We start from the raw sequence: 258,360 nt of genomic DNA on the forward strand, positions 1-258,360 counted from the left end.
ATAGACTACACAATTTATTATAACACAAATAAACACACATTTAAATAAATAAAGTAAAAAAATGGTAATAAGTTAAAAAAAAACGGTAATCTAATTGTATCATAAATTTGATGGCTGTACAAATGTAACATTTTTTTCATTATGTATAATGATTGATGAAAAAAGATTTTGATGAAAATTGTTAATGGAAAAATATTCGTATGCGTGAAACGATCGATGCTTACTAAATTAATAGATAAAATTTGAAAAAGTAAACGAGAAAGAAAAATATTAAAAATTATAACGACCGTCGATCGATCCACTCTCGAGTATTTTTATTGACAGCATAACTATTATTACTTTTAATTATTATTAAAAATGAAAGAAAAAAAAAAGATTTCTGTAACAACATTATAATATAAAACCATACATTGAATGGCATTACATACCGTGCTTTTTTCATTACTTATTTTCTTCCTGTTTGCTTCCAGATAGCCTATTTAAAAATAAACGTTTTTTTATAAATATAAATTGCATGCCTTTTGTTATTTTCGTTAAGAAAAAAATTAATTTATTCAAATTAAATATTACATTATTATCTAATTTTTATAATACTTATAACAAATAGAAAATAATTGTTATTTAGCATGACAATATTATCATTGTCAAACTTTTTATTAATTGTTTTTTACAAAGTAGGCGCTATTTTAAAAGCGCACCATAAATCAGAGAAGTTGAAATGAATTATTAAGTAAGTATTTAAATGTAGAATTTATTCACTTTCTTCTTTGGACCGCTCACGATCAGTACGTCGTGACTTCTTCTTACGACGACTTGGACTACGAGATCTAGATTTATGCCGTCTGGAGCGTGATCGTGATCGATGTCTGTGTCTAAAGTAATTAAAAATAAAACGATTATTTATTTCATTCATTAAATATAACACTACACGGAAAGAACAAAATGACACTGGATATCATCTCAGATTATACTCAGTGATATCTGTAGTAAAAAAAAATTTCAGATAGTAGCTAGTATAATCCAAATTATATTGCGTGATATCTGGATTATAATCATTGTTATCTAGATTGTACTCATTGTAATCTGGATTATACTAGCTACTATCTGAAATTTTTTTTCACTCAGTATAGTCTGGGATGATATCCAGTGTCATCTTGTTCTTTCCGTGCAGTGTTATATTTAATGAATGAAATCAAATATTACCTCTCTTTATGACGATATTGTGACCTCGAACGATCACGTTCTTTATCTTCATCCCGCGTCACTGAATCTCGCTCACGTTCTCTAACTGATGAATCTTTGTCACGGTCTGAACGTTCACGGTCACGGTCGCGTTCACGTTCTCGATCTCTTTCTCTGCCCATTGAATCAACTTCCCTTTCACCGCGCGAATTATCACCTCTCGCGGTAGGATCGCGCCCTGGTGGACCAGAAGCGATCAATGGAGGAATCACCAGAGGTGGTACCATTGTTGGAATTGACTTAGGACCTATATCTTTGCTTTCATCAGATGCTGTCAATGGAATGGATAAATTTGTTGGTTGCCAAGTCTATTAAATAAAAATAGAAACAATTATTGTTATTATTCTTATTATTATTGAAATAACTATTAGAATAAATATTAATCAAATAAAATACTTACGGGATCATTTCCCCATTGACTGTCTTGTGTTGGCTCATAGCTCTGGAAGTAAGGATCAGGTTCTGGCATATAAAAAGGTGGAGGTTCCTGATAAGGAGCAGGAGGTGGAGGTAAATCGAAAGGAGGTGGTACCATCCCAGGACCCGGTGGCGGTACACTCATGTCAGGAAATCCTGGCTTTCTGGAATATTCTCGTCGGTCAGCAGTCATAACTTGAATAACATTTTCCTTAGGTGGTGATTTATCGAGATTTCTGCGTGACGCCAGTCCAGAACTACCAATCACATCAATAGTTCCGGCCATTTTTCTTCCAGGCGGTGGTCCAGCTCTCTTAGGTCCTGCTATACCAGAGTACTTGCTGTTATCGTTGGTGATAGCAACTTGCGACACTCTTGTATTTATTAGATTTGGTCCTCCCGAGCCAGCGTTCAAAACAAGTCCGACTCCCGATTCACTTCTCATTCTTTTTTGACGTTCGCAATAAGCGCGCCAAGTTTCTTCATTAAAACCATAATTAAAGTAATCCGTGATATCAGCTCCAGGCTGTCGCCATGGCTTATCCTCCAGTTGATCAAGATTAAACTCATGCGCCTGGATCCCATTTATAACACCAATCGTTTCAAATTCATCGATGCTAAATTTACCAGGTTGTTTGTTTAATTTATCTGGTATTCCGGAGGCGTTCGTTAAAAGCCCACTACGTTTAATATTTATATTATTATATGCTGGCGTCGATTTAATATCACCGATGACGACATGAACGTCATCATCTGAATCGGAATCACTTGGAGCATCAGCGTCTTCTTGGCTCGGTTCTTTTGTACCATTTTCATCAACATCATGTTCCTCATCTTCAATAGGCTCCTGTGACGTATGTTCTTCCGGTGCTGATGCTTCTAATTGCTAATTTATAAATAAATGTATTGTTAATTATGATACTAAATTTAACAAACATCTAATAATTTTTTAGATTTTTACAACAATTAAATTATAATGAAAAAAATTAAAAAAAAAAAAAGTTCCATATTGGTTATAAAAAATCCAAAAATTGTCAGATATCTGTTTATTAACCCTTCAGGACATGGGTGTTTTTTAGTGTCTCACTTGCACTGCAGCGACATCCATTATGTTAAATGTTGTTGCGTGAGAAAAAATCTCATAACCCATGTCCTGAAGGGTTAAAATATCATTATTAATTTCATTTCCACCGGTAGATACTTAAACAGGTTATGTTTACTTACCTCAGTAGACTCTTCGGGGTTATTTTCCGCGTTACCCTCTTCAATATTTTTCAACTCATCTTGATTTAAATTTGATGTTGATTCCTTATTATTTTCAAGCGATTCTTCCTTGGAAAAATTATCTTTTCCATCATTTGAATCTCCGTAAAGCCACTGGTCCTCGTTATCATCCGCCATTTTTACTCTTTTACTCTTTGAATTAATCTTTCTTTTTTATTAAGCCCATGCAAAACATTATTCATACTATAGTTATGCTTTCCACAACTCTGAATCGTCAGTTAAATACTCAGTTCAGTGAATTCAATGCTAGATGGCATTAGTTATTTACTACCAAAGAAAAAAGAGAAAAACATAAGGCATGAATATATAGCAAGGCGCCAGACAACAGATACAAATTAAATTGACAGTAAATCGAAGTAACAAAAATAAAGATTATTTTTTAAAATACAAGAATGATAATTTAAAACATTTTTTAAATATTTACAGTTATATTTTTAATCATTTTATCCTAATAAATATATTATTAGTTTTAAAACATTTTGCGATCTTTAGTCGTCAGTCATAATCATCATGTTTTGAGTTTAAAACAGCTATTTTAAAAAATACATCAAAATTTTCTTTCTAATTCTTTTCATAGATTTTCTTAAATTTTTCACTTTCTGATAGATTCTTTTAATTAAAAAAAAAAAAACAACCTTATCAGATATCTTCAATCTTGGTATCAAAATATTTTTCAGTAAGTAATTATAATACGATTTTAAAATTTTATCAATCACTGATGAAACTCTTTATATTTATTTCTCCAATCACTCAATAGATATCGTTACAATCTGTAATCATAAATATTTAAATAAAAATCAAAACTTTCTATTTCAGTGACTATCATTTTTTGATTCAACTTATACTGCCAATAGATTATAACTTGAAGCAAAGCGAGTTTACATACCAAATAAAGGATTCAAAAAAACCAATAGCGACATAATTTTGTAACAAAATACTTCTAAAAGGTATATTCATCCATGAAAAAGGCTTATGAAACTAGACACGGGGTATATTAGTCAGATGTATATGACACACCGTTGCGCCGTAAAACCGGATTCTTGTGATCTCTACATGGCGAAATAATTCCTACCTATAATCGGACAGTATTAATAAAATAATTTAACAGGAAAATCCTGGATAAGATAATGTGTGATAGATCTGAGATATCATATACATAAATCATATATCACAAGATTGATAAAGTTATGTGCTGATAAATTTGTTAATTTATAAAACAAATCTCTATTTATCAATAAATTTTATTATACAAGTAAGTAATAACTTTAAAAAGCTATTTTTTTATTATCTAGGCTGGATTGATATTGATACTTAAAAAAAACTTTCGATTGATAAATGTCTATCTATTTTTTATATAGAAATTCATTGACCTGAAGATATCCAATCAATAATAAAATGAATAAATTTTTAAATTCATTCGAAATTTATAAAATTTTAGAGGTCACAATTCAATAAATTTTATTGTACATTTTATTATACATCCGTGATATAATATTGAAAATAAAATAAACTCCAACGCATAGGTGTATCTGCGAAAAAATTGTTTATATTTATTTATTACACAAAAGTTATAAAACATTGATTGATTAAATATCACATACTGTGCAATTGTACCGTACAGTTAACTATGGACAAACATTATACCTTCGATGTCAGTGGCACTGAGTAAACTTTTAGCCTTTATACTAAAACGTATAGGTATATATTTACGTGCATGTGCACGTATAATATTTTTAAAAAGTTTAATAAGTTCAAGTAACTATTACATTTCGTTAAATATTTTATTAAATATTCAACGTTTTAATTATGTTTTTCCAATGAAAGTACTCAATATATGTGCGCGAATTACGTGTCGCTTGTAGAATTTTTTATAATTAAATAAATATATTTCATCATGCCATAAGTTATGAGTAATTGCTATTATTGGTTCATTAAAAAAAACAAAAACATTTTAAATACAAAAAATAAACATGGACTTAGTAATAAATATATAAAAATTTCAAAATGATATTATATGTGCGGAAAGATATTTGTACTCCTTATTCAGTGTATTATTGAAATGCACCCTTAGAGTACTTTAGTTACAACCTTGTTGCTGATGTAGTGCAGTGTTAGACACTTGGAACGTATAAACCAATGGTAATAATTGATAATAGTATCGATTAAATGTAGACGGCTTCGTGAGCTCTAGGAACCACATACTACATGTTCTAACTGCTGCTCTCTTCCCAGTTTCAATCTCAACACAATTGATCTCATTTTACCTAATTTATTTTATTTCTTCACGTTAAAAAATTTTATTGTCATTTCAAAAATATTTATCAATTTCAAGTAATTTAAAAAGTTGAAATGTTTGAAATATTTAATTAAAATCTTAAACTATTTTAAAAGCCGTGTATCGTGGATTAAAATATAATTTTACGAGTAAAAATAAAAAAATTTTCTAAATATATTTTTATTGTAATAAATATTCATTAAGAGCTGTCTTCAATGGTATGCATAAAAATATAATAAAACTTCTTTAACTAATCCCACAACGGTTTAAACGTATTAAAAAAGCATATACGTCATATGTTATGTATACACATGTAAATATGTCTACTATACGTACATCAATGTTTAACGTTTTATCTTCATTTAGCTTGTCAAAAGCAACAATGTTAAAGATAAAGATCTACGCCCAAATGATTGTACTATCAGTACCACAAAATGCCTATAGACAGGTGAAAAATTAATTCCTATTTTTTTATAGTCCGTGTTTTTAATTTGACTAGCCTACTTCCTCTACTACCTACCATTTGTGTATTGTTTGTATTTGCAATATTATTAAGCAATTCCAATCTACGTATAACTATAGTGTATTATCATATCTATTTACTCATACTGCATACAAATTGTTATTCGACGCGTATTTCGTAGAAGCTAATATATTATCTTCCCATCCATACACTGATACGTATAGATTAATATACTAAGTAGTGTTACTGTTTCTTTACAATCTAATGTACAATATATATCTACGTTAGTTAGTAAATTTTACATTATATACACTGATAGAAGGATTTCTTAGCATTTAAGAAGATTTCTTTGTATTTAAGAAATCATTTCTTAAAGAGTATTTCTTAACATTTAAAAAATATTACTTAGTATTTAAGAAATATTTCTTTGTATTTAAGAAATATTTTTTAAATATTAAGAAATTATGTTTAAGAAATGATTTCTTAAATACAAAAAAATCTTTTTAAATACTAAGAAATCCTTCTATCAGTGTATTAGCCTCAGTAAAATACCATGATAGTCAAGAATATCTATATACATTCAAACTTCAATATTTATTGATGTTCGATCGGCTATCGATAAAGGACTATAAAACCAGTGAGCGTTATTGTACTTTAACATTTATATATATGTATATATGTTATATCTAACAATACTTTTGCGACTATTTTAGCACCGATGTCTCAACGATTTATTTTTAACATTTTCAGGACAATCCAGATTACTACTGTGACCCTGACTTATTATTATTATTTTTTTTTTTTTCATATTTTGACACAACTTACTGCAGAAAATTTTTTTATCTTATTTCATATTATTATTATTTGTTGGGGATATATAATATTATATTAATTAAATTGACACGATGAAAAAAAAAAGTTCTTGACCCTCATCACAAGATTTATATTGTGAAACCTTTTTAATACATTACTCAATCTAGAGGCATTAAAAAACAAAGGTTTCACTATTATTACGTATTTTCAAACTATATTTCTGCAAGTATGAATAGATAAAATATTTATTTAGTATTGTTGAGTATAATAAGCTTTTTAATTCATTAGTGAGTAAAAAAAATGTATCTATAAAATTTTCATTGAGAAAAAAAAAATATTACAGGTGTAAAAGATAAATTGAGTAAAAAACAAGTTATCGAAGGTCAAAAAAATATATAAATAATTACTATTTTGAGAGCTGAAAAATATTTAAAGTTCAGTGCACTTGATTGGCGCCATAAAAATTTGCGCGCGCAGTTAATCGTGATGGATTAGTGGTACCAAAGGTAGGTAAAAGAAACAAATTAGGAAGGGGAAGTTCAATGATAGAGTGGGAGTAAGCCAGTAGAACAGCGAGGATGAAACAGCGTTAGCGCATTTGTGTAATACGTCGACGGCACGTCGACCTAGAAGTAGACTGGTAACTGGTTGGTTATTAGAAAAAGAAAGAACGTTAATATTGTACTAGTTAGACCAAGATATATGTATATATATACAAAGATAAAGAGAGAGAAGAAAACAAAAAAGAAGGATATATTTTATAAATCTGTGCCAAAGCGCGCAAGTGAGAAAATAATTATTGGAGTAAACAAAGAAAATTCGATAGCTAATGCTTTTGTGACGAGTGTTGGTGTGTCCGGAAGTCGATTATATTCATTGTTCAATATAACTCATTTTTTCTCTTTGGTGTACATTGTCAAATTACTTGGTACGATGTTTACTTTACTTTACTTGCATTGTAGTCTCAGTTCTAAGTGTCATCTGTATGGTTTTAGAATGTTTTACATTTTTTTGAGAGTTTTTATTGTTAATTTTCGCGCGTACGATCGTTTAATTAAAGAACAGCTGATGTAAAAATGGCGCGTGACAGTTGGTGTAAGGTTAGACGTGCGCGAAAATTTTTTATTCGATAAAATATACAAATATATATAACATCTATGTATGATTTTAATTGATTAGTTATATGTCTGATTGGTACTTTTTATTGTTATGACGTTTTTATTTTGATTGCTATAACAGTAAAAATTAGTTGTTGGGCTGCATTTATTACATTTTTTTTATGTGACAACTGTCATTGATGAATAATGATAGCCGTATGTAATAATTAAATTTATTTGTATTATTACAATTTAAGCTTGATGAGGCTGATGGAACCCCTGGGTATCGCCCCCGAAACCGTAGAGATACGTACATTAACACGATGGGCCCAAGTACCAGTTCAACATCGTTATACAGACTACTCAAATTCATTAGGAGAAGCTAATCATTTTACGGATTGTCCTTTTCCGTCTCAAAATTCAATTAATCGTAAGATTGCATTATGGTATGTATTTATTTTGTTATACTTTTTTATTATCAATACATGTAATTATATGTTTCTTATAATTTATACATTCATTTTCAATAGGACTGGAGACATATCGGTGCTACAAGTTGATGCGGTGGTGAATCCTACCAATGAAACTATGAATGACAATAGTCCTACGTGCCAAAAAATATTTTCCCGAGCTGGTCCAGCGCTTAATATCGAAATTGACAATGACATCAAAGGTATTATTGCACTAATATTTATTTTAGGTTAATTGAAAATTGGGAAAAAAATGTTTCATCTCTTTGACACGTTTTTTTTTTTTTTTTTTGACTAATTATTCTGTAAATATCGGTCGTGCAAAAAGTGTTTCAATTGAGAATATTAATCTAATACTTTCAATTTTATAAATAGCATTGTCAGTTTTATCAATTAGTAAAATTGAAGAGACTTATAACTTCATTTATTCTATTTTTATTTTTCCAATAGCTTTTAACATAATTAAATTACCTTGGAAATTAATCTTTGACTTTCATAGTGTAATAAATAGATATTTTGAGACTAGTTTTAAAAATAATGGAAAAAAAAAATATTTATAATAACTAATTGCTAGTTTTTTAATCAATTAGCCTAATAATTTTTTTAATTACTTAATGAAAAATTCGTTTTTTGCAAAAATTTTCGTATAGAAGTGAATTCATAAGGCAATCAAAATTATCAAAAAAAAAATAGAATCAACTAAAACTGAAGTAATTTTAGATTTTTTGAATTTTACTATACAATTATTTAATAATTTGTACGGTTAATTTATTCAAAATTAAAATTTTTTTTTGCAGTAAAACAAAATTTTTAATCTTTACAGAATGTAAAACAGGTGAAGTACGAGTAACTCAAGCCCATAATTTACCTGCTCGTTTTATTATTCATACAGTCGGGCCAATTTACAATGTCAAATATCAAACAGCAGCTCAAAATACTTTACATTGTTGTTATAGGTATGTCACAAATATTTTTTACTAAATAAAGCTTGGATATTAATTTTAAAAAAATAAAAATATAACTTAATAAATTTTTTTCATCAGGAATGTTCTACAAAAAGCCAGAGAAATGGGATTGCGTACTGTTGCATTACCTGTAATTAATTCAGTTCATCGTAATTATCCACCAGATGCTGGAGCGCATGTTGCACTTCGTACGATACGCCGTTTTCTAGAGCAGTATAATGATTCATTTGTCTGCATTGTTCTCGTTCTTGAGCCCTGTGATCTGGGTATTTATCAAATTCTTCTGCCACTTTACTTTCCACGAAATTACGAAGAACAAGAAAACGCATGTTGGCAATTACCAAGTGATATCGGAGGTCCTGATGGTGAACCACTTTTGCCTGATCGACAAATTCGTATCATAGACAATCCTCAGCATACACTCCACAGTAATATTATTATTATAATACATTTGTATTTTTATATTAAAGTTAAAAATTGAATATTATTAAATGTATTTTTATTGATTTAAGGCGATGAAACGATTGAATTGTCAAGTCAGCTCGATACCTCATTGAATCTTGGTGAGCATGCATTTACTCAGATGCAAGGAGACTTAGATAGACAAAGGCTGCTTGGGGAACGACCACTTACTGATCCTATTGCTGATATCATGATCAAGCAGATGCAGCAAAAAGAAAGGTACGAAAGAATATTTGTCTATTCAGCTGTTTGCTTATTTTGGTAAATCTTATAATACCTTATCTAGAAGTTATTTATTTAAAAAATTTTGTTATAATAAATTATTAACCACTAGAAATTTACAAAAATATTTTCAAGTAAAAAAATAAAATATTCATCGAACAGAATTTGGAATTATGCTTTTAAAATATTTTCAATTTTTCGTGCATATTTTTGTAAGTACTATGACTAAATAATTAATTTTAAGAAATAAAAAGTTCAATTAATATGTGTTATTTTGAGTATAAATATTGAATTACAAACTTTTTAAGGGCCAGTTTTTCAACCCCGGGTTTAAGTATTTTATCATTGTGAATATATCTATATATAATATACATATATAGATATATTCACAATGATAAACTACTTAAACTTGGGGTTGAAAAACTGGCCCTAAGATTAAAGAATTATGAAATGTTTAACAAGTAATTAAATTTTGAGTATCAACATAATACGTCATAAAATTTCTGTCAATAAAGAAGGAATCTATAAGATTATTTACAAAAATAGCTAATATATATTATTTACTTTAAAAATAGTATCGATAATACAGTTTTTTTTTTTATTATTTTTTTTTTAAATCTAAACAATAACTCAATAAGATTGATAAGTGTTGTGTAAAATTCAATTATCATTCAAAAATTGAGTTACCCGGTACCGATAATTACGGAAATTTAATTTTTTAAGTATATTAAATTTTACAAACAACTTAATAATTTTCAGTAATTTTTGTTGTTTTAATTTTCTGCTGTGATTAAAGTCTGTTCGACAGTTTGTTTACTTAGTTAAGAGTACTTGTAATAATGAGATAAATACTGTTATTTAATTATATATATTTAAAAAAAATGATAATTCATGACCTGGTAACATAATTTGAATACCATCTGAGCAAATTATAAAACTTTCAACAACAGTGGTACTTGCACGTATTGTATTTTAAACATTAAACAAAACAATGCCTTAGAATGAATGTTACTGTGTAAAACAAGTTTAAAAGCATATATGTGTTTGTAGACTTTTAGTACTTTTGAAATTATTTATAGTGTTAAATTTAATTGAAGCAAGTAGAGCATTGCCTATTTAATACTTCACGCTTGCCGGATATAGTGACGTCAGATATCAAATTTAGTTTTAAATTTTATGAATAATTATCTTAATTTAGTAATCATATTATTAATGTTGAATAATTTCTGTTTTATTTTATTTTTATTTTTTTACATTGAAATTAATAAACAAAAATTGTAAAGATAAGTTTTTGAAAAATCTTCTATACTTTTTGTACAGAATTAGCAACATAAGAAGAGTATTGATGAATTAAAATATGAATAATGTTTATTTATAAATTTTTAAATAAAAATGAAATTTGAATCACTGTAAATGACAATATTATAAAAAAAATTTGTTGGATGACGTAAATAACGTCGACGGGAGAGTGCCTAGTCGATTGGTCTGATGAACGCAAGCGCTTTAAAGACTTGCAATATAAAGTACTTTTTCTTTACTTGCCGAAACGACGACGACATTATTATAGCTCGTTGATTCAATATAAGTTAAACTGTTGAGACAACAACTCGTAATTTTTTTTTCTGCATACTAATCATGTTGTACGCGGTAATTATTTACACTTGATTCGGTGCTCGTATTTTGAATCAGTATTTGTACTACGTCTTGATCTATTAATCGCAACTCTCCAACTCGTCACCTTCTATCGCAATCATTCTTTTTTTATTCATTTTATCGGCTCTATTTTATAAAATTCGTATTTTAGTAATTTTATATTAAATAATCTTGTAAAAATTAACATTTGTATTTAAATGTATACGCAAAATATTTGAATTAATAGTATTTTTTGTGATATATCTTTTACTGAGTGATATTGTGTCAGAACTTTTATAAATTTTATTGATTATTAGATTGGATACTCAGTTATTTTAAAATAAATTTATAAAAATAACTTACTTTATAATAAATTTAAACGAGTAAAGTTATATCAAAATAATGGTGATGATTGACATGACAGATGTAAGATTAGATGAGGATGACGATGAAGATCGGTGGGTATTTTATTTATTTATTCATTTATTTATAGTTAATTTTAATAGATGATACAGTAATTCATGTACTATTATCGAAAGTTTATTAACCTTGTATGTTATATGATAACAAATGCTAATTGATAGCTGTCTGTAGAATGGAGCTAAAGAAAAAAGGAAGAACAGATATTACGTTTACGTCTCGAGCCGTGTACTTGACCCGAAAAATCCGAGTATCGGCCTCTATCTAATCCCCTACCCTTTAACATTTAGTTCGTTCAATAATAAACTGAGTCACTGATTTTCTCTAATACGTATATTCTATATTTTTTATTTAATTGGATTTATTCATTTAATAACAACAATTACTCATATGTATTTGTTATTACTCATTGCAACTAAATTTGCATAAGAAAATGATGAAATATTTTAATTTCTATCGATCGATATTGATTATTTATCATTATGATTATCACCATGAAAAAGGATTCATTTTTTTTCTTATTTGAATTGAATTTATTTTTTCAGTGTTTTTTAATTTCGTGCAAAAATATCAATTTTAATATTTTAAATTTACTAATAAAATTTCATACATAGACAATACTTATATTTACAAATCATTGTTTATAACAATAACTTTGGACAATTTTTAATTTTATACAATCAGTTAGATATAAATTATTCAATAAACAGTAATTAATAAGCAGTAATTAATAGAGATATATTATAAGTTATTATCTTACGTAACTTTATCAATAAATATCATAATTATTTAAATAATTTATTCTTAAAAAAGTACGTTTTTATTATTGTTATTGTTATTGTTATTTAAAATATTTTGATAATTTCAGGTATGAAAGATTACTAAGACGAGCCAAAATGGAAGATTTGACTGAAGTTTCAGGAATTGGTTGTCTTTATCAAAGTGGTGTTGATCGACAAGGAAGGCCAGTTGTCGTTTTTGTTGGTAAATGGTTTCCAGCAACTAAAATAAATCTAGATAAGGTAAAAAATATTGCTATAATTTATTGATTATTATTTATACTGAAATAATTGATATAAAAATATCATAATTTATGAACTAACATCTAGTGTATTAGCGTATATGTGACCACGCGTTAATATCAACATCAAAAAGCTACTATTATACTTAGTTATTATCAATGTGACGTCAAATAACCGATGTGACGTCACAAATAGTCAATCGATATTTTGATTTTCGGATGATATAAAAATAGAAAAAAATAATCAGTATGTCTAGTCTTTGAAGTAATAATTTATTGACTTTGTTTAGTTAGTCAACAAATTTGATTTTTAAAAAGAGCCGTTAAATATTTTATATAATGCAACGTAAATATCCGTGATAAAATAGCACGGCTTGATAGAATGAAAGCGCTTTTTATCTGCAAACTCATCTTCGTTAATTTATGGCATATAAAGTGAATAGATACATTTTTCTTTATCTTTTTCCTTTTTATTTTATGACGCATAAACAATTAAATAGACTTTTGTAATAATTAAATGAAATTTTTTTTATCGGCTGTGTTTGCTCAAAAGAGTGAGTAGAGTAAGATTAAAATGACATGATTGTTTATATATATATGCATTTCAATAAAGAATTGTTGACAATGGTTCTTTGATTGAGAAATCATATTCAATTCTCTGAAAAACAAAAGAAGAAAGCTTGAATTAAACAAAAGCTTCTTTAAAAAGGGAAAAAATAGAGATTCATTTCTGCACAATCTACATAAAAAAATCATGTCAAGATAAATGAGAAAAAATATTTCAATTATTCTTTGACTAGATGAATATTACTTCGAAATTATAATTTATTTATTTATTTTTACAATCATTTTGTTTGCAGACACTAAATATACGAGAATTGAAATATGAGTGTACATAGTAATTAGAAGGTTTCTTAAAAAATGCAAAACGGAAATTTATTAATATATTTTTTCGATTTTAATATATTTTTAAGTTAAAAAAAATTAAATTTTGGAAATTTTTATATACATATTTCTTTCAATACTATATTATAATTTTTGCTCATCAATAAAGTTGATTTTTTTTTTAGGCCTTACTATATCTGATTCAACTACTAGATCCCATTGTCAAAGGTGACTACGTCATAGCCTACTTTCATACACTTACCACCAATAACAATTACCCCAGTTTTCGATGGTTACGTGAAGTATACGACGTACTTCCTTACAAGTAAGTTCAATTTGAATTAAATCTTTTAATCACTGTAAGATTATATATCATTAAAATTTACAACTAGCTCATTATTCACTTTGAATTGAGTTATAATAATAAGTGTTCAATTTCAAGTATTTTATATTTCAAATTCAGAGTATATTTGTAAAAAAAATACATCATCTATACTTACTGTTAACTCATTGATATATGAAGCTATATAGAAAATTTCAGCCACTATGGTATTAATAATATCTGCTAATTTAGCATTAATTATTAACATAAAATAAAAATGTTCATTCACTTCATAATCGTTAGTAATAAAATTCTTTTTTCAAATTTTGCAAAGAAACTAAATCAGACGATTGAAACTCAATTAAAATTTTAATATAACGGGAATTAAAATTGTATTTAATTAAATATTAAACCAATTATTATATTACTAATTTTTTTTCTTTTTTCATATTTCAGATACAAAAAAAACCTTAAGCATTTCTACATCATTCATCCAACTTTTTGGACCAAGGTTTGTACATTATTTATGTATTAGAAAAAAAAAATCAAAGCTATCTTTGGTTTAAATAAAAATAACGGAAATAAACATACCAAGCGTTGAGATTTCTCACGATTGATAAACTTGTTATTGCATTATCTACTCGACCTTACACGGATGTAATGTTTTGTGTTCTAAGTGATTTCCATCACTCTTTTAACACGATATTTTTTTATAATAAATTCGTTGAGAAAATGAATTCAGTTAACATATTTACGCTAGAGTAATTAATCACAATATTTATAATTAATTTTTAATAACAACTTTGAAATGATCATTATTATTTAATTTGTATAATTTAATGTATTTTATTAGATGATGACTTGGTGGTTTACTACATTTATGGCACCAGCAATAAAACAAAAAGTTCATAACTTACCTGGTGTTGAATATCTATACGAGGTAATGCCTCCAGATCAATTGGAAATACCAGCTTACATTACGGAATACGATATGACGGTAAATATTTATTTTTATATGTTTCATATTATAAAATAATGAAGAGATAAATTACTCATTCGAAAAAAATTATTAAAAACTAGAGTGTTAGTACAACATACACAAATAGGAAATATTATACACACCATAAATAAAAAACAAACAGAAATTATTCCAACTTCCGAGATCACGAATATATTTGAATAAATTGATTTTAATCATCTAATAATTATGTGAAAAATTAATCTGAACCAATATGTGTGCATTTCATAAATAAGTACATACTATTACTTATATATTTTATAAATTATTTTTACATCGGTAGTCATGGTCATTAAAATAATTAATATTGAAATAGATTAATTAGTTTTTAATATTAACAAAAACAATTGTGAAATTAATTTGAAAAGTAATTGATCATAAAAATCAACTAAATGTTTACAAATTATGTACTGTAACTTTTACGTAATTGTCAATTTTCTTAGAAACTATAGCATTTTTATTTAATTAAACTCATCAATATTAAAGTGATCTATGAGGAAATTGCAATGATAAATTAAGTTTAGCCGTATTAAATAAAGTATGAAAGAGTATTCAACTATAAAAAATATTTTATTGGTTAAATAATCAGTTTACACTAAAATAATTTACAATAATACAAGTAATAAGAACTAGCAACCTGCTGTCACAATATACAGGGTTTGTGTACTTCTGAAAAAAATTATGAAAATAATATTGCTATGGTAGGATCACTTATCAATAATTTAGTGGACAAATATGATGGAATAAATTTATAGAACCAACAAACTATTTAAAACTGCTCCAAAAACTTAATATAAAAAATTTACTATCACCAAAAAATATATATAATATCGTGAGAAGGCAAAAAATTAGTGTCTAAGTCTTTCTTATAATGCAAAATTTAACAACTAAAATCCTTTTTTTTTTCAATAAAAAATATGCCCCATAAAATTTTTTTTATTCTTTTAGTTATTTAAATGATCAATTGTCTATTGCTGAAAAAATATCTTACCATAAAAAAGAACAAATTCAGGTCAACACCTTTCTAATAATACTGAATTATGAATTAAAAAAAATTTCATTATATAAAAACACCAGAGACAAAATTTTCCTTGTTATTTTAATTATTCGAATAGTAAGATAGTAGTGCGGAGTAACTTGTAAGCAATTATTTTTTATGTTATTATCATATCATTTTTTATATTTCCGTTCCAATAATAACGTCTCGAGTATTATTACATATTATTACACAACTTTAAAATTAATTGCATTTCTTTGTTAGAATATGAAATAAATAAATATTGATTACTTAGTTTTTAAAAAACTATTTTTTTTTTTTTTCATTATAATATAATAATGGGATCTCATTATTTTATCTTTAATTTAAAATTTTATTTTAAAAGCATTTTTTATAATCAACTAAGTAAAACACACTTTATATGTTTACAGATCAATGGAATAAGATATTATCAGCCCATTCAATCACCAGATTCATTAACGTAATTACAAGATCTATGTGTGCATTTTTTACTCTATTACATAAAGTAAAAAGACAAAAAAAATTATTTTGGCAATTGTTTATCGCCTTTGCACACGCTAGCCTTACCCCCAGATATTTGTACTGGGAATCCTATGCCCAATTGATGAAAAAATAACGATCGTAAAAAAAAGAGTATGAGCTCAAAACAGTAGATTTAAAAAAAAAAATATAACTTAAAATAAAAGAACAAAAAAATTATTTACCATGTTGAATATAATAGATTATCGAAGACCGAAAGCAGTTACTTTTAAGAAAAAAAAGTATGAAATTTTTCATCTGTAAGATGAAAATATTAGACAACTGTAGGAAAAAAAAACGAAATAACTGCCAAAGTAACATCAGAAATCAGTATTTATATAGCATCGTGCGAAACCTTGTATTTCTTTTGAATTATTATAATTAGAAAGAATTCCAAAAAAATTCATTAAAATATAAGTCCGCAATGAAAATTAGATTCGAAATTAGTGAACGTGCATAATAATCTGTCTCTGAATCTTTGATGCGATAAACTTTTTCAAGATTGTCGAGAAAGTTTATGTATATATTAGGATGGTCCTTGTTTGATTGATTTTTTGATCTTTTTTACGCTCTAACAATATCTTAAGAATATCTCTGTATTTATGTTGGACATCGAGGTAATTATTATCTAAACGCGTGAAATGGAAGAAAAGAATGATCAAATTTTTGAGATTCACAATTTTTTTTTTAAACTTCCAGAGAGTGCGTAACAAAAATAGAAAATAATTGAAATATAGACTACTCCTAAAATATAAATGCATAAAAAAATAAATATTTTAATATTTAATTCCGAAATGTCGAAAACATTTTATTTGAGTAATAGTAGTATTTTTATATTGAATATTAAAATATTTATTGACTTGAAAATGAAATAAATTATAAATAAATTGAAAATTATAAGATTGATGGTATACATTATTAGATCGTTAGACAGTTGATAAGTTGGTAAATCCTGAAATGGTTGTTGTTATAGAATCAAATACAGTTTATTGTAAATTATTACTATTTTACTAATTGATATTTGCTAATGATAGCGTATGTAAAATCTTGCACGCATAGTTTATGATAATGATAAGCAAAAGGTGTGTAACTGGCTTGATTGTTTACGTGACTGCGCTGTTACAATTATTATTATTTTTGTCTATTATGAATGAGTGTTTGAGAGTAATCAGTCTTTAAAAAATCAAGTAATACCCATGTAGGCTTAATAAATTAGGAAATTATTAAGTGAAGCAATAAGATTTCAAGAGCTTGTGCTACCCCGTAATATTAGATTCGCGCCGTTATTAAAAATTATCAATGAAAAAAATTTTTAAGTGATTTTATGCCGTTTATGATTTAAATTTATTTAAGATAATATTCAACAATACGTAATAAAATTTTTAAAAATTGTTTTATTTACTGTATAAATACAGAAAAATTAAAATTAATTTTTTTTCGTATTATTTAAATATTTTTTTTTTTATAAATATTTAATTATCAATACATAGCATTTTATAACTACAATCAATTTTTATTTAATTGAGTAATTAATAGTTTAAGTTCCATTTTAAACGGTACTAGAATGCTTAACTAAGTAAAAAAAAAAAAATTGTTTTGTTAGAGAATAAATAATTTAAATGTAATTATGGTGGTATATTGTTGATTGTTTATGATGTGCAAATATAAAATGTAGAAAAAATATCACCAGAAAACTAAAAGAGTAAAGATTTTTGAATGAATACTTTCTTAATTTAAAATAAAAAAGTTGTAATTTGTAGTGGACTATTGATTGAAGGATACCTTAAAAAGATGGACAATCAGCATGTATGTCATAGACTAATGGATTTAATGTTATTAACGTTATAATAAATATATTAAAAATATTAAATTTATTTCGGTGATATTTTTTACGCTTGGTTAAAATGTTTTGAATAATCTCTGTAATAAGTCAATAAGCCTATCGGCGACATGATAAAAAAAAAAACCCCTCTCGTAGAGAATAAATTGCCATTTTTTGTCTACCTAATTAACCAAATTAAACAATGAGGATTGTAACGGACAAAAACTTTTTATTTGTAAGAATTGATGTTTAATAATAATTTAGTTACTTAACTATATAGTATTTTGAATATTTTTGACTTCTTTTTAATTTCTATTATAAAAAAATATGTTAAAAAAATTTTAAATTGTTATTTAATTAAAAAGTTTTTTATTAAACATTTGTTTTCGTATTATTGTAATTTTTCTCCATATATTTAAAAATTCAATAATTACAAAAGAGTATTAAAAGGAAAAAAATTATTCGTAGTGGAAAATATGAATTTTCCTGTTAATGAATTGTTAAAAAATTATACATAAATTAAACAAAAACAACTGGTTTATTGTAAATATTTTTATGTTTTGGCATGTCATTATTACTTTAAATTAATATCGATAATTTATTTATTGTTTCACTAAAAATTCAATTGAAAACTATAAAAAAAATTTAGTAATTTAAAAAAAACACTCTTAATATAAGAATAAAATATCATACATTATTATTAAAGTATTAAAAACAATAACGACTGAATTTAAGAATGTATTTACATCGCTTCTAAATGTTCATAGTGTCATAAGCCATCATTCATAATTAATTTACATATAATTTAATAGAAGACATGTTTATTGTTATATCTTCAACAAGTATTTTCTTAATTTAATTAATTATTCCAAATAAGCTCAAGTTTTATTTTCTTTTTAGAAAAAAATTATTATTTACATTTAATATTGTACTACTTAGAAATATTTTATGTACACAACAATTATAATTATTATTTTCACCTAATCAATATTTTACTATCAAAAAAATCAATGTATGACATCGGCGGTAATTGGAAATTAAGAATTTAAGAAAAAAAAAACCTTGTTTCCGTAAGCATACAATAAAATTTAATGGTTCATTTACTTATACAATAAAAGGTATTTGCAAGATCATTATCCGTCGTCATACATATCTTTAAAGTTACATCACAAAATACAACTACAAATATTATGTGTTATTTACTTACAAAAAAAAAAAAAAACTAATATTAATAATTTACCATAACAACAGCAGTTCTACGTTTAAGATAATGATTTTTTTATAGCACGAAGGATTCTGGTTATTATTAAATTTATAATTTTGTCATCAGAATACGACATAATAGAATAAAGTCGGTGAAAAATAATTAGTTATGTCGGTATTACCTGATGGATAAGATAAAAGTTATCGTAACGAAGAACTTGGTCTTAAATACAAAGTTCGTCGGTTGGAAGTCGCTATTATTGAAACTAGTATTGAGGTGTTTAAAATGGACAAGTGCATTCATTATTTACTTTTTTTTTTTGTTATTTAAGTTTTTACCGTCATATTTAATAGTACATCAATATGTTCAATGTTCAAAGAATGTAGAATACTGATAAGTAATTATTAAACAGTGCACCGGTAAATTTGTGCACCCAAACAGATACGTGTGTATCAAGTTGCAGCGGATTATATGTTTAAAATTTTTTATATATTGTAAATATGTTATCATGTCAGTGGTATATTTCGTTGTTAATAAACGCGTTCTTTTTTAATTTAATGAGTTAACGCAAAAAATTAAAATACCCATTAAAAACTTAAACTGTTTTTTATCTATGCTTTCAATAAAATTTGATAAAATTGCAGGTCATAAGGACGCACATAAGCAAACTATGAACACTTATCGTTAGTTCGAAAACTAATTTTCTAGTTTCATAAGGACACAAATATCGTTAAAATTGTATAAAAAAAAAATTTTCCAACGAGTTGTGTTAGTTTTGTTAAGAGTTTAATTATTAACCAATGGAATTATTTGGAATTCACTTTGCACCCCTTCGAGTGCCGTTACAAAGAAGACTACAAACACTTGCCGCCGCCGCATGGATATTTGTATTAGGATTTGGTGGTGTTATAGGATGGCTTACAACTATTTATTTTCTTCTTTTTACTACGTGGATAAGATATTTTATTATTTTTTATTTAGTGTGGATATATTATGATAAAGATACTTGTATCCGAGGTGGGCGTGCGTAAGTTATTAGAAATTTTATTTTTACTATAATTGAGATTCATAGTCATTTTAGTAAATACATGTTATAAGACGACTGTTATATTTGCTAAAAAGTACTTTTAAAATGGTGAAAAAAATTTTTTTTTCGGAGTATTTAATTTTTTTTTTTTTTTTTTTTTCAAAAAAACAATTTTTAGGCATCTGCTATTTTTGACATTAATATTTTTATTTATTCATTTTTACTTATTAAATATTTTTTTCTTCACATGATTCTTTTTTAATTAATTTTATAAATTTTTTATTTTAAGATCCCCGAAAATTATTACTTGTAATTTTTTTATTTAATTATTTTGAATTTTTTAATATTCTTCAATTATCCGAATTTTCCAAATTGAAATTATTTTTTTTCAATTTAACTTTAGTTAAAATTTAAAATAATAATAATAATTTATTACCAAAAAATTACAGACATTTAAAATACATATAGTTAAAAATGTACAGCAAAAATATCTGTCCTATAGAGATGATTTTCATCTGTACATATCAATAAAAGTAATTTTTTTATTTTATATAGAAGACGATGGACTCAGCCTTTAAAAAATAGTTTATGGTGGTATTATTACCGTGATTATTTTCCAATAAAACTCCATAAGACGGTAGATCTTGAGCCATCAAAAAATTATTTATTTTGCGCATACCCTCATGGAATTTTAGCGTCAGGCGCTTTTGCAGCATTTGCAACCAACATTTTGGACTTTGAAAAACTCTTTCCGGGTCTTGAGTCTAAAATGCTTACTCTCACTCAGCATTTTATGGCACCATTTTTCAGAGAATTCGCATACTGCTGTGGTAAATATTTTATGAAACCACTAATTAACAGAATTTAACATTGTGTTACCTAATAAAAATTTATAACATAGGAGCTTGCAGTTCAAGTGCTGAAAGTATTGAAAATTTGTTATCCTATAAAACAACAAGCCCAGAAGATTTAAATAAAGCTGTCATACTGATAGTTGGTGGAGCAGCAGAAGCTTTGAATTGCAAACCATCTACATATCGTATTATTTATAATAAAAGAAAAGGTTTTATTAGGATGGCATTAAAAACAGGGTTGGTATTCATTTTTAATATCATGTATTTTTGATTTATTTACTTTACTATTTAATATATTTCTTTGTAGTGCACCATTGGTACCAGTTTTTTCATTTGGCGAAACAGATATATACGATCAGGTTAATGCTAAAGAAAATTCATTTTTACATAATTTTCAACAAACAATGAGGAATTACACGGGACTTATTCCAGTAATTGTTAAAGGTCGAGGATTATTTCAATATACATTTGGTATCGTACCCTATAGAAGACCAATCAATGTTGTTGGTAATATCTAGAATTATTTTTTTATTATAATGATTTAATTATTTTATTTATAATATCGTAAAAAAAAATATTTTTTTTTTTCCATGACTTATAAAGTGAAGAATTAGAGTAGGTTACAATTGAAAAATTTTTTTGTTCCTATTCCACAACTATTTTTATTTTTATTTACTTATTTTTTTTTTTTTTTCAGTTGGAGCACCTCTAAATATCCCAAAAATTACTGAACCATCTAATGAAGAAATAGACAAGTACCATGGCCTATTTAAAGAAAAATTGTTAGAATTTTTTGAAACACAAAAATACAATTATTTAAGCAATCCTAAAGATATTAATTTGATATTAGAATAAATTATTTATCTGTAAAACAACTTGATTAAAGATTAATCGATTACGAGATAAAAAAATTTATAAACACTTTATATGTTGATTATCACTTTTTATTTTATCTACAAAAAATAAGTACAAAAGTGCACGTGCTTGTTAATTAAATTGATAGAACCTGAATATGTGAAGAGCTAATATATAAATGTAAGTTTAGTTTATAATTTTATCATGTTATAAAATATTCGATAATAATTATGCAAGCAAAAGATTTATATATCGATGTTCTAAATAGCAAATTGTTTAATTCCACTTCAGAAAAATCCTCCATTTATCAGAAAAAAGAGTATATTAAAATTTTTCTTTATCTAAAAATCAATTAAGTATCTATTGTATGTATAAAAATATTGTTCAGATTATCCAACTAATATTTATTCGGAATATTATTATAGAAAAATGTCAAAGAATCACCTACTAAAAAATATGGAGCTAAACAATTTGTTGATTAGAACATCGATATATTTTCTTATTATTGACCTAGAATCTATACTATATCAAATTTGATATTATTGATTACTTGTTTGGAGTGCTAGTGGTTTCATAATTAATAATGAAAAGATTATTATAAAGCGATGAATGATTATTAAATTATTATTAAAAATTAGGCTCGATGCCAATAGGCTGTATTTAATGAAGTAAAAAGTATACCGAGCGCTATAACCGTAAATAAAAACCACATGCATCTTTGGAGAATCTGAAAATTAAAAATAATATATTTGGAGTGTTAAGTTTATGAGGTCGTTTATTTTAATAAAAAATTAACTCACTTTATCCTGCCAAGCACGATTTTTAACACAATCGCGGAATCCCATCCGGCTGAAGTGAATAGAATTATAGAGTGGCAGCCAATTGTCTGGACACATCCAATGAAGAAATGTATCAACTGTACGACGCATTAGAAATGATTTTTTCAAGACGAGTTCTCGCATCTGTAATAATAAAACTTATTTTGCAAATTTTATAAAAATTTTGTACTTATTGAACTATAAAATTAATTAAAGTGCTTAGGTTTATAGAAACGGGATTCTTTCATCTATGATATTTAAATATAAAGAGACAAATACACTGTGATTTATAACAAAGTACTGATATTCCGACTGAGTGATTTTTTAAAAATAATAACTTAATAAGTATGAAATTATAATCTAGTTACCAGTCTTAAAATAATTCAGAAGAAAGCTGAAATAATGGGAGAGGTTGATTATAGGATACTTAATTCCAATACTTACTTCAATGTAATTATACATAGCAAGATCACAAATGGCGTGGGCATCAGCGCATCGTTTTTTTGAGAAAGCCGGTAATACTTTTGACATATCTTCATTATAAAGATCCATTAACTCATTGAGTATTACAACATCTTCAAATGCCTAGATTTATATTTTAGAATAAAAAAAAATTATTATTAAATATAACTTTCAGAGGACACATTTTAACTATTAAAATTTAATATTAGGTATTTTATTATTTTATTTCCCTTAAATTAGAGCAACGTAGAGGAAAATCATTGAAAATTCTCAAGACAAATAAATCTCAAATAAGAATTAATTAATGGGTTTTTTTTTTTTATATACGGAGAGAAATAAGTAAAGACATTACTTAAATGATTCAAAGAAATCTATGTATAAGTTTAAATATATTTACATTAATATTTATTTATTAAAAACAAGATACTCACTGCATTCATTCCTTGGGCATAAAAAGGTACCATAGCATGTGCAGCATCACCCAAAATAATGCTTTTTCCCATATGATACGGATTACATTTAATTGATATAAGTGATTTCGGTTTGACCATAAAAAAGTTATCAACTAGAGTTTGGTGGCTACCAATAAGCGGAACTACATCAGAAAATTGCTCGGTAAAAAAGTCTACAACTTTTTTTGGAGTATCCAGACCATTAAGAATATCCAGTGGAGCAAAAATATTTCCGGTAAATGAGTGATCATCATTCGGCATAGCTATCATCATAAATGTACCTCGTGGCCAGATGTGTAAATGGTTAGAGCTCATGCAAAACTAGAAAAAAATATGTAGAAAGTTATCTTCAATAAATTAAAAATATAACACATCAGTATAAAAAACAAAAATTTTTATTACCTCATGCCCACGTTCTGGATTTTTCTCATCAATCATTCGAGGCGGAATATTGAGCTCAACATAGCCATGTTCAATATAAATTTGTGAAAAATCAAAACCAGGTCTTTTCAACATCATTTTTCTAACTGTTGAATGAGCGCCGTCTGCTCCAATTATTAAGTCAGCTTCTACTTCTATTACTTCTTGCGTATTTGTCCTACCATTAACCGTGTGTAAAAATATTTAAAAATATTAAATATTATAAAAGTAAAAATCAAAACTTACTTTGAAAATTTCAATTTTCCATTGTCTAAATCAGCTTCCAAAAGTTTATGGTTGAAAAACAAAGTTACCGCTGGATATTCATCAGCAGCTGTGGTTTCAGTCAAGCAAAAAAAAAATAAATTTTATTTGATACATTGAAATTCAATTCTATATTTAAATCCTTGTCTTGTGGTTCTTTCAGGTAATACAATCTACTGTCATAAATATTCTTTTTCTTTTCCCAAGTAAATTTTTGTTTGAGAGCTTATACTTAAATTTATGAATTTATGTAAGTATAATATAATTTGTTGATTAATATTTTTATTTCTTTTATCTCAAGAACAAATTTACAAGAGGAAAAGTTTAACAATTATGATTATTATCATAAAAAAGTTATACCACGTCGTATTAACATATCCATTCTTTCCGAATGGATAAAGGGAGGAAGAAATTTGATATCGTCTCTTATAAGGTTTCTTTAAGCTCGATGTAAGACGACTCCGTCTTTTCTCCTCAATTATTATATAAATATACATGTGTATACATTTTTATGGTTTAAATTCAAACTTACAGGTACATGAAGTACTAAAATTATGATAATTAAAACAGCAGACGTCTGGAAAATTTTTGAATAAATTTACTATCAAAAAAAACTTTAACTTATTTAACATATTTTTGAATATTTTTTAAAATAATTATTTATTTGTTGATAAAAACAAGTTAATCATCGGACGTCTGTTATTTTCAGTATTGACCGAATAAGAAATAAAAAAAATTTACCATCAAGAAGAACTTGATTCATATACAATCGGCTGACAGAGTAAAGTGTCTGAAAAAAAAAATAATTTAAATTTCATAAAAACAAAATAACTAAATAAAAATAAATAAAACTTACATTTTTTTTAACGCTGTCATAAATCATTTCTTTAAGACTGCCATCTTTACCATGAAGCATTCTACCTCGCATAGAAATACCATGATGATTGACAATTTTGTCTTCAAGATCAATAAGTTTTAGCGCTTGACGACCGCGATATGACAGAGAAAGGTCAATGCTTTGACCGCGCGCTTCTTCTATTCTTATATCTTAAAAATATTTTTTTATTAATTGATATAATCATTATTTATTTTGATAAAATAATTACCAGATCGATACTCATAAACACGAACACGATGACCACGTTTAGCAAGAGCACAAGCAGCTAATCCTCCGACCTAAAAAAATTTATTACGTCAATAATAATGATAATAACTAGAATAAATGATTAATATATTTAATTATTAAGACTATTATGTAAAAAAGATTTTCTTAACAATTTCATTCTAGATAATAATTTCCATCTTCCAAGAGTTCTATGAATTATTATGTACTTATGTTTTGTATTTTGAATTTAAATGTAAATAAATTTATTTTATTTATCTATTTAAGCTTGTGTTTTACACTCGTAATAATTCAAATATAGATATAAATATATAAACATACCAAACCGCCTCCAACGATAATGATGTCCATACCGCGAGTTGTTTTCTTCATGGTGTCCAGTATCGAACTGAGTAAGTAGTAAGAGGATTATTAGTCTGGATGATACACATGCACTACTACCATTATACAAATTTCTCTCCCTTCTAAGTAATTATTTTCGTTATCACTGCTAATAATTAAAAACTTTAACCAAATAGACATCGTAATTTTACAGATAAACAGAATTATATAAAACTATATTTGCGATTATTATTTTATGACCTTAATGTAATGAATTGTTATCACTATTAAAAAATTTTTATCTGACATTCAATTTATCGTGAATATTTCGCATCATAATTAGTATTCACATGAATTAATTAATTTCGAATTATTGTTTTTCTTGATAGTTATTAAAAAATTTTTGAAAGAGCACTCGCATTAATTTTAAAAAAATACAAAGAAATTTTGAGAATTCATAAGTGTAAACTTTGAGCAATTACGTAATTTAAAAAAAAAAAAAAAAAGAATTACCATAACCAATTATTCTTTATTGTACAGAATTATTTCAAGTGCTAAGATTGGGAAACCTTCACACTGATAGAAGGATTTGTTTATAGTTAAAAATATTTGTTAATATTTAACAAATCATTTATTAGAGACCACTTTTTAGTCTTTAATAAATATTTCTTAGCATTTAAAAAGATTTATTAATATTTAATAAATGAATATCAGATTTATTAAATACAAACAAATTATTTTAAATACTAACAAATATTTGTTTAATGTTAAAAAGTGGTCTCTAATAAATTATTTGTTAACTATTAACAAATATTTTTTGATACAAATAAATCCTTCTATCAGTGTATATTTTAAATATAAAATAGTCTGATAAATTAGAAAATTTCTTCTGAATTTAAATACCAATTTATTATATGATGACTAATTGAATCAATTATTTACGTGGTTCAAAAGTTATCATGCCTACGAAATTTCATACATGATTGACATCACAGGTTTCTCGGATTAGAATAACTTTTTTTAAATTTGATTTTTAAAGTTTACTGAAAAGATTGTTGAAATATATTTTACATGTATATCGCTGAGAAATTTTGGAGCAGCGTGAAGCATTATTTAATAGCTTGCGCTTAAAAAGTATCAAAAAAATTAGTTTAATCAATTACGTATAGCATGTTGAAATTTAGTAAAAATCGGTTTATTAATAAAAAAGCAGACTCAAATGTTTTCTTGTAATAAAGTGAACAGTGAAAACAAAATGAATTTGAAAAACTCGTAAATAAGTTTAATTTAAATATACTTTTGAATAAAAACATTACATGATCAACGAATAAATAAATATAAATATTTACAAAAATATTGTTTATTTACAACTCACCTTAGTCTATATATATTTTGAATATCATGATATTTTCCAATGCTCCACATGCATTAAGCTATAATTATCCACGGTATTTTTTTTTACATCCAACCTTGACATCAGAATAAATTAAATTTCGTAAATATTTATTAACACAAACCTACAATACATTAAAGTAACCAAAGTAATAATTTATACCTAAAGACAAGACATCATAAATGGTAGCATTTGGTTCAGTTGTAAAGATTTTTCTTTTTATAACATTAAAAGCATATTGCCACATTCTGATAGAGCTGTATTTTTATCGATCGTACATCTGAAACAAAAAAACGACAAAAAATTTATTTTTACAGACAATTTATTTCTTAAAAAATCACAGAATAAAAAAATTGTTCGCTCAAAAAAAAAAAAAAAAAAAGTAAAAAATAAAGTGTATTTTTAAAAATTGTTTATATGAAATAGTTGAGTTGAAAATAAAAGCTTCTTTCTTGCATCCATTACACATAAGTTTCTCCCCTCAACTCTGCAGCTCAGCTAAACCTCCTACGCAAAGCAAAAAAAAAAGTTATGCCATCATTTATGTGATTTTCAGGTAACGGTCGGAAAGCAAAGATATGATAAAGAGCGATGTTTAAAAATTTTCGACTACCGTCATCCAGAATTTGACTGCCCCTTCTTCAGGGTATTTTGTCTGCGGCGGCGCTTTGGATCCACGAGCTCATCATCATCATCATCATCATCGTCATCATCATGATCATCGTTATACTCAGCTAGCTAGGGCGGACGCTGTTATAAAATCAAAAATAACTGTCGCAGTCAGTGCGGTAATGTCGAAGACGAACGACGGTTCGACGGGGTGCCGATACTGGCGCACAGTGATGCCGAGGCCGAGTGTATTTTTTCTTCTTCTTCTCGGTGTCTTGGTGATTATATCTAACGGAAATTACGGCGTACACGGAGCTAAGAATGTGCGCCAGGACGAACCTAGTGTTACGCGCAGTGGAAAGACTTCTTCATCACCAACAGGATCATCATCATCATCATCACCAGGACATCATCAAAAAGAAGTTGAGCCGGTGATAGAAGAGGTTACTACTAAACAGCTCGAACGTCTTCTTCAAGAGAAGGACTTTGTTGCTGTTTACTGGTGTAAGTCATCGTTTGTGTAATACGTTGTAAGGTTTTGTGTCTTTCACCCTAGAACAGAAAGTACACGTGATGGCAAACATGCGGTTATGGTTGCGTAACTAAATCTCAAAGACGATACCCGAATGTTCTTGCAGACTATTTTTATGTTTTTTATCGTATCATCTTATCTTCTTTTACATGACCTTTCATTTTTAGACTGTATTTTTGCTTAAACATTTATTCTTCTGATGCTCTTATAGCAATTCAGTATCCAACAAATTTAGTGTTCTGACTAGATAATTATCATGATCATCATGATCATAATCCGCTGGGTCTCTTGCTAGTGAGTAAGATTTGTTAGAAGCAAAGGGGAGTTGGTTAAATCAGAACACTCACTAGACGCGGTAGTCTTCGATCGACGTGATGGCCTGCACCGCTTTTAGAATACGTACCCAAGTTATTTTGGCACAGTACGACGTTATACTTTCCCTCTCCAAATAATCGTTTTGTACACCTCGGAAGATGATTGGGTTCTGTCCGGAAAACATCGCGACGACAATACGATCTCCCGCAACAGGTTGCAACCCACCTGAAACCCAATAATTAGAAATAAAATAAAAGTCATCGGCCCCCGGACTAAAAGTTTTAGGTTTAACTTGTTTCGAACTGCGTTACTTTTTTTTTTTTAATTTATCTGTTATTACTTGTTTATTTACTTATTTTATTAATATCTAACGATTAAGTTATATGGAATGAAGAAATTTTGAAACTGCTATTACAATATAATAATTTGTTGAACTTGTCACGTCCGTAGTATAGGCTCCTCAAGTTACCAGACGCGTTGAAAGAAGTATCTAAAAATGTCTTCTTCTTTTTTTTTTTTTTCGTTCGTCTGTATTACATACGTTTTTTTTTTTTATTAATAGTAAACTGGTGTAGGATTATAAAAAAATCCGAGGTTAAAACTGTTTGCAATCGTAAAAATTATTTAATCATAATGTCAAACGTTAAAGCTTGTTCGTTAAATTATCAGCGTAGAGATGAAAACAGAAATATATATCAGATGTTATTTCAAAATTAAAACTCTAACTACAAAATATATTTTATGATGATAGACATTCATATACACTTCCAGCAGACATTAATGTAAGCCTGTAAGTGATATTTTAAATAATAAATAACGTATGCGTGAGAATAAGTAATTCTAAATAGATAAATAAAATAAAATAAGTTATAATGAGGAAGAATATCAAAATGAAGAAATCATAACAGAAAGAAAGTAATTATGATGACGATGCTAGTAAAGAAAAGAAGAATATAAGTAGTTAAAAATTGCTTGAATGGACGAGAGTGATCCCCTCTTTAACTCTACTATCTGTTTAACTCTGTCGTCTTTTTTACTCTTTACCTTTCTCTCTCACAACTCCCTCTAAACTTATTTCACTGCTCTATTCTCAGTAACGACATCGCCTAAATTGGCGGGCATGCAAGCAAAGAAAACTACGCTACGCTATTCTCCACAGTTAATAGATAAGATTTTAAGTAATATATAATTTATTACCAAAATAATTAAAGTCTTCTGTTCCCTAAAAATTTTCATCGAAATACTTGAGATTATTTCTTCTCAAACAATCTGCCATTTTCATTGATTCGATGGTATCAATTTTGAGACTGGTAATTCAATACCTACCAATCAATGCTAACAAATACTAAGCGTACAATCAGGGAACTCCTTGGCTTTTTAAGCAGACTATTGTATTCAAAATTGTCTTCTTGTACTTGGCCGCTCTAATGAGATCATGTAAATGTATGCAATTATAATCCGAGTTGAATATTTCATCATAAAAGTTGAATAAAATTTCTCAGTGCGGTTTTGTTGGTAAACTTTTCAATATTTAATCGAGTATTGATTTCTGAAATTACGAAATTATTTTCAAAGTATCGTCGTAGACTAATTGAAAAGCAAGGTCGAAATGATGTAACATAGTCTATCACTAGATACACGCATTAGTGACTGAAGATTTGTTGACGAGCTTTTTTAGCTTACAATTAACGACGGTATACCCGCTGCCGCTTGGCAGTGCTTGCAAAATAAGATTAATTACTTTTTATGTTTAAGTTTAAAGATTAAAACATTATTATATTCTATGTTAGTATTATGTGTAATTCATTTAATAATAAATTTATCTATAAATTGAATGGTTTGTTTATTTTTTTACAGATGCAAGAAGTTGCGTTACGTGTGATAAAGTTTTAGCTGAACTCGAAAAAATAGACGATGATACCGACACATTTGGAGTTGATTTTGTAAAGATTAATGATAAACGACTAGCTAAGCAATATGGGATCAAGAATTTTCCAGCACTTACATATTTCCGGGAAAAAGAACCAATTATTTATGAGGGTGAGTATTTTATTTACTAAATTATAATTATAGATATACGTGATATCATAATTATAATTAGTATTAGTATTAGTTGAGGTTGCGATTAGTCAGACATTGAAAGATAAACTTTATTGTATGATGTTGTCTCTCAACAATGCAACCTCAACGATTGGACCTTTGTGGAGGCGGGTTACACTAGTTCGCCAGAAATTTTTATTGGAATCTCGCCGAAGCAGTAACCTTGTCAGGCATACGAGAATCACAAGTCATTTGACCTAGAATCATTTTACATTCTATAAATAAATAAATAAAAAGAAATATTCAATAAAATTTAAATATATATTATAGAAAGAGCAACTATAATAATAATAATATAAGTAATAAATGAAGTTAAATAAACATTTATGATATTAAAGTATCAAATACCAATAATAATATGTATTTTTCTTCTTTATTCAAATATGCAACGTTTTCTCAGCATTGTCTTGATATCGTCAGACATCTATGTGAACAAATAGAAATTAAAACAGTTAATTAAATTTTAAACTATTACATTTAAAATTATTACAAAATAATTATTTTGAAATTACCTTGAATGTAAGTCAAAACACATAGATCCAATATATTATCATTAATATACTTTTTTGGTCAAGGTATTTTAAATAATAAGGAAAAATATATATTATAACTTGAAATGTTACTAAAATTTTATATTAGACTTGTAAATAATAATGAAATAAAAATTAATTTTTTTTTTCGACAATTAAATAGGTGACCTGATGGACGAAGAAGGTGTCTTAGATTTCCTCACAAGTCTTGAAGCTATGGATTTGCCTGATCGAATTGAGGAAGTAAATGCAAAAATTCTCAATAAAATTGTTGAAGACACTGAATTTGTAGCCGTACTGTTTTGTAAGTTTTTTTTTACTTGTACATAATTTATTTTTCAATTCTTAAGTATTTTTTATTTAAAAGAAAATAAAAAAAATCAAGTTATACATTTTCAGCTTTTGTATATAAGCAATCTTTAAAAGTTCATTCAAAATATTTATTGTTTTGATTCAATTTTATATTTTCAAATTTTGCATGCTAAATTTATTGATTTTATACAAACAAATTTTATGTTGTTATTTTTATTGTACATATTTTTATTTTAAATAATTTATTCAAGACTTATATTAATAAAGCAGTTGGCTTGACGTCTGTTTTAATTGTACATATAATTATTATTGCAATAAGGAAAAAGAAGATTTTTTTTTCTATGTGTGTCGATATGAATAGGTCCAGATTCGGAGCGGTGTGCTGGTGCTAGTTCTAGTAAGTACACACTCTAAAAATAGGCATCTATTGATTCATTAAAATGCCTTCCAACATTTGTAGAAAAAAAGTAATTAGAAAAAAAAAAACGTAGAAACCAAGTAGAAATAAACAGTCCTTTCTACTAAAAACAACTCGACATTTGTAAATAATATATAATTTTATTTTAAAACGCTTTTTTCCATTTATACCCTTGTATAGCAGAGTGATTTAATTTACATTTTTTTGATCCAGTAGACTAACTACAATTAGATAAAAATAAAAAAATTATTAAGAATATGAAAGTACGAATCTATCTTTTTTTTTTTTCAAAAATTATAAGAAAATTTTTCAATTAAATCATAACTATTTTTTTTTAAATTATAAAATATACTTTCAAATTCTTGAATAAAAATATAAAATAAATGTAACTTTAACATTATTTTGATTTAAAATGGGACAGACAAGCCAGACTGCAAAAAATGTGCAAAAGCTCTAATGGAATTAGAGAATATCGATGATGAAGCTGATCAGTTGGGTATTGGTTTCGTTAAAATCGCTGATGAAGAACTTGCGGAGGAGTATAATTTAGGGCCGTTGCCGAAATTAGTTTACTACCGTCATCAGATACCCATTATTTATGAACGTAAGTGCATTTAAATCATTTGAATGCAATAACACATATTGAGATTAATAAAAATGAAAATGTATTGCAGACGAACTAAGCAAAGAAGAAGATGTTTTAGAATGGTTAGTATCAAACAAGAGTACTGGTGACGAAGAAGATGTAATTGAAGACGTAACTGCTAAAACTCTCAATACTTTGATTGGAAATATGGATAATCTTGTTGTTCTTTTTTGTAAGTTAATATAAATTATAGTGATTATGTATCTTACAAGTATATAAATTTAAGCTAAAAATAATTATTTCTGTTGACGTAGATGATCATGGGGATGACGATTCAATGCAAGTGCTTGCAGAACTAGAAAAAATAGATGATGATTTAGATAAACATGGAATTCAATTTGTTAAAATAGATGATGTTAAAGCGGCTAAAGATTTCGGAATTGATTCTGTTCCAGCAATTGTTTATTTTGAAAAACAAATTCCAAATGTTTATGATGGTGAGTCATTTTTATTGCGTTCAATTAAATTCATATTTTTATTTTAATTGCTCTCTAATAATATTTACAACTTATGATTTTATTTTCTATAGGCGATGTTGAGAATGAAGATGAAATACTTGAATGGTTGTTGTCTCAATTAGAAAAAGATGAAATCGAAGATGTTACCGATGAAATGCTTGATCGTTTGGTAAAAGAAGGCAAGACTATTGCTGTACTGTTTTGTAAGTAATTCACTTTTAGTACAAATATATATGTATATATAAATTTAAATTTATTAATGATGAAAATGATAATTATAGACGACAATAACGACCGTAAATCTCAAAGAGTTTTAAATGAATTAGAAAATATTGATGATGAGTGTGATCAACTTGGCGTTGTTTTTGTAAAAATTGACAACGCTGAAGAAGCTAAAGAGTACGGAATCGATAAAATGCCAGCATTGATTTACTTTGAGAAAGGTATTCCAACTATATATGAGGGTAATCTTGAAGACGAGCAAAAAGTTCTAAAATGGTTAGATGATCAACAAGCGTCCGATCAAATTGAAGACATTACTGATGAAATGCTTGATATGGTCATTGAAAAAATGCCACATGTTGCTGTTTTATTTTGTAAGTATTTAATTTGAATATTTACTTATTTAATATGCTAATTATTATTTATTTTTAAGATGACAAAGATCAGAAGAAAAGTCAAAAAGTATTAGCTGAATTAGAGAACATTGACGATGATTGTGATCAGCACGACATTGCATTTGTTAAAATAGATGACGATGAAGAAGCTAAAGAGTATGGTCTTGACAACCTCCCTGTTCTTGTTCTATTCGAGAAAGGAATACCGCATATTTATGATGGTAGACACATTTTTAATGAAGTAATAAATATTTTTTTTATCTTCTTTTATTTAAAATATTAAAAATAAATTGTAGGTGACCTGATGAACGAAGATCAACTTCTTGGCTGGCTACTGCACCAAAAAAAACACCGTGAAATTCCCGAGGTGACTGATGAAATGATGGAGAAACTGATTGAGAAACAACCCTTCCTCGCCGTATTATTTTGTAAGTAAATTCCGATGTAAGTCATATTATTGACATCACGTCGGTTTAGTTATAATAATCATCATCATCAAGGTTCATCTTCATTCACTTCATCCTGGTACCCTAGATGAAAAAGACGACAAGCAGAACATAAGGATTTTAAATGAACTGGAGAATATCGATGACGATCTCGAAAAAGAAGAAATCGTTATGATTCGTATTGACAATGCAGCCGAAGCCAAAGACTATGGTATCGATCATCTTCCCACTTTGGTATATTTCGAAGACAAAATTCCTGCCATCTACGAAGGTGATCTACTCAATGAAGATGAGGTGCTTCAATGGTTAGTCGAGCAAAAAAAAACTGCCACTATCGAAGAAGTTACTGATGAAATCCTGTCTGGGCTCATAGATGAACATGAATACGTCGTTGTTTATTTCAGCAAGTATTTTTTTATTTAAAATCTCAATTAAATATTAATATGATCCCACTTATAATTGTGTGTGTGTGTGTGTGTGTGTGTGTGTGTGTGTGTGTGTGTGTGTGTGTGTGTGTGTGTGTGTGTGTGTGTACTTTTTTAATACCAATAAATAAAATTTATTCTTATCATTGTTTAGCTGGCAATTGCGATGAAGGCGATGAATGTGAAACTGTTTTAAAAGAATTAGAAAACATTGATGATGAACTCGATGAAACAGGCATCATTTTTGTGACAACTGAAGATACAGGAATAGCTAAAAAACATAATATTAAAAAATTACCAGCATTAGCTTTCTTCAGAAATAAAGAACCATTAATTTATGAAGGTGATGTTGAAGATGAAGATGAAGTACTTTCTTGGCTTACTGATGAAAATACACTTGAAATACCTGGTAAAATAGAAGAAGTCAATATTAAAATGTTGGAAAATATTCTCGAAGAAAATGATCACGTTGTTGTCTTCTTTTGTAAGTTTTATTATAAATTCAGAGCCTAAGACTAATTCAAATTTTAATCATACAATTAATTACATTGATTTTAATTGTGCAGATAAAGAGGGTGACAAAAAAAGTCAGAAAATTCTCCAAGAGCTTGAAAATATTGATGACGAATGCGAAGAAGAAGATATTGATTTTGTTAAAATTTCTGATGATAATATCGAAAAAGAATACGATCTTCCTGGATTACCAGCACTTGCTTTTTATCGTCATAAATTCCGGCAAATTTACACTGGAGATATGATGCATGAAGAGTCTATTCTTGAATGGATTTTACAACTTCGTCATTCTACACCAGATGTTATTGAAAGTGTTGATCGTAAAACACTCCAAGTTTTAATCAATGATGTTGAGCATCTAGCAGTCTTATTTTGTAAGAAACAATTTGTTTTATTATTTTGCGTATAATATGTATTAAACGCTTATACAATTTTTATTAAATGAATATTTTATTTAAAGATGATGATGATGAAAAAAAATGTAGTACGTGTCATCAAATATTAGAAGAACTTGAGACAATTGACGATGATACTGATAAATATGGAATTCAATTTGTCAAATCAAAAGACGCTAAATTAGCTGCTGAAATTGGAATTTTCTCATTTCCTGCTCTTGTTTATTACGAAACTGGAGTTCCCATTATGTATGACGGTAAGAGTTACAATTTTATTTTATAAAAAATAAAATATAATTTACGAGTGAAATTTATTATTTCACTAATTAAAGTAAGAGCACAAAATTTTTAACTTTTATCAAAAAATAAATTGTGTTAATTCATCACATTTTGGACTACTTGCTAAAAAATAAAAAATTCGTTTTATTAACAGAATTTGGTACTTGATTAAAAATAAAATTATTATTGGAACTATTTATATTTTAAAATAAAATATAAACGTAAAATAGAAACGTTTTCAGATAGATAATTTAAAAATTATTCTATAAATGTGTGCGTGTGTCTGACTTTTATAGGTAATCTTAAGAACGAGGACAAAGTTCTGGAATGGCTAATCGAACAAAAAAGTAAGGAAACATCTAGAATGATGATTATTATTACGGGTGTACTGTTCTTTGTGACTTTAATATCGATAGTAACTGATATATCGGCTTATAATTACAAAAAAAATGAAAAAGCGATAGTGCCCAGACGTGCGCGATCCCCATCTTTATAATTTACTTGCGGATTTATCTTATACTTTCTTTTTGAACTCTATATTATATTTTATGTCTATACAAATTTATTGCTACTTAATTAATTAAAAGCATTTATTTTTATTTTTTTATTTTATCAAATTAATCAAAGTATTTTATTTGATTTGATAATATTTAATCAGTTTCAATCAAAATATCAACTAACATTTTAGTGTTATTACTGAATAAGTACTATATTTTTACAGAAATATAAATTCCTTTTATGTTTATTGTTTAATAAGTTTGATGTGTAATGTATAAAATATTTTTTTTAAATCCCGACTGATGGGTGGACAAAATTTTCGTGTAATCCTTAATTATGTTGAACATCCTTTTTTCGTATTCTAATACTGGTAAATTGCGCAATAGAATTAATAATAATAATCATTAAACTTACAATTAATGTACTTTAAATCAATGACTGCTCTAAAATTTATTGAAATCTTAATATATATTTTTTTTTTAATTTATTTCTCTGTCTCTCGCATGATTAACAATTCGAACTATTAGCGCATTATTATCTTGCTTACTAAGAAAAAATAAGAATTAAATTAATAAATTGATAAATATTATAAAGCTACATTAAATTTAATTGTGTATGGGCTACACCTCCAGCGGCTAATCTAGGGAAAATTCTATTTCTTAAAATAATAATTATTTGTCGCGATTTAAATTTAATAGTTAACACTAATTATTAGATACAGATTAGTTCGCGTATACGTGGTTTTGATCATGACATCTCATACTCTTGGTACACAGGTAATGATAGTGAGAATGACGATGACGACAATGATGATGATGGTGATGATGATGATGATGATGATGATGATGATGATGATGATGATGATGATGATGATGATGATTATGATGATGATGATGATGATGATGATGATGATGATGATGATAATGATAATGATAATGACGACGATGATGATCGTACTGGAAATGAAAACGATAACGACGATTATGATGATGATGATGATGATGATAATGATAATAATGATAATAATGACGACGATGATGATCGTTCTGAAAATGAAAACGATAACGACGATGATGATGATGATAATGATAATGATGATGATGCCAACATGAGTGGTGAAGATAATAATATTGATGTAAAAAAAAAGCCTAGCAGAAATATGAAGAAAAGTAATGACAAAGGTAAAAATCACAACAAGATTACCTGAATCGCAACTGTAAAGATTTGGAATGAAATTTCTTCAAAAAATAATAACTCTGGATATGGCCAATGCATTAAAAAAAAATATCTATATATATATATACGTATATGTACATAACAAAAAATCCAGACCTATGCATAGAAAATAATTATAAAGTTATGTTAATATCAGCGAGATCGCCAATTATAGTAGGTATTAATTTGGATTGATAGCAGTCGAGGAATAGATATTCAACGAATCATAAGTTTGATGCGTGCCGAATTGGCTTTTTTTTTTCAAAAAATTTTTTTTTTCAATTCTAGTTAGTTTTACGCATAGTAGGAATAGATATCCTGGCGATCTTTATTTTTTTAAGCGTCAACAACTATACATACCCGTTGACGCACCCTTGTACGGCTTGTTATTTTCATTCTTTATTATCACATATCAACGGCGTTTACGATTTTTTGCAGACATAAGCTGGTCTGGAGGCGTTTGCATTTAAATTATAACTTTAGTTTTTTTTTTTTCCAATTTAGTATTTTGACAAGCGTGTAACTCTTGCATTAAACGCGCATTACACTATTAATAACAGCTGATATCCTATTTTTGGCATTTTAAGTTAAGTTATAGCCTTTCAACATTTGCTTTTACTTTAACTGATAAATAATCGCTTTTATAATATTTTGCCGTTTGAATTTATCTTAATCAAGTTATCAGTTACATAAATTTATTTTAACAGCATGTTTCACTATTTTCAATTACCGGTAAGATTAACTCAATTTTCAATTATTTTATTATTTAATATTTACACATAGTACGAAGAAATTATTTATTATAATGTGTTATAGATAATATATTTCAATTGCATTTAAAAAAATAATTTTTCCGCTTTGCATTTAATCCTCTAAATAAGCATTAAAAGTAATTGTTAAATAAATACCAGTTATCAGTGAACAAGTAAAAAATAATTATTACAATTGAAATTTCATTGATTGCTGAAAGATTGCATTTAAAAAAATAAAAGTAACTAAAATATTGTATTTTAACTCATTAATCTAACAATTTAAAAATAATATCAGTAGCAATCGTACTATTAACTAAATTTTTAAATTAAGTATAATAATTTCAGAATGAAATTTACGCGCACGTTATCTGTTTAATTTATTAGCCTAACAATATTGCTCTTAATTAATACAACTAAAAAATTTCCCATATTCTCGTTAACGTTAAAAATATAAAAGAACGGGCATTATTATGTTGTCTGACACGATTATTTGCTTACCGACAGGCGACGGCTGTTTCTACATCGGAATGGGTGGTAAAAACGCGAAACCCACAATACCCTCCTATGAGCCTTACCAGTGCTGTCCTGCTAATCTGAATCGCGGTACCAAGGTCGCCAAGGTCAGCCGCGTTCCACAATCATCCAAAAAACAGATTGGTAACAAGTTATCATCAACTTCCTCAACATCAAAGACTTCAACTTCTTCTGGTGCGTCAACAACAACAACAGCAGCACCTCAGCTCAAGCCAATTAACAAATTGACTGCTAAGGAGAGCAAAAAAAATGCTAAAATTGGGACGGAGAAGGAAGAGAAGAAATCATCAAGTCAACCCAACAAAGTTGCTAAACCGAAAAGAGGATTTTTCGGAAGTGGTAAATATTTAAACGAGTATATTCAGATCAACAAATCAAAAAATTAAAAAATATTAAGAATCGAAACAAATTAAAATTGAGAGAATAAAGTTATTCTATCCGGTTTTACAGTTGTCGCGGGAATTCCCTATCTGATGAAGGTTTGAAGTGTTAGCTGACCAGACGGAAAAGATCGTGATGGATACAAATATTCTGCAAGAAAGGAGAGACCCAAGTGTGACAGTGTACGTCAGACGATGTCAAATCAACAAACACATTATCATAAAAAATCAACCATGTCATCGTACTCATCATCTTCACTGCCATTCTCTGCATAGTTATAGACATCATTTGTCTTTTAGACTATTTTATTTATTTATTTAAATAACGTGGAAAATATCAATTAGAATTTTAATTACTAATAACGTAGATTTTATTCAATCGGTTTTATTTTTCTCAGACAAATCCTTATTTTTAAACTTTTTAATGATAATTTATTTCCGGTTATTATTTACTTAAATCAATCATTGATCGAAAATCATTTAGTCATTATTAATAATTATTGAACGTTTATCGTATTTATTATTAAGTGCACGTATAATTAATCCATTAAATAATTTATTTCGTATTATTTAACTTCTTTAACTTTTATGTAATTTCAATTGTACGTTCAATCGCATTTCTGTTTTCACAATTAAATGTATGTATTGCCAAATTATTTTTTAATATATAAAACAAAAAATATTAAATAATAACTATATTGAAAAATAACATTACTTAATAGTTAAAATCTACACAAGTTCTTCGATTTTTTTTTTTTTTTGCGATTTTCTTTATTAATTTTAATCAACGACTTAATCAATTATAAGGGTAAAGTAGGGTGAAAGAGACACTAATTTTTCAGATCAGAAGTAATGAAGAAGAATATTTTTATCAATTCTTATTTTAGACCGAATATCTCGAATCATCTCAGACTCAATTGAGATTTTAAAAATCTGAAATTTTCTTGGTGTCATTCGCCTCACTTCTCTTAAATAAAATATGTACCAAAAAATATCTTGAAATCTATCTATAAATTATGTAACTATAATTTATTATTATAAATTGTATAAAATCATGTACGGAGGAAAATCGATAGGTTAAAATAAAAAAAACTGTTTCTTAATTTATAGTCTAGCTTTGTCATTATTACGATACTTTCCTTAAGACATCGATTTGAGGGATAATTATTAAATAAATAGGGGTATGTACGTATTATATTAAAATAGTAATTTAAACAATTAATTGTTTAAAAAAAATTTTTAATTAGCTTAATCTATAGCCATTCCAGAACGGTCCCGCCGTCAATTTTGGCAGCAATTTTTTTTTTTTAATAAAACCGTTCTGACTAAAAATTACTCATATTTAAATAATAATAATTTATAAATAATAAATTTTATAAATCAAGTTGCTATATTTGGCGTCGAGACCGTCATTTTTTTTTTTTTTTTATAATTACTGAATAATTTTTATTTATTTAATTATAAAATATTATTTTTTTATTTGTTTTATTTAATTATACATTATAATTGTTGCATTTTTAATTAATAACATCAATACATATATATTTAATATATGTATATAGATATTTGTGCAGTGAATTAAAATAAATTCGCATGTATTTTAGTTTGTGATGGTTTGAATAGTAGGTTTATCATTAATTATGTGATTATTAATTTTTATAATCGCTAGGTAATATTTTGGATGAATCGGAAGTGTTAGAGTGGATGGTAAAGCAAAGAAATGACGCAAGTATTGAAAAAATAGATCGTGAACAATTGACAAAATATATTGAAACCAAAGAATTTTTAGCGGTTGTATTTTGTAAGTAAAAGCTTTTTTTTTTTTTTTATTAAAATTTAATATCTAAACTATTTTTTATAAATACCCATAATTTTTTTTAGATAAAGAAGAAGATCCTGAGAGTCCTCGTGTATTGAGACACATTGAACTGATTGATGACGAAGCTTCTGAATATGGAATAAAAATAGTTCAAATGGGCGATCGTTTGATGGCTAAGAAATATGGATACAGAAATCCTCCTGGTATTACTTACTTTCGCAAAGGAAAGTACATTAATTACGATGGGGATATAGACGATGAAGAAGAAATACTTGATTGGTTGACAAATCCAGAGAACATGGAACTAACGGATCATATCGAACGAATAAACAAAAAAATGTTCCATAAAATCCGACAAGCATCTGATTACGTAGCAGTATTTTTTTGTGAGTCAAAAATATAATCTATTTATATAATATAATTTAGTTTTTTATAAATATATTTTATTTTCGTTAATAATAATCTAACGAGTGTTTGTTAGATAGACAGCAAAGATTGCAAACAATGCAGTAAGGTACTGAGTGAAATAGAGCACATTGACGATGAAGCGGATCATGCTGGAATTAATTTTGTTAAAATTGACGATAAACAATTAGCTAAAGAATATGGAGTATTTGCATTACCTGCAATATTATTCTTTAGAATGGGATCTAAGGAACCGGTTATTTATGCAGGTAAATTATTTTTGTTTGAGGGGTCATTTTGGTTTCGGTGCTCGAAAAAAGCCAATATTCATCATTTTTTTACACATAAACTATTGTAGATATTAATATTAAATTTATTCAGCTCAACAAATACACCTTTGAATAACGCAAAAAATCTATTTTTATTATAAATCTATTTTTGTTTTTATTTTTTGTATGAACAAACAACGGGTGAACGGAGCTCTTCCAAAAGTTGGTATGTTGCTAACGTACATGATAATTTGATAACGGCTCATCTAAAACACGAATACAAAATTATTTACATTCAATTTATAAATAGTTATTGCAACAGCTACAGAGATTAATATTTATTGATAAAAAATTAAATAGTTGATATTTGAAACAAAAAAATGATACTTTTTTTCACAGTTTTTAGTCTTAAACAATAGTAAAAATAAAAATTTTGATTTGGTTGTAGATGCAATAATTACTACTATGTAGAATATGTGGTTTAAATTTCATTAAAATCGGGTTAGTGATTTTGGAGATATTATATTCGTCAACCAGAAAAACATATAATAGTTCTGAGATAAACGCGTTTGAAGTTTCAAAAAAAAAAAATCTTACCTAAAGTCAATCAGCGATGCCGGTTCCATACAAAATCCCTTCAGCCTTTTTGAAAATTTAATTTTTTTCCACTCGAACATCCACATAGACATCGTAAAATAATGATTTAATGAATTTTCAGAGGTCCGATTACTTAGAAATTTAAACACAATACTTTTAGATGTATGAACTTTCGAAAGAAGTAAAATAGTATATTATACACCTAGGGAAGTAAAGTAAGAAATGTCTCAGATCACATGTAATTGTTGGCCGAGGCGAAGCCAAGGTAAAAAAACATGTGATCTGAGGCTTTTTTATTTACTTCCCGTGGAGTGTATACTATTTTTTTTTGAAAGTTACAAACCAGAATGACCCCTTAAAGTTTTCTGTGATAATTGATTTCTCTAAATTTTCTTCTTTATTTAAAAAAAAACAGGTGACTTGTATGATGAAAATGCAATTCTCCAATGGTTAATGACACAAAAAGATCCATCTGGAGAAATGATAGAAGCATTGGAAGGTGAAGATCTTCTTCATCTTATCCGCGAATCCTCATCACTAGCCGTATACTTCTGTAAGTTTTGTTTAAAGTAACCAGAAGTTGACCCTATTATCTCCTGAATCCTTTTTGAAAATTAAAAAAAAAATTTAAAAGCTAAAGTGATTAAATAAAAAAAAGAATAAATAATAATTTATAATATCGAATGCTTCTGCTTGTTGCATGTAACAGCCTCAGCTAATCGCGCCTTTTTTTTTTGTCTTAAACCGTCTCTTTTGTCTACCTATCTTCTTCTCTCTCTCAAGCTGACGTGTACTAATGCTGCCGTAGGGAACAGAACGCTTTGTGACATGTGCCAATCCAAAACGTTCCGTAAGCAGATGCGGCACAAACATCACCAGGAGGTCAAGACTACTGAACAAGCCGAAGTACCAGAAGAAGCTGATGGTACCACCAATTATGATGCAGTCGCAACTCATATTATTCTCAATTGTTTGCTTTTTAACCCCTATATGTGTACTATCATTTCAATAGTTTTATCTAGTTATCCCAATTACACTTAACAAATTATTCCTAAATTAATTTTTATAATAATATAATAAATTAACATTTACAGTTAATGTTTTTCTCCTGCACTTTAATCACATATAACAAATTACATTTTTACTAGCACACAAGAAGACACTGAGGACCCGCCAGGAATGCAATTATATCCTTATTTTTAAATTTATTTATTTTTTATTATTTTATTTACTTCCAAACTATTGACTTATGACTAGCAATTATTTATCTCATTGTTTGTATAAATTTAAATGAGATTGTTAAAACAATTTTTAGTTCTTGGATTAGAAATCTGCTTATTTTCTGTCATGCCTATTGATTAATTTATCATATTATTGGGACACTTTAATTTACAAGTTATTTCACAGACAGTGACGATTGCGAGCAGTGCGCTGGAATACTTGAAGAATTGGAAAATATCGACGATGATTGTGATCGACATGGTATCACTTTTGTTAAAACTCAAGTAAGAAAATGATTATACTAAATGTAAAAAAAAAAAAAAAAAAAATATTTTGATTACTTTGATTACCTTGCAGGACTATAAAATTGCTGAAGACTATGGTGTAACAGATTTTCCAGTATTAGTTTACTTTGAATCTCAAACACCTAGTGTATTTGAAGGAGATCTAGCTGAAGAAGAAGAAGTTCTGCAATGGCTCATTACACAACGAACTGAAGACAGAATTGAATTGATAACTCGAGTAATGTTAGAGGCTTCTGTTGAAGATACTCAATATCTAGCAGTATATTTCTGTAAATAACTTCAGAAGATATCTATATAAATTACTACAATTGTAAGTATTAATTAAGTTTGATATATGTTTCTGTTTAGATAAATTAAATTGTCACATTTGTGATGAAATCTTGGAAGGATTGGAACGAATAGATGATGAGTGCGATGTTTTTGGAATTCAAATGGTTAAAATTCATGACCCTCAATTGGCTAAAAGATACTCAATTAGAACATTTCCAGCGTTAGTCTATTTCAGAAACGGCAATCCATTACTCTTTGAAGGTATGGTTAATTATTTTCTGAAAATCTATTTAACTTGAAATATCGTACATATTATTTTCAGGTGATTTACAAAGTGAAGAATCTGTATTGGAATGGTTAATTGATGACGATAATCGCGAATTAGCAGATGAAATCGAATCTGTTAATGAGAGAATGTTGGAACGTTTATTCGATGAATCACCTTTCTTAGCAGTTTTCTTCTGTAAGTGCATATTGTGTTTGATCCATTAGGAATTAAAAAAATATTTTCTTATATTAATGAAAAAATAAATTAATTAATGATTTTTATTCATTTTTCCGTTATTAGACGATGAAGATTGTCCAGAATGTGATGAAATAATGGAAGCTTTGGAAAAAATAGACGGCGAAGCTGATCTTTTTGGTATTGATTTTGTAAAAATATCGAGTCCAGAAGCAGCTGAAAAATACGGTATCATAAACCTACCATCACTAACATACTTCCGTAAAAAAACACCTATCATATATGATGGTGATCTTACTCAAGAAGATAAAATACTTGCTTGGCTAACATCACAAGACGTATTTGAAATTAAAAATGAAATTGAAGAAGTTAATAAAAAAATGCTTGATAAGTTACTTGACGAAAATGAATTTTTAGCCGTATTCTTCTGTAAGTATAATATATATTTTTTAACAAAATAATGTGATAATTTATTAATAAAATGATTTACAGATGAACATAACCATAAAGAAAGTGAAGAAGTAGATAAAAAATTAGAAACAATCGATGGAGAAACAGATAATCTAGATATAACGTTTGTGAAAATGGCGGATCCACGATATGCTAGAAAATGGGGTGTAACTAAATTACCAGCTATTGTATATTTCCGTAAAAGATTTCCAAGTATTTATCGAGGTAGATATTATAAAGTTACCAAATTTATAATTTTCTTCAGATAAGTAAATACAACAATTAATCGATAAATTAACTTACAGGTGATCTTCATAAAGAAGATGAAGTACTTGAATGGTTAAGGAAGAATAGGTTCCGACAACCAGAATTAAATATCTACATGTATATGCTATTAGCAATCACAATTTTGTTTGCGTTGTACACAGGCTTTCTTTTGTCTTGTTTTCGATCAGACCAAGCTCCTACTCCAGCACCACATCCAAAACAAGCGTGAAATTGTATTAATTTAATAATCACAAATTATTTTAAATAATATTTGCCAGCAGTATTTGGTATCGCGTGCAACAAATACACGAATAATATTCCAATACCCAGGATTTTTAATTCATATTATTAATATTATTATTATCATTATTTTTACGCTATAAAGTAATTCAATAAAACGTCCTCATTTTTTTTTTTTGAAACAATAGTAGAGTTACTGTAAAGTAATTTGACCTCTATATTAAATATAACGATCATAATTAAATAGGTCATTAATCATTATAAATATTTATTACAATACTTTAAGCGATAAATATTGTTTAATTTATATATACTGTCCACTCTGTTAATATAAATAACTATAATATAAATAATAAAACTTTTGCAGTTGGACCTTATTATTACGGTTTAGATAATTCAATTAAAAATTTTTTCTTTTTTTTTATTATTATCAGTATAATTATTTTACTTTTAATAATATCACATAAATTGTTGAATAAATTTCATGTATGTCTCTAAATTTGTATCGAAAAAAAATATATATAATTGAAAATTGTAAATAAAAAGGTCCAGCTGTGATTATTAATAGCGTAAAATAATAACTTTATACATAAATAATTGTTGCTAATATATAAACAGTTATTGCTGATATTGTTATCTTATAATTGTTATTACTACATACTTATTATCACACATACACTTATTATCTTATTATGATGTTCATTAAATGTTTTATTTATATATATACATTTAAATTTCCACCTATCCAATTGTATAAAATACACATTAAAGAGAATTTATAATCTTCTTGGTAAGATCTCTGTAATTAAAGTAAGAATATTCATCTATTCCGTTTTACTGTACACACAATTCCTCATGATACATGATATATATTCTAATGAATATTATAATAAAGAATCAAAGGAACCTTTGGACCAATTTTAAGTATTTTATTTATTAATTTATAATTTTTAAGTGACTCTAATCTCTTATAATATCGGTTCCAACGACGTACATTTCGCAAAGATGTATGCGTTCAACAGAGGAATAAGATAAGATACAATTGAGAGCTGCAATAATTAAAATAACCAGGGAATATTTCCATGATATTATTTTTACTGTCAGTCGAGCACTGACGCGTGTATTGTGAGCGTTGTTAAAAAATTATTTTTACTTTTACCTAAAATTATAATGAAAATAGCAATTGTCGGCGGTGGAATTGTCGGATTAACGACTGCATTAAAATTACATCGTGAATTTAGAAATTGTGAAATTACAGTGCTTGCTGAAAATTACGATGATCTTGTTAGTCATATTGCTGCAGGGTTTTTTAGAGTTGGACATACTTACTATGGGCCGACGGAAGAAATAAAAAAAAAATGGATTAGTGATTCTTATTCGTATTACACTGAAATTTCTAAAAAGTTTGAACCCATTCAAGCGGGAGTTGCTGAGAGTGAGGCCTATATGTTTTCCAGTTTTAATCCCGATATTGTCCAGGTTTAAAAATAATAATTTATTTAGTGTTAAAATTATAAGTACTATTAAAATAATTTAACATATATTTTATAATTCTAAAAATAGAATAAATTAATGGAACAAGTAGTACCGATCTACCGGAAAACAACTGACGAGGAATTTAATTTGATCAATAAAAATAGTAAATATGGTTGCTATTTCAGCACAATTTTGATTCAAAATCAATATCACCTTCCTTGGGCAAGAAATAAGTAACAATAATTTATTTATCAATTACTAGGAATAATTGAATGATTACATGATTAATTTTATATAAAAAATTGTTTTAGATTAAAAGAAGAAGGAACAAATTTAGTGACAAAAACAATAAAATCATTCAATGAATTAGTTGATTATGATTTTATTTTCAATTGCTCAGGATTAGGAGCAAAAAAATTGTGTAATGATAAAAAAATGATACCAATACGAGGACAAGTAATCAAAGTATATGCTCCATGGGTGAAAGCAACGTTTTATAATGAAACAGATACGTACATAATTCCCGGTATTGATGGAACTTGTACTCTTGGTGGTACACGCAATTTTGAAACATTTAGAAAAACAGTTTGTCCGCATGATGCCAAATCGATCAGAGAAAGATGTGAAGAATTATTACCTTCATTGTCAAAAGCAAAAACTTTAAAACATGCTGTTGGGCTTAGACCTCACAGAGAAGGAGGAGTTAGAGTAGAAATTGAAAAAATATCAAACGATCGAGGAAAAGCTGTGGTAGATATATGAACATTAATTAATATTTTATAATTGTACCTCAGTGTTATTAATGTGTACTTTTTCCTTTAGATCGTCCATAATTATGGCCACGGTGGATATGGGGTCACTACAGCACCGGGTACCGCTCAATATGCAATTGAGCTCGTGCAAAATTATCATAAATCTTCGAATTCTAAATTGTAGTGAAGAAAATTTACAAAATTTTTAAATTAAATTATTTTTTTATTTCAAAAGTTTGTCGAAATCAAAATTAGCATAGCATGAAAACTCATTTGCCAGATTATTTTTGTGATGCGGTTGAAAATCGCATTTATTTACATTTAAAAGTCTTTCTGCTAAGTCAGCCATCATTGAACCTAATTAAAAACAATTTTTAAGTTATTTGAATTGTTTTTTCATTGATTAAAAATGTATATTACCTGTACATAAAAGAATATTCTTTTTTGATAAAAACTTAATTGTCACTGCAGTTTTAGTAAGACATTCTTCTGATAAGAACGGTGGGTCTGCAATTACGAGGTCGAAATCGCTAGCCATTTCTTTGGGTACATGAAGTGGAAATTTATAATCAAACGGAATAAAATCTGATCCATATACAGAAAACCTTGTATCATATTCGAAGATTTTTACTGAAAATATTAACAAGTGTATCAGTTCTTCTAACTGATAAAAATATGAAAACATATAAAATGCTAAACACATATTAATGTTGCATACTTTGTCTACTTCCTGCATTTTTTTTCAACGCTCTATATAAAGTTGGGCATGAAATAAGAGCTATTTTTCCATCGTTGTCAGTAATTCGAAGAGCTGCTTTCGTAATTGTATCAACTGTTTCATCGTCATACCAGAATTGACTCAATTGCTAGAACGAGATGTTTATGTCAATTGAAATACTCTTTAAGAATAACATGTGTATGATTTGTGCATAAATTACTAACGTAGATATTTCAATTATGCCAACTAAATTAATTATTTTTAGAATGGTTTATTAATAAAATTATGAAAATAAAATCTTTTTCTACCACTCTTTAAAAACATTAAAAAAACAAATGACCCTGAAATTAAAAGACATCGGATAGTTTTTAGAAATTTTTTACCTAATAAATTGTAGCAAGAAAAATTTATTCAAAAAATGCAATTATTTATAAATAATTTTCTATACCTAGATTATTATTCAAGAAAAATCGAAAAATTGTCAAGTGTTTGTCAATTTTAATGTCACTAAAATAATGGTTATTATTTATTTCGAAAAAATACAAAAAATTTATCTAAAAGAGAAGTAAAAATGTTTATGGGCATATTTACTTCTATTTCTTTTTGATAATCATAAATAATAATAATAATAATAATAATAATAATAATAATTTTCAACATGAAATTGGCGCAAAAAAAAATTTATCACTAGTAAACATTGCAGACATTCGACTTACCCAATCTTCATCAAACACAATATCTGGTGTTTGATTATTTACATTAGTCAACGTTTTATTTATTTGTTCTTCTTTCTCTCGACGTTCAGCGTAAAATTCTTCTAATGCAGCCAATGCTGCTCCGCTTAACTGAGGAACTTCATCGTCGCTATCCGTCATATTGGTATTTTTTAATATTTTTAATTACTCGCAAAAATCGTTCAAATAAAACACGAGGTGCTATAACAATAAATAAGAACTAGAAAAAAAGTGGGAGAATTAAATATCTTTGCTAGCACTAGAGGCGCAATACTAAAAAAGACATTGACTACAGAGCCTCTGGTGACTACTCTACACTCTAGAGAAATTTTCAGGATTTTGTTTTAATTAGTATCTAAACATCTCACCACGTGTTTGAAGTTGGGAGGTTATAGTCGTAAATATACAACTGTGATCCTTTTGTAACTGTTTATTAATTAATAAATAATCCTTCGAAAATGTATTTAATGTACTATCTGAACGAGCAAGGAGAACGTGTGTACACTCTCAAGAAGGTTGATCCATCTGGAAAGCCCACGGTATCTGCTCATCCAGCTCGATTTTCACCAGAAGATAAATACTCGAGGGAAAGAATCACGTTGAAAAGACGTTTTGGATTGTTGTTAACTCAACAAAAAATGCCAGTATATTAATAAATATTATAGTATTTACCAACTCAAGATATAAATATGAAAATTTTTCATATTTCCATCATTTCGATTGTATTGTCGGTTTAAAAATTGTATTGTTTTTTTTTTTTTTTTTAAATTTGATAATATGATCAGCTGTAATTTGTTTAAGACTCAAAATTAATAAATTTTTTATATAATGTATAAAATTGGTTTAAAATTTCTTTTAGTTTATATATGTTTTAATTATTCTACTTAATAATATAAATTAAAAATTCTTTGTAAACTTTTTACTTTTACAATACTCTATGCTGCAATATTTTTTTTGTGATTATTATTATTAGTTATTTATTTCTAGCTATTAAATGATATTTTCAATGTTGTATTTTAAATTGTCTAATTTAATTTTTATCATTCACACTAAATATTATACTGAAATTGAAAGACATCTTATAATTTTTAGATTTTTTAAACAAATAAATAATAGCAATTAAAATTGATGAAAATATTCTATTTTTAGAAACGAAATAATTATAAATGCAATTTTCTAAAAATAATTTTCTGCATTCAATTTTTTTTTAATCTTAAAAAATTTCCAAGTGCTAATTTCGGTGTCTTTAATAACTATATACATTTTATTGTGTAAGTATTATGTTTATTTCACTGCTCAACAGGTTATTTTGATTTATATTCCTGTTTATGTTCAGTTGACACTAACATCTCGAATTGACAGCTATAAAATTTATGTCATTATTAAATAATTAATAATGGATTTCGATACAAACAAAAAAATAAAAAAATGTTTAAGAAATCGATTTAAATTTAAATATTTTAAATCAAACAAACAACTTGAAGCAATACAAACTGTTTTAAAAGGTTAGAATTAATTTTTAAATATAATTATTACTAAATAATAATAATGTATATGATATTTATCATAGTAAATAAATAACACTCTATTTTTAATAACTATTTCAATTTTTTATTACTTTTTCTGTTTATAGAATATTATGAAGCTATTTATTTTAAAAAATTTATTTACAGAGAAAAATTCTGATGTACTGATTAATTTACCTCCTACAGCTGGCAAATCTCTGTGCTTTCAATTACCAGCCGTTTTATATGAGGATAATAATGTTGCAATTGTTTTTATGTCGAATAACAATGCATTAGAAGTAAGTTGATTAAGTAAGTAATAAATTAATTAATTAAATGATTTAAATTAATGATATAGTTTTTATTTTAAGGAGCAAGTTGAATTTTTAAAAGAAAGAAATATTAGAGTATGTTATTTTCATTCAAAACTTTCTAAATTAGAGAAAGAAAATTTTTTCAATAAATTATCAACTCGTCAAGAAACACCAACATTTATTTATATTACTACTACTACATGTGCTTCACAAGTTTACAAGGTAACAAACGTTATCAATCAATTTCCATTAAATGATTTATTTCGTAATATAATTTTTATATTTTTGCAGGAATCTTTTCTAACATTAATTAAAAATTTGTATGAGAATAACTTGATATCCATGTTTGTAGTTGATGATGCACATTGTTCTAGTGAAAACACGATAGATTATAAAAAATTTTATAATGAAATAATTAAAATAAGAAAAAATTTTCCAAATGTACGTTTGATTGCACTGACTTCAATAGGCACTGAAATCATCAATGAAGATATTAAAAAGTCTTTGGGAATGGTGAATGCTGTTGAATACAACGGAGATTACAACTGGGTCCGATCAAATATTTATATTGATATAAAATATAAGGATATTTTAAATAATCCACTTGATGACGTAACAGAATTGATTAATAATTATATTGAAGCTATGGAAAGTTTTTCAGGAATAATAATTTGTCAAAAAAATAAAGATACGGTGATGATTGCTGATGAATTATCGCGACGTGGGATACCAACAGTGCCATATTTCACAAGTATTTGTTGATATTATTATTTACTGAATGAATAAGTAATGAGATGTTTCATATAAATATTTTTGTGGTGAAGAAATGAAATTTACAGATCAAACAAAAAGTAAAGAAAAGTGGAAGAAGAGAGAAGTCGTGATGATTGCGGCTACACACGGTTCTGCAGTGGGCCTTAACAAAGACAATGTTGGTTTGGTGATCCATTGGTCGTTGCCATCAACAATTGATCAATACTATATTGATATTGGCAAAGCGGGACGACTATATGGAAAGGCCCATTGCAGGATCTATTTCGGGCTGGAAGATTGGCTATATGCACAGTTTATAATGATGAGCATGTCCAAGCAAATTTTCTCAGGGTTTGAACATGTTGTTAATTTTTGTACTTCTGACAAGTGAGTATTTTAATTTAATACTGTTTTGTTATTTTATATATTACATATATTAAAAGGTTTATAATTATTGAAAGTGATAACATTTACAGTGATAGATTTTATCAATAATTTATTATTTTATTTAGTATACTTAATTTTTATCAGTCGATTAATAGAAATGTATTTTTATTTCAGATGTAGACATGTTTTATACTCGGAAAGTTTTGGATTCACATGCGAATCATGCAAAAACCGTTGTGATGCTTGTGGAAATCAAAATGACTATAGAAAAGCTTTCAACAAATTTCAAATTGCTATGCAACAACATCAAATGTTCAACGTTATTAAAGATGAACCCATTTCTAAAATTTACATTTATAAAATTGGCCAAACTTTATCTGAAAGACTCACTAATTTTCAAGAAAGAACGTTTAATGTAAGGATCAATAGCTTGAAAAAATCTTTTTTAATAATTTATTTATTTAATTTGTTTGTTTTTTTTTTTTGTTTTTTTTTAGTATAGAGAAAATAATTATCGTATATTGGCATTTGCTTTGATTAAAAACTATAATCGGGCACCAGATACAGCCGATAAACCACGAGAATCTGTACTTGGTATTCACAAAAAAGTTTTATCACGATTAGCAAGAAGTTTAGAATACATTGCATTTTCCACCAATAACATAGACGACTACTTTCAAAAACTTCAAGTATTGGTAAATATTTCTTAAATTATCTCAAGTTTTATTTATTATAAAATAAGTAATAAACATTTCAATATTACAATTTTTAGAGAAGGTCGATTAAGAAGAAAACTGCATCAAAAATACTGTCTAATTATATTATTAACTATAAATATTGGGGTGAAAAATGCCAAAAAAAAATAATTAGTACAAATATCTTACATTTAAAATAATTAAAATTCGATATAACATTCTTCGAAGTTAAAAAAAAATTATATGCAAATAAAAATGTATGAAATCTATATTTTAAATAATAATGTTATTAATAATTATTAAATAAATTTTAAATTATTTTTTTATTTTAATTTCTTCTTTTTGATAACCAGTAAAACATGCATCTAATTTTATTAAAGTGAAATTTGAAATTGCCGCTCAAATTACAAATCAAGCAATTGATTCATGGTGGCAAACTTCATACCTTAAGTTTTCTTTTACAGTGCGACCCTAGTTGAAGGAGCCTCGCGTGTTCTTTTAACTACGACATACGATGGCGGACGCGTAAGTAATTTTAATACTTGTATTAAATCTTTAAACATCGGTTGTTTAAACAATAAGTTAATTAACAGAAATATCGGTAAAAATAAATTAATTTTTCAAGAACATTCTTTAATGTCTAGTTTTGTAAATTAATTCTTAAACATGTATCAATTGTTGATTTAAAAATGGTCGTGGGTTAACGTTTTGAGAAAAAAAAATTTATTTTTTAACAATTAAAAAAAACTCAGTATACTTGAAAATTAAAAATTTTTAGTAATACTCTATTTCTAAAATACTCAGTGTATTATTAATTTATAATTATGAATTTATGTGATGCATGCAATAATCGACTATCTCCTAACCTCAAAATTTATTGGAGTGAATCAATACTTAAATTGAATTTCTGTTTAAGTTACTGTTTCAAAATCCTGATTGAGACTATAAATTTACCAATGATTAAATTTGCAGTAAAAAGAATGATGTCGTCACTCCCGGAAAAAAATTGCCGGCAGTTCCTGAGTCCGTCTTGAAGAGGAGAAAACGCCGCGTTCAAGCTAAAGCTGTCCGCGTCCAAGCCTCCATCAAGGTATTTATTAGTGCATTTAAATTATTTATTCCTCAAATATTCAAGTTTTTTTTTTTTTTTTGTTGTATACTTAAAAATAATTTTTTTTTTATTGTAGCAACGCGCAGCCCACTACTTGAAGAGGAAGCAAATCTTCAAACGTGCTGAACAGTATGTGAAGGAATACCGCATGAAGGAGCGGGATGAAGTAAGAATGAAGAGACAAGCCAAGAACCGCGGAAATTACTATATTCCGAGTGAAGCTCGCCTAGCCTTTGTAATCCGTATTCGGGGGTAAGTTAGTTATTCAAGTCGCAATTATTTATTTTAAACTCATGATCATATTTAATACGTATTTTATTTCACAGTGTGAACCAAATCGCTCCCAAACCCCGTAAGATCCTCAAATTGTTGAGATTGAAACAAATTAACAACGCTGTTTTCATTCGGTTGAACAAAGCAACTATCAACATGTTGCGTATTGTTGAGCCTTACGTCACCTGGGGATACCCCAACTTGAAATCAGTTCGCGAATTGATCTACAAAAAAGGATTCGCTAAAATTGACCGCCAACGTATCGCTATCACCAGCAACGAAATCATCGAGAAGAAATTAGGTAAGTTAATTTTCACAGTAGATATTTATACTTACAATAGTCTTGAAAAATCTGTGCACTACAGATATGACCTGACAATCATATTGTATGATTGTAAAGGCGCTACATTTACGTCTTGTGAATTTTTTAAACCTATTTTGAGTATTAATAAAGTTTAAATAATTTTTTATTATCTTATATCTTATAATCTTAAAATTGATTAAATTTTAAACTATAATCGTATAAAAATTTGTTTAGGCCGCACCGACATCATCTGTGTTGAAGATTTGATCCATGAAATCTTCACTGTTGGATCTAAATTCAAGTATGCCAGCAACTTTTTGTGGCCATTCAAGGTAAATTATAATTATTCATTAATAATATTTTATTTCTTTATATTTATTATCATCAACAATGGATAATTGACATAGGCATGGTGATGAAAATTATAAACGTTTCATTGCCTCTCACTTTGTCATAAAACAACACAAGATATTCCAATTGTTGTACAGTAAAATACTATATGATTTTGAGAAAATCTTAAACATTATCATTATAAATAATTTTTTATTTAATTTATTGAAAACTTATATTTACAATCAATTGTTTTTATTTTTTAGTTAAACACACCAACTGGAGGATGGCGTAAAAAGACCAACCACTACGTCGAGGGTGGTGACTTCGGTAACCGTGAAGATAAAATTAATGAATTGATAAGGCGAATGGTTTAAATTTATAATAAACAACAAATAAACTTATCTTGTTCCTTCATATTAAATATTTATTTAATTTAATATAAATTTCCCAATAGATCCTTTCATTACTTAATATTAGTACACTAATACTTGTATATTAAACATAAACAATTATTAATTAATAATTTTATTAGTTCTATGAGTTTCATATTTATATTTAGTAAGGTAAAAAGCCCAGTTATTGACACTTGCAATTTTATTCTAATAAAAAAAATAAAATGTTTTAAAAAAACCAATTATCTTAAAATTTTTAAGTCAAAAATTATATTTATTAATTTATCAGAGATCATTTATTGTTTCTAATTAAAATAAAATTACAAGTGTCAATAACGGGGTCTTTTAACGACATTAAAGTTAGCAGTCACTTGATTATTTTTTAGTTTTTTTTTTGACAAATAAATTTCTTTCAAAAAATGATTTTTACAAAATTGCATTTTTAATTTTTTAAAATTTTTACATATCAATTCTTTTTTATAATTTTTTTTGCACTAATTTATTTCTTAAAAAAATTCTTAAAATTATTTAATATCTGCTACTTTAATTTTCATGGTCTTTTACCTTAGTTCTATGTAAGTCTATCCTTAACATTTAGCGCATGCGTAAACAACTACTATTGATAACCAACATGTCTGCTTGCGCGAACTATACACTAGACTAGACGACGAGTTTTATAAAACTGGACCTCGTGTGTTCGAATCTTATCCATGGTGAATTATACACCATATAGTTTTCTAATTCATTATAATCTAAAAATGCATTCTAATTAAAATACTATGATTAATTTTCCTGGTGAATAAACTATTTTGATAACATATAGATAAAAGATGGTGTAGTACGCGATAAAAGTTGTAATTATTAAATAATCTGTACATAACCTTATTTTTGAATAAATGTAAGTATATCGATAATTAATTAAATATTAATTTATGTAATATTAGTTGTCATTTAATTTTCAACATGACATTATTTAATTTAATAGTTAAAATTGTTAAAATGTTGTCTGAGCTCACATTATAATCCTCTGTCAATTTAAATTTACTGTTTATAATTTCGTAGGATGTGGGATCGAACCCACCCAATATCTACACATTATTTCAATTAGTAAATTTTATTATAAATAATTATTTAATGTTGAAAAACTTTTTAAAATATTATTTTTACTTAAGAATTAACATTAGTTTTTTTTGTTAATAGAAATCGAACAATAAAATGTCTGATGAAATAAAAACTTTGGATGAATCCAGAGAAAGTTCATCAAATCAAAATGGAAATGAAAATTCACCTTCAAAACGTGTATTTATTTTAACATCTGAAATGGTAAAACGATTGGGACTTGATGAAAAAATAAAAATATTTAAAGATAAAGTTAAAGTTGACACCAGTATTAAACCAGTGTCAGTAGTACAAATTGATAAGGATAAGTCACAATTGATAATACCTAAAACTTCCAATGAAGAGACTAATTCTGATATTCAAAATAAATTACCATCTAATAGTGAAGGATCAAATTATACCAAGGATGTGAATTCGGATGTATTACCTGAAAGTTCAGGAAATGAAAATGATGTAGAAAAAAAACATAAAGAAACTAATAAAAAATCAATTGTTCGTCATGTGGAAACTCTTGAAAAGCCATTAATTATTCGGAGAAGTCCTAGTAAAAATGGTATTGTGGTATTAAAATCTCCAAATGTCGGAAATGAAAATGAAAAATTATTGCCAAAAAATAAGTTAAAAGTTATTGGAGATCACAAAAAAGTTGTTATTAAGCCATCGGAAGTAAGAAAATCTGGAGAGTTAGTTCCCAGAAGATTAGAAAGGACTTTGACTAATAAAGGTACTGGTACGACAAATAACAAAACAAAAGTTGCCAACGATGCTGCAAATAGTACAGGTGATGTAATTTTTGTAGATGCAATAAAGTCTAATAAAAATGATTCATTGCAAGCATTCAGAAGGCAAACTGTTACTTATCGTAAAATCAATAACAGAAAGAATTCTAAGAAAGCTGATGAGTCAAGTGCTAATTCAAATCAACCACCTGGGTTAAAAGTTATAAAATTGTCAACGATAAATTCAAACGCATCCAGAGACGCTATTCTCAATAGCAAAGATCTAATTCAACCACCAACACAAGAATTGGAAAAATCATTACAAGCAGTTAGTGCTGAAATTGAAGACGTCAGTAGTAAAGATACAAATGCTTCGAAAAATGAAAATGCAAGTCTGAGTAAGAAAAAAAAACGAAATCCACCTAGAAAAAAAAAAATTCAAGTTATTGAAATTCTGGATGACCCTTTACTTCCTAAAAAACGTGGTCGACCCCGAAAATATTTCACTAGAGAATCTATGGAAAAATTAAAATCATTGAATCACGGCGAACTAGAAAATGAATCTAATGAAGAATCATCAAGTTCAGCTTTAAGTCCAAATTTAGATGGTCAGAATTTAAATAAAAAATTGGAAGATTCCAATCCAAGCGAAAATTTGGAAATTTTAAACTTGAAACGAAAAACAAGAGCCTCCAGTTTAATTGAAAATTCAAAATTATTAAATGGGACTAAACAATCAAAAATTTCGAATATAAATGGAGAAACGGGAGATTGTGATTTAAATGAAAAGTTGAAAATTTCTAATCAAAATAGTGAATCAAATGATAAAAAACCGATACTTGATGATTCTAAAGGTGCTGAGAAAAATTATGAGAGTAATAATATTGAAGGTTCTGCGAAAATTGAAAATTTTTCAGAAACTATTAGGCATAAGAAAGAAGAAGTAGAGGAAAATGCTGTCGAAACTCCTGTTAAAGTTCCTGTCGTGCGGAAAGGTCGAGGCCGACCCCGAAGACCAGTTTTGACACCACCAACTCCAATCGCAAAAGAAGTAGTAACAAATCATGTCAATGATACGGTTAATGATAATGCTGCTAATGATACTAATAACAATGATAACGACGATGACGACGACGACGACGATGACGATGATGATGATGATGATGATGATGATGACGATGATGATGAAGATTATTCAACTAGATCTAAAAGGCGTAAAAGTAAAAGTATTAAAAAAATAACTGACTGGTATATTAAGCCTGACGGTGGGAAAACATCAATGAATTCGGGCAAAAAGAAGAAAAAAGAAATGAAAAATGAGGAGGTACAATGTGGAAAATGTAATGAAAAATTTTTTAAATCAAGATGGAGTAGTCATAATTTATCAAAACATAATAATACTGGATGGTTGAACGGTAGTAAGGAACCAAATTTTGAGGGTAATGAAAAACTATGGAAAAAAGTGCTGGGAATTGCGATTAAGAAAAAAAAAGGCTCACTAATTTGTGATAAATGTAATGAAATAAAGCGCAGTGTTTCGGGTTTTATTTCACATTACAAATTTTGTGGTAAATCAGAAGAGGAAAAAATCAAAATGATGTGGATTTGCCCATTATGCAAAGGTGTATTTATGCCATCGTCAGTAGATTTTCACGAACGTACTCATCGACAAGAAATGAATGAAGCAGCAAAAAAATCTGAAGTTGTCACCGTTAATGATGATATAATTGACGGTAAAAGAAAACGTAAAGCAGCAGAGAAAGCAACAGGTAAAATTTTAGAGTTTACTAAAATTGTCAGAGATGAACCGCCAGCAAAAAAACGTAAAACTAGTAAATCAAAACTAGATGACTTAATTGAAAAACCACTGAGTGCTAAAAAACTACCAAATGTTTGGAAAGGCAAGTGGGCTAAAGATATCGCTGCTAATAGACCAGCTAAATGTCGTCAACCTAGTTGCACATTTAGTGCGAACACTTTAGATGAAATATGTGCTCACTTTCGTACGTGTAATTTTACGCCTCAAACTGAATATATTTGTAAAATTTGTAAATTTTTTTCAAAATTTAATGATATTATCGTAAGTCATGTCAAGTCGGTACACTCGGATAAATTAAATTCTGAAGATTCTGATTTCGATGTTAACGAACTTAGCGATGGAAGTGCTGAAAGTAATCATAATAATTATGAAGAATTCAATGAGGATGTTGATAATCCTAAGAATGATACAAAATCTGATTCGAAAAAAGGTAAATTGAAACTATATGATAAGCTTCGCCTGCTCACGCGAGCTCAATTTTTACGAAATGCTGAAAATCTACCACCTAATTCATTAAACATAACATATACTCCATCAATGAAATGGACAATCCAATTTGAGTTGGATAATTACAAATCAAAATTGTTTGAAAATTTATTACCTAACAATTTTAATTTATTAACAAATTCTCAGGCTCAAGATTATCTTCCCGAGTTGAAAGTTTCTATGAAAACTAAACAGATGAAAAATACTTCTCAAAACTTTGAGTTTGTAAGAATAAAAATAATAAAAGAAGAAAATTTAACCGAAGAAGAAAAAAGAGACAAAGGATGGAAAAGTTTTAAGTTGTTTGAATCGGCAGTTATTAATAATGTGCCAACATTTTTCGTTGGTGGTCCAGTTTGGGCATTGGCGTGGTTACCGATTCCTGTACCAATGTATGATCCAGAAATCAACCAATATCTTGCAGTCAGTACTCACCCTACAATGGAAAACAAATACACCATAAGTCAGTCTTATAAATTTAAAAACATTATTCAGATATGGAATATGGGGCATTTAGATCATGTAGCAACCGCAACTCCGACTCCAAAACTTGCTTACATAATTACTCACAACAACGGAACTATTTGGTGCATGGAATGGTGTCCATCAGGAAGCTATCATCATTCTTTATTGAAAAATGATAGCATATTTGGAGGAGGATCCTTGAAAAGAATGGGACTCCTTGCTACTGCTTCTTCAGATGGTAACGTTCATATTTATTCTCTTCCATTTCCAGAAGAATTAAACTTCAATACAAGTGATGGCAATGATTTGCCAATCTATCAAACGGACCCAGTAGTAACTTTGCATCTCAACAGACTTCTCAGTCAACAAAATAAAGCCAATTGGCAATGCACAAGTTTGAGTTGGAGTAAATTATCTGGTCATGATACAATTGCAGCCGGATTTTCTAATGGTTACGTCGCACTATGGGACTTGATCAGCAAATCCCCGTTGTTGGTAACCAAAAATGAAAACACCATTCATATGAATGCTTTTCAACATTTTTATGCTCATGGACATGCTGTGACTTATGTTGGAATTGTTCCAGTAAACGGAAAAAACTTTTTAGCAACTACAAGCTTGGATAGGTGCACAAAAGTTTGGGATTTAGAGGATCCTTATTATCCTATTGACAATGTTAAGAAAGGCGCTGGGACCAATGGTGCTTGGATGACACACTGGTTAAATACTTATACTTCTTACGACGATGCTCTTGGTCTGGGTCATACCGTTTCGTACATGATGGCAATCAGAGATCCGTCTTCTGGTGTGTTTCCACTCCTACCTACAAATTCAACAACTTATGGCCTTGCAGTTTCTGATTACGCTAATGGAATATGTCATGGTACTTTAGCTGGTGACGTAACTGCTATTTTTCCATTTCAAATGTTTTATATGAAAGATATTGATAAACTTACTAAAAAAAGATGGTTAGTTTCGAGTATTGAACTTGTTGATTTTGGAGAAAATACAGAAGGTGAAAATAATTCGGAAGCAAACCTTAATGATAATCAACAGGCAAATGATGTTAAAAATATCCCGGAAACTTATGATGCTTGTAAAGATAGATTTGGAATTGTTTATCATGACGATTTAAATGTAAGTGTTCATTTTTATAAAATATAACTAAATAATATTTATAATTTTTATTTATTTAATTTGTTTTTATTTTCAGAATTATAAAACTAATTTGCTTAGAAAAATAAATCGACGTAATCCAGTAAACTCCGAGACCATGAACACTGTGCCGCTTGAACAATATCAATTTACATCAGTAAACAGGGTAAGATTAATTAACCAAATAAACTAACATTTTTCTAATAAGTAAAGATATTAATTCAAGTATTTTGTCGTTTAATATTTTTTATTATATATTTAGATGTGACATGTACTTTTCTTTAAAATAGAATTAAAAATTATTATTAGTAATTTGTTTTAGATTATAATAAAAATTTATTTACCATTTACAGCTCGCATGGAATCAAAATTCGTGGAGTTATTTATGGGTTGCAGCTGGTTATCAAAATGGATTGATAAGAATTTTTAATTTAAAATCAATGTCAGTCCATAATGCTGTGAGCAAATTGTTACCTGACCATGTTAAATCAATGGTGGATAAATTTAATAATGAACAATCGTCGAGAGAATCGTGACAAACTTTAAACTTAAATTTAAATTAATTTGGATAACTTGGAAAAATTTTTATAACTTTAATCACCTATAAAAAGGAGTTTTAATTACTTTAAAATGACTGTACACTTTTTATGTTTCATTAAGTTTTATATTAAGTAAACTAAAATTTTATTATTTATTTTTTAATGAATAAATGTTAATAATAGATATTTATTGTCTTTGTCAGTAATTATTAGTTATCAATACCATATTTGTAAGAAAAGAAAAAAACTTTACAACAGTATTTGAATAAAAAAATAAAATACTTGTTAAATATTTAAGTTACCAATCAATCATTTTATCATTTATAATTGGATAAAAATTATAATTATATTTGATCAAGTGTTCAATGTTTTAATATAAGCAATAGTAATTTAAGTCTCCAAATAAGTAATTTTTTTATATACTTAACGATTGTTTATAATAATAAATGCTATTTAAATCGATAGGTTTTAGTTTACAATGAGCAAAAATAATAATAATTTATAAGCTAGTTACTAGAATTTATTTAATAAATATGTGCATTCCAGTATAATTTCAAGTACATGCTTAATTTAAAACAACAACAATACTGATTACGACGACTATTATTATCATTATAATATTTTTTGTATACGTGTAACAACGGATAGTTTGAATTTAAAATAAAAATAAAAAGTGAGATAACAGAGGCAGAGAGGAAACCGTCTGATCTATATAACATATGTCTTTGAATGATTTATGTATTCAAAAAATCCTCCGACCCTGCATCGGTCAGAAGATATTTGTAAATCATTTAAATTCCGAGATACACGTCATTCTTTCCACAAAAGTAAACTAAAGTGAACAATTAAAACTTATTAGTTCTTAAAATTTCGAAATTGTTTAAAATTATATTACTCTAAAAATTGGTTAATATTTAACCGGTTACTAAAATAAAATTATTTCAAGAAATAGATGAAATAATATAAATATAAATTAATACTTTTTGTTAGTATTGGATAATAAAATATGGGACTAAATCCGTTGACGTGGAAATTGCGCTCGGTCGTTTATATTTTATTAATGGTTCTATTTTATGTACTTTTTATTTATAAAAAAGTTTATCATGTAGCCGTTGAGGTTACCATACCAAATACTATACCAGAATATGTATGGGAATTCGTAGCTGATTTTAGTAATATGAAAACTCTGAATCCAACTCTGTAAGTATAAACTTTTTTTTTATTTTTCTCAATATTTAAATATTAATTTAAAATATATAATTTTTCTTTCAGAGAGGAATTTGTTATTATTGATGAAACTGGAAATCTCGATCATTGGAAGTATACTGTCCGTTACAAGGAGCATTTAAGTCAAATTTCATCAATTCACAATTCAGCTATCGCGCATTTTTCAGTAAAACGTGACGGCGACGAATACTTGATTGATTCTGATCACCAAACATGTTTTTTTGAAAAAAATGCCTGTTTCAATACTAAATCTTCATTCAAATTTTTAGAAGATGGAACAAGTACTAGAGGTATTGAAAGCATCGATTATGAATGCCCTATGATTTTTTCGTCTTTTTGTCACAAGGAAGTCATGTATCAACGTAATGAAATAATGAATGGTTTGCAACGTCACTTTCAGAAGTTCCATGATATTCAAACTCAAAAACATTATTAACAATAACTATTAAAATATCATTTATGTACACATATTTTTGTACCTAAAAAAAATATATATCTATATCTATTTATATATTTTCACCATCAAAATCATTTAGACCTGATTTTAGATTTTAAAAATAGTAATAAATAATGACACTGAAATTAGCAGAAATTTGACAATTTTTAGAACTGTTCTTATTAAAAAAATTAATACAAGAAAATAAAGAGAAAAATTCCTTATGTAAAATATATGAAACGCTATAAGTGCAATTTTTTAAAAATATTTCTTCAGTTCTTATTTAATTAATGAAATAAATCAAAAAATTTTCAAACATCTGCTGATTTCAGTATCATAATAAATACCTAAAAATTTATGACTGAAATTAGCACACTTAACAATTTTTTGAATTGTCTTGAAAAAGAAACTAGTTATAGGAAATTATTTTTAAGAAATTGCATTTTTAATTTTTAAAGCATTTGAAGATGGAATTATTTAAATAAGTTTTTCTTGTGAAAATTTATTTGTTGAAAAAATTATCAAAAGTCTTTCAAATTCAGTATCATAAAAATTTTTATCTATAATTTAAAAAATTTCTGTATGATTTTTTATTTTCTAGTTTATTCAAAAACACCTTTGATTAACTTACACACTAGAATCATTAATTACTCATCATATGGATCTTAAAGAAATTGTACTAGTTTAGAAAAAATTAATTAAATAAATTTTTGTATATTTAATATGTCGTTGAATTACTTGAAAAAAAAAAAAAAAAAAAAAAAATAACCATTGTTTAAATCTATCACGAAATTAATTGCATTTTTTTGTCATTTATTCGATAACTGCCACGTTATCATTAGTGATTATACATTATTTGTATTTAGTAAATAAAATAAACAAATGTTCGTACTTATGCTGTTTATGTTTATCTGGTTATGATACTAAAATTAGCCGACGTTCAAGAATTTTTGATTATATTTCATCAATTAAATTACAAGTAAAAAAATACTTAAAAAAATTGCACAGATAATTTTTCAAATCTTCAACTTGTGAAATTTTTTCTTTTAATTAATCAAAATAAAAATTTTCAATAAAATAAATTATAAAAATTGTCAGATGTCAGCTAATTTAATTTTTATTGTCTGGTTACTTTATTCTGCTGAAATAATATATTTAATATATAATCAAGTAAAAACAGTACTGTAATATTAACCATACTCACCTGTCGAGTTTCGTTTAAATATTGAATAGCATTAAAAATAAAAAATACAAAAATTTTTAAATAATCTTGCTCTCATTGGTTGATTGCTATTTTCGTAACAAAACTATGGTCTTATTTGTCTAAACATTAAAATATCATAAGAATAATTATCAACTATAAATTTTTGAAAAATATTATAATCTATCTGAATTAGCCAATTAGCCGCAAGTGTTATTTTGTATAAACATTTAAAAATAATTTATAAAGCGTTAGTGTTTAATTCTCAGTCAATAAAGTAGTAATTCTCTATCAATAAAGTAGAAATGATTGTGTAATAATTTTGAATGTACGCATTCTATCGTCTAATAAAATAACTAAAAAAGTTATCCAACAATGTGAATTTTTATTGTTGAATCTTGCGTTGAACAGATTGGAACTGACCTTTACATTTTTCATGGGAAAACATTATTCTCTCAAATAAAAAACGTGTATCGAGTATATCAGCGTGTACATCAGTGTATATACTACTTACTACGTTGTTGCATAAAGAAAAAAAGAGATAACTAGTTAAAAATATTTATCTCAGAGCCAAATAGCTTTTATAATATTAATTAGTACCTGTTAAAAGACATTGTTTATAATATTTTATTAACATTGCTCATATATCTATATAAATATATATTTATAAATTAATCAACATGTCTGAAAAATACGACACGTGAGTTATTTTTTATTTTATTTCATGATTGTCACATTGTCATTTTTTTTTTATTTTATTAACCATGCAAGTACTCAATAATATAAAATATTGTTTCTTTAGTATATGACATTTTGTGTTTGAAATTCATTATTGCTCAATAAAATGATTGAATATTGGTTATCAATTATTAAAAACATTAAAAGTATATTTTTACTATTGTTTATTTCATTAAAATTATTTCATTTTAGTGTTAAAGTAAGTGATGAAAGTGGAGACGAAGACTCAAACAACCAAGCTCAGAAAATTAGACTGGTAATTTTTTTTTAATTGCGTTTGGTAACAATTTAATCATTAAAAAAATGATTTGACTAATTAATTATTTTAATTATATTATTTTTTTTATTTAAAATAAATATTAAATATTTTTTAGCCTCCCATAGAAATAGGTCCAAATGAAAACCGTTTACAGTATGGTTATACATTATGGTATAGTAGGAGATCAGTTGGCAAACAAAGTGATAGACGTTATGCTGAAAATTTAAAATTTATTGGACGATTCGGCAGCGTTGAACAATTTTGGGCACTCTACAGTCATTTAGCAAGACCTTCGGAACTTACACCATCATCAGATTTTCATCTGTTTAAAAATGGAATCAAACCTATGTGGGAAGTATGTAAAAAAATATATATTCTTTAATTAGTTGCTATATATTAAAGGCAATTGAATAATAATGTTACGAATTATTGTTTTTAGGATTTAGCTAATAGACAGGGTGGAAAGTGGGCAGTTACGTTGAGAAAAGGTTCAGTAGATCGTTGCTGGGAGAATCTTATTCTAGCTATGTTAGGAGAGCAATTTATGGTCGGCGAAGAAATTTGTGGGGCTGTTGTATCTGTAAGATTCCAGGTAAATTGAATATTAATTTATTAAAGAATAATTTTAAAAGAAATTTAAGTTTAGTTATTAATTTTTTTTTCTTCACAGGAAGATAAAGTGTGTGTATGGAATAAAACATCGTCCGATACAGCAACGACTGGCCGAATCAAAGAAACTCTACGACGTGTACTACAGTTACCTTCCGATACTTTAATGGATTATAAACCACATAATGAAAGACTTAAACACGCAATTATTAAAAGCCAAAGTGAAGGAGCAGTTAAGCTTTAAACGCGTATCAAAGTGACTGAGAATAAAACATGAAAAAAAAAAACGCTATAAATTGAAGTGTATTAAGTATTTTTCGTTTTTTTTTTTTTTATAAAATAATTAATTAAAATGTCAAAATTTACTCTACAAAATTATTGAAGCTCGTTATTCTTATTAATGTCAATTATTTTTTAAGATTCAAGTTTTTTTAAAAAATATAAATGACAAAAAAAATATTGTGATTACTAGAAAAAAGAAAAATATTTGGCATGCAACATATCGTTGGCAAACAAAATTAAAAAAATAATTTGTTACTAAAGTTACGAAGAAAAAAAAGCAGTAACAGCACATGTTGATATTAATGTAAATTTTTTTCAAATCTTTTTATTTCTGATAAAAATAAAAAAATCAAATATAAAAAAAAATATGTATTTTATAAATTTTCTTTATTTTATTATGATTTTCGTACTTTTAGGAGTAATATGTAACTTAATTTACGAATTTCATGACACACAAGATAGTATTCTATCAGTTATCATTCTTTAGTGACATCTTCATCAAAGATTAAATTACAGATAAAAGTCCCTTACATAAACTTTATGTATGTCAGAATTAATTATTCAAAAATATTTACAAAATAGAGTAAATATAGCATACCACGACGATCTGTATTAAATTAATAAGCGTTTTTTTATGTGATAAATAAAAAAATATTCCATTCATAGTTATTATGTATTCAAAAGAGTGAAAGGAAAACGACGTAAAATTCTATCAATATATTTTCACAGACTTGCGTTGGAAAAGAAAACAACTGTGTTATGTCGAAAAAAGAAAAAAACTACGTAATATCACTTGAAACAATTCTTACGTATGTTGTGCGTTTTTCTCGTTAATTACGTTAAAGTTTTAAATTATGTAAAAATTTTTTCCATGAAATCTTTGCAAGCGATTACAATCTCAAAATTATGATTGTAACCAATCCTGTGGACAAATAGAAATAAATAAATTGTGTTGAACTTTTGATATCTATGACTTAAAAAATACGTAAATCTACTTTAAAAACTTACCTAATACAAAAGACAATATAAGTTTGAAATTAACTGATAGATAAAGATATTCAGGTATGCTTAGACTTTGTTCTCCTTCGGTAGGTAACAGTAACCCGATGATACAGACAATTCCCGCAATGAGTGCTATATAATTCGTTCCTCCTAAAAAAAAAAAAAAAAATAATAACAATCAATAAATTTAAATTTAAAATAAAAAATTTACAGTCACAGGATAAAATAACATACTTTCTATTGTCCGTGCTTGAGAAGCTAATGAATAATTTCTTTGTTGTCTAGTTTCATTAAGAGGTAATTGTTGAAACATCTCAGGATCTGGAGTACGTCTTCCCGGATCACTGGCTCCAGATAATAGTTTTGCTTCGACATCTCGTTTTCCTATTACCTATTATTAATAAATATAATTACGATTTTTAAAAATATTATTAGTATTTAAAAATTTAAATACTCTGGCAAAATGTAATCTTTTTCTAACACGAGATTTTTATCAAGTTGATTACTTAAGAGTTATAAAAAAAAATTTTTTTCATATAATTACTTGTTTTGTAGGATGTTCTTGCATTTGAATCCTAAATTTATCTACCACATTGCAATTGGCAACTAGTAAAGCCGTGTGTCTTACAACAATATCCACACAGCATCTTGACTTAATTGTTCCTTCAGGATCAACTACTTTATATTTATTTGGAGCAGTACTTAGCACTTGAAAAATTTCAATATGGAATTATTGGAAATAAAAATTTATTACTAAAATAATTTATACATTATAGTCAACTTACCTTTAAATTTAACTGGAAATTCATAAGGATTATAAAGTGTTAACACTTGTTTATGTGTTGACTGATCATCTAAATAAAAAGTAATACTCTGAGGAAATACAAAAACAGGAAATTTCCTTGGTGTACGTGATGAATGCATCTCCACTGTTAAGTTCAAAATTTATAAATTCCATACACCTGATAAAATAAAAAATAAATATTCTCATTAAAAAAAAAAAAAAAAAAAAAATTACTGGTTTTAAAAATTCATGCTGCAAATTCATGATTATTAAAAATTTTTAATTAATTTAAAAACAAAGAAATATACCTGATTGTTTATGTTAAACTTGATAAACTCATAGATAAAATTTTACATTCAACACAATGAAAACACTCCAAAAGTTTAATTAGTAAATAAGTAAAGAAAATAAATAGTCAGTAATTGTAAAAAATTATTCAAAGTATACATGACTCATTATTTATGAAAATTAATAAAAATATTTTATATTTCATCCTATCGTCATACAAATCATACCATTACTTGGTATGCTTTGCTTTGTACTGATCATCACAATGTATACACATATGTGTGGATACAAAACACATACCTATGTATGTATGTGTGCGATATTAGTAGTGTTGGTAATATGACGTCACAAACGTGTGTTGTGACGGTCCTTCCTGAAGTGTAAAATTTATGATGATTGAACTGAAGTCAGTTTAGTATCGAAAAAATCGAAAAAGTGGATCCTGATTCCTTATTGGTTAGGATGAGAGCGCGCGCGTACAAATTGCAGTTTAAATTTACAATCACATGAATAAATGAATTTTTTTTCCGACATCTCGTGACAGACGTCATTGTAGAGGTCGTTGAAGTCAGGCGAACAACAAGTCAAAGTAATTTTAACCAATAGTATTGAAGGTTGAGGAGAATATTTTCAAACCGTTACCAATTACGTGTAAGGTAGAGGAGAATAAAATACGGCAGAGTAAGGTATCTCCTCATTCCTTCCGCAGGATAAATTTTATTTACAATTCATTGTGTAGATACCTTAATGTTCCTGTCTACCCTAACCTACAACTAAAACTGATCTAGAAAGATCTTGCATTTATAAGAGTTCGTTGTTATTGCAAAATTTAATAATTATTTTTTCAAAATGACTGACAACAAAGAAGACAAAACTAAGGTTGACTTAGGACTACTTGAAGAAGATGATGAGTTCGAGGAATTCCCTGCTGAAGGTAATTTTTATCGTAAATTTAAACATAGTGATACCTAATGTGCTGATTCATTTATTTGTACTAATTTTGCTTTTTCATTTATTTTCTGTAGATTGGACAGCAAAGGATGAAGATAATGAAGATATAAGTGTGTGGGAGGATAATTGGGATGATGATGATATTGAGGATGACTTTAATCATCAATTAAGGTATGTTTTTAAATTAATTTTCATTTACAGGAGTTGGCTTTCTGATGTCTTGCAAGCATTACGTCGACTAATGTTTTTTTTTTTTTTTATTTTTACTAAAAATAACAAGCTACGTCAATGTGTCATTAATATTATGAATTTGAATTCAATTTTATTTTTAATTTATTAACATAAAACTTTTAATTGAATGATAAAATAGTTTGGACTCGTGTTGAACTAAATGAATTAATTATTATATATATTTTTTTTGTTTAATATTACGTATCTTGTTCCAGGTATTACATCCTGATTGCAATTTTGACCGTACCGTTATTTCATTTAACATTTCGGCACTTATTTATTCCAACTATCTCAAAAATAGTTAATTATTTTTAAAGTTTGATTTTGAAAAAATTGACTATTATTTATCTAACTTGTTAATTAAATTTTAGAGTTAATGCATTAGAAAATTAATCAAACAATTATATTCATTAATATTTTTATTTTTGTCTTACATAAATAGTTAATGGCACAATGCGTCGTTTTTTTCTAAACAATAAAAATATTTGTGTAAAAAATACAAAGAATATTGTAACTATTTAATTTGAGTGATGTTTGCTTTGAGTCTCAGAAATCTCAACATTTGAAAATTTACCAAAAATAATAATCAATTATGTTTTTTCTTTTCTCTAAAGGGCACAACTTGAAAAGCAAAAAAATCAAATTGATAACAATTCCAAGGACTAGAGAAGTGAAAATATTTCAAGCAATAAATATATAATAATCAATAGATCATTTTCTTTGTATCTCATATTGTAATGTATTCTTTTTTTTCATATTATCAGCTTCATATCTGATTTATTGTAATTTAAAACGATATGAGACTTATGTAAAAACAAAAAAAAATATAAATTACACTTTTTTTATACAACAGCTAGTAATGAGATTTCTTGTGAGAATTAAAATATATTTATTTTCAATAACATTATAAAAAAAAGTTAGCTAAAAAATACAAAGTGGTAACATAATTGTTCTTTAATATATGACTTGAGAGAAAATGGAAATAAATTTTTGGATTAAATTAAAAATAATACAAGATTATAATAATCACTTATTCTAAGATATTGTAATGATAATTATAGTCGCTCCATTTTCTCTTGACAGTGCAATCAGGTACTTAGACATTTTTATTCCATACTGATATTTTTTTTTTTTTTTTTTTTTTTTTTAAGTAGAACGTAAAAAAATAAATGCTTTGTTTAAAATTATTTATGTCGTTAAATTATTAGATTTAGATACCATCAATAATTCAGATGCTAAAATATCAACAAATTGTAGCAATAAATCGAGATTAACTTTTTTACATTTTAAAGATTGTAATATAAATTTAATAATTTTATTAAAATCATCCTCACCAAAAATAAACTTAAGTTCTCTCGTTACTTTAGCCGACAATATAACAAACAATTTGTTTTCAATACTATCAATAGGTTCATTGTAAGTATCATCTTGTTGATTCGAAAATATTGACATTAAATCAATATAACTATAAAAATTTAAAATAAATTTATTAATTAATGGCTCAGTAATATTACCAAAAAGTAATTTTGTCCATCTAACAACAGCTTCTTGTCTTAAGGTATTACTACTTTCAATACCAGCTAAAATTTCGCAAACTAAATCAATACATATACAAGTCATGATTAATTTACTATCTAATTCTTCAAGCTCTTCATCATAAGGTGTGTTGACTATTTTTAACCAGTGTGAAAGAAGTTCTGAGTCACAATCACCTTCAACAGATTCAACAGCTTCGTATGCAGTATCAACAGAACAAAAGTCTACTCTATCGGCTAATAAAATTTCTAACTCATTAGCGATATTCTTAGATTTAATATCTTCAACGAATCTCCATGGAATGTCAGATAAAGGCATTAGTGTTGGCATCGGGACACCGTCATCTTCTTGGTCCATTTCGAAACCTGGCACTACAGTTCTTAGAGTATTAAAAACTCCAGTTACGGTTTTAGCTAAAAATCTATCAAATCTTGGAGCCACTGCGTCTGCTTTTTTGCTACCACCGTTATTTGGCCTTAAAAAATGTCTCAACTGCGTTGGTGTATCAGGTGACAATTTTAAACACAGTGTCTTTAAATAATTCTCCATCTCCAAGCGACCGCCATCTGGTAAACGTATCTCTGCCATGACGGCCGAATAATTTGGTAATTCTTCTAAGCTTTTGTGCAATTGAACGAAATCAGCATACTGTCGTCTTACAGTAGCCGTTGTCGTTTCAAACATGTCCTCGCCATGTTGTTCAACATCGTCAAACTGAATACAATAAAGTAATTGTTGCGATCCATCAGTTGATGTGTGAAACTCAGTCCATGGAATTACTAAATTGAAAAACTGATTACAGTCATACGTAAAAGTTTTTTCTTCAACAGGTAACGGAGAGTTGGCTGTAGATTTCTGCTGAAGTAAATTTCTCAAACGTGCTATTGTCGTTGCAAAGTCTGTAGGCTCTTCATAAACTGGCGAAATGTGATCATCATCATATTTATCAGAATTTTCATAATTAATTTGTACATCATTCAAGTCATTCCACAATCCTTTGTGTCCAATTGTCGAAAGACCGTCAAGACACAGAGATATCCGATCTGTTTTCTTACAAGATGTAACTATTTTTGGTGATGTTATTTCAATAACTGGATTATTATCATTACTTAATACTGTCTTTGGCAACTGTCTTTTTATCACTACAGCTGTCGCTGAAGTTGAACCTGTATTTAAACTTTGGGATATCACACCATCATCTTTATCTTTACATGATATTGGATCTTCACTTAATTGTATATAATTAATTATTGTGACAAAAATCCATTGAGGTAAAGATACTTGATCAAGTATTAGAGACAACTTTTTGGCAAGTATTGATAATAATAATTTACATGGTAGTGAACTTGTTAATTCCAACTGAAGAAATTCACGAACTATTATTGTTATAATACTATGTAGAGTATGTTCTAATGTTGAGTTACTACGAGAACCTGGATGTATACACCTATAAGCCTCTTCAATATTTTTAGCTTTACCTTTTTCAACGCGGCGTAAAGCACGTCTGTATTCTTTCAAATGTAATAACAATATATCTGCAAATTTATGAGATAATTTTATTTTATTTATCAATAATATTTTACTGTAAATTTTTTCAAAAATTGTCTTGAGAATTTCTTTGGATTCCTCATCAAATGTTTTATCATCGCTTATAATTGAGTACCAGTTATCAATAAACTTATCGTTAATTTCATTTATTATTTTATCAATATCCTCTCTCTTGCCAGATGCTTTAATTTTAGTCTCCTTTTCGTTGTTACCATCCAGCTTTTTCTCTTCAGTCGCATTCGATAATTCTTTGTTATTTATAAGTAAATTTTTAGGAGATATCACTGTATCATTATTAGTCTCTGGCTTAATATTTAACATATTTTTAATAACATTATCTACTGGTTTGATATTAAATGGTGAGACAGCTTTTAATGTTATTTTTAAAATATAGCAGCTCAACCAAGTTGATATTATTATGACAATTATACACCATATCAATAAAATATAAATAGATAATGATGTTACAGTGAGCCATTGTTCTATTATCAGACAAAATATTGCACATCCCAAACTTAAAATCAGGAAAATTTTATTCAACCAACTCATTGGTATTACTTGCTCCATCATTATTATTATTATTATTATTATTATTATTATTATTATTATTATGTATATTCCTTTAATACTTTAAAGTATGTATTTATGAATCGCAATTTTTCTCGTAAAATAAATATATCTGAAATGAAAAAAAAAAAAAAAAAATTGATAATTATTTATGTTAAATGAAAATAACAGTAATAATAAATGATTTACCTGAGTATTAAAAACTTTGAATAAAATCATGGCATTTTAATATAATCATTTTTATTCATCAGCAGAAATAAGAGTATTGAAAAATTTAATCACTATTGATTGTTTGGATTCTACGCGAACAACAGGTGATGTCGTTGGCATAATTAAATGGCTTGTCAAAAAATTTGCAATGCATTTTTTTTATATTAATTGATTACAGAAAGTGTAATATTAGTAAAAAATATAAAAGCCACAAACTTCAAAAACTTAATCAATAAAACTGGTATTAATCACGGATTATTTATTTATTTTTTGGCTTTTGAGACAGGCGAGTACAAATATCAGCTGTAAACTCGGTCACATTTTTATAGTGACGGAAAATACCAACAGGGAGTTGTTGTGCATTTTATTTCTTGGAAATTCATAAATTCACCACTAGGTTTGCTACTGTCGCGACACTGTATTATAATTAAAATTTACAATTGCAACTATAGCAAATTTATGATGGATATAAAAATTTTTTATGCCCTAACAAATTATATTTTATTTATATTGCCGAAGATCGATCAATTTTTATTTTACTCTTTTAAATCTATTAAATATACATTAAATATCAAATTATTGAAATAAATAGTAAAAGTTTATTTGATATAAATTAAGGGTAGATGATGAGACCATAAAATTCTATAAAAAAATAAAACGCGAATATTCTTCATGTATATCTGAATAAAGAACAAAATTTACACGACGACTAAATCGTATTTCTTAACTGACTTACTATAATAAAATAATATAAATAATAATATTTATTAAAAATTATTATGTATTTAACTAATTTTTTTATTTATCTTCTAATTAATTATAATTTTGAAAATGAATATATTTAAATGTTTAAATATTATCTAGAAGATGTAATGAATGCAGCAAATTTTTCTAATTGAAATTATCTCGATAATTATAAACTCGCCAGACAGACAAATCGATTAATCAAAAATAAATTCATAAGAAATTTAAATATTATTGAACTTTTCAACCACGAATTCAAATTTTCATTAAGAGTATAATTTTATATTGATAACTTTTTCGAATAAATTTTAAAATATATATTGACATTTTTTGGTATATACATATTGTCTAGATATTGAAATGTAATACGATCGTTAAAGTAAATGATAAATTATTTTTTACTATCACATTAAATATATAATTTATATCAAAATTAATCATAAATATTATCTTTATTCATAAAATAACTTTTTTGAGAATAGTTTTTTATAATTTTTTGACATTTAAAAACGCAATTTCAGTTTCGAGGCCAGAATCTTAATGAAAAATCGAAAGTTATATTTTTAAAATATTTCAATTAATCCTATTTGACACATAATTATATAGAAGCAACTTTTATGCTTTAAAAATTCCATTGAGATTAAAACCGGATGAAAAAGACATTTATTTAACTTCTGCTGTCATTTATCACGATTGATTTGTTCTACTTGCTTGGAAAATTTTAAATACTCGATGTTAATGTATCCAATGGTTTTAAAATTAAATATTCATTTTATTGTTAGTTCATCAATTTACATTTTTGTCGTTTTAGTAGAAATAGGTCAATATTTCCGTACAATTTTAAATCTAAAAAAATTTTCAATCAGAGGTTACAAGAGTTTAAATAAATGACTTGAGAACGGCAGTCACCAAAAATAATGAACTGGATGTATAATGTCTTAATTCTTATGAACGGAATAGTAAAAGCGATTTAGTTACATAATATTTTCACATAAAATTAAAAAATAACAAATAATAAAGAGGTAATTTTGTTTTCTGTGTAAATTCCATTACAACGATAGGTATCTGTATCTCTGTTAGTGTTGTGTGTATAAAAACACATAGTATAATGCAAGAAACAACACCTTTTCTTAATAGCCTGACTTGAAATAATCTTATATCGCAATTGATGTGAGTGGCTATTTCGTTGGGACACTCTGTCATACAATCTGTGGGAGAGGAAGGGAGTCAACAGAGCATGTCAAAAGTAAAGGAAGTTACATGAACCTCAATTCCGCTTGTTCTTTACTTTTCGTATCGTATCCTAACAGTCTGATTCTTCGCCTTGACCATAAAAAACAAAAACCTCCTAAGTGATCACTGTCTAACAATAACAAAAACAAATGTATACATAATACATTAAATCCATCCTGCGCAGGTAATAAAAAAACAATAGCATTTACGTTGATATTTTTTTTTCGGTTGTTTTCTTATTTTATGGTAAAAAGTTTGTACATATATAACGAAACGAAATGAAAAACAAGAATAAAAAAGTACAAGGTAATAATAAACGAGCAAGGAAACGGAAAACTCCCACTGGACGGTAAGGAAGTCGAAGTGAACGGAAGTGAAGGAAGAACAGTAGCGAGAAAACGGAAAAGGGGTAGTATACACAAATGTATACATCCACAAGTAAAAAGTTTGTGTACTAACGGAACCGGAACTTGGGAGCATCGCGAATACGAACGGTCTCTAACGACTCTGCTGGCATCAACAACCTAACGTCACTAACTTCGACCCTGATATGACGGAAACATCAGACGGTTATCGGAAGTTACCGAGGAAATTAAACAACCCTACATCTGGGTCAAATAAACTTTTGTTGTGTAAATATATCTATATATTACATATATATTTTAATCTTTTTATCTTTTTCTTATTCTTAGGTCATTAATAATGAGTCTGAATATTTATATTTAATAGGACTTGTTGGTAAACAATAAAGTAAAAGTCAATGAGTGTTTGTTAGCATATAGAGACATTGATGCACCTAAAGTCACGAAAGGTGAGGTATTAGCTATATGTGAATAACGAGAAATAAATAAATAAATAAATAAAAAATGGAAAGAGAAAGGGCACGAGGATCTAAGACCTGCATCGGGTTACAACATCGGACTGCACGTTGCGGCATGTATAAATCGCCCGTTACGCCATTCCGATGCGGTGAGCCCGTTGAGAATGAAGACCCTCTCTTCAGGTCTCTCGACCGAAGTAAGGAGAGAACCAGGACAGGTTGCGCTGTTCTTTAGGAATGTCACGCGTAACTTACTACTACTGCACTCTAGGATGTTATGCTTATGATGATTATTCTGATGATGATGCTGATTCTGATGATGGTAGTCTGGTGGTCTGCGGGCTATATCAAGAGACACTGAAGACTATGAAGGTGCATCCGGGATGATCCACTCAAAGTTCTTCGCTTCGTCCACTCCCTAATGCCGCACCTCCTTCACTTTCTTTTGTATAGTTAAGCCTTAATGTATACATATATATCTACCCAAGTTCTTTAAACGTCAAAACTATTTTTTTTTAAAAGATTAAGATCGAAAAAAAAAATATAAATAATTAGGATCTTTTTATAAAATATATATTCACATGTACGTTTTGTTTGTGTTAATGGTAATAATTATCAATTTAAACGGAAAAATAATGTAGAATGACATTTAGGAGATTTTTTTTGGTTTCTGTATAATACTATGAATTATTAAAATTAATAACAATAATTGAAATAAAAGCATAGATAATATTGATGGCTAGAAAAAAATATAAATGACAAGATAATTATTCGGTAGAATGGGGAGTAACATTTGAGTTGCCTGGGAAAAAAAATCAAAGATTCCTCGTCACCTATAAGCAGGAGCAGCAGCCTCACCACATCCTTTCCTGCACCTTGATCATCGGAGACGTTACGGCCGACCACCATCACCACCACTGCAACCCATCGAGCTGGAACTCATAAGCCAGCCATGAGATATAACAGGTAAAACAGGTTTGTGGGCGTCTCAGACTACCTGTCCTGCTTTAAATTTACCCCCTCTTCTCTCATCTACATCATCCCCCTTCAATTCGTCTGTATATATGTATATTGAAAGTAGAGTTTCGGGATCCCCGAGTCGGGACTATACACATCGTACACCAAAAAATTGGTCTTTTGATTTCTACGAGGAAATCTCATTCCGAAATAAAAAGCCATACAGAATAGAGAGAGGAGAAAGAGAAATGGTTTTGGTCCAAAAGCGGGGATGAAAAGGAAAGAAAAAAATAAAGACACCGACAAGATAAACCTTACGACCTGTGATCTGATCTTATAGTAGATATACTTATGCCGTGTGGTATGTGGAAGAAAGAATGCAATGCGGATCCAAAAGAATAACAAGGGGCAAAAGAAAAGGTCTCTACACTAAAACGAAATATTTTAAGAATTAAATGTTTACATTGTGGATTAAATTTTTTCAATAGCGATTTATTCTATCATACAATAATGATAATAGTAACAATGATGAAAAGACATTTTTTGTATATTTTACTATTATTATTATCATTACTTTTTATATTGAAGTAAAAAATATAAAACGTGATATTTGTAAATTCATAATTACATTTAGGGTTCAACGTTTCTTTTTTTTTCTTTTTTTTTGCAATTAAATAAAAGTGAATGTAACGCCCACGATATATTGTAAATAAATTGCTACAGGTGTAAGATTTCACCATCATTAAATTATTATATAAATTTACAGCAAGTTGTAAAATCGAATAAATCATAACAAGTTATTTAAACCAAAAAAGTCACTAAAATATAGTTAATACTCCTGAGTATTATTACATAACTGTTATTACTCTTATTAATATTAATATTGTCGATATTGAAATGATAAATCCCGGTGATTATATATCACAACAATTTAAGCAATACATAGCATCTTATTTACTTTAATCATTTAAATATATAAATATATACATTTAAATCATGTTCATCACTCAACAAAGTAATTGTCATTTAGTGACCCAAGCAATTTTGAAAGCGATGTGTCTGATGAGACGAGGTAGTTATTCAAATAAAAAATAAAAAACCAGCATGTCCCAATCACATTCAATCCTGTAAATAAAAAATAAAAAAAAAAACGCCTTTACATTTGAATCAATTGCGCCACGCAAATTGAAAAGGTCAAACGAGCGTGGAACGATAGCGTTGCCCGCATCGTGAAGATTGGTACAATTTCCGTAAGACAGATCGCCGATGAGAATATTATAAATGCCGCACGTGACAGTCGAAAGAGAGAGGAAGAAAATAATGAGAGAAAAGATTAAGATAAATAAAAGTTGTAGTAATTGGTAAGGAAGACATATGTATTATATATTACACAAATAAAAAATATCTCTAATAAGAATAAGTAGCATAAATTTTATATAGATCAACATATAATATATATGAAGATAAGCAATAATAGATAATAGATACGTAAGTGAGAAGAAAGATAAAGACTAAAGACTAAAACCGTGCAATTGTCGTCACTACTGTATATATACAGCAAATATATTTGTGTGTACAATGATAGTCTTGTGTATCATGAAGCAGTATGAGGAAGCTACGAGGAAGTCTTCACCCAGTCGACAATTCCCCCTTATAATCCCCTAACATCACGTTCCACCACGTTCTGTCTGGTAATGTTGTATAGTTGTTCAACTGGTGCTTCGTATCTGCTGGCGTTGTTGATGTTCATTGCTGCTTGTTGCTGCTGCTGTTTCTTTTACTCCTACTCGGGAGTCGTCGGGCTGATTCGTGGTCCAGCTTCGAGTATTTCCGTTCGTTGGGATCGCGACATTTTGGCCAATATATCTCATGCTTTCACAACTAAAATGATCTGATGGGTTGAATATAATTATGATTTTTTTTGTTTTCTTCACAAGTGTGTTGAATTTTAATTAATTTTAAATTTATATTATATCAGGCATCTAATCTGTAAGAGTAAATTTATATGTATTATATAATAATAATACTAATAATAAGCAATAACAATGACTAATAGCTAAATATTAAATTATTAAATTAAATAAAATAAAATACCGTGTTATGTATACAGCAAAGTGTGAAGAGTGTATGTATTTACTGTTGAGCTGCGAGGGAGCTTTCTTCCTTCCTCTCTTACTCTTTCGCTGTCGTACTTAATACTCTTTGGCGTTTACTTGTAGATTACTCCACACTATGGATATATATACATATATGTGCGGGTATTATATCCATCGCCGTCATGGAATAAGGAAGGTGGGGAAGAAAGGACAACCTTCCGCCATCCGACACTTCCTAAAGCCGCTTGGAGAGTGGCGCGACGATTGGATGTTTGGACGATTCTCAGTTCAGTCGCTCGTCAACCTCAACAAGTGACGGTGCTGTTTGGTGCCGTCCGCAATAACTATTTTAACTCCACTATTCTCTGTGTGAAAATATTACGAGCTATTAAATATTATTACTATTATTATTGTTATTATTATTATTATTATTACTATTAGTAATATCAAAACTATAAATAATTATTAAGACTCTTAGTGATACTACAAGGATATTTTAATTAGTGCTTTTTTATCATTTATTCAAGTGTCAATCAAGACAGTTTTTGTCTTAGTAAATAATAATAAATAAAAAAAAAAAACTTACGTGTATCTCAAAACCAAATGTGATATTTACGTATTTATTATTATAAATTTGCAAGTTTATAATTATTTCATGCCTGTGTTTAAATAATAATTCCATTGTTTATAATTGTAGCGTGATAACAAAAATAATATTTAGTATTATTATTATTGTTATTGAAGTAAGAGGAAGAAATAATTAGCAAGAACGTTTTGGTCAAGTATGCTTCCGCGAGTTATCAATCTTATATTATTATTCCTCAAGGAATAACGTGTTGTTTTTTATTCGTCGTCCAGATTGACCAATGAACAGTGGTAAAGTGCACGGTCTATCGCAACGGCGAGACAGCGGCCAGTGACACTCATTCTCGGATTTTATTCACACCAGTTGAGAATCAAGGTAATTTTTATTTTTATGCTTTGATTTATATTAATACATTTATTTATTTATTTATTCTAATTGACACATTTTTTATAGGTATGAAAAGTTAAAAAACTAATTAATAAATAAAATGAATGAATGATTTTTTATCATATTGTATTTTTATACTCTGATATTTAAAGAAACAATAAGATTTTAATTGAGAGAAGACATGTCAAACGAATTTAAATCAAGCATTAAAGTCAGATCGTATATATAATTTATTATAAGTACAGCTGTGACTTTCTGTTTTTGAATTTTACCCTTTATACACAGTAAAAAATTTTTCGTCATTGTGTAGAATGTTAAAATTTGTGTGTTGAATATTACACTCTAGTGTGTAGCATTTAACACTCTCATGTGTTGATTTAATAATACAACACACTAGAATGTTAAATTCTACATACTAGAGTGTAATATTCAACACACAAATTTTTAACACTCTACACAATGACGAAAATTTTTTTACTGTGTACAGTTTATGTGCGAACACGAAACACGTTCATGAATCGTGTATGATAAGCGACTTTCGTATATGTATGGTACATATTTAATATACATTTACACCTATTTAAATGGTATGAGAGATCCTACATCACATCTGATCATTGAGATTGTGGTGTACTCGTACGAATCATCAATCTTTTTATAATCGATTGTCAGGAAATAAAAACCGTGACGTAAGCTATTAAGCTGAAACGGAAATGCTTACAGTCATTGTTCTCCGTTCTTATCCTTGTTATATTTTTCTTGTAGATATTATATAGTATTATATAGCTAAGGTAAAAGCCCCAATATATGATCATATACTGGGGCTTTTACCTTACATATTTTTTTTCTTCTAACATCAGGAAAATAACGCGGGTAACAGTTTTGATGAAATTTAAAATTACATGAATAGTCATTGACATTAATGAATTTAGCTTGTAAATTATTTTTTAATGAGTGTCATAAAATAGACATTTATAACTATCCCGTTTAAAAAGAACCCGTATAATATCATGGTACCTCAAACTATTCTTTAAATAGTTATATACTTGATATTACAGTCTATCAAACTATTTGAAGTTGATAATATGTTTGAAGACAAAAATTTAATAACTGAAGAAGAAATGAAATAATTCAATTAGATACTCAATTTGAAATTTTTTTCAAATAAATTTTACATATAATCTTTATGGATAGAACTAGACTGAAATTTATTAATTATTAAATCTGTAGATGATAAATTTAAAATGACAAGCACAGTAAGTCGATATTCATAAATATAGAACTAAAAGTTGTCATATTATCTAATGCGATGCTTTAATTTTTAAAGTCTTAACTTTTAAACATTTGTTATCGATCGTTTTTGCTATTTACATATAATATATTGAGCTATTTAAAGTTTATCTTGATGGTTATTATATTAGATTTCAAGAAAATTAACTTTGACTTATCATTTAAAGAAAAGACAAAAATCAATTTTAAGTAAAAAAAAAATACAATTAAGCTTTTAAAGAAAATAAAATATAAAATAACTTTCTTTGTTGGCTTGAGCTGCCATCTTTCGGGACAATCTCACAAAAGACATTTAGCATTTTTTTCCCCTGTATATAAGTTGTAATGCCGGAAGAACTCGACAAATCAAACAGCAAGTTTCGCATATAGTTATTTTTAGCTATATAATTACTCATCTTCCTTATCTATTTGTCTTATCTCTCCTTCCGTTTACAATCATACTGGATAAACTTTTCACGCTGGGAATTAACATTTAAAAAACACCCACCCGTCTAATAACATAATTAATAACAAAATGTAAACAATTACTTTAAATATTTTTTATTTAATTTTAGACTCCAAGTTTTTATAGTTAAAAATATACAGTATTAAATATACAATATGCAATATTACATAAATCCAAGATGAAAGTATAACAGCAGGCACAGCTTGATTTTTTTTGCCATTTAACTCGTATCCTTCTGTCGTTTTACTGCAATAAACACCACACTCTTCTACATCTCGTTTTATCGATCGTACTTCGCCCTTTTATTTAATAGCTGTAGAAAATAGGTACCTTCTGAAACAAAAATACATTTCTCAATACCAGTCGTATGCTCCAAAGAATAATAAAAACAACAACAACAACAATAAATATAAAATAATTAAAAGTTAACTTGACGATTCAATTAAAAGATATTAAATAAATGACTTTACGAGTTATATAAACCAAAAAAAAAAATACCTATGCTAATTATTAATAAAAAAAATTAATTGAAGCATAATAAAAAAATAAGTAAATACATGAGTTACGAGACACATATAGAGCATCAACATGACAGTAATGTTATCCAATAATAGCTTCAATAAAAGATTAAATATAACTGGATACATAAAATAGCTGGTGGTACAATTCTGGTTGTTATTATCGATCTCATTGGAGTGTAGCAAGCGTTTCATCGTGAATTTCCATTCGTCCACCCTCTCCTGGTAGTGATGCCTTGTCAGGGGATACTCATACCGACGAGATAATGTTGAGGAAGGGAAGAAGGGGGTTAGGGGCTAAAAGAGAAAAGGAGAGCTACACTAACACAGTGTACAGTGTAGAGAAGTATAGAGAAGAGGGTGAACTGAAGTCAATGTAATGTAGAGAAGGAGAGACGACCTAAGAGATAAAAGCAGAGAGAGAGCAAAAGAGAAAAGAGATAAAATGGGGTTGAAAAGGGCTTTCCAGGCGTAACTCTGACTAGACCGCCGGAAGAACCCGGAACCCGGAAGTAAGGGCGATGAGGAAGCGACTCGGGTAAAAAGTATATTTCTCTACTAGTCTAGAGGTATAATATACAGATGTATATGAAAGATACTGAAGATTCCTCGGATCTGAGAGTTGGATCGTGTTAGGGGGAACATTGCTCGTTAAGATCAAGATAAACTAACAAATGTCTTGTTGCTATGATCTATGTATTGCTCCTTTTTCATTTTATTTATTTATTATTTTAACCTCTATTGAGTGCTTTTATTTTATATATATATATATATATATATATATATATATATATATATATATATATATATATATATATATATATATATATATATATATATATATATAATAATAATAATAACATTGTTAAATTAATTATTTAAAATATAAGAAGCAATGATATGTATGCATTCTGTATCATGTATCATACAGCTTAATGGATTGATAATAAAATAATTAGCGAGATAAATAACGGTGTTCCATCCGGTATAAATATTAGTTCTCATATTATATATACTTGTAGCTATTTTATTTTTCTCTATATTATAGATTTAATACATACATATAAAGTATATAGTGTGAGAGAGGTTAGCATTGTAAGTACTCGATGACTTAGCAGAGTTTGTTGTATAGCGTAGAGGAGTAGAGGAAAAGAGAGGCGAGAACCGGTCCAGTATCCGGACCGGAAGTGCGGACCTTGGATCTGCGTCACGAATACGTTTCTTTTCTTGTCTTATTTTTTGTATTTTTTATTTAGTTGGTTTTTAAAGGTGGTATAGATGTACATAAAGGCAAAGTGGTATTGAGAGACAAGAACGCCCAGTCGACTCTTGCCCAGTTCCTGGACCCTCTTCTCACCCCTCATTCCTCACCCCTCCCGTATCGTCTTCTCTTCTTCGGCTCTGTGGCATACTCTCTGCTCTCTTCTCATTTCATCTTGGTCTTTCATATCCAAGTTAACTTGAGTTGAGCTTAAGAGCAGATACAAGATGAGAGTAGAGACGAAAACCCGGGCAAAAGGAGAATCTAACATCACATGGATGGATGGCATCCGGCCCCTCGTCGCTTTCTCGGAGAATGCACTTTGAGACGACCAGTCGGTGAATCGTGAAAGCGAGAAAAAAAAAAGGACAAAATATATTATATATAAGTTATGATAAAAAGAAGGAAAAAAATCATAGAATTATCTTCATTGTATTCATCCGCTTCAGGTTTATTCTTTTGTAGTAAACATATAATATTGCATCGCTGTTGTTATTATTATTATTTTTATTCATACATACCTTAAAGATTTATTTTTTACATTATATTTCATATATGTTTTTTTTTTTATTTACTATTAACTATTACATTATTAAATTGAATATCAATTATTGGATTTATAAAATGATGACTATAATTATAACATAAAATGATGAAAAGTAATTATTATATTTTATTATTCTATAGTGATGTAGCCTTCTTGGTATTTAGCTTCCTCATCTCTTGTCCGGTCAGATCTACGTTTAGATTCTATTATTGTACTTCACTTCCGTCTGGCATATTTATACAACCGGTACCAGACGGCTATTTACACCTATATACTATCCTTTCTCAATTTGCTTAACGTCTTAAAGCCTAGAGAAAATAACCAAAATAGATCAATATTTATCTATTTATACCAAAAATATTTATTTAGATTAACTTTCAATAATTATCTCAAAAGTAAAAATCTATCATTTAATAATTGTTTAAAAAATTTTTTTTAAATACTTTAAACACTTGAATTATCTCAGTGTCTAGGATTTATAATATTTTTTGGTAGTAGCTTTTTTTATAACAAGATATTTAATATTTTAGTCAAGCTTGGGCGAGAGACCAACGCATCGCCAAGTTCGTTAGACTTGAATCCAGAACATAACAGCTAAGCGTTACACATGTGTCTATGTCTATGGCTATTTCGATGTACATATATAGACATAATAAATATGTATATTACGAGCTATGATTAAAACATCTGGACGATTATGAAAATAATTTCTTCTTAAATAAAAAAAAAAAAAAAAAAAAAAATTATAATAATAATAAAAATAGTTATGAATAGTGGCTTTGTTATCTCGATAAGATAAATTCAAAATCTTTTCTCACGCTCAGTCACATTTATACAATAAATTCTTCATTTCTTGTTTTGAAAAAAAAAAATATTTTAAAAATCCTCTCAGCCTTGCCCGATGAAGCTATTGTATGTGTACTCTTATGTCGAACCTCTTTCTAGTAGCAACCACCCACTAGACTCAATGCACAGATGAGCAAGTTTTTGAGATGTCGGTTAGAGCAGGTAGTCAACCCCAGGTAAATGCAGGTAGAGTTCGACTGTTCCTTTTATACATCCTACAAATAGTTGTTGAAATATTCTTCAGACGTATATGTATGCGGATACATACATACATAAATACATAAATATAATATATAGACTTTATTTTATTTTCTTTTTAGAGATGATTTTCCTCCCTCGTTTTCTTTTTATTTATGACTTGAGTTTATTTACACATAAGCTTATCTATTAAAACTACTAATAACCACCTGACGATCTTTAACGATCAATAATCATTTATTTGCTTTGATAATTAAACTTTAGAAATATTTATTTTTTATTTAAAAAAACTTCTTTTTAAATCTTATATTTTTATTTAACTAAATTGATTGGTTTTTATCGAAAAATTAATTAATATTTAATAGTTTACTCAACGATCGATGATAATCATAACAATTTTTAATAACCTTATCAAGGTGGAAAAATGTTTATAAAAATCTTATTAGAAAGTAAACATTTATTTTAAAATATGATCAATCAATATTTAATTAATAATTTAAATTTCTTCTTTAAATTAGATTATAAACATTATAAATAATTTTAATCTTTGACTCCATTAAACAAATTGAATTAAATAACATTAATCAATTGCCAGCGCTTATAGTTTTGATTAAAAAAACAAAAATTTACTTAATCTATTTCTTCATTGCACTCTTGGTGAAATCTTTAATGCGCAAAGAAAGGAAAAAGGAATAAAATTATTAAGGTGAGCCTCCACAACCGTGAAGTCACTTCCCGGAAACTCTAATCCAGTTCGTCATTGGTCCGAAGGAAGCACACTGTCGTAGACAACCACTTGGCTGATGTTTCCGCTTTTTTAAAATTTTGCTTGAAAAGAAATAATAATCGTACAAACTAAAATCCTTAAACATTTGGAAAGCAATAATGATAATTTATAAAAACTGGATTTTACAATGAAAATTAATTCAATATTAATGAATAGAATAGAATTGGTGTGAAAATGAAATACTTGTCAGTGTTGTCTCAAGTCTCTTGCATACCAGTGATTATCATCATTAACAGGTCTTGCACGTATAGTAATCGGGTGTATTGCGTAAGAATTAACTAAGCGTAAGAGACTCGAGCCGGGTTGGTATGGCCACAGTCGAATCGATGAATCGTTATGTAATCCCGTCTTACGAAACAGGAAATTAAAAAAAGAATAAAAAGGAACAAGTTTAACTAAAAAAGTGAGAAACTGGAAATAAGAAAGTCGGAACGATTCCATCATATTACATCACGTAGTCTTTTACTAAGTCGTAACTTATTACTCGATATAGCAGAGTATTATATATATATTTATAATATCTTGATAATAAATCACGTCTTTTAAAATATCAAGCTGATCTTTACTCTAAAAAAATGCTACATACATTTATATCAACAATTGTGTTTTATTGTTTGGAAATCTTTTAAATTTCTTCTTCTTTTTCTTTATCCTTAACACTATATGTTTAGTTATTTTATTAGATTTTATGATTGATGTAAACAGGATAAAGAATCTTTTTAATCTCAAGTTCTTCGGAAGTCCTGACAAAGCTTTTACTCGAATATAGGTTGAGTAGAGCGTGAAGTTAAAGGCGGGGCATAAAAGTGAGATGACACGACAATACACTATTTTATTATGTTTTATGTATATTATATATCAAAAAAGCCACCGAAAATTCTTCGTCAATTCAGAGGTGCTTCACTCAAACAATTTTTTGATAATTTTTTTTTTTTTAACACTTGTTCATACTTAAAATTATAAACTTTTTCAATAGAAGTATTTTTTACTTTAATAATTGGTTAAAAAAAAAATTTTTTTTATCAGTTACTAATTTAAAAATAGTGTTTTATAAGGTCAAAAAATGTCAAGTTTTTTAAGTAAGTTGGGTTATAATAAATGAAATGAAATAAAAAGAAATAATGTGGATGTCTGGTTAGAAAAAAAGTTAAAAATGATTAGACATTTTTTTTCTGTATGGTGTTCTGAGAATCAGATATCAAGTGTAGGTATTAACGTTCAGTTAGTCAAAGGAAAATGTTAGTGCCGTTAAAGAACACTTGGCTTAGTATAGGGAACATAACGGATCTATCAAGTGAGGAAAAAATGTCGGAATTTGTCGAGATGAGACTAAAGCCATACAAGGAACTCTACGGTTTAGTATATGAATACATACGTATTATATATAGTATAGGTTCTTCTTATATTTGGGATCCATGGATAGTAACATAAGGATCTAAAGATACAATACTGCGTGTGCGTTGTGTTTTTACACGCCGAGGGTGAAATTAAGAAGACTTTTTAACGGAGGGCACAAGAGAGGATCAAATAGAAGACACAGCAAGACATAGTAAGCTATACCATACCATACTAAAGCATACCATACGATATTCCATGTAAATTGTTAGGAGGTGGAGCAGCCCGACTTTGGAAGGATAGATGGATGGTCGTATGGTCGGATGGACATGAGACGGGGGAGAAAGGGAGGCATCCTCTTCAAGCTTCAGGCAGGTTTTAAGATCTGGACCGCTTGCTGAAGAGGTCCGTTCCCATGACGAGAAGCTGGTGCTGAGTGACGAGGGTGAACTGGGCTTTTTATCGACTTCCGGTTGATGTTACTCGCTTGCACGTGCACCAACGGCCTCGCTGTTCTCTTTGTGGGGGCCTCAGTGATTCTCAGTCATCCCAACATATTAGACCACGTGTAACAGGTTGCTTACATCATTGTTTTTTTTTTTTTTGAGTTTTTGAGTTTTTACTTCTCTTGATTGTTTTTATTTTTTATCATCGTTAAATAATTATTGATCAGTGATTAATTAACTTTAAATTAAATGATTAATAATTTTATTTATATAAGTCTATAATCAATAAAGTTAGCACACTAATTAATTAGTTCAAATTTTTGTTAGTGCTTCAAAATTCCAAGATGTTTTTGTCGATTGTTATCGATTAATGTCTAAAGTCAATGGAGCAATGATCTCAAAATATTTTTTAACAAGGTAACTTATATAGAATAACACCAATGACTCAATACTTTTTTGTAATAACAGTTCGATAATTTTAAAAGATTTGTTGTTATCAGTTTCAGTTATTTATGAATCATCATAAAAATGATTTGACATTGAAAGAGTTCAATGGAATCATAAAATTTCTTACATTTGATTGCTAGAAAAATAATATTTTTATAAATATAAAATATTGGTTTACATGATTCATTTTTTTTGTTAATCACAACGATTAAATTTCTTATAGCAACAAAAAAATTTTGTTTTTTTATGGATTTAATTATAAAAAAAAAAGGAAAGAAATTTTGTTTTCAATTGTATTTCTTCATTAAGGGATTATATCCACTGGGGTAAGTCCAAAAAAACGTGTTTTGTTGTGAATTTTTTGTGAAGAAGCTTTTTATTAAATAAATACATAGAATAAATGTACATATAGCGAATTTAATGTATTTTAAGAGTGCAGAATGTATTTACAAAAATATTGGGTTCCGTTGTTCTTGTAGTAGTCAAAATTTCAACAAGAATAGTCAAAATTTTGATTTTTGACAATATGGCGGCTTCCCAAAGAAAAAAATCAATTTTTTTTTTTTTAAGAAAATTTACACTTTAAAGTAACTTAAAAAATCGGAATTATTGTAAGAAACCTTATTTCTTCGATAATTGACTGACAAAAGTATCTAAGAAGATTGTGTGAAAATTCCAAGCCGATCGATCCAGCCGTTTTGGAGAAATTTTCTTCACCGATTTTGAAAACACCGTTTCGAGAAAAACGCGTTTAAAGTTTTGGGAACCATTTAAATTAAATTAATACATTTTTTTTTTTTAAGTTTTCTCCGAAACTATTTGCCAGATCAATGTGAAATTTTCGGATAATACTCTCAAATATATGTACATTCAAAATATGCAAAAAAAAATTCAATTTTTTTAAGATTACAAGTGAATATGACCCCTTAAATTACATTATAAATTACAAAATGTTTTGTCCTGATGATTTTATTACAACAATAATACAATTTAACTCTTATTGTTAATTTTAAGAATTGTTAAAAAGAAACAACACTTGAAAATTTTTGTCTCATGAGATGAAAAAATTAGAAGCTGAAGATTTACCATTTTTCGTAGTCTAATATTGAATAAGCTATATAACATCTCTGCATAGCTATCAATAATTTTGAATTCAAAAACGTTAGTAAATTTTTGAAAGTAACTACAGTCAATGCGTCGTAAATTATTGTCTAATTAAGATTGTTATAAAGAGCTCCAGGCTGTAAGTCATGTGTCCAACATTTAGAAAATAGCTCTGTAGAAAAGATATTAATTTTTCAATGTAATTATATCTTATAAAAAATAAAATAAAAAAAGGTGCTTATGTTGATTAATTCGGCGTTGAAACTACAAGTAAGCGTAATTTAAATCACCATGCGTTAATTGGTATAAGGTTCTCTGAGTTGTAATTACCATCTTTTCAGTCTATCATATATTTACACACAGTGTGTATAATATTTATTCATATAATAATCATAAAAATAATAACTATGAGTAATCAATAAGAAATTTGTTGGTTTAGTGAAGAATAAAATTTTGATAAAATACAAGTACTAAAGAATAAAACAGATAGAATCAATAAATTTACAAACTTCCGGTTGTTATAACAGTCACGTACGTAAAGTGAATAAAAAAAAAAAACAATTCAAATATTTGTGTACAAATTCAACATTACTATCCGGGTTAATGTGTAGCACGTTTTAAATAATTTTCTTTACATAAAAATATTATTTCGATAACAAAATACAAGTTTGTGTGGGTATATCATCAGACCGTCTACCGAGTTTTACAAAAACACTTGGGGCATGAGATAAGATATCGTTAAATTATAAACTATACCAAGTTTAAACAAAATTACAATATTATCGTGCTACGTCCTCGTACTTGAAACATACTTTCAAAAAACAATATTTAATGATTAACAATATGTCTAACTGATACGTAAAATCTAATACCAACACTTCATTATAAAATAACAATAATGATAATAATTTTTCCCGGTAGCGGTTAGTATTGCAGGAATTACTGCTGATTATTTAAAATCGAAGATGTTCTCTGAATAAGACATCCGTAATTTTCCCTATGCGTCATTTTTCGTAGGAAGAAGCTAATGTTGGTATGTGTGTCTCGCAAATTCTTGGTTCCTTGTGTGCGACCCTGTATCGGTCGGCGACCCCGAACATCATCATACTGGCGCCTCTTGACTTCTATAAGGCTTTTTCTTACAGACTATCAAGTGTAAACTTTCCAAGCAAACATTTTAAAAAACATTAATTTTTAAGCATAAAAACATCTAAAATTTTCTTACAAACTTTATCCACCTATATCTATAATAATAGTTACAATTATTATAATAATACTTATTATACAACTAACAATTATTTTATTAAAATTAGCCAGCTATTTAAAGGAAAATAACGAGTAAAAAAATGAATACAAAAATTAGATGAGATTAAAATGTAAAATAAATAAAAAAATAGATAAGTCTAGTTAAAGTCTAATCGTTAGATTGGTGTATTGTTTACGCGATGCACGCATAACTAACAGCCAATGATTATGCTTATCCGTGTAATAATGCGCATGCGTAACTAGCGTAGCTTAACCCGTACGTACATCCATACATACATAAGTAAGTACGGTATGGAATTGAAGATGGGTATTAGTATGGGTAATGTAACATAGACTCTTTTGAAAGCTCTCATGTTGTTATGTGTAGTGTTGTCTCCCCATGCACCGCACGTTGGCTGTGTCAACGATGTGATGTCGCGTACCATCTCGTCCTCGTCATGTCTCATTGCTCATTGCTTATGTTAGTCTACTCCACACGTCGACGATTTTACCCGAGTAGTTATCAGAAGTACCCGAGTAACTGCCCCCGTCGTATTATATGTATAATTATTATTTTATTTTATCACCATTACGCACCAAGAATTTACGAGCAAAACATTTTGGACTTTAGACTCATACTTGAGTTAAATCATATTAACTACCCAAATATGTCGAAAATAAAATACTAATTGCCGAGGTTCCTAATAAAATTCTCATTGACCCCCGCGTAACTTGAATTTATTGATAAGATAAATTTTTCGTCTATTTACCAACAATTAAAACTAAAATTGTTAGTACAATCATATTGTGTACGTATACTTTTTTTTTTTTTTTTTGTTATTTATACTCCATTAGACATTTATTTAATTTAATTTATTATTATTTTTATTGTGGTTATACCAAAAAGAAAATTCAGTTGTATTGTAAAAATCAAAAGGTTATATCACCTGTTTAAATATTATTTTAATCTAACACGATGACGCCACCGTGAGAAGAAATTTTCTCCTTTAACGCGACTAAGTGCGGTGGCTGTTGTGTAGAGCAAAGAGAAAAAGGTGACGAACCCGGAAGGGTGTCGACTGAGTTTAAGCCTGCATACTGCATATAATATGTATATGTAAATATGTACATTTATGTATTGAGAAATAAGAAAAATAAAAAATAAAAAAATGAGCTGAGTGAATATCGTGGAATTATTGCGATAAGGAATAAAAGATCAATTGACGGCTGAGAATATGAGGAACGGATTACGCAGTTTTATATCCGTATGTTGTGATAAATCGCCCGCTCGACTTGAATCTCAAGTTGTCAAAGCGTCAAGGACCTTCCTGGTTTGACTTCGTCTCGTCTACATATTTCTCCCACTACTTGCCAATTCCACGCGGTTATTTCTTCTTTTTAAAATTTTTTCAACGTATTTAATATCTTCATACTATGTAATCCATATAAAATAATTTCCTCTATTATACTATATTGTATATTATCAAAGTACACCTCTACTTGTATTGTACAATTGCTTGCACGTGGCGCCAGCGTTTAAACATTTAATCGCTGGTATGTATTGCTTCACAGTGCTATAACCACAACTTCCTTATTCTACATTTATATTAATAATTAAATAAATTTATTTATAAATCTATTATTACTCGAAAATAATAATAATAACAATAATAATTGAAAGAATTTTGAAATGGAATAAGTTTGGATGATTAAAGGAGTAAAAAGGTTTTAATTTAAGAAAATGAGGAAGTGACGATAAAAAATAAAACGTAATGATAATTTAAAAATAATTGTTATTATTATTATTTTTCGCGGCGACAATTGCACAAGTGACATTATTAAAGCCATTTAAGCCGTGTAGAGCCCCTTAGGCATAAATGAAGACGACAGAGAGAGGGACGGAATGAGAGAATATAAAAGAGAAGGAGTAGGAAGAGAAGAAGAGGTCACTACTCTTCCCAGGAGCGTAACTTCTTACGAGATCGTGCACCGTAGCAAACAGACAAGTTAAAAGGCTACAGCAGCAGGCCCGTAGTATCGCGGAATCGAGTCAGCGGTTCTCAATTATAAACTTTAAAAGTTTATATTTCTTATTAGCTTCCGGATTGCGCCATTCTTACGCGTTCTCGCGAGAAAGCGAGACCTATAACCGATTGCCGTTGGTTGCCCGATATGCATTATGTAAAGCTATCGCGTTGCTGTATGAATAAACCATGTTACGAACTTCTGACATGAACTGAGTTGAGTTAACAGAATCTAAGGCGCGCCTACCCTATCTTTTTTATCTCTATCTACTCCTATCCGTTTATATTACATTACTTTTGTTATTTTCTGGTAATCTATTTAATATATATTATTCCTCTATTATTTCCAACCATAATAATGATAATAATTTATATATATGGTTGTAAGATTGCCGGTACAGTGGTGAGAGACGACCTGTACCTGTATCTGAACCTGGTATGAGTTGGCCTGACTTTATACATTACATTACATACTTGTTAATATACAGCTTAGCTCTGCTGGTCCAGTTAACGTAAGAAGTAACAACACTAAGCGCTCTTATATGCGATATACTGTATATTACTGTATGTATGTATAAATGTATATAATACTACATATATACCAGCGCAGCTCGTTCAACCACGAGGTCGCGCTTCAAACGTGGGACCTTTCGCTGTATCGACTTCCGACAAGTCGATTAAGGCGATCCCGTATGTCGACCTCGTATTCCCCTCGATCCTACACACTACATAAGTGCCTCTGTTTCTTTGTGTCGTCCGGATTTTTTTTCCTTTTCATTTTAGTTTTTTTCTTTTCTTTTTTACACATGGTCATTCTCCGGTTTTAATTATTCATCGACTGGTTTTCCATATAATATTTATTAAAAAAAAAAAAGAAATCAAATAGTATGATTTATTTAGCAAGTTTAAAATGTAATTTTAGTAATGTCTTTTTAACTTTAAATACTTAATAATTTATGGTAAATATATTTAAAATGTTTATGAGAAGATTAAAATTAAATAGCAATATTTAGTTAAAAAAATTAAATAAAAAAAAGTAATGTAATGTAATTTCATGTCGATTTTATAATTATAACAGCTTCTCATAGTTATTACTGTTAAGTCTTGACTGACATAAGCCAGAGTGTTAACATTCTATGTAATGTAATGTTGCAAAAAAAGACTGTAAATATACTAAAAAGAAGTGTGCGAGTTTAGTTCTGGCACACGAAGAACAGAACCCGCTACACAAGGCTCTAGACTTGACTCAACTCTACACTATACATACTAGGAGAATCTGGTCTGTTACTTTTTCTTGCGTAAGAATCCAAGTAGCGATACGAATGCGAGCGAGTGTAAGTATAAGTAATGTACAGGGCTCGCGGTAACGTCAAAGTACAGGACAAAGAGAAGGGAAGTGAGTTGAAGAAAGGTAGACTATATATGTATATATAAATTTATGAAGGTGTGTATGTTAAAAAGAGACGGAGTAAGATGAAAGGTGAAGCGACGACGGCGACGACGACCACGACGACGACGATGACGATGACGAAGACGATGTTGATGTGGAGGAGAAAAGAGAAGAAGAGGGCATGAAGAGAAGGCGGACTCCCGGCACGCGAAGGTCGATGTGCCGTTGTCTCGCGTTACTCTCTCGCACCAGGAAATTGCCATCTTCCACGTCATGGCCTTCCAATAGCGATACTTTAACGTTGATGTATAGTTACACGTAAATATTCAAGTCATGCGTGTACTACTTAGTTTTCTTAGAGTTAATTTTTAAAAATAATAATAAGAATAAAATTTTACACAATTGTTATTAAAGCTTTAATGAGTGAATTGTAATAACAATTTAAGTGGGGTTAATATTGGTCAGTACTGGTACAAAAAAGCCAATTGACGAGATGACTTCATTCGTCATCAGTCTTTTAAAAAATAACAAAGATTAATCTTGTCAGAGTCAAGTTTTAAACTCCGAGGTCGATGTAATTAAAAAACCTCTATTATTATTATTTATTTTATTCTTATGTATGTATATATTACTAGAGGCTGCTTTAGCAAACGGAAGCACCTTCGACGTCGATGGAAATGCGGTATGTAAATCCGGGACAAGAACGGATACTGGTCTTCCTGCTGCTACCGCCAGTGTAGTAGAAACATTTCTTACAAAACTTATCGTTAAGGCCTTCGCATTCTGCGATACTATGTACAATACTATCACGCGAAATTATTTTTGCCGGGCAATAAGTTTAACTGGAAATTGAATACTATAACGTAATAAATTTTAATTAAAAAATTGATCTAAAGAATATCAATTAGTTAAGTTGTAAAATAGTTAATAAGATCCTGATGACTTTTAGTTAAAACTATTAAGTAATGTTGTAATATTGCAATATTGCATTGTAGCCATATTAATGGCATTTATAATAATAATACTAATAATAATAATACTGATGATGTTATTGTTGATTGTGTGTTGCAGCCAGGTGATAGTGTGAACGTCGTGTTATGAAACTATTGCCGACGATTCAGTTGCCGCAACTACCGCCGGTCTCAGCCGCTGGCGGCATGACGGGAATGGATTCCCGTCTCCCACCCGGGATATCCTTACCTTTCAGTCCCACGGATTTATTATGGCGATATCCGACCATGAGTTTTCCCTCCCACCCACCTCAAAGTCCTCTGCTGGACTTTAAAACTCATTTGCCATCAAGTTTAGGTGAGTAATAAAATTTTAATTAAAATCTATTAATTGATTATAATGATTGATATTGATGACGAATGATGAAGAATAATGTTTTGATTTTTAATGTATTTACAGCTTCAGACCCAAGAGTGTGGTCGCGAGATGACGTCGCGACATTTTTACGATGGGCTGAACGTGAATTTGACTTGCCGCAGTTTGACATGGACATGTTTCAAATGAATGGAAAAGCCCTGTGTCTGTTAACAAAGTCAGATTTGGGAGAGAGATGTCCAGGTGCTGGAGATGTTCTTCATAATGTTCTCGGGATGCTAGCAAGAGATTTCAATCAATTACAACGATGTCTTCCAAGTAGTCCTGTTACGCCCACGAGACATTCGGCATATCCTTTGAGTCCTCACTCACATCCGCCGACGCCAACGTGGGCAGAAAATCATTATGCTGCAGCCAACCTTGCCTCACTTATGTCTGCCAATTCAGTTACACTCTCACCGGCGCCATCAGTTGATAGTCAAGCGGGATCCCCCGGTCATACTGAGAGTAATCAAATTCAAGTGTATAGAAGTGATTCGGATGAGGATAATCATCAGAGTAGCAGTAGTCCACCAGCAACACCGACCGCTCTCACGGCTCAGAGACTCAGCGAAGTTTGCGTCAAGGACCAACCCAGTCCCACATTGCCACCTCAATTAATGCCACTCACGCCTGGAGGATTTCGACCTGCTTCTACTGCTCGAGAGTTTTTTCCCAGCGACTCACCTGAACCTAATACGAGTATGTTTATATCCTTAATGGATAAACATTTATTTCTGCTTTATTTGTCTATTAACTTTTTATTTCTACTTACGTTTTATTTTATTTTTTTTCTTTTTAGATGGTAGACTTCTTTGGGATTTTTTACAACAGCTATTAAACGATCCATCACAGAGATACACCCATTACATTGCGTGGAAAAGTCAAGAAACTGGAGTTTTTAAAATAGTTGATCCGCCAGGTCTTGCACGGCTTTGGGGGATACAAAAAAATCATTTGTCTATGAATTACGATAAGATGAGCAGAGCATTGCGTTATTATTATCGTGTTAATATACTTCGGAAAGTTCAAGGCGAACGTCACTGTTATCAGTAAGTATAAAAAGCTAACAGCTATTAATTTTATTTCTCTGATAACAGCGTATGCATACAGTAGATAGCTACGTATATTCATATAGACACATTAATTTTTTATTTTTTTTTGTTAATTTTTATTATTTCTTTTTTTTTATAGATTTCTTCGTAATCCTACGGAATTGAAAAATATTAAAAATATATCATTATTACGGCAACAAATGCGAATAAAATCAGAACCGGACGAAGAAAGTCCTACTTCCATAAATGGTATAGAACCGGAAGTAGACATGCCAACTGATCTCTCAATGTCAAGTATGAATCAACCTTCTTGCGAACAGCCTCTTCCTCTCCTTGATCCACCTGCCAAGTATCGCAGTCATGCATACAATCTTGCTAAAACTAATCAAGAACCGGAGGAGAGGAAGTGACGCGAGACTTAACAGGGATACGCTTGATTATGCATTAAACGTTGCTCTATTGCGACTGTATAGTATAAAATATTAAGAGTGAGCTTTTTATTTAGTTTAACTCACTAGTTATGATTCGTCGCTATGCCCAAGTGAATCTAATTATTCAAGACTGATTCATTAAATCCGACAATCGATCATATTTCGTATTCAATGATTACAAACATTGAATGTGTATAGTTAAAATAAAAAATAAAAAAAAAAAAACATACAAAATAAACTAAACAAATAAACGTCCTCCGATGCCGGTAAATGAATTATTTTTAAAATTAATTTATTGGCATTTTATATAAAAGTTACAATATTCTCGCGTAAGTCAATAACAAGATTCCACTAATTTATATAATCTAAATGAACATCACTATTTAAACTGGATGCTGTAGACAAACGGTTAGCGTGACTGCAATTCTTTCCAATGATCGGGCCCGACACGATTTTCATATAGGACTTTTGACCCAATTTATAATTTAGCGTTATGTTTGTAGGATTCGGAACTACCAAGCTCAGTTGTTGATTGTCGTACATTAAATTATAAGAATAAAGTACCTTAAAAATGCACTGTATAGCTACGTTGCCATAGTTGCTCTGAACATCTAGTGAATAAACTGACAGGCACTTCATTTTAAATTTAAACGCTCTTACTATTGCGATTGAATATAATAATTTTCATTTTTTAAATTAGAAAAAAATTTTATCTTCCAAATTACCATATGAGATTCCAATTGGGTTATCAGTTATTCGAGTGCAACCGTGATATATTATCTCTCTCATTTTATTAAACGTGAAAAAAAAAAAATTGTAAATTTTTGAAATTTATAAATTAATCGAGGAAAACATTTTCATTTACATTTACATTTGTAAATATATGTATAAATTATTATTATTACTATTATAATTATTATTATTACATATATGATCATATATGTTTATCTCTTATAAAATGTACTCATATTTATCTGTTCATACAATGATTGATTATAAATAAATATTAGCATATCAAGCTGTACATGTATAACATGCGGCAATTAATATTCGCGTTTATCTATTTAAATTACATATGATTTGATATTACGTGCAGCAATAAAGAGCCTCATATAATGGAAAATAAATTAGTACGTTGTTTTTACCAATGTATTTAACTTTTTTTTTTTTTAATTCGAATAAAACGAACTTTTGTAAATTCATATTTGAGCAAACTGTTTCACACTGTATCTTAAATGTAAAAATATGTGGCAATAAGTATTATGAACATAATAATGATATCCATTGATATTCATATATGATTGTATAGGTTCATATATGACCTTATGTGATATCAAATGTGCCAATAAATAGCCTTGGTCAAGTATGATAGTATTTTCCCATATATGATTATATTCGTTTAGATTATATACCCATACATGTGATGCTATTTATTGTTATATTTAATATCGTTTAGGTAGATCGGGTCATGTATAATCAGATATTATCCTTCATTAAGTGTGATTTGTATTAAAGAAAAATACAAACAAATTTATATATATTTATGAATATATATGAATGTTTGTTCTCGGTTAAATTGAAAGTTTCATAAATTTTTTACTATTTTTACATTGTCCCGCTCAAAACCCAGTCAAAGTCATCCTTGTTGTTTTCACTCGTGTAAAAACGAAGAAAAAGTGATCACTCTAACGTTAAATAAATAAATAAATATATATATATATATATATATATATATATATATATATATATATATATATATATATATATATATATATATATATATATATATGTATATAAAATATATATATATATATATGTATATATATAAAATATTAATAGCTATAAAAATAATAATATACTCAAAGAAATAAGTATCTATCGATAGAAAAATAATGGTATGAGTGATTATGAATATATAAAATTTTTAAAATAAGTGAATTGGATTATATTTAGGATAGTTTTAAGGATATTAGAGTAAAATTGATTCGTGAGCATGAAAAATAAAAAAAAAAAAAATAAAGAAAACAAATACAAAGTTGAAAATTTATCCGCGCTAACTGGGATATATCTGTGCCAAGAATGTTACCTTACTAATAGATGACAAATGATTATGTTTTTGTGTACTTTCAAGTTGTTTATTATCGTATCAAGCTACTTTTTTATTGTACACATTTTTTTTTTTTATTATTACTATGTGTATTTTTAAAAGCTCGCCAGTTAACTGCACTAAATCTTGGAGAAATATATCTTTATTCTTGAGAATAATGTAACAAAAAAAAAATTTTAAAGCAGTGCGTGCAAATATATTTGGCAGGTTGCAATTTTATCAATTATAGACTTATATTGTAGTGTATGAGATTTATATTTTAAATGTAAATAGATTTATATTTAGAATTTGAGAAAGATAAATATAATTACTAAGTAACGGAAGGATATATAATAAACATAATAATAATAATAATAATAATAATAATAATAATAATAATAATAATGATGATATTAATATTAATATTAATAATCATAATTACATAAAATGAAATGAGTTAAAGGAGACAAATATATTAAAAAGAAAAGTTTAAATTTTTTTATAAAAATTCGGGGCCAGATTTATATTTAAATTCATATATAAATATATAAAGTTATTATATAAATATAAATGAAAAAATGAATGCATTAAAATATAATATTAAAAAAAAATGAATATATATATAGATATGTATATTTTTTAATACCAAAATTTTTATTCGAAATTTGTATGCGTTATTAAATAAAATGTAATAAATTAGTGGCTTGACATTCCAAAATCGAGTTTGTTCGCTCTTTGAATGTTTCGTTGAAAATTTCAGTAAGTCACTATTTTAAATAATTAGATAATTGTCATTTTATTTCATACTTGATTTGAAACATAAACTAAATTATAACTGGTGATTAATAGGAAGAAAAAATAAATAAATAGGATTGTATTTTTCCACTAAATACGCTAAAGGTGATAATTATTGATTAAATATAAATAAATAATAATGAATAATGAGTGGAAATGAATTTCGATGGAAAAAAAAAATTTATATCTGGTTTCTTGTATACTGTGATCTCTATAAGATAAAAAAAAAAGGTAATAAAAATATTTATCATTCATTAAATTGATAAAATGAATGATTTAGAAATAAAATAAGTTCTATAGTTAAAGAGCATAATATTATCCAGTGTAAGAATAAAAAATATATATGTATGTTTAGATAAAAAAAAATTTTTTTTTTTCATTTATATATAAAAAATGTATATAATTTATACATTAACGGCCATAACAATTTTAAGTAAAGAAATGCCGTTAGATAAATAAATAGTGTAGAATAATTGTTGTGAAGATGCAAGGACTAAAGTATATAATTTTCATCAATTGTAAACGTTGTGAAAAATAAATTAAATAAGTAAAGTAAAATATTTCTAAATAATTATAAATTATAAGACAGAATTAACATGTAAAGACAAAATATATCAATTGTAAAATTTTAGATTTTAATCTCATTATATTGTAATTGTTATGGATTTATTCTAAACGATGTAAATATAAAATCATTTACTTATTACCAATTTTTATTTTTATCCTTTTATTATCAAGATTTTTACTTATTATAATTCTTAAAAAATATTAATACATACTATAGACAGTAATTCATAATCTTAGAAAAAATAATGCGTAAAGAAGAAAGTAAGAAACAACATTGGTACAAAACTTGATTCTTTTTTTTTGTTAACTCTAATTAAACTATTCACCAGGTTTTTGTGTTTGGAAAAATATAACCTCATCGGCTATCACAGCAGTTGTGGGTCTTGGATTTCCACTATCATCTTTAATTTCACCGTAGCTCAATCTTCCATTTACCAAAATACGTTGGCCTTTCTTCAAATTTTCGTAAACAGAATCACGCAAATATGGTTTAAATACACAAATTCGGTGCCAGTCAGTACGTTGTACATAATCACCTAAAAAAATAAAGGAAGAATTAGGATTTTTTTTTACCATTTCAATAAACAAAAATTTTTTTATAAATTGATACAAACCTCCATCATATTTGTAGTTTGTATGGGTAGCTAATGAAAAAACTACAACAGGATGTTGTTCAGTTCCTCTTTTTTGTGGCTCACCTCCTACTCTTCCTAATAAGCAAACCTGATTTAATGCTGAAAAATTACAATAGCAAATTATAAAAATGACAACAAATTAGTCAAAAAAATATTTCCATCATATAAGTTGAAAAAAATCTGATAATAATCAAGTAAGTATTATTTATTTTTAAAAACAATAAATTTCAAGAAAATAAAGTATGATTACACCAAAAGTTTTTTATATGCCTATTAAAGTAATTTTTCTTACAACATAGAACTAGTAATTGACAGAAATACTACTGTTAGATGTCTATCAATTTTCAGTATCAGTATATAAATAAAACGAGCATTTGGACACTTTAGACTTCTACAAAATATGATATTGAAATTGACAAACATTTTTATAATAATTAAATTATGATAAAAAAAATTATAAGTGCGAATTTTGAAAAGTAGTTTTTTTGTATTGTTATTGATTTGCTAAAAAAAAATCTAAAAATTGTCAGATGTTTTTTGATTTCAGTATTATCTACAAAGTACATATATTTAAAAATTAAAATATTAAATATTGACATATTGAATAAGTATTTAATATTTGATTCGAAAAAAATAAAAAATACTACTCATCAGCAACATTGAATTTCATTGAAAGAATTCGATTAAACATTTAACATTTATCGTGTTATTAGAAGAATCACGCAAAAGCATAAAAATATTTGATTAATCAAACTAATTATGAAATTGAAAAAATAAAATGATGTACTTTTTTCTAATCTGTTTGCTTCTGCAGAACTAGAAATAAATTTGGGCATCAATCGGCTTACTTGCTGGCACGTGCGGCTAATAACCTGTAAATTTATCAATATGAATAAATAAAGGACATGACTATAAAATTAACTATTTTAAAAATATATAGTATATGGTAGTTTAAATGAAATGTTTAATACCTTTTGCGCAAACATTTTTAATATTATTTTAAAAACGAGTAAGACAGTGAAACTAAAGATTTAACTGTTTATTTAAGTAAAGTTATAATAAACCGCAGAACTGCGCTGAAATCACGCCAAATAGAAGCCGCGCGTCGTATTTTTATTAAAAATGCTTCATATATTCAGTTCTACCAATCGAATAAAGTAAAAGACTGAATGAATTTTTATTTTAATTTCATGTTAGCTGGTAGCAATGACAATGAAAATAATTACGTTTAATTTTTTATGATAAGTTGTCGTTATATTTTTACAGTTTTTAAAAATTTGTTTTAGTATTATATTGTTACTATTACGCAACAAATAATTTTAGTAAGTATAATTATTAATTAAAATTTTTAATAAATGACATTGATTGATTTCTTTTGACACAATTATTTTTTTGTTTTATAGGTTTGGCTTGATCAATTAATAAGCAAGATATATCAATAGATAATGGATGATAATTCAAAGAATACACTTGAAGAATTCAATGATGATCCACGTGTTACTTGTCAATACGGCGCAAGTTGTTATCAAAAAAATCCAAAACATCATGAAAAATACAAGCATCCACCGACAATTCAACAAGTATGGTAGTTTTCAAGCGATGATTGCTTTTTATAATTAATTTAATACGTTAGAACGTTGTAATTTTTATTTATTTATTACTATCAATTTTTTTTTAGGCTCAAGTCGTTGAAGATTGTGCTGAACAAGGTAAAAAACGTAAAATAGATGATGAGTACGAAAGTGATGAATCTGTATCATCGAAAAAATTCAAGAATAACAAACATAATGAATCTGAACTAGTTGTAGATAAACAGAGAATATCACCAAGTCCATCTACTTCTACCGACGATGATGATTTTGTGTGTGATGAGGATGATATTGAAAGAATAATGAAAGAAGCATCCATTCAAAAACCCATTGATAATTCTGCAAACTCAGATAAAGATTTGAATGTGGGACATTCTGGAGTATCATCATCAGGAATAAACAATGTGGTTGATAAAAAGAAAATTATCTTAGACTTATTCCTTGTAGAAATGCCAGATGACTTCTATAAATTTTATGAATTTTGTTGCTCATTGTCAAAAGATGATCCCCAGTCAGCTTTAAGAAGTGTTGATTTGAATCTTGTTGGTCCTTATGATGTTTTGTTGGATAAAATAAAAACGTACTCTGACAATGATAAAGAAAAATATTTACGGCATTGGAGATACTATTACGATCCACCTGAATTTCAGGTATTCGATTATTTAATTTTATTATTATTATTATTATTAATGCTCGATTTAATTATTGGACTTAACAATAATCTAATGTACTTTTCAGACTATTTTAAAAGGAAATGATAAAGATGGACTTCATTATGGATATTGGCGTGATGAGAGCAAGGCACAGCCTACTTTTATTGCTAAAAATTCAGCCAATAAAGATTATAAAATAATTCCAGTGGCACAAAATATTTTCAGTGCAGTAATGTACATACAAAACTGATAAAACAAATGTGCATTGCCTCATATATTAAATAACTATTTGTTTTAATTTTTTGCATTTTAGGGCTCATATAGAACAGCGTCAGAAAGTTGCTAATCCTTTTGAGAAAGGGAAAATTTCTCGTGTATTACAAACCTTGAAAAATTATGCTAAAACGCATGATATAAGCTTAGAGAAAAATTCAGCTGGCATGCAAAAACGCAACCGTGAAGTCGTCACTAAAACTTTGCATGGTGCTGGTGTTGTTGTCCCGTACAATAAAAAAACACAATTGGGATATAGACAGTTATCATTAACTGACAGTAAGTTTTGCAATTATTATCACAGCATATATTTTTATTTATGGGTAGACAAAAATTGTATTAATTATTTTTTTTTTCTTTTTATTAAAGGTCACTTAATAAAATTATTACATCAGATAGAAAAGGCAGACAGTATTGACGTCAAAGTATATCTGGGTAAATTGGAAGAAGTTGTAAGGCTTGCAACAATAGCAGCAGATGAATGTGACTTTGGTACGCCTCTTGAATTAGGCCATGATTTATTTAGTTGTGGAATTGAAGCTGTTCAACGAATAGCTTTACAAATGCTTGCACTGGCTTATAATCTCCTTAAGCGGCCAGAATTTTTGAAAATCGCAGAAGCGCATATTTCTAATCGAAAGAAAGGGTGTGATTTAAGCGTTTTGTGATTTTTATTTATATTTATATTTATTTACATCACTTTTTATTTTTTTTATTTTAGTTTTTTGATATTTGATAAGTTGTAATGTTTTATTATTAAATAATAAGTATAGATTGACGTTTGAAATTAAAATTTTTTAATTTATTATTATTAAAGGGAATCAATATATTTCTGGCTTAAGTCATTAGTATTCCTATTTTGAAGCATATATATATATATATATATATATATATATATATATATATATATATATATATATATATATATATATATATATATATACATATATTATGGTGTGCCAAAATGTAACTTCCGTGGAGAACCTTTTAAAATTGGAATTTTGAGTTCCGCTTTTAACAGGGGCTGCGTTTGGGCATTTCCTGAGATATTTTGGTGTGAGACAATGTATTTGATTTTCATAGAATTTTTTAACAGAAGCTTAGTTTGGGCATTTCCGGTGAAAATTCAAAATTTGGCCGGAAGTACCCAATTAAATCTCCTGTTAAAAAAAAAAAATATATATATATATATATATATATATATATATTTAAAATTTTGTTTAAATAAATAATACACTTTTGATTTAAGTGTAAACGTTCATACGTCGTGACTGGATAATTCTGAGAACAAACATAATTATTTATAATTGGTAACTGATCGGTCGATGAAATAATTTACCGATTGAGTGGTTGACAAAAATATTTCCTTTACTTTCTACCGAGCTACTTACACTCGTCTTCATGAAAACACTACACAAATGGCGTCGACCATAGTTGCCCTCATATATTAAAAATATACACAATATTTGTGGTTAAACTTGTTCACACATTACCGGATTTATAAATTATATTGTAAATTATACAATAATTTTTTATGTATTATAATAATACTTCTAATTAAATAAAAGTGTTAAAATGGGAGTACCAGCATTCTTTCGTTGGTTAAGCCGTAAATATCCATCCGTAATTATTGAGTGCATTGAACAAAAGGTAAAATTTTTATTTAAAGATATAGGTTATATTTTGCTCGTGTAGATGATTTTATATTAAAAAATTTTATTTATTTTTTAGCCGATAAATGCTGATGGTGTACAAGTGCCGATAAACACAACAGAACCAAATCCTAATGGAGTTGAATTTGATAATTTATACTTGGATATGAATGGTATCATTCATCCTTGTACACATCCTGAAGATAAACCAGCACCTAAAAATGAGGACGAAATGATGGAAGCTATTTTTGAGTGCATTGACCGACTATTTCGTATCGTAAGACCGCGAAAACTTTTATATATGGCTATTGATGGAGTGGCGCCAAGAGCTAAAATGAATCAACAAAGATCTAGGAGGTTTCGCGCATCAAAAGAAACAAATGAAAAAATTATTGAAATGAATCGAATCCGTTCAGAGTTAGCATTAAAAGGTGCTTATTTACCTCCAGAAAAACCCAAAGAAGAACATTTCGACAGTAATTGTATTACTCCTGTAAGTTATAATTTTTTATATTTTCAATAGTTTAATGATGATTTTTTTATAAAACTCCTAATATTTAATTGATTTATAGTATTGTAAGCTAATCGAATTTTGAATGACTCCATTTCTACCTAAAAAAAATGCTTGTAAAATAAAGTCGTTATTGTAGAACTTTTCTACTCAGCAATATAGATTTAATTTTTTTTTAAAGGTGAAAGTAGCTCTTTTTTTTTTATAATATTATCTAAATAATTATTTTCAGGGTACTCCATTTATGGCAAGATTATCAGCGTGTTTACATTATTACATTCATGAAAGATTAAATAACGACCCTGGATGGAAGGATATCAAAGTTATTTTGAGTGATGCAAATGTACCTGGAGAGGGAGAGCACAAAATAATGGATTTTATCCGACGACAACGGGCACAGCCTGATCATGATCCTAACACACAGCATGTTTTGTGTGGAGCTGACGCAGATTTGATAATGTTGGGACTGGCCACTCATGAGCCTAATTTTACAATTATCCGTGAGGAATTTAAACCTAACAAACCTCGTCCTTGTGATATTTGCGGACAGTTAGGACATGAAATGAAAGATTGTACTGGAGCTGAACCAGATCAAGCGAAGGAAGTAATGGCATTTGGGTCTGAATGTTCATTTATATTTGTACGGTTGAATGTTTTACGTGAATATTTGGAGCGTGAATTACAAATGCCGAATTTACCGTTCAAATATGATTTTGAACGTGCTGTTGATGACTGGGTGTTTATGTGTTTTTTCGTAGGAAATGATTTTCTACCACATTTACCGTCTCTTGAAATAAGAGAAGGAGCAATAGATCGACTTGTAAATTTATACAAAAAAACAGTTTACAAAACAGGTGGATTTTTAACAGACAGCGGTGATGTTAATTTAGACAGAGTACAACTAATTTTATCAGATTTGGGTGAAATGGAAGATGAAATTTTTAAAAAACGTCAAGCTAATGAAATAGCTTTTAAACAACGTGAAAAGTCAAAAAAGAGACGATTGGAAGCTATCAGCAATTTTAAACCTAGTTGGATTCCTACTGGTCAATTCGCCCCGACAATGGTAGGTCAGAGTGTTAAGCCTATCCAAAATGCTCGGCACGAGGCATATCAAATGCGTATGCAAGGTCGTAATTATAATACAAGTGCCGCTGAACGCTCGTTGGGAACTATAAATGCAGCCACTGGATTACAAGCAATGATGGTACCAGAGAATCAAAATAATCATGGTACTAAACGTAAACGTGAAGAGCCAGATGATGAAGAAGAAGAAGATTACCAAGCTAATGACGAAGTAAGACTGTGGGAAGATGGCTTCAAAGATCGTTATTATGAGTCTAAGTTTGACGTCAAAGCCGAAAATCTTGAGTTTAGGAATAGAGTAGCACTTCACTACGTCCGTGGTTTATGTTGGGTTTTACGTTATTATTATCAAGGATGCGCATCATGGAAGTGGTATTTCCCTTACCATTATGCACCCTTTGCCAGTGATTTTGTAAATATTAATGGTCTCTCAACGGAATTCGAAAAAGATACTGTACCATTCAGACCTCTGGAACAATTGATGGGAGTATTTCCAGCAGCCAGTAGTAGTCATGTTCCTAAACCTTGGGCAGCATTGATGAGTGATCCTAAATCATCGATTATTGATTTCTATCCGGAAGATTTTAAAATAGATCTTAATGGAAAGAAATTTGCTTGGCAAGGTGTTGCGTTATTGCCATTCGTTGATGAAGTTAGGCTATTCAAAGCTTTAGAACCTTATTACGAATGTCTTACTGATGCTGAAAGTGAGTAAAAAATTATTTTATTTATTTTTATAAATATGTTCGTATAAATTTATTATACAAAACTAATTTAATTTTCATCTAATTTATTTTAGTAAAACGGAACATTAGAGGAGATGATAAATTATACATTGGCCCCAGTAACAGTGGATATGATTTGATAAGAGGACTTTATAAAAATAAAGTTGACTTCAACACTGAGACTGAAATATCAATTGATGGAATGCGAGGTACTGTTTTATTAGCTGAGGAGTGTGTCAATGAAGGAGCTACTTTACCTTCACCGATTAGCGGCTTACCAGTTCGAAATAATCAAGTTTATTGGTAATTTTTTTTTATGAATACGAAATTTGGTTTACGTTTATACAAGTGTCATAAAAATTAAATAACACTAATAATTTATTAATATTTTAGTGTAAGGTTCCGTGATCCAGCATTCAGCAGTCATCATATTTTCCCGGCTAAACGACTCAAGGGTGTTAAAGAACCTCCCCGTGTGTTAAAACCACAAGATTTTGAACATATGCATAATCGTGATGGTAAAAATCCATGGGTACCAAGAACCGGTTTTTCTGCGCCGACACATAAAGGTTCATTAGGCGAAGCAGGACATCGGATGCTTGGACATCATGTCAATAGAAACCAAGGACAATATTCAGCGGTTCCTGCTCCACAAAATTCATACAATCAGCCTCGTGGTAAGTTTTCAAATTTATTTTATTTTATTATACAATGTTGATTAAGTTAATTTATTGTTTAAAATCATAATTCATGAAAATGACTATTCATTTAGAACTTGAGGATTAACTTGAGTTAATTTTAAATGCTATTTGTGTCTTGGATAAAAAAAAGTTGAATTATTGATTAATAATAGCACTTAAACTAGAAAATAAAAGTTTGAAAGGTTGGCCTAGTATTTGCGCATACATATTTGCGAGGGTGCGTTAATGATGGGATGAGAAAGAGACCTTTATAACCCCATGAATTTACCAGTCAGTCACTCAGTCAATCGTTCTTTACTGTTTGTATTTACTCTCCTTTATTCCCAGCTCGTCGTTAACTAAAGTATAATTAAAATGCGCATAAAGATTATTCTTTTTCAATATAAAGAAACGAATCACAGTCTTATTAAAAAAAATATATATATTTATAGATAAAATAATAATACTGATAATAATTCTAGACATATACTAAGAAAGTTATTCTTTATGATTAATTAATTATCAATTATAGTTAGTACAGTTGGACACTATAAAACACAGAATGTAATTGGTTTGTTATTTGTTGACATTTAATATGAATGGTAACACAAAAATCAAGAGAATAGAACAAGTGATAGGGAAAGAGGGTTTGATGAATCAAGGGTGGAGGTGGTTATCGGACCAGAGGTTTGCTCTTGGATTAGCTGTGAGGGTAGTTTGTCACGTAGAGCGTGACTCCAAGCGTTTCGTTGTTTAACACGTCGATCAAACGGCTCTACGCTGCTTGTACGTTTTGCCCAATTATAAAACAAACCCGGTGCACGCCGTAATTATCCAATTAGCGAATATTCCCTGTTCGAGTTCTAGCTGGCAATGTGCCTTTTACACCCCTCGTATTCATCGACGATCACTTCAAACTCTGATCCATTGTGATCTCTTGCAATCTCACGCCGTTACGAAATTTCAGTTACAAAAAAAAAAAAAAAAAAAAAAAAAAAAAACAATCAATTATATATAATAACTTCTTTTTTTGTTTTAATTAAAAATAAAATTTTTACATTTTTCTTCTTTAACTCCTACTACTATTTCTTCTAATTAGTTTATTTAATTTAATTATTACAACTTACTATTCACTCGAGGTAAAAGAAAAATAACTTTGGAATACTTTAAGTATTCATAAAACTTTTAACAAATATTTTTACACTCATAAAACTTAATAAATATAATACTTTATTCGAGTTTACTAAGGATCAAATATTTAGGGTCTTGAAATAACTTTTTTAAAGCTCAAAGCATTATAACTCGATCGTTCCTCGGTTTATTTTTATTCATAAAAAAATTTATATTAAAATAAAAAATTGTATTAAAATAAAATGATTAAAAGATAAAATGAATAAAAGAAAATATATAGAAGAGACCATCTAGCAATCTGTCTATCCATCCATCTCTGTGTGTTCATTCACATGACAGGTGGAGGAGACCCTCGTTAGACAAATTATACTTGGTTCTTAACTCTCTTTCCATTCTCTTTATCGGTGTAGCAATACCATGGTCATGGTTGCTGCTGGTAGATACCAACTACAGCAGGTCCCAATTCACTGGGCTCGTTCAGGTCGAGCTTCGAGTGGACTGCAAACACTCGACGTAACGCTAGCTCAGAACTGTGTGCCACCAGACAAGCCACCGGTTTCAGTTCTGCCTTCTCAATGCTACTGAACTACTGAATTACAGCCACAGTAGATTTAGAAAAATTTTTTTACTTGAACAATTATATTCTCTTTCGTTTCCTTTACACGAACTAAAATTTTTTAAAATATTAATTATGAATTATTACGTTCATATTTTCATGAGAAATATTAAAAAAAAAACAATTTTTTTTAGTTTTTGATGATACGTACCAGAGATAAGTTTAATAATAGACTAATAATTAATCTTTTTTTGTTTGGTACGTGTGGATTATAAAAAGTGAGCGCTGACTAAGGGACCTCCTTCACATTTCACAGAAGCTTCGTATCTCCTTGATTTTGTTTCACTCCTTATAAGAGAAGTGAAAATCAATTTCTCAACGAGGCCAAAGGGAGGTCGTACGTGTTCGCGTACCCCCCAAGCTACCAGAGACTTTCTCACTAATGAGGCACAGCGTAATTAGTGAGACTGTCTGCCAGTTTGGTACTTCACTGAGTAGAGAGTACGAGTTGCAAGGGCGGTTCCCTCTTTCTCGTGTGCCAAGCCTTTGCGTACTTCACTTCACTGTTTCCACTTCACTACACTTTTCTTTTTTTATTTTTTTCACTATCACGTACAATAATAAAAGAAAAGTGTCATGTTTAGTACTTCTTTTGTTTCGGTTCTTTCTGACTTTTAAATTTATTTTAAATTATTATTTTATTGATTGTACTTACAAAATTTTTATTTTACAGTCAAATACTCAAATTTAATAATATTTAATACTTTTGAAAAAAATGAAGAAAAAAAAATAGTCATTTTAGAGAAAATTGATTTTTAAACACTGACGTTTAAATTAAAAAAATTTTTTTAAAGATCTTTAAAAGTTTTAAATCTTTTGAATTTCGTTTATGTTTGTCAGTTTTACATAAATCGTTTGAGAAAAAAAAAATCTATTTTAAAGATTAAAAATCTTTTATTTTGTTCGAGATGCCAGTATAAAAATTTCCAAATAAATTTATGTTTTTTAACTTATTGATTTAAAAATTCAAAAGTATATACTTACACTAATATAAAAATTAACTTTGATTAAAACAAATAATATTGAAGCAAGAAAATTATTTTTAAGAATTTGATTATCTTCAATTCAATGAAAAAGTGCTTGAACCATAATATTTTTCTTGAATTAATTAAATTTTACTAAGTTAAAGAACTTTTCAGCTTGATTAAAAACAATGAAATTTTTATAAATAATTTTGATCGATCAAGATTTTTTCTCTTCAATCAACTAGATATTTTTATCAGTGTTTAAAGATAAAAAATTCAAAGACATCTCAAACAAAGTATTTGAAAAATGTAAATTCTTTTCGTTTTTTTCAAATATTCGCTCGGTATTCGTCGTAATAACTAAAATTCTTATTTTTACAATTTATAATTATCAATAGTTAAATGTCGAAAAATCTCTTTAATTATGATTTACTAGATATCTCTTATATTTACTAGAAAAATCTCTTTAATTATTTCGATCAATAGATAGAATTTTTTTTACTATTGCATACTCAGCAATAAATTCAGTGGTTGAAAAAATTAAAAAAGGAAATCACTCCTTTGTAACGACAATAGGTTTGTTATGAATTTATGCAATTCCATTGCAAGTTAATCACGTAAAAATCACACGCCCTTCTGTCATATCAACTACACGCGACTATCACCAAGGGTGACGAGCGTCAACACCAGTGTCGCGGCTAATTTAACCACGGTATTGAGCTGTATTGTACTTTAAATGTCCCGCTTTCTCCTTCTACATTTGTCTTTAGAAAGCCCTCTGTCATATATATTCTATTGAAAATTATTCCAATTATTCCATCATAAATACTCACAGTAAAATCATTTTCAGGTTCCGAAAAGTTAATAATCTTAACTAACATTAATATTATTTTTTTAGAAATATTACGTAAATGCTTTCGCAAATTAGTCCGTATTCACAGACATTTAACTATTAAAGCAGCAGATTTATTAGTCAGTACAAAGAGCTTTGTGTACAAAAAAACCGTACCATTTTATTTCATTGTTATATATATACTTTATTTACTATTATTTTTCTTTGATGCAATGTTCTATTTAAAAATATAAAACGTTGCAATGGCGCGGAATGCCGTAAAAACCAACCTAGATATTTGAAATGATCTTGATGTTATTAAATGAACCGTGTTTCCGTAATGCAAAAGGTATTTTTAAGTGAGGTACAATCTTTTATGTTTTGCTTGGTGATTCAGTTTCTAACGTACACCTAGGATTTACTTTTATTTTCATTATCTTCGTTTTAATCACAAATACCTCTAATGAATAACGAATCTAAAGATTTTATAGATGATTGAATTTTTTTATTTGGATCGATATTAAAAATTATATTTTCTATAATAAAGTTTGGCTAACATTAAGAGTTCTATTACCATATAAAAAAAATTGTACAATCGATGTTGTAAAAGTTTTTTTTATATTAAATAACACCTTTGACAGTGTCGTTAACTTTTACTGGATTGAATCGATTCAATTTGACGTTGGTGTAAAATTGAATTCATTTTTACAATATAGTAAAAATTTGGTTTTTGTCTATAAGCGGAAACTTCATTTTAAAAATCAAGCAATTAGATTTTTTTTTTTTTTTCAAATATTATTTGCTTGGCGCATTTAAGACTGAGAAATTAATTAGTTATGATTTATTTTTTTTATATATTTAGTGAAATTTTGATTTTATTGTTAGAATTTTTTTTTTTTTTTTTTTTTTTAATGTTTGATGCACTTTTTATTCTGATCAATGTGATATTGATGAATTTATTCTTGCATAATTATTCGATCTATAAGTTAAGTCGTTTAAAACAAAGTTTTAGTATATTATCCGAGAATACATGAAAGACAGGATTTGAAGTAGTTTTTAAAATTTAAAAATAAAAAATACCCCATTGACAGATTGGAAAAAAATATATGCGTTGGTGCGTAAGTGGCCACAATCGGATGGACCTTATAGGTCGTTGAGTCGTAATGGTTATATCAAAACCACATAAAGCATAAATCCGACAGATTGAAGATTCCTGAACAAATAAGTTGGTTGATGGGTAAAACGCGGCGGGGTGCGGTTTTCCACCTCATTTCCACGTCGAGTGAGGGAACCTGATTGTAGAGAGGACTCTTCTCGCGGCTATTGTGCTACTGTGCGTCTCCGGATGATCCATCCAATCGGATTTTTACTAGAGACCTCGCTTATTCTCGCTTGTTCGATGTTGAATCGTTCATGCGTGCTTTTGATCACAATATAAAAAGATAAAATGAAAAAAGGACCTGAAAAATTTAAAGGTATTCAACTTAATCAAATTTCTAACGAGTTTTGAAATTGTTTTTATTGCTTTTTTTTTTCTTTTTTAATAATATCATTTTTGAGGGTTGTTTTTATAAATTAATGTTAAATTTTTGCTTTTTACTTTATTTCATTTTTATAGATTGAATCCACGAAGAAACTTTCTATTTTTCAATGTAAATATAAAAATTAAATTTTTTAAGATGATTGATGTTGCATGTTTCAATCTGATGAATTTTAGTACGGCTTGAAATTGATCCCATATCCCATAACAAAATTGTGATGAAATGTATGTGAAACCAATCTACTCGTGATGTGATTGGTCGAATATATCATATGCATGAAAATATATGCAACAAACTCTATAGTCAAGGCGCGCGCTTGCGCGCGCAAATTTAAATTCTAGTAGTCAAAAATTTTGAAACATGTTAAGAATTCACAGAAATTTGAATTCATTTATCTCCAGTCTGCAATAAAATATTTTAATTTTTAAATTAAAACATAATAAAATATTTGATTACTGTACAAATGATTAAAAATTGAATTAATTTATACTCTTGAAATTCGAATGAGTTTTGAAAAGATAAAAGGGCTGCGTTATTCGTAATCCGAGAAAATATTTGGAGTGAAATAACTGCATCGAGTATCCTCGAATAAAATAGCGCATCTATTGTAACCCTTCAATAATAATGATAACGATAATAATGCGTAATGGTGATTAATTCTACGAATATTTCAATTGATTGTAGTAATTAAAAATTATTTTTGATAGCAAAAGTTATTTTTAAAAAGTAACAAGAATAAAATAGTTTAAAGATCGATTTAATTATCAATAAAAAAGAACCATTGTAAAAGATGTAATAGAATCCATAAATAGTGAACGGATAAGAAATGTATAAGGAACTATCAAATTTCTCGATCCTTTGACGCTTTCAGGCGTTAGAAGTTATAAGGATCTCTCGCCTACAGACCATTTTAAGTAGCCAGAGAGGAGGAATCTTACCTTGTTGACTCATCTTCAACCACAAGATCCTATCAAATTTCATCAATTGAGTTTAGGCAAAAAATCCAATGGAGAATTTGGTACTTGGTTCTCTACTTGTGTGATAGACGATACCCAAACATTCCTGTGGATATTTTCCTATTTCACCGAATAAATAAACAAAAAGTAAATATTGCCTTTGGAAAAATATTTCCATCTGTTTATTTATTGTTCAAATTTTTGTTAAAATTCCCAGCCTCTTGACTCTGATGTTTAACATCAAATAAAAATGTTGTTTTTGGTTGTTCGAAATGAAAATTTTTTTGCCAACAATGAAAAAAAAAACGAAGCAGCATGTTGACAGCAAAAAACGAGTAATCATGGAGAAGAAATAGAAAGATCAAAAATAATGAGTGTGGGAAGCTAACAAGGAACAGAGAAGAAATGGCTACGAAAGAGGGTGATGCGACTGAAGTATTCTCGACTATTCTAGGATACTCCTCATTGGTATCCTAGGGGTTCTTGGTGTATATTCCTTTATTTTTGTGCAGTGCTTGTTCATGCTTGTTTTTTTGAATTTTTACTATTTTTTTTCTTTTATAATAATATAGTATTTATCTTCAACGAAATCCTATTGACTGCCGTTTTTCATCAATTGTTTTTTTTTTTTCCCACTCTATGTTCTAAATTGCTGAAGTTCCACTAAAAAAATTTTTTTTCAATGGTATAATAACCTTTTAATTTAGATTTAAAAAGGTTGCTGTAAATTTATTAATTATCAAAGCTACAAACTTTAATCAGTGAATAGATTTGATTATTTTGAGAACTATTCAACAAATAAATTGATGTAAAGAAAATTTTTGAAAATTTCACATTTAAAAATTCCAAAAAATTATGGATGAAATTTTTTGAAAATATTTTGTTAGTAGTAATTTATTTTTTAAATAAAATCAAAAAATTTTGAGATGTTTGCAAATTATAAGATCGTAATTTTTGCAATTTTTCGACGAATTTTTTATTATGAAACAATTTTTTTTTATTAAAAATATATATTTTGGTAATTATTGAAAATCTGAATGAGTTAAATTGTTTTTTGGATTTTTTTATGACCATACATAAGGTTGGTGTCGTTTTTCAACAATTAATTTTATTTTGCACTAAAGTTTTGAGTAAAAAAGTCATAAACTTCTTTTTTATCAATATTTTCATTTATAAAAGTAAATATGCACGTAGTGAATAAAAAGTCTTAAAAATAGAGAACCAGAAAATTTAATGCATCAAAAAAAATTTTTTTTGTAATATTTGATGAATATTTTAGTCCTAAAAGTATTTGAGTAACTCGAGTTTTCTTTTTTCCGTGCAGTATTTGTATCAATCGATGACTATGAAAAGTATGATAAAAGTTGAGAATTAAAACGTGTAATAGAAGAACATAGATGGAAACAAAGGGAAAAGTTATAAAGATGAATTGAAATGAAAGAAAAAAATGTGAACAGTAAGCGCATAATGAAAGAACTTCGAGAAAATCAGGATGCACTTAGAAGCACGTACTCAAAAAATAGAGGGGTATTCAGTCAGACTCAGAGTTTGGAGTCAAAGCAAGGGCTCTTGGCGACACTAACACGCAAAAAGGGATTCTTACACCTACGCGCGTTGGTCTTCTATATGTACTTAGTACCAAGAAGGAACGTACACGATTGCACGGTAAAAAACCCTCGAGGCGCCGCGGACGTAGCACAAATCTTGACGACGCTTTTCTTTTTCGTATCGCACTCTTTGCTTTCGTGTGCCATTAGTCACTGAGTCTCAACAACGAAAGTGAGATGAGATCAGCTAAGGACGTCATTTTATGCACTTTGCTAAATATGTAGGAAGCATATTCTTTTTTTTTTTATTTATTATTTATAAATTTTGTTTACTTTATGGAAAGTTTTATGTTTTTTCTAATGGTAAAGTTTTTTTTTCATTTTAGAAAAATTAACTCTAAATTATCGACAAATTTTTATTATATCGTTAACTTTTCTAATTTCTAAAATGGATTTACTAGAATTTCATAAGAAATATCACTTACGAAAAAATGAAAATATGCATTTTTTTTTTCGTCTACAAGCGTACTCTTTGAATATATTTGAAAGGGTCAGAACAAAGGTTCAGTAAGTGCACTTTTGAAAGTCATTTCTTATTTCATTTGATGGAATTACTAACAGAGTTTTTTTATAAGATTTTTTTAAAGAAATTTTAAAATCTTTAGCATACGGAAAAAACTAAACTTGAATAAATAAACAATGGACTTATAATAAATAGTAATCAATTGATAATAATTACTATTTTAAACAGTAAAATCAGAATTTTAACCAGTTAATTAATAATATTTATTATTTAAAAATTACAATTCAATAATTATATTGAAAAAAATAGAATTTTAAACAGTAATTAAAGTTATGTAAATTTCGGAAAAGTTAAAGTATAATAATTAATGATTTTAACTTTATTGTTCATCTTTTTGCACGTAAAAGAGTATCGTATGATATGTAAAAGTATTCAGAATCATTACTTAATTTCTATAGTAAAATTTTTAACATTTACAGGGTAAAATATTAAATTTTAAACATAACGATAAAAACGATATAATTATTGACTTGGAGTTTTTTATTGTTTGAAATGATAATTTTTAGAGAGTGAAAGTCGTTATTTACTACAGTAATCGCTACAAATCACTTTTCTTTTAATATTTGCCATTTGAAATATTAAAAAGTAACCAGAATCTGAGTAAATTTTACGATTTTTTTTTATATGAAGTCGGACAAAGAACAACGCAATCATAAGAAAAACAAAAAAAAATTTAGTTTAAGTAATGAAAATGTCAAATTAATTTTTTATTTGAAAGTGAAGCGTAAAAAGTGTAATGAGTGAATGATAATTAAATGTAACGATAAATGTAATAAAATAACTAATAACTGATGTAATCAATTGATTGGTTGAAGTGCAGAGATAATGTATATAAAATTTTTTACATGGTAGGTGTATAAGTAGCCATGTTGATTTATTTGATAAATGAGTAGTGGAAAAGACTTAAAAGAGAACCGAAGTAGGTTCGAGAGAACTCTTTACTAGAGAGTCCTACAACGCCACAATCCTTCATCGTTATACTTTCCACTTTTGCATTTTTTCATGTATGAATCTCTAGCTCACTTCAAATTTTATATATCAAAGCTGCATCAACGCAATATACGTTTTTTATTTAATTTAGTTATTTAGATTTTTCAATTTAATTATGTCATATTTCATAAAATAATCTATTGGCAGAGTGCGAAGTATATGGTGGGGAGGGCTGGCGCTGATTACCACTTTTACATGTAAATCTTATGGGAACAGCATGATTTAACGCTAATGGCGGCCACTGGAACTTAATTACTCCGTTTGATTTAACATGGGAAAAGCATGAAAAATGAGGGCAGCACCTATCGTGCACCTAGCCAATAGCATGCAGAAGTCGTTTTTTTTTTCTCATGAGAAGTTTTTACAACGATCATATAAATTATTTAAGGAGTAAGCTCGAATTAACTTTCGCAATTTTTTAATATTTTAATTGCAATATTCTGTAAGAAATTTTTCAATCATATTCGAAGTATTTATTAAAAAAAGGACGCTGTAAAAACATTGACTTGACATTAGGTACGCTTGAAAAGATATTCGTAAAACCGGAACGAATTAGGGATTGTTGTAGCATTGTTTTGGAACAATATCGAAGGGATTAGCATTGAGTTAGTCTGCGCTTCACCGAGTCTTCTAACTATATGTAATGCCCAGTAGCCCAGTACACGGTTCATATTATGAAGCTCTACTCTTCGAGAAGGGTGTAGTCGAGAAAACGAATGAGAGAAAAATTTCTGTAGTCTAGTCTAGTCTTAACGATGGATTAATGTAGCATTATCAAAACAGAATAGTTTTTTTTTTTTTAGTGTTGTACAATAATTTTATTTTTTTTTTCTATAAACTTGTTTTTAATATGCAGTGATTAGTATTTGAATATTGCTAAAGTTTTGCATTTATAATATTGCTAAAGTCTATTGATTTTTTCAAAAATAAATTATACTAGAATATGTGTGTTTAAAATAATATATAATTTTATTTTTTAAATTAATTTATCAGCTTAGAATTTATTGATGAATATTTCTAAAACCAAATGTATGTGAATGATTATTAGCGTTTAAAATCAATTAATTATATATTTTTGAGTACCATCGTTAATTAATAGAAAGCATTTCAATGATATGAAATGTAAATTTTAATAATAATCTAATCAATTACATTAACAGTAAATTGATTACAGTTCAAGTGATTCAAGTTGATAATCTTTTGAATCCCGTAAATTCGGTCTCAATTTGTCAAAAAACACACATACATACTTTTAAAAACAGTTAAAATAATATTTTGAAATTTACAATTAATTATTATAGTTTTTAATTATTCTTTAATAATTTATTTTTTTAAATTATTCAAAGAATCACAAATCTATCCATTCATTTCGAAACTTGATTATTAGTTGAACATCAAATTGAAGATCATATCAACACCGAAATTTTTCTAATCAAAGATATTTTTTAATGAATCCAAACGAATTAATAATCAAATTTAAAAGTAAAATGTTTTATCTACGAAACTTTTGAAAAATTCTTCTATTTTTAAGGTATTAAATTTTAAAACTCGAGTGAGGTCAATTTGACCCGTGTCAGCTTTAAAGTTCTGTTTTGGAGTGTCTGCTTCAAGGGTTAAAAGCGTCAATAAAATGAACCTTTGAAAAAAATATTGCCGGTATTTAAATTTTGAAACTCACCGGGGTTACAATCTATACAAAGGAAGAAGGTTTAATTCTATGTATATATATATCTACTTATTTTACATCTATGACATTATGCAAAATACAAAAGCTCTATATTTAAAAATTTAGTCGTGGTAACACGAAAAAAAAAGCTCAAGAGTATAATAACAAAATGAATGAAATTTTTGCTGATTAGAAGTTTGTCAGTAATGCTTGGTAAGGTATATTGGCGGAAGGCGCCATCGTTGATTGGATCACCACAAGAAATCGATACTCTTCCCCTTCTAGATTTTGTTCCTTCCGCACTTAGCTTTGTCCTTTGCTTAGAGCTCACTCTCTCCCTTTCTCACCTCTTCATTCAGCTCAACATTCGCTCCCTCTAGATACCAGCAATTCTCCCTCTACTTGGGGCATGACGGCCTCCTAGAGGATCCTCGAGTACCCTCTCATCGCCCTCCAGAGCCACCCAACCGAGCTCTGTCCGGCAGTCGCCATGCCAACACCCGCTCGATAAATTTATTGGTCGACAACGACGTAGTTGCAAAACCGTGGCGCCGTTTTCTCTTCTCTCTTTCTTCGTTTATATTATCCTTTCGCGGATGTTAGTATACGAGATATACGAACTGAGAATCGACTAAGCGAATATCCTTTGCATTTTATTATCGCGCAATCGCATCACTCTTTCACGCCCTTTAAATCCTTTTACCTCCCATTGTGTTAATAGTTCTTTTATACTTATATAACTTAACTCTTTTCATCTTTTTAAACTTGCCCGCCAAATTTAATGCCTTAAAATTATCGCCACAACCTTCAATTTAAATTCATTCGATAGATCTTCACTTTTCAAATATTCTTTTACTTATTTTTTAAATTATTATATTTGTCAATTTTAGCTATTAAATATCGGCAATTTTGACGTACAGGGTTAAGCACTTTATACTATTCTGTATATTGCTATTGACTCTCTCCACTTTTTTTTTTAAACATTTTTTTATAGAACTATTTTACTTTTCTGCCTGCAAACGACCTTTGATATTTCGGTACGCGCTCTTGCGATGTATCTTCCTTTTGTAATATTTTTATGTCTTCATCCACTAATAAATTTGTATTTTTCTTGGTAACTATGGCAACTGATATAAAAATATATCATGTCTCATGGTATCACTTACATTCACATCACTAACTCTGTCTTTGAAGTGTCTAATAACTCAGTGTAAGCTTTTTCTCGTAATATCGGTCATTAAATACACTCCAAAATTAGTTACGGTCAAATTTCCTAATTTTTATCAATACCCACATTCTAATATATCTTATCTTATCTTAGTTCATTTTTAACATCGGGTTAAATAGGATTTAACGGATGAGAAATAGTTATTAAAAAATTTGATATCTAAATTTTTAAAATGAACTGCATAATATTATGAATTCATTTTTCCAAATAGTCAAGTTCTTCAATTATGTGGGATACGAAGTATTAGAATGTGTGTATCGATATATTCTTCTTTTCACTAATTATCTGCATTATTATAATGATAGTAATTGTGATATTTGATGTAATTATTAACCTTTTATATAATTAAAAGAATAAAGGAAATTTAGTAAATAGGATATATTTATTATGAAATGGGTTTTTATATTGAAATTTTATACCACTAGAAAAGTCTTAACCTAAATTTGTCTTTTCACTGTTTGATATTTTTTTGGCTATAGCCGATTTATCGTCTTTATAATAAAGAAAATTAGGATAATTCTGTTATAGATGTAATTCATACATTTATCTTCCCGGGTAAAAAAGATTATGTATAATTATATATAATTATTAATAATTCATACATAATTATGTATAATTTTATATGATTCATATATAATTTTATATGATTCATGTATAATTATTCAGAGTTATATATAATTGTATATAATTCTGGATATATTTTTTCCTTAATTTTGTATATTTATATATAATTATGCAGAACTATGCACTGATAAAAAAATTGACTTGACTCAAGAGCCAAACTCTTGAACCAAGAATTCCACTTTGAAGAAAATGATTTTCTTGAGTCAAGAGAATAAATTCTTGACTCAAGAAAATTTTCTTAGACCAAGAATAATTTCTTAGCTCAAGAATTTTTTCTCTTGACTCAAGAAAATCATTTTCTTCAAAATGGTATTCTTGGTTCAAGAGTTTGGCTCTTGAGTCAAGTCAATTTTTTTATCAGTGTGTATAATCATATATAGTTATATATCGTTTTATATAATAGTTTAGATGATTTTTGTATCATTATAAATAACAACACAAAATTATGTATTATAATATAAATTTACATATAATTATGTAAAATTATGTATAATTCTATTTATTTCTATAGAAAGTTTTTAGCCATTTTTGTATAATTATGTAAGAGTATATATAATTCTACATAATGTTCTCGGTCATTTTGTATAATTCTATATAATTTCATACAATGTTTTTCTCGTGTTTAACCATTTATATAAAATTATATATAATTGTATATAATCCTACATTGTATTTTGGTTATGGTTGTATAATTGCTTATAATTATGTAGAATTATATATTATTATATAGAATTATGTATAATTTAAAAAATGTATATATGATGTTCTTCGTAATTTTTATATAATTATAAACAATTATGTATAATTATATCAAATCATGTTAAATTATATGATATTATAGATAATGATTTTTCTTAAATTTTTCGTATGATTAAATGAAAATCATACTAAATCTTTAAAGTTGAAAAAAGTGATGACAAAGATTACTTTTTTATAAGCAATGATTTTATTTTTAACTAGCATTTACTCGCTGCTTCTCTCGCGTTGAAGGCCTTCGATAAATATCAAAGATCATTACATTCCAATAGAACTGAATCAATGTGATTCTAATTTTTTGACAAACAATTTTTTTATCTTTCGTAAAAAATAAATTTTTTTCTTTAATAAAAAGTATCCTATGTTACTTCTAATAGTTCCAAGAACTTAAATTAACATTCATAATATTAGTAGGGATTTAAATACAATTTTACAATAAAATTACCAAATTCTCTTTGAATTATCTGGTCTCTTACATACAAAATCTCCTACTCTTAATAACTGAAAAACACTTTGTATTTCTCTCAATTTTATTAACAAGTATTTTTCAGATTCTGTAACTGATGGTATAATATGTTTTACCACTGCTTGTATATTTAAACTACTGATCATTTTACTATATTCAACGTTCAATTCTTCAATTAAAAAATACAATTCATTTTCAATAGAAAATAAACAATATAAAAATTAACAATAGTCAAAATAAACAATCTATTAAAAATGTACTGCTTTTATTAAGTTTTATAGGATTTTAAGAAATTTCATAAAATTTATAAGTAAATCTGATCTTTCTTGGGTTTGAATTTGAATAAATTTAATAGATTTTGTCGGGTACAGTATGTGATTCAACCAGTGAGCAGCGTGCAGGACTGATAACCAGAAGGAGTCGAGTTCGAACCCAGCGGACGCCCGGAATTTTTCATCAGATAAAATAGTTTCAGATTACTACATCATACTCTGAATCATATTGGTTTCAATATAATTAAAAAAAAAATTTTTTTTTATCCATTTTTGAAAAAAAAGAAATCAATATAATCATACATAGTCGCATATAATTATATATAATTAGATATAATTATACATGATTATATATAATTATGCCGGGCCATTTTTTTATTTATAATCATATATAATTATACCCAATTATGTATAAATTTTTTTACCCGGGTTAAATGCATTTTTATCATTAAATTTAATATCATCAAAAGAATCTTGACGTAATTTTGTGCCTTTTTCATGATTTTATACATATTTTTTATAAATTTTGTGTGTTAAGTTTTTTGAAGCAGTTATGAATAATTCGTTGGCTCTACAAGTTTTTTCCATTAAATTATTGGTAATTAATCCTGTGATAGAAGTTATATTTTTTAAATATATTCCGAAAGTATCAAAACTATGCACATTGTGATTGAAAAAATCAAAATATCATTAAGTTGTTATTATAATAATAACTAGTTATAATAATAATTAGTTATAATAATAATAAATTTATTAATAAAGTAGATTCAGAAAGTCTATGATAAAAACCAGAGTATAAGGTAGAAATTATGAAGCTTTTCAAGCTGTCTTTCAAATTATGGTTTGCTGAACACCCTTACGACTCGATGGATGTATAAGATATATTTTCCTCTCGAGTAAATCACTGAATTAAACCAACGGCGATGTAAATGTCTCATTCTACATCGTCTCAACTTTTAAAGTTATGTGACACTAAAATGTGGAGAGCTGCATTTTCGAGGATCTTTATATACATTACTAACTTCGTTACATGAAGAATTTCTTGAGTTGAGTTATCTTCACTTCTGTGGATGATGACGCTCGTGCAATTCTGAGAGTTAAAATGAATACTGGTCAAAGGATAATGAGTGGGTGAAGAAAAATAAATAAAAATATACTCAAGACACCATGTCATACTTGTAACTTATATTAGAGGAAAAAATCTGCTTTATATTTTTTTTATTCGTTGCTTTTACTTACAGTCCAATCTTATACTTATTATATTATCCACTTTTTTTTCATATCTTATTAACCACGTTTACCTTTTAGACTATGCATATTTACAAATGATTTTGTTTTTTTAATCATGAAAAAAATTTTACAGTTTCGAAATGCGATTCTAGTTTAATTAGTTGAAAAAATTCGAAAACTTTTATTCAAATCTGTATTTTGTGTATTTTTAGAGTAAAATTATTGTGATTTTAAATATAATTTTTTGAGTACTGTATCGTACAAAGAGAATAAAATTATTTTCATGCATGAACATGCATGCACTATTCTTAGTGCTCTGCTATTCTTTCCTGCTTCACAGCATTATTTATATTTGTAAAAATTCTTGCCGTAAGATGGACGGTGTGGCTTAATGTATATAGAATAAGCGAAAGGAAATTTAGTATAGACCGGATAGCTCAAATGGTAGAGTAGCCGACATGTCTTCGGAAGGTTCTGGGTTCGAATCCCAGTTCGAGCTATCTAATAATTTTTTCTCGCATATTCTATAAACTCAGATTAAGATGATCCTCTTCTCATTCCTATTTGTTCTTATACAAATATACGGCTCTTATACAAACATAAATAATGCTGTGAAGCGGGAAAGAATAGGAGTTACGGTAATTATTACGTGAAGCGTTCCACATTCACGTAACAGGATATTGGTAGGAAAGGATCGAGAAAGGAATGTGGAGAGCAAAAAGAATTTAGCAAAATGGGAAAAGATACTATAAGAGCAGGACTTTTAAACACTATACAGAAGAAATACCATTTTAATTGAAAGAAACCATATTCTTGATATTACAAATTTTGTTTCAAAAGTTTCAAATAATTAAATAATGTAAAATTATTGTTTTACCAATTTTTGGATGAAAAAATTTTTTACCTCAATCAAGAATTAATTTATTTCTAATAAAAAAAAAAGTTACTTTAATTTAATTGTATCTTCAAAAAAACAAGTCAACTTTCTTTTCTATAGGTATATTTAAATAAAAAATACTGCTCTACATAGAATCATATCATTAAGAATAAGTTTGGTTACTAAATTTTTTCCATAAAATTTTTGGAAGAATAAAATATTCAATTGTTATAAATACTAAAAATTAAAAATAATAAATTGTTAAAAATTGATTGCATAAAATAAAAAATGCAAATAAATCTTAAGCCAAAAATGATTTCTTATTCAAAAAAGAGTGTTTTACTCTGCTCGGAGTGCTTATCAATCTTCCCATGTTTTGTTTTGCTCCGGTTTTCTTGACGATTATTTTTATTAGCTTATTTAAGATGTTGTTTTAATACACAAGGAACATAAGACACTCTTGGAAAAATTCAGTAGTCGTCAGAGGTTTTTTTCTTCTATTCTATTGAATAAGTATTCGCACAAGCATATTATTGAAATTTATTTTTTCTTATCCACTTGATTCAGGTCTGCTTCTTCCTGCCACTTAACCGGTACCTCTCGCCTTAATACACGTGTTGACTTATGCAAAAGTAAATATTGTAATATCGTGTGAGTAAAAGCAAAGTTAAATAAACGTTTCTTCCCAGTAAGCATAGTTTTCTCAGCGTATTTTTAATACATTTTGAATTTATCTAATTCGCTATGCCGTCATTTCGTCACTAATGTAAATCTTTCTATATATATGTACATCTCCGGCCATCAGCGGCCATTACACAAATACCGACATTATAAATTATAATTTATAATAGGTAACTTAAAACCAACTTATATATTTAAAAATCTGTTGATAAAAAAATCATAATGAATTTATGATGAATAAAGTTGGTTTTAGTGCGCTATCGTTGTACAGTGAAATATATGGAAAGTAAAGAGAAATAAAAGAGGTTAAAAAAGAGGAAAAAGAAAAATGAAAAAGAGAAAAAAAAACTATATTGAAACGGTCTGTGGCAGGGTAAATGCGCACGGTAAAATGTAATTTCAGTTGGAAACAAGAGCAAGAGAGGACCGAGAGGCAGACGCCGACCCACATCGAGCTTCGAGTGTTTGTATTGCTGACGCGGCGATCCAATCCAATCCACTGTCCATAGTGGGTAGGCGCACTGAATGTGCACATATATACATATATATATATATATATATATATATATATATATAGATTAATATGTACATTGACTGGTATATATGTATAAATTGTTCAGAGTATTTATGTATAAAATTTACATACTCGGATGTATGTGGATCGACAAAACCCGGCACCGGCATCAATTCCCGACTCGTCATGTCACACTCAAACTATCTCATACGCCAATTCGTCAATTTAAACACAGAATACTATTTCACTATAAAAAGTCACGTTTTAATTATTCACTCGATATTATTTTATCACAATTTTCGATATATATATATATTTATGAGTACGCTTCCGTTTTTTTTTTGTCAATTATTTTAATGAAAATTAAGGGAATTCAATAAAAAGTTCTAAGAGGTCAAGAGATAAATTAAAATTTTTACTGCCAACACATTATAAATAATCGTTGTTGTTATTGACAATCCATGGATATTTTTAAATCAATGTTTTTATTAGGCATCATTAACTCGTTAAAAAAAGAAATTGAAATTCCAATTTTTGTTTTTAAAAATTTTTAAATCGATAATAAGTTATTAATTTATTACGTTTGACTTGTCTGTCAAAATTAAGAATTTCAATTTTTGAATTCTGTAAACCAGAAATCAATCAAGTATTTATTAAATTATTTGATCGATTTTTTTTTTGAAAAATTATGAAGTACATGAGATAGCGTTTGGATCGTCCCCATCCTGCCACCATATTTTTATATGTAACTGAGTGAATAAAACTTTTGGCTACGGGTATGTCTGCGTAACGAGCGAAGCGCGTGTGCTAACACATGAGTGCCGAAAGCTCAATCCACTTAGTTCGTAAACAAATAAATGTAATTAAATAACATCATCGAAGTAACATTACGCACAATATCATCATTAAAAAACAAACGGCCATATTATGATGTGGAACTGAATGACTGCAAATATTTATTAGAAAGATATTTTATTTTCAACATTAATAAAGGATTTCAGTTTTATATTGTCATTATAATTTGATCATGCATAGATATAAAGATTTATTTCTTGATTTTTTACGATTAATTAAAAATATGTGCCCCTTAAAACAATTTTTAGCTTCAGTTTTCCTTCTTCATTATTTTAATTATGATTATTTTTGGATGAAACATACTTTTTTTCCGTTTACAAGTTTTTCCTATTCCAAAAAATACTTTATGCGATAATACCCACCGGTAATAAAAAATTTTATCCGGTTTAATCCCAAAAATTGCACACAATCGAAGCAAATGTGAATAAATGATGACGATAATAATCATCAACTATTACTAGTATATGTATAGTGAACCCGACGGGCCACCCAAAATTTGCGGAGTGTACAAGCAAAAAGGTCGATAGGTTGGTATACACGAGTTGCTCGTGAAGGTTATTATCATAAACGCAACAATAACGAGGGATGATCCGACACGTAAACCATGGAAGCTCCTGGCTCCCTTGTTGCTCGATCTAGAACGGATTACCCGGTCCCCCGTGTGTTTCTTCGTGGAATCCATGGGGGATGTTATTGTTGCCGCGAGTCAGAGAGCAAGAGAAAGATACTAAACGTTTAAGTTTCCCCTTGGATAATATTGCTTCTGTGTTTATCGCCTCCTATTACGAGCTCGATTGAGCTGAGCTATGCGATTAGTATGCGTCACCGGTATCGACGGCTGCTGATGCTACACTACTATTTCTAACCCTTCACTCCTTCAATGTTTTTTATTTGTTTATTTATTACTTCCAAGCAAGGCGATAAAAATTCATATTTTATTCAAAATCACTCCAATTTATCAACCGATTTTTTAATAAGAGGATACCTAGGGTTCGGTTTTTCTTATATAGTTTAAAAAAAAAAAATTTGGCTGTGACAATTGTTTTAAAATAGGTGGTAAACAATAAATAGATGTAAATTTAACGACATAAATTGAAAAAGAGACGCGTGTTTCTCTAGCCATTTGACAAATTTGTTATTAGCATCCAACGCGTAACACGCGGTGTTATGACGTTTCATGATGCTGACAAATATGTGCCCCCAATGCGCCATACGCATATGAAGGAGACACGCGCCGGCACACTCCTATTCAGTTCTAATATTGTATTGTTCCTACTCTATGAAGATTCGACAATTCGACTCCTACTATTACTTTATGATATACACATATATATGCTTAAAAACTTCTCTTTAATACTCTAACTCACCAATCTTTCAATCAAGCACGTACAATGTCTAGTGCTGAGACCAGTTTACCTTCTGAATATTTTGTAAATATATAATTCTCTAAAAAAATACACATATTAATCCTTCACTCTCGTGCAAATCTGTATTATTATAAATGATAATTCATTGTTGGGTGAAACGTAAGCTGCTTATTATTAATCACTTTGTTTTCTGAAAATAGCAGAGTTATCTAAACTGTATAAATTTTTGGCAAAAGTTATATTTAGGTACATGGAAAGAATTTATAATAGCATCAATCATTTTTGTATTGTAGTTTTTACAATTTATATAATAGTAATTCTTTTTAAAGAAAAAATTTTTTTTAAAGTTAAAAAGGTGCATGTGAAAAAAATTTTATTTTTCATGTTTTCAGTAAATTTTTGCATTCCTAACATTTCTATGGTGATAAAAGCAAAAAAAAAATTTTTATACGCCCTTTTGGCTCTAGAAAACCTAAAAGGCGTATAAATTGAGATAATTGCAATAACATATTTTTTTCAAATATTAATAGATATATTTAATGCATATTAAAAATTGTTAGCACATAAATTTTTTTTATATTTGCTTACATATTTTCATCTATATTTTTTCCGTAGGAGCTTGGAAAAAATTCAAGTTGTCAAGCGAATAAAATTGAGAATAAATCATTACTATTTTATGTCCTTCGAGCTCGAGAACCGTTTTGATATCAATATTTTTGAGATTTTTGGTCTAATAAATTTCTTGTTAGGCAATGATAAAGAAATTTCTTGCGAAAATCTCTAAAAATGATTGAAAACAATGATAAAATACAAATTTTTCATTTCATTTAAAGTTATTTGATTATATGAATTATGCGGAAAAAAAATACAAAGGGCTTTTTTTGAATTTGTCATTAACGATATATGTCTAGAACCAGATTTTTTAATTAAAGGTTTCAGGGCATTATTCCAAAAATGTTATAAACAGCTTTTTGGAATTTTAAAAGGTCGGCTAATAATGGAAATTCAGTTTAAAATCGGACCAAAAACAATGATTCCATAGTAAATTTATTTTTTTTGCGGGTAGTTGAAAATTTTGCATTTTTAAATAATCGGTAAAAAATTTTTACTTCAACTAAGCGAATTTTTGTGAAATATTGAAATAGTTTTGACTGGAAAAAAATTTTTTTGTTATTATTATTTTTTATTTGTTATTATATCAGTTATTATTTGAAATTTATTGATTTAATTTTCTGTTCAAAACTGCAATAATCAATAAAATTTAACTTATTATTAACATACTGATTACTGTCACTCTTATTAATGTATATTTATTTTTTATTATAAATGACAAGCTTGTTTGATATTAATTATAATATAATGTTGTTGATTTATTTTACAGGATATTCAAGTGGTTATCAAACATCGTCAGGTCAAAGTGGTTATTCGAGTTATTCTGGTAATAATTCTGGTCATCGTCAAAATTATCAGTCACGTAATAACGTTGGACCTTGGGCTGGTGCATATGGAATGCCGACCGCTCAACAATATCAACAGCGTTATCAACAATCGAATCAACCGCAGCAGCAGTACATGCACCATCAAAATTCTTACAGAAACAATTTAAACAATCATCATCAAGCACCGGGTAATTATTCCTCAAATTACAATCAGGATAGGAATAAACCGTACAATAATTATGGCGGCAACGCAGGACACAGGCGTAATCGATAAATATTAAGTAGCTATGAGTGCAATTCAATGCAATTTATTGGTTTGGGTATCAAGTGTATTAAAGAATTGTTTAATTCGACCGTCTTGGTGATTTTTTTAATCAACAACCAGCAATTGAATGTTTTCTAAGCACCTTAATTGTAAGTTAAATATAACCATATTTTAGGATTAAGTACATATTTGTCCTTCAATATTAAGTTTTTAATTTGTCGATGTATATTTTCAAAATCGACTAATCAAGCGTGAAAATATGCATAATAATAAAAATCAATTTATTAAGATGATGATATTTTTTTTCGTGTGTTCATGAGAATATTTAGACTAATATTATCATTGATTGTACATCATTATTGTAAATGTTGAATTTATTATTCAATTTAATTAATTGACGCATATACAGCCAGGTAGTCTTTATTTAGAGATTTATAATTTTAGTTTTATTACTTTAAATAATTTGGAATAAAATAATACTATTGAAAATTCGCATTTTTATTTAAGATTCAAGTGTGTTAAAATAGTTTTTCTCTAAGAGAAATTCGAATTTTAAAAGATCAGAGTCTAAGTGGCCTAATTTACAAAATGTAATAACTTGTGACAATTAAATGATCGAATTTTCATTATTTTTTAACCGCCGAAACTATTATTTTGTATACACTAAAAATTTGAATAGCACGCACCTTAATTTTGACCAATGATGAATTGTGTATCGTTTTTTCCAAGTTTCGACTAATGACTAATTTCAAAACTTTCATGTATTTTTATTTATAGAAATATTTGATTTTTTCAAAAATCGAATATTTTTTGTGAATAAATTTCATAAAAATTTTTACTGACTTTATCAACGTTTATTTAAATAAAAACATTAAATCATTGTAAGCATTAACATTTAAAATAAATTTCAAATGAAGTCTACCTTTGTATAAATATGTATGTAGTTATATAAGATTTTTTATTACTATAATCTACCAGAAAAAATAAATAAACTATCACTTTAATAGTAAAATATCTTCATTATTTTATTGAAGAAAAAAATTAAGATTACCCGTGTCTCAGTTTCAAAAAAAAAATTAAGTATTATGTTACATTTTTATCATCGATAAATTATTTTATTTTGATAACTTAAAACGTTCCAGATGAAAAATTGTAAACTTTGATAATTTGTAAAAATATTTGGAAATACTCATAGAAATTTAAATTGTAATGAAGAAGATATAAAAATATACTGAATAATAATAATAATTTGTATGAAACTTTTTTTGATGAAATTTAAAAATATTCCTACAATAATATAATTATTTATGTTTATCTTGAGTTTATAAAATAGTACAGCTTCTGAAATATTATTTTCATGATAAAAAGTTTGAATTTATTCCAACATACTGCATACTCCTTTTTCCGAAAGATAATGAGTACTAACCAGCTACTAACTTCATACCGGAAATTTTAATTTTTGTAAGGGATAAAAGTTTAAATAATAAAAACCCATAAAAAGTTTACAAAAAAATAAAAAAACGAGGCAAGAGGACGAAAAACCACAGCAGGCATGTAGTACCATACCAAACAGTCTGCGGGGAGTTGGTAGCAAGCGCACATCTGGTGGTACAGCCGAGCAGTAGCAGCTAGCGAACGTGCATTGAACCAGCGAGTGCCACTCGAGAAAACAATAGCGAGCAACGCTCTTGTTTTCTCTTCTTCGTTCTTTTTCCTCTCTCGTGTCTCTCCATCGTCACCCTGAACTCTGAATTCTATTCTTATATTCAACGCTGACGGCTATTCGCAATAGTAAGCATGCGCTTAAAACAAAAGCTCAAAGTTTTTACGTAATAATCCATCATAGACTTTTCTGCCAAAAGTTTATACAACTTTTAGATTTACTACGCACATACATGTACTATATCTGTCTTATAAATTTTCAGCTTGCAACAATCATGCCCGCATAATTTATTCATCTTTTATTTCTTTTTATCGTCGTACCAAAAAGATTCGAGACGATATTTCCGATAGCCCGCATCAGTCTGCCAGACACATCCCCTATTATGCGTTAATTTTATTATTTATTGTACCTAGAGTTATTTTCCAAACTGATAAGTGAGGTAATTATTATTAATACAAAATTAAGTTTTTTAAATTTGGCTAATCCGAAAATTTTTATCAGAAGTATCGGCAATATAAACAGTAGTTTATTTATTTATTTCTCATACAAAGACCTAACAGCTTGCATCAATAACAGAATCACTTAATATTATAGAGTGACAATTGCGTACAAGTGCGTTAATTTAAATCTATTATTAAATAGCAATACAACAGTAGACTTATAAAGTATGTTTAGATTTTAAGTTTAAATTTCAATTTGTCTCGGTACATTACATTTCTACAGTATTTTATTCAGAGTTTACTGTTCTCTAAGAGAAGTTAGTACAAAACGTATTAGTCGATTAGTAACAAATCATATTTTAAGTTAATCAAAGTATACATGGGTCATTCTATAAAAAAATTAATCTTCTTAAAATGTTACTCTCGCATATCAAACAAATTTTGTGGACTTGTTCTGTGCATAAAGAAATTTATTAAACATTAAACTCTTAATACTGTCGCTTTAAAATAATAATTTTTTAGATATTAATAATTTTTTTATTTTTAGTATTTCATACACAAATAATTTTTGAAACACCGCAATTTGGTGTGAAATATTTTTAGCTTTTTAAGAAAATAATTTATACCTTTCACTATTATATTAATTTATTTTCCTGGCCACACAAGAAGGGGAGGTAATCAAAGCTCCTTCTGGCCATCCAATACATATAAATGGAAATACAATCACTAAGAACTCATCAACTCATTAATTAACATCTCTCAAAAAAGACTCATAGCATGTCTTGTGAAACTTGAGATAAGTTGACTGAGATGTATAATAGTCAGGTAGTCGGTTCCAAAATCTAATAGCGATGACTAAAGATTATTTATCATGCTTAACATTGCGATAATGAAGCAACTCGAAGTAGTCTTGCCGAACATCGCTTTACATATAAGACCTACGAAGAAAATTATTAATAATATTGATTATAAAAAAAAAATTTTGAACTCTTAGAACCAAATGGGCACATAAAAATATTCAAGTTTTAATGTAAAACGTTGATAAAAAACTTTACAAATAAAGCTAGGTTAAAATGATACTAAATACGAAAATTTGATTGTTCTCATACTTATGATAAAAGTAGATTAGTAAAAAAACTTATCTACTTTTCCTAATTAAAATTTTTAATTTCTAATTCCAAAAGAGTGTAAAATTTAAAACCTACGCTTTTTTGACTATGGCAATGATTTTTTCATTTTTAGGCTTACACAGTCAAAAATTTTGCGTCATTGCATCAAAAAATTTTGTTTTGTTTAAGATTTTATGTTAATTATTTGACACTTTTATGTGTAAATTCAACACAAAATTTTTTAGACAAAAAGACGCAAAACTTTTCACTGTGTAGAAAAAGTTGGCTAAGCAATTGGCAAAAAAATTTTTTTCAAACGATATTTTTGCATTACTTAAAACGCAAACAATTACCCAATCTTGTCGTCAATAAGTTGTAAGATCATATCTCTCATTAAAATACAAAATCATAGAGTACTACCTAAGCCTCTTCTACTTATAAACCCTTAAAGGGTTGCAAGAAAGAACTTGGTACGTGCGGTCACGAATGAGGGTGGCTATTCATTGAGGGTTAACTCTGGATTATCATCAACTTAAATTTTCCCCAAGGATTTATATACCTGATGCAGATTCAATTCTCCGTCATAAGTCATAACTGACTTCCTTTCTCCAGTATTTTAATTAATTAATTTTTTTTTTTTTAACCTTTATTTATTTACTTTTTATGCATTATTGTAGAAAACCTTGAGATTTTTATAGTTTAAATCAAGGGGAAGCTGTTTATTTCAGCTAGAGTAGAATAAACGGATATATATTTGGTCTTTAGTGGGATGTAGAGGGTTTATTGTGTCCTGTCGACACAGGAACGCGAGAATAAAGAGGTTTGATGGAAGGAGTGAAGGACTAGAGTGCAAGTAGACCACATCTACACTGACGAAGGGTAGATCTCGGCGCGGATAGTGCTTTATTTCATCAGTGAAAGGGGCAAAATTTTTAGATAGCGTAGTATGCGGCACTCAGTTGCCGTCAACCAAGTCCATGGTCTTTGTGCTGCTACATGCCTGATGTTCCTTCAACCGCAAGACGAGACATTCATTCCAATGCTTTTTACTTTTTATATCTTACATACGTGTAATGCTAATCGTTTTATAATTCACAACATAATAAATCCATTCATAAGTTTTATCAAAGCAATAAAAAATATTTCTAATTTTTATAAATATCACGGAATTTTTTCTTATAAAAATTAAGGGAAAAAAATATCTTGGGGTAGCATTTAAAATATTTAAAAAAGGTCAACAATTTTTTTAATCTCGAAAATTCACAATTATGTACACTCTATATCTTATTTATAAGCTAAAAAAAAAGGATCCTTGTCTTTTATAGGTAAAATAATGATCGATTAATGGAAAAAAAATTTGCAATCAAGAATGACTTATGTTTTAAATGATAACATTATTTTACTTCATTCAAGTTATATTTTCTGTCAGTGAAGCTATATAATATCCCGGTTCTTAAAAGTTCAGGTAATTCATCAGTATTTGATGTAGGTAACGGTGTTCTAATATGTCGTACTCCATATTTTAATAATTTTCAATACATGATTAGAACAATGTATTATTACACAGAAAATAAAATTTACTTGAATCAAGTCAATAATTTTGAAGAACTTCATCTTCTTGATTTGAGTAAAAAAATTCTTAAACTAGAAAGTTTTTCTTTGTTCAAGTAAATTTTACTTGATTCAAGAATTTTTCGTCTTGATTCAAGACAATGAAACTCTTCAAAATTATTTTCTTCGTTGAAAAAAATTTTTTTTTATTCAAGTTGAATTTATTAAATTTTAACATAAGTGAAAATCATCTTTATAATAATTAATATTCACCAATTTTAATGATAATTGTACATGTAACACTTTTAAATGATTGCAAAATTAGATAAGTATTTTCAATACCATTGTTTATAAACAGACTTAACGACTGATTGATAATAAAAAAAAAATCCCTTAACTGCGTTAAATTGTAAAACGTTCTTGAAAATAGTAAAAATAATAATATATAGTAATAAAAATGAGAATTCATTATGGTAAGTGAAGAAAAAATTTTTTTTCAAAAACTGAAATAAATAATAGTTGCCTTGAAGATCCCACGTTCCGATCAGGCTGAAAAGTTGTGAAAAATAAAGTAATTTATGAAAAAAAATTTTCAACAAAATCCAAGTATGCATAATCTTCAAAAAATGACTTTGAAATTTTGGAATTAAGAAAAAACACAGAAAAATTTTTTTTATTGTTCTTTGAAAAGTATATGAAAAGATAAAAGTTTTAATTTGGATCATTGTTTTAGGAGTTATGAGTGATCTGGAAATTTTTCTGAAGGAGTTTTTTGATGGATACTAAAAAATTACGAAAACCAAAAAAAATTTTTTTTTAACTGTACGATTTGGAGTGGAATGCCTTATTGTATTAGAAATTGCACTAAACTGCACTAAATTGCACTAACAATTGTGACTAAAAGATAGCGTGTTTGTCAAGGATATTGAACGGATATTTTGTTCTAGCTGAAATGAAAACAAATCAATAGTTATGGAATATTGCTGCTGTACACTGAAAAAAAATTCTTGAACCAAGAAAATTATATTGAAAAACCTCATCGTATTAATTTAAGTAGAAAAATTTTTGATTTAAGAAATTTTTGTTGATTTAAGTAAATTTTACTCGATTCAAGAATTTTTCTCTAGAATCTAATTAATTTTTTTTTCAGAGCATAAAATATTGAAAATATCAAATGTCATCAATTTTATTTAATATCACATCTCGTGGTTATAGTGAAGTTTACATGCTGATAAAAAAATTAACATGATTTAAGAGAAAAAATCTCAAACCAAGAAAATTATTTTTAAAACCTCGATTATCTTCGAACGAGCGAAAAAATTCTTAATCTTAGAAGTCATTCTTGGTTCAAAAATTTTTTTTCTTTATACCAAACAATAAATCCTTCAGAATAATGTTCTTGGTTTGAGATTTTTTTTCTTGAATCAAATTAATTTTTTTTATCAGTACATTTGTTATGACAATTTAAAGTATTTTATTTGTCTCACTCTTTTTAATAGATATTATATTTAATAGATTTATAAAATGAAATTTTTAATATTGTATAAGTATGGAGTTTTATGAAATTACTAAAATTCAATAAATTTAAAAGGAAAAAAGTTTCAAGTGCTTAATAAAAATCTCCGTCTGCCTTTGTCATTTTAACTAACTCGAAGTAAGTACTGAGATATAATATGGAACAACGAAAAATAAGAAAAAATGAAAAATAAAACTAAAAATAAAAAAAATCAGTGCACACTCAAACACCAGTGAACAATGCTCTTGTAGTCGTCAACGAGCCTCGGATTTCCTCTCTCATAAAATCGATGACTCCTCTCGTGAACGAGACGTTGACGATGACAAACGGTATACCGACTCGACCATGCCAGTTATACGCACGAATCCTCGTCGCAATGAATATTCGAGTGGTTCGTATCCGTGGGGTAGAATTCTGGTGCTTGCCCTCTGCGTGTTGTGTATGGTAAAAAATTATTAAAGAGTGTGCATATATGTGTACATATAAATACATATACATAATACACAACAAAAATCACTACGAACAGCAAGTATTATTAGGAAAAAAGGCACGCACGTGCGTTTTCGTACGTGAAATGCTGAAACGAGAGAAGCTAAAAAGAATAAGCTTAAATTATTGTACGTACATATACTGCTCTAGACGGAGAAGAATGTAGGCACTCTTTTGGATGGTTGATTGTCAAGTGGATACAGGAGTACTCTTGTATGATGCCCTTGGCGATGAAGGTCCAGGTGTAGAGTCACGTTATACCTTGTCATTTTCTCCACTTAAGTTTTTCCATGAAAAAACTCTTCCTTCTCGCAGAAAATCATCGCAACTACTTTTCATGCATTTTCCTTCCCTTATTTTGCTAAATTATTTTCAAGCACCAAACATACCGCAATGTATATTTATACGTCTGTAAAAATATAGCTTGAGAATATATTATATTTATCCTCATCACTGAAAAAAAGATTTACTTTAATCGAGAGAATTGTTTAGGAAGATCAAAATCGTCTTGGGGCATAAAGAAATGGTCTTGCTTGAGACAATAATATTTTGCTTCGTTCTAGATGACTTTGGTCTTCCTAAGTATTTTCTAGGGTTAAAAATATTAGTTCTGCTGCGAAGAACTTTTTTTCCATGTAACAAAAAAGTAGTGTTATACATTGGTAAAAAAATTAAGTTAGCTCAACAGAAAAAATCTTAAACGAAGAAAATCATTTTAAAGAAATTTATGATCTTGAATAAAATAGAAAAATTTTTGAACCAAGTAAAATTTACTTAAATAAATTTTTTAGGTCAAGGAATTTTGTAGCTTTACTCAAGATCATCAAATTCTTTAGAATGATTTTTTAGTTCAAAATTTTTTATCTTGACTCAAGTTAATCTTTTCATTAGTGTAAATCTTAATTGCAAAAATTATTGATAAAAATTTTTTGTTACTTTATGATTTATTGTATTATTTTAATTCAATTATAATATTGAAAAATATTATTTTAATATTGAAAAATATTTATTTTGCCTACTTTTTTATATAAAATTCAATTAAAAAATAAAAAATTTTTTGGTATTAAACAAGCTATCATTAAACAGAACATAATTGAATAGTTTTACTTTTTAACCCACATTTCTTTTGGCTGTTACGCACTGAAAAAAAAAATTAACTTGAATCAAGAGAAAAATTTTAAAGAGTTTAATTGTTTTGAATCAAGACGAAAAATTCTTGAATTAAATAAAATTTCTTAGTTAAAAAATTTTTCTACTTAAATCAAGAAGATAAAATCCTTCAAAATTATTTACTTGATTCAAGTAAATTTTTTTTTCTGTGCGGTCATCCAGATTACACAAATGTTTTGATAGATTCAAATCAATTGTCAAATTTGCCTTAATTGGAATAATATTATTCATATCTATAAAAAAATTAATTAATAAAAAACTATTACACATTATTCTGAAACATTTATTGTGTTTGAAAAAATTAATTAAATTTTTTCAACAAAAGATTTAAGTTAGGTATTCTTAGTAAGAATATTTAGGAGTAAAGCCAAACGAAAAATTGTTGTCTGTGCAATCAATAAACTATTTTGTTTGACTACTAAAAAAATTTTTTTACTTTTTAACAACATATTAAAAATATTCTATTATAGTTAGCAATTCTATCATTTTTTTATACAACTTTTATTTCTTAGCAACTTGATAAGTAGGTATTGCCGTATTAAGTCCATACTTTTTGAGTACAGCTGAATAACGTCAGAGAGATCAAACGGCTATGTTTATGAATTTCAATAAGTCTTGACTTCAGGGTTGTAAAATTTTTTCCACAGACTAAAATTTCAAGTAGAATGTTTTACCTTCACCAGACTATATACTATGTAATTTATGTTTTATAAGTTTAAGCATGACGAAGTAATATTAATTATTTTTTTTTTTTTTTAACTACCAATACAATATATTAAAATCTTAAAATGACGTTGATAAAAATTAAGGAATTTTTTTGTAATATCATTTGTTGTTTTTATGCTTGCAAAAACATCTACCATGCCCGGAAAGTCCAATAAAACCATATATTTATTTGTCAATATTTTAAGTATTTAAAATTTGTAGATATCCGTATTAATTATCTAAACCTTTATTACACTGTTCAATGTATCAATCAAATAAAAAATCAGTTGTTAAAGAAAAATAAATTGAAAGACCTTCAATGCCGTACAACAAGGAGAGACCGCTGAGGGTTAATTGTTCTGTAATTCACTAGAACTCTCAGCAGCATCTCAAGTGAGTAGCGATAGTAGTTGTCTCTTATACTTTCCTTGATCACCTTTTTTCTTGATTGGATTTAAATCTCAGCTCTCAAGTATTAGACCAAAAAAACAAAAAAAAATCAAACATTTATATCTCTATTAACTCACATTTTAAAATGAACATAAAGAAAGTAATTTTCATGATTCACTGCGGTACAACAAAACAAAACAGACCTGCATGCTGATGCACGCATGGGTAGCATATCTATGTATAGGAACTACTAGTAGCATTGTCACAAGAAGAAGGTGAAGAGAGCGACCCCCCGTGACTTTTCCCGCGCAGATCACCCAGTTGTCGATAATTTCCTCATACCTTGCCTCCTGTAAGCCCAGAGCAGTCGCATGGGTGTTCATGTCGAGATTTGGAGAGGCTGGGGCCCCCCATTACAGTCTGGCGCCCCCTGTCGCGTTTACGTCGACTTCTTGACTCTCTTTGGTTGACTGTCCAGTCTCGCGGAAATATCGATACTCTGGCCTGGAAAAAGTAGGCTTGCAAGCCTTCAGGTATTTTTGTAATTCACATCACAAAAATCTTATTCCGGCACAAGTATAATATAACTTAAAATTCGCGCACCCTTGGTGGCAACACCGTGTGTGGGAACCAATTGCAATTTAAGAATCTCAAGTGTGGCTTAAGCCGATCTTGACATGTTGAATGACCGCGTTAGTACTCTAGTGGCATGCCATACCGTCATACGCCATACAGAGCCACATGCAGAGCTCCACGTTAAAGATTTGCTTTTGCGCTTTATCTACGTCAAGTACCTCCGATTGTACTAAAGCTCTGGGCACGAATATTTTAGACCTCTACACCTTCCACATAAGTATTAAACAATGTACCATCGAGTACGCGTCAATAGATTCACAAGTACGTTGCCGGTCCCAAAGTTATCAACTAGCTCTAATATGCGCTACCTATATATATATATATGTTATATGTATGTATGAATGCCCTTTCTTAAGTTTATGACATATTTTCAAATTTATAACCGTCGTTTCTCAACGTTCGTTTGCCTACTTCATATCTATTATCAGTTCAAGCGCATTGTTATACTTAACGCCTTTGTTTCATTGACAATGGTTATATGGATATAGTATATTACAACCCAAGGCCAGAAAGTTGGATTTCCTGGCGTATGGGATATGATGGCCGAGGCGTAGCTGAGGAATTTTTTTATCAGTGTACGAAAAATTTTGTAAATCAAAAAACCTTCTTTACAGAGCTCGAAGGTTCTCTTCATACCGAAGGTTTTAAACTGTGTTTGAATATAAAAAATAGTCTGTGGAAAGGCAGCACTAGCGAGTAAAAAAGAAGGAAATGGCATAAAGTATATATGTCGTGAGAGAACTACCCTAAACAAAAAAAATTATTCTTATGATTTTCTCTAAGAAAAGTTTTGAACTGTACAAAATTTACCAAAATTAAAAAATAGTTTTTGATCAAGAATTTGATCCAAAAAATAAAAATTCAAAATGATTTCCTTGGTTTAAAATTTTATCTCTTGAATCAAGTGAATTTTTATCAGTGTGTTAAAGAAGTCCCAATAACATAGTTTTTTTTATTAATTTACATCAATTTGAAATAATTGTACCGTCAATTCAGCTAGAAGTCTGTATAATAATTAACAATCAGTTGAGTAGATTTAACAAGAAACAAAATGAAGAATAAAACAAACTCGTAATAAGCAAAAATGTTTGAACTGAGCGTAAAAATACGTTAGTTTTTTATTTTTTATTGATTGTCATGGAATGGTAATATTCGTTATTCATTAAAATTCAATACATTCCGGTCAACAGGCAGACAATTCGATGATGACACGATACCCAGAAATATTAAAGTTGCCCTGCAAGCTGCAGCAGTCAAAGCATGCACGTACGTAACCCTGTCTGCCACCCTCGAAGCAATTTACTTAACAGGGTTACCGACGCGTTCGCGCATCGACGAGCAACGGCTAAAGTGGAAGGAGTAAAGTCACTGGAAGCGGGGAGTCACAAAGGTAAAGCTGTTGGGCGCGGTCTTGTTTCGATCAGAGCGAGAATAGGCGGAGTTCACTTCCCACCATCCACTTCCGCTCTTTCTCTCTCTTTCTCTCCCTCTTTATGTCTTTCTCTCTCTTTATATTCTGTATATTACATACATCATATAGATATAGATGTTCGTAGGATATATTGGAGTAAAAAACGTGAAATGATACCACCATCGACGCTATCATATTGGTACGACTTCTGCACTGAAGTATAATCGACTGAAGCTGAGCCTGCGCTGCACTTTTTTATCAAATCGTCACGTTTCCATATTTCATGTCCGTGTGCTGAAACTAATTATATTATGCATAAAAAATTTCTTTATCGGGGATGAGAATATTTAATTCTGTTAATTAAAAACTTACATTACCTGATATTTTATTTTATGACGGACTTATAATTTAAGGCAATTGCTCAAATTGCATCGCACAGCGTTAAATTTATGAACGCAAACCCTTGAGGTTAAGATGCAGGTAGTCATGGTTACGTAGTTAGATGAGGGTGAGGTTAAAATAGCTGCAGCGAGGGTAAAGACACAAACAGGTGCATATAAACTCTCTTCTTACAGTCTGCAGTGTGAGCAATGAATATTCCCGTAGCGTGTGTAGCATGTATTTATTCTCCGTTGATTTACCCCAAGGGGTGCCACATTGCAATTACTACGCGAATCGTCAAGTGTCAATATCTCGTTCTATTATCCCAATTGGAATGCTTTTGATGCTTAGAAGAGCTTTCTGATGCTATACTCGCATCTTGTTACCTTTCATTAGCTTTTCTGTTTTATTGCGTCTTTTACACTGAGAGACAGTTTTATTAAATACTAATAAACGCTTATTTGTATTTAGTAAAACACGTATTTGGCTCATGCGCAAATAAAAAATTTATTAAATACAAATAAAATTTTTATTTGAACCAGTTTTGAGATTTTATTAGTATTTAATACGTATTTATTAATATTCAATAAACGTTTATTAGTATTTAATACACGTTTATTAGTGTATAATACGTTTTTATTTATACACAAAATAACTTAGTTTTTTAGTAATCAATAAATAATAACATAAAAACATCATAATCGGTTTCGTTTTGTTAATAAATGGTTGTCAACAAATTTTATAATAAATCTATCTATTATCACCAAATAATGTTAAACTATTGACGATTATTCATAGTTTCAAATTAAAAAATGTAAATCAGGAAATGGAATTTTATAATGAAAATACATAGAAATTTTTTTTTAATTTTTAAAGGTAAATATTTATGACATTGAAGTTGACAGATAAATTAAAAAAATTTTTTTTTTTTATTTTATAGCAATTAAATTATTATAAAAAAATATGATCAAAAAGTTCCACATGTGAAAATTAATAAAAATTACAAGTAAAAATTTTTAAAAGTATTTTTTTATTGTGATTGATTTGTTAAAAAAATTTTTAAAATTGACAGCTGACGGCTAACTTCAGTGTTATGAATATTTATAAAATAGTATATTACACCCTTAGGGAAGTAAAGTAAGAAATGTCTCAGATCACAGGTAATTGTTGGCCGAGGCGAAGTCGAGGTCAACAAATATGTGATCTGAGGCTTTCTTATTTACTTCCCGAGGAGTGTATACTATTTTTTTCCCCGACGAAGACGGAAAGCGGCAACATCGTTTCGGACAGCGGGGCTAAAGTTGACGCTTTACGCCCGGAGGGGAAAAAAATAATTAGAATTTATTATATTTAACTAACTTTTCTTTTATTGAAAATCACTACATGATATAACAATAGTACCACTCGCACTTGTGATGACTTTAAAATTAAAAATCAAGTAAGGCTAACCACAAGCAGGTTATGAACATGCAATATACACATATATACATTGAATTACTTAAAGAAATTTTAATTTTTATTTGCGTTGAAAAATTGGCCACAATGCATCTAAATCCCTTTCTTTTAATAAAACATCCATTGTTTAATAGACACTATTCACTGTTTAATAATTATTTTAATTTTTATTCACTATTAATAAACAATAACTTCGAATTTTACGCCTTGACTTTAGGATTAAAGATGGCTGCCGTTAAAGCGAGACTGGCGGTGGTTTTAATAAACACATATTAGTATCTAATAAAATTTTATTAAATACTAATAAAATTTTATTCACTGCAAAACAAATTATATTTATATGTAATTAATATTTATTGACAAGTAGTGCTAAAGTAAAAAAAATCCAAATACGCGTTTTTATTCGCTGTGAATAAAATTATCTCTTACTGTACTAATACTACTAATATATTTATATCAATTGGATATTCTTTTTTGACTTGAAATTTTCAGAGAATATTCTTAAAACATCATACTTTAAGAAAATGAAAAAAAAATCGATTTTTCAAAAATTTTAAGTGCATCTACCCCTTTAAACACTACAGGAAATTAATACATATCAAAGAAGAATGTACAGAGTGAAGATAAAATTACCTTTAAAAAAAAAAATACTGATATTTTTTTGTTAAAATTTCCACAATTTATTATGGTAAATTTTGACTCATTCACTTTATTAAAATAAACTATTTTTTTTATTAAATATTATCGAGATTAATCTAATTTTGCAATATTTTTTATAATATTCGAATTAATCTCAAAAGAAATGATAATATTTTTATTTTATGAAATTGAATATTTAAAATTTAACAAAAAAAATTTTTCGTATGATTAAAGTGAAAATATTTTATATATTAAGAATTTTATGAATTCTAATTGTTTTCAGAATAAAAAAAATATTTTTTTTTTTTATGTAAAAAACGAAAAATCTCTATTTAATAATTTTAATGAGACTAAGCATTATACATTATAATACAAATAGAAAAATTTATCATCCTATTGATATATAAAGTATGAATCAAAATTTAATTAAAAAGGTTACTCAGAAATTTTGAGTAAAAAAATATGTTACAAGATTTATTCAATTTGTACTGTCGCAAAAACTTTTTCTCAAATTTGAATTATTAATTTTGTAAAAATTGAAATAATATATTCCTTCTTTGATATTAAAAAAATAAATTTATAGAAAGAAAAATATAGATTTGTTACTCAGAGAGTATATGTCGAGTTGACAAACATTAAGCATTTGTGCACAAGTACACTCATGAAGGAATGTTCCATGCCCTTCTATTGAGAAACTCCTTCTGAATATATGTATAGCATCTTAGACCGTTGAACGTCAGAACAACCCCATAATTTCGTCTTGCGTATTCATGGATGTAAGGCAAGGGTGCGTGTTTAAGTTGTTTCCTACCCTCATTCCTCCAATGAATTTACAACGACGCTAGAGATGAAAATGCAGAGGTTAGTCCTTTACAATACTCCAAAACAATCCACTCATTGATTTATGTAAGTGAGATTATTTTTCAAGACTCTACTATTATATATAACTCCGAACTATTTATATTGCTTCAAAAAAAAAAAATTAGGACGACGGTTGACCCTAAAGGCCACCCCTGCAACTTCCCGCTCATTTTGTACTTAAGCGCTCAAAATTACACATTACGTTTTTGATCTCTTCGAGCTCAAAAATATGATTTTTGTGTCATTTTGAGCTCTTCGAGCTCAAAACTCTAATAGCAGTTTAATAAAACAATTTTTTTAATTTTCAAACGGCAATAACTTTTGAATGAATGAACCGATTTTCACGCGGTTGGCGGCAATCGACGCAGTTTTTGAAGCTCCATGAAGAATCTTTAAGTTTAAATCGATCGAGCCAGGAATTTCGAAGTAATTCCGAAAAAACGCTTTTTTCGGTTTTCTTTCGACAACGATAACTCACGAACGAATCAACCGATTTTGACCGGGCTTGCGGTGATCGACGTGGTTTTTTGATCTTAAGAGCTGATTGAATTTTGAAATTGATCGGTGAAGCCATTTAAAAGTAATTCCAAAAAAACCACATTTCAAAAAAATTTTTTTTGTAGTTTTTTTGAGATTTCTTTCACACACACACACACACACACACACACACACACACACACACACACACACACACACACACACACACACACACACACACACACACACATACATACATACACACATACATACATACATACATACATACATACATACATACATACATACATACATACACACACACATACATACATACATACATACATACATACATACATACATACAGACATACTGACATCATCGCGAAAACATTCAGGGAAGCTTCCTAGGGCCTCAAAACGTCAATATCCGATAAGAACTCGATTTTCGAAAAACGGGGTAAAACCAATAACTTCCCGATTTTTGAAAATTTTCAATTTTCTTAGCGGGAAGTTGAAAAAAAAAAAATGCCATTTGGCCTCACCCGAAATGGAAGGTAGATTTGATGTAATATGAGATTTTCTTTATTTATGTTATTTAATTTGTTGAATAACAAATGTTTATGTAATTTTTAAATTTTCAATCCGCTATAACTTTTAAACGAGTTAACCGATTATCACGTAGTTGACAATAGTCAATGCAGTTTTTTGAATTCTATGATGAATTTCAAACCTTAAATTGATCAGATAAAAAATTTCGGAATGTGTTTGAAAAAAACGCTTTTTTCGATTTTTTTCGTCAACGATATCTCACAAACGAATCAAGCGATTTTGACCAGTCCGGCGGCGATCGACGTAGTTTTTTGATGTTAAGAGCTGATCAATTTCTGGAATCGGTCGGTGAAGCTGTTTAAAAGTCATTCTAAAAAAACCACATTTGAAAAAAAGTTTTCATTATTTTAAAATTTTTGAATGGCCTATAAAATTAATAAAAATCTTCATAAAGTATAAGTGTTATAGGTCAAATTGAAGGTAATATAATCAGCTTCACCATAAAGTTTCCAGAAATGAGCTTTTTTCTGTCAGTCAAAAGTTATTCACGGTTAAAGTTACAAAACTTAAAATTTACAAAATTTTGAAAATTTTAAATGGCCGCCATTTCTAAACTAATTCACCGATTTTGCTCATCTTCGAACTCGACCTCGGTAATTACCCAAAAAATATGTGTATCAAGTTTCATCAAGATCGGTTGAAAACTTTTCGAGATATCCTGATGACAAGGTTGGTTATATTACATATATATACATATATAAATTTTTTAACCAATGGTATTTTTGGAACCTACTCGACTAATTATAACATATGATAGCAAAATCAGGTAAAAATTTCACCTTAAAAGGACTAATGCAATAGTTCTAAAGAAATCTACCTAAAAACAGAGTGGTGAGAGTATAGGTCAGTGAAAAAATATGAAATGTGGTTTTTGTAGACAGATATTATATAATATAATATATAATACAGATATAGATAAAAGGAAGGTGGGAAAAAGATAATCGTATCAAACGACAACAAATCTAAAGTACTCGAAGCCTTGGGTTATGGGTAGTGTGCCACGTGCTGCTGTCACCAACATGTATTATATTATACAGCAATGCCAGCCGGAATAGGTGTAGATATAAGCAGTGCACGGCAGTTAATAAATATGATAATGGTGGGCTCTAGAACGCGTTACGAATGAAGAGAACCAAGAGAACCAAGGGTGCGATAGGATACGTGTATAAGAGTGACCACCAGAAGCATCGTCGGTGACCTGTCATTGTCAGGCACACCCTCGTATGTCACCCCCAATATATATGTGTAGTCACACATACAATATATACCTATAATATTTCCCGCAGATATTTTACTCTGCTACAGCTGGACTACTGCATCCGGCGATCCATTTCCACACACCACTATATACACATTAAATACAATGATCATAATAATAATAATAATAATAATAATATACTGAGGCTTGGTGTGTTAATATCTGGACAACCAAGGAAACTATTGATGTAAAGATATGTTTAAATACAAATTTATAAAAATATACACATTATTTTTACATTTTAGTGAAAATCTACAACAAGTCTTCAGTTTTATTAATTTTTTATGTTATTAAACTCAATACATTTTATTTTTTGTATGAAATTTAAGTTTAAATTGTAAACTTAAAAATTATAAAATTTTTTTAATGTTTTTTATATAGTTTGACTCAAATTTTTCAAAACTCATTTTATTGAGTGATTTTAAAAGTGAAGTATTTCGAAATATATTTAGAAAAAAATTAAAACTTGATTTTATTTTTCGGTTTTTTTCTAAAAAAAAAATTATTCTTCATACCAAAACAAAAATATTTTTTTTTGCTAAGTAATAATAAAACATTAAAAAAATTGACAGAAAATTATTTCTTTATCACTGTTAAAAAAAAAATCTATTTACAATACAAATGGTTAAATAAAAAAAATATAAGTAATTGATAAATGGTATGTTTTTGAAGTTTGAGATATAAAGCAGAATATGTACCAGCTATTGAATCGAGAAGATCGGCTTACCTTTTGGTATAATCGCAAACGGATTGTTGTTGGGGAGTTGATGATATTTGACAGGGGTTTCCATGGTACTTTCGAAGTAACCAAGAGAAGGCTTTTTGTATTGTTCTGACTCGTCAGTATATAAAAACGCGCAAAATGTAATGAAACATTCTTAGTTTTATTGGCATTGTGGAGCTAGTACAATCAATAATACGCAGAAGGATTTCAGTATTTGATTCATTCCTCAAATAGTACAAATATAATAATCAATAATCATAAACTATAAATAATTGCTATAAATTAAATGAATAAAATGATAACATTTATACCATGCATAAGCATTGTTCTATCCGTATTAGTATTATTTTTATTAATATCTCTTTTTTGTTTTTAATTATTTACAAAACTTTATTATAATTATAATAATAATAGAAATAGAAATAATAATAATCATCATAATCATAATAATAATAATATTAATAATTTCTACTAGTTTCATTTTTACCCTCACATTCTCTACCCACTATATTATGAATTATTATTTAATTTTATTTTAATTATTTGTTTCTCTTTTTATTTTAATTGTTATATTAATATATCAATAATTATTTAATTTTCTAACATTACTTGTATAACACCACATCACATAATCAAATTTTAAAAATTCGTTGGTACGTCGAGAATAATCTCCACTAAGTATTCTCGAGTGGGACGAGGGTTTTTATATTTACATGTCTTCTCTTATTCTTATTCATCACCATATTCCAAATAAAAAAAAAAAATTAAACTTTTTATGTGCCCGATTTTTACTGCATACATGAGGTCCTAAGAAAAAATATTTTTAAAATAAAACAAAAATATTTTTTCTTTTCCGAATTACATTTATTCGAATCCCTTCGTACCTCATATATCCAGTTTCATTGATTCATAATTTCTTATCCCTTCAATACTTTATTCTATATGACACTTCTTTCACAAGCTAATTTTACTTATATATACATCATATGTAATCACCAATTTAGTTACACTATTTTATTTATTTTAAATAAAAATAATCATGGACATTTTTAGAGATGTTAACAATAACATCATTTTAAATAATTGTTTTTAAAATTCCTCTATAATAAGGAACAATTTTAATTGAGTCTATTACATACATTCTCTTTAATCGTTGATTGATGAGAGTTTTTGATATGTACACGGAAAAAACGCAGTAGCTGTAGCAAGCCTTTTTTTCGTACCTACAAAACTAATCTCTTTAAATTAAGCTTTTTGTTACATTTACAAAACTTATATTTGAACAATTAAAATTAATAACAAAGTACTATTAATTTGAGGTTTTTACCCTCACGTAACTTCAATTTCAAATAAGTAAATATAATGTATTTGGAAAAAAATACTTGATATAAATATAAACATACAGAAAAAAAAATTTACTTGATTCGAGAAAACTATAAAGAAAAATTTATACCACAACTGAAGGGGTTAAAAAAATTTATTGATAAAAGTATTGAGTATTCTTTTAACTAATAAATATAATAACACAGAACTACTTGCCGTTATAACTACAATTTTTCTTGCGTGTATATCAAAAAATTGTAATATTTACCTGAATAAAAATAATAATCTTACATCATCGGTATTTTCCACGTTAAGTCTACACCTATTACTTTGATCCAAGTATATATATTTTATAAACTCTCTTAAAAATTCATCCAATAAAATTTTTTTCTCTTTAGTATACATAATTTTAAAAAATAAAAATAATCACTGGTAAAACCTATATCACCGCAATTGATTAATATTTAATTCAATAACTTTACAATTTCTGATGCTTTCAAATTGATATTACATAAAAAAATTAATTTAAACTTTCACCGGTTTGAAAATTTTTACAAATATGTTTTAGACTTTTCGATTTAAATTTTTACAATATAATAACATACTTATAGATTAAAAGGGACAAATGCTTAATTGGGAATTGGTGATTTTTATATTTACGGGCTATCATCTGGAATAGCATACCACGCTGCCGGATCCGCGGCGAGGGCCCAGGGGCCTGCGACGGAGGGATTGGCGTAGGCCGCTGCCCCCGCCGCGGATGGCGCGCACTACCAAGCTCTACCCTGAAGCGGTAAGTAAGCCCCGCACTGGGCTTGTTGTTGTTGTTGCATGCCTTGTTGAGCACCGGCCCTTGTATAAGAACAGTGCTGGAGACTTTGGCTAGAGGACATTACATGGCTAACACCGACAACTGAATGATGGGAGACACTTGCCCCATGGTGAGTACCATGAGGACTTGATGCTGCTGTCATATGAGGTGCCGGACTCGCTAATGCAGCACTTGGTCCACCTCGACTGCCTTCATTTCCACCACCTCCACCGCTGCCACAAGGTTTGCCGTCCTTCACAAGTACTGGAACTGCTACCCGACGAGGTGAACTGGCACTCTGTAATCAGATTTATTTTTATTTTAAAACTTTTTACTGAGACTTTTTTTTTTTATCAACAAATATTTATAATCATTTCCAAGTAAAATTTTTCTTTAATTTAAAAGATGGAAAACGTCGATTCAAGATAATACCAGCCTATTTAAAATATCACGTCATTTTAAATGAGACAATCATTTTATTTTTTTAATTATTATTATAATTTATAAATATTTCGTTAAAATTTTAGTTTAAAAAATTATAATTAATACCAAACTATTGTGCCTATCATTCAACATACTGAACTTTCTTGATTCAGTGTAAAAATATCATTTTTTATTTACTTTATACAGTCTTTATGAATTTTGCTATAGTATTTTATCTAAATATCGAAAATCGACATTCAATATCGGTCAACAACAATCTTTCGATGCTTAATAAAAAATCCAACTTTTCTCTTTTATTTTATAATAATCATATTTGTTAAGTTTTTAATAAGCTAATTAATTTTTTTTTTAATTTTATTAATTTACATAAAAAAATATAAAAAAATTTTGTTAAAAAAAAAAAACTCAAAATTTAAAATTGAAAAAATAAGAATTTGATTTTTTCATATTTTTTTTTCTTTTTAAATTAAATTTTAAGAAAAAAAATGACTCCATAACTTCAAAATTATGATGAGTTAGGTAATCGGGAGTTTTTTTTTTTTAATTTTTTTAACACTTTCCATTACTTTTTTTTTTATTTTCAAAAATTCATATCTTACAAACTTTGAGAAATGGACTGAAAATTTACAGGCAAGCTCCTTTTGATTTATACAAAAAGATGTAAAAAATTCAGGTGAATAAAAAAATATGAAATGACCCATATACACCATATAAATGTGAATAAAAGATGATGTATAGAGAATTGAATATATAAAGTTGTCACAATCAGTAGGCGATTTTTAAAAGTTTGCTTGAAAATATTAAGTGACGTCAAGCAATAAAAATATAATAAACGAAATAAAATAAAACAGTTGGCTAGCAATAGAACGTTTATCGTGTGCCAAGCAAACAAAACGTGGGCGCGCATGTAAATAAATCTATACCTAAAAGAGAAACGATCCAGCATATATGTGTATAAAAACGACGTACTGAAATTTTTCTTCAAGGAGACGAATCATCTCATTAAGAATAAATACAGGTGGCTACCGTCATACAAGACCGCTTCGTAATTTCTTTTTCTTAGTCTTTGTCTATCGTACTTACGATATTTTCTTACTCACAGCTTCTCTCTTTTTTTTTTCTCCAACATATACATACATATATACATACATACATAACATAGCGTAGCCGTTAGTCCCATACCAATGGTATGCCAAACAGAAGCCCGAGCACGCTACATCAACGTCTGTACCTGTGGAACCCGGTGGACCACTCAGCTGTATCAACATCGAGTACATGACATTCCTCTTCGATCTCTTCGCTCCCGCTGCGCTCTAATAACAACTCTGTTTACTGATGTGAGCTGGGTGACGATGCCACGATGACCATTTTATGCTTATTCTCACATTATTTATACACGTATCGTGTATTTGATTATCCATCAATTATATATTTCGACATTTTTTTACTATTATTATTATTATCATTTTTTCTTTTATTATTTTTCTCATGGCATATACTGCGGTTGAGCTTTTATAAATATATTTATATTTATACTACTTATACCGCAGACTTAACCTCGCGAGCATTTAATCTTTTAAATATATTTGAATATTTTATTTTACGTAAATAAAAGTTTTTTTCTCTCAGTATAAGAAAAAATACACACTTTCTTGTAACTATGCGTTACCACTAAAAAAATACTATTTTTAATATTGTTTTTTTGCACATAAATATTTAGTTTCTGATAATCTATTTTTTAAAAATTATTCTGCAGAAAATAATAAGATAATTTCCTTAAAGTCTTAGGACATTGAAATTTTTTTAATTTTTTACGATGTGCCATATGTACTCAATAAGGAATATTTTTCTTCCGATCAGGATACAGCGTATTATCGATCGAATTCGATGGTCAATAAAAGTATGTATTGTAAGGATCAGTATCGTTTGTTCAGTCCATACTGTTAGAACAAAAACTTTTGTGAGTGAAAAAATAACATACTTTTGATGAGTATCTTCAATTTTTAAATCAATTAAATTTTTTTAAAAAAAAGTTTAACTTTGACCATTTTTATTGAAGCATTTATTAAAATTTGATTCCTTTTTTTCTTTACTCAATTTTATGCTTTATGTTATAGAAAATTTTTATTCAAGAATTTTTTGTCATGATTCAAGACAATCAAATTCTTCAAAATTATTTTTTTGGTCTAAGAATATTTCTCGTGATTAAAATTAACTTTTTCTTAAGTGCATGATTTAAGATGATCAAACACTCTCGAAAAATATGTTCTTGGTTCTAGATTTTTTTTCTTGAATCAAATTCATTTTTCAATCAGTGCACTGATGAAAAATTAAACTTGATTCAAAAGAAAAAATCTTGAATCAAGAATACCATTTTGAAGAAAATAATTTTCTTGAGTCAAGAGGAAAAATTCTTGAATTGAGAATAATTTCTTGACTTAAGAATTTTTTCTCTTGACTCAAGAAAATGATTTTCTTCAAAATGGTACTCTTGGCTCGAGATCTTTTTTCTTGAATCAAGTTAAATTTTTTATCAGTGTGTTAATATATATTTTTATGATATAAGACATTATCTAATAATTCTAAAATATATACTAGTATGCTGCATTATAATAAGAAACTAAATTTTTAGCAATGATAAATTTCTAATGAAAAAAATTTTTTGATTATTGCATGATGATACACTTTTTATGTATACAATAATTTTAATATCTCAACGATATTTGATAGAATTATGTATATACATAGAAATAAAATTAACTTGATTCAAGAGAAAAATTCTTGAAAAATAAAATTTATTTAAATCGAGAAAAATTTATCAGATCAAGAACTTTTTCTACTTAGATCAAGACGATGAAATTCTTAAAAATGATTTTTTTGATTCAAGAGTTTTCTTCTTGAATCAAGTTGATTTTTTTCCTGTGTAACATGACACAGTCAAAACTAAATAAGATTTATTATCAAATCAGAGAGTAGTTGTCACATTTACGATTCAAAAGAGAAGAAATAAGTGCATAAGCATAGCAATGCACTTGAAGTTGACAGATTGATGATTACGTTAAATGTATGACGGTCCGCGCGCGTCACGCGTCATGCCACTTTAGTCACTTGAACGCGTGTTAAACGATATCCGGCGAAAATGACCGTGGTCTGTAAAGTGAGTGATAAGTATCAATATACACACACACATGCGTATATATATAGTACTGATTTATCTTGCGTGAAAATTTATTCATTAAGTACGAGGTTATATTACCATATACGTAACAGATTAGCTTTGTAATTATTTAATGTCCTAAATATTCAAAATATCACGTTTTTAGTTTTCTTTTTATTTTACAGTAAGTTGATTGCAGAGTGGATAAATTAGAAAATAATATGATTTTTGGAAGCAAAAAAAATATACTAGTGAGAAAAATACAAAGTTTATCGCCAGCTGCTGAACGCGACTGTACCTACGGCAAGATGGCGACGGAAGGCTCTTAACGGAGGCTGTTTCCTCACCCTCTTCATCCCTCTCACAACAACTCGTGGCTCTTTCTCTTTTTTCCTCATCTCTGTACGTTAAGTTACGTTCGTTCACTCGCTTGCCTCTCGGTACTTGAGATTTTTTTACCTCCTGCAAGTACGTGAAGAGCAGGAGGGAGAGTTGAACGGAATAAAACGAAGAAAAAAATAAAATAAAAGAACGGGAAAAAAAATTGAAAATCTGAGCACTGCAAACTAGTACACGTCGTCATCGATCGCTGTTAGCACACGATCATATTCTACCTCCCTATTTTTTATTTTATTTATTTAGATTTTTTTTTTATTATTATAAAAAATATCTATGATTGTGTGTGGATCATTTTAAATTTCACGAACGTGCATACAAATTCTGTGCATCTCTTAAAAATTTAAGATAGTTGAATTATCAAAGACACCTTTATGTTTACATATTGAATCATCATACATATTTAGATGGATATTATATCGAAAAGGATAAGTTGATGATCATGAATGATAAAAAAAACTTAATTCAAAAGTTATACACAATTTTGAGATGTACTTCACTTCATGGCTCGATGATAGGAGCACCATTCAAATGCTTATACTACTTTAGGAAGAAGTACACTTTAGTAATACCAACCATGAAAGTTGGATATCTGAGCGATTTTTGATACGAAAGTATATATAATTCCTGATCACTAATAGTTTAGTAAACTTTTTTCATAAGTGTTTGACTTGTACATCTATCTATCAATGTAACAGAATCTATCGACGTCATTTTTACAGACTTCAACACATCCGATAAGTTGGAAAATTTGTACACGCATTAAGGGCCGATGATAATACTATAATTTGATAACTTTATCCTAGTGTCCCGATCAAAGGATCATCAGGATCTTCAGGATAGAAAAAATAACTAATTTTACAGGTTAAATATAAACTATTCATACGATTGTCAATTTTGTCCTTTTTTTAATTAAGGAATAGTATATTGTGTGACTAGGGATGAAACAAAACGATTTCAGACCAGAGTGAAGTTGCCTGCCCGAGCGAAGCGAGGGCTGGCATCACTCGGTCTGAAATCGTGTTTCATCCCGCGTCACACATTATATTTTTCATATAAGTTGCATTAAAAATGCTAGTTTCAATGTCTGGAGCCAACCAGAACTAGATAGTTTCAGACGAACAGCGAAAATACCATTTTATTATGAAACTTATAATAAAATAGAAAGTAATAGTTTATTTTTTACCAAACATTATTCGTAAATTGACAAGTTTTCTTTTATCATTCTTATTTATGCCTAATAACAGAATTATAATATGTCAGTACAGTTAATGGTTAGAATGACAATTATAAAGGTATAAAATAAACAAACAATTGATAGGATTGAAAATAAAGCTGCAACTTCACCTCGCGGACAGAAAATCGTCATTTTCTGTCCGCCGGGAAGAAATAATTGATACCTGCCCGGCACAGTCGCATTGGTCTGAAATTGTCTAGTTTCGGTTGGCTCAACAGGCATTGAAACTCACATTTTCAATGCAGGTTATATGAAAAATATTTTAATCTACCATTTTTGGTTTCTAATTAGATTAAAAAATTTTTAAGTAAATTATAGTTTAAAAAACTAAAAAGTACGCTTTGATAGTAAACTAAATTTAAAAGTAGATTATAATTTTCAATGTTGCAACATGTAAATATATTATTGATAGATAGTGGTCAATACAGCTAATAAAAATTTTTCTTGATTTAAGTGAACTTTACTGGATTAAAAAACTTTTCGTCTTTTGGAGAATGAATCCCTTCAAAATTATTTTCTTGGTTCAAAAATTTTTCTCTTGATTCAAGTTAATTTTTTTTTCAGTGTATTAGTGCTGTTCAACATAAGTCATGTTAAAAAGTAAAAGTCCTGATAGCCTTGAAATAAAATCATGAATAAAAAATTTGTATGAATAAAAAAAGTATGCGACTAAACGCAACGAGTCATAACCATTATTTTAATCCAGTAAGATATCACATGGTAATTATTACTATTACGATGATATAATTTATACAGTGTCTTCGCGAGCCGAAAAAATTCTCAAGGTAGCATTATTATACGTACTGCCTAAATATTTGCATAAATCCGTTGTATGAATATATATCCTTCTATATAGCTTATTGAACATAACTATATCCTGATATAATAAAAGTAATAGTATAAAAATAATTGTACAATTTATATTATATTAAATGAAAGTGATCATAATTAGTTGAATAGCCAAATTGGGGTATAATAGAGTGGCTAGGTTTAGCAGTCATGTAAACGGAACGCCTCTGGCAAAGAGGGTCGTAACGAAGTTGAAAACACAATCGTGTTATACGAAGGCGGAGATCGGCAATTGCACGTATCGCTGAGCTTGATCAAGATAAAGCCAGTCGGCGTAAACAAAGCCTACGGTCCGGAATTGAAATCTAAGTTGTGGGGGGATACATATATTTATAGGAAGGAAAACGCACACACGCCAGGAATACTAACAAGTAAATTATGGGGCGGCTGTTCACTCGGGCGCGTAAGGCTATGTTGATCGGACCGCTGATATACCTTTTTCATACTATGTACTACATACTACATACATATATGTGTGTAGACAACCATTCATATGATTAGTACATAATTCTGTTTATAGATTTTAACTGTACTGATCGATCTAAAATGTTTATCCTGACACTTTTACTTCAAATAGAATATTGTATAATGATAAATGAATGATGCTTGACAATAACTGCTTTCACTTTGTGATTATTGTAATAACCATGTTGACGACATTTATATCTGTAAGATGGATCTCATCTCCGCTTTTTATCGATTTAATAAACTTTGTGAAATAAAAGCTTTTGAAGAAGATTTTTATAAGAAGAACGTTATTGTCAATTTATGCTGTCAATATACAGATTCAGTAGAATATCTTTATGTATTAAATGATATATATTCGTTTTTTATTTTATTCTTATGATAAAATCATTCGATAATGTATGCTTAGGGTTGATGCGTGCTTCTGCATATACACTTAGGCTACATCTGCGTTATCGGTATGATCTTCTTGTGATTTTGCAGGCAGTGAATTCAATAGAAGCCACATTTGTTCTCATTTATTTTTCGTTTTATATTTGTCTATCGTGTGGAATATATCAAACTTTATAAACGTTTTATTATCGATGACACAATGAAAGATCAATTTTTTCATTGTTACTTATCTTTATCATTTTATTCAAGAGGTTTTATGATGATAAGGAAGATATTTTTAACTTTATATATGTACCTATTGGTTTTTCTATTCAATGAATTTTATATGTTTTTGAAGATATTCTGGCGTATTTTACAATCACCTGTTTAACCCTTTGAATTTAATTTTATTGTGTGTATATCATTAATAATTGTACTAATACATAGTCAAAATTTTTTACTAAAACAAAATTAAAATATCAAAATTAATCACATAAGTACACATTTCTTCTCTCTAAACACGAATTAGTGAAAATTCACTGGAATAAGTGAATATTCACTAATTCTAAGTGCCAATCGAACCACAGTGGTTCGATTGGCACTTGGAAAAAGTGAATATTCACTTATTCCAGTGAATTTTCACTAATTCATGTTTAGAGAGTTCTGAACAAATAATTAAAAAGTTTACTTGATTTAATCAAATTTTTTTTGAGTAAATGTATTTACGGAACAAAATTTTTTTTTTTTTTATAGAATTTAATATAAAATTCTAAAATTTGTATGTTTAAATGTATCTCGAATGAGTTCGAGAAAAAAATGATATAACTTCCATCATTTCGATAAAAAATATTGAAATATTTATTCGGGTAGAATTAATAGTATGTAAATAATACATGAAACCTCTTGATCTGAAATTCTTCATATTCTAATGAATATTTTTATCATCACTAAAATTAATAATTTATAAATTAAAGATATTTACTTGATTTTGTGCATTTTGTTCTGCCATCGCTTTCTCCTTGGCTTGTCTTTTGCATTTATACCGATGATTTTGGAACCAAATTTTAACCTGAAACACAATATCAAACTTATTAAAAAATACGATTATGATAATGTTGTACGTAGAAAATTATACATAATACACGTAGTATATACAACCATTGTCAGGTAAAAACGTACGTTATTTTTCTAGGACTGACATTTTTGACAAGATGATTCGAGGTAGTTTCTATACTTTTGACATTTTTACACCGTAAGCCTATAATCCACATTTCATTTTATACTCCTGTAAATGTACCTTGTTATTTTTTCCTGATTAAATTCTATGCTCCATTTAATTTTTAAATTTTTATTTGTACATACAATTTTTGTGTTGAGTATAACTTTTTTTTTCTTTAATATTTATATTTAAAATTTTTTTCTTTTTTGAAAGAATGTCTCGAAATTCAAAAATTTTAAGTATAATTATACTGTCTATTAAACTTGAAACAAAGAAGTTTAAGTGTAAAAAAAATTGATATTGTACATCATTATTATTATGCGCTTAAATGCACTAATTGACAAATTTTAGTAAAAATTACTCAGTAAAATTAGTTTTTCGCTTTTGTAGCTATAAAATAAAAATGACAAAAGTAGTCACTGCTGTCTGATGAGAAAAAACTTTAAGTGCAGCATTACTTAAAATATAATATTTGTATCCAAAAAAGAATGAATGGCATAAATTCAACAAGTTTTAACGATCATTCGTGCGCGGAATCGTATATGCGCTCTCTGCTTTTTAGCGGTCCTTCCATATATAGTTGCTCTCTGCTTAAAACCGCTTTTACGGCAATTGAACGCGATTAGGGAAGCCTAGCGTGTGGACATGGGAATCGGATCAACATCTGCTTATGACAGGGCGGTGTTATAATCCCACATTACTTCAGCATCACAATGATTAATCCACGGGATTTAAGTTCATCCTATCCGTCGGCAAGACAAAATCATTCATTGTTTATCATTTTAGCTTTTCGTTTAGGTATTCAACCAAAATGATACTCTCGACTCAATATATTTTATATCCTTTATATTATTGTGTGATTAATCTTAAAACCATATACTAGTGGTTGAAGATGTGTTAAATTTATCTTTACTTATTTTTTTTTTAATACTTGGTGTAGAGTTTTATAATCAAAAAATTGATTATTAAAATTTATATGTAATTAGTTTTGTGACTTAATTACTATGATCAGCGCAGAAAATTGTTGAAAGTACAATTTTATAAAAAATTAAATAGTGAATCATTTTTGAATCTCAAATATTTTAATAATTTATCTTTTGTGTTAAATATAAAATGCAAAATCTTAAAAATTAAAAAACTTATTTTTTAAATTTCAATTTTATAAATAAACTTTTAAAAAGATTTTATAATTAACTTTGCTATAAAGATAATAAATTATCGTTTTTATTTGAATTGAAAATGAATGAAAAATTAATAAAAATAATATAGATTCAAATAATAAAGTGAAAAAAAAATTTCCCAACGGCCACCATATGCTGGTAAGCTTCAAGTGGTTGAAACTCGCTTTTGGTCTGTTCACTCTAGTACTTCTGGTAGTTATGTATGCTATTGTCTCCCAAATCCACCTCGAAAACTTAACCAAAGTACTCAGAGTCATAAGCGTTCAGTTAAATGGACCATGAGTTAAGGATCAAAAGTTCTTTTTAATAATTTTAATATTATCGAACTAGCATATTCACTCATTGTATCTCATCCATCCTCTTAATTAAATACATATGGTCAAATCATATGCTTCAAATTTTTAATACAACTCCGACTTGAGGAACTATTTCACTATGCTAACAATAAGTGAAATTTAGAAATGGTAGTAGTAAAAGTGTTCTCAGCATCATCTCTTTTAGCCTGCAAGATACCTGCCAATGTTTACTCTGCACAGCAGGAGACGCGCCGGCCTATTAAGTTTGCTCAAAAATCAGGACTGAAAGCCTCGATTAACTTCTCACTAACGTTTATTCTACTAAAGTCAGACAAATAGACAAACGAAACGCCTACGAGAAATATTTTAACGTTTTTCTGTGCCTGATGGTGTTGTTTTTAAAAAATTAACTTGACACACAGATGACTCTTCGCTAATAGAGGGTATATAAGCTGCTGTGAAAACATTTTGTCTGGTGGCCATCATTAAATTTAATCCTATGTAATTACTACAACATGTCAAAAAGCTGTGGAATTAATAAGTTTCGATATTAATATTCATGTTATACCCAAATTTTTTAATTTTTGTTATTGAAAGGTGTATATGAATAAATTACTCACCACCAAAATTTAAAGTAGATTCTATGTCCAAAGTTCATACTGCACAGTAAATAATTTTTCGTCATTGCGTCAAAAAAAAAGATTGAGTAAAAAAATTTTATGTTAAATAATATTTAACATTTTTATGCGTTAATTTGATATAATTATGTTTAATTATAAATTAAGAAAAATGTAAAATATTAAAGTATACTTTATATATGAATAGTTTCCACTCCCATATTTTTCTTTAATTACACTTATTTTCATCGAGAAAAACTGTACTTTTGTTGCATTTTTACAGAGTAAAGAAAAACTTACAAATAAAATTTCTCGTTCATAAATGGAAATTTTCAAAAAAGCCCTCCGTTATCGTAGAAGGTAGACTTATAAATAATTAATCGAATATTAAAATATTTTTTGTGACTTTTTATTTGTTTAGAAGAAATTTATGGAACTTCAATACAAAAGAACGCCTCTTAAGATGGAAATTTTCTTACACAAACTCGTTTTTACTATGTAGCTTTATCAATTCTCTATTTACAATAAAAAATTTAGTACATCAAAAAAATTTGATGTATAAATATTTTACATCATGTGTATCGTTATGAGTACAAGAAGCGAATTCAAAAACTAATTTCTTAAAAACAGTGCAGAGAATTGATTTTAAATTTTAGTGGCGAGCAATTTATTACCTACACATCTTCTGATAATGCAAAATTTTTTTAATTTTTGTGTCATACACTGTAAAAAAAGCGGTGTTAAAATGGACTCATTTTAACACCGCTATGTAACACCTGTGTATTAACACCGGTGCTCTTTTGCGGTGTTAAAAATCCGGTGTTAAACCGGTGTAATATCGGTGTTAAACCGATGTAATACCGGTGTAACAGTAGAATAAATTTACACCGTATTGGAGTATGAATATTACGTGATCCATAAAACACAATTAATATTCAATATTTATCAAAATGAGACAAGTAACATTTATTTAAGAATTTTCAATTTATAAAATTACGCAGAAATCGATTTAATTAATGTTATACAACAAGTTAAATAGTATTTACAATATTAAATGTTTAGGAACAATATAATAATTATTTTTATCGTAACCATGATGTTTCTCACAATATAATGGATGTTTTAAACATGACAAATCTACAGCTGTGCAAAAATAAATTATCTATATGAAAATCATTTAAAAAACGTTCAAAATTGTCGTAAAAATGTTTCAAATTTGTTGTGAAAACACTCTAAAACTGTCCAAAAAATGTTCCAAAATTGACTCAAAAATATCCGAAAAATGTCTCAAAAGTATTCAAAATTTGTTCTCAAATAGTTAAAAAAATGTTTTAAGATTATTCAAAAAAGGTTCCACATAAGATTTAAGGATAAAATTTTAACTAAACTGCTTCAAATAAATTGCATTGATTCTAAAATTATCTTAGAAGTATTCCGAAAATCTTAAAAAAAATACTTAAAAGTTATGAAATAATTACTAAAATCCACTATTTTAGAGTTTCCGATTATCTATATGATGTCCTAAAATTGTCCTTTAATAATGGTGTTAAAGTAACACGGATCGAAAATTTACACCGAGAATTTCACACCATTATTTCACACTACACGGCCATGTAAAGTGCTCTGGGTCCATTTTTACTTCGAAATTTTTTACAGTGTATTTATTTTAATCAAAAACTTTTATCTACTTTATATTTTATTATTTTAAACTTTCTAAATTAAATATTAACTTTTTTTTGATTATTTATCTTTAATTATTAAACATAAAAAGTTTAATTATAAAAATTGTGTTACTTAAAATATTATCAACATCGGAAAATTTATAACACCGATTTAACACCGAAAAAAAATATTTACACCGCGACCGGTGTGACTGCTACACCGATTTCGGTGTTGAATTTAACACCGGAATTTTTATCACCGTACACCGCATGGACTCACACCGGTTTTTTTTACAGTGTATGAATGTAAATATCAAAACTCCTTAATTGCTATGCTAATACACAATGTAGTATAATATTATCAAAAATATTGATAAATATAAATCTAAACTAATGAAACCATAATTAGCAATGAGTTGATGTATAAATCAATAGAACCATTAATCAAAACGCAGGTGGTTGAATAATGTTATTGGAGAGATGAGTAGCTGTTGGAAATGTTCAACAGCCAATACTAATGTCAATTCAAGTTATAGCATTACCAGAGTATGTATTGGCATACATAGATATACGTATGTAGGCAACCAAGTGGATGCAATTGATCAAGTTAGTCTAACGTAGTTATACTGTGGCTACATCGGTTGATAGGGGGTTGACGTTATAAGCATCAGGGGTTTATCTATATCGCACACCCTCATCGTTACTTGACGCGGTCTCCTCGGGCAATTGAACCCACCGCCAACTTGCGACACATTACTGTCGTTATACTAGACTTGTGCATGTACACACCACCCTAATTCTTACTCTGGATGCCCCGGGCATGAAGACTTCGTGCTCTGTGCACTACAATTCAAATCAAAAAGGGGCTAGTTGGTTGGTTGTTCGTGTTCACCTACCGAAACAATAATCGTTTGTTCTGACGACGGTGAGACTTGTTGTTTTTCTTTACTCAAAATACCAAGCTCGTTACTGCGAAAATATTTGTCATTCCGGTGTGGTTGTTAACTCCGATAGTTAACTCTCTCTCTATCATGGATAAGAGTACCATTATTAGTATATAAATATATAGAGAATATTTCTTGGGGCGTGAATTATTTTGGCATGTCAAGAAATTAACTAAGAATGTGATACGTCAATGTTTTTATACCAAGTTTTAGGTATGATATATGTTGTGATTATTGATTATTCTTTATTTATTTAGTTAATAGAAGAGTGTCTTTGAGATAACAAAGTATATAGATATATTCTTGTTTATTCTTATATATGTACATAGGATGTGTATAAGTTGCCTCATGAAGATATGATAAAGGTACGAGAAAAAATAGTTGTTGAACAAATAGATAGGGTTTATTTTTGAAATAGTGCTTATTTTGGAGTATTATTGTTAGATAAATTTTTTGAACATTATTCGGAAGTGTACCACCCAAAAATATTGTTGTAGAAAACTTGGCTAGTTAACTATTTGCTAACATTTTTCATTAAAATTTTTTTTTTCCAATAAATATAGGGGAGGGGGGGACAAAATGGGGTACTTAAGAAATCGTTATGATTTTAAGGACTTAAATACGCTGATTTTTCTCGTTTTCAGTCGTAATTGAAGGAAAATAATCAAATTTCAAGTTGCCGTAGAAAAAAAATTTTTTTTTCTTGAGGGCAAAATGGGGTACCCCCTGAAAAAGTGAAAAAAAAAATTCATCATCCGAAAATGAAATATGGTTAAAAAAATAACATTTTCTTATCGATAAGTCTACGAAAGAACCCAGAGAGGGGAACAAATCACCCAAAAAAGAGACATTGTTAGTTGAAGCAATATACTCCTAACAAAAATTGAGGTAGCAAAAAAAATTTTAAAACTTTGTAGTAATTTTTGACGGGTTTTGCTTGAGTAAAAATAATATTAAGATAAAAAAAAGAGTTCTCTTGAGAAAATTCTAGTTTTTGGATCTCCCGGTGAAAAATTTTTTAGACTCATAGTTGTCACGCAATTCAAAGTGATAGCACGAAAAAAAAGATTCGTAATTTTTTTGCACTCTCTTTCTTGGTTTAGGGATTCCGGAAAATTTTTTCAAGCTGAATAATCTTGTAGGTCGGAAGATCTTACTTTTTAAATTAAATATCTCACAAGCGCACCGAATGATTTTGAAGAAATTGGCGGCCTCTGACTCAGTTTTCTGAGCATTGATAGTTAAATTATGACATCAAAAATAATCCAAGAATAAATTCGATGTTATTTGAAAAAGATACTTTTTTAAAATAGTGTACGATTTCTCTTCAACACATCACCCGATTTTGATGCGATTTGCAGCAATCAAAGTCATTTTTTAAATTAAAGAGCTGATTAGATTTTGGAATTGATCGTTACATCTGTTTAAAAGCTGTTAAAAGAAAAAAGTTATTTTAGTTTTATGAGGAAGTCTCACTGAAGTTTATCGAATGACGCGAATGTCGTTCAAATCAGTGGAGTCGCTCAAAAGTTATGAGAGGTGTCACTCACACACGCACACACATACACACATGCTGATAGAAATCTTCGTAGGAATATTAAGAGCTACTTCCTAGGACCTTAAAAATGTGGAGATCGGATTAGAACTTGATTTTCGAAAACTGGCATGGAATCAATGACTTCCCAATTTTTAACTTCGCGCTAAGAAAATCAAAGATTTTCAAAAATCGGGAAGTTATTGGTTTTACCCCGTTTTTCGAAAATCGAGTTTTCATCAGATCTCGACGTTTTGAGGTCCTAGGAAGCTTCCCTGACTACTCCCGCGAGGTTGTCACTATGTCTGTATGTATGTATATATATATATATATATATATATATATATATATGTGTGTGTGTGTGTGTGTGTGAGTAGATTTTGAGAAATCGCAAAAAAATTACAAAAAAAAATTTTTTGAAAAGTGGTTTTTTGGAATAACTTTTAAACGACTTTACCGATCAATTCCAAAAACTAATCAGCTCTTAAAATAAAAAAACCACGTCGATCGCCGCCAGTCCGGTCAAAATCGATGTCATAAGTACAATTTTAAGCGTCCAGGTATGGAATTAGCGGGAAGTTGCAGGGATGGCCTTTATGGTGAACCGTTTTTCTAATTTTTTTTTTTTTTTTTATTATTTATTTGTAAAGTGAGAACTTAAAAATTTAGAAAAAGAAATGTTAGATGTGAAAAAAAATTTATTATGATGCACAATGACGATAAAAATTACTGCACAGTAAAAAATTTTTCGTCAATGTGTAGTGTCAAAATTTTTGTGTAGAAAATTACACTCTAGTGTGTACAATTTCACATTCTCATGTGTTGATTTAACACACTAGAATGTAGAATTAACATTAGTTTGTGTAAAAACAGTCAGTCACACAAATATTTGTGTTAAATTTGACGAAAATTTTTTTACTGTGTAAAAAAAATGGGAAAAAAAAAATTTTTTTTTTTAATTAAAAAAATTTTTTTTTCTCTGAAATTGTAGGAAATGACGTTAAAATATATTTTAGATAGCTGAAAGAGCTTTTTGGAAAAAAAAAATTTTTTTACGAAATTTTGGGGGTACCCTTATTTTGCCCCCCCCCCTCCCCCTACTGATAGCAAAAATATTAACTTCACTGAAGAGAAATGAACAATTTGATTATATTGAATCAAACAGTAAATTTTAGTAGATTCAAAAAATTTTCTGCTTGATTAAAAATAATTAAATTTTTTAAAATATTTTTCTTAATTTGAAAAGCCCGGAGAAAGATTTTACTCTTAATCTTTCTTTCTGAAGAATTAAAAATCCACGATTGCTATGACTTCTGAATAAAAAAATTCTCTTTCAAAGTTGACATACTCAGAGTCTAACATAGAGAATGGTAAAATAGACAGAACATAATTTTTACTTCTTTCTGTCTCTAAAAATTTCAATTCCAAGTCTCCGAGCAAAAAACTATAAATAGACTTAAAGGTTTTAACTTAATTGTTATAATTAATATCGAAACTTTGATACTGTCATGCTGTAGTTATTGTAATAGTATATTACACACCTAGGGAACTAAAGTAAGAAATGTCTCAGATCACATGTAATTGTCGGCCGAGGCGAAGCCGAGGTTGACAAACATGTGATCTGAGGCTTTCTTATTTACTTCCCGTGGAGTGTATACTATTTTTTTGCTCGACGAAGGTAGAAAGCGGCACTTTCGTTTAGCGTAGCGGGCCGAAAGTTGACGCTTTCTGCCCGTCGAGCAAAAAAAGTCCTTGTTGAATAGAATAGTCTTCTGTATTAATTACATTTTTCTCGTGTATATTTTTTATTTTACAGAAATAGAAACACAGTCTCAGCGTTTTTGACACACATTTTTTTTGTAAGATTGCGTTGAATAATTTACATTGACATATACATATATGTGTAAATCTACTTTTGGTGCAAGTGTAAATCAAAAGCTGTTTGAGTAGAAATTTAAAAGTTTTTATAACGTAACTGAAAATGCCACCAAGTCACCAAAAGACACCGTTATCAAAGCCCTCAGGGAAATTCTTGGTGTTTGCGGTTGCAATATATGCACCCCTAGATTATTATGGTCCTATATTCTTCACACCCGGTAGTTGCATGCTTTTAATAAACGCGCTTCTACATTACATCGTCCTCGATTTTGAATATGCATTTTTACACGCACTTCGTTTCTCTCATTCAATTTGTATCTGAATGATTAAGATGAAAATCATAAATTATTTACTCAAAACCAAAACTCCCTAGATTTTAAATAGACATATATTTAAGAAAAAATTCATCTTTGTTTTATATAGTATTTATCAGAAAATATAAAAGAATATTAATAAAAATTGAATTAATAAGTAAAATGTATAAATATATTCAATAAATGGAGTAGTAGTGAGCTTTGCAAACATTTGATACTGGTTGATGGCGTGAAGGGAGTGAATTTGCAGTAAGGTTTCGCGGTATGAACACTTTGGACTTTGGCAGATCGAGGGGCGTAAGGGAAAGCTGGGGTGTATATCAGGGTCGGCCTCGGTGGTAGGTAAACCCATTACTATGATTATTATCCACGTGCCTCAATCGCGAGATTCATCCGCCATTGGCATACATACTGTGTAGCTCAAACTCCAGCGCCGCGTCCGAAAAACCTAGCTTATTCAACTTCACATTTTACCCTCCTCATACCCCATAGAAAAATAATGTTGTATGCACAGCCATAGCTTGCTCTCCCCCGTTCAAGCCAGTTCGTACTCGCTTTGCTTGTTCTCCGTTCTTTTATTTTATTTTATTTTTTTTTTCGTTATATTTTACTTAGAAAATCTTTCCACTAAAAAAAGAATTAACTTGATTCAAGAGAAAAATTCTTGAACCAAGAATATAATTTTGAAGAGGGGTATTGTCTTGAATCAAAACGAAAAATTCTTGAATCAAGTAAAATTTCCTTAAATCAAGAATTTTTCTACTCAAATCAAAAATATTAAGTTCTTCAAAATTATATACTTGATTCAAGAACATTTTTTTTCTGTGTGCTTTCATTCAACTTACGTATATATCTTAATTTTATGTTTGACAATCTATTATTCTCGAGTAAAAAAAAACTAATAAATATCTTTATTCATAGAAAATTGATCAAATTTTTACTTATAATTATTTGAGATTTTTTCGATAATTCCCGATAATACACGCACTGGAAGATATAATGAAGAAAAAATTAAAGCTACAATTTGGAGTGATAATGGTGAATTAAAAATGGAAAAGTGTATATCGAGTAAAAGGATAAAAAATTACTGGTGATAATAATTTAGATGTAATGCCCCACTCGAAGAGCAGCTGGTTCGTCAACCAATAAGAGAGACGACAAAATTTCAGGGTAACTATTTTCAGTCTGTACATTTTATAGTAGTAGTTGTAGTAGTAGTAGTTGTAGTAGTAGTAGTAGTAGTAGTATTCTTTAGGCTCTGGGCATTTTCCCATTCGGCCGCTGTACTTGATGTGTACATTTTATATAATGCACCGTCGAATGGCAATTTCTGTCTTTTATATGTCATGTGTCGCCTCTCTTATTCTCTCTCGTCTGCGCAACAGTAGCGATAATAATAACAACACTGTTAACAATGCCTAGAGTGGTTGCCCAGTAACAATGGAGACTGTACTTAGAGTAACAATGCCACGACAAAATGGAGGGCTGCATCTGTGTCCCATGATATCGAAGCCACGTACACCAAAAAAGAGTTTTGTTAAAGTAAAACGTAAAGCTTTCGTTCATATATATTATACACTCGATTGCTTATATTCATTAATTTTTTAACATCGGAAGAGTTTATCGACTGGAGAGTTGAGTGTTATAGAAACATCAATGCGGCTGTTGATGGAAGCTTTTTAAATGTTTATAATTTGTGCGTGGATAAGGATGATTAATTAGAGAAAACAACATACCAATAGAGTTAAACTTTCTTGTAAGTTAAAGAACATGGCTTGTGACGTTTGTTTGTTTTATAAATACACGCGTAGGGTTTTTTTTATTCTTTTAGCAGGTTCAGTCGGATAGAGCGTAAGTATCCTTCACTTGCTTCAAAATCGAGGGCACGAGTACTCGTGAAGTATGATCGAGTGAAGATTCTTCCTACAGAAGCTTCTCAACGACGAGATCCGTTACATCGATGGCTCATTAATTCCAACGCGATCCTCAACTTCGCTTGCTCGCTCGTTTGCCTCAAGTCCACTTGTCAATTTTAACGATTCCATGCAAAACTACATCGTCAAGTCTTCTTCAACAAAATCGATTTACTATCTACCACTAAAACACTTTGTGAATGAACATTAAAAAAAAGATCTCTACTAAATTCAATCATTAAGATATGCGTTGTATATTATAGTAAAAAACTTTTGAAGCTCATTAGTAAAGGATACTTATGCATGACTAATTGGTTGCAAATCGAATTTTCAAATATGTACTCATATTAATTTATGCATTACATATTTTAATTCATCTTATAAACTTGTTGAGTATATTTACACATAAATAAATAGGCAAAATCGTATCATATATCACTTGGAAAAATGTGAAATAATTTTTGACATAAGTCATGTTTTGAGTGATTTATAGAAATGATATAATTTTTTTTTTAATCATATCTTTCTTACATTTTCCCACTCTTTCTATTCAACATTGATATTCACAGAGAGAAAAATGTTGTCAAAATGACTATCGAACGTAACTTCGGATGACGTTTCGTTAAAATAACAATTTGGTTATCTAATTTAAGGATCGATTTATTTAACTCAAGCATATAGTGAGAAGCTTTGGTAAACATATACAGCTTCGTTGAAGCAGATACTGTTTTGTCAATGTGAAGATTTACATAGCTGAATTCAAGTGAATTCAATGCCTAAAATAATGATACGGTCGTCATTTTGACGATCCATTGCGAGGAAAGTGAGGAAACACTGAATTGGCTGTACGGATGTTCATTTTAACAATATTTTTCCCTCTGATGTTGTTTTAACACTCATGTACACTGATAGAAATATAAAATTGAGTTAAAATAAAAAATCTTAAACGAAGAAAATCATTAAAAAGAGTTTAAATATCTTGAATTGAACAGAAAAGTTCTTGACATTTTTTTTTTTTTTTAAAAAGTATATTTTAGTTACTTTACGAATTTTTGTTCTTGATTAAAAATGATGTTAATTCTTGGTTTGAGATTTTTTCTCTGAAATGAAGTTTATTTTTTATTTACCAATATAAAAATACAGCCAATAATCATGCATCTATATCTCTTCATTCATGAATCTGTGAATATTATTACCGATTCAAAAGTCAGGAAGTACATAAAATTGACTATGTAAGTATCCTCTAGTTCTATTCATAATAATCTCTGATTGCAATCAAGTTGTATTCAGGCGTCCTTGATAATCAATAAGTACTTTTATAGAAATAAATAAATTTTATCGTTTTTAAGAAGTTTAGCATTCAAGTTATTTTTCAAGTTTTCAATGATCATTGATCTGAAGATGAATGATTAGCACACATAATGGTTCAGAGAATAAACTCCGATCTTTTCTGTATTAATTAAAAAAAAAATATTTTTTCTTGAATAACAATCTATGGCATTTTTTTCATCGGTGTTAGTTTAAGAAAAAATTCTTTAATGTTAAATACTTAAAATAATATAAAAAAATATATTAATATTTTATTTTGACAAGGTCATGGAAATTAAATATCAGATAAAGAGACGTGCAGACTACCAGTAAGTAGACAGCCTGATAGACGTATACAATGAAGGGGAGACCGTCGGATCACGAACGCAGGATGCGACCAATGAACTTCCTAATAATTATTTACTTTTGTCAGACTCTATAAAAGAATTATTTTGAATATCTCATTTAAATTGATTTAGATATACTTCTCTGAATTTATATTTAATTTCGAAGTAGTGTCATTACTTATTAATAAAAGCTTTATTATTTTTCGATGAAAAAAAAAAAAATACTTTTTATTTGAAATAAGTGATGAAAAATGAGAATATATTGATTTGTTAAAAAAAAGAGTGATTTCTATACTCAGCAAAATTTTTATTAAAACCATTGCATGGATATATGTTTTTTTAGAAATATTTTAATATAAAAGGGTAGAATATATATTTTTTAGATATAAATATTTAAACATGTGTGTGTAAAAATTTATAAAATATTTCTTCTATGATACTTTTATTCTCGAGAGTACTATAGCATATCAGTCAAAGGTTAGTTTTTTCATTGTAACATATAATTACTGCCGTTAATTTAAAGCTTTGTATTAGTATTATAGGCGCACAGAGATAGATGAGTTCTTTATCAAATTATGTTATATACATATATTTTTATTAAAGAAAAATTATTTCTAAATAAATGAGTACTTTTTATGAAAATAAGCTATGGAAAGAATTTCAAAGTAAATATCAAGCGAAGCTTCACTCATGGTGTAAATAAAATAATCTGGGCCACAGTTAATTATTCTTTTGTATATAAATGTGGCTTAATTATTCTGTGAAATATACTTTGTCAAACGAATGTTTCCATTGAAGAAAATACAAAAAAAAAAAGATATATGAATTTATAGAAAACATTTGAATTTTATTGACTTTGTATTTATTACAAAGAAATATAGTTCAATTTTTCCAAGATAATTTAAATCTGATGGCTTAGGTACCTCGAAAAAAATGCCAAAAAAAATCGAATAAGTTTTTGAGAAAATTTTTATCAATTCTATGTATAATAATGCAAATATTTTATTTTAGTTTTTTCCGTGTATTAATCCTTGATTTTCTCTGAGAATTTTATATAAAAACAAAAATTAATGATAATTTTTCAAGGTTTTATACTTTAGATATAACGATAAAACTATTGCTTTAATGACAATGTGTAAGTTGAATTTTTTTTTAATTATAACAAATTCTCAATTTTCAGTAAACATATAAACCTTCTATCAATGTTGTAGAATGTACAATTATTTTACTATGTTCAAATCTATATGTAATATCTTTTGAAAAATTAATTTTTATTGTTAAAATAGCCAATAATTGTTATTATTAAAAATCTTTTGTTGTAGTTTAAAATTACAGTATTTTTTATAGAATCATTACGATAATTATACTACTATATGATAAAAAAAAATTAGAATTATAAATAAAAAATTTAAACGTATAAAAATGTCGAAGCTATAATTGAATACTTTCATCAGACGGCGGTGAAATAGATTAGAGGAAAGCTCATGTGAAGGAGAACTACTTGAAATTTATAAAATAAAAGTAACTAGTGTGTATGTAAATAGATGTGAGTACACACAGATAGTTTTTCTATTCTATGTGCCTGCAGTAATTAATCTGCTAGTAGAGTAATTGATCTTCGACAGAACGTGTGCACTCATACGTGCATCATGTTACCTTAGGTAACTAGCTATCGTCCTTTGTATTATACAATACATATCCCGTCCACTTGGTATTCTATTTCTTCATACTTGTCTTTTTTCATTGTCTTTGTATCACTTTGTGTGATATGTAAATAAATACAGCTTGTACGTGGGTGGTTCTGAATGACCATATTAAGCGCACGAACTTTGACAGAAGATACAAGAGCGCAAATATAATGTAATAGGTATGTAGGTAGGTATTTAAAATAAACAAAATACACTTTACCTGAGTCGGTGTCAGATGAATAAGAGACGCTAAATGTTCTCGTTCAGGTGCACTGAGGTACTTTTGCTGTTTAAATCGCCTTTCTAGTTCGTAAACTTGGGCTTGAGTGAATAGAACTCGTCGTTTCCGTCGCTGTGCCAGGGGAAATTGCATCGCTCCGACACCCATACCGACGCCGACGCCAACGCCAACGCCTACACCCATTCCCGATGACTTGCCAACGTCTGACATCGACTGGCCCACAGAACATCCTGCCATGTTACTCCCAGCACCCGCAGCTCCCATTAGCCGCGAAACTGCAAAACATATTTTTCCGGTACCAAATTATTATGTCAATTAACATCATTATTGAGGTTTATTATATTTTATTTAGAAATAAAAATAATTGCTAATTTATTTAAATTTTTCATTTAATTCTTAATACACGTTACACAAAATTGATACATATACACAGAAAAAAAAAAATTGATTCAAGACAAAAATTTAAAAACCAAGAAAATCATTTTTACACAGAAAAAAAAATTTACTTGAATCAAGTAAATAATTTTGAAGAATTTCATCTTCTTGATTTAAATAGAAAAATTCTTAAACTAAGAAATTTGTCTTGGTTTAAGTAAGTTTTATTCAATTCAAGAATTTATTGTCTTGATTCAAGACAATGAAACTCTTCAAAATTATTTTCTTGGTTTAAGAATTTTTCTCTTGATTCAAGATAATTTTTTTTTCAGTGTAAGAATTTCACCGCACGGAAAAAAGAAAAAGATAAAAATTAGGACTTCATATAAAAAACTAGAAAAATTGCAGTTCGAAATAACATTTTTATAAATTAAAACTTTGAATGTTAATTTTCAGAGCTCTCAATGTAATCAAGTAGATAAATTCTAAAATCAAGAAATATTTACTTAAATCAAGGAAAATTATTTGGTTCAAGAATTTTTTTCTTAAGTCAAGTTTACTTTTTTTTCAGTGTAGGTAGAATACATAAGCGAAACATTATAAATCTATAAAGTTGTGTATTCTCTATAAAAAGCAGCATTTAATAATAAATTTCAATAAAATTTGGAAGTGTATATGTTATTTTTTTTTTTTTTGAGATACAAATGAGGTTTTACATTTTTATTTGCTACCAAATATTTGTATTTTAATAAAAATTTATGTTTTAATGCATTATCTATAGATTATCATGTACACTGATAGAAGGATTTCTTAGTATTTAAGAAGATTTCTTTGTATTTAAGAGCGGTTGATAGTTGATTTTCAAACGTGTTTTTCTCATGTATGTGATAAAATTTAGAAAAAAAACGCTTCGCTCTTCGATAGATAATTAAATTATCTATCGAAGAGCGAAGCGCTTTTTTTGAAAATTTTCATTTATTTATGCATAAAATGCGTTTTAAGATTCCATTTGTTGTACAAGTATGACAGAGATACTTTCGTTTGTCCAATAGAGGGCGAGAGAGAGAAAATGTAAACCCATCTTAAGAAATCATTTCTTAAACATCATTTTTTAGTATTTAAAAAATATTTCTTAATATTTAAGAAATATTTCGTAGTATTTAAAAAATATATATATTTCTTAGTATTTAAGAAATATTTTTTAAATACAAAGAAATATTTTTTAAATACTAAGAAATGATGTTTAAGAAATGATTTCTTAAATACAAAGAAATCTTCTTAAATGTTAAGGAATCCTTCTATCAGTGTATGAAATATGGAAAAGATAAAAAAACATACACAGAAATTAAAATTAACTTGATTCAAGAGAAAAATTCTTGAACTAAGAATATAATTTTGAAGAGGGTAATTGTCTTGAATCAAGACGAAAAATTCTTGAATTAAGTAAAATTTCCTTCAATCAAGAATTTTTCTACTTAAACCAAGAATATTGATCTTTTCCAATATATATACTTGATTCAAGAACATTTTTTTTTTTGTGTATATCCGCTCAAAAAAACATTAATATATACAGTGTAGAAGAGATGCATAAAAAGATACATAATCTTAGAGCTGGGTACAGTGTCATCAGATTATTGATAGTAATTTCGTTGAAGTAAGTTCTTAAAAATCCTAAGACGTTTATCCTAAACTGATTAAAATTTTAATTAAACTATATTCTTCTATAAAAATGTAGATTAAATCTAATGACTTCTGTCCAGAACATATAAGAAATAATAATAATAATAATTTTTATTGATAACATTAACTTGATTATAAAGAAGGGATATTATTGAATGACTAAGTTAAAGTTTGTGAATGACGCAATGGTATATCATGAGTACAATAAGTCAAAAATATCATCACTTGAATTCTCAAGTGATTGAAAACGATGAAAACAAAATATGTGTATATAATGAGACGTTGAAAATAGTAACTGAAGATTAAGTTCAAGCTACTGAGCTGAGGAATGAGCAGCAACACCCTTCGTCAATCGCCGGGAAATATGTTAGACAGTTTAACAATGAAACGACTTGAGCCGAAGAATTGCTTGGTCATTCGACACGGGAGGTCCCACGGATAAATCTGAATTATTATAATAATAATCACTGCAACCAACCAACTCTAAAAGTTAAGAATGAAAATAAAAAAAACAAAACTTTTAAAAGGGATAACATCTTTCATTCAAAATAAGATATCTAAATTATTTAAAATGACACGTTAACTAACTTTTGAGAATAAAACACGTATTATGTTAATATCAAATAATACAATCAAATTCCTATAATGTATTTATTAAGTCTAAATTGTTATGAGTTAACAAAAAATAATATATGCTGTATTTTTTTTTTACTGTGAAAAATTACAATCGTTAAAATGATTTTGAATATAAACATAAACAAATAATCTAAATAATAAAAGATTTAGCTTTACTGTGTGCGATTTAAACGGTTTGAATGAGCTAAAAAAAATCGAACGCAGAGAGAGTATTTGAAACATGGAATCCGCGACTTAGGATTCTATCCCCTGTATACATTGAAAGTAGTATAAGAGCTTTCATGCATATTTGTTTAACTAAAATCTCTTGTTCCATCTATTCGCCACGCGTCAGCAAATCGATATTTGATTTTGGTCGGTGAAATATACCGATGACAATAGTTTAACTACTACATTTATATACACATAGCAGAAAAATAAAGATCGTGCGTGCTGAAACAAAAGACAAGGAAGATTGTCCGAAAATAAATATGCGTATTTACACAGACCATAGATGTCTTTTCCAATGTGGACACTGAAAGAAAAACCTGATAGCTGAAATTGACTCTTGCACTTCACTTAGTTGCTATATATAATATAATAGTCTTCACTATACTGCACTCTCTATTAGAACCAGTTCTAAAGCACGAACTTCCGTCTCAATCATTTAAGAACTGATCCAAATCGAAAAATAAACTACTTTGAGTGTTAAACTGCTTCAGAATGACAATATTCATGACATAGACATGACAAAGGACTGTTACAGAAACTCATCGTATGTTGAATAAGACACTTGTGTACCTACTTTGAAAAAAGATCCTCCAGCATTATAATGGTCAGAAAAATATCCACTTATATATTGACGTTCTAATAATTAGTAAATTTAACTCCATTTCAGAAAATTCTTTATTTACGCGAACTAAAAATGTAATAAACTAAAAATTTTTTTTATATTTAAAAATTAATTTAATATTTAGTATATGTATAAAATTTTAGTCGAGGTTACTCAAATAATATTTTTTCAGACTGTTATTATTTGAAAATTTCCAAAAAAAAACTCCTCAGAAATATGGAGTTAAACAATTTGCTAATTAGAATGTCGATACTCCAAGTAGTGAATTATTGAAGTCAAATTATGTTTTTTTAGATCAAAAAACAATTTTTATTTTTTAAAAAAATACTTCACTAAAATTAGTAAAACAGATTTTTTTTATTTAAGAAGTAAAATTTTTTTGTTTCAAAAGAAAAAGTTTTCTAGCTTGAACAAAATTTAGGATTTCCTGAAAGATTTTTTCGTTTGAATAAACTTTTCTTCTGTGTATCTGTTAATTGATGAATTAAATATTAGATCTAAGATGTATCTCACATTTAGAGAATTTTTCAGCAGACAATAAAAGTGACTCAATATTATCATTGGTTAGATACGATTTGGTGGATTATAATATTTATATAAAAATAATTATTCAACGATTTAATCTCTAAAATTTTAACATGAACTGGATGATATTATTACACTGGAAAAAAAAGTTAGCTCGAGTGAAGAGAAAAAAAATCTTGAGCTAAGAAAATCAGTTGTCTTGGTTCAATATTCAAAAAAAGCGAACAAATATATCCTAGGGTATATTTTTTTTGTCTCCTGCTATATAAAAACTGATAAAAAATTTACACATAATTAGAACTTGTATTTAATGGGAAGTATTGGATATCATAATAAATATAACTTTATGAACTGAAACATAAAAATTCAACTATACTCACTGGCAAATCGTGGATCATTAGTGGTAGGTGGTGCGGGTGCATACCAGGGATGATGATGAGAGGAAACAGCATGTGATCTCATAGGATCAGAAGCAGAACCCCCGGCACCAACGCCTGGCCCAGCATGATGATAGGGCGATAATTCAGCCGCACAATATTGATACTGAGAAGTTAATTGCATTGTAGCATAAGGATTACCCATGGCACTCATTCCACCATTTCCGATAGCCGAACCGGCTCCACCACTACCGTTTGCACCACTAACAGGTCCTGGTGTACTACCTCCTGGTGTTGAACCACCGTGAAGCGGTGGGCTTCCACTACTAGCGCTGGAACTTCCTGTATTACCACCAACTCTAGCGCCACAAGCGTTTGTATAAGGTGAACCTTGAGGGTGTGATACAACCCCGACACCAACTCCGACGGCAGCTGCTGCTGCTGCAAGCTCTAATTTACGATAAGACTCTTCTATAGGGGACAAAATATCTGTTACACTGAACGGCGTTGAATGGGCACCACCTCCTTGTACGTGAGACGTATGTTGCTTTGGGGACAAGCTCATCGCCAAATCGACTCCATTGAGATCCGGCAGGAGTCCGGTTTGCTCCAATTGGCTTTGCTGTTGTTGATGTTGGTGATAACTTGTAGCATTATTGCTACCTTGATTCCCAGCATTTCCACCTCCGCCACTGCCGCCGCTCATCTCGGCGAAATTAACGCCGTTTAAATACTTCAGGGTAATTTATTTTTTTTTTTATTGTTTATAATTTTAATTATTAATTTCCAACTGGTGTTAAGTTTTAGTTAATTAAACACGTATCAAGAGTAATATACCATACGGTTTTAAGTAAAAAAAAGAAAATAAAAGTTGAATAAAAAAAACAATGACACTTCTTACTGTTTTTAAGTCAGTACTTAGATGATTAATAATAAAAATGAAGATATATATCCTTAGAGTTAATCACAATGCACTTATATAACAGCACTATTGCATAATTAAAAAAAAAAATTACATTTCACTATTTGTCACCAAAGTATTATTAAAAATATATAAATAAAATCAAGTCACTATATGATAATGATATTAAGTAGCTAAAGCCATACCGGCTTATTATGATCATCAGACGTCCTGGTCCCTCGAGTAACAAGTAACACGTGTCTCATGTCCGCACAAATTTAGCCAGTTCACAGTAACACTTGGTATGACATTAAACACTGTTTAGTTTTAGAAATTGACCAAGGAATATAAAATAAAAGCACGTGGACGAGGAGTGGCCGGCAGAGCCGGCCGGCGGCCGACTGAAATCACCCAGAGGGTCTTCAAGTCCTTGGACTCTGCCGATAGACGATGTGCCACTCTACTCTTCGCCTCCACCTTCACCGAGGATACACTCTCTCTCCGTAGAGAGGAGCGGCTCTATGGATAGATGGATGGCTGGCTGGATGGATGGATGAATGAATGGAGAGGACTGTTGGGTTCCTGGAGAGGTCCTCACGGCCGCTTAGACCCACTCGACCAACGTTCGCTTGCTCGCTCGTTCGCCCGGGCGGCTCACAGCCTCACGAACCCGTAGACGACACGATGAGTGGAGTGCCCACTACGGAGAAGTGCCTGGTACCAAGAGTCGTGATGAGATGTCCCCTTTTGCGTATGAGAGGACTTTACTTGGGGAGAGGGGACTCTCTAAGAGCACACCAGACACCCCACCATTGGTCCAATTCTACCAATCCCGGTAATACGCCCTCTTGATTGGCTCCTGTCATTCCAGTTCCTTTTTTGAGCATGTGGGATTCTCTATCAGTTCGTTGGTGCTTTCATTTCGACATAGGGTTCCTACCAGCCTATCCAACGTGTTTTATCTAGAGTGGGGATTCCCAGCTTCAGCCATGGCGACTCTACCTAGTACAGCCTACTCGGGGATATCCTAATTGTACTCTACGTCCACAAAAATTCCACGGCACATACTATGTGATTTAACTATCATATACATACGTACATACATACCGTTCCCAGTTGAAATTTCTCTCTAAAATCAACATTCTATACTGGGTACATAATTCGCGGTTTTAGACAAATTAATAAAACATAGTCATAATTTCATAACTATTTTGAATCCAATTGTTAAAGCATTCGATCAATCCTCTTGAAAGAAGAAAAAAAAATTTTTTTTTTTTTTGACATTTCTTGTAAGTGTAATAAATTTTATTAAATTTCTAAAACTTATGAGACAAAACTTTGTTGTCTTACTTACCCCTTTACTTGTTATCATATCTTGACAGGCATGTAAAACTCATGAAAATTATTATGATTATTAATATAAACATATATATAAAAAATGAAATTTTACAAGAGTTAAAATTATTAAAATGACATTAACTTTTTAATTTCTAATTTATTGAAATCATGTTGATACAGTTAATAGCAACTTACTCTGCTACTTGACTTTATATTCTGACAGTAAGAGTTTGAATTAAGAAATATTGCAGACAACAGTTGAAAAATCAGAAATTTTTGTAATTTGACAAAACTTTCATTCGTCTCTGACATATCTACTGTCGTTGCACTTTGACCCACAGAACAACAGAATAACTACCCCAACGCCACACTATACCAGTGGCCAACTAAGGAAAACTTTTCAGAGCCTTCAACCACTATGACATCTAGTGAACTTGTCAAAAAATGCAAAATTGCTAAAAATATCCTGAGATTTTTCTTATAACTCGTAACCTAAATAGAACTGTCATCCACAATTGACAGTTTCTTTATTATTTAAAAAAAGTAAAATTAATTTATTAATCTTATATAATAATGTTCAATATTGGAGTTTAATTGTTGCTGCATCATCAAGTATCATTCAGGTAAATTAATATAATTTTATTTTGAATTTATAATAAAATAAAAAAACAAATGCATATTTTGTAGCAATAAAAGTAATTTAATGTGATTGTAAGTTGTAAATATATTTAAACTCCTCTATAGGGAGGAGTATTTTATTGGGTAAATATTATTTGTAAAGGATTTATGAAAATTAATGGATGAGAGTAATTACGATTCTCCAGACGAATATACAAGCCTGATGGACGCCCACGTAGCTGAGACACGATCTGACAGCTCTGGACTGGTCAGTGAAAAGAGAAAACGTCGTGCAAAACCACCCACCAACTATGAAGTATGATTTTTAAATTAGTTTTAGAATAAAAATTAAAAATATTTCTGAAGATTATAAAAAAACTTTGTTTATTAGGATGGAAATTTACCAGAAGTGCGCGTAGAAAATCCAGGTTCATCTGGATTCTTCAGTAGTTCTAGAAATGTTCCACCTCTCGGTCCAGGTGATGATCCAGATAGCTACCAGCAAGAAGAGTTTGAAGAAGGTTTAAAATATGGAGCGACTCATGTCATTAAATTATTTGTTCCTGTGTCGTTGTGTATGCTGGTAGTTGTAGCGACTATCAGTTCCATTACATTTTATACAATGAAAGGAGAATACTTAATTTATACACCATTTCACGATGATGGAGCAGATACTAGTACTAAAGTTTGGCAAGCAGCTGCCAATGCAATGATTTTAATGTTCGTAATAATTTGCATGACTGTACTGCTAATCGTTCTCTACAAATACAAATTTTATAAATTTATCCATGCCTGGTTGATAATGAGTTCATTGATGTTACTTTTTATTTTTACGGCGCTATATTGCGAGGAAGTATTAAAAGCTTACAATATTCCGATGGATTTGATAACACTGGCAATAGTTTTGTGGAATTTTGGAGTCGTTGGAATGATATGTATTCATTGGCAGGGTCCACTAGCCCTTCAACAAGCTTATTTAATATTTATTGCTGCTCTTATGGCTTTAGTATTTATAAAATACTTACCCGAGTGGACGGCGTGGTTTGTTTTGGCTGTTATTAGTATCTGGGGTAAGTTTTTTTCTTTTCTTATTTTCAATTGTATATTTAAAATGGAAAAAATAAAAATTCTGTTTTTCTTTTTAGACTTAATTGCCGTTTTAACACCTAATGGTCCACTGAGGGTGTTAGTAGAAATGGCTCAAGAACGTAATGAACCCATTTTCCCAGCTCTCATTTACTCTTCAACAATAATGTACAGTTTTACTATAAGTTATGCTGGATACATTGGAGCAGCAACGATGGCCAATGATGAATCTACTGCGGGAGATAGTGTAAGGTCGCCAGCGAGAGCTCAAACAAGAAATAATACTGCATCAGTAAGTGGAGATGAGGCCGGATTTACTAGAGACTGGGTAGATCATCATGGTAAAAATTTAATTTATTTTTATACTTCCATCTTATTTCTATAAGAACAATCTAAGTATTAATCATTTTTATTATCTGTACTATTTAAAAAGATGAACGCAGCGCGCGGAGAGCTGAAGAAATTAATCGCACTGGAGAGTTAACTGGACGAGTAGAAGTACAACCTCAGCAGCAATATCAACGAAATATTCCTGACGAAGAACGTGGTGTTAAATTAGGACTCGGTGATTTTATTTTTTACAGTGTTTTAGTTGGTAAAGCATCAAGTTATGGTGATTGGAATACGACATTAGCTTGTTTTGTAGCTATTCTTATTGGACTTTGTTTAACACTTTTGTTACTTGCAATTTTTCAAAAAGCTTTGCCAGCATTACCTATATCAATAACTTTTGGTTTGATATTTTACTTTGCTACTCGCGTAATTGTTGCTCCTTTTGCCGATAGTTTAGCAAGTGAACAAGTATTTATTTAGCTTTAATTTTTATATATACAATAAGTATATATAAAAAAGACTTATTAATTCCAAGACTTGTAATTAATTAATTATTTACATTTATGCATATGAAAACATATTTAAAATTTTTTGATTAAATATAATTATAATTAACAAATAATTACTGAATTTGCTCTGATTAACTGTCAAACAGGGTTAATAATTTTTTTTATAACATTAAAATAAGAATTTATTAATGTTATTTCCTTCGTTTATATACATAATGTCCAATGTTTATGATCACATTGTAAAAAAAAAGCAATTGGAAGAGATTATTCCCGATATGATGTTTTATGAAGTATACAGTAAATATTGTATTTTTTTGCTATTTATACATAACAATACATATTATAATACATAAAAGTTTACATATTAGCGCCGTTATAAAACGCTGGGACTGACAGATATCAAAGAATTGCACAGCCATGGGAATGATTATGATAATGCACTTGGTATAATTAGACCACATAATTACTATTGAAATTTAATTTTAGTAAACATTTTTGTTTTTACTTACTAATGCTCATAATGGTTTAGGCGAGATCATTTCGATTAGTATTCTAGAGGTTTATGAAAAATTTATAACATTTTCAAATATAATTCTTTTTTAAAGGTAAATATTATTGCATTTTTTACGCCTATATAAATACATAGCTATTAATTAATTAATTAAATATTCAATAATATTTTAATTTTAAGCATTTGTTATTGACCAATCAAAATTTTTTAGAGTGGCGGGTTTTTCCATGCTTTTTTATAATTTTTTTATGTAATTTTCATCTGTTGCTTGGTAATAATTAGCAAGAGCAAGATTAACAGCAGTATAATTCTATTCTGTAGGTATTGAATTTTAATTTTTATTGTACAAATTTATTTTATGTCAAGACTAACGATTAGAAAAATTAAATTTTCCGTCAAAATAACGACTCATCTAAAATTGCATGAAAAGCTGTCAATTGATCCAAAAAATAAATATGTCTATTTTTGGTACCTATCGCTATTAATATATTTTTTTAAAATATATATTAATATATATACTGTATAAAAATCAGGTCAATGATTACAATTTAATTTATTTTATTGATTGGTTCATCGTGAAGAAAAAATTAACGACTATTATGTAATTTAATCCTTAATTAATAGTTTGAATACTGATAATTCGATTAAACGATTATACACATGCCAAACTGATATAATGAGGCTACCATTAAAACTTAAAAAATTGTGCACTTTTATCATAAATTAAAATAGATTTAACAATTCGCGATAGCTTCGTGAATATTTAAAAATGATTTCTTATGAGTTTACTAGTACTCAAATAAGATAACAATAAATATCATGATTTAAAAATTGATAACTACTACTTATTTAATTCATCAGACATAAAAACAAATACGAAAATAAATAACATGAGCCAATAACGAGGCTCAATTATTTTTTCTTAGCTACCGTCAAATTTAATACCTTCAAATGGCCCACGACGAAAAAACGGACTAAATTCAATTAATGATTGCTTGTCTATATTAGAAAGATTGCCATGAAATTTGTAGAGAGATTCGCAGGTTGGTAATTCGGAGCAAACTTGTATGAGTCGTCGTAAGTACTCTTCAAGCCGTTTCCTTCGTTGACGCGCGACCACTTCATATTTTGCAAATACTTGTCTCGGTGGAAAATGAATTGCAGACACCTAAAATGAAATGAATCGAATATTATAATAATTAATTAATTATTAAAAAAAAAAATTATCTAATACGTGAATGTGATATCACATACCTTGCCATTATATTTCTGACGCATGTAGATACAAAGCTCGCGAAACCGCCGATAACGACGTAAAAGTGTCCAACTGTCATCCTGCACGACCACTCGTACTTCATACTCATAATGACTGGACGAACCAGCACCTCGGATAACATATGATGGCACAGTAACTATCATATTTATGATATTGTCTGCTGTACTATCGCTAGGTATTAAGGAAGGCAACGATCTGGTAATAGAAAGTGCATAAGGACTTCCTAAACGATCTCCACGATTTAAACTCTGGAACAAAAATAATTTTTTTATCTTGTTATAATTTATTTTGATTAAAGCTTTAAATTGAACAAACTAGTTAATACTAAATTTTATACTTACTGTAAGATAAACAGAAGAATATCCCCGAGTCGTCGGTATCCTTGGAGTAATTGATTGATTTGTTGTTTGTTCATCGATACGATCACTCATGGTATCTCTATCGGACTTTTGTTGATTACTTCCAGATGGTAAATTCCAATTACTATCGTCCTCTGACTCAATTTCACCATAATTAACTGGTAGTTCTGTTTGAGATGTTCCTTTTTGCATTTGAAATCGCTTTTCCTGTTTCAACAACCATACTTCTAATTCGATCTGCTGTCTTTGAAAATCTTGAAGGACTAAAATCTGTTGATTAAGTTCATCTTTAGCAGGACTACTAGTTTCCAGGCACTTCATTACGACCATTCTCTGTTGGTTGATCTTTTCGTTCAGTCTTTTCATCTCTTTATTTTCTTGTATTCGCATATCTATACTAGCAACTTCTTGAGATTCAATTTCATCATCTTTGATAAATATATCTTTTTTTTCATCTATATTTGAATTTATTTTTTTTTCTAAAACCTTATCATTTATTTTTTCTATTATTACTTCTTCACCTTCTTTTTCTTCTTTTAATTTAGTATTTGGGGAGATTTGAATATTATTATCCGAAGGATTTGAACTTATCGTAGGTAACAAACCAGTGGATTGAACTTTTTCAGCTGTTTGGTTTTTATATTCATTACTATCTTCGTTTTCATTGGTTTTATTTTCATCCACAATTTTATTTGATTCAATATCTTTAACCTCTATAGTATCAATCTCAGGGAAGAAAGAACGTAGTTCTGGAGAATTAGCTGCTGCTGTATGGAATGTTTCAGTCGTGTCTGTTGAACTAGGTAAATCAGACGGTAATAAGCACAGAGCTGAAGCTATTCTTAATTTACGATTACAAGCATCTTGAAATGATTTTAAATCATGGCTTGAAAGAACATCACTGCTACTACTTGATCGTCCTGGAGAAGCCGGTAATGCTCGTTTTAAGTTCAATGTCAAGCTTTGCTTGCGTTTTAAAATTTCTTGAAGCTGGTCTTGAGTTCTTTTAGCGAGTTGGACCTTTTTTTCTGTAATCTCTTGACCTTCATACTGTAATAATAAATTAATGATAAATATAAAAAATTTGCAAAAACAATGTAATAAATAAATTATTCATTTATTTTTTTTACCTCTAAATACAGCATTTGTCTCTGTTTCTCTGTCATTTCCGATAGTTCTTCTTCCATTTTATCAACTTTCGTTTGACGTTCACTTAAAGATTTAACTTTAGTCTGCAGTTCAAATTCTAAAGCAGCTAATTCTTTTTTCTGAAAAATAAAAATTTAGTTTAGCATTTTTTCAGAATGAAAAAATATTAAAAAATATATTTGATAAAAATAATGATATGTACATGATGATTCACAAGTTCTTTCATAGCATCCAATGAATTCTGATCGTTAAAACTGGACCATGATTCTGGCACACTATCGTTACTTACTGCATCATCTGTCTGTAAAATGAAATATCGATTACAAATTTTTATGAGATTCATATAAATTAAAAAAAAAAATATATAAATAAGTGGGTATCTTCTTTAAGACTGAAGCCGAGAAGTTTTTTCGATCAGACATTAGTGATGAGCGATGAAAAAATATATCAGTCTGAGTCTTACCTTTTTCCATGAATGTTGGCGTTTCTGCAAATGATTTTGGTTGTTTATGAACTCTTCGAATTGTCGTAGTTTTGTCTGTAGATTGGTACGTAGAGAGGAGACTTCCCTACACAAATTTTCTACCTAGCCACACATACATACCGTAGCGTTAACAAAATTTAACGGATAAAATAATAAATAACAACGCTTGTACGACAGTTTTAACTCAATAAACAAAAATAAATAATAGTTTATCAAAGCTTTTCTGTCATAAAAATAATTTATAAATAAAATAACTTAAATAATAATAATAAATAACATTAGAATGAAAATAATTATAATCGTGAAAAGAATAAATACATGCGGTCTACAAGGATCAAATCGTATCAGAATATCTTACCTGCTGTTACATTGCGAATTGTGTACTTTTTTTTCCAACTTTGAGATGCAGAGATTCAAAAAAATAATAATACGACTACTTTTACCCCGAAAAATCAGACAAAGAGTGGGTTTGTTAATGTGAAACGTTAAATATTTAATATTAATAATAATTATGAAGTAAATTAATTAGAGAAAAAAAATTTACATTTAAAGGGAACGCGTTGATACATAACACATATAACATACGAAAGAAGTGAGTGCATTTGTATAATACTTCAAGGCCAATATTTGTAAGAAAAATTTATTAACCAACAATTAGAGTAATATATATTTATAACAACAATGTTTTTTTTTTGCTTATCATTTCTCTCCTCGCATAACAAACCCATTAAGATTTTTATATTTTCTCTCAATTTCAATATCAATATATGACTTCAATAACTATTTACAAATTATATGTTCCATTGTTCTCTGTATAAATTTATCTACAATAAATAGAACATATCACGTCTCATTTGTCCCGGCAATATCTTTGCCATTTATACTAGTATGTAATGCTATGTACAATTAATGAGTATATTTTTGTCAGGCACAAAAAAATAATTTTTTTTTTAAATCGAATTTAGAAAGATTCCAATGAGTCGTCAAAAAATAAATGCTTTCTTAATATTACTTTGAATTGACTGCTACCATTTTATGGTTAATTTTTCTATAATGCTTTTAAATCCTTCCCTAGTCCAGCTGAGAGAATAAAAAACATAATTTACAATTTATATGTCACGTCATTTGTAGGTCATTTTTTGAATACACCGCGGTCGATTAAATTTTAAAAGACTTTAACGTGACTTTGTCGTCACATGTCCAGAGGACATACATGCGAGTATATGATGATATTGCCGGATAAACATATGAGAACACCGAGTACAACGAGGACCAAGTATAATTGATATTTATTTGGTATTACAAGTAAATCCGGAGACGGCGAATCCAAGTCACTTACTTGTGTCATCTCGTCGCGGCGTTCTTGCTCCAAGGCACGTCGTCTAGTACGTAAATCACGTTGTCGTGATTCCAAAGCAGCTATTGCATCAGCCCATTCTCTCCATTGTGCGCCCCATTCTCTCTCAAGTTCCTTCTGTGCGCCCTCAAGCGCTTCACGTCTTGCTGCCCACCTTTCTTCACGTTCTTCTTGTTCTTTCTATTTGCAAAACAAAAATATAATTATATTGCAGTAAGTAATACTCTACTATTCTTACGTAAATCTATGATTATAAGACTATAAAAAAAAATAAAAGTAATAAATTACCTTAAAGTCTTCCTTTTCTTTAATTAGAGCAGCTTTTTGTTGCTCTAATTCTTCAAATGCACGTAAATCTTCATTTGAATTTAATAAATTATCACTGGACGAAGATACATTAAGATCAGATACACTCCAACTGAGCAAAGATAAACGTGATAAATTAACAACCGTCGATTGAAGATTCCCATTTCCTGTTCCACCTTCTTTTCTAAGTTTAGCAGCCTCCGCTGGATCATTATATCGAAACATATTATTTCGACCGAGTAATATAATACAACCCTGAGATAATCGTGTTGGTTTATCAACTTGAGCCATATTAATCCAGCAGTGAGGTGAAAGAGGATGAAGAGTTGCTACACCTGTATCGAGTTCCACGATACAATGTTCAGGTTCAACGTCTGCACCAGTCAGAACAATGTCCTGTAGTGTACTAGCTTCTTCAGTTCCCACTAATGTTTTTCCTTCTTTCAAATGATACAAAGTAACTCCTGTACTCAATAAATCATCATCGATACCAACTAAATGTGGCATCTCTGAATCTAAAACTACGCCAACTCCACTTTTTCTTAGTCCTAATGCCCGTTGTTCTTGAAGTATCATCTGTGTTTCTCGCCACTTTTCAGTCCATTCTTCTGTAAGGACTTTCTCTTGTTCTTGTTTTTCATGAATTTGAGCTAAAAGTACCTTTTGTTGTGGCGGTCTTTCTATGTTCTATTTAATAAACAAAAAAAAAATTAATATCAATTTTATTAACAGATCTTTTATAAAATTAAAAATAATTATAAATGTTTACCACATCTTTTCCAATCATTGATTTTAGTTTCATAATTTCATCTCTAAGTTCTTTAATGAGTTTAACGTTTGGATCTTCATTAATAGTAGGTTTATTAATAATATTTTTAGCTCTATTAGCATATCTTAGTGTGCTTAATGTTTCACCATAATTACAATCAGCAGGACTTATAGCGGCAATCATTATCGTCTTAGAATTACCACCAAGTGAGTCTTTGAGTAACCACGTGAGTACACTATCACGATAAGGAATGAAAACATTTCTTCTCGAACTATTTGTGTCCGTAAAAGAACTAATATCGGCTAATGCTGATATCACGGAACCAAGAGTAACAAGAGATTTATTTATGTGCGCACCTTCTTTTAACCTCTGGCCTGTTGCTCCCGTAGCATTAGCTCGTTCACTGAAAACAATGCATTCATACATTAAGTTTCAAAAGATTCTATTAAATATACCTAAATATATAGAGATTTGTATCATAAACTTTTACCTTCCAGCTAAATCTACAAGATGAACTTTTGATACAGTTTCAGAAGGCATATTACCTTCTGAAAATCCAGCTTGAACAAAAGTTATTGTAAATATCGCGTGACTTCTACTGCTTACATCATTCATATTTGTGCTAGCGGTTGTTCTGTGCGTGTTTCCTCTCACCATACATTCCTAGGAATCAACATAATCCATGTAATCAACCAAAGATCATAGCTTATTATTTTAAAGACCTTGTTTTTAAATAATTCAGCAATAAAAATAATTTGATTAAAAACAAAAAATTTATCGCTGTAATGAGTTTTTAATCACCTGAATATCAGAGTAATCATAGACAAGATGGTTTGAGAGATTTTGTACATAAGGACCTCTCTTTGGATGTTCTCGAACTTTTAGAGAGTGAGATGGAGTTTGATCAGGCCTTAATAAATCTCTGACTCTTTCATTATGAATTTCTAAAAAAGATACTTCTGTTCTATACGAAGCTCCAGTATCTTTTCCAGCTGCCATTCTCGCAAATAATGTCTTACATATTCTCGGTATTAGGCCTTGTGACTCCTATTAAATGATGTAATATTATAATTTATAATAATTTCATTGTGTATTCTTGGGTGTGAAAAACAATAATATGTGTAATAAAGTTATTACAATAAAATAAATAAAAAATCAATTACCGGCGAGCCCATCATCGTAAACGTTTTGCCGGAACCCGTTTGACCGTAGGCGAAGACACAGGCGTTGTAACCTGCGAAGGCACTTTCTATGACGTCTGTACCGAGATCGTAGAACACCTGAAACGGAAAGAATAATTGCTGATCGAATCCTTAAACGGTGCGATTGTATTGTGACGTGTCATGATTACAATGCTGAACTTGGACTATACGTGCGGAAGCATGCCTTATTGCGCATCTATATTACTCTTTTTAATGTTCAAAAACCGTAATAATGTACGTGTCGTTCAATTATTTTATTGTTAATATATTTTAATCAGTCATTACATTACCTATTGATAACAGATAACAAAGTGGATATCTATATAACTGTCATTATTTTAATAAGTATTATAAATCATACCTCTTCTTGAGACGCATAATTTTCATCGGTAGGCTCATAAGACCAATATGAGTGATCAAATGTAAAATCCTTATATTTTTCTTTATCATTATCTCGACAGCTCCCTGGACTCTATAAAAACAGTAATATTAAATAAACTTGTAACTTAATACAACTAATCATTAATAATAGTAATAATTAAGATATAATAATATCAATATTATTATTATTATTATTATTTTGAATATATTTATCTGATGACCTAATGTTCAACAGAAACATCAAAGTTAACAATAGTTGGCGGTTATTTTTTTCCAATAACTAATGGTAATAAGTAATGTGGTAATCGAATAAGACTAGTTTCTCTTCAACACTCTTGCAACTTTCTCCGCAACAACAGCTGATTTAATGTAAAACAATTTATTTTTCTAAAAATGGTACTACATATAATCTACTATAATTGATTGATTCACCAATTAGAATATAAACCTCTGTTACTCATAATAATAAATTATATATTAATTGACTTTATATTTTTCAGTGTTTTGATATTCTAAGCTATAGGTATTATGTTACCGTTATTAATACGTCTTGAGGTCAATAATGCTCAGTATAATATTTAGAAATAAATACATTGAACAAAAAGTCAATGATTTATTGAGAAAGATAAAATAGTAAGCTAATTTATTTAATAATTTAAAAAATTAATTACAATTATTTTTGATAAATTTTGTTATTTAGTCAATCTAAAACAGTAAAAATTTTAAAATGAAAGCTTTGATTTAGGATAGATATAATAATACCGCAGCTGTCAAACAGCCACCTGCTGAATCTATTGATACATTATTGGATGACAAGTATAACTTATATGTAGTACAGATGTACATATATAAGTATATAACATGAGCATATATATTACCTATATAATTCAGATATAATAATTTATGTTTTAAACTGCTATTCTGTTCACTAATATTAGAATAACATTACCTTGCTATTATATATCCGTGTCCTTTTGCCATCCATCTGAACGATCAGTTTCGCATTCATGGCCACTTCCCTAGAATAAAAACATCATGTTATGTATAAATCAACTGGCAATATTATAACATTTAATTTATACTTTGGCCACGCATTCTATCTCCGTCTCTTTTTCACAAATATATAATTTTATTTTCAGTTTACTCTACGTTTTACTACTAAATTTTAAATAAAATTTTAGTGTAGTACCAATTTAAAAATAACGACGTCAATCTGTTCTTCGTAATTGTAAAAATAGAACGGATATTATTTAATCACTTCATTCATCAGTCAAAATAATAATTTATGTATTTTATCAGCAAAAAAAATTCTTTTTGTTAAATAAAAATATTTTCACCGTCAGATAAATTAAATAAATATCTTGATTTGTTAATGAATGTCAGAAATTTAAAAAACTATTTATTTAATAAATAAAAAAAAAAATAAAGTTAATTATCACAGAAGGACGACGGAGAAATCTCATGAATTTTATAAAAGGGGTTAGGAGGACAAAAATAAATAATAACAAAAACAGAAAACAAAGTGTATCAGTTGAAGCGATGGCTGGTAGGATTCCAGGAATGAAAAAAGATATTCGGAGTAAGCTATGAATTTAAACAAAACAATATAAGTATACTGGACATTTAATAAGTTGGTGATTTTAAACGCTCCAATATGTTAGCATTTACCGACAAAAAATTTTAAATTTAACGATTTAAAAAATAAAAAAAATAAATGAATACCTTTTATTAAAGGGACGGACCCTTACAGCCACCTTCACCGAAGCCATGGTTGACAATATGATGGCATGGACGTCTTGTTGCACTTAGAAACGTAGCCCGAGGCGAATGTGTATGGTGATTTATTAATTATTCTTCTCTCGGTTTGTTTTTTTAGTTACGCTACGTAGCTATGCGGTTTAACATCACTACGCAGCATACACACTGTCATTTTTAGTACGGTGGTTGAAAAATTAATCTGACCACACTCAACCGTCATCGTCGTCCTCTTTTCTAGAATGTGCTCGTGATAAAACGAACAACTAATATGCATCAAGATTAGAAGTAAATAGACAAACTACTCTGAACTGGAGACTGGTATGGACTGACTGACAAATGCAGCCACACCACCAGCTGCTAATGTATTTTACCGTCCGTACACATCCGTACAATGTCAGAGCCCGAGAGCCCGAGTAGAGACAGAGAATGAGAGCCAAGAGGATGGAGATAGATTAGCACCAGTTGTACCAGAGACTTTGCTGAGAAATAAAGAGAGAGGAAAGAGATACAACCAAAAAAGGATAAAGTATAAGTTGATGTATATAGGTACCTGTAAGAGTAAAATAAATAAAATAAAAATTTTTATTTACTAGCGCATGCGTCATCTGCCGGTATTGTCGGGTTCGATTGTGACAGGCAAGTTTTAATTGTTGGCGGGAAAATGTACATAAAAAAAAAAAACAAAAGTTAGTGAACTATTGTTTTTACTTGATAAATTAAAAAAAAAACTCCTATTCCGATGTATAATGCAAGTAATTACCAAAATCAAGGCATTATAAGATAAGAAACGTTGAATTTTTTCATTTGTTCGGTTTTTACAGATCTTTATCACACTGTAAAAAAACCGGTGTGAGTCCATGAGATGTACGGTGTTAAAAATTCCGGTGTTAAATTCAACACCGAAATCGGTGTAGCAGTAACACCGGTCGCGGTGTAAATATTTTTTTTCGGTGTTAAATCGGTGTTATAAATTTTCCAATGTTGATAATATTTTAAGTAACACAATTTTTATAATTATACTTTTTATGTTTAATAATTAAAGATAAATAATAAAAAAAAAGTTAATATTTAATTTAGAAAGTTTAAAATAATAAAATATAAAAAAGATAAAAGTTTTTGATTAAAATAAATACATTGTAAAAAATTTCGATGTAAAAATGGACCCAGAGCACTTTACATGGCCGTGTAGTGTGAAATAATGGTGGGAAATTCTCGGTGTAAATTTTCGATCCGTGTTACTTTAACACCATTATTAAAGGACAATTTTAGGACATCATATAGATAATCGAAAACTCTAAAATAGTGGATTTTAGTAATTATTTCATAACTTTTAAGTATTTTTTTTAAGATTTTTGGAATACTTCTAAGATAATTTTAGAATCAATGCAATTTATTTGAAGCAATTTAGTTGAAATTTTGTCCTTAACCCTTCAGTACTCACGTTCTTTTTAGTGTCTCACTTGCACTGCAGCGACATCCTATAAGTTGAATGTTGTTGCGTGAGAAAAATTCTCATAGCGAGGGTACTGAAGGGTTAAATCTTATGTGGAACCTTTTTTGAATAATCTTAAAACATTTTTTTAACTATTTGAGTATAAATTTTGAATACATTTGAGACATTTTTCGGATATTTTTGAGATAATTTTGGAACATTTTTTGGACAGTTTTAGAGTGTTTTTACAACAAATTTGAAACATTTTTAGAACAATTTTACGACAATTTTGAACGTTTTTTAAATGATTTTCATATAGATAATTTATTTTTGCACAGCTGTAGATTTGTCATGTTTAAAACATCCATTATATTATGAGAAACATCATGGTTACGATAAAAATAATTATTATATTGTTCCTAAACATTTAATATTAAAAATACTATTTAACTTGTTGTATAACATTAATTAAATCGATTTCTGCGTAATTTTATAAATTGAAAATTCTTAAATAAATGTTACTTGTCTCATTTTGTTAAATATTGAATATTAATTGTGTTTTATGGATTATGTAATATTCATATTCCGATACGGTGTAAATTTATTCTACTGTTACACCGGTATTACACCGGTTACACCGATATTAGACCGGTTTAACACCGCAAAAGAGCACCGCTACACCGGTGTTAATACACAGGTGTTACATAGCGGTGTTAAAATGAGTCCATTTTAACACCGCTTTTTTTACAGTGCATGATACTTGAACTGTATGTCGGACTCTAAGTACTAAAAAAAGAAAAAGAAAAAAAAATTGTAATTGTAATAGAACAGTAGTTAATATGTATCGTATACTTATTCGTAATCTATTTATAAACAGCAAAGTAAAAAATTCTTGACTGCGATAAAAATCTAAAGCGATGATGAGATGAAGAATAAAACAGGTTCTCTTCTTGACAATTGCTGGAAGGGATTTCAATGCAGAAATCCACCCACGTCAAAGTAATCTACACTTTTATTATTTTGTCATAGATATGCTTATGTATCACACAGTTGTAAGTATAGTTATAGTATTTATTGTTGTGTACACGTTGTGGTGTTGTAAAACCACAAGCATTCACTCTTGTTATTTCTATTGTCTATTTTTATAGCCTCGAATCAATTTTAAATATACATTGAAAATTTATATTTATAGAAGTTTTTCATAAAAAAATTTTTTTTTCCAAATCCTATCGAAAAGACGTCAAAGTTTCTTTCAGAAAATGAAGTTTTTTAAATTATTACTTCAACTTTGAATGTCTTACAAATACCAATAATTTTTTATTACTTTTTTACAGTTGTTAGTTTGTATATTTATAATAAAATAATATAAAATAATATAGCGGACTTAACTTAACTTCTGATGGAATTACTGTCTGTAACGGATTAGTTACATGGGTCAAAAAACTTGTTTTCAAAATCAGACTTTTCTTTATTCACTAAAAAAATGTTATTTTTTATAAGATGTAAAATATTAACTTGTTTCAGAAATTGTACTTAAGCCTAAGTATCTTGTTAACAAATCAATTTATCTAGATCGACAAAATTGAATTAGTTTAGTTCTCATTATAATCGATATCTTTCAAACAAGAGGCTATAAAATAAAACCTTGAAGAAAGTATGAGTGGGAATTATGCGATATTAACGATTCTTTATGATTCATAACCAATCACAGCTTGACGTAATCGTGCCTGCAATATTCCAATTAAATTATATATAAATATAAATGTGAAATATACAAGTAAACTTGCGTTCGACAAATAAAATGAAGTGAATATAGAGATACATCTTGAGTCTAATTTATATTCCGCTCACGAAGCAACATTTCCTCTACTTCCGAATAAGTAACAAGTTCTACTAAATTCATCTTTTCTTCTTATATACTTCTTACTATGTGTTTATTTTTATATACTTTTCATTTGTGGTATATAAATACGTACGTCTCTTCGTATTTTTAGATCGTTAAGACATTCACCTTTGAATTTAAAAAATTTATATTATTTCAGGAATGCGGCGTGTGTCATAGTAACTATATCGTAGAAAACCTGACACATTAATACATCACGCAATCAAACGTCATGTTGACTAATCTAAATGTAATTAACACTGTCATTATGATAAAGTGGTTTTCAAAGTAAACAATTCACCCATAATATTTCGTCTTTTTGTGTAGTAGAAAAAAAGAATAGCTATTATAACTATAGTCTTTGTATTGCCACCATGAATTAGTTGGCGCCGAATATCAACATAAATCATAAACATAATATCCGTGTTCAATGTCGCCGTAAAAATATATATATACATACACTGAGAAAAAAAATTAACTTGAATCAAGAGAAAAATTCTTGAACCAAGAAAATAAATTAAAAGAGTTTCATTGTCTTGAATCAAGACGAAAAATTTTCGAATTAAGTAAAATTTACTTAAACCAAGAAAAATTTCTTAGTCTAAGAATTTTTCTACTAAAATCAAGAAGATGAAATTTTTCTAAATTATTTATTTGATTTAAGTAAATTTTTTTTCTATGTTTATGTAAAAATAAACCAACAAAATTTATTTTTTTAAATCATCATGAACTTTCGTCAGAAGATGCCAAAATAACGACCCTATCAAAATTAGAGCTTTTAATATTTATATTGAGAAGTTGAAATTTGATTTTTTTTATTAAATAAAATTTATATTTATATAAAAATTGAGAAACTTATAAGCTATAGCTTATGTATATTATTTCAATTTTTGTAAAATTCAATTATTTAAGTTTTGATTATCTCAGGAAATAAATTAATAACCATTAAAATTATATTAATATCACGGTCAAAAAATGAAATAAATTATAATACTGAATTAAACAAACATCTGACAATTTTTTTTCTTTATAATAATTCAATTATGACAAAAATTTAGCAAAAAAAGTTCCATATGCAGAAATTTTGAAAAGTTATAAGTGTAAATTTTTACAATGATTGATTTTTTATAAAAATTTCAAAAATGGTCAGATGTCTGCTAATTTCAGTAATATAATCAATTAATACTAAAAAATTCGATTCATAGTTTTTTACAATTTTTCAAAGTTGAATTTTTTTGTCATAATTAATTTGTTAAACCAATCATAAAAATTATAATACATCAGATAATTATGTACCCGCATTCTACGATTAATTTGTGCAAACATAATTAGAACTAAATGCTAGGAATTCACTTCTGAAATCTAAGTTCCAAGTCTAGATGATGGTGCCATCTGTCTCAGATAATACTTTTTAGTATATTTAATAAAAAACTAAAATCTCCGTCGGTAAAGGCAAACACCATGTGGGGGAATTGGGTGGTGGTGGCTAAATAATAACAATAATAATGGGGTGATTGTTCCGGTAATAGAAGCAGTGGAAGTTGGTAGTGGCAGAGGGGAGAAGGAAAAAGCAGCCGCAGCCGTGCACGGGACACAAAACGCCTTGAGCGTCACTCACAGTCAGTCGGGTGGCAACTGTTAGGCATGTGGGTTTTCTTTAATGCAGTTTGCTGTTTATATGCGGAATTTTACACCCCTTAATATTTAAAACACCCACGATTTTTTATATTTAGTTATTTTTTAACCATTTCTGTTACAGTGGTCAATCCGTAAAAAATATTCATCAAGTAATTTTATTCTAATAATATAAGAAGCAAAAACAATGAAAATTTATTGTTGTAATAACATGCAGTGTCAAACATGTGAATTGTGCAATTGATTTGATTTAAAGAAGTTTATTGTCACCGAAGTGCGCTCACGAGAGTTTACCTCAAGTGCCAAACAGGGGTTGGATATATACATGCTCCAAAACGTTCATCACTAACCCGCCATGGTTGCCAAGCATTTTACACAGGGTAAGTTCATTATTTACCATCCCTTCTTTTATCAATTATTCATCTGAATTTCTAAAAAAAACACATTTTATTTATTTGAGCCTTCATTTATCTGCATGACAGAACCAAATTTTATATTTCATACATTTACTTCTTTTATTTATATATTTAACATGTTTTTTTTTCTTCTTTTAATTAATTTTTATTCATTTAATTCGTTTATTTTTCTTATTAACTGGTAATTGAAGAAGTTGAATATTAAACGGGATGTCAAATATTTTTTTTGTACATACATATAACATTATCTACGAACATTTATATATTGTACTCCTTGATGGTTTTATACCATTGGGGTGGAGTTTCAGCAACATTTTAAACGTGGTTGTGTGTATATGTACATGTGAACCATGAATACGATTGGATAAGGATGAGAACTAAACGTAAAATGGTTATGTGTAGTAAAGGGTTATTTGCGAAGCAATATCTCTTTGTAAATCCCTAATATTATTCGAGCGCTTACAAATATCGTTATGCATATCGCAGAGTGTAATGACCAAAGTCAACAACAAATGATCGGAAGTCGATTTTATTAATAATGACTATAATGAGTAACATAAATAATATATGCACATACATTTATTTATAATTAAGTTCCTGCATCCATAATTAGCCTGACTCTTTTTTTTTTTTTTTTTAGATTATATGTATAATTAGAGTAGATATATTTCTGATGATATAGTCCTAACATGCTCTAATGGCGTTGACCTTTTACAAGAGCAGACAAGAGGAGTAGTGAGCGTGCCCAGACTTTGGCAAGTCGAAGGACGTTTTTTCGAGGATCCCCTCGAGTTGAAATAAAAAAAAAAAAAAGAGGAAGACGACTCGATTGTTCGAATTTTTTTTACCTGCATTACGGTTCAATAATCCGTCGTGGTGAAGAAACGCAAGAAATAATCTTATCTTCTTCGATAAAGTACGGATGTTGGGGACCAGAAGACGGAAAGATACTTTGTATTTCATTGTTTATTGTTATTAAAAAGTGTTGATACCACTTATAGAATTCCCAGACAAAATCAAAGATGTTTATTTTTTTCCATTCATGAACGTGACATGCACTCTGAGACATTTATTTTTTTTTACACATATCTATTAATTCCACGCGAATTAATCTCAATTGTAATAAATCAGACTGTTTTAGTTTTGATAAGCGTAAGATTATTTAGCTTCATTTTTTCTTTATCAAGTGGTTAACTACGATAAAGACTCCCTACATATTTTTTCACACAATTTTTTTTTACGGTCGTTTTTCATATTATACATATGTTTTAATATACTATCGCTACTGGTGCTGCTACTAGAGTATTAAGTAGAATTTTACGCTTGACCGGTTACAATTTTTTGACATAAAGAGGTGGATAAAAAAAAATGTGTCAATGGGTCTGATGTTTTTTAAGTGCTTTGATGTCTAAAAAAGCCCGCAGTTATATTTAAAATAAAAAAAGATTCTTGTTTCAAACGATATTTGATAACCTTGAGTTTTGCTTTACCCAAGGGTGTATAACAATGATAATAGTTCAGCTTATATTTATAAATAGATCATGTTATCGTTTTCGATAACTCAAACTTAACCGCGATGATGTGGTTTCGTCTTTATCTCTTTGACACTTTCCTGTTAATTTTCTTTCGTTCACCACATGTAAATCGAGTGAAGCACAAATACTGCTAAAGAAAAACCTTTGACAGGAAGTTATTAAGTCGGAATTTAAAGTTCCTTTAAATGTCGAGAATATTTTCAGTGACATGACTATTAATCATTATCATTAATATCAATACTGACAACAACATCAACATCGGGTTACCTTGACTCAAATGACTTTTAGATCACAAAGAAAAGTCTCCTTTGTTATTTATTTAATCTAATTACTGTTTTGTCATGCTCTCGGAAAGATTTTAAAAATATTGCATCATTACAGATTTTTAAAAGTCATTCACACCAAGAATATATATTAATAAATATATATCATAAATGTGAGAAGTTGTTTGACCTCGATCTCGTATAATATTGAAGATGCGCGAGATGTGAGTCATCATTCAGCATCCTGGGTTTCCCTGGAATGTACATCTCGGTTTCTATATATGATATGAGTCACCAGGTACATACGTAAAGAATGAATTCAACCAAGCAGGCGCTATCACGTCGTCACTCTAACATGTTATATACAGCACCTTTATGTATATACGAAACACTTTCATCAATATGATATGGCTTTAAGCGCAGTTTTATTTCTAAATCATATCCTACGATAAATAATCTTTTAATACCTTAGTGACTCAGTTTAAAATATTTTTGTTATGTAATTCAAAATTACACTTTCACTAAATTTTTTCCGTTAATTGTTTTCTGTAATTAAATGTACATTTTTTAAAAATTATTCACTGTATGACAAATAAGATAACTGAGATAACTCATCGTTACTGATATATTACATTATATTTAATATATATCTTAAGGATTATTAGCTGAACGCACGTGGCAATTGTGTATGAGGGCGAGATTCTCGTTGTTGCATTAGCCTCTCGTCACTCTATTATGTATATATGTCTGTACTTATACTTTTACTTTCATAAAAAGACATTAAAAAATCCGGGGAGTTGAGGACACACGTCATGTGGTTTGCCCTGAAGGGTTGCGGGAACTCATTGCAGCAACTTTTATTCTGACATACGGGCGATTGTGTTGCATTCTCTTTTCACTTGAAAACACTAGAATATGTGCAACATACACTACAGTAGTAGATGCTTTCTTACTGTAGACAGTATAGCTGGTATATAACTAGCAGCTTCATGCCTAAGCCACCCTCTTTGACTGATATATAGATGCATATATGTATACTTTGAATATCACAGCATCTCAAATACTCTTGTATGTCATATAAATGCCACTGGTGCTACGAATAATTAAACACAAACTGCATTGCGATGGATTTAATATGCTCTCAAGGTTTATCGAATCAACTCGGTTTCATTCGTTTTTCAGATAATCATATTTTAGATTATTTGATAATTCCGTCTCGCTTCAATGCATTTTTTAAAAATCTAAGAAGAATATATAATCATATGATTTAGAAAATTGCAACAATTTTTATAATAAATTAAATTAAATAACTAAATTGAACATTTGATTTAAAGAAATTTTCATTTATTTTATTGAAATTTTAATAAATAAAATTTAAAGTTTTTTATTGTACAAAATAATACTAACGAGTTTGTTCATTTAAAATCTATGCCTGTCTTGTGGGTTAAAACTATTCATGTTTGTATTTCTTTTGTGAACTAGGAAAGTTTGATATGACAGATGGTCAACCAATAAGTCGTAAGTTGAGACGGATTTTCATTTTAAAATTCTGTATACCTGCGTTCCCTTTTTGGTTACGACACCTGAACACGCTAGACTAGAGTTCCTCTACTAAAAATTTCATCCGAATCTCCATATAATACAATAAAATATTATAGATGTATACTAAGCTTATACATAGAATAATAAAGATTTGATAGAATATTATAAAAGAAGACAAGTGTGCGCTAGACTTCCAGTCACTAAAAATCATGATTTGTAAAAAATATTGAATTCTTCTTTAGATACAATATTTTTGAACCTCGAAAGAAATTATAAAAAAAAATTTACCATGTGTCATCTGTGTATACTATCAGCTATTTTTATCTTTGTATTTTAACTCCCTTCCTGGAGCCTTCGACGGAAATGTGTACTAATATACACATATGTATATTATTTCGAAGAAAACAAATAAAGATGTTGGATTTTGTTTTATTGCAACCGGAACTGGAGTGTAGTAAATTATAAAACTTAATTGTCTGAAGATTTGATACTTAGTAATATAATTAATATGAGTGTAATTGTAGTTAAAATTTTAATTACAGATTTTTACACTTGAAAAAGCTCTGTAAATTGTTTGCGATATTAATCTGTCGCTCCAGGCTATTGCTTTGTTAATTTTCCAATTCTAAAACCATATCGGTCGGTCCTTTACTTTCAAATCTTTTATTCTCCCAGTTCCTTCTTCAATTTATATACTTTTTTCTTCACTCACTTTCCTTTTATATTCCGCCAGACTGAATTTATCAATAAAAAATAGTAGACTCGAATGTATTATGTGACGTAAAAAAAAAAAAAGAAAAAAATGCGCATATATACACATGAAGACTATTGAAAAATAAAAATACTTAAAAATAAAATAAAAATTTTTAAGGACGAATAAAAATAAGCACAAGTAAGTCTAAATGTGAATAAAAAGTAGCAAGTCCTCAAGTTTAATGCAAAGTTTGCAGTGTCATGAAGTCATGATATGGTAAAGAATTTCATTCCCTGAATAACGTTACCGTGAGAAACGGATAAGCTATAAAAAATTATTCGTGGGAAGTTCGTTAGTATTCGTACGTAATCCAGTTTGTGATCACGAAAGTATAAGGGCTAAAAAATTATTTTAATATAAAGAACACATATACTCAAAATTAAAAATTTTAAAAGACGAGTCATTATTATTAATTTTACAAACATACGAACCAACATGTATACTTGTATACCGTTATAATTGTTTCTCTTATATTTGTATAACAGTATATATAGCGCTAGATAATTAGGATGAATATCACCCAAAAATAAATCGCGAAAAATTAGCAGGAAACCACGTACGTCCTTGAGATTTAAGCAGCTGTTGAGCGTACGCAGGTGCATTAAGAATTTTTAGTCGCACCTGCTTGTACAAAATCTTTTATATTCTTTTATTTCGTCAACAATAATTGCCGTGTCCTCATCACAATGACACTTTGTCTGATGATCTGCTATACTTTTTTTTTTAAGCTATATACATTTCAGCATCTTTTAAGTTTTTTGTTATTTTTTTGTATTGCAGGCTCCAGCCCAGAAGCCGGAGTGCCGGACATGACAATCATCAGCGACATCGATGAGAGTGGTATTAACCGCAACCTCCAAGTTCGGTACAAAAGAGACCAAATTTATGTATCCTTTAATAAGTCAATCGTATTATTATTATTTATTCACCATTTCGTTTTATTTATTCATTAATTTATTACACGCTCTTCCTTCAGTTATTATTTACTTTTGCAGCGATCTTCCTAATTACTAAAACGTGGCTCTATAAAAAAGAAAAACCAAACAGTAATAAAGTATAACTGGAAGTTTGGTTAACATTATGAAGATTGGTGACTAAACTCTCTGGGAAGTAAATATAACTCCGGTTCTGTTTATATGTGTAAATAATTGAATAAACAAACAAGAGTAAAATGAGACAAAATAGAATAGGATATAAAGAGTAAAAAGAATAAATACAAGGTAGAAATAGAATAAAAATTATTACCGACCACAAACCGTATAAATTATACAAAGTTGGGGTGGGGCATCATTTCTCCCAGGGTTGGCGTGAGTTACCATGGCGACAATCTCTGCAGTCAGCTGGTTGAACTACCCTGGAGGTTAGTTCATTCATCTTGAGATCGAGTTTGTTGGTTGCGAACTAGGCTGGAGCAGCAACTAAAAGCGGCTGACTGGAAAACTACGACAAGATAATAACACGAGTAATAGAGCTCCAAAGATTTCACTCTTCGCCTTTTTTTATCCTGGATTATGTAATTTACGGTGATAATATGAAGAAAATTGAATTCCCAATATCAATTTAGACGACCCGTTGAATCGTTAAGAATTACTATTGATTAAAATTATCATTATTATATTAAATGCTTTATGGAAATTTTGTAATGAAAAAAATTGAAAGTAAAAATATAAAAGCATCATGTTATAAAATTGAATTGATAGAAAAATAATATTTTAAGTTATAAAAAAATTAATAATTATTAAAATTATACGATTTAACAATAATAAACAAAAATTCAACTGTCTATATGATCAGTTTAAAAAAAATTATCGTTATGAAACTGTGTTAATAGATAGAAAAAAATTAAACAAAGTAGTGAATCAAAAAAGAACATTTTTTAAATCGTCCAATTTGGCGCGGAATTCTCTGTACTTATATTTGTACGAGAAAAGGCTCACTGATGGGACAATTTAGTTGGCTTGCCTCATCAACTTCCTGGTTACGATTACTTTATTTAGTGCAATCAACGTTAGCAATTGAAGTAACTGAAGGTTCTTCCTATTGTTTCAATTAACAGATTCTTATTTTAAATATTTTAATGAGTTTTACTTTGCTTTAACTACTTTCGGAGCCTTTCTTCTACAAAAATATAATTCATTATATATATATATAATATACATATCATTTTAGTTAAAAGTTTATTCATGGATCATCCCATACCAAGTAACCGAATTTTAAAAATTATATTTTTTTATTTAACTGAATTTTTGATATCTTTTTGTATGCATCAAAAGACGCTTACCTCATATTCCTCTAAAGATGATTGAGAATGTATATTATGGCTGAAAGGTTTAGAAGACATTTAAAAAAATGCATTGCGTGATACCCGATACAGAAAAAGAAGAATAAGAAATCAGAGATCACAATATAATTCAACTAAATAATTTCATACTTTGAAGAATGTTATAGATTGAAACAATAATTTTTTTTTTGTAATTAAAACTCTAATATATTAAAAGTATACTTTTTAACTTCCCGCTAAGAAAATTAAAAATTTTCAAAAAATGTTGGCACCATTCGAAAGGGCTTGACTAAACTTAGATTTTAACCATAATTGGGACTGATTCGAACCAGTAGATTTTGAGAAATCTCTAAAAAACTGCAAAAAAAAATTTTTTTCAAATGTGGTTTTTTTGAAATAACTTTTAAACGGCTTGACCGATCAATTCCAAAAACTAATCAGTTCTTAACATAAAAAAAACACGTCGATTGCCGCCAGCCCGGTCGAAATCGGTTAATTCGTTCGTGAGTTATCGTTAACGAAAAAAATCGTTTTTCGGGTATTACTTTGAAATTCCTTGTTCGATCAATTTAAACTTAAAAGTTCTTTATAAGGCTTTTAAAACTGCGTTAAATGCCACCAACCACGTAAAAATCGGTTCATTCATTCAAAAGTTATTGCGGTTTAAAAATTCGAAAAATAGTGTTTTATTCAACTTCTAGCAGATTTTTGAGCTCGGAGAGCTCAAAATCGTAATAAATGTAGGTTTGTGCGCTTAAGTATGAAATGAGCGGGAAGTTGCAGGGATGGCCTTTAGGGTCAACCGTTTTCCTAATTTTTTTTTACATCTCGTGAAATATTAATGCTCTATAAAATACTAGTCAATTAAAGTAATAAAAACTTTAAAAAGATAAAAAAAAAATGATATTTTCGCAAGGAATTGAAAAAGTTATGAACTTTGAATGGTTAGCATAATATATTATTAATACAATTAGACTTTTGAAAAAATAAGACAAAGTTACAACAAATTTTTTTTGTAGTCTAATTCAAGATATATTAAAAAAAAAAAAAATTGACGATGTCGTCCTCCACAAAAAATGCAAAATTTGAGTTTAAAATTGAAAAAATAAAAATTTGATCGTTTCATTTTTTTAACTTCCCGCTATGAAAATCAATGATTTTCAAAAAAATCGGGAAGTTATATCGGGAGCCCGAAAAGCTCAAAAATTTGGAGCATATAATTAATCGATTGTTTCGAGCTCGTACATAGCGGGAAGCTCCAGAGATGGCTTATAGGGTCAACCGTTTTTCAAATTTTTTTAAACTACATTTCAAGACGAAAATAAGATTCTAATACCTTTTAGATTATGAATATAGTTGATCAGAAATAATGAATATTTTTAAACTTTCTATACTATTATTTGAAAAAAAAAATTTTTTTTAATTCACATCTTAAGAACGTTTGAAAATTAAAGCCTAAAAATATACAGGTAAGCGTCTTTAATATGTACAAAAAGATGTCAAAAATTCAACTAATTAAAAAAATATGATTTTTAACATCTGTTAATTCAGTATGTAATGACCCATGTACATATTTGCTGAGTTAAAAATTAATTAGGCTTTGCGTAATTGAGCAAATAAATTGTAAACTACTGAGAGCTGGAGTTCTTAATCTCCACACTTGACACTGGAAAATGAAGATTAAGTTCAAGTGAGGGATTCGAACTACAGACATGTGCATAAAATGTCTTCAGAAGTGTTGTTTTACGCTAAGTAAATTCTTCAGTAGCTGAAGTTGAGACTTGAGAAATAAAAAACCGTGTCTTTTACAACTACAAAAAGAAGAATAATCATTTGAGAACGTGTAAAAAAATAAGTGGAGTATTTGCATGAATAAATTAATGTTTATCAAATGAAACTTCAGTCCTGCTGAACTTTTTTCTTTTATCAAGATTACGTAATCTACAATGAGATTTACACTATACGACCATGAGAAACTTCCTGTCGACACTGTAAAGTATTTTAGTATTTTTTTTTTAATTGTGTTTTAAATGTTAAAAGAAAATTAATAGTTTATTTTGAACATTGTTAATCGTGAGAATGGAATGGAAATGAAAGAGCAGGTGATAAAGGATATTATAAGAATCTACGGCATCTAAACTGATTATTGCCAGTATTCAATTATCCTCGTTATTCTCTCCTATTTCTCGCGGAAATTTCGAGATAACTAGATGGTTTAGTATCTCCGGCAATATCATTATATCGGAATGTAATCTAATTAAACGTCGGAACCAGTGCAGATAATTTTTTAGGTCACCTAAAATCGACAGTGAATACAAGATAAATATAAGTAAAGTATAGAGTATAGAATGAAAGTAGATGAGGTTGGATGTCAACTAAAGCGAGCTAAATAGTAAGTGGGACGAGTTGTAGAGCATTGAGGTGGACAATCCGGGACACTTTATTTCTCGTCGGCGCAAATGAGGGGTGGACTCTCATGCTCTCATTGAGCCCTCTTGCAACTGAGTGAGCCAGCGATGGATATAAGAGACAAAGTCATGAGGCAAAAGCCCTCTTATCCAACTTCAATTAGCTTCGTCGAAGAATCATGAAGCCTATGAGTCAACTTTTAGCAACATATTTCCAGTTTAAAATAAAAATTCTCACGGAAGATAATTTCATACTGGCCAGTGGATAACAATATTCTTCATGTTTGTCTGTTTGCTAAATTGTCAGTGTGCGGAAATGAACTCATCCTTAGACTTATAGTACATACAAAAGTTGGCAAACAACTAATAAAAAAAGGTCGAAATAAAAGTAAAATAGGTCAATATCATGATAACAAGCAAGCTTGAGGATATCTAATGAAAAGTATGACTACAAGCAACCTATAAAAGTAAACATAATCATCACCATCATCAGTTTGTTGGCCTATGTGAGATTTACCGGCTGTCTAGATGAACACATGGATGGGGTGCTATTGATTCGTGATCGATTAGGTGTCCAAAGAGGCATATGTCCAATAATATCTTCTTTTTTGTCAAATGATGTCTAAAATCTTGATGATAAATAAGAAAGACTTTTAACATCAAGATATATATGAATGACGGATTAAAGTTGAAATAATATTTCAGGCGGTGAATGGCCCACCAAGTTTGGCAAACCCTCTTTTTCAGTGCGTGTATATCGCATGAAACAAACGGCTGCTCCCTCGACGATCAGTCGAGAGCGATGACGGTTATGGGTGTATTACCCTCTTGGTACAATACACCAGTGACTCATAGTCCAGGCTGGGGTTGGCCCGGGGTGGTGAGTGTGTGACGTCACTCATGACAAAACTGCTACAGGATTACAACGACAACTACACGTACATACATATAGTGAAACTTGGTATATTATTATGCAAGGGAAAGAGTAAATTCGCAATTCTTACTGGCAGGGTGTCCTGATGCAAAACTCCCCCCGTTGAGCGTTGTAAAAAGAAAAAAATACTTTATTCTGCCGCTTACGACACAGTTTTTGTGCTTGATTAAAGATATAATACCACAAGGCATATGAAAATTAGACTATTCAAAAGTCTTTTTACAGCCGTGACATGCATTACATTTTTATGATTTATTTTACCCTATACGAATAAAACTAAACTATAATAATAAATAATAATTGATTTATAATAAATACTAATCAATTGATTATAAATACCTACTATATCAAAGAGTAAAATCGTAATTTTAACTGTTAATTTATGATATTTATTATTAAAATATTACAATTGCATAGTTATATAGAAAAAATATCATTTTAAACTGTAACAAAAGCCATGTAAATGTCGAAAAAGTAAAAATATAATAATTAATAATTTCAACTTGAATGTTTATCATTTTTTTCTATCGTAAGAATTTTACATTTTAATATAACCAACATCAATATTCAAAAAATAATTGAGCCAACAAATTATTTTAAATTGATCCAAAAAAAAAAATTAACTATCACTAAAAAAATATACGAAATTGTGAAAAGGGACAAATTCAAGTGACGGCCTTTCTTATAACATCAAAGTTGACTATATATAAATCCCTTTTAAAATAAAAATATTCCCTTCACAAAATTTTTCTTATTCTCTTCATCATATGGATTAATATTTGATCTATAACAGCATTCACATGTACAAAAATGAACAAATAACATTTAGCGCGAAATTTAAATCTATTTAGAGCTACTCCAAAAACTCATCATAATAAATTAACTATCGCTACAATCGTATGAAACCTTGAAAACCCACAAATTTAGGTCACAATCTTTCTAATAATATTGAATTTAACTAAAAAGAAACCAAATACGCCGGAGACAACATTTTTCTTATATTTTTTTTATATTACATAGACAAGTACTACTTATATTGTTTCATTAGATATAGACTGATGACATATTAAAAGTAAGTTTTTTAAATATTTGTAAATAAATGATTCCTTGACTCAGATATAACAATCAACAGACATACACGGGTTCTATTCTAGTCGCAGTGAATCCATACAAAGAAGTTGACTTTTACACTATGGTAAGAAAGTTTTTTTTTTTAATTTATTTATTAGATTGTTATTTATAAGTTATTAATAAGCCGTAGATAGTATAAGTTGAGTATATGTTATTTTGTAACACAATAAAACTTAAATTATTACATCTAGGAGTGATTGATGTCGGTACAAAAAATTTAAAAAAGTAAAAGGAACCGGTTAAGTAACCGCCTGCAAAGACCGGAAGTACTTACGTAGAATAGATAATGATTAATACACAAGACGCGTGGCACACGTCGTGTTTTCTTTATGAAGTTTTCAACACATGAGTGAGCAACAAATGACTGATAGATTGTATTTCAGATCTATAGTATGTTAAATACTTGTCTACTAGCTTGATCGACTATCGTTGCAACAATATACCAGCTCTACATGAAAAATCATAAATAATAACTGTGTAATATAAAGGTTCAACCGTATTTCTCTTTCATCATAGTTGAAATTCCATTAACAAAGTTACTGCAATTCCGTGATAAACAATGCCAACAAGCTATCATAAATCAGATACCTTAAATTTAGTAAATTGAAGAAAAATGAGAAAGTTATAAAATTGTATTGGTGATTGGATCGATAAATACGTTCAGAAGAATATGAAAAAAAGAACGTGAAAACAATATAAAAGAGATATAATGAAAATAGAGAGAGAAAGTCCAAGTCAGTAGTGGTACTGTATATTGTGCAGGATGCTTTTATCGTACTACTGCGTTTGCCATAAAAACAGGAAACAGGAAGTGACGATGAGCTTTCGAGACGATATACGAGTGTAGCTTAGTGATCGTTTTGACAAAACTTTCTAGGTCGAAAAAATCTAAAGTCTTGAGGTATGAATGACCGGATTTTTTCTCTTTATTTACGAATCATATGCGCGGCAGAAATTTTTCTCTGAATTCCAAGCAAGAGTTTGTTGATACCCACGGAAGAAGTATCAAGAAGAGGATTAAGCTTTTATAATGCATCTTGCAAGATTAGAGTGTTTTGCTCTTTTCAGAAGTAAAGCTTTTCAGCGAGAATCCAAAAAATATTAGTTCGCGCGGTAAAACATGAATTTCTCTCAGATAAAATTTTTATTTGGCTGTTTGTTTATCTATTTTAACTCACCTCAGCTTTTCTCCAGAAATATACATTCATCTTTTACACATAAGGATCTATTTTTCCTTTACATTAATAAATTTACAGATACTTTCAGTTTCGACACCTTTCATTTCATTATTATACCTTGAATATTTATAATCTGATCCCAGTCCGAGCTATCTAATAATTTTTTCTCGCATATTCTATAAACTCACATTAAGATGATCCTCTCCACATTCCTTTCTCAATCCTTCCCTACCAATATCCTGTTACGTGAATGTGGAACGCTTCACGTAATAATTACCGTAACTCCTATTCTTTCCCGCATCACAGCATTATTTATATTTGTAAAAAATGAATCAAGATCATTCAGTTTGATATTGATCAAACGCTAAAAGACTTTAAAATTAGATCTTGATAGTATTTTAAATAGTTAATTGATTTCTATAAATACTGATCCATTTTATTCTACAAAACAACTTCTGTTTTTAATCTCATGTCACGTGCTATGCATCCGTCAGGACTATCGGCGTGCTTCCGCTGTGCGTTGCGTGCTCATATAACGTAATCGTGAGAGCGAATGAACAAGCAAGGGCGAGGCGGCGACATTCGAGGGCTGCAGTAAATGGGCACATTAGCTTTGAACCTCATATGTAAGAATTATTTAATATTGTAAAGAAAGAGAAAGTTGAGAAAAAAAAACAACGAAATCTCGATGTAAACACAAATGTTTACGAATCCTGTTACTTTTGACACACAAATAATCTAAATGTATCTAAAAGTGAAAGTATTTATAGTAAAAGAAGATATGTTACACATTAAGAATTTTTACTTTGAGATTTCACCCTCAGGGTTATCAAAGAGAGGATCAAAGGACACCGTAAAGAATCTTAACTTCAAAGAAACTGTGTCAAAATGATAATTAATATCTGCTGTTTGTTTATTTACTACAGTAGTTTTATGATTTTTTTTTTTTTCAATACATTACAGGGAATGAAAAATTAAATTGTAGCCTCGCCTTTAATCAAATTACACTGTAAAATGATTTCAATATTAAAAAGTGCCGGAAGAAATGAAGATAGATGATCATGATCACTGAGAAATGATATTTTATCAATTCAAGTAACATTAAATAAATTTATTATAGACGACCCATGGAGCAGGATACGATGTAGATGGGAAAAGGTCAAGACTTACAGAGTATCATAGAAGAAAAAGGGCAGTACGCAGAGTGGTGCACGCCCCTGCGTATTGATCCAGTCGAAGCGCACATTAGATTCGGAGTTCCGACGTAGAAACCAGCCCGTTCAGCTTTCGCTTGATCCTTTATTTTCATTTAGCAGAAAACTACATTTCTAAATTATGCTTTTTTTTTTATCTCTTTTGCGGTTTCACTTAGTTAAAGCCTGGAAGATATCCTCAGGCAGGAACGAATAAATCTCGACCACATCCTCGTATATGGACACTTCCCTTTTGATCAGGATGAAACCATTATATGAAGAATGACATCTGAGTCAGAGATTTTGCGCACTTGTATAATCTGCCACACCTTTTATTTTGGTCTCGACCCAGACCTTTGTCAAGCTTTAGAGCATACATATATGCAACCTCACCTGGGACACTAACCCCAATGAGTATGCTCATGTTAAATTTTTTTCAACTTTATTTTCACGTGATAAAAAGTTAAGTCTGAATAATAAGAAAAAAGTTATTTAAGGATCCTTAAAGAACTTTTATCATCTTATATTATCTCATTCATCACCCTCTTCTTTATTTTTAAGAGACGAAAAAGTAAAATCCGACTCACGGTAACACTATTGTGCAATCATACGTTTATAATCTTTTCATCCCTAGTTAAATGTTACCCGATGAGGGAAATGCTCCTCTGGGTGCAGAAACCTGGTGTGTGTATGTATATGTATGTATATATGTATATACATATACCATACATGAATAACGAATAACAACGAGAATGACCTAGTAAAGAAGTGAGGCATTCTTGACTTCCCTAAGCCTTTCGCAAGTGCCTCCACTCGGTTTTCATGTAAGCTTTGGCGACAAGTTGTGGTGTTGCATATCAGTCAATGCCCGCTTCAGCCTCCCAACGTCCCCGTACGTATTTTATAATTTATAAAAGTAGAAGCAAGCAAATCTACTCAACCAGCAGATTGTGCTTTAATCGCGATGATACTTGCTTGGAAGCACTGACGTGAATGAGGACAAGCCTCAACCATTATCGGTATTATCATTACCAGTATACTTTGTATCAATTATCTTATATTTCTTTCCTCATTTTGCTGCGATAATCATTTATACTAAGATCATAAAAACAATAATAGGAACAATGAAATAGGAATGTTGAGATATATATTTTTACTATCTCTTTCTTGATTGTAAAAAGAGACTTTATTAATCTCTTTGATAAATTTATTGCGGCTAACAGCTAAAGTGTCAGGAGTCAGGAGACACTTTACAGTTTAGATCAATTTAGAACAGCTGAATTGGGGACGCAAGCAAATAAAGAGAATCAGTGAGCAATTAAAAAAGAAAAAAAGGAAAAAAACACTAGAGCTTTACACGAGGGAAATGAAAATAACTCGGTCATGTTAAAACTGGAGAGTGTTGCCACGTCGACTGTGGTCGTCGGTGATAACGCTGAGGGTCGTTAATCTAAAGGTCACACCTTGGTTTTTAAAATTTTAAAACTAGATTACGCCTTTGTCTGATCAAAGAAACTGTCTGACAGTAAAACGGGTTACACTACTTTATATTCGATTGCCGATCATATATCAAGTCTATTGGGTTTCAGTTAACTTTATATATATATATATATATATATATATATATCTATATATATATATATATATATATATATATATATATATATATGTGTGTGTGTGTGTGTGTGTGTATGTATGTATGTATCCTTTAGGAAATGATAGGTTTCCAGTGAAAATGGTTTATACCAAGCGAGATATTGAATGCCTACGATTAATCGGGTTAGTAAGGTCTCAAGCGAGACCTTGATAAGGGGAAAAGGGTACTCAGTACTTGACACTTCCTTTTATGAAACCAAGTGGAATAGAGAGAGCAGGAAGGGTTGTTGTTCATTTACTCTCTGACATTTATAAAATTCTTATCTGAAGTTTAATAGGTTGTATTGTTTATATTTAGTTGATTTTTAACCAATCACTGAATTGATTTTTTTTTTTTATTATTTTCAGGATTACGTGAATCGCTATCATGGTCAAAAAATGGGTGCTCTGGAGCCGCACGTTTTTGCACTTGCCGAAGCGGCTTATCGGTCACTAGAAGACAACGAATGCAATCAATCATGTGTAATATCAGGAGAAAGTGGAGCTGGCAAGACTGAAACAACAAAATTTATCCTACAATATTTATGCTCTGTGACAAGTAATGTCGATACTTGGGTTGAACAACAGATTCTTGAAGCTAACACTATATTAGAAGCATTTGGTAACGCAAAAACAGTAAGAAATGACAATAGTTCGAGATTTGGTAAATTTATGCAAGTATGTTTCGATAACAAATGGATGATAAAAGGATGTATTATTCAAGACTATTTACTTGAACAATCGCGTATCACATTTCAAAGTCCTGGCGAACGGAACTATCACGTGTTTTATCAGCTAGTTGAAGGTGGAACACGAGACAAAGAGTTTGCTGAACAGTACAAGCTTGCACCCGCAAGCTCTTACAAGTATTTAAATCAGTCTGGTTGTATAAAGATAGATGGTATATCGGACGGAAAAAAATTAGATGCATTGAGATTAGCATTTAATGTTCTTCAAGTACCAAGTGAAATGTGTGAAGGTATTTACAGAGTATTATCGGCAATATTGTGGCTGGGTAATTTAAACTTTGAAGATGTAGACGGCGAAAGATGCGAGTTAACGAGTGAAGATCTTGAAATAGTTGGCAAGGTGGCGCCATTATTAGGTCTACAAATTGAAGATCTTACTCGAGTTGTTTTGGTACGACAGATCAATGTACGTGGTAACATCACTGAGATACCACTTAAAGTGCAAGAGGCGCGAGAAAACAGAAATGCTATGGCTAAGGCTCTCTACTCAAGAACTTTTGCTTGGTTAATAAATCACATAAATAACTGCACAAATCCAGGACAAGACAGCTCAAGATTTTTGGGCGTTCTTGATATTTTTGGTTTTGAAAACTTTGCTGTTAACAGTTTTGAGCAACTTTGTATTAATTATACCAATGAAAAGCTTCACAAATTTTTTAATCACTATGTCTTCGCTATTGAACAAGAACTTTATCGCCAAGAAGAAATTCAATACTCTCATATAACATTTACAGACAATACTCTGTGTTTAGAATTAATTGAAAAACCACCACGATGTGTACTTAAATTGTTAACAGAACAATGCCATATGCCAAAAGGTTCTGATTTAGCATACTTGACAAATTTACACGCCGAGTTCGAGACTCATCCGTGTTTTGTTAAAGGTGAGGATCGCCGTAAATGGGAAACTGAATTCGGAGTTAAACATTACGCTGGTTGTGTAACATATACTGTTGAAGGATTTGTTGACAAAAATCGGGATGTTCAGCAGGATGTCTTCTTTGACTTTATGTCACGGAGTACAAATGAGTTCGTGCAGGAAATAACGGCATATCAAGATTTGTTGGGATGTACAGTAGCTCGAGCTGCCGGAAACTCAGCTACAATGTCTCGTGGCACGACTAAAGGTAAACCGACACTCTGTGATTCTTTTAGACACCAATTACAAGCTCTTGTTGATGTATTACAAGCTACGACACCTTGGTATGCCAGGTGTATTAAGCCAAATATGAATAAAAGTGCTAATCATTATGATGAAAAGTTGGTACTTGACCAACTTAAATATTTGGGAATGCTGGATATCATTAGAATCCGCAAAGAAGGTTTTCCTGTGCACATGCCTTTTCATGACTTTGTTGCACGGTTTCGGTGCCTTGTCAAAGGCCGCACAATGTTGCCAAGAGATGACAAAGAAGCCACTAAGTGTTTGATAAAAGCTCAAGGAATTCCAGAGACTGAATGGCAAATCGGTAAAACCAAAGTTTTTCTTAGAAATTATGTACACGAACCACTAGAAGATTCTCGGAATCAAATGGTTACCAGAAATGCTATTGTCATACAAAAAGTTTGGCGAGCTTACACCATTCGAAAAGGTAAATAATCATGTATATTTTATTATAAAACGTTCATTAAATTCAATGTTTTACTACAATTTTATTGATTTTTTTACTACAATAGAGTATCGACGGGTAAGAGAAGCAGCGCTGAAAGTCCAACATGCCTATCGTGGTTGGAAACTTCGTATAATGTTTATAAGAAAGCGAAGAGCAGCAATTGTAATTCAATCTCATTTGCGAGGAGTGTTTGCACGAGAAGTAGCAGCTGCTTTACGAGAAATGCGACGAGTAGATGAAGAAATGAGAAAACGGGAACGAATGGAAGAGGAGCGAAGACTGATGGAAGATAAGAAAGCTCTTGAAGACAGTCAAAGGTATTGTATTTTTTATTTTTATTTAAAAATATTCTTTTGTACAGTAAAGATCAGATACTCGTAAAAATAAGCTAAATAGGTAAAGACTTAACGGTCGTTTCGTTTGTGCTTTATAGCGCACAGTACAATGGTATTGCTGGGATGGAAGCTGGGTAAGTTCGCGAAATAACTTGAAGCTTCTGTATTGTTATACAACAAGAGATAAATACATATATATATATATATATATATATATATTTATTATAATTCATATTAATTATTCATAATGATGAAGCTTTTTTGTATTATATATATTTTCTAGCATGATTTAATGCGCGATTTTTTCATTTTTGGCAATATTAATTTTTGTATGAGATAAAATTTAATTAAAAAAATATAGAAAACAATTAATGTTTTATTACTTTAATTTTACAGAAAAGCACAAGAAGAAATTGATGCATTGTCCCAGATGGCCGAACAATTAAACTCAAAGATGGCAACGACAGAAATACAATCTGTAGACTTGGACAATCTTTTTTCATTTTTATCTGATGTTCAGTCAACTAAAAGTAATCAGCTTGCAATTGATGAAATTGGCGAGAGAATGGATGAATTAGTTGAAGACTTAGATGCTGAACTGGAAAATGTTATTCAGATGGAGATGGAATTGATAGCTAAGTCAGAGTCAAAGATGTCAAATTTGAATTCACCAGATGACAAATGTAATGGAACAGCAAGTGCAGGAAAACTAGGGCAACCCAGTTTACCAGAACCTACAGGACCACCTCCTCCGCCTCCACCACCTCCGCTTCCTCACACCACAAATGGAGACTCATCTTCGGAAACTGGAGAACCGATTTACGAATCAGTATTACCCAGAGAAGAAAATGGATCAACTAGTCCTATTATTATAAATGGTAATGCTAATCCAATAATAAACGGTGATAGCTGCGGATCTCCTCCACCTATTCCAGTCAGCAAAATTATTAAAGAACCATCAATAGGGAGTCCGCCATCTCGACCTGAATCGAGAAATTCAAATAACCATCATCCACATCAAAATCATCATCATCATCACCAGTTAACTTCACCGCAGAATCATGATCAATTATCACAAGTAACGCAAGGGCTCCAACTTCCGCAAACTCAACAACCAGTAGAACGTGAACAGCGCCGCAAGTTCCGAGTTGAACGAAAACTAATGGAGCTTGAAGAAAAGAAAGAGCCAGTTGAAAATGAAGTCACGTATCATGATATCGTTGAATTTGCCCAGAATTACTTCAATAGTCATGAACGTTCACCGGAAGGAACAATTATGGCGACGTTGACCAGAAAATCACGCGGCAAAAGCATTGAATTTGTTCCCAAGTATGAGATGGTTACTTATTACAAAGGCTCCAGTATTCCTAATTCTCATATCCACATGTACGATCCTGACAACGTTAATCTCGCATGCTCAGTCTTTCGGGATCTTTGCAAGTATCTTCGGGGTGAAATGAAACTAGAGCAGGAGATTGTTACTATTCAAACAATAATTGGTCACGGTATCGAACGAGAAGAGCTTCGTGATGAAATATTAGTTCAATGCATTCGTCAAGCGACAAACAATCCCAACGTAGAGTGGTCCGAACGTGTATGGCTACTGCTCTGTTTAGCCATAGTTGCATTTCAACCGAGTAAATTACTGTACAAGTATTTTGTTTCCTTTTTAAAGAAAAATCTTGCATTAGAAGGTAAACTGAGACAATATGTCCAATGGTGCGTGGACAATTGCAAAAATACAAAAGTATCTTGTCGACAGTATCCTCCGTCGACAGTAGAAATTGCCGCAATGAGACGACTGGGGACGATTGTTTGTAGATTCTTCTTCCTTGATGGTAGAACTAAAGCAATTGATGTCCATCCCACAGACACTGCTGCGGATGCGGCAGCAAAACTAGCTGAAAAGCTGGGTCTCCGATCTCTTGAGGGCTGGGCTATTTACCAAAGCCGACCTGATGGTGAGGAACATGTCCGTGCTCATGATTATCTGTATGACGTAATTGCAGCATGGGAAATGAAGCAATGTAAACTTAACACATCCCAATCTTCATTCTCGACACTGAGAAGAGGCAGCAATCAGACTCTCGGTAGTGGTGACAATCGTTTTGTCTTCAAGCGTCGATTGTTCCGTAATACTCGAGAATTATCTCAAGATCCAGTGGAAGTAAATATGCTGTATGCCCAAGCTGTTTATAATGTTGTTAAATGTGATGATTTTCCGGTTTCCGAGAAAGTAGCTCTTCAACTGGCTGGTCTTCAAGCTCAAGTTGCCTTGGGAGATCCTAAAGACAATGATCGTCTTGACTATTACAGCGAGGTTGATAGCTTCTTACCTTATCGCATAAGTCGTGCTCGTGGAGATGATGTCTGGGTGCCAATAATAGCTCAAGCTCACAAACAATACGGTGCAGGTCGATCAGAACTTACTGCTAAAGTTTTATATCTCTCGTGTGTAATGCAATATCCCCTTTACGGTACTACAATGTACAATGTTACCTATCGAGGCTATTGGTCTTATGGGAATCAATTGATTTTGGGTATCAATTGTGATGGTCTCATGTTAATAAAACCAGAGGATAAATTCGTTCTTGCGGAATATCGCTATCAAGATGTAGAAAGTATTATGCTTGACCCGAGTGATTCTTTCATTACTTTATCACTATTGAGACATAATCCCGACAGTTCTCACAAGTGTTTTGTCTTTGAGACACCCCAAAAAAATGAAATCGGTAGTTTAATTGTAAGTTACTGTCCTGCTCTAGCAGGATGGATTACTGAAAATGAAGCACCAGCTAAAAAAGCCAAAGGTATGACTAATGAAGATAGAATAAGACTTTATCATAATTTAGTAAACTGTCGTCGAACTCTAGTCGACTCGGAGATATTGAGAAAACCTCAGGACACTGGTGGTGGTTTTATTCGTAATACATTACGTCGTCTATCGAAACACCGAATCGAAAAATTACGTCAAGAGCACGGAGCAAATACAGATCACGGTGAAACCTACAAAGGATTCCCTCATGTTTATTGGGCATTTAGTAGACAGGCAATACCACAGAGCTTAACTAAATTACCAGACTCTGAAGAGCAAGTAGCTCTGAGTATCTTCCAATTAATTTTGACCTATGCAGGACTTGGACAAAACGGCGATACAGTTCGTAGTGTTGAAGATGAACATGTTAATCTCATTCAAACTGTTATGGAACGTTGCATGCGCAAGGAAAGTCTTTTAGGTGAAATGTATCTCCAATTAATAAAACAAGCAACAGATCATCCGGATCCAAATAGTCGAGTAAATTTGAGACACTGGGCTCTGTTGTCTCTCGCCTGTTCGGTTATTCTGCCGCCACAAAAAATAATACGAAAATACTTGATCGCCCATTTGAAACGATGTGCAAGTGATTACGTTACTGAAGAAGGCAAGTATGCGAGATTCGCTGAAAAGTGCCTGTACAAAACTCAAGGAACTAGAAGAAGGCAATGGCCTCCAAGTCGCGAAGAAATAATGTGTACAATTAATCGAAGACCTATTTACGCACGTTTTCATTTTATGGATGGTCAGTATCATGCTGTCGAATTCCATCCGTCAGCTACTGCTCGTGATGTTATGGAAATTATTAAAGCTAAAATTGGACTTCATGAGTCTGCTTTGGGGTATGCTATTTACGAAGTTCTTGGAGTCACTGAAAGAGCTCTAGTTCCTGAGGAAAAATTAGCAGATGTTATGTCCAAATGGGAGCGATACAGAACAGCCAGTGCTAACCAGCAAGGACAACAAGTGCCGAGAAAACACGGACACCATCTGTTTCTCTTTAAGAAACATTTATTCCTAGATCAATATATGAATCTTGATGATCCTGTAGAGAAAGAATTATTGTATCACCAAGTTCTACATGATCTTCGTGCTGATAGATACCCAATTACTGAAATGGAAGCTGTAAGTTCATTTATTTGAATTTAAATTACTTATTTATAAAATTGCTACATATTCATTTTATTAAAAAATTAAACTTTGAAAATATTATTTTTAACGACTGTATTTTAATTGAAAATATTTTTTTCATATTACAGATTATGTTTACTGCCTTACAAGCACAAGTGGAACTGGGTGATTGTCAGGATATTCCAAATCATCCAGATTTACGTACAATCGCTAATCACTGCCTACCATCACGAATAGTGCCGAATGTTCCTATTGAAGCCGTGGTGCAACATCATCAATCATTGCGTGGTATGACACCATTTGAAGCCAAAAAATCTTTTTTGAATCTTATACAATCATGGCCACTTCACAAAGCAACAATATTTGATGTAATGCAATCTTTTACGTCAAATTGGCCTAGAGTTTTGTGGCTGGCCGTTGATCAACAAGGACTTCATTTATTGGAGCATCGATCTAGGAATGCTTTATGTACCTACGAATATAGCAGTATTTTAAGTTACAGTCCTGCACTTAATTGTCTTATGATAATTACTGGAACAGATAAGAAACAAAGCAAAGTCATTTTAACTACGTCACAGGTACGACTCGAATATAAAATTATATTTGATTTAATATTTTAACATAAAATTAATGTATGACTAATTTTTTTATGGCAGGCTTTCCAAATTGCTAATTTAATACGTGAGTACATGGAAGTATTACAAATACCTCCGGAAGTTCCAAAGAGAGAATCTACGATGAATCAACAGATGAATCAACATCAGCCTCCAGTAATGAATGTGACAGCACCAAGTGGCCGTAAATCTCGACCAGCTTCGATGTTGCACAGAGGTGCTCCAATAATTCATTCGCAAGCTAGTTAAAGATAATTAAGTGGCAATCATCTATGAGCTCTTGTCCAACTGAAAAATACATTACATTAAAGAAATAGTTTTTAGTCTGGACAATTGACTATTTTTACCAACGAGGCCTATTCAATAACGGTGACTGTAGGACATTATTATTTAGGTACTTTTTCTTCCAGTATTTAATATAAGTATAGCGTATTATTAAATTTTGAATAATATATAAATTTATCGTTGATAAAAATGGTTAGCCATGCGTTCAGGCCAACGCCATTGCATTAGATCACACAAATATTATCATAAAAACTGCCATTGAATTCTCTATCGTAAAAAAAAATTAAAAAAAAAAAAACTACGTTTAGATCATTATTTATTTTTTTTTTTTTAAATATAAATTACTTATTAAGACATTTAAATAATACTGATATTCTTTGCTTGATATAATGATTATACCCATTGTTAACTAAAACATTTTTCTGGTCCAATGTTTGTATTAGCCTGCGTCATTATACCATATCAATCAATATCAATATAAAAAAAAAAATATTGTGTATTTACATTTCGATTTGATCAAAAAATCATAGATTATTAACTACCATCAGAAAAACATTAATTCAGTTATCATAAGCAGAAAATGAAAATTAAATAATATTTGCAGAATGCCTAGAACGCTAGATTAATTATTATGTACAGCTTTTATTATGTCGCTTCGTTATAAGTGACTTGCAGTGTTATTATTCACGATTGTGTAGCTTCTAAATGAATATATTAATTCAAATCGTTGCAATTATAATAGAGAATTATAATATGCGCGTTGTGAAAAATATTTATTATTATAATTTAAGGGCGGTCGCGGCTTATTATAAATGGCTGTCGATAAATGTATGTAAAATACTATTGTGTCACAAATAGTCAAAAAATTTATGATTCAAAACAATCCATCGTTTTTTTTTAATATCTTTGTCTGACTATCGAATAAAATCATTTTGATTTTATTTATTGTACGTAAAAAAAAATATATCTCTAATAATTTTTAATGATTATTGAACAAAAAGGACCACAATTTTTACAAAATTTTTTAAATGATTTTCATAATATTTTACAAATTTTTTTACTGTTGAAAAATTATAGAGATTAAAATAAATTTTACAATTTATCATTCACTTATTTAGTGGAAGACAATTCTTGGGTATCCGTTTATTGCATAAATTTCTAATTATTAATTAATTCTTATCAATAATAACAATGCAAACTTGTTTAGGTTGTGAGAGATGAGCGTTGACTTATCGTCTGCCGTGTATACCTTAAGTCAGGTTGTGGAATGCCTCGCGATAACGTCCAGAGTGTAATTATAAATTATAATTGATTAATTAATTACATTATTAAAGGCTAAATTTATAAATTAGTAATTTTAAGTTTACGTCCAAAGAGAGTATGTATATATATAGTTAAACCTAAATCTTTGAATATGTATCCACGAATATAAAATTGCAATACAAATTGTAATTTTGAATACTTATTTTATCTACAATATTATCATAATTAATTTATTTAAGTAATAAACTTTTTTTAAAATTTTTTTTTAACTTAGCCAGAAAAAATAACAATTGTTTGGTCGATTCGACGAGTGCAGAGACAGACTGTGATCCGCATTTGAATGTTATTTAGTCTTCAATAGAGACACGATTAATAAGTGAGATATATGTATAAGATATGAATGAATTGTATGAACTTAACTAATATTATATACATATAATTTATAATTAAACGTTTAAATATTTATTGAATAATAAGAAAGTGCGTATAAATTTAATCTATAAATTGTTTGCCTCGTACGTTAGTAACTAGCTATGACAATTTGGTTGACAATGTTATTAATTATATATTAAAAGAATAATAATTAAAATAATCTGTATATAAATGTAAACATTTATAATTAAAACATATTAAATATACAAATATATATATAAATGCTCGAGAATAAGAGTTTAAATAATTGACAAATTATTAACTATTAAAATTTACACACATGATGTATACCGATGTACACATTATGCATTTATGAATTATATAAATATAGAAATAAATATTAACTAGTAAATATGTTTTGTAAAATTCAAAAGCAAGCTCAATTAAATTGTATAGTTGAAACTACATTTTAAAGCACAGAAAGATGTAAATTTTTAAACAAAATTCAATTTAGGGTCGATAAATTACCTTTTTAACATTTTTAACTATAAGAAACATCATTCAGGTAAGTAAATGACCTAGTTTTTTAACACTGAGAATGAAGAAATAATAAACCTGGTTTTGAGACGCTATAGTTGACGAACAATTTTTTATGTTGAGAAAATAAAAATAAATTAAATATCTGATGGACAGCTTTAATACAAACTTGAGACACTCACAATAATAAATAAGCATATATCCTTTTATAAAATATAATATTGCTCCTTAATAGGTAAACTTTTGAATAATAAGGTTTTTTTCATAGACATAAACTACTTTTAGCAATTATAAAAAATTAACACTACACTGTTTTTATTTCTGAGCTGAAGAAATAAAAATTTTTCTCACAATAACTTACTTGTTGAAAAAAAAAGTTTTTTGATTTGGGAAAAACAATTTTAGATAAACAACTTGCAAATTTTCATCCAAGCTAAGAAATAAAATTATTTAAAATTTTAAACAAATTAATTTCTTATTGCAACATTACTTATTTTTTTTTTAGAAGAAATTTTTTTTCGCGTATTCTTTGATACGTTTTTGATTTAGCAATCAAATTTCACCAAGTGTTATTTTACTATTTTGATATCTTTTATTATTTGATTAAATTTTCTTAGAGCTACAATTGAAAAATATCGAAGTAAATGTGAGAAATAAAACATAGTAATGTAGATGATTGAAAAAAGTTACAATATTATTGAAAATAGTAGATATAAAACATTTTTTTAGTGCAAAAAAGAAAAATTTTTAAATATCTGCAATTTTCATATAATTTTCTGACTTATAATTTCAAATATTGCGCGTTTTTAATATTAAATATAAAAATATGTCAATAACAAAAATCTCTATATTACCTACGAGGCAGTTGAAATGTGTGTACTCATTCTATTTCTCCAATTTTCATTAAAAAAAAAAAATTTTTATCCCACTATTCTAAAAATTACTATAAGGCATATGTCCAGATGTCCCCACTCCAATGATATTTGTTAACAGCGTACTTTTGGACTATATAATAAAAATGAAAAAAGAAAAAACTATATTGCGTGATTGAAAGTAGCGTATGTAAGTGATTTTTTAGTTTTTAAATGACTGTTTATAACGGCATTCTGATAAATTATTTATCTAAATATACCTCAGTAAGTTTTTCACTTAAAAAGTTAAAATAGCTGATTCAAAAGTGATTACTTTTACAGTTGAACAAAAAATAAATAAATATAAAAGTAAAATAAAAAATAACAAAAAACCAGTATTGTGTTAACGCTATGATCATAAGTGACTACGTGTTACGGCGAAGACGAAGACGTTGATAAAAATACAAAAGCATCATCATGGCACCATCAAAAAGAAGACCCCTGCACAATTCTACGGGAAGTGGCTCACCCGGGAGTAGTTTTAGATCACGTGGAATGAACTTTCGTCCTAATTCTGGAGTCCAGGAAGACCGTGGGGGAACAAGACCTACTGCACCACCGAGCTCTGTAGGTGCTATACTAATTAGTATGGTAATTCATTTATGTAAAAAATCATTACTCTTTGAACCAAGATTAAAAATTGTTATTTACTGCGGTGCTATTTTTATAGTGTCACTTATAGCTGACTTTATTCCTATGCCTAAAAGTTATTTTTCAAGATCTGACAACATATTCAATCGTTACTTCGTCAAATGGGGCTGGGGATGGTTATTAACAGTGACGATACCATGGATTGCATTGACAGCACATACACTAGGCTGTGGAAAACGTCCTATTCTGGTAAAACATTTAGCTAGAATTGTTTTAGCAACAGCAGCCTGGTTATTATGGACCAAACTCTTCCATTTTATTGAGACAAACCATGGAAGGTGTTTGAATACTAAAGATTTACAGCTGCAGACAAAGACTAAATGCTTGCAGGCGGGTAAATTTTGGAGTGGATTTGACATTTCTGGTCATACATTTATATTAATATATTCGAGCTTAATTTTAGCCGAAGAAGCTTCCTCATTTCTTGGATGGGAAGGCATCAGAGATCTCATCATGAAAGAAGAATACAGTCGTACTACCAATGAAATGAACACTGGCATGCTACGAAATTTGTCAGACACTGATTTCGGATTTCTCAAGAAAGCCCATAATGTATTTACACCTTGGTTACGAGGATTATTTATTGTAATGACTCTTCAGCAGCTGCTCTGGGATATTATGCTTGTTTCTACTATTTTGTACTATCATATAATGATTGAGAAATTCATTGGTGGAGTTATTGCTATCTTAACGTGGTACGTAACTTATAAATGGTTATTTAAATTGCCAAAATGCGGATTGTTGGCGCCTGGTGAAGGTGTATTCAGGTATTATGAACCTCGAGAATCACTGAGTACTCCTCCGTCATCGAGACTTAGACGGTCAACACTTAATGGAAATACTCCTACGTTCATGGGAATGCCTATTCGTACTCCTCAGCCGCAGTCCCAGCAACAACCACCACAAGATAGTAATGATACGTTTACATCAAGACAAGACTCGGATACTATTTCCACTCGATAGTATATATTAATAAAAAATTTTTTATGGTAATTGGGTTTGTACAGTACGTTCGAAAAGTGATATTCACTTTATAATTTTTTTAAGTAATCATATCAAATTATGAATTGAAATAAAAAAATTTTGATATTTACAAAAATTTTATAAAAAAATTACAATCATTGAATAAGTCAGATTTACTAGACTATTATAATTATTGTTTTTTACGTACTGTTTCACCTATTTCTTAAAGTCGGTTTCTATTCAATTGATACATTTATACACTTAAAATTATTTATTTGATCAAATCTAATAAAATAAAAAAATAAACACTTTTTCCATTTTCATAATAGTAATACAAGTTTTTGAAAATCATATTTGCAATAATTTATATTATTACTAAAAATATAAATCTTAAAAAGTTATCTGTAAAATTATGGTTTCAAATTATTTATGGATTGTTATTAAAATTCTAACAAAAACGTTTGTATTTATGCTACAAAATTTACTAATTTATTGTTTATTAATTATTAGGTGTTTGATCTTGTTATTTATTAGAATTAACTCAATCTATAAATGTATGAATGTATGCTTTAATATTGACTGTTAGGCTATTGAGTTTAACATTTATATAATTTTGTGAATATGGATGTTTTTTCAATCATAAAATGAGTACAAATAAAAGTATAAGATTAATATAAAAATTATATGGGATAATAATAATAATATATAATAAATAATTTGTACGAAAATATGGGGTAAATAAAAAGTTTAATTAAAAATAAAATTTAATTTAATATTTTGCAAAATTGCAGCCATAATTTCTTAACGTATCATTAATGTTTATTAAATATTTTAATTAAAGTAAAAACTATGAATAGTGACATGGAAAAAATATCATTCATTTAAAACTATAATTAATTTTTTAAAAGTTATTTGATTTTCTCGACAGCCAAGTCATTGATCGATTATAAATTTTTTTTTGGCTTTAGTTTAAAATTAACCTTTGAACTATATTCATTGTGACTGGCTGTCTACTTGCATATAAAATTGTTCGCCGAACCATTCTCTGTGTGGTTCCAAATAACTAAAAAAATAAAAAGAACAGTAAGTATTGTAATAATAATAATTAATATTTTTATAGAAAAATGAATAACATACTTTAAAAACATATCGATATATTTTAACAACACTTTTAATTTCTTTTCAGGCATATCTGTACTTTGTAACAAATCTGGAAGTTTTACTGAAATATTACAAAAATAAATGTGTTTAAATTTTCCAGCTAGTTGATATTTAATATAAAACTACAAAATTAAATAAAAATAACTTACCGAACAGTCGAACAAGGTGAATAGCTCCGAAATAAGTCGAAGGACTTGGTGCTCCGTCATTTTTATTAGATTTCGGGATAAGCCTCCACTTATTAGCTTCACTGAGCAACGCAACAATCTGTGCTGGAGGTATCATAGGATACCTTGAGGTAACTCCTCGAGGGCTAGAGCATCGCGAACTAGTGCTAGCGATGCTGGAAACATTCCCAGCTTCCTGTTTAATTTCTTCCGATGACCTGAGTTGTCTGGCATCGTCCACAGAGCTAACACGCGAGGATCTCAATTTCCGTTTGACTGATGAAATGGGTTTGGTTGGCTGCTCAACATCAGCATCCTGCTCTCTAAAGGGCGGTAAATGGGCATACTCAGAATCTTCAAGCTCCTCTTTGACAATAACCTCCGGTGGTCTGACAATTACCATATTGAATTTATAGAAAAAGCATATGATATAAATATAAGTTAACGAATTATAAAAAAAAACTTACTCAATAACTTCTTCTTTAATATCAATAGGATGTTCACCGAGTAAAAATGACGATTTAAATGCATTGTATTGCTCCCTTTCCGTTCGATAGAGCAGTAATTCTGGTAACGTAAAATCAAAGTATATCCTCAAGCCATCAGCAACTTCTCGGCAAATATTTATCTCGTTTACAGTCTTTTCAATAGTATTACTAGATCTATTATTCCTTTGAGGCTTTTCAGGAATACTTGTAAGCTGTGTCGTAGTGAAATGCTGAACCCAGGACTCAAGAATACTACAAACGGTTGGTTGTGCCGGTAGAACAGCTAGTTTGTTTTTATGATTTACCAGCTCGTAATCTTGCTCTAAAATTCTCCTTAGTGTACTGCCAATGTCAAGATCAATACCAGGTTTCATACTGCCGCTAGACTGATGGCTTCCTCCGCCACCGCTATCCTCGTCTTCACTGGATTCCTCCCCAAAGTTAGAACTAGTCTCAGAATCTTCTTCCGTAATAACTTCCTGGTAAAAAAGTAAAAAAATTATTCAAAGAAAAGATTAAAAATAAAAATCTAAAACAATAAATTTTTAATTAATAAATTAATGATATATATTATTGGATTCGTTGAAGGTACTTCGGTATCGTAATCATCCTGTTGACCTGAGCTACCATCTTCAGAGGTAGTACCAGAAGTGGCGCGACTCCCACCGCTTCTAGCACGTCGACGTGACTCGATGCCTGCCCCGGACAGTCGATCAGCCAGTCTGTGTGTGCGATTTTTTCGTTCTCGACGATATAAATATGCTCCTCTGTTTTTGGAAGCCATTTATTAAATTATTATTCGTCTATTTTATTGATACGCAATCAAATATAATATATTTATAGGTTAATCCTATAAAACATACGTACAGTTGTAACTGTGCTTTCTGAGCAAGATCCCGTTGTAACTGTCGGTTTTCTTCTGTGTCTTTTAGAACGTATTCCTCCGTCACACACCGATCCCAAGACGAGTTCCATCCCTAATCATAAATTACGTTACCATTAGACACTTTATCTTGTTTATATAAACAACAACAATAACAACACCAATAGTTGGATAGAGACAATAATAATAATACAAATCCCAGATCCGGTTTAATAATACAGATTAGATATATATGTTTATATACCTGGAAGTGTATTAAATATTCAACTGCCTTTCTACCTCGTTGATCCTTGTTAACAATCACATCTAAAACCTAGAATTTATTCAGTTAACGTTAATTTAAATCGTAAATCATAAAATAAACTTTGACACTGCTAAGTTTGAGGTTACATTTGTGGCGCCAATTTGTACGCCGGGAACTTACGATATTTTAATGATTATTTTCCAAATAATTAACATTTTATTAGGTTGTTTACCTTTGAATCGTAGAGTACTTTAGCTTTTGTCGGATCGGGTTCATAACAAAGAACTTTTTCACCATCACAGAATTTGAATTTCGGACCCCGCGTTGAAACCATTTTCTCATCGATGTCACTAAATTCAGAGTAACAACATCGTTTACACCAAACTTTTATTATTATTATTTGACGAACAGCTGAAAAACTAAATATGGCTTACAATAAGTCGAAAATTACCGATTTTATCCGATGTTTAAATTTATTTGACACAATGAACCACAATTTATTAGTAAAAATTCATAATTATTATTGACAATAATATTAATCATAATAATGGTCGATATAAAAAAATTATGTAATTTTAAAAACAAATTGTATATTGTTCAACTTGAATATTATTTCTACATAAAAGATACAATCATATGTATATAATTATTACACTAACAGTGAAAACCAATTATAAAAATGACAGTAAAGTTAGCCGACATTTAAAAATTAAAAAAATTTTTTTTATTAAAAAAATCATTACAAAAAATTTTTTTTTTAATTTTTCATAATTTCAAGGAAGAATTTCGATTTCGAGAAGTATAAGCCTTGTTATATATAAGTGACAAAAAAATTTTTTTTAACAAACTATTATCTGAAAAAAGACTGTGAATCTCAAAAAAGTCTGTGTATGAATCTCAAAAAAGATTGTTCTTTCAGAAAATAAAAAATGTTTTTCTTAATCAATGATAAAATTATTATTTGTGGAGGCTCTAATAAATAAATATATTTGTGATTATACGTATTAATCTATGTTGAGAGAAAAAATTTCTTTTGAAAAAAATGAGCAATGTTGTAATAAGAAATAATTTTAAAAAAATTTTCAACAGTTCTATTTCTTAGCTGAAGAAATAAAAATTTTTCTCACAGCAACTTTCTTGTTAAAAAAAAAAGTATTTTAGATTTGAGAAAAAATAATTTTTGATGAAAATTTTCAAGCTATCTATCCAAAAATTATGTTTACCAAATCTAGAAAATTTTTTTTTAACTAAAAAGTTACTGTGAGAAAAATTTTTATTTTTTCAGCTAAGAAATAAAATTGTTGAAAATTTTTTAAAAATTATTTCTTATTATAACATCGCCTTTTTTTTCAAAAAGAAATTTTTTCTCTCTAATTTTTAAATATGTTTGTAATTAATTACATTTTTTTTTTTAATTATATAATATTCGTTTAAACAAACATGATAATAAAAGTTTATCTTCATTCTGAAATTTTTAATTTCTTTGCTCATCTTCAATTAAAACTAGAACATTTTACACTTGTAAGTTTAAGTAGTTAAAAAGTTATTACTCAAAAAATATAAAATTTATTGATTTTGTTTAACTTTTATTTTTTAATATACATATATTTTTTATAATAAAAAATTAATTGCAATGGAAAAGTTTTATCTTTTACCGCATTCTTCATGTAAGTATTTTAGTGAATGTTATTACTATTATCATTATTATCATCATCATCAGAAAGTTATACATAATATATATAAATATAGAGAAATATTTTATTTCACACTATTTGAGGGAGGAAAAATGTCAAAATAAGTTTATTGAAGAATAAAGATACACAAAAGAACAGAGTAAGTATGAATTATTGTATGTACACATGCGTAGAAATATCAATCATCATTTAGCATATATGTGTACTATACATGTATTAAAAATAATCAATATAAGTCTTGAAGATAGTCTACTGCTCTGGCGCACGAGCCGAGACGAATAGTATGAAAAGATAGTCAGGAGTTAGAAAATAAAATTACATGGATACTCAGGGTAGAAAGATATAATTTCGGTGAGGTTATGGGATTACAGTTCAATGAAATACACCTGACTATCCTCGAGTATGACTGAGTGTCGTCAGATTCGTTTAAGTCGTTGTATACGATATAAATCAAGTGACAAGCGGTTGATTTATCGCTGCCAAAATATAGTGCTGTCAACCTATGCTAAGAAGAAAGAGAGTAAGAGTAATAAGACATAGTATAGAAAATACGTATATGTATATGTGATTGTTGTCACTGGGTCACTGGGTAATATTTTGTGAATATCATTTATAATATTAAATACAAGCCGAACAATGTTTGAGGGTGCAGTGGCAGCTTTTTTAAATCGTCTCCTAGGAAGATATGTCGAGGATCTTGACACTGAACAATTCAATGTAGGAATATTCTCAGGTGAAACGTACCTGACGGATCTTAAGCTGAAACCAGAGGCCTTGGTACGTTCATTTTTCAATAGATTGTTATGAAACTTAAATTAGCTAACATCTGATGATTTTTAGGATTTTCTTCAACAAATATATTATAAAAAAAAAAAAAAATTCATTTATAGACGTTTCATAAAATTACTAATGTAATTTTTTTTTTTTTTTTTTTTAATGTTTTCTTATTAGTAATTTACTTGTAAAAATCCAAAACATGACAGATGTCGTGCTAATTTCAGTTTCATAGATTGGTTTCTATTTATTACTTTTATTATGATTTACGTAAAATTTATTATATTGACTAATTTATTAATACTTTATTTTCAGTATCAGCTTGGGTTACCGATTAGAATAGAAATTGGTATTATTGGAAAGGTATCTTTAAAAATACCATGGGCAGGTCTATTTTCTCAACCAATTATTTTGTGTATAGAGGTAATTAATTTTATTTGGTTTGAAATCATATATTTTTTTTCTCAATCATTTTATTAATGATGTAATGACATTTATATTTGATTAATTGTAGGATATTTATATTGTTACTGTACCGTCAATGTCTGGGATTTATGATCCGGAAATACAAAAAAAATTGATGCGCGCCTCAAAGAGGAAAGTCTTGGAAGATTTGGAAGGTGATGGATTACTTCGTTCAGGTCAGTTAATTACTCGGTATACACTTGTTTCATTATTCAATTTTAATTTCAGTTGAATAAAAAATATTTTTGATTATCAAATACAATATTGACTTGTAGTAAATTAAATAAAATGTTGCAGGATTACCTTCGGGCCTTCTTGACAATCTGATGGCATCTGTTGTTAAAAATTTTCAGATAACAGTGAATAATGTTCATGTAAGATATGAAGAAACTTTTTCTGATGGTTTTAAAATCGCTTGTGGATTATGTCTACAAAGTTTTTCTATGGCTACTACTAACAAGTATGTTCAAAATAACTTTTTTTTTTTTAGCAACGTCAATAGGTTTAATTTTGCCATTGAATGATTGGTTATTATAAATAATATTTTATTGATTTTTTATAGCAAATGGAAGCCTGGCGTTACTCCAGTTACCTCAACATCAGTATATCAATTAATACGCGTGGAATCCCTTAGTTTATACTTAAATCCAAATGGAAGTTCTTCATTACCATTTTATCCAAAAATATGGGATTTTACAAATCTTTTGGCCTGGAAAGCAGTTATGCATCGTTCTTTAAGAACTTTTGCTATAAATAGTGAAGAATTTCAATTTCGTAAGTTTAAAATTTAATATATTTTAAAAATAAATTTCTTTAAAATTAATTTTTAAAATCACTTTTAGTTATTAAACCTTTTACAACTAAAATCAAAGTGATTATGAATCAAAGTAACGAAGGACAGGCTGCTAGAATGTTAGTTGACATTGTACTTCAAGATATTGCAATGCAAATATCCGACAAGCAATTTGCTGCATTTTGTTTACTGTGGGAATCACTTCAACAAGGCTTCGTAGAAAGGTTAACTTATTTTTCATGTAGAATATTTTTTTTTTCATAAATTTATTTACTTATACGTTTATCCTTTTTTTTTAGAACAAAATTAATTCAAAAATGTCACCCAGTAGTTAAAATATCTGAAAACTCAAAAGCTTGGTGGCACTACGCTTGCACAGCTATTCTTGAACAAAACATTAGGCCTTATACTTGGAAATATATAAAAACTCACCGTGAAAATTATAAAGTTTATAAAGAAACATTTATACAAAGTTTATTAAGACCAAATGATACTGAATTAAAATTAGATTTACAAAAGTACGAAGATTGTTTAACAATTTTAAACATTATTATTGCAAGAGAACATGCTAAAATTGAATTAAAAGAAAACTATCCAGATTGTGTAACTGTTGAGTCTGGATCAAACATCAAACTTGCTGTTAATTGTGAAAAAATTCAAGAAATTTGCGGTATACCGAGTAGTCCGAAGCCAAATAATACAAATGACAATGAGACTAAATTTAAGCTAGAATTAATGCCTAAATATATAGAAAAAAAATACAATTTTACATTGGCTAATTGGTCGTTTAGTTTATTCAGCAATGATCGTGAAATTCTTGTGACAACAATAACGCAGTTTTTAACCAGCATAGAAACACGACCTGAATGCTTAGCTTACAAAATATCAGCTCGTGCTGAAAGTCTTGTTATTGAAGGAGCTTCGTCAGAAAATGACTTGATACCTCTTGTCACAGCGGACAATATTTTAACAGGGAATGCGGCTGTTAATTTTTTAGCGATAGATTTTGAAAAAAATCCGCCAAACTCAGACTTTAATTATGACATAAATGTTCGATTAGAAGCATTTGAAGTAACTTATCACAAATACGCAATGCTAGAAATATTGAATTTGTTTAAACGTAATAAATCTCACGTTCAGCATTTAGCGTGTAGCCTTCAACGTGGCTATAAAAGAACAAAAAGTAAATGTATTACGCTTATTAACTCAATAATGAATCGAAGATTAAGAATAAATTTAAAATTAGATATTAAAGGTCCGTATTTTGTTTTCCCGGATAACGGCTCTATACAAGAAGGAGAGCATATTATTATACTTGATTTAGGTAGAATGACGCTTAAAACAGAATTACAAGCAGTAGAAGTACAACTAGAAGATGCAACATTAATGGAATTAGAAGAATTGCTTTATGATCGTATTCATATAGTTTTAACTGATAGTCAAATGTTGATATGTCATACTGGTGATGACTGGCGTGAATCACGGAGTTGGAAGGACTCTGAAAATCATGTTATACCTAAAATACAGTCAAATGTTACCGTGTCTTTTAGTATTAAACCTGATTATCGATTACTACCAAAATTAAAGCTCAACGTATCTATTTCTACATTGAAAATAAATTTATCTAAACATAAACTACTTTGTTTGAATGAATTTTTAAATCTACTATCGATACCAAATCTTGATGACATTGAAGAATTCCGACAAAGTCTATTAAAAATTCAAGAAGAAACAAGTGAATTTATTTCACTTTCATCTGAACAATTAATCCGTGTAAGAACAATCGTAGCTCTGTCATCATTTATTTTGGGCCGAGACATATCTAATTATTCTACTGTCTTACCATCAACAATAATAACCGAATCGGAAAAAAGTATTGTTTCTTCTTCGGAATTCAGCGAAGAAGATCTTGAGCAGTGGATTAAATCAGTCAATTATTCTGGATTTGATGATAACATCTCACCACACAATCATGTTAATTTGTTACTTAGAATAGTAATAGGTGAATTGTGTATTCATGCATGTAGTACAAGTAATGGTAGAGAAAAACCTTATTTAATTCTACGTCTCTGTACACTTTACTTGGAATCTGCAATAATGGAGTACGGACCAGCTTTTCAGCTAGGAGTGGGTACTATTGTTCTAGCTGACAAAACAAACGCCGGAATTACAGGGTCTTATCTTGAGCTTATATCAACTGACGGCTCATATGATATTATCGGTATGTCTTATCGTAAAGTCCGAGCTAATTGTCCGGATTTTAAATCACATTTCAAGAGCATTGAACAATCGTTAATATTCAATATACGTAATCTTAATGTTGTTTTTCATCAACAAGCTTTTCTTAAGATTAAGGACTACTGTGACGATTTAAAAACTATACCATTTCCTGGACAGATACCGAATATCATTGAAATAATAAAGTATGCATTTAATTTCTTAAAAAAAAATGAAGACGATCCACCGGTACCGCCTGGCGCTATCAAACTCAGTTATTCGGCGAGACTTCATACATTTGTACTGCGACTTTGTACTAAAGACATGGATCTTATGGAAATTCGTGTATTAGGATTAGAAAGTGACTGCATTTATAACGCGAATGAGAGAATGATATTAACAGCATACCTTCGTGGGCTTGCTATTGAAGATCTTAGTGAAATTACCCTTTACTCGAAAATTCTTACTACTGACGACGATAAAGTATTTGATCTCAAATATGTGAGACACGCACCCAAACTTTATTCAGCATCTGAAATGAAAGCGAGCGATGACGTTAAAACCGACGGAAGTTTTAAGCTTTCATTCGGAAAAATAAATTGTATATTGTTATCAGAAGTATTTCGGGATTGTTGGCATTTTATAGAACCTTTTATACATCTTATTAAATCAATTATGCCGGCTCAGGCATCTCAGCTTTTTGTTTATTGGAGTGTTGAAGAGTTGAGAAAAAGTGCCACGAAATTACGAATTTTCATTGATTTCCAAGTCCCAACGTTTCTTTTGCCGCAGGCAAGAGATGTGCCCAATGTCATACTTTTAGATCTGGGCATTTTGACGATTGAAAATTTTTTTAAGATAAATGAAAAGATACGAACCACTGATGAAAGCATTCGAGAAAATTATTCCTCTGTCCTGGACAATATCTTGATTAAATTTTCTTCTATGACTTTGTCACGAGCTATCATGACACTCGCTGGTGTTTTAAAAATCCAAGTAAGTTTATTTTATCTTATGATTTATTTATTTATTGAAAAATAAAAAAATTTTTACATTTAATAAAATAACATTTTCTTTAAGGAACCAATCATAGAGCCTGTTCAAATTCGGTTGGATGTAAAGAGAAATATTGAATGTCGTAATAAAACAGGGCTTCAAGTATACGGTCTTTGTGAGATTATTGGATCAGTGGACTTACTCATGATTAACTTAAGTCAAAAAGATCTCGCGTCAATTTTAATTATTTGGGGAGATAATTTATCAAAAATAATAGCAATTCATCAAAATGATACAATTGACAATGAGTCTTTGAAAAAAAAAATCAATTTCGAAAATGAAGCAACGGTTAAAAAACTCGAGGTCTTTTTTATTCAAGATGAAAATCCAATCCGTGAGATAAATATGAAAATTACATTTGATGGATTACAATTTAATTTGTTTACAGACTCAGACGAGGTACTTACCTATTTGTATAGTTATCTATTTTCATTTATCAATTTTATTTTTTAACTTCCCGCTAAGAAAATTGAAAATTTTCAAAAATCGGGAAGTTATTATTTTCACCCCGTTTTTCGAAAATCGAGTTTTCATCAGATCTCGATGTTTTGAGGTCCTAGGAAGCTTTCCTTACTATTTCCGCGGTGATGTCGCCGTGTCTGTATGCGTATGTGTGTGTGTGTGTGTGTTTTTTTTTTTTATTTTTTTTTATAGAGGAGGTCAAATACATTTACATATACCAGGACGAGATGTTTGTCCTGGGTATGTCGGACTCGGAAGTCAATATTATTGACAACAATACCGACTAAACATCCTCCTCTCTCTTTCCCCATAGATGTTACGGGGAAGACTGGATCGGGACCGCGTTAGCATTACTTCAATCCAGTCCGTGTTGCGTCTCACGACGGTTGCTCCTAGTTACTAGTCTCTTTCTGCGATTTTTTCCTTTAAAAGACGCTGCGCATAGGCTGCGACAGCTGACCAGTTATCTTCTTTTTTGATCATGCAGGTTACTAAGCTCTCAGGGGAGAGCGTGGTGCCAATAGTTTCATCAGTACTGCTTTTGTAGTCCTTCCACCGGTCACACTCAAAGAACGTGTGCTCGACGTTGTCAATTTTGTCTGGGCAGTATTTGCACGTTGGTGTGCTGTGCAGTCCCATCTTAAAAAGATAGGCATTGAACTGCCCATGTCCCGTCAATAGCTGGGTCAAGAAAAAGTCCGTTTCTCCGTATTCCCGAGAAAGCCAGACGTTGATGTTTGGGATCAGGCGTGCCGTCCATCTGCCCGTCTCTCCCGATGTCCATCGGTCCTGCTACTCTTGTTGCGTTTCCGCCTTTATCCTCGTTCTTGCGTCCTTCATGTTTTCGTCACTGTTTTAGGGTCATAGAGTTTCGCTCTCTCAAACGCGAGTAGGTCGATGGGTGCGGCTCCCGCAATGACCAATATAGCCGCCTCGGAAACCGTTCGATAGGCGCAGGCAACCCTGAGAGCGCCTCGCCGCTGCACTGCCGCTATTTTTCGTCGGTAGGTCTTCTGTTTCAATATGTCTGCCCATATTTCTGCTCCATAAAGCAGTACCGAGTGGACTACTTCTAGAAGAACTCTTCTCTTTTTGGTTCTTGGTCCCATAGTGTTGGTCATGATTCTTGCTAGGCTAGACACCGTCTTGCTGGCTTTCTTGCATGCACTGTCAAGGTGTTCGCGGAAAGATAGTTTCTCGTCTATCATTACCCCTAGATAGCGCAGGGCCCTTGTTGACGTCAGTGTTGTTCCTTCCATGTCCACAGCGAATGGTTTTGGGAACCATTTTTGACGTGTCAGAACAACCATCTCGGTTTTATGCTTGGCGAGTTTCAGGTGGTGTTTATCAAGCCAGGTCTCGACGGCGTCAATGGTTTCCCGGATCAGTAATTCGGCCTCTTCTACGCTGTCTACTACTATCGTGGCCGCAACGTCGTCTGCAAAGCCCGTTAGCTCTACTTGCTTTGGTAACGAGATTTCAAGAAGCTCGTCGTAGTCCGCATTCCATAGATCGGGCCCCATTATTGAGCCTTGCGGTACGCCAGCCGTTATGGCGTATTCTTGTGGGCCTTCCGTAGTTTCCGCTATTAGCTTTCTTTCGTCCAGGTAGTTGTCGACTAGTGCCAGATTCTCTGGCTCCGCGTCAAACTTGTGCTCCAGAGCATCTAAAATGTCTCTCCAATTTGCGCTGTTAAATGCGTTTTTGACATCTAGCGTGAGGAGGAGACATACTTTACGAGCTTTGAGGCTACCAGACCATGCTTGTGTTGCTGTCTTTATAACTTTCTCGATCGCTCCGACTGTCGAACGACCTTTCCGGAAGCCATGCTGGTTGGTGGCAAAACCTCCAGCACGGTCGATGTCGTTGCGAAGTCTCCCTTGTATGAGCTTCTCGAGCAGTTTTCCAGCAATGTCTAGCATACAGAGTGGTCTAAACGACGAAGGTGTTACGGGGGTTCCCTTTCCTTTGTCTAAGAGAACCAATCTCTGCCGCTTCCAGACCGCGGGGAACGTGCCAGTTGCCAAGCATGCGTTGTAGGTGTTCAGGAGTATGTCTGGGTGTTCCAGGGCTACAATCTTGATCACCGCTGCCGGGATGCCATCAGGTCCAGGTGCCTTTCCTGTTTTGAGTGACTTGGCCGCGTCTTGTAGTTCCTTAGTTGTGAAGGGTGTTCCTTCGCTGTTTTTAGCGTAGTGTTTCTTCTCCCGCGGCGGGTGTTTGGGGAAAAGCTCCGCTACAATGCTGTCCATTAAGGCAGGAGACTTCGGCGCTTCTGGTGAAGCCTTTCCAAGTCGTTTGGTGACAATTTGGTAGGCTTTGCCCCAGATGTCCTTGTCGAGATCATTACAGATCTGTTTCCACAATATCGCTTTTCTTGCTTTAATGGCTCGGTTTAGCGTCTTTTTGGCCTGCTTGTACTCTTTTGAATACAAGTCCTCGCTTGGGGAGCGTTTCGCGGCTCTCGTTGCGCGGCGACGTAGCTTATGACATCTTTTGCGAAGTTCTGCTATGTCTGTTGACCACCAGTACGCCGGCCTGTGGAAACTCCTATTTTTCAGCCGCGGCATAGAGGCGTCACATGCGGCAGCAATCTCCTTCATCATATTTAGCACTGCCTTTTCCGTCTCGCTGCAGGTATCCGGAGTCGGGTTGTTCTGAAGGATAGACCAGCTTCGTGCAAGTGAAGCTCGCAATGCCTCTGGATCAAGCCTTCTGGCATTCCACTTCCGCTTAGAAAGGTCGCGTTGTGAAACCGGAGTAGATGACAATCCAACGTTGAATGTCACAAACTGGTGGTCACTGCCACTGTATTCTTCGGATACAGTCCAGTCTTCGATCATGTTGGCAGTCCTTGGAGTCGCCAACGAAATGTCGAGGATGGACTCTTGGTACCCTGGTCTTCTAAAGGTCGTGGTGCTCCCGGTGTTCAGCACTATGAGGTCGAGTCTAGCCGCGACGTCAGCGACCTCGTTACCTCTGGTGTCGGAGAAAGCAGCGCCCCACTCAGCCGATTTAGCGTTGAAGTCTCCGGCTACGATGACTTCGCCGTTGAACTTAGTGACCGCATCTTCTATATTTGCCAGTTTCTGTCGGAACACACTAATCCCTTCGTTAGGTGAGAGATAGACGCTCATGAAGTAGGTTGTGGGGGTTTGAATCCAGACAAAACCTGCTCCACTTCCGCTGTTGTTGACGGTAACGTTCTTTGTGTTCACAATCCAAATTGCTGCCGTGCCAGTTTCGTCTGCGAACCATGTTTTACCTTCGATGTTTAGATATTGCTCGCAGATAAAGCAGACGTCGATTTTATCTTCAAAGACACGCTGGCGCAGCAGGTTTTGCGCCAAGGCGCACCTATTCAGGTTGCCTTGTAGTATGCGTGTCATTTCTGCCCTCTCTTGGCTTCTGCAAGTGCTGTGCGGAATGCCCTGCAAGCTCCAGTGCCAGAAATATGGCATAGACCATCCTGGGCATCTTTGTCCGGAGCACAAAGGAAGCATTTTGGCTTCTCCGTGCAGTTTACGGCCTTGTGGTTCTCTCCGCCACATTTGTAGCAGCACCTGCTTCTGTTTGGTCCCGCACACTGGCGTGTTTGGTGTCCAAAACTAAGACATTTAAAACAGCGGGTTACTTTTGCAACTGGGCGTATACGACAGTTCACCCAACCGATCATTATATGGGCCTTGTCAAGGGCCTTAATCGCACTGGCCTCGTCTACTTCGCAGAAGGCTGCCCGATTTCCTCGTGGTGTGGGTTTTGTCAAATTTACCCGTTTGACCTCCAGGCTGTCAGTGAATTCACGTTTGAGTGCTTCACGGACTTCGCTCTCGGTAGAGATTTCGTCCAAGTCGAGGATCTCGATCGTTGTTGTTGGTGTTAGCGTCTTGACCGTGCCGATGTTTGCAGTGGCTGACCTTACTGCATCGGTGAAAGCCTTGCTGTCTTCGGTCTTTCGAGCCATTTCAAGGAGAACGCCTCCGTGTTTCGTCTTTTTAATAGACTTTATGTCTACGCCCGTCTCGACAGGGCTTACCTTGGCCTTGATTTCCTTTAGGATATCGGCATAAGTTTGGCCGTCTACTGGTTGGACAAGAACAGCCTTAGTTCTTGTCTTCTTTCTCCTCGGTTTCTTAGAGGCACCCTTACTTGGCTGGTTTTGAGCTTTATTAGGGGGAGCCGCTGTTTCATGCTCTTTTTCCTTCTTCTTCCTATTTCGGTCCACTGTAGTCCAGACGTCCTCCCGGGCTGTCTTTTTCTGTGGTGGCTTCTCGATTATTGAAGAAGGGCTGGGCGTGGACAGCTGCCTCTTCTTGTTATTGTCCTTTCCTTGCTGTGGTAATTTTTTAGGAGTGACCAAAGATGGCTGTGGTTTTTTGGTCAGACTCGGAGTTGTTTGGGTCGTTGAGGCCGACATGCCTGGTGATTTGTTGGCTAACCTATATGCTGTAGTGATAGATGTAACCAATTTTCTAATCTCATGATGGAGATTCTTCTTGTCTTTTATAAACTCGGCTAACTCTTCGATCTTGATGCCGAGCCTCTCCATTGGTGACTGTTGGCCTGTAACGGTCGGTACAGAGTTGATTCTTCCTCGGTAGGTTTGATTAGTGACAGGAGCAAAAGGTCCTCCACTTTTTGGAGGAATGTTGCTCAGCTGTCCGTTCTCTGCCATCTGGGCTGATTTCGTACTCCCTGTAACCTTGCTAGCATTGCTAGACAGCAGAGCCATGGGGTCTACTCCGCTGTTCAAACGGTCGCTTGATAACGACGAGTTCAGGCCCGTTTGCACGCCTTCCCTCGCCGGCACTGAGGTATCCCCCCTCTGCACCGTAGACGATGTTTGAAATTGATCTGGCATTTTCATATCATCTTTTGCTAGGTTTTGGTCCACCCCGAGTATTCTATTTCCTCGGTACCCGACGCATCTGACGTGCAGATATGCCGGGCATTCCCCTATCCGCCACCTGGGGAGGCGCCCGATGCGGGACCCAGCAAGCCCGACACGAGGTGTGTGTGTGTGTGTGTGTATGTGTGTGTATGTAAGTATGTAAGTATGTAAACCTCTCATAACTTTTGAATGGCTTGAACCGATCATCCGATTCGATTCAAAAGGGCTTGACTAAACTTAGATTCTGAAACTTAGATTCCTTTGGACCTTTGAGTCGATCAATGATAGATTTTGAGAAATCTCAAAAATAAAAAATTTTTTCAAAGTTTTTTGAAATATCTTTTAAACGGCTGAACCGATCAATTTCAAAAACTAATCAGCTCTTAACCTCAAAAAACCACGTCGATTGCCACCAGCCCAGTCAAAATCGGTTGATTTGTTCGTGAGATGTCGTTGTCGAAAAAAATTGAAAAAAATGTTTTTTTCAGAATTTCTATGAAATTTTTAGTCTGACCAGTTTACGCTTAAAGATTTTTCCAAGAACTCAAAAAACTGCGTTGAATGCCGTAAACCGCGAGAAAATCAGTTAATTCATTCAAAAGTTATTGCGGTTTGAAAATTCAAAAAATAGTGTTCTATAAAACTTCCATTAGCCTTTTGAGCTCTTCGAGCTCAAAAGCACAGAACAGCGATTTATTTGAGCTCGGAGAGCTCAAAATTACATAAAAATTAAATTTTTGAGCTCGAAGAGCTTAAAAAATAAGTGAATTGTTGAGCACTTAGGTATGGAGGTAGCAGGAAGTTGCAGGGTCTTTAGGGTCAACCGTTTTCCTAATTTTTATTTATTTATTATTTTTAGTATGATTTATCACAATTTGTATTGAGCATCCATTTTTTGCATCACTCTACGTAGATATTAAAGTTATGTAAGGTTTTTATTTATTATTTTTTTAAATTTCTAGTGCGCTTTGTTATTAATTAATTTTTTGTTTGCATAAATTTATGTTAGTAATAAAGAATGAAGTTATGTTGATTATTAATTTTTTTTAAATTAATCATTACAACAGGTGTTGAGTTCGCCAGTACGTGACTTGAATGACGGTTTAGGAAAGCTTACTCTTGGTGAAATAATTATGACTTTTGAGTTATACAGCAACAAAAGTATGAGTATGAAAGTTTCTTTAAGAACTTGTATTCTAGAAGACACAAGAAAAGAAGAAACAGTAATTCGCAAGTACGCATAACTTTTAACATATCAAGATTATTTTTTATAATATTTATAACAATAACAATGATGGTAACAATAATAATGAATATTTTAGAATAATCCAATCACCAGCAAAATCAGCAGGACTGAATTTCGAATCTTGTATCTCAGTATCCGAACCACCAGTATTTGACTTTACTTTCACACAAGCTCCAGCAGGAGATCAGTGCATTGATATGCTCATTGAAGAAACTCGATTCAACTTATCAATTCCATTTTTACTACAGCTAACTCGTTATTTTGTTGACTCCCTGCCTGCTGAACCACCAGATACAGGTGTTGTCAATGAAGCTTATGAAGGACATGCAGAGAATCCTGTTGAAAAGAAAAAAGTGTTCCGAAGATTTTCAACTCAAAATGTAACAGATTTATCCGAACAATCAGGTAACAAAAATTATAATCTTTTACAAGAAAATAATAGTTCAGATTAAATAAATGAAAAATTATCAATAGGTACATCGGTGTCTATACGAGTACGTAAACCAGAAGTTTTATTATTTGGAGATTTGAAAGCTAGCAATGCCCATGCGATCCTGGTCCAAGCAGAGCTAACAATCGAGTATAGTCGCCATGCAGGAATATCATCTATTGTATGTATGTTATCAAACGTCTGCGCTAAAAGCAAAAGTCAAGAGCGATATCGTCGTCAAGCACCGCAGTCTGTGCTACATCCCTGTGACATCGAAATCAGCGCCAAGGAGAAGTCCCCAGATGACCGAGCGCAAATATGTTTCGATGTGAGCCCAGTCAATATCCATCTGTCTGCCGGAGTCATCTGCACATTCAGCCAAGTGAGCATCGTTTGTCTGTGTCTCAGCTTTGTCGTCGTTTAGAAACAAAAATTAATGTTTAATGTATCCGTGAACGGCACGTTGTGTTGTGGTATTAATGCTTAATAATTAGACTTGAATAATAATTACAATAATGAAAAATAATTTTTCTATAAATAAAAAATCAAATGTTAAATTGTTTTGAGTAGATTTTGAACGATGCTGCTGGAATTTTTCGAATCATCGATGCCAAATTTGATAACAAAAATGGAAGCTTGGAATCAAATTCGCACATCGATCTTTGGTCTCCAAAGAAAATTTTCTCGGTCCCTTGTAAGCGCAACAGTCAGGAACGTAAGATATCTATTAATACTCTTAGAATTAAAATATGCAGATTTTTATCTAGGAATTTACAGATTCACTGATCAACTCAGCAGCGTTGGTGAATGAACACTCAACACAAGTGAGAATTTTTAACTTGAAACCAGTTGTTATTCATCTGGTCTTTGAAATGGAAGAAACTATTGAGCACATTCCTATGATAAAAGCTGAAATTGAAGTAGGTGCTACAATCAGCTCTGTCGATGATAGATTTCAACTTGAATCTAATTTTAAAATTCATGCATTTTGTTATAATCACAATCGAGGTAATTGGGAACCTTTAATTGAACTCTGTACACAAGACGATGTTGCTTATAATCCATGGGAACTGACAATACGAGTGAGTACGCAATGAAATGTTTTAAGTTTTAAAAGTTAATTTTTAATAATTAAAACTTTCATTTTTTTTTCGAAAGGCTTATCAAGTTGAAGCACATGAGCTTAGCTCCTACTGCCGCCACTCTTGGAATCAAATAAAAAAATCAACACCAAAAAGACGAAGAACTGAAAATTACAACAGTGATGACGATCAAAGTAACGAAGATATGATTTTTATAAGACCCAATTCTAATCTTACGTCAAAAATAAGCTGTAATGATTTATTTTTATCAACATTCTTAGTAAAATTTTTATCTTCTACTATACAAAAAAATTACTCATAAAATTTCAGTACCAGAGTACACGTTTGAACACGATGATGATTCAGATTCTAATGAAGAAGAGGGTTCTGAAAAATTAGCTAGGAGTTTTAGTCATTTATTTACAAAAGATCAAAGTGACGAAGATGATGACAGTGATTCTGACCATTCTAGTAAATGTGAAGATGAAGGTCTTGAATTAACCCCTGATCATGTGGCTGAAATAAGTATGTTTTTGTTTTGATATTTCATTATTTTTTCTTAACTCATAATTTATTTGTATTATTTACTAGATGACTGCCTACATGATCACACGTTAATTAAAAGTGACTGTTGGGCAAACTATATTATTATCAATGCAGAAGAGCGGCTAAATTTCACTGTCACCAAAAATACTATAGATATTTTTGATATTATTCTGGAACTATTTTCAAAAAGTTGTACGGAAATTCCAATTGTCCCTACAAATGTTGGGAAATTGAGTTTACTTAACAAAATTGGGCATACTAGTAAGATAGAATTGCGAGCTGAAGAAAAAGTAATTTTGCTATAAATATTTATTAAGAGTTTTTTTTTATAATTTTCTATTTTTAGTAACTAATATTGTCATTTATAGGGAAATAGTAATAATATTAGTCGATTAATAGCAAGTAAAGAATTCAAAATTAAAGATGATTCTCCTGTCAGTGCTCCAAGTAGTCCTGAGAGTGAGAACAATATTTTTGGTGAACAATATATAGAATACGGGTTTATGGACCAAGATGATAAGTCTTACGATAATTCTCTTAATAATTTAGTTATCTTTCCTGATCAATCTCCTGTCAATATTTACAACAGTTTGACCGAAGAGAGTCTAAGGATTTACATTGATGGTATGCTTTCATTAGTAAGAATTATGAAAAAATTATGGTTGCTTAATTTTTTAATTAATTTTTTTTTTTTCAATCAATTACATAGACTTTGAAGAATCAGTGATTTTTTGTCCTAAATGGCAAGGTTATAAATTAATACCGTTACGTCCAGCAAAACATGACGTTCGATATCATCTAGTTGTTGAAGTAACCACCAATCATCATTTACATCGAACAATAACTGTTCGATCGCCTCTTCAATTTCGTAATGAAACATCGTATACGTTGGGGCTGTATTACAAAAAACAATTAGCTGAGCAATTACAACTTGAGCACATTGGTGAAACTTTAAATCCATTTGACGATAGTATGAGGATAGCTGTCATTGAGCCTCATGATATTTACAATGTTCCTATGTATATTACTTATCATTTTCCTATTCATATCATGCCTGTACATTTTGGGTAAGTTTAATAAATTAAATTTTGATAAAGTTATAAAATAACGAAAAAAAATTCAATTTATAAATAACAGAGAATATCAAGTAAGTGACCGCGGAATATTCTGGAAAGAATTGTGTGAGAATTTAAATACTCCTCGTGATATTTATTGTCAATCTAAAGATGGGAATTCAAACTCAATATTTGGAGCTAAAGTAACTTGTACTGAGCATCCAAAATTCGAGAGAATTAATTGCCAAGTGCCACAGTATCTCATCAGCATTGTTCCACCTATAGTATTTGATAATAAATTACCATTCGTTATTGACGTTGATGTTCCATCAATAGATTATGAAGTTAGAATCGAGCCAGGAGAACGGATAAACGTTTATTCGATAAAATGTGACAATGACACTACAGTTAATTTCAAAATTAAAAACTACCTTGGTGCTCAATGGGCTGGAACATTTAAATTAAATTCAGAATTAGAGAGAAAATTAATTAAAATGTTTGCGGACGGCGATACAGATGCTGTTTGGAGGCCATTTATGTTGTGTGTTGAATTAAATAAACTAAGTAGTTGGACAGTTGTTATTTATTCCGAGTATTGGATTATTAATAAAACGGGATTACCTTTGAAAATTCAGGTAATTTATCAACATAATTTTTTTTTGTTATTATTAATTAATTAAAATAAAATAATTTACAGGAAACTTTGTCAAATACCGTCGAAATTCCTGGCGAAGACTTGATAGTTTTTTCTCAGAAGAAAAATCGTCGTAAGCTTGTGATGCTAAAAGTTCATCAATCGGATTGGTCAATGTCATTTGGCTTGGATGCAATAAGTTCAATGTCCCTGATAGTATGCAAAGACGTTGAACGTAAACGAAAGTACAGAATACTTGCAGAAATAGCTGATTCAACATTATCACCAAATTTTACTAAAATTGTAACCTTTTTACCTTATTTCTTTGTGAAAAATAATACCAAACGAGCTCTAAGGTTCATGGAAGAAAACGAAGATGCTGATTTATGGAACGATTTGCCAGCAGGACACGGTACCGCTTTCTGGCCTTACACAGAGTCTATGAGAATGAGAGTTAAATGGAAAAACAGCCAACTAGTATCTCAGCATTTCGATTTTACTAATATTGGAAAAATCGTCCTGAGAATGGAAAATGGATCAGCTCTGTGCGTTGATGTGAAAGGAGGAAATAATTCTCCCTTCCGAATAATTTTTGAAAAATACGAGTGCGGAGATGCACCGGTACGAGTTGATAATCTCTGTGACGATTTATTTTTAAAATTAAATCAAGTTAATTTAGGACAAGTAGCTTTGCTCAGTCCTTTCCAAAGTGTTCTTTATACGTGGGATGATCCTACAGAAATAAGAGAACTCGTATGGAATATTTACAATAGTAAAACTAAAAGTTATACCGCACAATTTTATACTGATGGCTACGGACAAGAGACTGTTACGTTTCGAACATTGAAACGATCACCAGTTATGCCTCACTCAAATTCTGTAACTAAAAAATATCCAAATGATACTAAATTTGCGCATTCTGTTAATTCGACGTCACTTTGTAGCAGCAGTGATGACTCTGACAGTGAGGCAGAGGCTAATGCTCCAACTATAGAGAAAGTCCAAAAAAATAAAGCTATTGTTTATTGGATAAGTTATGCTGAAAAGAAACAACGAGTTTTAATGTTTACTCAGGATGAAAATACCTTTTTAAAAGCTAAAAGTCTTGTGGACCCTGAGTGCAGTAAAAATGAAATATTTTTAGCTCTAGCAGGAATTGGTTTAAGTATTATAGCAGAGTCGCAAATACCTAATACAAACGGGCGGGAATTAGCATACGTTAGTATAACAGATTCAGCTGCTCACTGGGAATTAGACATTGGAAAACGTTGGAAAGCATTGACATTAGAACTTGACGCATGGATGGAAGACAAATACAAACATTCATCCAATAATATTGAGTTTGATAATTACATTAATGTTAATTTTGCTAAAATGCACATGACTAAACCGTTCTTTGGTAAACTTCGTCGCACATATTCACCTGGGATTTGGATTCATTTGAGAAAATCAAATACACTGACATACGTACAGGGAAACATTCACAGGATACAAATTGACAATCAATTACATGATGCTATTTTCCCAATTATTCTTCGACCTGGATCAAAAAAATGTTTCAGTAATAGCTCAGGAATCCCAAGATTGAAACACTGCATTGAATTTTTCTTTTTAAAACAAACTAAGAGTACTCATGATGTTTACAAAAAAATAAATTTAATCATACGAGAGTTTCATATTAATTTACAAGAAGAATTTCTTATCCGATTGATTAAAGATTTATTTCCCAAAAAAAAAGACGATACTAAACATTCACTTGCATCAAGATTAAAAACCGATTTATCAAATGTTTATGTTTCTTTGCCTTGTTTGCCAGATAAACAGGATCGCAATCGTAGTAATATTATTGAACTTGTGTATATTGCACCTATACAATTGCATGTTAAATTTTTGGCGTCTGCTGAAGCAAGAGTTATTAGCCAAGACCCGATGGATTATTGTAATATTATACGAATGATGTTTGCATATGCCAGCAAAGGAACATTTTTAAAACAAGCTGAGTTCAGGTTACCTCACTATGAACGTATTGACACTATGATGGATAATGAAGAATGGTTATTCGATGCATGGAAAAATTATAAATCCGAACTGAGACATCAGTTTAATGTATTAATACTGTCAATGACAGTCTTGGGTAATCCCTATAGCTACAACTTTAAATGCCCTGGAGATAGTTTCTATGACACGGATACTTTAGTTATACAGGGCGATGAAACGGCTGAGAAACTCAGTTATAACGTTGCATACCTTTTAGGATATTCGTGTATGGACGGCCTATTTACTCCCATTATCAACATTAATTTATTTGAATCAGAAACATCTCGTAATAAGGTAACATAAAATTATTATCTGAGTTAACATCAACAACAAAAAATCTTTATAAAATTATGAAAATTATAAATTTTTACAGAGAAAAATTTCACGATTCGAGAGTACAGACACTCCGTTATCGGCGTTAACACTGGATAGATCATATTCAATCGGTGTTGAATTAGAAATGTCTGGCTTGATAGTTAAGCCATCAGATAGTAAAGTTTTATATATTATAATTTATTGTCCATAATTTTATTAATATGAATTTTAATTTTTGTTTAATAATTATTTTATGTTAGATACTCATCAGGAAGAATTAAAATATTCTTTAAAAGCTCTCAGCAAAGGAATAATTGGAATATCTAAATTAGAGGACGGAAAATCTTCATTAAGAATTCAACCTGGTTTAATATTAGACACGATAAAAAGAGCTCAAGAAATGGGATATAATTTTATATCACGAATACGCTTTCCTCGTTATATTAATCCGTACCTGGTAGAATTAATTGCTGATATTAATGTTTTTTAATTCATAACTAAGAAATTAATTAAATGTGTAATTATTTTCTTTTAGGCAGTAGAACTATACTCAACTTACAAAGCTCGTGGAATGTATCTTTTAAACACAATAATAAAGAGTGAATATGCGAATGCTGAAATTTACTGGGCTCATGCTGCACTTTCTAATGACGGAAAACACATAGCTCTTGTGTCTTTACAGTAAATATTCTTTTTTTATAATTATGATTATTGTTGAATGTATAAAATTTAATATTGAAATTACTCCAGGAAAATTTATCTCGTGGAAAAACGATGTAGCATTTGGGCGTCTTGGCACGTTGCATGGTCCATCGAAACAAAAGAACTTATAGAACCACCTGTTGTTGATGGAAATAAACTTATTCTTCATGTGAATAAAATATCACAGGTAATGACAAAATATTAAATAAAATTAAATTTTTATTATTTTAATAATAATAATTGTAATTAATATAACTGGGTTGTAGAATCAAATTTTATCCCAGACCACGGCAGATTGGTATTTGGAGAGCGAAGATACGACGACATTGAAATGGCTCAGTCAAAAAATAAATACTGCCATGATATTAAATATGATAAATTCAAGATACCGATCAGGATAAGACAAGAAAAAAATTAATGGTTATTATTTATTGCTATAAAAAATTTTTTTAATGTTGTGTATATGTTGTATTAAAAAAAAAGTATTTATTCTGTACTATGTAATTCTGTATAACGTGTTCAGTTAAAACACAAATGAAATTAAGAAAAATTTTATAAATGTTAATTTAAGTTGAAAAAAAAATTAAGTTTAATCAATCAAAAAATAAAATATTCGGTGTTGAATAATTTTAATAACAATTATTTCTGGATAAAGTACATCTAGTTTATTTCATAATTTATTTACAAAAAGTCTTAGTAAATTACACTTACAGGCATCTCCACTCGAACTAAAGTAAATAATTTAAGAGCTACACGTATTAAGATGTCTATATAGTAGGATACTTTGGGGGACTGGAGAGTAAGCCAAGGTTCAGGGAAAGTATGTGTTGTGTTATCATTTATTTTTTTTTACTGATCGTAATTTTATTTATAGGCGGTATTACCATCACGCGTGTACTTGTTTGAATATTATTTTTTTTTTTGTTATTATTGTGTTGTAATCTACTCGCTGACTTTTAATAAAAAATAAACCATATGATCCCGATAATAAGTTAATTGTTGATATTTATCTCGACATTTGAATTACAATGAAGAGGCGGAGGGGTCAGGTAAATAATTCAATGATTAGAAAAGTTATAATTATGAATATAACGACAAAAAAAGTAATTAATATTTGTTATCAAACGAAAATAAAAGTTTAAAAAATTGAATCAAAATAAAAATTAATATAATTTGAGGATTTAAAGAAAAAAGTTACAATAAAATGCTAATCTATATACTTGATTGCTGGCCAAACATTCTAATAAGATAGAGATCGTCATATGTATATATATTTAAGTATGTGTTTATATACTTCACTTAATTATATACATACATGTAATAAATATACATCTATATGTATACAATTTTGAGAATTAAATATGCAAATAAAAGCTAACACTTGGCCCATTTTTTATGTTTCCTTTAATATTTTCATCTCTCTATCATACTCATGCTTAATAATTTCGTTTTTATGTTTTTTACAGTCTGAAAAATCTTAAACGTTTTTTGTCATATAATTCACAAAAAAAGAAAAAGAATATTAAAAAAAATTTTAAATTATGATTTTCGTTAAATATTTCAATAATTACGGAAAAAAAATATATCATGATTCTCTTTGTTTATCATTCTAGATTTCTACATACATATTAGACACATTCATACATTATTCATTATTATTTTATTTTAACCTTTATTTATCTTCACAAAATGAATTTCAACTATTTTTTTATTTATATTTATTTTTTAAATTCATTCAATAATAAAAATGTATTATTACATTACATTCTCCCTATTACATACATAAACAAATACAATCATACATTTTCTCGTTTCCTCTTTAAATCTGTCTCTTAAATATAACCATTGTGAGTTCTATTATACAGAAGAATTATAATAATATTAACTATAATAATAATAATATTAATAATAATAATAATAATAATAATAATAATAATAATAATAATAATAATATAATCGTAATCATAATAATAATAATAGTAATAATTATAATTATAATAATAATAAATCAAAGACAAACGGAATTATACAAAGAATTAATTAACAACAGCATTGAAAGAGAAAACGATAGGAACAGAAACAGGAAAAATAAAAATAATAATTATCAAAGAGAAAAAAAAAAGTCAAGACTAAACACTTCGCTTACAACTTCCCTGAATTACTTGAATATTTTATGTTTTAACTTTTAACATAGTTGACAAAGCTGTTTTTCGTATGTATTTTTTTACAAATCATTTTATCCCCTATACCCCAATAGTTATACATCGATTTTCATTTATCGCATAAATTTATCTCCTCGCTTTCTTTTTCTCTTATTCTTTCTTTTTTATCTACGGATCAATTAAGCACGTGAGAATAGACATACACAGACGCGAGTACCTTCTACATAACCCATCTATCATATTTCGTTTCCCTTAATATTTCTGTAAATATTTTTTCATGTTCTTCACCTTTTCTTTTTCTTTTATCCTTTTACTCTTACTCTTCTTCCTCTTCCTCCTCCTCCTCCTCTTCATCATCATCAATCATCATTAATACACAAAATGCGTAAATTTAATTATTTGTGACTCAAACACAAACGCGTAATTATTTGAATATTATTATTACTCATATGTGTAAATGACATATCACCCATTCGGACTTGTTTCTCTAATATTTTACTTTATTTATGAAATCAACATCAATCAAACCGCATTGACTCTTTTGTCCATGATTATAAATAAGCACAACACGCTGATCTTAGATGCCCCTCTTTCACGCTTTCTATTATTTTCAATATCTCGTTTGCATATTTTAATTTATTTTATTTCATTTATTATTATATTTTTATTAAATCTCTACTATTTCGCACTTTCACTCTCGTTTACAATGTCAATACTAAGTTCTTTCTGCGTTATTCCCTTTTTTTTTTGTTTTATATCTTTTTGTTTTTACTAAAGGTGAGACTTTTAGTGGAAACTTGTTCCACGCTTTATTATCTTCAGCTGCTGCATATTGCAGACGCAAAAAAGAAATAGTTAATAAGATTCAATGGAAGTGTATGTTATCTACAAAATATCTTAATTACTTGCTAATTACAGCACAATTTGCATTATATTATTGTAACATTTATAATAAATCGTCAATCGACGTATATTTCATAATTATTTTTATTATTATTCGTCTTCTAGTCATTTAATCCTCATTTCATTTCTTAATTATCTTCTCGCGTATCTATTAACCATTAATCTTCCAAATTAATAATCAGCATTATTTAATGATGCACCATTGGTTCACAGTGACAATTTATTGTTGGTAATTTAATTCACGAAAGTAAGGTATTAAATCTTTTTTTTTGTATTTTTTTTTTTTTTTTCATTTTCATTAATATATTATTAATATTATTATAATTATCATACTTATCATTATTATGCAAACGCTGTTTCATTACTTAAAAGTCTCTTCATCAATTATGAAATATCTTAAACTATCGATATTATTTCAATTTCACAAATCGAAGGTATATAAATGGTGAACATCAGACCACTTTTATACCTAATACGCTAACACCGATTATCAGCATTAATTCTTTTTTTATAGTTATTGTTATAATTAATATTTTATTTACTTTTTAAATGATTTATTTATTTATTTTCTTTTAATTTTAGTTATTATTTTTCTTTAATAACTCGATATAAAACTACAACTGCACTGTCAGACACAGAAAAATTGTAGGAGTTCTTTTTTACTTTTTAATTATTATTTCATTACACAATTAGTTTCACTTTAATTAGTTGACCTTCATGAGATATATATATTAATAATTCAAAGGGTATATATATTTATATCTCTTTTATGGTGAAGGTTAATCGGTCATGGAGCACGATATTCACTCACTTAATTATTGAATCATTCTATTCACTCGAAAGTTAATAGTCTTTCTTGTAACACTACACGCGAATATACCTTTATATGTCTTATGTCCATAATAATAACCCGTAAAATATAAACGCGTGTATTAAAATAATGAATTAATATCCTTCAATTAAAGTTTAATTAAATTTTCATTATGTAAGTTACGTACCCCTAGAGCATTGGAACAACACACGTGCAACAATAGCAGCCACCTGCTGATCGAGTATCTGACTCATAACAAGTGCTAGAAGACGCGATTCATGTTGTAATAATAATGTTCTGTTATCTGGATGCCTCGCGAGATTCAATAAAGTACCAGCTGCACGTCTCAGCATGTCCAGACTTGTACCCATTGATTCTGGATTATCTCTCAAAGCAGTTAACCCATGCTGATTAGCGACTCCTAAAGCACAAGATTCAGCCTGTTCAATAAACGCGACAAGAAGTGCTACGCATGGTGTTTGAAGAGCAATTGTTCGTGCTACTCCACTGTCAGCTGCTGAGAGGAAGTGTAATAAATTAACACCGAATTCACGTAACACTTGTTCCTCACTTCGACAAAGCAACCTCGTTAACACTGAGCAAAGTCTCTGAAGTCTTGAGTAAGGTGGTGTAGCAACAACCAGATCAACATTGCTCTCGGTGACACAGAGTTTACAGAGCGCTTCGAGGGCTAATCTTTGTGGTGATAGTGAACTTGCGAAATTTACTGTGGGAAATGGATCTTGTCCATGAGCTGCTGGACACACAGCCCAATGAAGAAGCCCGTCTAAGACCGGTCGCGATATTTCTTCAGGATGCTGACTTAAATCTGTCTGACCAGCAATATTCGCTGCCATTACAAGAACATTTTCTCGTATATGATATAGAAAGTCCCACCACCACTCATTTTCACCTTGAAGACTGCTACAAGAATCAGCAAAATCAGCGTCCTCTTCACGGTCATAATTTCTGGTTTTCTGCGTTCGTACTGGATGTTCATGATGAAGCAGTAGAAGTTTACCAAGTATACTGAGAAAAGTGACATTCTTTGCGAATTCTATTTCATTTCCAGGAATAAAAGTTAAATTACGGAGTATCGTTGAGAGACAAACACATCGTCGTGCAAGACTATCTTGACTTTCAGTAACAAGATAAAGACTCGCTTCATCTCTTGAATAACTTTCATCTTCATAATCACTTATTCGTTTTCGTTTAAGAGTACCTGCCGGATCTCTTATATTTAATTTTGGTCCCTCTTTATTTTCTTCTTCACCAGTAGTCATAGTTGTAGTGATAGTTGTTGTTGCAGTTGTAGTTGTCAAACTAGATGTTGTTGTATTTATTGCTGCTTTTGTTATACTAGGAGAAGATGTTGTTGTTGCTGTTGATGTTGTTATCTTCGTTGCATCATCCTCGTTTTCTTGTTCCGGTTCTTCGACTTTTATTTCACGTTTTTCAGATTCAAACGTACTTGCTGAGTCACTGAGGCCATTAGGAGTTGGAAGCGAGTCTTCTTCTGATTTCGAAAAGACAATGTGTTCGCTCATATTATTATTTGGCTTACTCTCAGGATCGCAATCTCTTTTTGAACCATCGTTTTTCTTTTCAAAAAGTTCTCTTGTCAGATCATTCATCTCCGTTGGCTCCTTTTTTATCCTCGAAAGAACATCACTCAACGTTTTTGTCTTTTTCTTTTTCTCCGTCTGATGTTTACGTTCACCATTTTCACGCAACTTGTCAGGAGTTTCAACAGGTTTATTGTGACATTCTAAAATTTCAGGTAACGCATCTGATTTACTTTCTTCTTTAATTTCGGTATGTTCGACTTCTTTCTGTAAAAGGGGTGGTTTTTCATCTCTCAAATGCCTTGCAAATGGTGCCATACCAATTTCAGATTGAAAACATGTTATAATATATTTAGTGTCATTAGGATCGACTTGCCAGGGTTCACCCTCTGGCTCAACGTCAGTATGATCCCACGGCCGACGAGTATCTAATACAAATATATCGTCATCACGCGGCACCATTTTAACTGGTCGTCCACGTCGAGATAGGAAGGTATAATTCGAGGTAGTAAGTAGCTTTGTACGATCTTCTGCATCAATTGGACGCGATACAGCTCCAAGATCGACCTCAGGACTATCTGCATTTTTATCAAATCCACAACGATCTTCATCAGTTGTTGTCGAAGAATCAAACATATCAGAAAGAGAACGTGAAAAGTGCTCTAGTAATACATCTAGTAATCCAGGAAGATTATTCAAACCAAAGTAGCTTACCTGTAATGAAAAGAAATAAAAAAAAATTAATCAATTTGTTGACATAAATTTTTTGATGATTCAATTGTGAGAAATCATTGTAGCAGGTTTGAGATTCGTGTTACTCACAAAGCTAACTAGAATAACTCGAAGCAATTGTCTGCTGTACTTTTTCTCTGATTTCAACATAACCATAGATATCTCAAAGTTACGTTTTAAAAAAACTTCAGAGAATAAATAGTGGACTATGAAAAAATATTTTTACAATAAAACTTACCGAGCTATCGTCAAATAAAAGTATATTGAGTACATCAAGAGCCCAACAACTCTCGGCAAGGAGTCCAGACCGTAATGCCATCATAATTCGCCAAGCTTCCACGGGTGCAACATCAGCGCGTGTGAGTTTACGTCTCTTGTATAATAATGGTGTAACAGCTTCCACGCTGTCAGGTGGGAATGTCATTTCTCTTTTAGGTACTGACTGTTGATTAATTATGGGATTCATACTTAATTGACTCTGAAATTTGAAATAGACATATTCAAATTAGAAAATAAATAAATTATATTTTATGATAACAATATAGATGTAAAATAATAAAAAAAATAAAAAATAACACGAACCAGTAACGTAGCCCTCACCTGATGTGAGCCAGGTGATGGGTAAAGAGAAGAAGGTGGATGCGAGTAGCGATTGTCCCATGGTGGTGGTGCGTGAGGCATTGCATTTATACTTGGCTGAGATGACGGTCTTGGAGGTTGTTGACTAGCCCATTGCGGAGTATTATTGTTTATACTACCGACAACTGGACTAACCGTGTTAGCTGAAACGGTTGGAGGTTGCGAAGGTGGTGGTTGTGGTTGTTGCGGTGATTGCGGTGGAGGTTGTTGACTTGGATAAGGTACCCTGTTATTCGCACTGCCAGGATTATACTGATTAGTTGCCCCTGGCCACCCTGTCAAGAGTAAGAAAAAAAAATTCAATTTAATCAGTAAATACTAACAGAAAAAAATTCGTCATTTTTTAGATTAATTTAGAACGTAGTTTTAATTTTTAATAAAAATCTACAAATTTTTTTATACTTCGGAAAGTTTTACTATCAAAAATTTACACATTTATAAAAGTAACATTTAGCAATAAAATAAATAACTTCGTAATAAATGATTAAGAATTAATTTACCTGGATACGGAGACCGTGGTTGGTTATACTGAGGATACTGCTGATCTTTGGCAAAGTCGGGATGACGTCTAGGCTGCGTTGGGCCTGGAGGTGGTGGTGGCATATTTTTGTTCGTTGCTCCACCAGCAGGATACATTTGGCTTCCAGCAGGTGCTCCATACCCACCCTAATAATAATAAACATTGTAATATAGTTAATTAATTATAAAAATTAATATTGATAAATAATAATTTAATTGATTTAAAAGATAAAAACCGTTACCTGTTCCTGTCTGTAATAATCTTGGGGACATGAGTAAGTTGGATTGACAGGTGATTGAGAGGGTGAAGATGTTTGACTTGTGGAAGGTGGTTGTGGCGCATTAACTCCATGACTTGGTGTTGAGGTGGGGTAACTGCTATTCCTGCCAACAGGATTTGAGCCAGCGGGATAACCTGAAGGTTGTTGTCCTCCACTATATCTATTATACATGTCTTGACCTCCAGCACTATTAGGTGGAATGTTCCCGCCGGGGTAACTTCTACAATTCAATCCAATTAGTTAATATGACACATCTTATGGTAATTCGAGTATTGGTAGATACTAGGACATGAGATAATACTATACCTGTCAGCGTCCGGCACATAAGGGGGATAATGCGAGCGCGGTGTGTATGGTTGATTAAACTCCCCCTGTTGAACCATCGAAGGAGCTTGCGGTCTTATATATTGGTCTTGAGGATAATTCTGATACGATCCTGCATTCTGATAATTTCCTTGTTGCATTCCTGTATAAAATAATTAATTATATTTTGAATTTTATAATAATATTATTATTTTATCTAAAAAATTTATTAAATTATAGAGTAAGGAGATAATACCTTGATGAAGTGAAGGTGCGCTGCTTTGACTAGGCGGTCTAGGCGGCGGAGGTGTGTACTCAGATGGCGGACCCCCTTGATTGCCACCCTGATAGTTGCCTTGATAATTACCGTAGCCATCCATTGATGCACTACTCGACCCAGCTGCAGGGAAAGAGTCTTGAGAATTAGATGAGCCTACAAGAGAAAAAGGAATTATGGTTATGTGAATAAAAGCTGTATGAATAATTAATTGAATATTGATGAATTTCAGTGTTTAGTAAATAATTTGAATTATTACCTGGTGATGGTACAGATGCCATACTTTTAGCGCCCTTTTTCTTCGAACCAGCTTCGACCTGATTGATAATTAACTGTGGATCAACTCCACCACGATCATAATGACACTCATAGGGAAGTAGATGTTTTGCATAATGTTTACGCAACGTGTAAGCTGCACTACTACTTGCACCGATTCCGAGTAAACCTGCTATATCCTTCCACGTTTTGTTTTTCGTGACCTATGGAAAATTTATTAAAAATGTCTTTATAAGTAAAATTAATCAAATAAATTGGCAACACAAAATCATGAATCAAGGCAGTAAAAAATTTGCAATCTCTAATTCATAAGAATTTTAACCAAAATTTCATACGATTCATTGACGTATTGTATTCTTATTTTACAATATGTCAATGTCAATATTTTTTTTTGTACATCGTTTTTACCATGTTAACGATGAACCAAATTTAATTGTATGGAATAGTCACTGTTAATTTTTTCTTAACACACACAAAGAATTTAAATAAATAATTTCAATTGATGAAATAATTAACAAGTGATTACTCCAGAGAAAAAAATATGACATTTTATTCTCCATGCAACACAGCTGAAAAAAGAAATGCTAGATATTATCTAAATAGATTACCGTAATTGTTTTTGTTATTACAATTTTCTATATCTCCTTTTCAATAATAGAATAATTCCATTTAGCACCCAGGGTTTGAGGTGTTATGGTGTTTCCAAACACATAGAGCGACTATTTTAAGAGAAACATGTTAAGCAATTTTTTTTCTTAACTTGTCTTGATACTGAATTAAAAATTTTTTTTGGTTTGTTCCGATCATGATCAGTGTTTGATCAATTTTACATATAAAAATTTAAAACAAAACGTGAAAACTAATCATTATCATGCTCAAACGTGCGACAAAAAAAATTAAAAACACAAGCGCGATACCAAGACATCTCTGCTAGTGACTTGAGTCAACAGAGAGATACCTTGGGTAGTATATCGAGCAATAGAAAGACCACAACAATTTACAACAAAAAAATTATGAGTAAAAAACAAACAAACATGAAACACAGATTAGAAAAACAAAAAACATTAAGACACCGAGGGCTAGATGGAACTACACTGCACCTTGCATACCTCCACGAAGCCTCCCCTGTCCTTTACGTAAATGTAGAGTCGAAATAGATCGAGGGGGTTCTTGGAGATGGTTGGACAGCTTGTAATTGGTATTTTCTTTTCTTCCATAAATGCCACTAATTTATCTAAGAAATTTCTTCGTTCTATCGAATCATCCATTTCGTATAGCTTGGCCAAGCTATCAGATTTCTGAAATAGACATACTTGAGTTAGGTATCTGTTCTAAAATTAATAATAAAGTTTTACATCAATGAGTTTAATCACACATATATTATTTTTTTTTATAAAATAGATCCATTATAAGCATTAATAATAATTTTAATATCAAATATCAATAGATAAATTTTAAATTTAAATTTAATAATAAGAATTATCATATATTTATTTTTTCATAATTTATTGACCATATTTTTTAAACAAAGTAAAAAGTATAAGTAAATATGTTGACAAAATATGAATGAAGCAGGAAATGCAAGATATTGTGGTAGAGTAGCAAAACTACGTTATGCATATGATCCAAAGCAATACAAAGTGTCATCGATTATGCGAGGCAAAACTCATCCACATTGTCATTAATACTTATCATATGCTGTTTGTTTGTAATGCGAAGTGAGTGTAATGTTTAAATTGAATAGCATAAGAAGTATTTAAGTTGGAGCTTTTGTTATAACTGTTGAATAAATGTGACTTCAATTTTTTTTTTTTTTTTTTTTTTTTTTTTTTTTTTTTTTTTTTTTTTCAACAAAATTGCTTAGTATAATAATAATAATAATAACTGGTTATTCGATAAAAGTAAGTAAATATTACTCAAAAAAGTAAAATTGAAATCCTATGGCAATACTAACGATGATTTATGATAAATATTAGTATAAATAATAATAGAAATAACCTTAGATCTGTACGGGTCTTGAGGCACATGACTGTTAAACACCTGTAAAACACAAGAAAGTTAAGTCTTTTGCTTCAATGAATTAAACATAACTGTCGACAAATAGCCTTAATTAATTGTATTTATAATTATTAAGGTATAGTAAAAAAGTATAAAAGCATGCAAAATATAGAAAACACATATAAAATAAAATCTAAAAACATACAGGACTGGCGGGTGTACGGGGCCAGCTGGGGCTGTTAATATCCGGGTACTCTTCATGGACAGAATTGATGCTGGCGGCTCCGGGCGATGGCACGGTGCTTTGCGGTGTTGTTGGATGACTGTGGTAGGCGTTAAAAATTTCCTTACGGGTCTTTGGCGTAAACGCTGGATCTTCACCAGATGCTAAAGACACTGATTTATTAATATAAATTTATTAAAACTTATATCTAAATACATAGTTAGTACTTAGTACATATTATGTACTGTAATTTCTAAATTTAATAATCAACAGTAAAACAAAATACCAGAAGTTGATATTATACCTGCTGAAGCATTTGACAGAGTCGATTGCTGAGAGCCCTCATCGATTGACGTTCCATCTGGGCCGGTCGTAATGACTGATGTAACGGTACCGCTCGATGTTGATGTCACATTAATTGCCGCGGTGCCTGACGCTGTGGTAGTTATTCCACTATCATTGGAAGTCTCAGCCGCGAGATCAGCCGAACTCTGGCTAGTTGGTGTAGGTGCTGGTGCCGGATGTGAATTTGGAGTCGTACTTGGCGGTGGCATAGGACTACCCTCGTGGTTAAGTGGCGGTGTAGCTGCAGGAGGGTGTGAATGCATTGGCCCGCTTGATGGACCAGGTGGTGGCGGCGGCGGGGGTGGACCTGGTTGGTTACCAATATGATTTGGTGAAGGTGGTGGTGGACCCATTGAACTTGTCGGTGGACCCATATTGCCAATACCTCCACCCATTCCTGGTGCATTTGGAGGTACTAAACCTGCACCACCTGCAGAGACATAGCCTTGAGGAGGACCTGGGCTCGGTGGCATACCTGGTGATACGCTATTAAATCCCATTTTATGCTAAAAAAAAATAATTTTTTTATTGTTTATGTTATTAAAAAATACAGATTTACCAAAAATTAATAGTTTATTAATATTATTTTTAATTTACCGGATAAGATGGATATTGCACCATATTGTTCGGTCTGGCCGGTTGATACTGATTATTAGGAGGTGGTTGTGAATTCGTAGGAGGTGGATAATTTTGGGGAAATTGCATATGAGGTCGTGGAGGTGGATATCCTCCAGGACCTTGTGATGGATAGCCACCGGGTTGACCAGCACCACCTCCGCCGGCCGCATATCCCATACCACTGCCCATTGGACCCATTCCGCCTAGTCCAGTAGGTCCAGGCCCTGTTGGTACACCAGGACCGCTACTATTTAATTTATAACCATGCATATGAGGTGATGGTCCTAAAGGCTGTTGATAACCTCCTACAAATACAAAAACAATATAAATAAAACAAAAAAATAAGATAAATTTATAAATTTTTGATTCAGCAAGTCTAATTTTGGATATGCAAATAATTTATTCAGCGAATTTTTGAATTACAAAAAAATGATACTAATTTCTTCATCATATTCAAGAATACGTTAATAACTAATAATTATAGTGATATAAATATA

The 258,360-nt window shown here is 29.6% G+C and overlaps 29 protein-coding genes across 46 annotated transcripts in view; 19 read left to right on the forward strand and 10 right to left on the reverse strand.

Annotated features, from left to right (window-relative positions):
* Positions 1-652: 652 nt before the first annotated feature.
* On the reverse strand, positions 653-3,141 carry LOC123265905 (pre-mRNA 3'-end-processing factor FIP1). The gene is made up of 4 exons (XM_044729877.1): positions 2,884-3,141; positions 1,643-2,545; positions 1,204-1,550; positions 653-872 (listed from the first exon to the last, which is right to left on the reverse strand). The coding sequence occupies exons 1-4, from the start codon at positions 3,058-3,060 to the stop codon at positions 752-754; spliced, it is 1,548 nt and encodes a 515-aa protein (XP_044585812.1). The 5' UTR covers positions 3,061-3,141; the 3' UTR covers positions 653-751.
* Positions 3,142-3,783: 642 nt separating this feature from the next.
* Positions 3,784-17,224, forward strand: LOC123275446 (protein GDAP2 homolog). 2 transcript variants are annotated; one of them, XM_044743586.1, is made up of 11 exons: positions 3,784-4,128; positions 7,849-8,037; positions 8,122-8,264; positions 8,885-9,017; positions 9,105-9,454; positions 9,539-9,707; positions 12,631-12,784; positions 13,854-13,993; positions 14,447-14,501; positions 14,844-14,987; positions 16,437-17,224. In XM_044743586.1, the coding sequence occupies exons 2-11, from the start codon at positions 7,853-7,855 to the stop codon at positions 16,488-16,490; spliced, it is 1,527 nt and encodes a 508-aa protein (XP_044599521.1). In that variant the 5' UTR covers positions 3,784-4,128; positions 7,849-7,852; the 3' UTR covers positions 16,491-17,224. The 2 variants fall into 2 exon arrangements, with proteins under 2 accessions (XP_044599521.1, XP_044599520.1); XM_044743585.1 differs by lacking the exon at positions 3,784-4,128 and adding an exon at positions 7,063-7,422.
* A 2,079-nt stretch (positions 17,225-19,303) lies between these two features.
* Positions 19,304-22,373, forward strand: LOC123275448 (2-acylglycerol O-acyltransferase 2-A-like). 3 transcript variants are annotated; one of them, XM_044743590.1, is made up of 6 exons: positions 19,304-20,598; positions 21,154-21,428; positions 21,500-21,689; positions 21,760-21,959; positions 22,061-22,067; positions 22,150-22,373. In XM_044743590.1, exons 1-6 carry the CDS (start codon positions 20,372-20,374, stop codon positions 22,181-22,183), a joined length of 933 nt encoding a protein of 310 aa, XP_044599525.1. In that variant the 5' UTR covers positions 19,304-20,371; the 3' UTR covers positions 22,184-22,373. The 3 variants fall into 3 exon arrangements, with proteins under 3 accessions (XP_044599525.1, XP_044599524.1, XP_044599526.1); XM_044743589.1 differs by lacking the exon at positions 22,061-22,067 and having other exon boundaries at positions 19,304-20,065; positions 20,216-20,598; XM_044743591.1 differs by having other exon boundaries at positions 22,056-22,067; positions 22,150-22,237.
* Positions 22,374-22,691: 318 nt separating this feature from the next.
* LOC123275447 (kynurenine 3-monooxygenase) lies at positions 22,692-26,345 on the reverse strand. The gene is made up of 10 exons (XM_044743587.1): positions 26,168-26,345; positions 25,830-25,899; positions 25,580-25,770; positions 25,465-25,513; positions 24,706-24,793; positions 24,442-24,637; positions 24,019-24,360; positions 23,570-23,710; positions 23,108-23,269; positions 22,692-23,034 (listed from the first exon to the last, which is right to left on the reverse strand). Exons 1-10 carry the CDS (start codon positions 26,216-26,218, stop codon positions 22,942-22,944), a joined length of 1,383 nt encoding a protein of 460 aa, XP_044599522.1. The 5' UTR covers positions 26,219-26,345; the 3' UTR covers positions 22,692-22,941.
* Positions 26,346-28,273: 1,928 nt separating this feature from the next.
* On the forward strand, positions 28,274-46,764 carry LOC123275058. Of its 4 annotated transcripts, XM_044742963.1 has the most exons (27): positions 28,274-28,673; positions 30,874-31,056; positions 31,810-31,950; positions 32,320-32,355; positions 32,798-32,980; positions 33,051-33,194; positions 33,277-33,459; positions 33,552-33,683; positions 33,762-34,076; positions 34,136-34,318; positions 34,394-34,525; positions 34,632-34,946; positions 35,123-35,452; positions 35,535-35,855; positions 35,942-36,133; positions 41,204-41,335; positions 41,416-41,739; positions 41,839-42,027; positions 43,040-43,177; positions 43,433-43,549; positions 44,032-44,129; positions 44,203-44,419; positions 44,499-44,681; positions 44,743-44,883; positions 44,989-45,312; positions 45,376-45,558; positions 45,639-46,764. In XM_044742963.1, the coding sequence occupies exons 1-27, from the start codon at positions 28,352-28,354 to the stop codon at positions 45,827-45,829; spliced, it is 5,349 nt and encodes a 1,782-aa protein (XP_044598898.1). In that variant the 5' UTR covers positions 28,274-28,351; the 3' UTR covers positions 45,830-46,764. The 4 variants fall into 4 exon arrangements, with proteins under 4 accessions (XP_044598898.1, XP_044598912.1, XP_044598904.1 ...); XM_044742977.1 differs by lacking the exon at positions 43,433-43,549 and having other exon boundaries at positions 28,275-28,673; XM_044742969.1 differs by lacking the exon at positions 32,320-32,355 and having other exon boundaries at positions 28,275-28,673.
* LOC123275096 lies at positions 37,841-40,641 on the forward strand. Its single transcript, XM_044743020.1, has 4 exons — positions 37,841-38,046; positions 39,125-39,493; positions 39,605-39,709; positions 39,745-40,641. Exons 1-3 carry the CDS (start codon positions 37,962-37,964, stop codon positions 39,637-39,639), a joined length of 489 nt encoding a protein of 162 aa, XP_044598955.1. The 5' UTR covers positions 37,841-37,961; the 3' UTR covers positions 39,640-39,709; positions 39,745-40,641.
* A 160-nt stretch (positions 46,765-46,924) lies between the features above and the next one.
* On the forward strand, positions 46,925-48,450 carry LOC123275080 (D-aspartate oxidase). The gene is made up of 4 exons (XM_044742995.1): positions 46,925-47,319; positions 47,404-47,549; positions 47,628-48,066; positions 48,139-48,450. The coding sequence occupies exons 1-4, from the start codon at positions 47,011-47,013 to the stop codon at positions 48,250-48,252; spliced, it is 1,008 nt and encodes a 335-aa protein (XP_044598930.1). The 5' UTR covers positions 46,925-47,010; the 3' UTR covers positions 48,253-48,450.
* LOC123275088 (EEF1A lysine methyltransferase 1) lies at positions 48,271-49,792 on the reverse strand. Its single transcript, XM_044743008.1, has 4 exons — positions 49,503-49,792; positions 48,787-48,934; positions 48,489-48,698; positions 48,271-48,425 (listed from the first exon to the last, which is right to left on the reverse strand). Exons 1-4 carry the CDS (start codon positions 49,659-49,661, stop codon positions 48,292-48,294), a joined length of 651 nt encoding a protein of 216 aa, XP_044598943.1. The 5' UTR covers positions 49,662-49,792; the 3' UTR covers positions 48,271-48,291.
* Positions 49,793-49,850: 58 nt separating this feature from the next.
* LOC123275105 (H/ACA ribonucleoprotein complex subunit 3) lies at positions 49,851-50,358 on the forward strand. Its single transcript, XM_044743032.1, has one exon. It carries the CDS (start codon positions 49,979-49,981, stop codon positions 50,171-50,173), a length of 195 nt encoding a protein of 64 aa, XP_044598967.1. The 5' UTR covers positions 49,851-49,978; the 3' UTR covers positions 50,174-50,358.
* Positions 50,359-50,784: 426 nt separating this feature from the next.
* Positions 50,785-53,478, forward strand: LOC123269783 (ATP-dependent DNA helicase Q5-like). 2 transcript variants are annotated; one of them, XM_044735628.1, is made up of 8 exons: positions 50,785-51,025; positions 51,194-51,324; positions 51,397-51,561; positions 51,631-52,090; positions 52,179-52,479; positions 52,654-52,894; positions 52,977-53,174; positions 53,252-53,478. In XM_044735628.1, exons 1-8 carry the CDS (start codon positions 50,917-50,919, stop codon positions 53,372-53,374), a joined length of 1,728 nt encoding a protein of 575 aa, XP_044591563.1. In that variant the 5' UTR covers positions 50,785-50,916; the 3' UTR covers positions 53,375-53,478. The 2 variants fall into 2 exon arrangements, with proteins under 2 accessions (XP_044591563.1, XP_044591555.1); XM_044735620.1 differs by having other exon boundaries at positions 50,790-51,025; positions 52,164-52,479.
* A 125-nt stretch (positions 53,479-53,603) lies between these two features.
* Positions 53,604-55,609, forward strand: LOC123267457 (60S ribosomal protein L7). Its single transcript, XM_044732085.1, has 6 exons — positions 53,604-53,699; positions 54,147-54,264; positions 54,362-54,537; positions 54,612-54,859; positions 55,097-55,194; positions 55,459-55,609. The coding sequence occupies exons 1-6, from the start codon at positions 53,689-53,691 to the stop codon at positions 55,567-55,569; spliced, it is 762 nt and encodes a 253-aa protein (XP_044588020.1). The 5' UTR covers positions 53,604-53,688; the 3' UTR covers positions 55,570-55,609.
* A 605-nt stretch (positions 55,610-56,214) lies between these two features.
* LOC123275206 (uncharacterized protein MAL13P1.304-like) lies at positions 56,215-62,002 on the forward strand. Its single transcript, XM_044743171.1, has 4 exons — positions 56,215-56,485; positions 56,788-61,332; positions 61,409-61,516; positions 61,704-62,002. The coding sequence occupies exons 2-4, from the start codon at positions 56,803-56,805 to the stop codon at positions 61,884-61,886; spliced, it is 4,821 nt and encodes a 1,606-aa protein (XP_044599106.1). The 5' UTR covers positions 56,215-56,485; positions 56,788-56,802; the 3' UTR covers positions 61,887-62,002.
* A 497-nt stretch (positions 62,003-62,499) lies between these two features.
* On the forward strand, positions 62,500-63,625 carry LOC123275211. Its single transcript, XM_044743175.1, has 2 exons — positions 62,500-63,089; positions 63,162-63,625. The coding sequence occupies exons 1-2, from the start codon at positions 62,896-62,898 to the stop codon at positions 63,550-63,552; spliced, it is 585 nt and encodes a 194-aa protein (XP_044599110.1). The 5' UTR covers positions 62,500-62,895; the 3' UTR covers positions 63,553-63,625.
* A 1,532-nt stretch (positions 63,626-65,157) lies between these two features.
* Positions 65,158-66,633, forward strand: LOC123275209 (eukaryotic translation initiation factor 4E type 2). The gene is made up of 5 exons (XM_044743173.1): positions 65,158-65,453; positions 65,684-65,747; positions 65,866-66,105; positions 66,190-66,342; positions 66,421-66,633. The coding sequence occupies exons 1-5, from the start codon at positions 65,434-65,436 to the stop codon at positions 66,601-66,603; spliced, it is 660 nt and encodes a 219-aa protein (XP_044599108.1). The 5' UTR covers positions 65,158-65,433; the 3' UTR covers positions 66,604-66,633.
* A 362-nt stretch (positions 66,634-66,995) lies between these two features.
* Positions 66,996-68,973, reverse strand: LOC123275210 (motile sperm domain-containing protein 1-like). The gene is made up of 6 exons (XM_044743174.1): positions 68,736-68,973; positions 68,429-68,605; positions 68,188-68,351; positions 67,878-68,034; positions 67,650-67,793; positions 66,996-67,563 (listed from the first exon to the last, which is right to left on the reverse strand). The coding sequence occupies exons 2-6, from the start codon at positions 68,565-68,567 to the stop codon at positions 67,532-67,534; spliced, it is 636 nt and encodes a 211-aa protein (XP_044599109.1). The 5' UTR covers positions 68,568-68,605; positions 68,736-68,973; the 3' UTR covers positions 66,996-67,531.
* A 473-nt stretch (positions 68,974-69,446) lies between these two features.
* LOC123275212 (26S proteasome complex subunit SEM1) lies at positions 69,447-71,047 on the forward strand. The gene is made up of 3 exons (XM_044743177.1): positions 69,447-69,649; positions 69,741-69,837; positions 70,512-71,047. The coding sequence occupies exons 1-3, from the start codon at positions 69,565-69,567 to the stop codon at positions 70,561-70,563; spliced, it is 234 nt and encodes a 77-aa protein (XP_044599112.1). The 5' UTR covers positions 69,447-69,564; the 3' UTR covers positions 70,564-71,047.
* LOC123275207 lies at positions 70,304-73,609 on the reverse strand. Its single transcript, XM_044743172.1, has one exon. The coding sequence runs from the start codon at positions 73,549-73,551 to the stop codon at positions 71,086-71,088; it is 2,466 nt and encodes an 821-aa protein (XP_044599107.1). The 5' UTR covers positions 73,552-73,609; the 3' UTR covers positions 70,304-71,085.
* A 6,570-nt stretch (positions 73,610-80,179) lies between these two features.
* LOC123259910 (ets DNA-binding protein pokkuri) lies at positions 80,180-98,985 on the forward strand. Its single transcript, XM_044720727.1, has 5 exons — positions 80,180-80,569; positions 95,536-95,772; positions 95,875-96,531; positions 96,632-96,881; positions 97,024-98,985. Exons 2-5 carry the CDS (start codon positions 95,562-95,564, stop codon positions 97,292-97,294), a joined length of 1,389 nt encoding a protein of 462 aa, XP_044576662.1. The 5' UTR covers positions 80,180-80,569; positions 95,536-95,561; the 3' UTR covers positions 97,295-98,985.
* Positions 98,986-101,041: 2,056 nt separating this feature from the next.
* Positions 101,042-102,520, reverse strand: LOC123264921 (single-stranded DNA-binding protein, mitochondrial). The gene is made up of 4 exons (XM_044728456.1): positions 102,370-102,520; positions 102,186-102,270; positions 101,378-101,497; positions 101,042-101,299 (listed from the first exon to the last, which is right to left on the reverse strand). The coding sequence occupies exons 1-4, from the start codon at positions 102,382-102,384 to the stop codon at positions 101,082-101,084; spliced, it is 438 nt and encodes a 145-aa protein (XP_044584391.1). The 5' UTR covers positions 102,385-102,520; the 3' UTR covers positions 101,042-101,081.
* Positions 102,521-102,602: 82 nt separating this feature from the next.
* LOC123264892 (histone PARylation factor 1) lies at positions 102,603-104,636 on the forward strand. Of its 5 annotated transcripts, none has more exons than XM_044728436.1 (7): positions 102,603-102,720; positions 102,802-102,978; positions 103,077-103,107; positions 103,201-103,637; positions 103,726-103,874; positions 103,954-104,192; positions 104,283-104,636. In XM_044728436.1, the coding sequence occupies exons 2-7, from the start codon at positions 102,844-102,846 to the stop codon at positions 104,579-104,581; spliced, it is 1,290 nt and encodes a 429-aa protein (XP_044584371.1). In that variant the 5' UTR covers positions 102,603-102,720; positions 102,802-102,843; the 3' UTR covers positions 104,582-104,636. The 5 variants fall into 5 exon arrangements, with proteins under 5 accessions (XP_044584371.1, XP_044584379.1, XP_044584348.1 ...); XM_044728444.1 differs by having other exon boundaries at positions 102,802-102,965; positions 103,076-103,107; XM_044728413.1 differs by having other exon boundaries at positions 103,077-103,637.
* Positions 104,637-105,231: 595 nt separating this feature from the next.
* LOC123262434 (5'-3' exoribonuclease 2 homolog) lies at positions 105,232-130,256 on the forward strand. Its single transcript, XM_044724645.1, has 6 exons — positions 105,232-105,563; positions 105,645-106,058; positions 106,309-107,869; positions 107,962-108,190; positions 108,281-108,564; positions 129,646-130,256. The coding sequence occupies exons 1-6, from the start codon at positions 105,489-105,491 to the stop codon at positions 129,975-129,977; spliced, it is 2,895 nt and encodes a 964-aa protein (XP_044580580.1). The 5' UTR covers positions 105,232-105,488; the 3' UTR covers positions 129,978-130,256.
* Positions 130,257-147,595: 17,339 nt separating this feature from the next.
* On the reverse strand, positions 147,596-177,714 carry LOC123263919 (homeobox protein Nkx-2.4-like). 2 transcript variants are annotated; one of them, XM_044726966.1, is made up of 4 exons: positions 176,078-177,714; positions 171,629-171,933; positions 157,491-157,577; positions 147,596-149,886 (listed from the first exon to the last, which is right to left on the reverse strand). In XM_044726966.1, the coding sequence occupies exons 1-4, from the start codon at positions 176,778-176,780 to the stop codon at positions 149,548-149,550; spliced, it is 1,434 nt and encodes a 477-aa protein (XP_044582901.1). In that variant the 5' UTR covers positions 176,781-177,714; the 3' UTR covers positions 147,596-149,547. The 2 variants fall into 2 exon arrangements, with proteins under 2 accessions (XP_044582901.1, XP_044582908.1); XM_044726973.1 differs by having other exon boundaries at positions 171,629-171,924; positions 176,078-177,713.
* Positions 177,715-178,773: 1,059 nt separating this feature from the next.
* LOC123275430 (presenilin-1) lies at positions 178,774-181,469 on the forward strand. 3 transcript variants are annotated; one of them, XM_044743554.1, is made up of 5 exons: positions 178,774-178,936; positions 179,138-179,247; positions 179,323-180,001; positions 180,077-180,358; positions 180,451-181,469. In XM_044743554.1, the coding sequence occupies exons 2-5, from the start codon at positions 179,155-179,157 to the stop codon at positions 180,828-180,830; spliced, it is 1,434 nt and encodes a 477-aa protein (XP_044599489.1). In that variant the 5' UTR covers positions 178,774-178,936; positions 179,138-179,154; the 3' UTR covers positions 180,831-181,469. The 3 variants fall into 3 exon arrangements, with proteins under 3 accessions (XP_044599489.1, XP_044599487.1, XP_044599488.1); XM_044743552.1 differs by having other exon boundaries at positions 178,776-178,936; positions 179,058-179,247; XM_044743553.1 differs by having other exon boundaries at positions 178,783-178,936; positions 179,095-179,247.
* A 407-nt stretch (positions 181,470-181,876) lies between these two features.
* Positions 181,877-190,956, reverse strand: LOC123275431 (kinesin-like protein Klp98A). Of its 2 annotated transcripts, XM_044743555.1 has the most exons (15): positions 190,376-190,956; positions 189,603-189,672; positions 188,634-188,744; positions 188,234-188,350; positions 187,872-188,117; positions 187,561-187,733; positions 187,071-187,473; positions 186,284-186,988; positions 185,978-186,175; positions 184,618-184,740; positions 184,357-184,455; positions 184,136-184,273; positions 182,988-184,055; positions 182,625-182,894; positions 181,877-182,538 (listed from the first exon to the last, which is right to left on the reverse strand). In XM_044743555.1, the coding sequence occupies exons 1-15, from the start codon at positions 190,420-190,422 to the stop codon at positions 182,293-182,295; spliced, it is 4,014 nt and encodes a 1,337-aa protein (XP_044599490.1). In that variant the 5' UTR covers positions 190,423-190,956; the 3' UTR covers positions 181,877-182,292. The 2 variants fall into 2 exon arrangements, with proteins under 2 accessions (XP_044599490.1, XP_044599491.1); XM_044743556.1 differs by lacking the exon at positions 184,618-184,740.
* A 4,274-nt stretch (positions 190,957-195,230) lies between these two features.
* LOC123258714 (myosin-I heavy chain) lies at positions 195,231-218,477 on the forward strand. 2 transcript variants are annotated; one of them, XM_044718894.1, is made up of 10 exons: positions 195,231-195,371; positions 195,485-195,740; positions 200,651-200,757; positions 206,626-206,688; positions 211,000-212,971; positions 213,057-213,309; positions 213,426-213,461; positions 213,724-217,267; positions 217,402-217,851; positions 217,930-218,477. In XM_044718894.1, the coding sequence occupies exons 2-10, from the start codon at positions 195,716-195,718 to the stop codon at positions 218,134-218,136; spliced, it is 6,657 nt and encodes a 2,218-aa protein (XP_044574829.1). In that variant the 5' UTR covers positions 195,231-195,371; positions 195,485-195,715; the 3' UTR covers positions 218,137-218,477. The 2 variants fall into 2 exon arrangements, with proteins under 2 accessions (XP_044574829.1, XP_044574838.1); XM_044718903.1 differs by lacking the exon at positions 213,426-213,461 and having other exon boundaries at positions 195,305-195,740.
* Positions 218,478-221,229: 2,752 nt separating this feature from the next.
* On the forward strand, positions 221,230-223,166 carry LOC123270359 (acyl-coenzyme A diphosphatase FITM2). The gene has a single exon (XM_044736363.1). It carries the CDS (start codon positions 221,673-221,675, stop codon positions 222,867-222,869), a length of 1,197 nt encoding a protein of 398 aa, XP_044592298.1. The 5' UTR covers positions 221,230-221,672; the 3' UTR covers positions 222,870-223,166.
* A 433-nt stretch (positions 223,167-223,599) lies between these two features.
* Positions 223,600-226,201, reverse strand: LOC123270349 (male-specific lethal 3 homolog). Its single transcript, XM_044736350.1, has 8 exons — positions 226,045-226,201; positions 225,813-225,881; positions 225,553-225,662; positions 225,278-225,452; positions 224,665-225,164; positions 224,180-224,586; positions 224,007-224,091; positions 223,600-223,932 (listed from the first exon to the last, which is right to left on the reverse strand). The coding sequence occupies exons 1-8, from the start codon at positions 226,144-226,146 to the stop codon at positions 223,863-223,865; spliced, it is 1,518 nt and encodes a 505-aa protein (XP_044592285.1). The 5' UTR covers positions 226,147-226,201; the 3' UTR covers positions 223,600-223,862.
* A 1,548-nt stretch (positions 226,202-227,749) lies between these two features.
* Positions 227,750-247,589, forward strand: LOC123270362 (vacuolar protein sorting-associated protein 13A-like). Of its 2 annotated transcripts, none has more exons than XM_044736378.1 (25): positions 227,750-228,283; positions 228,596-228,703; positions 228,795-228,921; positions 229,043-229,205; positions 229,308-229,519; positions 229,588-229,762; positions 229,838-232,751; positions 232,836-233,210; positions 239,232-239,398; positions 239,487-239,815; positions 239,885-240,222; positions 240,411-240,555; positions 240,618-240,922; positions 240,999-241,173; positions 241,253-241,447; positions 241,514-241,758; positions 241,837-242,092; positions 242,178-242,535; positions 242,606-243,158; positions 243,221-245,488; positions 245,568-245,685; positions 245,770-245,966; positions 246,045-246,190; positions 246,260-246,398; positions 246,478-247,589. In XM_044736378.1, exons 1-25 carry the CDS (start codon positions 228,143-228,145, stop codon positions 246,610-246,612), a joined length of 10,284 nt encoding a protein of 3,427 aa, XP_044592313.1. In that variant the 5' UTR covers positions 227,750-228,142; the 3' UTR covers positions 246,613-247,589. The 2 variants fall into 2 exon arrangements, with proteins under 2 accessions (XP_044592313.1, XP_044592317.1); XM_044736382.1 differs by having other exon boundaries at positions 240,636-240,922.
* A 1,534-nt stretch (positions 247,590-249,123) lies between these two features.
* The window catches only part of LOC123274456 (trithorax group protein osa), a 13,149-nt gene continuing 3,912 nt past the window's right edge, over positions 249,124-258,360 (reverse strand). The window contains exons 2-14 of the mRNA XM_044742108.1: positions 257,843-258,168; positions 257,205-257,751; positions 256,883-257,073; positions 256,678-256,719; positions 255,780-255,977; positions 254,663-254,882; positions 254,383-254,559; positions 254,130-254,289; positions 253,785-254,043; positions 253,524-253,689; positions 252,967-253,298; positions 252,623-252,862; positions 249,124-252,366 (exon numbers count right to left, since the gene is read on the reverse strand). Of these exons, the coding sequence (XP_044598043.1) occupies positions 250,267-252,366; positions 252,623-252,862; positions 252,967-253,298; positions 253,524-253,689; positions 253,785-254,043; positions 254,130-254,289; positions 254,383-254,559; positions 254,663-254,882; positions 255,780-255,977; positions 256,678-256,719; positions 256,883-257,073; positions 257,205-257,751; positions 257,843-258,168 (4,958 nt within the window). The 3' untranslated portion in view covers positions 249,124-250,266. The remainder of the gene's footprint in view (positions 252,367-252,622; positions 252,863-252,966; positions 253,299-253,523; positions 253,690-253,784; positions 254,044-254,129; positions 254,290-254,382; positions 254,560-254,662; positions 254,883-255,779; positions 255,978-256,677; positions 256,720-256,882; positions 257,074-257,204; positions 257,752-257,842; positions 258,169-258,360) is intronic.

Source organism: Cotesia glomerata, linkage group LG1 (assembly GCF_020080835.1).
Source record: "Cotesia glomerata isolate CgM1 linkage group LG1, MPM_Cglom_v2.3, whole genome shotgun sequence".
Taxonomy (NCBI): Eukaryota; Metazoa; Arthropoda; class Insecta; order Hymenoptera; family Braconidae; genus Cotesia; species Cotesia glomerata.

Bases quoted from the DNA above. Each gene is read 5' to 3' on its own strand.
- LOC123265905 (XM_044729877.1), bottom strand. From the start codon at position 3,060: ATGGCGGATGATAACGAGGACCAGTGGCTTTACGGAGATTCAAATGAT. The intron at 2,546-2,883 runs GTAAGTAAACAT...TTTATAAATTAG, and splicing joins ACCCCGAAGAGTCTACTGAG to CAATTAGAAGCATCAGCACC. The intron at 1,551-1,642 runs GTAAGTATTTTA...TTTATTTAATAG, and splicing joins GTCAATGGGGAAATGATCCC to ACTTGGCAACCAACAAATTT.
- LOC123275446 (XM_044743586.1), top strand. From the start codon at position 7,853: ATGAGGCTGATGGAACCCCTGGGTATCGCCCCCGAAACCGTAGAGATA. The intron at 9,708-12,630 runs GTACGAAAGAAT...TGATAATTTCAG, and splicing joins CAGATGCAGCAAAAAGAAAG to GTATGAAAGATTACTAAGAC. The intron at 12,785-13,853 runs GTAAAAAATATT...TTTTTTTTTTAG, and splicing joins CTAAAATAAATCTAGATAAG to GCCTTACTATATCTGATTCA.
- LOC123275448 (XM_044743589.1), top strand. From the start codon at position 20,372: ATGGAATTATTTGGAATTCACTTTGCACCCCTTCGAGTGCCGTTACAA. The intron at 21,429-21,499 runs GTAAATATTTTA...TTTATAACATAG, and splicing joins AGAATTCGCATACTGCTGTG to GAGCTTGCAGTTCAAGTGCT. The intron at 21,690-21,759 runs GTTGGTATTCAT...ATTTCTTTGTAG, and splicing joins AGGATGGCATTAAAAACAGG to TGCACCATTGGTACCAGTTT.
- LOC123275447 (XM_044743587.1), bottom strand. From the start codon at position 26,218: ATGAAGAAAACAACTCGCGGTATGGACATCATTATCGTTGGAGGCGGT. The intron at 25,514-25,579 runs GTAAGTTTTATT...TTTTTTTTTCAG, and splicing joins ATGACAGCGTTAAAAAAAAT to ACACTTTACTCTGTCAGCCG. The intron at 23,711-24,018 runs GTGAGTATCTTG...ATATAAATCTAG, and splicing joins ATGCCCAAGGAATGAATGCA to GCATTTGAAGATGTTGTAAT.
- LOC123275058 (XM_044742963.1), top strand. From the start codon at position 28,352: ATGTCGAAGACGAACGACGGTTCGACGGGGTGCCGATACTGGCGCACA. The intron at 42,028-43,039 runs GTAAATTATTTT...AAAAAAAAACAG, and splicing joins GGAACCGGTTATTTATGCAG to GTGACTTGTATGATGAAAAT. The intron at 43,550-44,031 runs GTACCACCAATT...GTTATTTCACAG, and splicing joins AGTACCAGAAGAAGCTGATG to ACAGTGACGATTGCGAGCAG.
- LOC123275096 (XM_044743020.1), top strand. From the start codon at position 37,962: ATGTACATAACAAAAAATCCAGACCTATGCATAGAAAATAATTATAAA. The intron at 38,047-39,124 runs GTATTAATTTGG...GCTTACCGACAG, and splicing joins GAGATCGCCAATTATAGTAG to GCGACGGCTGTTTCTACATC. The intron at 39,494-39,604 runs GTAAATATTTAA...CCGGTTTTACAG, and splicing joins AAGAGGATTTTTCGGAAGTG to TTGTCGCGGGAATTCCCTAT.
- LOC123275080 (XM_044742995.1), top strand. From the start codon at position 47,011: ATGAAAATAGCAATTGTCGGCGGTGGAATTGTCGGATTAACGACTGCA. The intron at 47,320-47,403 runs GTTTAAAAATAA...TTCTAAAAATAG, and splicing joins TTAATCCCGATATTGTCCAG to AATAAATTAATGGAACAAGT. The intron at 47,550-47,627 runs GTAACAATAATT...AAATTGTTTTAG, and splicing joins CTTCCTTGGGCAAGAAATAA to ATTAAAAGAAGAAGGAACAA.
- LOC123275088 (XM_044743008.1), bottom strand. From the start codon at position 49,661: ATGACGGATAGCGACGATGAAGTTCCTCAGTTAAGCGGAGCAGCATTG. The intron at 48,935-49,502 runs GTAAGTCGAATG...ATCTCGTTCTAG, and splicing joins TTGTGTTTGATGAAGATTGG to CAATTGAGTCAATTCTGGTA. The intron at 48,699-48,786 runs GTATGCAACATT...TAATATTTTCAG, and splicing joins AAATGCAGGAAGTAGACAAA to TAAAAATCTTCGAATATGAT.
- LOC123275105 (XM_044743032.1), top strand. From the start codon at position 49,979: ATGTATTTAATGTACTATCTGAACGAGCAAGGAGAACGTGTGTACACT.
- LOC123269783 (XM_044735620.1), top strand. From the start codon at position 50,917: ATGGATTTCGATACAAACAAAAAAATAAAAAAATGTTTAAGAAATCGA. The intron at 52,091-52,163 runs GTATTTGTTGAT...TTTGTGGTGAAG, and splicing joins AACAGTGCCATATTTCACAA to AAATGAAATTTACAGATCAA. The intron at 52,895-52,976 runs GTAAGGATCAAT...GTTTTTTTTTAG, and splicing joins TTCAAGAAAGAACGTTTAAT to TATAGAGAAAATAATTATCG.
- LOC123267457 (XM_044732085.1), top strand. The intron at 54,265-54,361 runs GTATTTATTAGT...TTTTTATTGTAG, and splicing joins GCGTCCAAGCCTCCATCAAG to CAACGCGCAGCCCACTACTT. The intron at 55,195-55,458 runs GTAAATTATAAT...TTTATTTTTTAG, and splicing joins ACTTTTTGTGGCCATTCAAG to TTAAACACACCAACTGGAGG.
- LOC123275206 (XM_044743171.1), top strand. From the start codon at position 56,803: ATGTCTGATGAAATAAAAACTTTGGATGAATCCAGAGAAAGTTCATCA. The intron at 61,333-61,408 runs GTAAGTGTTCAT...TTTTATTTTCAG, and splicing joins TTTATCATGACGATTTAAAT to AATTATAAAACTAATTTGCT. The intron at 61,517-61,703 runs GTAAGATTAATT...TACCATTTACAG, and splicing joins AATTTACATCAGTAAACAGG to CTCGCATGGAATCAAAATTC.
- LOC123275211 (XM_044743175.1), top strand. From the start codon at position 62,896: ATGGGACTAAATCCGTTGACGTGGAAATTGCGCTCGGTCGTTTATATT. The intron at 63,090-63,161 runs GTAAGTATAAAC...TTTTTCTTTCAG, and splicing joins AAAACTCTGAATCCAACTCT to AGAGGAATTTGTTATTATTG.
- LOC123275209 (XM_044743173.1), top strand. From the start codon at position 65,434: ATGTCTGAAAAATACGACAC. The intron at 65,454-65,683 runs GTGAGTTATTTT...ATTTCATTTTAG, and splicing joins ATGTCTGAAAAATACGACAC to TGTTAAAGTAAGTGATGAAA. The intron at 66,106-66,189 runs GTATGTAAAAAA...TATTGTTTTTAG, and splicing joins GAATCAAACCTATGTGGGAA to GATTTAGCTAATAGACAGGG.
- LOC123275210 (XM_044743174.1), bottom strand. From the start codon at position 68,567: ATGCATTCATCACGTACACCAAGGAAATTTCCTGTTTTTGTATTTCCT. The intron at 68,035-68,187 runs GTAATTATATGA...TATTAATAATAG, and splicing joins AAGAACATCCTACAAAACAA to GTAATAGGAAAACGAGATGT. The intron at 67,564-67,649 runs GTAAGTTTTTAA...ATTTGTCCACAG, and splicing joins TATATTGTCTTTTGTATTAG to GATTGGTTACAATCATAATT.
- LOC123275212 (XM_044743177.1), top strand. From the start codon at position 69,565: ATGACTGACAACAAAGAAGACAAAACTAAGGTTGACTTAGGACTACTT. The intron at 69,650-69,740 runs GTAATTTTTATC...TATTTTCTGTAG, and splicing joins CGAGGAATTCCCTGCTGAAG to ATTGGACAGCAAAGGATGAA. The intron at 69,838-70,511 runs GTATGTTTTTAA...TTTTCTCTAAAG, and splicing joins GACTTTAATCATCAATTAAG to GGCACAACTTGAAAAGCAAA.
- LOC123275207 (XM_044743172.1), bottom strand. From the start codon at position 73,551: ATGATGGAGCAAGTAATACCAATGAGTTGGTTGAATAAAATTTTCCTG.
- LOC123259910 (XM_044720727.1), top strand. From the start codon at position 95,562: ATGAAACTATTGCCGACGATTCAGTTGCCGCAACTACCGCCGGTCTCA. The intron at 95,773-95,874 runs GTGAGTAATAAA...ATGTATTTACAG, and splicing joins TCATTTGCCATCAAGTTTAG to CTTCAGACCCAAGAGTGTGG. The intron at 96,532-96,631 runs GTATGTTTATAT...TTTTCTTTTTAG, and splicing joins CTCACCTGAACCTAATACGA to ATGGTAGACTTCTTTGGGAT.
- LOC123264921 (XM_044728456.1), bottom strand. The intron at 101,498-102,185 runs GTACATCATTTT...GTAATTTTTCAG, and splicing joins AGCAAACAGATTAGAAAAAA to CATTAAATCAGGTTTGCTTA. The intron at 101,300-101,377 runs GTTTGTATCAAT...TTATTTTTTTAG, and splicing joins AAACTACAAATATGATGGAG to GTGATTATGTACAACGTACT.
- LOC123264892 (XM_044728413.1), top strand. From the start codon at position 102,844: ATGGATGATAATTCAAAGAATACACTTGAAGAATTCAATGATGATCCA. The intron at 102,979-103,076 runs GTATGGTAGTTT...ATTTTTTTTTAG, and splicing joins ATCCACCGACAATTCAACAA to GCTCAAGTCGTTGAAGATTG. The intron at 103,638-103,725 runs GTATTCGATTAT...TGTACTTTTCAG, and splicing joins ACGATCCACCTGAATTTCAG to ACTATTTTAAAAGGAAATGA.
- LOC123262434 (XM_044724645.1), top strand. From the start codon at position 105,489: ATGGGAGTACCAGCATTCTTTCGTTGGTTAAGCCGTAAATATCCATCC. The intron at 105,564-105,644 runs GTAAAATTTTTA...TTTATTTTTTAG, and splicing joins TTGAGTGCATTGAACAAAAG to CCGATAAATGCTGATGGTGT. The intron at 106,059-106,308 runs GTAAGTTATAAT...AATTATTTTCAG, and splicing joins ACAGTAATTGTATTACTCCT to GGTACTCCATTTATGGCAAG.
- LOC123263919 (XM_044726966.1), bottom strand. From the start codon at position 176,780: ATGAGCGGCGGCAGTGGCGGAGGTGGAAATGCTGGGAATCAAGGTAGC. The intron at 171,934-176,077 runs GTGAGTATAGTT...CCGGAAAAATAT, and splicing joins TAATGATCCACGATTTGCCA to GTTTTGCAGTTTCGCGGCTA. The intron at 157,578-171,628 runs GTAAAGTGTATT...ATTGTGTTTCAG, and splicing joins TTCATCTGACACCGACTCAG to GTTAAAATTTGGTTCCAAAA.
- LOC123275430 (XM_044743552.1), top strand. From the start codon at position 179,110: ATGGATGAGAGTAATTACGATTCTCCAGACGAATATACAAGCCTGATG. The intron at 179,248-179,322 runs GTATGATTTTTA...TTTGTTTATTAG, and splicing joins AACCACCCACCAACTATGAA to GATGGAAATTTACCAGAAGT. The intron at 180,359-180,450 runs GTAAAAATTTAA...CTATTTAAAAAG, and splicing joins AGACTGGGTAGATCATCATG to ATGAACGCAGCGCGCGGAGA.
- LOC123275431 (XM_044743555.1), bottom strand. From the start codon at position 190,422: ATGGCTTCGGTGAAGGTGGCTGTAAGGGTCCGTCCCTTTAATAAAAG. The intron at 188,745-189,602 runs GTAATGTTATTC...CTGTTTTTATAG, and splicing joins CACGGATATATAATAGCAAG to AGTCCAGGGAGCTGTCGAGA. The intron at 188,351-188,633 runs GTATGATTTATA...TTTCCGTTTCAG, and splicing joins ATTATGCGTCTCAAGAAGAG to GTGTTCTACGATCTCGGTAC.
- LOC123258714 (XM_044718894.1), top strand. From the start codon at position 195,716: ATGGTTGCCAAGCATTTTACACAGG. The intron at 200,758-206,625 runs GTATCCTTTAAT...AACAATCAACAG, and splicing joins ACAAAAGAGACCAAATTTAT to ACATACACGGGTTCTATTCT. The intron at 217,268-217,401 runs GTAAGTTCATTT...TTCATATTACAG, and splicing joins CAATTACTGAAATGGAAGCT to ATTATGTTTACTGCCTTACA.
- LOC123270359 (XM_044736363.1), top strand. From the start codon at position 221,673: ATGGCACCATCAAAAAGAAGACCCCTGCACAATTCTACGGGAAGTGGC.
- LOC123270349 (XM_044736350.1), bottom strand. From the start codon at position 226,146: ATGGTTTCAACGCGGGGTCCGAAATTCAAATTCTGTGATGGTGAAAAA. The intron at 225,882-226,044 runs GTAAACAACCTA...AATAAATTCTAG, and splicing joins AAGTACTCTACGATTCAAAG to GTTTTAGATGTGATTGTTAA. The intron at 225,165-225,277 runs GTACCTTCAACG...CTTTTTTACCAG, and splicing joins AGGATGATTACGATACCGAA to GAAGTTATTACGGAAGAAGA.
- LOC123270362 (XM_044736378.1), top strand. From the start codon at position 228,143: ATGTTTGAGGGTGCAGTGGCAGCTTTTTTAAATCGTCTCCTAGGAAGA. The intron at 240,923-240,998 runs GTGAGTACGCAA...TTTTTTCGAAAG, and splicing joins CATGGGAACTGACAATACGA to GCTTATCAAGTTGAAGCACA. The intron at 246,399-246,477 runs GTAATGACAAAA...ACTGGGTTGTAG, and splicing joins ATGTGAATAAAATATCACAG to AATCAAATTTTATCCCAGAC.